Source organism: Schistocerca piceifrons, chromosome 3 (assembly GCF_021461385.2).
Source record: "Schistocerca piceifrons isolate TAMUIC-IGC-003096 chromosome 3, iqSchPice1.1, whole genome shotgun sequence".
Lineage (NCBI taxonomy): Eukaryota > Metazoa > Arthropoda > Insecta > Orthoptera > Acrididae > Schistocerca > Schistocerca piceifrons.
Genome location: NC_060140.1, coordinates 239,598,977 through 239,887,334, shown reverse-complemented (window position 1 = coordinate 239,887,334; position 288,358 = coordinate 239,598,977). Strand labels below are relative to the sequence as shown.

The window sequence follows — 288,358 nt, the reverse complement described above, 5'->3', positions numbered from 1 at the left end:
GTCTTTACACCACTGACAGCGTCGCTTATCACTGACTACAGGAATTTGTAGCTCATGAGGAACTGCTCGACCACCGTGTGTGATTCATTTTAGCTCCCTGCGGACTGCTGTTGTGTTAGCGGGACTACTGGTAAAACTCTGGCACTCAGAGCTGATTCCTTCGGCTGATTTCATGCTATTTTTTACAGCCACACTTCTCAAAGCTCGACAGTCTCTATCCGTGAGTACATGAAGTCTGCCTGGTCTTACTTTAACTGTTGTTGCTCCTTCGCGTTTCCACTTCACAATCACATAAAGAACAGTCGTCTTGGGCCTCTTCAGATGGGTTGAAATACTCCTGACGGATTTGTTACTCCGGTGGCAGAGTGCTCCTCACCGAGCCATTCTGCTCCCACTGCTTCTCTACTGATAACACAATACTCCCCGCTTCCTATTGTACTGTCGAGTCCACCTCCCGAGATACCTGGTGGTTAATTCCGCATTACATTGGGGTGTTCAAATAAAATGGTTCAAATGGCTCTAAGCACTATGGGACTTAACATCTGAGGTCATCAGTCCCCTAGACTTAGAACTACTTAAACCTAACTAACCTGAGGACATCACAAACATCCATGCCCGAGGCAGGATTCGAACCTGCGACCGTAGCAGCAGCACGGTTCCGGACTGAAGAGCCTAGAACCACTCGTCCACAGCGGCCGGCCGTTGGAGTGTCCGTACATTTGATCATACAGTGAGCGTATAAATGTGTTCGGAATCTCCCGTTACAAAGGTCTCAGACCTTCAGAGGGGAGTGATTAGTTTACTATTTTGAATAGGGACCGATGTCCGGAAACGCACCGTTTCCATTTTACGACGGCTTCAGTTCAAATGTGTAACGCGTCCACGTCTTCTGAGGGAAAGAGATAAGTCTCAGAGTTGCTTGTCATGGCTTGCAATTGGGTATACAGGACGGTCTCCTGATGTCACTTGACGTCTGCCTTGCTGCGCAACCTGTTCAATGCCTGTGTGTCTGCGATACAGTAAACAATATTCGGCACACGTTTTAGGAATACATAGACATGCTCCTTGTGTTTGCCGAAGCTCGAGGTAACTGAGGGGCTGCTAATTGGCTGTATGACGAACGTTTTACACCGCGTAGCACACGATGGCACAAACGTTTTGCCCAATAAACACAGCGTCTTCGAGAAACAGGTACCTTCAACCGTGAGGAGGCAGGGCTGTGGTGCTTCACGGCAACGCCACATGCCCGAATTTGAATAAGGTACTGCATCGCGTGAAGAGAGCCTGTCAGTGAGTACTCGAACAATTGCGAGTGCAACTGGTGTTAGTCACAGTATCGTCTTGGACGTACTGCGCGAGCAATAATTACATAAATATCACTTACAAAGGGTACACACTATGGGTCTAATCGATTTTCCAAAACGCCTTATCTACTGCACTTGCTTCTTGCACCGCTGATTTGACACATCCCAGTTTCCACGTTGAGTTCTGTTCACAGATGAATGTAAGTCAACTAAAGACTGTGTTCTGAATTCGCGAAACAGCTGTGTCTGGTAGACGAAAAACCTCGTGCCATATGTTCACGGATTTCAGCATCTGTTTGGTATTAACGTGTGGGCAAGTATTCTGGACGGCCATGTGATTCGGCTATGACAACTTCCCCTCAAACTAATTGACCCTGCATACTTGGTCTTCCAACAAATCGTATTGGACCCCTTATTGGAAGCTGTGCCACTGAATGTGTGCCATGATGATGATGATGATGATGGTGTTTGGTTTGTAGGGCGCTCAACTGCTAGGTAATCAGCGCCCGTACAAAGTCACAATTGTTACACAGTCCAGTTTTTACACAATCCAATCTATCCACCGTCACGAATAATGATGATGATGACGATGAAATCATGAGGGCAAAACTGACACCCAGTCCCCGGGCAGAGAAGATTCCCAACCTGGCTGGGAATCGAACCCGGGACCCTGTGATCCACATGCAACAACGTTAGCCACTTGAGCACGAGCTACCGACATGTGCGCCAGGAAATGCGGTTTCGGCGTGAACATGCCCCACCTCACTGTTCATGTGCGGTTCGGAGGCACCTCAACAGACGATATGGTGAAAGATGGTAGGCCGACCGAGGTGGTCCAACCGCGTGCCGCCATGATCGCCGAATGTAAGTCCTGTGGACTACTTCTTGTGGGGTCGTATCCAACATTTAATTTACGAGATTCGTGCAGAGACAGAGGAAGGACCGAGAGAGGTGGCAAAGTAGTTTGCACACTGTCCTCGCATTCGGGAGGACGACTGTTCAAACCCGCCTCCGCCCATCCTGATTTAAGTTTTCCGTGATTTACCTAAATCGTTTGAGGCAAATCCCGGGACGGTTCCTTTGAAAGGGCACGGCCGACTTCCTTTCCCATCATCCCCTAATCCGATGAGACCGATAACCTCGGTGTTTGGTCCCTTCCCTCAGATCAACCACCAGAGGAAGATGTGCTGGCACAAGTTCTGGGCGCTGCACTAGAAACTGAAAAATGGTTCAGATGGCTCTAAGCACTATGGGACTTAACATCTAAGGTCATCAGTCCTCTAGACTTAGAACTACTTAAACCTAACTAACCTAAGGACATCACACACATCCATGCACGAGGCAGGATTCGAACCTGCGACCGTAGCAGCAGCGCGGTCCCAGACTGAAGCGCCTAGAACCGCTCGGCCACAGCGGCCGACTAGAAACTGAAGATACATCAGGTGGGATTCGGAGTGTGTACCAGAACATGCTTCGTAGGAGCAATGTCTGTAACAACGTTGGTGGTCGCTGCTTTTGCAATGCATCGGTACTGTTCTGTAGGTACAGTATACTAGGGTCTTTTCTGTTTTGGAATGATGAGTTTAAGGGGAAATACAAATAAACGTGCGTAAGTGATACATGGATGTTTAGTTATGTTTCCTTTTTCACTGCGTCACGCCTAATTCAATATCTCATGCAGGAGTGGATGAGTTAAACATCTGAACTGAAACCATCGTAGAACAGAAACGGTACGTTTCTGGACAATGGTTACTATTCAAAATATTACACTACTGGCCATTAAAACTGCTACACCAAGAAGAAATGCAGATGATAAACGGGTATTAATTGGACAAATATATTTTACTAGAACTGACATGTGATTACATTTTCACACAATTTGGGTGCATTGATCCTGAGAAATCAGTACCGAGAACAACCACCTCTGGCCGGAATAACGGCCTTGATACGCCTGGGCATTGAGTCAAACAGAGCTTGGATGGCGTGTACAGGTACAGCTGCCCATGCAGTTTCAACACGATACCACAGTTCATCGAGAGTAGTGACTGGCGTATTGTGACGAGCCAGTTGCTCGGTCACCATTGACCAGACGTTTTCAGTTGGTGAGAGATCTGGAGAATGTGCTGGCCAGGGCAGCAGTCGAACATTTTCTGTATCCAGAAAGGCCCGTACAGGACGTGCAACACGCGGTCGTGCATTATCCTGGTGAAATGTAGGGTTTTCGCAGGGATCGAATGAAGGGTAGAGCCACGGGTCGTAATACATCTGAAATGTGACGTCCACTGTTCATAGTGCCGTCAATGCAAACAAGAGGTGACTAAGACGTGTAACGAATAGCACCCCATACCATCACGCCAGGTGATAACGCCAGTATGGCGATGACGAATACACGCTTCCAATGTGCGTTCACCGCGATGTCGCCAAACACGGATGCGACCATCTTGATGCTGTAAACAGAACCTGGATTCATTCGAAAAAATGACGTTTTGCCATTCGTGCACCCAGGTTCGTCGTCGAGTACACAATCGCAGGCGCTCCTGTCTGTGATGCAGCATCAAGGGTAACCACAACCATTGTCTCAGCGCTGATAGTCTATGCTGCTGCAAACGTCGTCGAACTGTTCGTGCAGATGGTTGTTGTCTTGCAAAGGTCCCCATCAGGGGTCGAGACGAGGCTGCAAGATCCGTTACAGCCATGCGGATAATATGCCTGTCATCTCGACTGCTAGTGATATGAGGCCGTTGGGATCCAGCACGGGGTTCCATGTTCCCTCCTGAACCCACCGATTCCATATTCTGCTAACAGTCATTGGATCTCGACCAACGCGAGCAGCAATGTCGCGATAGGATAAACCGCAATCGCGATAGGCTACAATCCGACCTTTATCAAAGTCGGAAACGTGATGGTACGCATTTCTCCTCCTTACACGAGGCATCACAACAACGTTTCACCAGGCAACGCCGGTCAACTGCTGTTTGTGTATGAGAAAATGGTTGGAAACTTTCCTCATGCCAGCACGTTGTAGGTGCCGCCAGCAGCGCCAACCTTGTGTGAATGCTCTGAAAAGCTAATCATTTGCATATCACAGCATCACCTCCCTGTCGCGTCTGTAGCACGTCATCTTCGTGGTGTAGCAATTTTAATGGCCAGTAGTGTATGTACTAACTCTCCTTTAGAAGTCCTAAAGTCAGTAACGGAAATTTTGGAACTCTCTGTAGACGGGCTAAGACCAAGTTTCATTGCCGTAGTTTTTTCGAGGCGATACCACTGTAGGAGTGGCCCTCGTATTTTCCACGAGCAAAGCTCAAGTTGTGCAGAGTGGCGGGGGTCAGGTGCCCAGCGCAGGGGGCGCATTGGCAAACCGGGCAGGTGCGGGTGCAGCGTGAGGTCAGCGCTGGGCGTCTCCCGGACGGCAGACGGCGCAGAGGGATTGCGAATGCGCGCCGCAGGCAGGTGGTCGGGCGTGGCGGCCGCGGCGGCGGCGGGCGCGGACGCCGCCAGCCGAGCCGACGCCCTGGGCGGACGCGCAGCTGCCTGCCCCGGCCAGCGGGTGGCGTCACATTTCATAGCGGCGGGCAGCCGCTAGCCGCTAGCTGCTGCTGTTGTTTCGCAAGCAGGTGCCGCCATGCCACCGCCGAAAACTCCGGGGCCAACTTCGCAGCAGTGTGAAAGAGGACACTGAAAATATGAAAGCATATTTCCTAACCAGTATCTCGTACGTGTTGTAGACCCAGGAAAATTTTTATCGCGAGATACAGGGTGACTCAAAACTATGGGAAATTTTGGAACGTCTAGGGGTAACGCTGCAGGGTAAGTGTCGCCGAACGACGTCTACAAGTTGTTATCAAAAAGTAACGGTATTATTCAGCCCGCCCGGTTGGCCGTGCGGTCTAATACCCTGGAAAAGAAGTACGCAGACAAGAACTGGCGACAGATATGGCGCGTTATACGGAACGTTTACCTCGCAACGTCGGTACGCTCAACACGGTATGTGGTGGTAAATAGGAAGTTCGCAACGAATCAACGGCGGCACGCGATTCATTTGGCAGACACTCCACTATGTTTAGGCTGCGCAACAGTGGACACTGATGAACATCGTTTAGCATGTAGTGGGACGGCACCAGTGTGGCAATTGGCACAACAGATATTGGCGTTCCTATTACGCTCCGTCTCTCACACAATTTCATCAGACACACTTTTTTCCCCCAAGAATATTATTTTCCGATCCAAAAAACCAATGCAGTGACATGGGTACGGGGAATGGTGGTCGGCTACGTCTATAACGAATCGGAAAAGGACAAAATAGATTTTTGGCATTTTCTCCTGGATGGACACACGAAGCTGCAACAGCATAAGAAATATGGGCAAGACTTCGCTAATTACTTGCGACTCACATTTACCGACCCGCCGGCCAGATGGGGGTGACGGGTGGGAGATGAGAAAGACGAAGAAGCCGAGATAGACAACCATCACACTTACGGACCCTTAGTTACTTTCCAGAAGACGACCCAGTCTTACACCAACGTCTGGAGAACGAGTCGATAGACTTGCTCTATCCAACGTCGGGTCGTGAGCAGGTGTCACCCCCGACACAAATTTCATTTCATTGCTACAGGAGCATGTTTCTTTTGTATTTGTACTATCCGCAATGTCTTCATGTCGTTCTTTTGGGCATTTTCAGTTTCATTCATTTCCTTAATTAATTAGTTTTCTAATTAGCCACTATTTGCCAACATTTGGAGATTGTAGACACTATTTATGCGGTAGTACAAAAAAATGTATGTCAGCAAAGGTTGTAAGTCTCACATTGAAAAAAAAATAAAAATAAAAAATAAAAAAAACGCACGGCTTTCCGGGCGGGAAGGAACGCCTGGTCCCCGGCACGAATCTGCCCGGCGGATTTGTGTCGAGCTCCGGTGAACCGGCCGGTCTGTGGATGGTTTTTAGGCGGTTTTCCATCTGCCTCAGCGAATGCGGGCTGGTTCCCCTTCTTCTGCCACAGTTACACTATGTCGGCGATTGCTACGCAAACAAGTTCTCCACGTACGCGTACACCACCATTACTCTACCACGCAAACGTAGGGGTTACACTCGTCTGGCGTGAGACGTTCCCTGGGGCGGTCCACCGGGGGCGGAACCGCACAATAACCCTGGATTCGGTGTGGGGTGGCGGAGGGGTGAAGTGGACTGCGGTAGTCGTCGTGGGGTTGTAGACCACTGCCGCTGCGGCGAGGACGGTGCCTCTGCGTCGTTTCTAGGTCCCCGGTTAACATACAATACAATACAATACGACGGTATTTTTCTAAATTTCGCGGACTTTATACATCCGATTTTCAAATTTTTTTATATTGTTCCGACGTACGTTTGCATTTTCAGCTGTGTCGAATATTTTGTTTATCCCAGTGTATTTATTTTATGCCAAGTAGTTTACCCACGGTTTTGTTCCACAAATAAAAAATTTTGCCTACCGTTCGTGTGGTACGGTCGCAGGTTAGAATCCTGCCTCGGGCGTGGCAGTTAGGTTTAAGTAGTTGTAAGTTCTAGGGGACTGATGACCTCAGATGTTAAGGTCCATAGTACTTAGAGCCATGTGAAACAGTTTTGTTCGTGTCCAAAACATTTCTCACCAGTGCTTCATGTATTTCTGGTAAGTTACTGGGCAGCTCCACTTGTCATTATATCAACTCCATCGCTCACACACAGTACACTGACTGCTTACAAGCCTCACTGACCTGTCTGCTCGGTGGTGGAATGCAGCAGCGAAGCACCTCGAAAGTCAGTGTCTTGTACTCTCTATTCGAGCGCATGGGACTCAAAACGGCAACAGCGATCTTCAAAAAAGTGGTTCAAATTGCACTGAGCACTATGGGGCTTAACTTCTGAGGTCATCAGTCCCCTAGAACTTAGAACTAGTTAAACCTAACTAACCTAACGACATCACACACATCCATGCCCGAAGCAGGATTTGAACCTGCGACCGCAGCGGTCGCGTGGTTCCGGACTGTAGCGCCTAGAACCGCTCGGCCACCCCGGCCGGCAGACAGGCGAAATACCCTCAGACTTCAAGAAAAATATAATAAATCCAATCCCAAAGAAAGCAGGTGTTGATAGATGTGAAAATTACCGAACTGTCAGTTTAATAAGTCACGCCAGCAAATTACTAACGTGAATTCTTTACAGACGAATGGAAAAACTGGTAGAAGCCGACCTCGGGGACGATCAGTTTGCATTCCGTAGAAATGTTGGAACACGTGAGGCAATACTGACCCTACGGCTTATCTTAGAAGCTAGATTAAGAAAAGGCAAACCTACGTTTCCAGCATTTGTAGACTTAGAGAATACTCTCTTTCAAATTCTGAAGGTGGCAGGGGTAAAATACAGGGAGCGAAAGGCTAATTACAAATTGTTCAGAAACCAGATGGCAATTATAAGAGTCGAGGGACATGAAAGGGAAGCAGTGGTTGGGAAGGGAATGAGATAGGGTTGTAGCCTGTCCCTGATGTTATTCAATCTGTATATTGAGCAAGCAGTAAAAGAAACAAAAGAAAATTCGCAGTAGGTATTAAAATCCATGGAGAAGAAATAAAAACTTTAAGGTTCGCCGATGACATTGTAATTCTGTCAGAGACAGCAAAGGACTTGGAAGAGCAGTTCTACATCTACATCTACATTTATACTCCGCAAGCCACCCAACGGTGTGTGGCGGAGGGCGCTTTACGTGCCACTGTCATTACCTCCCTTTCCTGTTCCATTCTCATATCGTTCGCGGGAAGAACGACTGCCGGAAAGCCTCCGTGCGCGCTCGAATCTCTCTAATTTTACATTCGTGATCTCCTCGGGAGGTATAAGTAGGGGGTAGCAATATAATCGATACCTCATCCAGAAACGCACCCTCTCGAAACCTGGACAGCAAGCTACACCGCGATGCAGAGCGCCTCTCTTGCAGAGTCTGCCACTTGAGTTTGGTAAACATCTCCGTAACGCTATCACGATTACCAAATAACCCTGTGACGAAACGCGCCGCTCTTCTTTGGATCTTCTCTATCTTCTCCGTCAACCCGACCTCGTACGGATTCCACACTGATGAGCAATACTCAAGTATAGGTCAAACGAGTGTTTTGTAAGCCACCTCCTTTGTTGATGGACTACATTTTCTAAGGACTCTCCCAATGAATCTCAACCTGGTACCCGCCTTACCAACAATTAACTTTATATGATCATTCCACGTCAAATCGTTCCGCACGCACACTTCCAGATATTTTACAGAAGTAACTGCTACCAGTGTTTGTTCCGCTATCATATAATCATACAATAAAGGATCCTTCTTTCTATGTAGTCGCAATACATTACATTTGTCTATGTTAAGGGTCAGTTGCCACTCCCTGCACCAAGTGCCTATCCGCTGCAAGTCTTCCTGCATTTCGCTGCAATTTTCAAATGCTGCAACTTCTCTGTATACTACAGCATCATCCGCGGAAAGCCGCATGGAACTTCCGACACTATCTACTAGGTCATTTATATATATTGTAAAAAGCAATGGTCCCATAACACTCCCCTGTGGCACGCCAGAGGTTACTTTAACGTCTGTAGACGTCTCTCCATTGAGAATAACATGCTGTGTTCTGTTTGCTAAAAACTCTTCAATCCAGCCACACAGCTGGTCTGATATTCCGTAGGCTCTTACTTTGTTTATCAGGCGACAGTACGAAACTGTATCGAACGCCTTCCGGAAGTCATGGAAAATGGCATCTACCTGGTAGCCTGTATCTAATATTTTCTGGGTCTCATGAACAAATAAAGCGAGTTGGGTCTCACACGATCGCTGTCTCCGGAATCCATGTTGATTCCTACAGAGTAGATTCTGGGTTTCCAGAAACGACATGATACGCGAGCAAAAAACATGTTCTAAAATTCTACAACAGATCGACGTCAGAGTTATAGGTCTGTAGTATTGCGCATCTGCTCGACGACCCTTTTTGAAGACTGGGACTACCTGTGCTCTTTTCCAATCATTTGGAACCTTCCGTTCCTCTAGAGACTTGCGGTACTCGGCTGTTAGAAGGGGGCAAGTTCTTTCACGTACTCTGTGTAGAATCGAATTGGTATCCCGTCAGGTCCAGTGGACTTTCCTCTGTTGAGTGATTCCAGTTGCTTTTCTATTCTTTGGACACTTATTTCGATGTCCGCCATTTTTTCGTTTGTGCGAGGATTTAGAGAAGGAACTGCAGTGCGGTCTTCCTATGTGAAACAGCTTTGGAAAAAGGTGTTTATTATTTCAGCTTAACGTGTGTCATCCTCTGTTTCAATGCCTTCTTCATCCCGGGGTGTCTGGATATGCTGTTTCGAGCCACTTACTGAATGAACGTAAGACCAGAACTTCATAGGATTTTCTGTCAAGTCGGTACATAGAATTTTACTTTCGAATTCACTGAACGCTTCACGCATAGCCCTCCTTACGCTAACTTTGACATCGTTTGGCTTCTGTTTGTCTGAGAGGTTTTGGCTGCGTTTAAATTTGCAGTGAAGCTCTCTTTGCTTTCGCAGTAGTTTCCTAATCTTGTTGTTGAACCACGGTGGGTTTTTCCCGTCCCTCATAGTTTTACTCGGCACGTACCTGTCTAAAACACATTTTACGATTGCCTTGAACTTTTTCCATAAACATTCAACATTGTCAGTGTCGGACAGAAATTTTCGTTTTGATCTGTTAGGTAGTCTGAAATCTGCCTTCTATTACTCTCGCTAAACAGATAAAGCTTCCTCCCTTTTTTTATATTCCTATTTACTTCCATATTCAGGGATGCTGCAACGGCCTTATGATCACTGATTCCCTGTTCTGCGCTAACAGATTCGAAAAGTTCGGGTCTGTTTGTTATCAGTAGGTCCAAGAAGTTATCTCCACGAGTCGGTTCTCTGTTTAATTGCTCGAGGTAATTTTCGGGTAGTGCACTCAGTATAATGTCACTCGATGCTCTGTCCCTACCACCTGCCGGCCGGTGTGGCAGTGCGATTCTAGGCGCTTCAGTCTGGAACCGCGTGACCGCTACGGTCGCAGGTTCGAATCCTGCCTCGAGGATGAATGTGTGTGATGTCATTAGGTTAGTTAGGTTTAAGTATTTCTAAGTTCTAAGGGACTGATGACCACAGATGTTAAGCCCCATAGTGCTCAGAGCCATTTTCGTCCCTACCACCTGTCCTAAACATCTAAGTGTCCCAGTGTATATCTGGTAAATTGAAATCTCCACCTAAGACTATAACATGCCGAGGAAATTTATGTGAAATGTATTCCAGATTTTCTCTCAGTTGTTCTGCCACTAATGCTGCTCAGTCGGGAGGTCGCTAAAGAGAGCCAATTATTAACCTAGCTCGGCTGTTGAGTGTAACCTCCACCCATAACAATTCACAGGAACAACTACTAACCGCGACAAACACGCCACCTCCGGTTGCATGCAATCTATCCTTTCTAAACACCGTCTGCGCCTTTGTAAAAATTTCGGCAGAATTTATCTCTGGCTTCAGCTAGCTTTCCGTACCTATAACGATTTCAGCCTCGGTGCTTTCTATCAGCGCCTGAAGTTCCGGTACTTTACCAATGCAGCTTCGACAGTTTACAATCACAATACCGATTGCTGCTTGGTCCCCGCATGTCCTGACTTTGCCCCACACCTTTTGAGGCTGTTGCCATTTCTGTACTTGCCCAATGCCATCTAACCTAAGAAACCGCCCAGTCCACGCCACACAACCCCTGCTACCCGTGTAGCCGCCTGCTGTGTGTAGTGGACTCCTGACCAATCCAGCGGAACCCGAAACCCCACCACCCTATGGCGCAAGTCGAGGAATCTGCAGCCCACACGGTTGCAGAACCGTCTCAGCCTCTGATTCAGACCCTCCACTCGGCTGTACCAAAGGTCCGCAGTCAGTCCTGTCGACGATGCTGCAGATGGTGAGCTTTCATCTCGCTAGCGCCAGAAGCCAGAGAGGATTTCCTCCGATCCATAGCGACACACATCATTGGTGCCGACATGAGCGACCACCTGCAGATGGGTGCACCCTGTATCCTTTATGGCATCCAGATGGACCCTTTCCTCATCTGGAAGGTATGCACACGGAGTGGACATTGGTTTTCTTCCCCTCTCTTGCTGCCATATCCCTAAGGGGCCTCATTACGCACATGACGTTGGAGCTCCCAACTACCAGTAAGCCCACCCTCTGCGACCGCCCGGATCTTGCAGACTGAAGGGCAAACTCTGGAACAGGACAAGCAGCCATGTCCGGCTGAAGATCAGTATCAACCGGAGACAGAGCCTGAAACCGGTTCGTGGAGAGGCCTTCCGTTCAGCCCTCCAGAATGTCTTTCGCCCCCATGCGTGGAACGAGCTGGCCGTCCCCGACAAACCCCCGTCCGGACCCCCACAGTGATGCCCATTGGCAACAGCCTCAAGCTGTGTGACCGAAGCCAACACTGCCTGAAGCTGGGAGCGAAGGGATGCCAACTCAGCCCGCATACGAACACAGCAGTCGCAGTCCCTATCCATGCTATAAACTGTTGTCCAAAGATCGTCTGAACTTATCTACAGAGAGCACAAACAATTCGAGACAAAATTTAAACGGTTATTAAAATACAAGATTGCCTAGTAAATGCAGTAATGCTGCTACTTGCGCACTGCTGACACACTGCTCGGCGGCAGAAGGAGACTACGTGATTTTACACTTTGCAGGTACTAAAGTGCGATGCTGCAACTCTGAAATACTATAATACGCCAGAAATTTGTGAATTAAACAATGCAAGTACCCAAAAACACGCTAAGAAATTAAGAATAAAACTATGTAACAAATAAGTGAGCTAAGAGTATCTAAGAGTATACGACTTGCTGCTGGCAGCTGTTTATCCAACGGCGGCAGGGAGCACACTGGAGCACACTGGAGTTGAACAGAATGGACAGTGTCTTGAAAGGAGGGTATAAGATGAACATGAACAAAAGCAAAACGAGTATAATGGAATGTAGTTGAATTAAATCAGGTCATGCTGAGGGTATTAGATTAGGAAATGAGACGCTTAAAGTGGTAAATGAGTTTTGCTATTTGGGGAGCAAAATAACTGATGATGGTCGAAGTACAGGGGTTATAAAATGTAGACTGGCAATGGCAAGGAAAGCGTTTCTGAAGAAGAGCAATTCGTTAACATCGAGTATAGATTCAAGTGTCAGCAAGTCACTTCTGACCGTATTTGTATGGCGTGTAGCCATGTATGGAAGTGAAACATGGACTATAAATAGTTTAGACAAGAAGAGAATAGAAACTTTCGAAACGCGGTGCTACAGAAAAATGCTGAAGATTAGCTGGGTAAATCACATAACTAATGAGGAGGTACTGAGTAGAATTGAATAAAAGAGAAATTTGTGGCACAACTTGACTAGAAGAAGGGATCGGTTCGTAGGGCATGTTCTGAGGCATCAAGGGATCACCAGTTTAGTATTGGAGGGCTGCGTGGAGGGTAAAAATCGTAGAGGGAGACCAAGAGATGAATACACTAAACAGATTCAGAAGGATGTAGGCTGCAGCACGTACTGAGAGATGAAGCAGCTTGCACAAGACAGATTAGCATGGAGGGCTGCATCAAACCAATCTTAGGACTGAAGACCACAACAACAACAGGGTAAGCGCTGCGAGGTTCGTGGCGCCGAATGACGTCTACGAGTTGTGATCAAAAAGTAACGGTATTTTTCTGAATTTCGCGGCCTTAATACAGCCATTTTTCAAATTGTTTTTATCTTCTTCCTGACGTACGTTTGCATTTTAAGCTGTTTCGAATATCTATTTTACCACATTGTATTTATTTTATCCCCAGTAGTTTACCCATAATTTTGTTTCACAATTAAAAAGTTTTGTCTTCTGTTCGTGTGGGAAATATTTCTCGCCAGTGCTTCATGTATTTCTGGTAAGTTGCTGGGCAGCTCCACTTGTCATTATATCCACTCCATCGCTCACACACAGTGAATTGACTGCTTACGAGCCTGACTGACCTGTCTGCTCGGTGGTGGAATGCAGTAGCGAAGCACCTCGAAAGTCGGTGTCATGTAGTTCTCTATTCGACCGCAGGGGCACGCAAAACGGCAGCAGCGATCTTCCGTCGCGACTATTTCATCCGTCAGCGCAACTCGATGCGGCTGGATATTATAGTTAAGGAGAAAGAAGCCTGAACCAACTGCACGATGCGAAAGTCGAAATGCGTTAGCGATCTTCTGTTCAGGCAGCCATGGATAGTACTCCTCACTACCAACGAAGTATGGAATTCCGTACGTCCATCCATCTCTCCATGAAACAGGGGCCGCCCCATCACCGCCATCCACAAACTGTTCTCTTTCCACGATATTTCTGCGCATTAACCGGTCACCAGCTTTCCTCCAACACGAATATGTGGCGCTAATCATTCTGAAAACTAAAGTGGAATTCGACTGCGAAAATTTCTTTGCACACAGTTGAAATGTTGCAGGTCTTTCTTCCAGTGCAACTCTAATGTTATATACAGGACTCCTAACTCAATAATAACACAACCACTCTCTACATTGCCATAAACGAGACACACTCTGTAGGACGCCTGGCAAGCATACCAACTGCTCTGAGCCCCCTATACACACACACACACACACACACACACACACAGTTTGCAGGGAAACTGCTACTTCAGTTACTTTTGGTCGGCGAGTATTTTTTTGTAACTCGTAACCGTCACCAAAGCCGTAAGGTGACGCTTTCCGTCACAGAGGCGTTGGGACCGCGTCCCGTGAGTCACCGCTTCAGTGCATTCGAGGATTCTACCCTGAGAAATGTGGTTCAAGTTGCGCCCTGTGTCATACAGTGCGTACACTGTTCACAACGACAGAGCAGACAAGAATGAGAGACTACCGACTTTGCGTCATTTTAACATCACAAGCCTATCTGACACAAAACTCCCTTGACGATAGCATAATATACAGTAGATTTGTGGGAGAAATCTTCATGTCCTTTAACAGCGATTTTCAACCTCTTATTTTTTTTGCTCTTTCTGTGATATTCTTAATTGTTTGACACTTGAGAAGTACCGTCAGAAGAGACGAGTATCATACGTCATTCGCTAAGCTAAAACTACTAGGAGAATGAAAAATGAATAATCTGCCTCAGGGCAGCGTTCTTTCGTACTCACTGTATGACGTCTACTTCGATTAATTATACAGCCCAAACCATAAAGGAAGGTAAAGAAACAGATTACGTTCGTAGCGTTCAGAAACCTAACGACAGCCTTCGAAATCGTAAGGTGATATTCAAACTTCGGAGAGCCGGCCGGTGTGGCCGAGCGGTTCTAGGCGCTTCAGTCTGGAACCGCGCGACCGCTACGGTAGCAGGTTCGAATCCTGCCTTGGGCATGGATGTGTGTGATGTCCTTAGGTTCGTTAGGTTTAAGTAGTTCTAAGTTCCAGGGGACTGATGACCTCAGATGTTAAGTCCCATAGTGCTCAGAGCCATTTGAACCATTTGAAATTTCGGAGACCAACAACAAAGTGTAAGGTCAGAGGTGTAATATTCAACATTTAAGGTTCTAGGGCATCTGCAACTACACTGGCTGACAAAAACAGTTAAACACTCAAACGACATGGTGGGATGTCAGTGTAACTTTGCAAACGTACATTCTGTCCTTGTGTACATAAATGACTAGCGAACCCGGCAATACTTCGCAATTGCTAAATATGTATGGCAATTAGATATCTATCTTCTCCTCCCTCCCTCTGTCCATCTCCTCTTCCCCCATACCCGTCTCGCTGACCATAAGCCTATAAGACTTGTTTAATCTTGTAGCCAACAAAACAGTGATTGGTAATTGAAGTAGCTTAAAATAATGGGTAGCTCGGTTGGATTCATTAGTATACAGGGAGTGAGAGGCCAGCCCTGCTGCTGGATCTGCGAGGATAGCAGCTTCAGTGACAGCACTTCGCATAGTTTTAATCTGGAAACGTTTAGGATTACAAAGATTCGGATATTTAGATTCCACAGTAGTATTTAAATCATAAGCTGATAAGCCATACTCGTAAACACAACTTCCCTGTTCTCTGTTAACAACGACTGCAAGGAAGAAAACAAAACAGCACATACTTTTATGAAAATTTTTGTTTAAAATTAGGAATATGGGAGAAACAACTTGTCTAATAGTTTAAACGCACTGCTTTCGTATGTAAAACTGACAGCGTGAAAGAAAACGTAACTACACATTTTCATAGCACAGGACTTTTTTCTTGCAGTTGATTTTAACAGAAAAACTGTACATTGTTGTTTAAAAAATAAAGAAGTGTACGTCCATCAGCACGTTTATTAGAGTATCGTGTAAAAATGCGAAGTAAGTCGGTGAAGAACTTGTCGAGGTCCAAATGCTTTTATTTGAACACCATCTAAAATTTTTGCTAACAACCTTTCAACTTTATACACACACATCACCTCGGTTCCGAGAGTTTCGGAACCTGTACAGAAAATTGGGATAGAGATCAACATAAACATCATTTCCGCCCTTTTTATTGCTCATTGCTCATTGCATGTTGTACCACCATACAGCGAGACCTTCAGAGGTGGTGGTCCAGATTCCTGTACACGCCGGTACCTCTAAAACCCAGTAGCACATCCTCTTGCATTGATTCATGCCTGTATTCGTCGTGGCGTGCTATCCATAAGTTGATCAAGGCTCTGTTGATCCAGATTGTCCCACTCCTCAACGGCGATTCGGCGTAGATCCCTCAGAGTGGTTGGTGGCTCACGTCGTCCATAAACAGCCCTTTTCAATCTATCCCAGACATTGCCGATAGGATTCATGTCTGGAGAACATGCTGGCCACTCTAGCCGAGCGATGTCGTTATCCTGAAGGAAGTCATTCACAAAATGTGCACGATGGAGACGCAAATTATCGTCCGTGACGACTGATGCCTCGACAATATGCTGCCGATATGGTCTGCACTATCGGTCGAAGGACTCATGATAATTATGTACTTACATGTAAATATTATTTGTTTCTGTTTTTTCTTCTTCAGTTGATAGAGTAGACGAATAGCCACCCGTCTTCACTGAAGCCATCTGTAGTCCTTTATTTCTTTTTTTTTCTGTTGGTCTAAAAGTGATTACGTGTTTAGCTAACCAGTGTTCCTCCAGTCTGTTAGTATGTAGTTCCATTTTACGTGCCCTCGCTTTTTTTCTTTTACCTTTTCTTCAGGTGTGTATTAACTGTTTCTCTTGTAATGTGGTTTTGTATTTGATATCTGAGGGAACATCCTTTAATTATTTCTGAAAGTTTCATTTCGGGCGACTACCCTCGTTTTGTCTTTCGTAGCTAAGGTTCAAGAGTCGCTTTCATATATTAGAATATAGTGAACACTGTTCTCTATCTTTCAACTAATAAAATTAGTGTTAAAATTGCAGTCCAAATAGAAGAGAGTCGAGTGAGAAGTGCAAAATATAGCAATATCTGCAATAAAATTAATAAAATAGAAAAATTAAGCAATTGAAGAGGACAAGCATTTATGATTGAAATTGAAGAGTGCTTGTTTTATTCAGTAAAACTGAGTTCAACAGTGAATGGTGGCCTCACAACAAGAGAGATAAATGAAAACGGTCTTGACAAGAACACTTCGTCAGCAACGTTCATATGTGTGTGCTGGCAGGAAATCTGATCAAAGTGAACTCCCATACTAAACGAACATCACAGGTGGGCAGTTAGTTTCAAAGTCCGAAAGCGCCTTAACTGCAGGAAAATTGGGAAGATAGACGGTTATTTAACTCTGCCGTCATTGAAAAGCTGTCCAGCGATATCTATTTAGTTTCAGTTCGGCACTACTAATTAGCCAAAAATTAATTTAAACTGACTTTATAGTTCACTGAAGCATATTGCGACACACACTGCGAAACGTAACCTGTCAGCTCGCTTTCTAACACTCAACGAAAGATCAAGCTCTCGTAGTTTGCCAACAACTGTCACCTGCGAATGATGAATTAAGTTAACAGTTCACCGGATAGCGGAAAACTTGTCTTTCAGATGAGGTGTGGCCGATAGAAGGCACAAAATCTGTGTCCAGCTCTACTTATTCCTTCCGAACTTATCACCCAGACGACGACCACGACTCACGCACAAAAGTCCACCCTCCTCCTCCTCCTCCTCCCCCCCTCCCCCCCGCCATCCCGTCTCGCCCTTCACTCCTGCCGTTGGCGCGCCTCCCTCATATAACATAGTTTAAGTCACACTTCCTTGTTCGTTACAATAAAATTTACTTTTATGGCTACCTTTCAACGATTTCAAATAAAAATAAAAACAATATAAGTAAACTTATAGCCGTCTTTCGTGTAGTCATTTACCGCCTATAAACTACACTATACGTTTATTGGTTTCGTTGTTATTAAAAAATACATACTGAATTTTTTTTTCCATATTAGTTTGCACAAAGAAAATGTATTTATAAATTAACATAAAAATTAAGTGCCAGTTATTCCGACTCTTATTTTGACGAACTCCAGTTCTCCTACAACTAATTTTGTTAAGGAATTAGCTAGCGTAAATGATAATTAAGATAACTGGCGTCGTTTTTGGTGTACAAAAACATTTCATGCTATGAGAGACTTGTCTCATCCACACGTTCACAAGGAACCCTACTAAGTGCGAGTTCGCAAAAGACCGATGTTGTTTACGGCATTCGACACCCCACATATTGTCTGCCATGCAATCAAGTACCGGCTGCTAATAGCAACAGGGGACGGAACTGGTGGTGGCCAATGGTCAGCACAGCATGAGGCTACGAAGGGTAGCTGAAGCGCCTAGTCGACGAGTAACTCGCTACGGTGCTAGTGTTGTTCAAAAATGGCTCTTAGCACTATGGGACTTAATAGCTATGGTCATCAGTCCCCTAGAACTTAGAACTACTTAAACCTAACTAACCTAAGGACATCGCACAACACCCAGTCATCACGAGGCAGAGAAAATCCCTGACCCCACCGGGAATCGAACCCGCAGTTCATTGATTACATGCGTGTAGAAAACTTGTTCTGACTTAAAGCTGTCAAACAAGGTTTGAAGAAGAATAAAATTCCGCTACTACACGACAGCTAATGTAGAAAATACTTTTCTGACGTATTTTGGCACGATGCGCTCTCCCCATATATAATACAAAAGTTTCGAGATGCATCTGCTGCCTGGCTGTCTATTAAACCTGAAAAGAACAAAATGTCGCAGAAGTTAGCCCTTTTTTGACATGCGACTATTTTGGGTTGATAAGTGAAGGGAATTATGTTCAAACTTCCATTAGATTGATAACTTTAGCAGACAGCAGAATTGCGTTTTAAAAAAGGTAGCAGTGAATGTATTCGGACCTAAAATGGTTCAAATGGCTCTCAGCACTATGGGACTTAACTTCTGTGGTCATCAGTCCCCTAGAACTAAGAACTACTTAAACCTAACTAACCTAAGGACATCACACACATCCATGCCCGAGGCAGGATTCGAACCTGCGACCGTAGCAGTCGCGCGGTTCCGGACTGAGCGCCTTAACCGCGAGACCACCGCGGCCGGCTATCCACCAGCAGACAGGTGTTCATGCTAAAGCTTGATAATACATAATGAAATCTTTAGTGCCGGACCAGGATTCGAACCCATTCTCGCGTAACATGTGGGGATGTTGAGGAATCTACAGTTTTGAGCAAACAACAAATTGTATTGTCACGAAGGTATCAAATTCCGCGTTGAGGGTGGTCTAAGTTGCATTCTCAGTTCAGAACCAATTTTATCGACATACAGAAGCTCAAATAAAAGGTCGAATAAGTGTCCCGTGACCCTACATAACGTTTGTTTCGTCACTAGAAATAAATAACTAGTATACGAAAGGTTACTGGTGATAGAGTTTCTACATGTCGCCACTCCAGACTTTATTGTGGTTCAAACTAACGTCTACTTGGTAGAGAAGGAATATCATTTTTAATGTGAATTTCAGACCACAGTGCCATTATATCTTCTTCACTTGGTGTAGCCAGAAGATAATGGAATCTATCTCTCCCTATATAAAATCATTGACAGAAGTTGGAATCGAACCCAGACCGTAGGTATATGAACCTATCATCAGTCCAACAGACCACCAAATCTTCTTCTGACCATGAACTAGCTGCCTCGGCTACCCACTGCGTACATTCGACTCTATTTTGTAATCACCGAAATAAAATCACGTAGTTGCCACCTACACAGAACAGCCAACAGTATAGGGGACTGATGACCACAGCTGTTAAGTCCCATAGTGCTCAGAGCCATTTGAACCATTTTTTGCTGGTGGATAATAATTTTGATGTTTAATGTATTTTCATTCGTTGTCAACACTAACGATATTTGACGTTTTTTACTCCCAGTGAGACACAGAACTATTTGCGAGATCACTGTAAGTTCAAAATGTTATTCCGAGCTGCTGGTGGAGAAAAATTCGGTAGCTGACGTCTCTTTGTGTGTAGTCAACAACGATATGTGTGGGGCTCTATTCCCAGTCAGCACTGAACTCTTCGTCGTATTATTTCAAGTTCAAACATGCTCACATGTCGCTGCTGTTTCAACAAACCCATATTTAACGATCGTTTTCTCTAGAATATAACAGCGATAGGTGCCGGGTTGGAGTCCTGGGAAGGAAAAAATTAATGTTTCGTCTCGTCATTTCAGTTAAAACATCTAGCTACGGCCTAGAAAATCCGATATGTCACAGTTGATTGTGCTTCGATATCAATCCGATTAGGTTCTGGGTTAGAATCTCTATCCAACACAAAGCTTTACCTCACGGCATTTCAAGTAAGTTACATGTGAAGAAGCAAATTTAGCATCTCTCGTAGTTCGTTAACAGGGACAGTAGATGCTGGGTAGGAATTCGCGTCCGTTAAAAATGTCTGCGTTATGTAATTTAAAGTTGATGTTTGTTAACTGATACTGTCTAAAATCGAGGTATATCACTCTCTGTATGCCTAATCAGGAATGACAGTTTCCGTCAGGCACGAAATGGTTCAAATGGCTCTGAGCACTATGGGACTTAACTTCTGAGGTCATCAGTCCCCTAGAACTTAGAACTACTTAAACCTAACTAAACTATGGATATCACACACATCCATGCCCGAGGCAGGATTCGAACCTGCGACCGTAACGGTCGCGCGGTTCGAGACTGTAGCGCCTAGAACCGCTCTGCCACTCCGGCCGGCTAGTCACGAAATCTTTGCTTAGTCTGCATGACCTGGGTTTGAATCCATATGCAGAACGAGACGGTTCGTCGTATCATTTGAAGTTCATACATATTCTCAACTAGCTGCTCGTGAATAACTTAAATTTTTAATGTCATTTTGTGTTAAATAATAAGTACGGTATGTTACTTCCAAGAGTAAATCATGAATATGACGAACTTATTACGTGCATTACCTATCTGACGTAATACTGAGAGTGGTAACTTTTCAGGTATGTCATTTATTGTAATAAATGTGAGCTTATAAGCCTTAGGGACAGTCTTATCTCTGATACGGTGTTCCCTGACATTTGCAGTATCGTGGTATTACTTTACATCTTGAGTTATTGCGATACAGAGCAGTGTTTTCTAGTGGTGACTTGTTGGAACCATTTTCAATAAGCAAACGACTGTACCAAGGAGCAATTAGAGGACCTGCTAGACAGCTGCGTTATGCCGGTTGAATACGAATCAGGCGATATGCAATTCAGGTCGTTCGGATACTTCTGAGCACGACTGTACATGGGTACAATGATGACGATACGTGCTTAACAAGTGACAGTGATACTGTAACTTGTGTCGAGTAATGTAGTTCATCATCCTTGTCGGAAAGGGAGTCACAAATCGCGCCTCCAGTGAAACGTAGAACAGGACAATCGTTGTCCAAGGAGTGGGCACTAAACATAATTACGTACATGAAAGATGATCCACAGCGTAGTACGAAGAAAATGATTATGAACAGATTTCGAATAAGTCCGCTGCAATATGACCGCGTAGTGTATTACGGATATTCAGGGGAGGACAAGGCACACTTGTTACAAAACTGGTGTTCGCGCGTTTCATGGATTCTCGATACAGTGACCTACGTTATGCACAGCAAAAATTGATTTCAAGGGAAGCAATGGATGGCTGCATAACTTCAAACAGTGCAGCAGAACTGGAAGACTTAAGGTAACTGAATTTCAAACAAAGCGACAACTTGACGATGGATGGCAAACGGCGGAATCGGTCAGAAAATTTGTAGATGAGATAAACAAACTTAACCCAGCGCTCAAGAAGTAATTTCTTTTCAACTCCGACGAATCAGGATCTGAAGAGGAAATGCATATGAAAGGAACCCTGGAAATCAGAAGTAACAAGAAATTTCTATCAAGGTCAACAAACATCAGTGCCTTAACGCATATGTATACAATATTTTCGACTGTTAATCTGGATGGTAAATTGACTGAAAAGTTATTTATTGTGCTGCGAGAAGTCGGATTTGGTATGTCCCCTACGATTATCTCTCGTGTGCGTGATCTTGCGCGGACAGCAGGCAATATTTACGTCAGAGCAAGCAAGAGTCGGAAAATGAGCGTAAGAGAACTACAGCTATGCCATCAGCATTGCTTTTCACTGAAAAGTTGCTTTTGCTTGATTCCTGGTCTGCGTATAGAAATCACACTTCCTTACAGCAAACTACCCCTCCTGAAAAGTGACACTGTAATTCATACTACCTGGAACCAATGGACAAATTCTGCCTCTGGATGTTCGTTTTCTCCGTGCCCATAAAACATATTATCGCTCTGTCTGAAGCTACTCCTTAAAGGATAGCCAGTTCCACGATAAGCTCCTCGACAGACTGTTTCGTATTCGGTTACATGCCATCGCATTCCATCAGTTCTCATCACCCCGTTACACCAATATGCCTGTGTTTACTCTCCTTAAGAGTGAATACCTAGCTGAGCGCCTTGCACGGTCTGTAACTTCCAAGGAGTTCACCTTCGACCTTGCTGGTGCGAGCCTTTGTGATCACTGTGGCACGCCATTTTTCATTCAGAGTTCATGATGCAAGTTTATGGTTTGTTCTGAGTATTTCTTGATTGTCGATTATGTCCATTTTGTGAACTGATCTCAGCACTTCCCGGACGCCTATTTTCTGTCGTCCTCCTGTTTCTGTCATAATTGTTAATACATCACTTTCAAGTGAGCCTTACTAATGATTGAACATTAAGAAACGAGCGTCCTGTGTGCGTCCTCAGCATTCATTGCGTTACAATGGGATAGCCATTACGTTCTAAAATTTCAGATTTTTACCCTTTCTTGCCGCGTCACCCAGTGTCTGTGTGTTGTATGATATGCCTCTATATACTTTTTCTTTTTAATTCATTAGTAACATCGTTTTCATGCTCACAGCTAGCAATGCAACCTAACACCTGAAAGTGTGGCACCTGTCAATTGATTGCTCGTCTAGCGCTACTTTGCAGTGTATTGGAAATTTGCTTTTGAAAGCTATTACTTCCGTTACTTTCTGAAATTTATGGATAGTAGTTCTTACATCTTTGACTTAAACGATGTATTGTGAACTGAATGTCTTTTCTGTTTACTGAATAAGAGTATTCAGTTTTGTGTGTGTGTGTGTGTGTGTGTGTGTGTGTGTGTGTGTGTGTGTGTGTCGTGGTATTAACATGACACTTTGTTCAACTTCGTATTTCCACGGTCTAACTTTGTCAGCTAATTAGAAGCATAGAAGGTGAAGGTGAAAGAGCAGACCCTGTCGCGTCGCACTCCTCTGTTGATCTTTATTGGTCCTGTCTTCCCTTTGCTGTATTTATTATAATCGATGTGTGCTGATACAATTTTTTTTTTATTAAATGTGTAAAATATCTTGGATACCATCGTTCTTTCATAATGATTCAAAGAGTCTGTTCACACTAGTAAAAGCCTTTTGTTAATCTTTGATTGTGATATTGAGTCTGGAGGTTGTATTGTCGTCGTTCTTCAATTAATTGATGGGTGCCATGCACCATGCACCCTTTCCAGTTTCTGGATCCTTCCAGTTACCGTAATTTTTTCCAATCGACTGTCTTAAACTACACTGAAGCGCCAAAGAAACTGATATAGCCATGTGTATTCAAATACAGAAATACGTAAACAGGCAGAATACGGCGATCGGTCGGCAACGCCTATATTCGACAAGTGTCTAGCGCAGTTGTTAGATCGGTTACTGCTGCTACTTTGGCAGGTTATCAAGATTTAAGTGAATTTGAACGTGGTATTATAATCGGCGCACGACCGATGAGACAAAGCGTCTCCGAGGTAGCGATGAACTGGGTATTTTCCCGTACGACTATTTCACGAGTGTACCGTGAATGTCAGGAATCCGGTAAAACATCAAATCTCTGACATCGCTGCGGCCGGAAAAAGATCCTGCAAGAACTGGACCAACGACTGAAGAGAACCGTTCAACGTGACGGATGTGCAACCCTTACGCAAAATGCTTCAGATTTCAGTGCTGAGCCATCAACATGTGTCAGCGAGCGAACCATTCAACGAAACATCGTCGATGTGTACTTTCGGAGCCGAAGGCCCACTCGTGTACCAATTGCACGACACAAAGCTTGCAGGGGCCCTACATGATATTAGGCAGCCGAGTTTCTTTGGCTCTTCATTGTATCTGCTCCAAGCACTTGAAATTTTCAGTCTTTTTTTCGGCCAGTGTCTACCCATAAAAGTCGTATGGTATATTTGATATTGTAGTTTCTCCAGTATGCTCTACTGACATTGAGTTACATTTCCGAACTAAAAGAGTAACTCGACGGAGACAAAGCAGCCAGCGAAGGCTTGCAGTCGTACGCCCTTTAGGCGAGAGCAAATAGACTCAGTGGTCGAAAGCAGTTAAGTCCACAAGAGTCACGCAGATATTGACAGAAGGACGGAACGTTGCTCTATGAACCAACCCTCTGACGTAGTAGATCACGCTCAGAGCACGTGGAGGAGACTACGTTAGTGGGAAAGTCTTCAAGATCATGATGTCAAAACAAGTGACCTGCAGCAGCCTACAAACCTTTAAAATTGAGAGCAGACGGAAGAAACCTTCAATTAACTGTCGCCAGATTATACATTATTGGTCAGAGATTTTGCCTTAGCTTCAGACAGTTGCTCGTTTTCAGCCTCGGAAGTAGATAAAATGACATTATCTTGAATCTTTCAAATAGAGAGCACACTTATGACAGGTCTTTACTAGGTACTTGTTTTGTTTATTACAATTCCAATTTTCATTCCTGTTTATTCTGTGTTGCGAACATCGATGTACGTTTCTATTGTTCGGTCACGATTTACAAAATTAATATAATGTGGTTAAGTTCGAAGTTCTTTTCCGGTATCGTACAAAACGTGGAATTATGTATCTCAATTATTGCGAATGGCAACTGGATAGGCACAATGACCTCTTGAAATTATATCGTAACGTGCATTTGGCACAACAGTGATCAATTTCATGTGCTTTCAAAAGATCCTGCTAAATGGCAGCATAAGTAATTCAGTGGTTAGAACTAGTCTTTCGAAAGTAGAGATACACAAAGGAATATTGAGACTGATCTGATCCTAGTTTATTAGTACACGTATAAACACGCAAGGATTCATACTGCAGTGCGTATTAAACTCTCCTGTAGAGTGTTTGATAATTCTCCCTACGAACGACGAAAAAGAAGGAAGGTCCAACATACAGACGCCCTAAGAGCCTTGAAGGAGACTTGTAGTGACCTCGAAACTGCGTACACTCTCAAGACACTACCGGTAATTAAAAAAATATATTTATTAAAATGTTCGAAAACTATATACGTTAGCGCAGTACATAACACGGCTAGAAACGTAAATTCAAACACTTCTCCTGTTGACCAGGGTGCAAGCTGCTATGTTGACAACGACAAACATTTGGCCGAAAATTAAATCTTAAAGAACGATATGTTACTCACGAACGTATAGCATGTAGAAGCCACAATAATGCTTATAAAATTAAAGATCGCTTTTAACTGTGTGTGTGTGATTGATGGAGCTACACATTTTTGCCACTACGTATGGTAGAACTCACTACCTTAAACCTATAAAGACGAGAGCGGCGGTGACGGGGGGAGGGGGAGGGGGGATAAGGTTTACTTTATGCCCCAAATGTTCCTAGTCATGTACCTAATATTTTAAAATTTTGAAAAAATATTTATTGTTTTTGGTGAATTCTTCCACGAGTATCTATAACTGCATTCAATTTTTTCCGTTTAACTTGATGACAAAAATTTATCCCCTGTGATGCGGCTTATCAGAACGAATATCATATTAAATATTTTCAGTTTTTGGAACCTACTTGTTAAGAAGTATGTCGTTAGGAAAAGTCAACAGCAAATTGCGAAAGTTGTATTTATTTTTCTAGGTTTGCCTTTCTTCAATCTGTTGATATACTTCGTAGGGTTACTATGGCCTCGCATCTTGTTGCATTTCTCCAGAACCCAAACAGATCCTCCTAGAGGTCGGCTTCTACCAGTTTTTCCATTCTTTTGTATATTATTGATGGTTCAAATGGCTCTGAGCACTATGGGACTTAACTTCTGAGGTCATCAGTCCTCTAGAACTTAGAACTACTTAAACCTAACTAACCTAAGGACATGACACACATCCATGCCCGAGGCAGGATTCGAACCTGCGACCGTAGCGGTCGCGCGGTTCCACACTGTAGCGCCTAGAACCGCTTGGCCACCCCGACCGGCTTGTATATTATTCCTGTTAGTGTTTTGCGTTGATGCCTTATTGAGCTGACAGTTTGGTAATATTCGCTCCTGTCAGCACCTTCGTCTTTGGAACGAGAGTTATTGAAGTGTTGGCAGAAGAGCCAACACCGTGTTGCTAGAGGAGGCCGAAATGCACGCTTTAAGCTCACGCAGATTGGCGTGAGGTCTGGAACATTACAAGGAAATGAGAACTTAGAAAAACGGACGCAGTTGCTGTAATACTTAACTTTAATCCACAACTGGTGTACGTCGCTCTTGACGGTACATTAATATAAGCTCAATATAACTGGTAATGGCGCCTTGCTAGATCGTAGCAAATGACGTAGCTGAAGGCTATGCTAACTATCGTCTCGGCAAATGAGAGCGTATTGGTCAGTGTAGCATCGCTAGCAAAGTCGGCTGTACAACTGGGGCGAGTGCTAGTAAGTCTCTCTAGACCTGCCGTGTGGCGGCGCTCGGTCTGCAATCACTGACAGTGGCGACACGCGAGTCCGACGTATACTAACGGACCGCGGCCGATTTAAAGGCTACCACCTAGCAAGTGTGGTGTCTGGCGGTGACACCACAGTTATAATTTCTCGTGCCTGTTATATCTTGCATACAAGGTGGAGTAGTTTGTTTCGTGGCTGGTTCTCCAAAGGACCTCGATAATTCTGAGGAAATATGGCCATTCAGTATATCGTACAAATTGATACCACGTAAATGTCCATTTGTATTGTGCATGGGATCCTATGAAGCGACCAATAAATTATTCATTCTAGACTTCTAGGAGATAGCTTTGGTGAAGCACTTCGTGGATTTAAGTCTGATGATCAAGTCAGTTATTTCCCACTTAGTCCCTTTTGTCTGAGCCCGTATGTTACGAGAGGATTAGATTCTGTCACAAAATGTTGCCATTTGAGAAGCGTAATACCATTCTGCAAAGCGAGCATCTCACACACGAGTGTCGAAGAGTTTTTGGAGATGGGCTTTGTTGCTCAGTCTTTAACAAGTTTACTCCCTCAAGAATAGTTATCAAACTGTGTCGAATTGGCCGTTACACTCCTTCCGAAATATCGTTGGCCGAGGAAAACGCAGATTCGCCAGTTACGACTAACGTTGTTGGCAGACTGTTTGGTAGAGACGATGTTCATCATGGAGTCTCCGATTGATGAACGCACGTTCGCTTTGCAGCCCATACTATAGTCGTCGTAAGTTGATCCAAGACAGTTGGATACGTGTAGGACAACGTCTAAAGTGACCCGGCATTCTACAAGGAAACCGCTCCGGAACAGCTCTCGGGAGAGATCTAACGTACCTCCTTGTTCTGTTGACCGCAATATTCGGAGTGTTTTTAACTTTATTTTGCTTATATTCGTCTAAGAGAAGCATAATAAATTGTGCAGGTGCGGGTAGAATAACAAAGTTAGTGGTTTTTGAGTAAGGTGCTGTACTCACTTGCAGATTGATAAATTACTTTTTGGCTCTCTGTATACTGGTACACTTCTTCTTGTTGGGAAAGGAAGTTGGGCTTTAATTTAGAAATATAAACGACGAAATGATATGGATACTGCAGGCAACTTTGTCTTCTCGTCGGTTTTTGTCATTATAAATTACGCTTCTTCCAGTCATTACAATTTACGTGTTTCAACGAGTACAAACAGATTAGTTCTTAGCGCCGTAGCTCAATAACTCTTAAGAACTCAACCCCTCACAGCAAAATTACAAGCGATGCAACTCGCATAGTCGCTCAAAGAGGCTGCTACTACAGGGTGCGGCAACGTTCATAGTAGGATATTAAAAACACACCATGAGGCTGTAACTGTAATTTATTTATTACCTCTTATGTCAATTAATAGGTAAAGGCATAACATTTACTAACGTGTAAGTCATTGTCTATTGCGTGGATTACTTTTTGAATATGACTTCTGTCAAATGATGCCCCCTCTGCACAACAAATTCGTCTAGACGGCGTTGGAAGCTTTCCGTAATTCGGCGTAACGTATTCCCTGGGACATTGCCGACGGCAGTCCTAATGCGATCCTTCAACTCAATAATGGTAGCATAACGTGTTCGGAACACTTCTTGCTTCAGGTAGCCCCAAAGGAAAAAGTCTGCACATGAAAGGTCAGGCGAGCGAGGCGGCCAGGAAATGTCACCAAAACGGAAAATAACTCTACCGAGAAATGTCTGCCGCAGGAAATCCATGCAAATTCTGGCCGCCATTCCTGATTTGAAGGATCGCATCAGAACTGCCGTCGGCAATGTCCCAGGGAATACGTTTCGTCGAGTTATGGAAAGCTTCCAACGCCGCCTAGACGACTGTGTTGCGCAGAGGGGGCATCATTTGACGGGAGTCATATTCAAAAAGTAATCCACGCAATGGACAATGACTTACACATTGGTAAATGACACACCTTTACCTACTAATTGACATGAGAGGTAATAAATACATTACAGTTACTGCCTGATGGTGTGTTTTTAATATCCTACTATGAACGCTGCCGCACCCTGTATATATCACTTTATTACATCTGGAGAAACTTACGTATGGTTAGATGTTCATGTAAATAATTCTATTTTAAGTTAATTTTCAAAATAATCACGGGAACCATTAAGCACAATCATAATAATTTTAAATGTCAGCACACTAAAATGCCGAATACAGTAGACAGTCTGAATTTACTGTCCTCTAATGGACCCCAGAAGGATAACAGTGGGGCCAAGAGTGGAACCGTAAGGAATTGAGGTTAGAGTCGACTGAAAAAAAGTATTTCGTTTTAAATTCATTTATAAATACTGCGCGTTATACTTTTTGAGTTACCAATGAGGATATACGCCCATTATTATATCATGCGACTAATGTCATAACGACACAAAATATTTTCACGAGTCGACAGGGTCTCTCCCCTAAGCGTTGCCAAGCGCATTCTCTCTGATATTTCGTCAGTTATTTGCAATTTTACTTTTTCCGTGTATAGCTGGAGTCAGCCCAGACAAACACTGCTCATCACTTTTGTCATGCCACGTCCTGCGTCAACGGAAAACGTCGGTTTGTTTGCCGTTACAAACAAAATTATTTTTAGAGAGGAATTTTACATCCCCATTCGATAGTGAGGTCCCAAATTTTCTATTGCGGTTTTCCTTTTGTCGATATGTATTAACAGGGACAGTAAAAAGGGAAGCATAACCAGTATTCCAGCAGGGCAGCACTACCTGGCTCGTGTTGAATGTTACCGCCATGAAGTAACACTGCACCGTCGCTGCTGGTTCAAAATGGTTCAAATGGCTCTGAGCACTATGGGACTTACCATCTGAGGTCATCAGTTCCCTAGAACTTAGAACTACTTAAACCTAACTAACCGTAGGATATCACACACATCCATGCCCGAGACAGGATTCGAACCTGCCACCGTAACAGCACCGCGGCTCCGGACTGAAGCGCCTAGAACCGCTCGTCCACAATGGCCGGCGTCGCTGCTAGAGTACCGGTTATTCTTGTTTTACTGTCCTAGCTAATACACATCGCTAAGCCGAATATTGCCAGCCGCGGTGGCCGAGCGGTTCTAGACGCTTCAGTCCGGAACCGCACGACTGCTACGGTCGCAGGTTCGAATCCTGCTTCGGGCAGGGATCTGTGTGATGTTCTTAGGTTGGTTAGGTTTAAGTAGTTCTGGGGGCTTGATGACCTCAGATGTTAAGTCCCATAGCGCTCAGAGCCATTTTAATCATTTTTTAAGTCGAATATTGCGCTGGACTAATTTGAGACCGCTTCAACGAACGGGTGTGTAAAATTCCGATCCAAAACTCAATTTGTTTGTAAGCGGAAACAAACCGACGCTTTTCTTCGAAAGTGGGCGTCATACGAGAGATGTGACGAGCATTATTTGTTTGGTCTGCGACCGGCTACCCACTGGAGTGAAGTTAATAATCCTCTTACCTGGACCCAGCGAGGTGGCTAAGTGGTTAGCACACTGAACTCGCATTCGGGAGGACTACGGTTCAAACCCACATCCGGCCATCCTGATTTAGGTTTTCTGTGATTTCCCTAAATCGCTTCAGGCAAATGCCGGAGTGGCTTCTTTGAAAGGGCACGATCGACTTCCTTCCCCGTCCTTCGCTAATCCAATGGGACGGATGGCCTCGGTGTTTGGTCCTCTCTACCAAATCAACCAACCAACCTCTTGTGTGGTAGGGGGCAGTAATTCTAACTACAAGCGTTTCCTACGGCATTTCGTTTTTAATAAATCGTTCTTAACCAACAGCTTGACATCTACAGTGAGGAGTTCTCTCATGTAATCAGCAGTGATTCTTCCTATACTTTGCAGAAGTCACGAGCTGAACGTCAGAGCCACCAGCCACGCGTGGTCTATTCCGCATTTTAAAATGCATTCACCGAGAAGGATACTACAGTGCCAATGTTTCGCTGTCGCATAGACTCACTAATGAGCCATAAATCTACTAGCACCCCCGATACTGAAAAACGATTACAACTACCTAAAGCGAACAAGGCCCAGGGTCCTGACGGTATTCCAGTTAGATTTTACATTCAGTACGCCATGGAATTAGTTCCTTTCCCAGCTCACATTTATAGTGAATCTCTTCAGCTGCGAAAAGTTCCATGTGACTAGAACTGAGCACGGGTGACTCCTGTTTACAAGATGGGTATGAGATCGGATGCACAGAATCACAGATTAGTATGGCTAACACTTGTCTGTGCAGAATCTTAGTGTTTATTGTTAGCTCAAATATTATGACTTCCCTGGAGGAAAACGAGACCCATTCAGAGAATCAGCATGGCAGCAGACACAACAACTCGTATGAAACACAGCTTCCTTTATTCATGCAGTACATCTTGCAAACAGATGCACGTGAACGGGTGGATACCGGCTTCCTAAATTCCCGGAAGGCGCTCTACACTGTACCCCATCTTCACTGCTAACGAATAGGTAGAAGTACCTTCTCAAATATGCGACTGACTGGAGGAATATTTGACTAACACCACCCAGCATGTTATATTGAACAGTGACTTTTACACAGAAAAGAAAGTATCACCAAGTGTCCCCTACAAAATCGTAAAAGGACCTCTGATGTTTCAGTATACAACGGGGGACCCAAAAATAACGAGAAATACTTTACAAAAAAATCGTGTATTTCACAGATCATTTTCAGAACTTAAACACCTTCAAAATAAAATCCATCAAACATAATAAACTTGTCCCAACGTTTCTCCCACAGGTGGAAACAGTTTTCAAACTCATCTGAAGTTCCAGAATGAGATTTTCACTCTGCAGCGGAGTGTGCTCTGATATGAAACTTCCTGGCAGATTAAATCTGTGTGCCCGACCGAGACTCGAACCCGGGACCTTTGCCTTTCGCGGGCAAGTGCTCTACCAACTGAGCTACCGAAGCACGACTCACGCCCGGTACTCACAGCTTTACTTCTGCCAGTATCTCGTCTCCCACCTTCCAAATCTTCGCAGGCGAGCTTCTGTAAAGTTTGGAATGTGGGAGACGAGATACTGGCAGAAGCACAGCTGTGAGTAGCGGCCGTGAGTCGTGCTTCGGTAGCTCAGTTGGTAGAGCACTTGCCCGCGAAAGGCAAAGGTCCCGAGTTCGAGTCTCGGTCGGGCACACAGTTTTAATCTGCCAGGAAGTTTCATCTGAAGTTAGTGACTCCAGCGATTTTTTTAACTACTCCTAAATCTTGAAAATGCTTACCTTTCAGGTTTCTTTTCATTATGGGAAAAAGGCCCTTGGGGGCAAGATCCGGTGAGTATGGTGGGTGAGAAGCCGTTGTCATTCGGATTATGGTCAAAAGTTGCCTGAAAATTAATGCTGTGAGCCATCGTCGAGGAAAAAGCCAATTTCCTGATTCCCATAATGAGGGTAGTTTCCAGTATTTCCTCTCCTTCACCTTATTTTAGTACTTCAAGGTAGTAATTTTATTTAACAGCGGTAACTTATGGAATAAATTCATGATGGACAACCCCCGTGATGTAGAAAAAAAATCAACATTGTCTTTACATGGGATGTCATCTGCCTTGCTTTCTTTGGTCTATATGATGGAGTCTTTCACTGGCTGGATTGTTGCTGGGGTTCTGAATCGTGTCCGTAACACCACGGCCGGCCGGGGTGGCCGAACGGTTCTAGGTGCTACAGTCTGGAACCGCGCGACCGCTACGGTCGCAGGTTCGAATCCTGCCTCGGGCATGGATGTATGTGATGTCTTAGGTTAGTTAGGTTTAAGTAGTTCTAAGTTCTAGGGGACTGATAACCTCCGAAGTAAAATCCCATAGTGCTCAGAGCCATGTGAACCATTCGTAACACCACGACTCATCCCACGTGATGACTTTTGAGTGAAAATTCGGCTCAACTTCTGGATATTCTTTCAATTCCCTCCTCACGCGCAAAGTATTGGCTCTCTTGTCATCAGGAAACACATGCGGAACGAATTTTGCTGCAACACGTTTCATCAAACACGATCGCAACACGGATTTTTTCAATGGTTACGTCTGTTCTGGAAGTCGAGGGACGCCCGGTTGTGATTCGTCTTCAACTGAAATTTGACTGCTTTTAAAATGATAAAACCACTCGTAAACCCTTGTCTGGATTAAAATTTCCTCCCCATAAGCAGTCCGAAGCATTTTGACTGTTTCTGCTGGTATATGGAAATGTCGTGTGGCTAGGGCCTGCTGTTGATTTCGCTAACAAGAAACAGGACCTGATTTTAGCACGTTACTACTGAAAAATCGCCGAGCACGTGAGTCATCGCTCACAAAAACAGTCACACTAACTGCGTTAACGTTTCCAACACCAGTGCCCATAAGGAAACTGATACCAAATGGTGCCTAGTGAAGACTTCTAGCGGGAAAATTCGGAAATAGTGTTCCACCAATTGCCAGAGAAAAATCCTCGGTACTTCTGCCCCACACCTGCCTTGTATTTAATCAGTCGACCAGATAGAATCTGCAGCACTATAATATTATTGCTGATGATGCAATTGGGAACAAGGCTGTATCATCGCTGGACGTTCGTACAGAACTGCAGAAATACTTGGACAGCTTTCCTACTTGGTGCAATAAGTGACAGCTCTCCGTAAATGTGAGTAAAATTAGGACAACACTATAACAAAGAGAACAATTACTAGATTAGTGGTGAACAAATTGAGAACGTCAAATCGTATAAGCATTTACAGGTAGCACTAAGAAGCTATATGTAATAGGGCGACCTCGCAAAATCGGTATTAGAGAGTGCGAATGGAAGGCTTAGATTTGTTGGAAGTGAGAAAGTGCCGTGCTCCCGTAAAGAAAATAGCGTACAAAACGCTGGTGCGTCCAGTTCCAGAATGTAGCTCCGGTGTTCAGAATGTTTATCAAGTAGGCATGACGACAGACAACGAACGAATTCACAGTCGCATCACTTCGGTCGTAGCAGGTCGGCATAGCCCATACCAAAGTGCAACACAAATGCTGGGAGAGCTTAAATAGAAATCTTTAGAAGAAAGACGGTGTAAAACTTCTCGTGAAAGCCTGATGGGTAAATTTTGAGAGCTTTTATTCGAAGATGACTGTGGGTTCATTATGCTGACATCAATGTGTATCTGGCTTAAGGATCATGAGAATAATACAAGAGAGTTGAGGACACGTACAGAAGCAGATAAGCAATCGTTTTCCCTCCCTCACTACGTGAATGGTCTGGTTAAGAAAATTTATAATATTGGTACGATGTACCCTCCGCCATGTATCACAAAGTGGTTTGTGGATGTATATGTAAATGTAGATACCAGAAGTTTCTGCGTCTGTATTTTCAGATCTGAATAAAACAGAGGCGACTCTCTCTGATAGCATCGTTGCATCTTGCGTGGAAAGCTAGCTGCAAACTGTCTTAATAGATGGGTGTGTCTCGTATTCTGTAGTGCAGACCTTTGAAACTGCATTATACGCATTGAACCAAAAGAGTGTGGCTCTTATGGAGAAAAACTATGTAATTTTGGACGTTCTGCATAGAACGTTTGGACGTTGAACTTTCAATAATGGAGATCACAAATAAAATTCTTTGTCAGCCTCCTTATTTGATTGAAATTTATAGCGTATTTCACTGGCAACAAAATCAAATTCCATTCCCGTTCAAGATTTTCCTCTCTTCTTAGGGTATGTCTGTAGCACTGATAAGACCAACATCGAGTAAATACAAAATTGATCTGTGCTGTACGGGACTTCAGCAATGGTTGTGATTCGTGGCAGCCAAATTTTGTGCTGCTAAGTGTGCGTCGCACAGCGAGCAGCAACTTCGCACCACTAGGTCTGAAACGTTGGAAAAAAGCGCGTTGTTTGATTACTCAACGATTTTCTGTCTGAATCTAGAAACAGTGGTGGTGTTATTTTTCCTACCAGAAAACGTCACTAACTATGTGTTTTAATACAGTTCTTGTTTTTTTCCCACCAGTGTCAACGAGCTGTTCTACTCTCGGCATAGCATTTTCCACGACAAAGGGAGCTTTTAAATTTTCTCTAGCATGTGTTCGCCTAATGACTAACCCTACGCACGTATGTAACAACTAGCTAATTAATAGCTTTACCTGCACCAAAGTTTTGCGGTTGCTCTCGCCTGCGAAGTACAGTGTTGTGTAATGGGACTTTGTACGCCAATTTCGTCTCACTTTAATCTTCAATAATGAAACCTCTTTCGTCACAGTATACAGTGGAAGAGTGGCATCATCAACCCAACGCCCATCTGCTACACAAGCGCCAACGAGAGAGCTCATGAGCAATTTGCTACACGTGTACTTATGAAGAGGAAACTTGTCCCCTGCTCCTGCAATTAAAATTTGTTTATTATTGATAACATACATTAAAATTTATTCACATTTCTGAAGATGAAATAAATTTCATTGTTTCATTTCAGGCCACTACTAACAACAGATGCTGGAACTCAAAGTGTCAGGTGTGGAAATTACGAAAAGTTACACAGAATTTCGAATATTCTTGATCCAGCCCAGATTTTCAGAACAAATATGATTTTAACAGACGTTAATGACACCAAAAAATATTTTGAACAAGGAAGTTTTGTAACAGCTACCGACGGTTACTGAAATTTTAAATTTAGGAGAGAAAGCTAACTTATAGCAGTACGTGAGAGGTTACATGGAAATCTTCTTCGATTTTCTCCTGAAAAGTTCAGTATGCGCGACTGATGGAGTTACAACAGAAGCAGTAATGCACAGTACTGTAACAAGGTACACCTTAACAAAAATTAGTCACCCCTTGCAGACATCACGCCAATGTTCTTGTCGCAGTGGCCACACCGGTTCCCGTCCGAAGTTAAGTGCTGTCGGGCTTGATTAGAACTTGTAGAACTTGGATGTATGACTATCTAGGTCTGCCGAATGCTTTTGGCCAACGGGATGCACTTAGCCTTTGTGAGACCAACTTGTCAGAGAAGTAGGCGCGTCCGTCACGAAATTTAACAACGGTCAGGAGAGCGGTGTGCTGACTACATGCCCCTCCACATCCGCATCCAGTGTCTCCTGTGGTATGAGGAAGACACGGCGGTCGGTCGGCTCCGTTGGGCCATCAAGGCCTGTCCGGACGGAGTAGGCATTACGATCATATCGTGTAAAACCTCTCTAGCCTTGATAACGATCTCGCTTCAGCGACTAAGAGAATTCACAAGTTTCTTCAGGTGTACCGTATACAGATAAAGTCGCTCATCATTGATAAGCTCGCATAGACATATTAAATTAGGGGAAGTGATGGGGATGTTGGTTAATACGTGTGACTTATTGTTCCAAACAGTCCCAAATATTTTCTACTGGATTAAAAAGGGCAATTTAGCGATGCATTTGAAGTGCGACACACTGCTTAAGTGTTCGTCAAATAATGAACGCATGCGCGCAGCCCAGCGATTACGAATGTTCTAATCTTATGAGATGGGAACGTCCACAGCATCTTCTTCAGAGATGTAGAATCAGGGCAATACTTGGTCACCGACGATGTTGAAGCGAACCTGGTTCACAGACAAGTCATGGTTGAAGAACACCTCCGAAACATCACAGAACCACCATCAGTCTGAACTACACTCCTCACGCACTCAGGGTTAAATGCCTCATTGTGCCGTCGGTGCATCGATGGCTTAGTGCCATCTCAAAAAACTGAAATGTGACTCATCGAACCGCACTATACGCTTCCATTCGTCAAGTTCCTGTGTCGTCTGAGCCACTTAAGACGTGAAGCTATTGTTGGCACTCAGAGTAGTGGCCTTTCACGCAGAACCCAACCCTAAATGGCCATTGTAGGCAATTACTTCATCAATGTCCGCGCGGAAACTGGTTGAAGTGGACGTGCATACACTGACGACAGTAACGCCTGTCGGGTATGAAACCGATTGACGTTTCACACGGCGTGGCATTCGTCTGCTATTCCTGTCTTTTTAATACTGTTCTTATGCCGTAATACATGGCTGCGAGTGACACGTAATTCCTTGTAAATACGTTGGACAGTCCACATGGATGTACCAACAAGTCGAGCAAATAAGTTCGCGGCGTAGTGGCGGGCTCGTCCGTACACGCCGCCACCTGTCTGCCACTCCGTCACGTCTACAAGTCGATCTATCGAACAGTGCCGAATCGGTACAACTGGTTGGTACGTACATATCACTGCACTGTCATGGCTTACGTCAGGCGTGGAGTGTTACATCATAGCCACGAACCATTTCTACACCACCTACTACGCTCCAAAGCGAATAGCGCGCCCCACTGTAGGTTATCAGAGAATTAATTGGAATCTTTTGCACGTAATTGCTATGTATCAGTGTCCTATTGGTAAAGGAAACTCTACTAATGATTAGCAGAATTCTTACAATTACAGACTGTGCTGTCCTCAAGTTTCACTGTTAACACACGTCATCGTATTGTCACATCGAAATAGTTCGCACCTGCAGATAGGCAAACCAATTACCAATTACCAGCTTCGCAAAGCGGGGTGCTTTCGTGCCTTCCCGGACACATCCAGTCACCGATTTGCACCCGCGAATTAACGCCTGCATTACCGTAAACGAAGCTGATATTGTCTACCTGCAGTACGAGTTACAAACTTGGAGGGATCCTCTCCACCACTGATGTGGTCTGTTTTCACTGTGTCTCGTAGGTTTTACGTCGTCGTCTTCTGAAACCCTGGAGGTACTTACGAATAGTCCTGCATGTCCCCCCTTTCCCCCCGCCTCCAACTACCTTGGAAAACGAAACGGTGGGAAACATTATTTTCATATTTCATATCGTTACATTTAATAGTGCCGAACTTACTTCTAAGACATTAATTAAAATAACCATACATTAACATTTTTTAAATAAAAATAGACGTTAAAGGATTAAGTGGATAAGTAACGTTTTGTCTGGTGATCATATGACAGCAGATTTCTCCTTCCCAGATCGAGCCGCACTTTCTGCCAATGCCTCCTTTTAGTTCAGACCATATGAACCTGGCCTGTTGTAACAGCATCTGCATTCGCTTCTTATCGGATAACGAAACTTGGTCAATTAAATGCTATGACGCTTAATGAGATTAAAATATCTCTGAGAAAATTAGCAAAAGTAGACAAATCTCTCACTGAACACGCTCCGCTGACATACGAGCACGGACGCAGGTTCGAATCCTGCCTCGGGCATGGATGTGTGTGATGTCCTTAGGTTAGTTAGGTTTAAGTAGTTCTAGGGGACTGATGAGCTCAGAAGTTAAGTCCCATAGTCCTCAGAGCCATTTTGAACATACGAGCACATTATTTATTTATCAAATTGTTTACCATAGTCAGACAAGGCCATCAGGATCTACCTTTCATTAGACCATAGCTTTCATTAGACCATACCTTTCATTAGACCATATAAATCACTATTCACCTTATCACTGTGTAACCATTCTTCTTTTCACGCGACAATAAAAAGCAATAGGTGAAAGCATATTCGAGGGTTTGCTGAAAATTAATGCCTCCGTATTTTTCAATGCCCAAAATCTCAAATCTTTTTATATAACACGAATTATTAACTTCCTGCACCTTCATTTTTCATGTCAACATATTTATTTCTCAACGTATCACACATTTCTCTCTACTAGAGACCAGTTGCTTGAACCGTCACTGCATTATTTAGGACTCCGTTGGTACTTAGACGCAATCTCACCTCTGCTTGCACCACTTCATCAAGTCCTTGAAGTTGTTCTTTCGGTTTTGGTACAGATGAAAATCGGATGGGACCAAGTGGGGACTTCATGGAGGATGATCAATGACAGTGAACCCAAGGAGTCGGATTTTTACAGATGTCACAGCGTTCGTGAGTGTCATGTTGAATGAAAGGGTGGTTCTTGTGTGGTCGAACTCTTCGAATTGGAAATTCGATTACAGGACGCTCTTTCTCACGCACCGACATACCAATGTTACACACCGCCATGTTGTTCGCTGCAATTCATAGCCCTCTAACGGCAGAGGACTGCAAATATGTACACATACAGAGTAAATACGTAGAAAAGTAATAATTTATTTATTTAAAAAAAACACTACGGGGGTGAAATAGTGGATAAAAGTTATTCTGAAAATAAATCATTATTGAAGAACTACCAAAGTATTTTTGAAGCTACATTTATGAAAACTGGTTGTTTTCTCGCTTACAAATAAAATTATGTGTGTTTCAGTGTTTTTGGAAACTTAGCCCCTAAGAGGGTGAAATAGGGCATAAGTGTTTCACTGACTCATCATTGCCCAGGCAAAACTGCTGAGGATGTAAATTAGGAATTTATAGAGGGTATTAATATTATACTGCAGGCATTGTTTAGTAAGGAACTTTTCAAAATTCCACCCCTGTGGGTGTGACGTAGGGGATGAAACGTTTTTGAAAATATGTCGCTATTAAGGTACATTTGAAGCTAAACCTGCGAACACTGATATTTGATTTGAGAGTTAGACATAAAAAATATGCGCTTCAGCATTTTTGGAAATTTAGCCACAATGGGGGTAAAATACAAAGTGAAAATTTTTTAAAATAAATTATTATTAAAGCACCTGTATTTTACCTCAACTTCAGAATTTGAAAGAAAGTATTCCAGTCAACATTGTCAAAAGCTTTCTTCAAGTCCACAAATGCTATAACCTTGGTTTGTCTTTCCTTAAACTAGCTTGTAAGATAAGTCGTAGGGTCAGTATTGCCTCGAGTGTTCCTACATTTCTACGGAATCCAAATTCATCTTCCCCGAGGTCGACTTCTACCAGTTTTTCCATTCGTCTGTAAAGAATTCGTGTTAGTATTTTGAAATCGTGACTTATTAAACTGATAGTTCAGTAATTTTAACACCTGTCAGCACCTGCTTTCTTTGGAACTGGAATTATTACGTTCTTCTTGAAGTCTCATACATTTTGCCCAGCAGATGGAAGAGTCTGGTCATGGGTGGCTGTCCCAAGCCTATCAGTAGTTCTATCTGAGTGTTGTCTACCCCAGGGGCCTCAGTGCTCTGTCAAATTCTTCAGGTAGTCTCACATCTCCCATCTCATCTTCATCTACGTCCTCTTCCGATTCCATAATATTGCCCTCAAGTACGTCACCTTTTTATAGATCCTCTATATTCTCCTTCCACTTTTCGGCTTTTCCTCCTTTGCTTAGGACTGGTATACCATCTGAGATCTTGATATTCATACAGGTGGTTCTCTTTTCTCCAAAGGTCTCTTTAATTTTTCTGTAGGCGGCATCCATCTTACCCCTAGTGATATATGCTTCTACACCCTTAAACCTGTCCTCTAGCCATTCCAGTTTAGCCGTTATGCACTTCCTGTCGATCTCATTTTTGAGACGTTTTTGTTCCTTTTTGCCTGCTTCATTTACTGCATTTTTATATTTTCTCCTTTCATCAATTAAATTCAATACCTCTTGTGTAAGTCCTTGTGTTTTTACCTACTTGATCCTCTGCTGCCTTCACAATTTCATCTCTCAAAGCTAACCACTCTTCTTTTACTGTATTCCTTTCCCCTGTTCTTGCCAATCGTTCCTTAATGCTCCCTGTGAAATTCTCTATAACTTCTAGTTCTTTCAGTTTATCCACGTCCCATCTTCTTAAATTCCGACCTTTCTGCAGTTTCTTCAGTTTTAATCTACAATACATAGCCAATAAATTGTGGTCAATGTTCTCTGTTAGAAATTTAAAAAAAATGTGTTTCGGTATTTTTTGGAGATCCAACCCGTAAGGAGATGGAACTGAGGCTGAAAATTTTTATGCAAACATCTCGTTATATTAGTTACCAGAATCGTTTTTCGGTCAGAAGTACATTCAGAAAAGACCATGATTTAATGGTCTTAACTAGTGTGAAAAGTTTAGAAGTTGTTGCAGTTTGTGAACAACATAAAAATTCTATTGCAGGAAAACAATAAAATCTGTGCAGACCATACAGTCTACGCGAGCGAAGCAGATGGCGCTAAGCTAGTGAGAAATAAAGGAAGAGTTAACAATATTTCAGGAGATAAGCTATTACCTTGTTTTTTGTAATTACTCTAATGTTATGGGGAGTTTCTTCAATAGACGAGTGCTTGAAAAATAGGAAATGGCACAAACATGATATGACGAGGGGACTGAAAGTAAGTTAGAATGAAACGATATGTTGTTTCGTAAATACTGTTGGTGGAGGAACATTGTATTTGTGAACAGGTATTTGAGAGCTACGACGGTATTCTGTCAAAGTGATACGTTTACTGTCAGAATGAGGCAACGGAGGGAACTGAGTGATTTCGAACGTGGCATCATAACAGAGGTCCAAAGATCCTGACATTAGGCCAGCGATATTTCACAGCTGTTCGCACCAATCCTGCTTTGAGTTATGCTTGTTATGAAGAGAAAATGTCAGGGAAGCACTGTTGTGGCGTAACAAGACAGCTACGCCACACTGAAGTAGCCGAAAGGCACGCGTAATCTCACGTAGGCTAGATAGAGGTCTGAAACAGGATACGTAATGAATGGTAGCAAGAAAAGTACGTAGCTGCTATTATACTTAACTTTTAATCCTTGTTGTATACATCGTTCTTGATGAGACATTTCATACGATAACTATCAAACTATGTAAGGCTAATGGCGCCTTGCTAGGTCGTAGCCATGGACTTAGCTGAAGGCTATTCTAACTGTCTCTCGGCAAATGAGAGAAAGGCTTCGTCAGTGCAGTCGCTAGCAAAGTCGTCGTACAACTGGGGCGAGTGCTATTCCGTATCTCGAGACCTGCCTTGTTGTGGCGCTCGGTCTGCGATCACACAGTGGCGACACGCGGGTCCGACATGTACTAAATGGACCGCGGCCGATTTAAGCTACCACCTAGCAAGTGTGGTGTCTGGCGGTGACACCACAAGCACTATACCCAATCACTGTTTTGTTAAACCAAACACATTAATTAACAGCAGCCGCAGGATTCTGAATCACAGTATGCGATCCAAGCCAGTCGTTCTCATCGTCCCGCACTGTTACAGAGAACTTTCTCTGCACCTAGGGTGCTGATGTCACTGACAGTACAAACAATTTACGGTCGACAATACTTCTTTTCCATGGCCATACTACCATCGACAAGTTACAGGTCAGAATATCAAACGCTTAACGACACTTAGATTTGCGTGGACCTGGCCAGTATTCGACTATGAGTGCATCCGGCAGGTGCTAGGTGAAAGGTATGAAACAATTTTTCAGAGAGTTATAAAGAGAAATGATAATATACTTAATGATCAAAAGTGCTCCAACAGAAGAACCGTTAGAGGTACAATCTGCTAGGCTGTTGGGCAGCCTCGCGTTCCTCTTCATTCCCCAGCAAAACATTGACAACTCCATTGCTACCGAACAGAGATCCCAAGATTCCTAAACGAGGTTAATTGGAAGAGACCATCCCGGGAGCAGCTGAGAGCGCAAGTTGCAGTCAGCTGCAAATCGTCGCTCCCATCGGTACCAATGACGTCGGTCACATATCTTCTGAGATAATTTTCAGCTCTTTCCAGAGACTGGTGGGAGTATTGAAAGCAGCAACTCTCACTCATGAGGTCTGTGCACAGCTGTCGGAAAGTTGGAAATTTGTGGTAATGTGTTATGGGACCAAACTGCTGAGGTCATCGGTCCCTAAACTTACACAATACTTAATCTAAAACTAACTTACGCTAAGGACAACACACACAACCACGCCCGGGGGGAGCCGCGCGGACCGTGACAAAGGGCTCGAGACCGCGCGGCTACCCCGGGCGGCACAGCTGTCGATTTGCAGCATCGTTCAGAGGACTGACAGAGGACCTCTGATCTGAAGCCAGGAGAAAAGTATAATCAGAGTGTTCGTTGTTTCTGTGACGAGATCGGTTGTATATTTCTCGACCTACTTTGCACAGTGGAAACTCGTAAAGTTACCCAGGATCTGTAAGGTCGCCACTGTACACTTGAGATACTGCATGCACATTGTTTTTTAGTGAAATATTGAGATGTTGTTGTTGTTGTGGTCTTCAGTCCTGAGACTGGTTTGATGCAGCTCTCCATGCTACTCTATCCTGCGCAAGTTTCTTCATCTCCCAGTACCTACTGCAACCTACATCCTTCAGAATCTGCTTAGTGTATTCATCTCTTGGTCTCCCATTAAAAAAAAAAAACCATCAGATAAGCCAATTATTTCAGCAGACAGCATAGCAAATGTCAAGAGGAGAAATCTCAAAATATTAGTTGTTAAATGCCGGAGTATTGGCAGTAAAGTCTCGCAGCTCAGCTCTTTTGTAGTAAACAGTCGCCTCCGCATCATACTACGAATGGAGAATTGGATAAAACATGAAGAACAGAGTAGGGGAATTTTTGACAACACGTAGAAAACATCGAAGAAAGAGGGAGGAGGAGTATTTATAGTGGAAAGCAAAGCATTACGTCTAGTGTGGCCCAGAATGAGTCGGATGTGGACAAAATTAAACAGGGTCACAGGACTTGGTTTAATAGTCGGGTATCTCTATCGACCACCAGTTTCAGACACATGTGTCGTACAGTTATTAAAGACAGCCTAAATACGATAGTATGGAAGTACCCCCGACATACGGAAGAAGTAGATGGTGGCAGTAGCATGCCCAGTATCGACTGAGAAAACTACGACGATAAGGTCAATCTTACGAATTAATATTGAAAACTTTGTCTAACCACTGCCACAAACAACTATGTCGGTAACCCAAATGCTCAAAAAATATTCTAGACCTCCTAGATACAAACAGACCCGACCTTTTCAACATTGTCACCACTGAGAGAGGGATTAGTAACAATGACGCTTTTCCAAGGGCATGGTCACCGAAGGCAAGAAGGTTATCACTCAAGTTCTGAGGGTGTTCGTGTTTGCCCTCATTAACAGAGTGTCGTTATCGACTAATTTAAAGGAAGAACTGATAATGTTTCGTTTAGCTCTGGCAAACGAACAACAGTTGTGGTTACAGTTGATAGACGTTATAAACTATATAAGTATGCACCAAGCAAATAGTAAAATGTGACTAAGAACGACCGTGGTTTATCTCGTAGAACTTTCCGTAAATGGAGACTACCCGACTCTCGGTACAGAAGAGATTGCTCAAATGGCTCTAAGCACTAAGCGACTTAACATCTGAGGCCATCAGTCCCTAGACTTAGAACTACTTAAACCTAACTAACCTAAGGACATCACACACATCCATGCCCGAGGCAGGATTCGAACCTGCGACCGTAGCAGCAGAGCAGTTCCTGACTGAAGCGCCTAGAACCGCTCGGCCACAGCAGCCGGCGAAGAGGTTGCATCGATACTGATAGAGAGAAGTCAAAAGCGACTTGTGCATCTGTAAGAAAAGCCATGCTTGAAGTGTACAGTAATTTTCACAATGAGATATTGGCAAAAGATTTATAAGAAAATCTTAGGAGGTTCTAGTCACACTTTAAGTCAATTAATGGGTCAAGCCTTCCAGTCAGTCTCTGGTGGACCCTACTGGTATCGATACTGAAGACAGCATACATGAAGCGGAAGTTTCAAATCCCGGATTTAAATCCGAGCACCCGAGACCATACTATCGTGATAGTGTTTGACCACTGCATAGATTCTCAAATGAGCGATATCGATACTAGCACCCCCGATATAGAAAAACAGTTGAAACTACTTAAAGCGAACAAAGCACCATGCCCTGAACGAATTCCAGTTATATTTTTACATTCAATACGCCACGAAATTAGCTCCTTTCCCAACTTATATTTCTTAGGAATTGGTTGGGCGGCAAATACGAAAGGCGTTCAATAAGTAATGCAACACATTTTCCTGAAAACAGGTTGGTTTTTTTTTCAGGATTCGAATGCACCAATCTATTCCCCACTCTTATGGATAAAAAACCGTGTTTTTCAACATAATCTCCATTCAAAGCGACAGCCTTACGCCACCTTATTGGGACGGAATGTATGCCGGCATGGTACCACTTTACCGGTCGATGTCAGAGCCAACGTCTGCTGCACCAGTAACCTACCCCATCACCCATGTATTGCTTCCCGCGGAGTTCATCCTTCATTGAGCCAAACAGATGGATATCGGAAGATGCCAGATCTGGTTTGTAGGGTTGGTGAAGAAGAGCACCTTTCTTTCATGAAGTTTGAGAGTATTGTTTTAAGTACGTCTGATACTGGTTGATGACTGTGTGTGTTTGTGTGTGTGTGTGTGTGTGTGTGTGTGTGTGTGTGTGTACGTGGTCATGTCTGTGTTGTACGAAGATCAGGGACGCGAAAGGGTGTAGGCACATAACCTACTCCTGCAACCTACTCCTCTAGAATAGACGAACTTAATGTTTCCATCCGACTCTCTTCATGAGACGCAATTCAAGACATCGGTGTAAATCCTTTTGCTCAGGAACTCTACGCTACCACCCCTCCTCTCCTTTGCGGCAAACGCAAAGGGAATATTGTCAAAAGCGCATGACGTACCGGGTCGGTTATCCACCCAACAATCCCACACGCCCGGCGTTGCTTAACTTCGACGATCTGATAGAAATGGTTATTGAACGAGGTAAGCCTGTTGGCATATCTACAAGTGAACTGACTTTCTTTAATGTCTTAACAGTTATCTCTGTCTTGAAACCGAGCGAGGTGGCGCAGTGGTTAGCACACTGGACTCGCATTCGGGAGGACGACGGTTCAATCCCGTCTCCGGCCATCCTGATTTAGGTTTTCCGTGATTTCCCTAAATCGCTTCAGGCAAATGCCGGGATGGTTCCTTTGAAAGGGCACAGCCGATTTCCATCCCCATCCTTCCCTAACCCGAGCTTGCGCTCCCTCTCTAATGACCTCGTTGTCGACGGGACGTTAAACACTAATCTCCTCCTCCTCCTCCTCTGTCTTGAAAATGAAAATTCATGTTATTTGAAAATGGGCACTATTTCAAAATGTTTTTAAGGTGTAACTGGTTTTTGATAATCCTTCATCTTAATTTGATTTCCCTTACCGACATTTGGTATGTAGTAGAGTAATTATGTAACACATAGACTCTCAAATACAGTACTAACAAAACTTCCTCGTTTGCAACACTTTTAAATTTGAATAGAATATTTGTTCATTTATACATCACCATGCACCATGGAACAGTTTTTCATATTTGCAACATACTTATTTACGCGGAGTAATTATTGTAATTTCAGAAAAATATTTTTTTCTTTAGGTACAAAGTGCAGAGGAAAATCGGGAACTGATGGCACACCACAAGCTTCAGTTTCTTTAGATACCAAAGGCTATGTCAAAACATTCAAACGAAAAATATTTGCAGCATAGGTTTGGATAGTCACTGGGCTTAAGATTCTCCCTTTTCAAAGCAATGGTCCAAAGAATCGTCCGCACTTAATCAGTGGTACTGAAATTAAATAAAACAAGCTTTGAAGTTTGAACAGAAAAAAGAAAGACCTTGCGATTAACATTTCCTACATTCCCGCTCTATACATAACGTCCCTTATCATTCAATTCGCAATATTAAAACACAAATAAACACTTTCAACCAGACGACCGTACGCGTCTGCTTGGTAACGATATCACTCCTTAGCTACAGCCAGTGAAATCTCTGACTTAATCTCAATAATGTGCTCGCAGTATGTGTTCTGAAAACAAATTAGCCTGTAGACCCAAATATTACTTCCTTTCACATGTCTTTCGGTGCATCCACACGCTGTACGAGATTTCACAATTGTAGGAAAGAAACCATTACTGAAAATAGTAGAATTAAGATAAATCGTCTGTAAATGGATGGCGCCTCTAGTTAGCTGATCGAGACGACATATTCAATCGAGGCCTACGTTAAATACAGGCACGAATGCACGACTGTGTGACGTCAGTAATGTAGTGTTCGTCGGCATCGGCAAAAAATACTCATCAAAGCCCTTTGGTTGAATTTTTGATAGTGTAGTAGGAAATTTTTTTAGCAAAGATCTTGATAATAGTTGGAGCGAGGGCCTAAGTTTGATAAAAGTTTGTTATTGTATACACGTCGCTTCGCTTGCCTATAGAGTGACGAAGAATATTTGGTGCTTCGCTGCCAGCACAGTCATCATTGCAAAGTATGAAGAACACGAAATTTATCCGAAAACGAAGCGCGCTGACTACAGACCCCATAATATGCAGTTGGAATCTTACAAAGAATTAGTTGCAGCAATCTGCTGCATTCGATGTGTCTGCACTTCGGATTATGTTAAGTCTACATAGGTATAAAAACAATGGATGTGGAAGAAAATGGAGTTATGAAAAGCCAAGTGCGTTCAAAGTGTACGTAAGTGAAATAAATGGCTTTATTTGTACTATAAATACACTTACTTAGCTTGCATAAATTCCTCCTTAACTGATTTATATATTGGTTCACATGTTTCTGGAATTTAGTTTCAAATCAATAGTCGAGATTGCAATAATATTTGTTTATTTACCGGTTTCGGCTTATGTTAAAGCCATCTTTAGAATTTTTTGTCCCTTATGACTTGTGCTGGTGGCTCCTTCGTTTTCTCGTGGTACCACGATTGCAATTTCGACTGTTGATTTTAACCTAAATATACATACATAAAATAGTATGCCTCACCTCGGTTCCGAGGGTTCCGGAACCTGTATAGAAAATTGGAATAAAGGTCAACATAGACATCATTTCCGCCCTTTTTACTGCTCATGAAAACCACACATTACATGTTGTACCACCATACATCGAGTCCTTCGGAGGTGGTGGTCCAGATTGATGTACACGTCTGATACCCAGTAGCACGTCCTCTTCCATTGATGCGTGCCTGTGTCCGTCGTGGCATACTAACCACAACTTCATTAAGGCACTGTTGGTCCAGATTGCCCCACTCCTCAACGTCGATTCAGCGTAGATCCCTCAGAGTGGTTGGTGGGTCACGTCGTCAATATCCCAGGAATGTTCGATAGGGTTCGTGTTTGGAGAACATGCTGGCCACCGTAGTCGAGCGATGTCGTTATCCTGATGGAAGTCATTCACAAGATGTGCACGATGGGGGCGTGAATTGTAGTCCGTGAAGACGAATGCCTCGCCAATATGCTGCCGATATGGTTGCACTATCGGTCGGAGGGTGGCATTCGCGTATGGTACAGCCGTTAAGGCGCCTTCCATTACCACCAGCGGCGTACGTCGGCCCCAGATAATGCCACCCCAAAACAGCAGGGTACCTCCAACTTGCTGCACTCACTGAACAGTGTGTCTAAGGCTCAGCTTGACCGGGTTGCCTCCAAACACGTCTCCGACGATTGTCTGGTTGAAGGCATATGCGACACTCATCGTTGAAGAGAACGTGATGCCAATCCTGAGCGGTCCGTTCGGCATGTTGTTGGGCCCAGCTGTACCGTGCTGCATGGTGTCGTGGTTGCAAAGATGGAACTCGCCATGGACGTCGGGAGTGAAGTTGCGCATCATGCAGCATATTCTGCCCAGTTTGAGTCGTAACACGACGTCCTGTGGCTGCACGAAAAGCATTATTCAACATGGTGGCGTTGTTGTCTGGGTTCCTCCGATTCGTAATCTGTAGGTAGCGCTCATCCACTGCAGTAGTAGCCCTTGGGCGGCCTGAGCGAGGCAAGTCATCAACAGTTCTTGTCTCTCTGTATCTCCTCCATGTCCGAACAACATCGCTTTGGTTCACCCCGAGAAGCCTGGATACTTCCCTTGTTGAGAGCTCTTCCTGGCACAGAGTAACAATGTGGAAGTGAACGAACCGCCGTATTGACCATCTAGGCATGGCTGAACTACAGGCAACACGAGCTGTGTACCTCCTTCCTGGTGGAACTACTGGAATTGATCGGCTGTCGGACGCCCTCCATATAATAGGAGCGGCTTATGTAAGGCTGCTTACATCTTTGGGAGGGTTTAGTGACATCCCTGAACAGTCAAAGGGACTGTGTCTGTGATTCAATATCCACATTTAACATCTATCTTCAGGAGTTCTGGGAACCGGGGTGATGCAAAACTTTTTTTGATGTATGTAGCACCAGATCGCTGCAGTCCATAGACAATGTTGTCTAAATTTATGTTTCTGGAATAATACGTAATAGGGAACTATGTGGGTTCCGAGTATTATATTGCAAGATAGGATAGCTTTCGCCTGTTGCAAAAAATCTTAACCTAACCATGAGACGATCTTTAGCAGAAATAGCACTCACGATCTGAATAATGAAACACTGCACCAGCCACGTATTTTCCTTTTTCATAATTTGCTCGATGTTTTGGGAGAATTTATTCTCATGATCAGATACAAATATTTACATAGGTTTTGTATGTGATATTTCGGAAAATCGGACAAAAATAATCTGTCCGACTGCAGTAAACCCTAAAAACACAACTGCAGGATATGAGAGGCAGAACAGTACAAACACGAACACCACATATAATACCTATGTAAATATTTCTTCTTTATAATGAGAATACCCATGAATAACCATGAATAAGTGCGTACCGCTATCTAGTGCAGTATTTCCTTATTTAAATGGCGACGAAGCTGCAGTTTTTACAGAAACATCGATTATGATGAATGAAGTTAAGAAATGGCGTTTCATAAATGAAGATCGTGTATGCAAACATGAGGGGCGACTTTCATGAGGACAAAGTGAAATGTGTTCGCCTACTCTCAAACAAATTTCGTTGTTCTTTATGTCCTCCCACCGTAGTTCACGAAGCAAATTATGGTAAACATTTCGATCTTTTCTTCCCGCTTTCCATGGTTTCACCCACATTCGTTTCCATCTCTCTGTCTTTTCAAGCATTGCATTCGTCGCCAACACAACATGCTGTTGTACAATCGATTAATTGTTCGGTTTCCATTGCCGAACAACTATGATGAAAAATTTTAGGATCGTGTAATAGCTCCAGTCCGCAGCTCGTGGTCTTGCGGTAGCGTTCTCGCTCTCGAGCACGGGGTACCGGGTTCGATTCCCAGCGGGGTCAGGGATTTTCCCTCCCTCGCGATGGCTGGGTGTTGTTGTGTCTTCTTCATCATCATCATTCATCCCCATTACGGTCGGAGGAAGGCAATGCAAACCACCTCCTCTATCACCTTGCCTAGTAGTCCTATGGCGGTGCGGGTTTCCAGCATCGTCCACTGCGCTCCTCGGAGTATGGGACCTCATCATCAATAGCTCTAGTGAGATAGCTTGGTCAAAAAAGTTCGACGACAGTGTAATACGGGCCTCAGGCTTCATGCGTTTGTGTCGGCCGGGAGTAACATTAAATTGCTGACATCACACTGAGGTGCGCTTAAGCCTATAATTGTAGTAGGCCACATGTTCAATACCACGACGTCATGACTGGTATTCACTGAGATGATGGGATACCTTCTAATACCGTGTCTGACCTTTTTTTGCCCAGCGTAGTGCAGCAATTCGACAGATTATGAACTCAACAAGTCGTTGGAAGTACACTGCAGAAATATTGAGACATACTGCCTTTATAGCCGCCCAAAATATCGGAAGTGTTGCTGGTTGGGATTTTTTCCACGAATTGATCTCTTGATTATGTTCAAATGGCTCTGAGCACTATGGGACTTAACTACTGAGGTCGTCAGGCCCCTAGAACTTAGAACTACTTAAACCTAACTAACTTAAGGACATTACACACATCCATGCCCGAGGTAGGCTTCGAACCTGCGATCGTAGCGGTCGCGCGGTTCCAGACTGTAGCTCCTATAACCGCTCGGCCACCACGGCCGGCTCTTGATTATGTCCCGTAAATGTTCTATGGGATAAAACCACATCTCGGACGATCTGGATGGTCAAACCACACTTTCATACGACAGGGCGCATTGTCATCCGTAAGAATTTCATCGTTGTTTGGGAACATGACGTCCGTGAATGGTTGCAAATGGTCTCCAAGTAGCCGAACATCCAGAGGGCGTAGTCCGTTCCATGTAAACACAGCCCACGCCATTGTGAAGGCACCATCAACTGGCACAGTACCTTGTTGACCACTTGCGTCCATGGCTTTGTAGCGTCTGCGCCACTCTCGAACCCTATCACCTCTCACCTACTGAAATCGGAACTGATATCACCAGGCCATGGTTTTCCAATCGGCTAGGATCCAACCGATATGGTCACGAGCCCAGGAGGGCCCCACAGGCGATACCGTACTGTTAGCAAAGGCACAGGCGCCGGTCGTCTTCATCCATACTCCATTAAAGCCATATTCCGGCACACCGACCTAACGGATACTTCGTCGTACCTCCCACATCGATTTCTGCGGTTATTTAACGCAGTGTGTGTTTGTCTGTTAGCACTGACAACGCTACGAAAGCGCCGGAGTCCTCGGTCGTTAAGTGAAGGCCGTCGGCCACTATGATACCCGCAGTGAGAGTTAATGCCTGAAATGTAGTTCAAATGGTTCAGATGACTCTGAGCACTATGGGACTTATCTGAGGTCATCAGTCCCCTAGAACTAAGAGCTACTTAAACCTAACTAACCTAAGGACATCACACACATTCATGCCCGAGGCAGGATTTGAACCTGCGACCGTAGCGTGAAATGTGGTATTCTCGGCACACTCCTGACACTATTGATCGCGGAATACTGAATTCTGCAACGATTTCCGAAATGGAATGTCCCACGCGTCTAGCTCCGAATACCATTTTGCGTTCAATGCCTGTTAATTCTCGTCGTGCGGCGGTAATCACGTCGGAAACCTTTCCACATAAATCACCTGAGTACAAATGACAGACCCGCCAGTGCAGTGCCCTTTTATACATTCTGTACGTGACACTACTGCCATCTGTATATATAAATATCGCTATCCCATGACTTCCATCACCTTAGTATATATTATCTACGGTCCAAGATTCAGCTGTTCTAGTGGCCAAAGACACGCTACGTCGTGTTAGCAGCTTTTTCGTATTATTTTGTGCAGCCGTCGAATAATGTGACGTGCGAGCGTTATTGTCTCGCCGCCGACACGACGTCAGCCGACCTCGGCATTCGAGCGCGCCTGTGCCCCTCCCAGCACCGCCGCCGCCGCCGCGGAAGCACCCTGGCGAGCGTGCTGACGTCACGGCCTCCTCCTGGCGCGGTGCGGCGCGTTTTTAATAACTCGCAAGGCGGCCCGGCTCCTACGTCACAGCCGCTGCGTCACGACGGGGTACTATCCGAGTCGATATCGCTGACTGCGCCGCTGCGCTCCGCCCTGCCTCCTGCCGAACTCGCGACTACGTGAGCTCGGGGACAACGCCCCTCACCCACACGTGGACGCACCGCGCTCCGCTTCTCGGACGGCCCAGAGGCCACAGACTGCATGCAGACATCTTTGTGCTGTCGGATTCACCTCAGTCACATTCCTAGTGAATGTCTGTGCCCTTTATAATACAAAATCAAAGCAAATGGGACAGAATATACAGTCTTTATGAGCTAGAGTCATGGTCAATTTAATTTGACATTTTCAAATCAGGCAAGTAATCTATTTTGAAATATAGTTTATGAGGGTCTTTTTGGAAATAAACAACGTTTCATCTGATGAACCGCGTAGATCTTCCCCCACTCCCTCCGCCATGTTGTAGACATTCCTAATCCTTGAAGCCAATACAACACGAACGACGAGCAGGAAAAGCCATTTACCGATTATTTAAAGTGTGTTACATGTCCACTACGCATGTAACAGTGATCTAAGGATGGATATTACACTACTGGCCATTAAAATTGCTACACCACGAAGATGACGTGCTACAGACCCGAAATTTAACCGACAGGAACAAAATGTTGTGATATGCAAATGATTAGCTTTTCAGAGCATCCACACAAGATTGGCACCGTTAGCAACACCTACAACGTGCTGACATGAGGAAAGTTTCCAACCGATTTCTCATACACACTCAGCACTTGACCGGCGTTGCCTGGTGAAACGTTGTTGTGATGCCTCGTGTAAGGTGAAGAAATGCGTACCATCACGTTTCCGACTTTGATAAAGCTCGGATTGTAGCCTATCGCGATTGTGGTTTATCGTATCGCGACATTGCTGTTCGCGCTGGTCGAGATCCAATGACTGTTAGCAGAATATGGAATCGGTGGGTTCAGGAGGGTAATACGGAACGCCGTGCTGGATCCCAACGGCCTCGTATCACTAGCAGTCGAGATGACAGGCATCATATCCGCATGGCTGTAACGGATCGTGCAGCCACGTCTCGATCCCTGAGTCAGCAGATGGGGACGTTTGCAAGACAACCACCATCTGCACGAACAGTTCGACGACGTTTGCAGCAGCATGAACTATCAGCTCGGAGACCATGGCTGCGGCTACCCTTGACGCTGCATCACAGACAGGAGCGCCTGCGATTGTGTAGTCAACGACGAAACTGGGTGCACGAATGCAAAACGTCGTTTTTTTGGGAAGAATCCAGGTTCTGTTTACAGCATCATTATGGTTGCATCCGTGTTTGGCGACATCGCGGTGAACGCACATTGGAAGCGTGTATCCGTCATCGCCATACTGGAGTATCACCCGGCGTGATGGTATGGGGTGCCATTGGTTACACGTCTCGGTCACCTCTTGTTCGCATTGACGGCACTTTGAACAGTGGACGTTACATTTAAGATGTATTACGACCCGTGGCTCTGCCCTTCATTCGATCCCTGCGAAAGCCTACATTTCAGCAGGATAAAACACGACCGCTTATTGAAGGTCCTGTACGGGCCTTTCTGGATACAGAAAATGTTCGACTGCTTCCCTGGCTAGCACATTCTCCAGATCTCTCATCAACTGAAAACGTCTGCTCAATGGTGACCGAACAACTGGCTCGTCACAATACGTCAGTCACTACTCTTGATGAACTGTGGTATCGTGTTGAAGCTGCATGGGCAGCTGTACCTGTACACGCCATTCAAGCTCTGTTTGATTCAATGGCCAGGCGTATCAAGGGCGTTATTACGGCCAGAGGTGGTTGTTCTGGGTACTGATTTCTCAGGATCTATGCACCCACATTGCGTGAAAATGTAATCACATGTCAGTTCTAGTATTATATATTAGTCAGATTAATACCCGTTTCCTGATCTGTATTTCTTCTTGGTGTAGCAATTTTAATGGCCAGTAGTGTACTATTCTGCCGGACAAAAATTAGTACACCTGAAAAGATTACTTCGATTTTGACCTGATGATGCCATATGCCACCTGAGGGATAATAGATGAACGTCGTCCGCCAACGGATAGCGTATTGGCGTAGCTACCAGAGCGCCTTCTGTGTCTACCCTTTAGTAGGGAATGCTCTCCAAAGGCTCGGTGTGGTGTAAACGCGTGAAGCAAGCAGGCAGCTATACCAGGGAGATGCACCCGTGCTTCCTACAGCCACCTGAGCGAGCTTGAAAGGGGTCAAATTGTGACCTTCTGAGGGGCGGGATAGTCCTTTCGGAGAATTGCCACACAAGCTGGACGTACTTTGAAACTTCCTGGCAGATTAAAACTGTGTGCCGGACCGAGACTCGAACTCGGGACCTTTGCCTTTCGCGGGCAAGTGCTCTACCATCTGAGCCACCCAAGCACGACTCACGACCCGTCCTCACTGCTTCAATTCTGCCAGTACCTCGTCTTGGCACACAGTTTTAATCTGTCAGGAAGTTTCATATCAACGCACACACCGCCGCAGAGTGAAAATCTCATTCTGGAAACATCCCCCAGGCTGTGGCTAAGCCATGTCTCCGCAATATCCTTTCTTTCAGGAGTGCTAGGTCTGCAAGGTTCGCAGGAGAGCTTCTGTAAAGTTTGGAAGGTAGGAGACGAGGTACTGGCAGAAGTAATGCTGTGAGGACGGGGCGTGAATCGTGCTTGGGTACCTCAGTTGGTAGAGCACTTGCCCGCGAAAGGCAAAGGTCCCGAGTTCGAATCACGGTACGGCACACAGTTTTAACCTGCCAGGAAGTTTCATATCAGCGGACACTCCGCTGCAGAGTGAAAATCGCATTCTGGAAACATCCCCAAGGCTGTGGCTAAGACATGTTTCCGCAATATCCTTTCTTTCAGGAGTGCTAGTTCTGAAAGGTTCGCAGGAGAGCTTTTGTAAAGTTTGGAAGGTAGGCGACGAGGTACTGGCAGAAGTAAGTCTGTGAGGATTGGGCGTGAGTCGTGCTTGGGTAGCTCAGTTGATAGAGCACTTGCCCGCGAAAGGCAAAGGTCCCGACTTCAAGTCTCGGTCGGGCACACAGTTTTAACCTGCCAGGAAGTTTCATATCAGCGGACACTCCGCTGCAGAGTGAAAATCTCATTCTGGATGTACTTTGTCTGTTGCGCAACAATGCTGCTATCAGTGATCACGTGAACGTTCTCACAACTGCAGACGAGTTTCTGGACGCCTGCGCAGCTCAGACGCCCGCCAAGATGTCGTATTGTAAGGGTAGCAGCGGCAGATCGTACAGCTACTGCAGCACAGATAAGAGGACTTGTAAGTCCAGACGTGTCTACACGAACGGTTGCGAACCGGTTATTAGCAATGGGACTACGGGCACGCTCACCTCTAGCGCGTCTTCCACTCACGCCACAGCATCGACATCCAAGGCTCCACTGGTGCCGTCAGACGATCACTTGGAAGTGGAATAGCGCACCGTGCTCTTGACCGATGAAAGCGTGTACGATGTAGACCTAGTGAGCGCTATCTCGTAGAGTGCATTCGTCCAAAACACACTGGCCCCACCAAGGCCTTATGGTCCGGGGTGCGATAACACACAACTCTCGTTCATCTTTGGTGCTTCTGAAGGGAACGCTAACCAACACTCAGTACTTGCAGAATGTTGTTAGACTCGTTCTGTTACCGTTCTTGCAACGGGAGAGTGATGTGTTGTTCCAACAGGATAACGCTCGCCCACATTTGCGCGTGAAACTCAACGCGGTCTGCAAGACGTACAACAGCTTCCCTGGCCAGCACGATCTCCAGACTTGGCTCCGATCGAGCATGTGTAGGATATGATGGAATGAGTAGTGACTCGTGTTACTCGTCAACCGACTTATAGAACTGCGTGAACAGGTCGAGCAGGCGTGGCAAAACATATCCCAGAACGGTATTAGCCATATGTACGATCGACTGAATGCCAGAGTCAGCGTCTGCGTTGCTGCTCGTGGAGGCTACACCACGTACTAACATTTGTGTTTCAGCATGGGTCGACACCTGGTACAAAATGGTTCAAATGGCACTGAGCACTATGGGACTTAACTTCTGAGGTCATCATCCCCTAGAACTTTGAACTACTTAAACATAACTAACCTAAGGACATCACACACATCCATGCCCGAGGCAGGATTCGAACCTGCGACCGTAGCGGTCACGCGGTTCCAAATTGAAGCGTTTAGAACCGCACGGCCACACTGGCCGGCGACACCTGGTACCTAGGAACCACCTGGTACCTAGGAACAACCTGGTACCTAGGAACCAACTGTGCTATACGTCTGTAGAAGTAGTCATTTCATGTACTCAATATGCTCTGTTACAACAACAAATCTTGAATGGACTGAAAACCTCTAAAAGGGTGTACTAATTTTTTCCGGTGGCGTTTTACTATTATTAACGCGCAGTGCGCGGTTTGTAGTGTAATATGGCTTCTGACTGATAGACAGATTGTGCTCCTGAAAAAGTTGTCCGACAATAGGGAAAAGCAGGTGCACCAGCACACAAACTGGGACCAAAACGTAAGGGCGTAGAATTAGATTGTTTAGCATTTGCTGACGACATGGCACTGATGGCCCAAGACATTTCCGATGCACAGAAACATCTAGAATTATTACAATAGCAGGTAGCAAAAGTAGGATTAGAAATCTCATTTGATGAAACAAAATTTATGACTGTCATCAAAGACGCACCTTCTGATCTCAAAATTGGTAATAACTACATCTCTCGAGTAAAAGAATTTAAATATTTAGGTGAACGGATTGCAAAAAATTGTAATGAAAAGAAATCTGTCAGCTTAAGAGTCCAGAAAATGGAGACGGCGTTTTAGTTAACAAAAAACGTTTACAATAAAAACAGTCTCTCGTGGAACTGTAAAATATCACACTACACAACAGTAATTAAACCCGAAGCTCTCTACGCACCTGAGACACAAAATCTTCAACACAGAACACTAAAAGGGAATTAGAAGTGAAAGAACGTAAAATAATGAGGAAAATCCCAATGCAGAAATATATAAAAATATCTCCAAAATAACAGACAAAATGCGCATGAGAAGAATCTAATTCATGGGGCATTTAGAAAGAATGGACTAAAACAGGTGAACACACAAAATCCATTCAAGACCAAAACAAAGAGACCGAACTGGTACAAACAGACGGAAAAAGACCTGAGAGAATTAGGGTTTTCAAATCTACATGTCAGAAAAATGACAAACACACGTGGTTTTGAGGAAGAAGAGAGAAAAACTAACCGACATACTAGCCCATTTGCTGCGTAAGAAGGAATACTGGGCGAAAAAGAAGGGCAACAAAAGTTGATTACGCGTGGTCCTAAGTGATCCATCCGCGAAGAAGAAAAAGATAGACGGATCACCAATGTTCATGGAGATGTCATGAATGAAGCTTCAGTTTGAAAATGGTGCTTCATGTTCACTGGTGTACGATCGAATACTCATGATGAAAATCAATCAGGTCGATTTTCAGTTGTGACTCATTCCCTCAATCGACAATTGAGAAAGAAATTCAACAGGACAGGCGTTTCACTATCGTGCGTCCCCAAAATTTCATGATCAATTCATTATGAATTGTTAGTGCTGATTTCGCTATAAATAACCGTATGACTGGTGGGTTCCTCGCCTTTTGGCACACGAATACAAAAAACGGTGAATGGAAGTTGCACTCACTCGGTACGACAAGGACGGCGTGGAATAACTGAATCACATTGTTACTGTTCATGAGTCTTGGGTTTCCGTTAAAAGTCTGAAAACTAAGAGCCACTCAATGGAATGGCAGCGATTTCCACCTCCAACAAAAAAGAAAAATAAATAAATGTCCTGAAAAAAAAATTACAAATTTCTTAATCACTTTTATTGTCCTCAGGAAAGCGTCTGACTCAGTTGATAAGAAGTTTCTGTTTGAAATACTCAATGAACTGGACTTCGACAGCAAAACTACAGCTCTAATTAAACAATCACTAACGAACACCAATTTTAACGCGAAATTTAGAGGTCAAATTTCAAGAAGTTTTAAGATCAAAACTCGAGATCGCCTCTCCTGCTGCTCTTTGAGTTCTAGAAAAAAGTCGTAAGTTAATGGAGAATGTCATTAGGAGAAAGCCAAATCAGTGAGGAAGTTAGACCAGATTTCAAAAAGGGACAAGCTACAAATAGGCTGTAAGCGTTTGCAGAGGACCTTGATTTTTTTCAGACTCAGTGAAAACAACAACTAGGCGAACAGAAATGCTTAAAGAACAAGTTGGAAAAGCAGGCTTACAAATCTTCTTTGAGGAAACCAAATCTCTGACAAACATTAAGGCAGTTCCAAAGACGATGAAAACTATAAGTGGAAATGTTGAGAGAACTAACGAGTTCGTATCTAGGAGAAGTAATGGAACAAAACATTTTGGAGAAAAAATCCATTACAAGAAGAGTTAATGAGATGAAAACAGCTCACTACCTCATTAAAGACGTGTATAATAAGAAATGAATATCCATCAACGCTAAACTGACACACTACTCTACACCAATTCGCTCAGAAGCATTTCATGCAGAATGTTTAACTCTTAACATCAGGCAATGATGGAAGCACTGTAAATGACAGAAAGAAAAATACCAAAAATTTTGCGACTAGTTACAGAGCAAACACAACACAGAAGATGTCATAATAGTGAACTTTACACACATATTGAGAAAATTACAGACATGATTAAGAAAAGAAAAATAGCCTTCTACGGCCATATCCAGAGGATGGGTCCAAACAGACCAACAAAAAGACTGTTCACTTACTTCCCTAAATTAAAAGTGGGTATCACATGGTGCAAAGAAGTTAGAAGGGACATGACGAGCTCTTAATTACTCCACAAGATACTGAGGAAGGATCGCCTCTCAAAAAAGATTAAAGTAGTCCATAGATTTCCATCAAAAATCCAAAAACAAGACTCGAGCCACTCGTACATGAGAAAGAAGAGAGAAATTACTAGAAAGTAGAGTAATGTGGAAGAAAAAAAGGAAGAACTGTGAAATAACCGTATTTCATAGTGTCTCATACATAATAACAGATCAAAGCATCTGAGCACCAAAAAGGTTACGCCACCAGTGTTTCGGGAGTCCATCAAGCTCATACTTCTAGGAGACTGAGGCTGACAGTCAGACTCTTCATCAATTACGTCGCACCTTTCGAAACAAACGGCGTGGATTGCTATATAGCGGATGGTGTTCCTTCGCTATAACGCTCTCCCACATTCTGTTGCTCTGGCGAAGGATTTTCTTCGACAGTTTAGGCAGGGAGTTTTCGAACCTCCACCTTATAGCCCAGATTTGGTCCTGTTTGTTGGTAATCGTCAACTTTTCCCCAAATTAAAGGACTTTTGAGCGGATAACACTACGAAAATAACAACGAACTGGAAGAGAATGTTACTGACTGGTTCAACAGCTTGGCGGCAACTTGCTATACAGAAGGTATACGAAAGCGTGTTGAGTGCTAGGACAAATGTTTAAATTTGAACTGTGACTACGGAGAAATATAGATAAAATGTGAAAATATGCTATAAAATAAGTTCTCTTTCATTACCTTCAAAAAAAATTATCGTAAAACAAATGGTCTTTTCCTTTAGAATGATCCTCTTATTATCCGCAGTTGTCTTGATAACATTTGGTGGACTTTACGGTTCACCGGTTCGACTTGAAAGCTTGTTGATTTTAAGCAACCACGACGGGAGACGGTGTAAGAAGTTCCCAGCCCACATGGCAGTTTCGCACGCCTTACCTCAACCAATCACGTAATACGATTTTGTAAACGACACCATGGCAAAACCTCAAAATGGTTCAAATGGCTCTGAGCACTATGGGACTTAACTTCTGAGGTCATCAGTCCCCTAGAACTTAGAACTACTTGAACCTAACTAACCTAAGGACGTCACACACATTCATGCCCGAGGCAGGATTCGAACCTGCGACTGTAGCGGTCGTGTGGATCCAGACTGTAGCACCTAGAACCGCTCGGCCAGCTCGGCCGCCGCAAAACCTCAGCGTTGTCGCAAATATAGGGATGACTACTGTTTTCGCCTGCAACCGATGGCAATATGCAATTGAAAGCTGGCAACAGTGCTACTGTCAGTGTCCTCTTATGCAGTGTCAACTATAGACGACTATTTGAGGTTTTTTTTTGTAATGCATGTCTACATATATATACATACATAGATAATAACATTTACAAAATAATTGATAATTCAAAAAGCATTTAAGATTATGCTATATCTCACAGATCATAGTCTACATTGGTATGCGTACACCTTAAAAGAATGTTAAAAAAATAAATAAATAAAGACAAGGATGACAATCTAAGCAACTTCAACTCCGCATCTGGCAGTCACATTGCGGTCATCAATGCTACGCCTTCTGGACGTATTCTGCGTTGTTGTAAGTGGCCTGTAGTTTGTTAAACTTCACATTCACATAGGATTGATGATGGGAGGTAACTCCATTTCTGCAGATTGTCTTTTGACCTTGCAACCCCAGTTCTGAGCCTGATCAGAATTTTCCACATCGGCCATTCTTCAATGAAAGCAGTAGTTACATTGTCGATGGTCCCTTCCCTTTATGTTCAAACATCACCTTCCACATAGTCGAGAACGTGTCTGTTTGGCAGTGTTATCTGTTGCCCCAACGAAGTTTTCCTGGGCCACATTTGTGAAGGGAGAGGATGGCGAAAATGTAATGGGTGTTTACCGGATGTAGAAACCTTATACCTTCCTCTGCATTAAACTATCTCACGCCCGATGTTTGGAGGGGTAATTCCAGCTAAATGTTAGAGTTTACCCCGCGGTGTAATTTTCAGACGCGCAGTAATTTGTCTACACGACTCATTAAGAGCAATATCCACTGGCAGAACTGTAGCAGACAGGCCCAGCATATTGACCTTCCGCGTAACCCAAGGAAGCTGCAGTTTTAACTGTTTATGCTGCTGCGCCACAGGAAGTTCCCGTAATTCTGCGCAATATTTTGTTTTTTTCCAAATACTTTTTGTTTCATATTCAGATAGTGCTGTTGAAAGTCAATGTACGGTCAAGAGTGGTCTTAAGATATTTGGGCTGGAAAATGTTTTACAGCTGCAATCCTCTCCAAGCCACTCGAAGTTTCCCTTAGAACCTGTCTGTTTCTCAGATGGAATGCGCACACTTGTGCTTTTTCTGGGATTTGGTTTTAACTGGTTCTTACAGTAGTATCTATCTAATTCCTCCAAAGCAGCGTCAAGATTTAGTTTCACCTGTTCAGAGGTCTCACGCTGGGAACTCGTTCTAACGATGACTCACAAGGGCGAAAATGATAACCCAAGACCACCAAATGTGGTCAAGAAAATTGTGAGTAAAAACGTGGTTTTCGTGACAGATGGAGTTGACACTATTGCTCAGTATAAGTTGGCTATGAATCACCGATCTGTCGGACAGATTATACAGCAGTTTTACCAGGACATTCGGATGGCTGGAGCAGGAACAGCCGATAATTTCCCCCTCGACTACACGATTCATAGAAATTTCAAATGTAATCAAAATGCTGTATACTGATCTCGCTCTAATCAGCACTCTATCATGCGGTTTGTAGGAAAGCCTAATTAATCCTGATGCTTCTACATAATGCACCAAGCTGTGAAGAAAACAGTAACATCTTCCCTTTCATCCTTAAGGAGAATAAAAAAGAGAAGCACATGTAATTGTCGTAATCAAAAAATACAACTCACTCTCTACAGGTATAATAGTGCAGCCATTTTCAATACCATTTCCAGTATTATGCACTCCTTCTTTTCAACTGAGTTGCTGCAGAATTATCAGACCGCCGCGCGGGATTAGCCGAGCGGTCTCAGGTGCTGCAGTCATGGACTGCGCGGCTGGTCCCGGAGGAGGTTCGAGTCCTCCCTCGGGCATGGGTGTATGTGTTTGTCCTTAGGATAATTTAGGTTAAGTAGTGTGTAAGCTCAGGGACTGATGACCTTAGCAGTTAAGTCCCATAAGATTTCACACACATTTGAACATTTTTGAACAATTATCAGACCACAACCTGTCTGACACAAACAACTTTCAAACTGCCGCTTCCTGCTCAGCGCTGCCCTCTCGCACAAACTCACAGTAATCAGCACTTCATACGAAAATCTGCTCAGTGCCGACTAACTCATAATAACGCGCAGTGCATTACACGTCGAGACCACTTAGGACGCTCCCGTCCGACTACAACAGTCTGACTGACCCTGTATTACTGCCGCCTCCTCTTCTTCCTTTCAAATCCTACGCGCTTACGTTGCACGACTACGCCGTAGCTGTTCAAAGGACGAGCTCTCCACTCCAAAGACTACAAGTAAACCTTGAGTACTTCCCATGCAGAAGAAACAAATATCTAAATCGATCAAAGTGCTGTCGGAAAATAAAGGCAAAGAGGTCTCCCGTAATTGATGCAAAAAATATATGATTCAAAGGAAGGGTGGCTAAATCGACAGACACCTTTCAGCCATTGTACAATAAATGGCGGAAGGTATATCCTGCCAAAGTTATCAGTTTTCTTTTCTATTCCATTCGCATAATGAACGAGGGAAAGATGAGTGCCTGCAGGACGCAGTTCGTTCCCTAATTACTCTCATCTTATTCGCATGATATCTAAGCGAGATACACAATGATGGCAGTACAATGGTTGCACATTCTTCTTTGAATACAGGTTCTTTAAATTTGCCCAGAATGGTTCCATGAGAACTTCGTCACCTTTCTTTCAAGGACCCCCATTTAAGTTCGCCGAACAACTGTTACTCTTCAGTATGGTCTTTAACGACCTTTTACAACCTCACGCCTCTGCGCGTCTCTGAATTCATTAACTGTTTAATGTTTAATTGATAAGGACTCCAAACATAGGAACAATGCTCTAGGATTGGTCACACTAGAATCTTGTATGTGACTGCCTTGAAAGATGCGTTTCATTTTCATAGAACCCATCCGACAAATTTGCCGTCTATGACCTTCACTAATTCTGATTTCAAGTGATCGTACCCTTTCATATCACTTCGTAATATTGCTCTTAAATTCTTATATGAGGTGATGTGATCAAGTTGTTGACCAATAATGTTGTAATCAAGGTTGGTGGGCTGGCTTTCGAGAGGAGGATGATACAGTCAGTGTTATTAACTTCGCTCAGTTTCAATCCTCGCGACACGCAGAGATTCTAATACCCGATCCAGGTACAGAGCCAGCTAAAGGGACATAGATCGATCCCCTGTGAATGCGCCATGTTTAATAGACTTAGTTAGTGCAGCGATGATAAAAATGTTCATATAACTGGCTGGGCTTCAAGTTAAAGTTCGTAACCGCTCACAACCGTAGGGATTTAACACTGACGAACTTATGGTCGGGGTTCACAGTCATGTTGAATTTTTTAAAGGACATCTTATTCGCTGTTGACTAGAGAAGTTATTTATTTCACAATTGCCATTCCGGCGTTTGGGCCATTTTCAAGTGGTTCTAGAAAAGATTTTGCTTCGGCATATCTCTAATTCAAAACCCTCTGACATGTATATATCACAACGTCAAAGATAAGCCCTTTTCACTTTAGCAGTACAGTAACATGTAGGATTTTAAAGTCTGACATGTGCTGAAGCAAATTCTTTTGGAGTACCAGTTGAAAATGGGCCAAAGGCTGAAACTGCAGTTGAGAAATAAATAACTTCTACAGTCAACGGCGAATACAACGCCTTTTCCCTAAGCCTTCTCACTTCAAGAAAATACAGGGTGTTTCAAAAATGACCGGTATATTTGAAACGGCAATAAAAACTAAACGAGCAGCGATAGAAATACACCGTTTGTTGCAATATGCTTGGGACAACAGTACATTTTCAGGCGGACAAACTTTCGAAATTACAGTAGTTACAATTTTCAACAACAGATGGCGCTGCAAGTGATGTGAAAGATATAGAAGACAACGCAGTCTGTGGGTGCGCCATTCTGTACGTCGTCTTTCTGCTGTAAGCGTGTGCTGTTCACAACGTGCAAGTGTGCTGTAGACAACATGGTTTATTCCTTAGAACAGAGGATTTTTCTGGTGTTGGAATTCCACCGCCTAGAACACAGTGTTGTTGCAACAAGACGAAGTTTTCAACGGAGGTTTAATGTAACCAAAGGATCGAAAAGCGATACAATAAAGGATCTGTTTGAAAAATTTCAACGGACTGGGAACGTGACGGATGAACGTGCTGGAAAAGTAGGGCGACCGCGTATGGCAACCACAGAGGGCAACGCGCAGCTAGTGCAGCAGGTAATCCAACAGCGGCCTCGGGTTTCCGTTCGCCGTGTTGCAGCTGCGGTCCAAATGACGCCAACGTCCACGTATCGTCTGATGCGCCAGAGTTTACACCTCTATCCATACAAAATTCAAACGCGGTAACCCCTCAGCGCCGCTACCATTGCTGCACGAGAGACATTCGCTAACGATATAGTGCACAGGATTGATGACGGCGATATGCATGTGGGCAGCATTTGGTTTACTGACGAAGCTTATTTTTACCTGGACGGCTTCGTCAATAAACAGAACTGGCGCATATGGGGAACCGAAAAGCCCCATGTTGCAGTCCCATCGTCCCTGCATCCTCAAAAAGTACTGGTCTGGGCCGCCATTTCTTCCAAAGGAATCATTGGCCCATTTTTCAGATCCGAAACGATTACTGCATCACGCTATCTGGACATTCTTAGTGAATTTGTGGCGGTACAAACTGCCTTAGACGACACTGCGAACACCTCGTGGTTTATGCAAGATGGTGCCCGGCCACATCGCACGGCCGACGTCTTTAATTTCCTGAATGAATATTTCGATGATCGTGTGATTGCTTTGGGCTATCCGAAACATACAGGAGGCGGCGTGGATTGGCCTCCCTATTCGCCAGACATGAACCCCTGTGACTTCTTTCTGTGGGGACACTTGAAAGACCAGGTGTACCGCCAGAATCCAGAAACAATTGAACAGCTGAAGCAGTACATCTCATTTGCATGTGAAGCCATTCCGCCAGACACGTTGTCAAAGGTTTCGGGTAATTTCATTCAGAGACTACGCCATATTATTGCTACGCATGGTGGATATGTGGAAAATATCGTACTATAGAGTTTCCCAGACCGCAGCGCCATCTGTTGTTGAAAATTGTAACTACTGTAATTTCGAAAGTTTGTCTGCCTGAAAATGTACTGTTGTCCCAAGCATATTGCAACAAACGGTGTATTTCTATCGCTGCTCGTTTAGTTTTTATTGCCGTTTCAAATATACCGGTCATTTTTGAAACACCCTGTAAGTTCAACCGCTAAAATTCAAAATCAGTTATAAAAATATATCGTTTCACTTTCACCCATCACCACGTTACAGATCGGAATTTAAGCATCTCTGCTGTAAGGTAAGATCAACTATGTTGTCCACAAACGAACAATCAGTGAGCCGTAACAAACCCTAGCTAGCGTTAAGTCTTCAATTCAAATCAATAAATACGCTTGAGGCTGGACGTGGCACATGTATCTTTTCGGTGTACAATAGAAACCAGAACTGAACATTCACATTTTAGAAAAATGACTTATTTTCTTTAGCAGAGGCAGTGGGCGGCTCTTTGGTTGCCAGTAGATTGTAGCTTCGCTGCCGCGACGCACGGGTTTTTTCCATCAGCTCCAGTAACACAGTGTGGCTCATACAAATAAAAAACTTCTGCAACATTATCACCCCAGCCATTAGTAAACATAAAATTCCACTCCCCAGTAGCAAGCTTGTGCACTCAGCAGTGATAATTCGTCAAACTCTCCTCCACTTACAATACTTCTGAGGATTAAAATTTGGCATAGGCCGTTGCTCTAGGCAAATCTTCATACAGATGGTATATCTGTTTCTTTGTCTTTGTTATATGAGTTATCTAACATTTAGCAACATTTAAGGGGCTCCGTACCAGCTGAAATTTTCAATTTTTGTTTTTTCATTGATCTTAATCTACGGAATTTCCCCTTTCCAATGACATATAATATCATTCCCTTGCTTATGGCTTATTCGTTCATTTGAAGAAAACATTGTGTGGGCATGACCATTTTCCAAGAAAGTGAACAGGTGAAGAAGGTAACATTCGTCAATTATTTAGGAGATGTGGACTGAAAATTATATAAAAGGGAAATAAATTTGAACATGGCAAGGGATTAGATGGTAAAAAGAGATTCACACAATCTATCGAAGATAAAATTAAAAAATTATTATGGCATGACCATCGAGCAAAACGTTGGTAATGTAAAAGATATGAGAAAAGCTGTATGGGCGGTTTTGCTTCACCTCTCTTCAACAAACGATAAAGTCAGTCATGGCCTATGCCTTCCAGGGAGTGATACGTGGTACAAGTACAACAAAGCACAACGAAATGGTGAGAAGTTTATTCAGAAACCAGCTATACCTTTTGCCATAGTGGAGGTCTTGAAAGAAACTTTCAAAAGTTTTTCAGATGTAAGTGTTACGAAGATATGTCTTCATGGCCGCTCCTAGATTTCTAACGCGTCCACCAACAGCATTATCTGTGCCAGGATTTCCAAGACAGTGTTTGTGTCACTACAATGAATTTTGGTGTCTTTGGCGCAGTGGCAACGTTCAGAGAAGGAAATGTTGCAAGGTGTGAAGACCTGAAAAGACCGCTTCAACCTGTTGGTTGTTTCACAGTGAAACAAATGTTAAATTTGGATAAAGAAAGACATAGGCCGTCAGAGAGAGCTGTTAGAGATCTTGAAACAAGGACAAAACAGAGCAGATGATCAGGAAAAAGGAAACTGCAAGATGAGATGGAAGAGGCAGCAGGCAATCCGTCTTACAGAGCAAGAATAATGTGTTCTTTTTCTCAGAATCTTCTAACTAGAATTTGTTCAGAATTACAGGATACGTTAATCTCAGTATTGTGTATGTTTTACCACTCAAAGAAGCTACAGCCTTCCGTACATATAACAATGTAGACAGTTTCTTGTGTCTATTTTTTTAAAAATAATTATTATCTTAAAACTAACTAGTATTTAAAGTTGTAAGAAACGTAAAACTTTTTGACAGATTTTTATTCCCAGTAGCTTCCGATAAACGGTACCTTTCATATGAATAAATTTTTCATTATTTAAAATAGAGACTACCAACCTGTCCCGACCTCTTTAAAGAGCACTGCGATTCGTAACACGAAGTCGAAGCTCTGTCTAAATCTTTCTGCATTTCCTTACGATTGTCCGCCGTCGATACCTTCTTGTACAAAGCCCGTGATGGTGCTGATCCAATCTTTTTCTTTCTTGTTTACGCTAGCGGTTGCCGCGCCTAGTAAGATGGTTCAAATGGCTCCGAGCACTATGGAACATAACATCTGAGGTCATCAGTCCCCTAGAACTTAGAACTACTTAAACCTAACACACATCCATGCCCGAGGCAGGATTCGAACCTGCGACCGTAGCATTCGCGCGGTTCCGGACTGAAGCGCCCAGAACCGCTCGGCCACCGCGCCCGGCCATAGTAAGACGTCTGCTTTTTCACGCTTTGGGAAATTGTATTTCATTATTTTACTTTGCCGTGGTTGCTCTTCCTGCAGCACAGTTATCAATTTAACGTAAAGGAGGGATGTAGTGTGCGTCAATTGTATGCATATGGTGTAAACTATGTTCTGTGTTTTATCGTATTTCAACTGTTTGTGTACAGTATTCTCTGAGAAAGTTACGAACCAGCCCAGCATTTGCCTAAACGACCGGTAGAAACCGCCTAAAAACTTCACACAAGCTGGACAGTGCACCAGTCGACGGTCGTTACTCCAGCGCGCGGATTATATCCGGGTCTGGATCACCTCCCTGTCTCGCAAGCTGCCGTGCTGCGCGTTGCACTATAGGAACAGATCACTGCTAGGGCCAACTGATAAACAGTTTATGTATCTTAAGAACTGTCGGGCAGAAAGGTTATCCAGGTGTTATGAACTGTTCGAAACGGAAATACTCTGACGGATAAAAATCGGAACACCAGAAATAAGAAATGTAGAGTAATGAAATTTCGGGAATACATTTTTCTAGGTAACACTTTTAATTGATTAACATTGACAGATCACAGGTTAATGTAACCGCTAGATAAGCGGTTACAAATGTGAAATGCTGGTACATTAATAATCGGTGTAACCGCCAGAATGCTGCATGCAAGCATGCAAACGTGCTTGCATTATGTTGTACAGGTGCCGGATCTCAGTTTGTGGACTGGAGTTTCATGCCTGTCGCATTTGGTCAATACAGTGACGGTCAATGCTGTTCGCGGATGAAGCTGGAGTTGTCGTCCGATGATGTCCCATGTGTGCTCGCCTGGAGACAAATCTTGTGATCGAGCAGCCAAGGCAAAATGTTGCCACTCTGCAGAGCATGTTGGGCTACAATAGCAGTATAAGGTCGAGCGTTATTCTGTTGGAAAACACCCTTTGGAATGCTATTCACGAATGGCAGCACAACGGGTCTAATCACGACACAGACGTACAATTTTGCAGCCAGAGTGCGTGAGATAACAACGAGAGTGCTCCTACTCTCAATGAAATCGCACCAGAGGCCATAACTCCAGGTGTAGGTCCAGTGTGTCTAGCACGTGGACAGAGTATTTGAGGGCCCTCAACTGACCTCCTGCTAATGATGCTAACCACCACACGGCCGTCACTGGCAGCAAGGCAGAACCAGTGTCATCATAAAACACAACAGACTTCTGCCCTTCAATGAGCTCTCGTTTGACACCACTAGAGTCGCAAATGGTGGTGGACTGGGCTCAGTGGAATGCACACTACAGGGCGCCTGTCTCGGAGCTGTCCTCGAAATAACCGATTTGTAACAGTTCGTTGGGCCACTGCGGTGCCAACTGCTGTTCAGATTGCTACTGCGGATGCAACACGATGCAACTGAGCCATATGGCTAACATGACGGTCTCCCCTCTCGGCAGTACCACGTGACCGTCTGGAGCCCGGTATTCTTGTGACATTTCATTCTCGTGACCACTGTTGCCAGCAGTCATGTATAGTGGCTACATTTCTGCCAAGTCTTTCTGCAATATCGCGGAAAGAACATCCAGTTTCTCGTAGCTCTATTACACGACAGCGTGCAAACTCAGTGCGATGTTGATAATGACGTATCTGTCGTCTTAATAGCAGTCTTCACCGACATCAAGTCACCACGTTCAGTATCAAAGGCAACTAATGCTCACGATCATTAGAGCGTGTTGTTTGTTGTTGTGGTCTTCATTCCTGAGACTGGTTTGATGCAGCTCTCCATGCTACTAGATCCTGTGCAAGCCTCTTCATCTCCCAGTACCTACTGCAGCCTACATTATTCAGAATCTGCTTAGTGTATTCGTCTCTTGGTCTTCCTCTACGATTTTTACCCTCCACTACCCTCCAATACTAAATTGGTAATCCCTTGATGCCTCAGAATATGTCCTACCAACCGATCACTTCTTTTAGTCCAGTTGTGCCACAAATTTCTCTTCTCCCCAATTATATTCAATACCTCCTCATTAGTTATGTGATCTACCCATCTAATCTTCAGCATTCTTCTTTAGCACCACATTTCGAAAGCTTCTATTCTCCTCTCGTCCAAACTATTTATCGCCCATGTTTCACTTCCATACATGGCTACACTCCATACAGATCCTTTCAGAAATGACTTCCTGACACTTAAATCAATACTCGATGTTAACAAATTTCTCTTCTTCAGAAACGCTTTCCTTGCCATTGCCAGTCTACGTTTTATATCCTCTCTACTTCGACCATTATCAGTTATTTTGCTCCCCAAATAGAAAAACTCCTTTACTACTTTAAGTGTCTCATTTCCTAATCTAATTCCCTCAGCATCACCCGACTTAATTCTACTACATTCCATTATCGTCGTTTTGCTTTTGTTGATGTTCTTCTTATACCCTCCTTTCAAGAAGCTGTGCATTCCGTTCAACTGCTCTTCCAAGTCCTTTGCTGTCTCTGACAGAATTACAATGTCATCGGCGAACATCAAAGTTTTTATTTCTTCTCCATGCATTTTAATACCTACTCCGAATGTTTCTTTTGTTTCCTTCACTGCTTGCTCAATATACAGATTGAATAGCATGGGGGAGAGGCTACAACCCTGTCTCACTCCCTTCCCAACCACTGCTTCCCTTTCATGTACCTCGACTCTTATAACTGCCATCTGGTTTCTTTACAAATTGTAAATAGCCTTTCGCTCCCTGTATTTTACCCCTGCGTATTTTAGAGCGTGTATTTAAAGTAAAACTGATTTGCATCCTCATAGTGGAGCTACTAACGCCACTATTATGCGACTGGCGCAAAATTTGAATAGACATCACTTTCCGGATATATAAACACGCCTACCAACATCCGTTTATGTCGCACAACTCTTCTTGGTGTTGTGATTTTTTTCTTTCAGTGTATCTGCCTCAACTATGCGATTTGCACAAAGAAATGTGTTCTTTTAAACTGCGGGAGTATTTTTTTAGTTGTATGTTTTTAGTTTGTCTAAATCTATCTCGTGTGTTCCTGACACCGAACAGATGGAAGACCTGTGTGGCCAAATGAGAAACCACTAAGGAAGCGGCGACAGTGTTGCCCAAACATACAGAGTGTCCTCAAATAGACAGAATTACGCCAGCTAGTGTGCTATTTGACTTTTAGTCGGATAAACAACTAAACTGGGTACAATTCTCATGTCAGAAAGAGAGCTCACTACGGCCTCGGCGCTCGAAACAGCCTGGTGAAAGAACTGACTGTCGTGTAGAAGGATCCTCTGCTGGGGAGAGGGGCAGTCTCGCACAAGGCGGGCAAACACGAGACATCATAATTAGATCGTGACGATATCATTAGAATTAGACGTTTGAGATATTTCTTATCCGAAGTTGCAGGTCCAAACGTATTGTGAGGGGTCCATTTGTACGTGGAGCCAGATTTTGTAACATATTTCGTGAAAAATGACATATAATGGTTATAACATGTAGAATATATTCTATCTTTGACACCACTGAACCAAAGATGTTGCCTGACGAGCAGAATCAATTGTGGGTGCGAGGACCGCAGTAGCAGTTGCCGTTGCAATCTGTTAACGGTAGGATGTAAGACTTAAAGCTAGTGGCTAGATGTAAGAATTTAGCTGTTGGCCTATGGACGCAGCATAATACAATTTTGTAAGGTAATGAAACTTTGTGTATTTCGTTTTAAGTATGCAGCAACGCAATGAGGATTTTGCTAATTCTAACAGTACCGACCCTTGAATGTATGAACCAAGTATCTCCATCAGATTTAATATATAGCTTGATTAGTTATACTCGATTTGTAATGTTTTGTGTATTTTGTAAACCTGATAAAATGAGGTTAAATTTTGGAATCTATTTTGTCAAACGATGTCAGACCTTTTGTCATGTAACAATCCAAGTATTGTTAACTACGTCAGTAAGTGAAAATTGAAGAACAAATGAGAAGTTCACTGATTTTGAAGTTAATGTAAACTGTTTCATATTAGATTTTGTGAAGGACAAACTTTATTTTGAATAAAATTTCTGAACAGAAAAATTCAGTCTTAGCATATCCTGCTATCAATGCCTCATCCTCTAACATGTCGTGTATGTTTAAATACAATGAATATTTTTTAAAAGATATGATTTTTCAGAGTAAAAAAAAATAATGTGCCAGAATCAGAAATGTGTTAATGTTTGTAACAGCTTTAATGCGGGCAGCACTGCGTAGCGCTGAGCCAATATCCAAAAATATCACTGAACATTGGCAAGGTTATTCATTTATCAACTAATCTACTGACATTATTCGTATGAAGCTATTTTACGGCCAGCATTACACTTCGATGAGCCAAGATTGAATATTTTGTATGCTTACTGTGAAGAGAACAGAATACCAAGATTACATCCGTTGCGCCTCAAGAGCTAAAGATAATGTATTTCATTGGTTATTTGCTTAGGGAATTTTATCAGTTTATTGCACAGGGCTATAGGACTCGGTGCTCACGAGACTGAGTAAATTTCAGAGGGACTGATTTCATTATAGGCATCACATACTGGTTTCCCAGATTAAGTTGTTTAATTTTTCTTTGGATTGCAGTAAAACTGATAAAGCACACCATTTGCTCAACAACACATTACACAATTAATTTTTGTAAGACAAACATTACGCATTGCATATCCATTAACAAACTTAATAATTTGAAACAAAAATAATATAAATTAAAAGAACGTTACAGTATCAATAGCCCGATTCGGGTGAAAACGCCACCGCCAGAGTGAAATGAGATGGTGATTAACGTCTATATGATATCAGCCACAGTCTTCTTCACCTCATCGCTTTTGAAATAGTATCTGCATTTAACAATAGTGATCAAATGTTCTTTCTATAAAACAACTGCAACAGGATCTCTGATTCCCCACAACGTTCTCCCTTTCACACTTTTCTTTCCACGTCCTGGTGCAAAGGCAACATGCTATCGTTGAAAGTGATTTACAGTCCGATTTTCTTTTGCGTGTGTGTGTGTGTGTGTGTGTGTGTGTGTGTAGCTTTTCTTCTAATAGTTATTTTCTAAAACAGACCTTATGTTTCTTGAACATAAAAAACAACTGACACATTTTTATTCTGCAATTTGTTAGTGCTGCCATGCTGCGTATGGCATCGAAACTATTTTTTTCATTGTCTTTGGTACCATATACCGCTTAGTTACTAGTGATGTATAATACCATTTCATTGTTTTCTTCTGTTTTGTGGTGTCCGCCAACAGAAATGTCGTCTAAATCAGTGCTGTGATATCTAAATGGCAAAGTGCAGACCTTTAGAGATTGCTATTATACAGTTCTTTGGTGCGGTAGCGTGAAGATATACATCACAGTGATTTCCTGTAGCGCTGAGCAGTGGATAAATGCAGCATGATAATAAAAACCCCATTAAATCCATTTGGTAATCTTGACGAATATTTGTAAAACCAAGTATTCCGTTCAATACTGCACTTCCTCTGGACAAATAACTATTCAAAAAAATAGTTGTACAATAGACACTGTGTTCTAAAAACAATACATTTTCCCCTCATATATACAAAATTTCCTCCTTGTGTTTCATAGATTTAAGCAAAATAATTTCCTGAGAGGAGTCTGCGGAGTTTCCGGGATCATCTGCAGTGATATCTCTAAAAAGCTGCAGTCAAACTGCGAACCATTAGATGTACGACATTTGGAGTTTACGAAGATTGCTCGGAAAGCAGTGCACCACATACTTTTTCTCGGCGGAAAACAATGCAACGAATATGAAACATTACGTGTGTAGTATTTGAGATCTTCTGAGTGAGCGCACCAAGTTTCCGTCACTTCCGACAGATAGCGTAGATGCAGGCTAGTTTCAAAATGGCGTCTGTAGACCTAGGTCCTAGGTGATGTACGTTACAAGCAACGTGCCGTCATCGAATTTCCCACTGCAGAGAAAGAAACTGTGGGGGATATTCACAAACGTTTGTGCAAAGTGGAGCATCTGCTGTCGACAGTAGTACAGTTACTCGCTGGGCACGGAAGGTGTGGTCATCAGGAGGGGATTCGGCGGAGCTCCACGATTTGCAGCGATCGGGGTGACCATCCACGGCTGTCACACCTGACATGTTGCAGCGAGGCTGATGTTGTCATTCGCGAGGACAGACGCATTACGGCTCGGTAGTTGGCGCTGCATCTGTCAATCAGCAAAGGAAGTTCACACAGTAAAGCATTAGCTCCGCCACCAGGACAAGGATTGGTAGCGATAGGGCATACACGCCCTCGTTTCGCGCTGGAGGAAGGCCATAGAACGGGATGGAGGTCACGTGGAAAAATTAAGTGTGTAGATAAAACACCATTCTTTCGTGTGTGTAATTCCCATTATGTTCAATAAAGAATTGTTGAAGCAAAAATGCGGTGCATTACTTTCTGTGCAACCCGCCTACAAGCCTAATATCACAGAACAGGAACATGCCTGAGATGCATTTAATAACGTTTTACTCTAAAAATCAAAACTGACTGACACTACGTCTCGCATTTTCGGGTAACGATCTACACTTTTTCAGTTAAAATACTGGTAACTGTAGTACGAAAAAGCGGAAAAGATTGGTGTCGTTATTATGCGAACTGTGATAATATGTTTCAAATGGCTCTGAGCACTATGGGACTTAACTTCTGAGGTCATCAGTCCTCTAGAGCTTAGAACTACTTAAGCCTAACTAACCTAAGGACATCACACACATCCATGCCCAAGGCAGGATTCGAACCTGCGACCGTAGCGGTCGCGTGGTTCCAGACTGTAGCGCCTAGAACCGCTCATCTACCCCCGCCGGGTGTGATAATAAAATGAAGAACGGCACAGATGTAGCAGGAATGATTACAACTGACAGAAAGATATGTTCTAGTGGGGACAGCAAAGAGAGCTACACAACAGACTTAAAGGTAGCCAAAGCCCTACAGACCCCTAAAAAGTCAACGATGCCAAAATTAGCGCAATGATAGTCATGCGTGAAGCGTTCAACGAATTCGAAAGGAAGATTATGTCTACTGGTGTTACGTTATGGCAGTAAACTGTCAACAGCCATCAGTCCTAGATTTAGTTTTCCGAAACTGTTTCACAGAAGGAAAATCGTATGTGGCTCTTCCTTTCAATCTTTTCACAAACGCTCCCCCATACTCAGCTAAATCAACTAAAATGGTTCAACACCAAAGAGGACTGGAGCTGATGTGATACCTACACGATTTTGCATGGATTATGCGGGCGGCTCCTCTTCTAGGAACAGTCTATCGTAGATAGCTAAAGGAACAAAGAGCTCAAGTAATTGCAAGAAATGTTCAGGTCATTCTCGTTTTCAGGAAGGGTTGTCGAACATTCGCACATAACTATACGTGTACGTCGCTGATGAGAAACTGTTGTAGAATTCTGGAACGCTTTTTAGGACGAGTGTGCGAAATCCATCTCGCTCTGTTCACCCACAAAACTCAGAGGGCAAGTACATACAGATACCTAGATTGAAGCCATGTTCTTGACTCAAGTAAGTCGTTCCATCCAATTCCATACTGTCGCCTAGTGAACAATAAACGTGGCGTGTTTTTTAAGTAAGTGCCGTTTAGAAATTTAAAAAAAGACGTGCTTAGATATCTCAATAATTGTTACGTGAAAGCCTGTACCTTAATCTACTTTTTTGCATAATTTCCGTCAATATTGAGGCACTTGTCATAACGTTGTACCAGTTTTTGAATACCCTCCTCATAGAACAGACAAACTACTTTTTGTTCTAATAGATGTTGACGTGAAAGGTCAAATAATGTAACAGGCTTAATATACATGCGTGGTAGGACGTACAACGTCGCTTTCATCGCCTTTATTATCGATTGACCGACAGAGGTCAAAGTGACATAAAGGTAGTATGTCTGTTCCACGCTACATGCGTTCACAGACCTCACTTGATTAAGCTTCATGGTTCAGTACCTCAAGTTCCTGATTTTAAGAAACTAGTTTAGCTTTTGGTTCTTTTTCTACTATTTTGGTACATATCGGATAGCACCTCTGTCGGTCGTTAGATATTAAGGGCGATGAAGGCGACGTTGTACGTCCTTTCACGCAATTACATTAAGCCTGTCATACTAATTTGACCCTTTTCTGGTCAATAGCGCTTAGAATTTAATATAATAACTTTACACGCATATCCAAGCGTAGTCATAAAATACTATCACCGACCCCAAGTAATTGAAAAATGGGTTCTGGCGCTGCAGTCCGGAACTGCGAGGCTGCTACGGTCGCAGGTTCGAATCCTGCCTCGGGCATGGGTGTGTGTGATGTCCTTAGGTTAGTTAGGTTTAAGTAGTTCTAAGTTCTAGGGGATTTATGACCTAAGATGTTGAGTCCCATAGTGCTCAGAGCCATTTGAACCATTTGAATTGAAAAATGGGTTATTCATCCCCCATATTATTAGCCTGCTTCTAGCTTATGGTATTTTGTCTGTCTTGCGTGCATACGTTTTGACCATGCGTGAAATTTGCTATCCCACGTATATAAATTCAGCCTATCCACGTTCTATAGTTCTATAAAGTCGTCCTCGAGCTAGGACTTTATACATACACACGCACACTGGACTCGCATTCGGGAGGACGACGGTTCAATCCCGAGTCCGGCCATCCTGATTTAGGTTTTCCGTGATTTCCCTAAATCACTCCAGGCAAATGCCGGGATGGTTCCTCTGAAAGGGCACGGCCGACTTCCTTCCCAATCCTTCCCTAATCCGATGAGACCGATGACCACGCTGTCTGGTCTCCTTCCCCAAACCAACCAACCAACCATACACACGCATTGACTTCCTGCGCCTTCGATCCGGTCATCGGATCACTTTCGTAACACTTTATGCCAATCACGTGGAAGAAGACGATTTCTTAATTTGCGCATGCGCGTTCCTTTCCAACATTCTCACAGCCTATCTGCCGGCGCCACCTCAGTTTACCTGAGAGCCTGCGGCCCACCGAACGTTGGCTGGAGTGAGGAAGCACGCTTCTGACTTTTGAACTAAGTACAGCTGTTAACATGGTGCACACGTACCGTTTATTTTACACTTTTATGCTAGTCTTTTGGCCTTTTGGGCGTTCTGTATTAATGTTGGACCATGCCTCTTTAGGCAGTTTGTAGTTTTAGTGCGTTCCGAAGAAGGCATGGTTAGCCTCCCGGGATTAGCCGAGCGGTCTAATGCGCTGCAGTCACGGACTGTGCGGCTGGTCCCGGCGGAGGTTCGAGTCCTCCCTCGGGCATGGGTGTGTGTGTTTGTTCTTAGGATCATTTGGATTAAGTAGTGTTTAAGCTTAGGGACTGATGACCTTAGCAGTTATGTCCCATAAGATTTCACACACATTCGAAAATTCGAAGAAGGCATGGTTATCCGCGCCGACATCTAGGTCAACATCCGGTTTCTATTTGCAATCGAGGCGGATTCCTTATAATCATTACATAGTGCATACACAGGCACAGTGCTACGACGTCACGATGACCACGGACCGTTAGACTGTCAACGTGTGTTGCTGTCTCCCTTGATGTGGTGGCAGACAGAGGGGCGCCGACTGTAGTGCACTTAATCGCAACACTGGACACAAGAGTGCCACTAGTCGTCTTTTCAGTCGAGTCCCAGTTCAATGCAAAACATCACGATGGACGTATCCTTTTGTCGAGGCCCAAGGAGACTGAACGTTGCTATATTACATTCGTCACTGTCATATAGTCCAGCACCTGATGTGATGGTGTGGGGTACCATTGGGCAAACAGGAGGATCACTTGCCGTTCGCGTAGTCGATAATTTGGACACCAGCTGATACATTTCCGTTATCTTAAAGCCGGTGGCTGTGATCTTCGAGGTCCATATACATGAAATTGAGTAGACCCCTGATGACGTATCCAGCTCCCGTCTGGGGATAAGCAGCTCCTATACGCCTGCGCCGCCTGCAGATCATACAGAATAAAGTGCTCCACGCTACACCCTCACCGTGGGTCTTCACAATTAATACCGCCTTGAAAGCCTCAAAGAAATATTCAAAACACTCGCCACATGACTATATAGGAACTCGAGACACTGGGACAATCTTTTCATCCTTACTCTGGGAAACTATGATCACAGGCACAGATGGAAGCATAAGCGGCCAAAGACACTGCTAGCTAGGGCATAACAACCTATGGCGAGCTAACATGCACTCACAAGCGACAACATCGGCAAGCCCCTGCAAATCAGCAACATTGACTGAATATGCCAGCTGCTATCAAAGCCAACCAAAAGGCCACAGCAGGGAAGTCGACAAGCTCGTGCACTACAGCACAAACAAACCGCCAAAACTAATCTACACTGTGAATCCGATATATGACCTTTCGGACCCCAAACGATGATGAACCCAACTGTCACAGGTATTTTGATGCTGACCAATAAGCCAATACCGGCACCCAGCTGCAGCCACCGAGTAACACCGCACCGTAACGTCAAGGTATCCGTCTGCATGATACCCACTACTAACAAAGCTTACTCTTGCATGACCTGTCGCAAGAAGCGAGAAAACCGCTACTGATCTCACAACCCGACGCAACTACCGCAGCGGTATTTTTTGCTTTGGCTCTTGTCTTGGCACTTTTTTTTCCTCTGCCCTTCAAACCGCTACCATTCGTTCAATTTCGACCCAATCTGTCCCCAGATGAGCGCGTGTTAAATGTTAATCAAAACCAGACGTAGCAAGCATCGCAGTACTCACATCCTGCGAGACCTCACTTACAAGGGGAGGCCGCCAATTGTGAAATTCAGATTCGATTCATACTGCGCATAATAAAAGCTCATGGCCAGAGGTGTAATGTGGCAAAGCACCAAGATGCACTTCTCAGCCGTTGTCGAGAAAATCGACAGTTAAAAGAAACCGTTGCGGTGAAATAATCTCTACGATTAACAGCTTCCTACAGCGTCGTGGCGCAGCGGTAAGCGCTCGGGTTCGTAATCCGCAGATCGCCGGATCGAATCTCGCGCCATGCAACTTTTTTTTTAGTATTTGTTTTTTTGTAATTCATATATATATATATATATATATATATATATATATATATATATAATTCCCGGCAATCAGTTGCAACAATTATGCATATAATAAGTTGTTGAAAGTCGTCTGTCATGGAAAAACTGGCGACTTCGAACATCATTATGTTTTCCGCAAACAAAGTTGTATTTCACAAATGTTATTAATTGTCTTCATAATGTTAACCACGTGTAGTTAACGGAAGACGTAGAAACGATATTCCGAAACGAATACGTATACCGTAAGTCAAACGTTCGAATTAGAATAGAGACCCCACGAACACAAATTTGCTGTGGCAGGTATGAAATATAAACTGCGTTACTCGCTCGTTACACTTGAAGGACAGATGTTGAATTGGCCGAAACGAGCCGCCGCATAACAGCGTAGTTGCGTGCTAACTTCGAAAGAAGGTAGATGCGGTCCCTAGCGCAACTTATAACATCGTCGAAAATCAGTGCGGACGGGAGAGCTTTGGTACACCCTGTTAAACAAACGGAAAAATGGAGGCGGTACAATTGGAGAGCGATCCGCCTTCACCAACATGCATAAGCAATTCATTAATATATATATATATATATATATATATATATATATATATATATATATATATATATTTGAATTACAAAAAACTAATAATAAAAAAAATCGCATGGTGCGAGATTCGATCCGGCGAACTTCGGATTACGAACCCGAGCGCTTACCGCTGCGCCACGACGCTGTAGAAAAATGATTAATCGTATAGAGTATTTCACCACAATCGTTTCTTTTAACTGCCGATTTTCTCGACAACGGCTGAGAAGTGCATCTTGGTGCTTTGCCACATTACACCTCTGGCCATGAGCTTTTATTATGCGCAGTATGAATCGAATCTGAATTTCACAATTGCCGGCCTCCCCTTGTTAGTGAAAACTAACCAATTTGCAGAGATGGCAGTAGACCTTTTGTGTTGGCCATCATGCCGGTGTGCGCGTGGAGGGGCTCAACCCTATACAAAAAAGTGTCCTATCTTCGAGGTCGCAAAGACATTATTTTGAATGAAATACTCTAAGACTACTTGTTGGCCGTGGCGACCTGAGCTATATAGTCTCCAATGAAGGAGTCCCTGATTTCAGAATTAAATACGTCGAAAACTACGATCAACAGGGGGTGGAACGAACGGTATGTTTGAGGAAATATAAATTCTGACATTAGCTGCAATCGGGAAATGAAATAAATTCAGTGGCGACAACTAGAACATTGTGGACGGCCGGGACTCGATTCCGAACTTTCCGTTTCACGCGAGCGCAGTTTCAGCTGCCCGAGCACTCACCCCATTCACTTCAAATTCCCAACTTGTCGCACACTACATACGTAGCGTTCCCTGTCCATTATCCTCTCTGCTAGCAGCCCCACGGTGATTCTCACAAGATGTCAGACGAAGAGTGCAACTGCACCGGACGATCTTTAACTGCCGTCAAGGAGCATCTATTTATATGTGTGGTGTCTGAAAGAACAGGCGCCACGCCAAGAAAACGTGAATTGTTGTGAAAGCCATAAGACTTTTATACAACAATTATACAGAAGTTTCGAAATAGAAAACTACTAACAGATGGCACTATGGTCGCAAAACGTAGTGCCTATAAATAGTGGACAGCAGCTCAGAGAGATCAGTTCCACCACCGCTGAAATGTGAAAGCGGGTTAGTTTACCGAAGGAGGAGGTTGAAATCCTGTTTTCCACTGAAGAAAGTGTTTGTATGCTGCTAGAATACCACAGGTTAGAACACAGTCCTACCGCAACACGACGCAGATGTCAAACACGATTAGATGTTCCCAAAGGACCCGATGCCAAAACCATTCGCAAGTTCTTCGCCAAATTCCAACGAACGGGCAGCGTGGCTGATGATCTAGCAGCAAATATTGGCCCCTAGGCAGAATGTTGCTACTCCTGAAAATGTCGCTATAGTTTCTAGAATTATTCAGCAAAATCCAAGCAAATTTGTCCGAAGAGCTTCAGTAGAGACTGGTCTGAAGCACTGAAGCAGGCAGAAAATGCTGAGACAGCTACACACGTTTCCATTAAAAATCCAAAGCCACCAGACCATATCCGTGCAAGCTGTGCTACAGAGGGCTGATTTTGCATACCAAACTTACTGTTGTGCTGCGGTATGCAGCAGAGATATTACTGACCCTATTTTCATGCGAGACACCATCACTAAAGAACGTTACGTTGCAATTTTGGAACAATCTGTCCCCACACTGCTAGCGTTGGAGGATCGACCAATGAGCGAGTGGTCCATGCAAGGTGCAGTCAGATAGCATCACACAGAATGGGTATTTCACTTCCTTGATGAATACTTAGGGAACAAATGCACTGCGTTGGATTATCGCAAATTTACTAGTGTAGTGATGGACTGGGCTCCAGATTCGCCTGATGTGGCTCCTTGTGATTACTTTTTGTTGGGAACATTAAAAGACACGGTCGACCGGAACAGTCCCATCCAGCTGGATGAGCTTGAAATGGCGATCTGTGTATGATCTGAATCCATTTACGTTGAGATATTACACTAAGTGATGACAAATTTCAGTGTTGGTTTCCGCCACCTCCATACTGCGAATGTTGGACGTCCCAAAAATTGTGATATGATTACCCCAGACTGCTTACAGAGGCCAAGTTTAATTAAGCACGCTGATACTGTACGAGCTGCACAGCATACAGCGGCTTCTGGTAGCAGCTTTTCGAAATATTTCGAAGCTACTCTATAACTTCTGTATAAAAATCTTACAGCTTCTCTATAACTTCTGTACAAAAATCTTACAGCTTTCATAATAAACATATCTCCGTCTGTCGATCTTAATTTTCGAAACATTTAAAATTTTGAAATCTGGGGCTCCTTCAGCGGACACCTAGTACATCCATGCAGAGCCTGGTCGACTGTTGCTCTGGCCAGCACGTTGTCGATATCTCTCGCCCAACCTTGATATCTGGTCAATGGTTGCCGAGGGACTGCGAAAGAGGCCGCACCAAAGAGGCCCCCAGCCACGACAGGTGATGAATTCTGGCACAGAATTGAAGCATCGTGGAAAGACGTATTCGTATCTGTCATCCAAACTCATTTCAACTCCGATGTAATTCTTCATGCTTTCCCGGCAATACGCTGACATGTTGAAAAATCGGGTCTTCTGCCAGTGGTTCGCACGATATTTCGACGGCGTGACTTGCTGTCGTCTTCATGTGCTTAGATGGTACCGATGCTTGATCCTGTCAATTACTGGTACCACGTGCCTCTCAGCAGTAAACGCACCATCCACGGGTAAACACTGCATTCGATCCACCCAAGGACCAGTCTCATGGAGAAACTGAAGAAGACAGCAAGTCACGCTGTCGAAATCTCGTGTGAGAACGACACGAACAACCAGCAGAAGACCCGATTATTCAACATGTCAAATTTCGACTCGATGTCCACCTGGGTTAGAGCCACTGTTGCTGCCAGAGGTGGTAGCTTCTGTGGAACTACACTAATGGCCATTAAAATTGCTACACCACGAAGATGTGCTACAAACGCGAAATTTAACCGACAGGAAGAAGATGCTGTGATATGCAAATGATTAGCTTTTCAGAGCATTCACACAAGGTTGGCGCCGGTGGCGACACCTACAACGTGCTGACATGAGGAAAGTTTCCAACCGATTCCTCATACACAAACAGCAGTTGACCGGCGTTGCCTGGTGAAACGTTGTTGTGGTGCATCGTGCAAGGAAGAGAAGGCATCTTATCTGCATGCCTGTAACGGATCGTGCAGCAACGTCTCGATCCCTGAGTCAACAGAAGGGGACGTTTGCAAGACAACAATCATCTGCACCAACAGTTCGACGACGTTTGCAGCAGCATGGACTATCAGCATGGCTGCAGTTACCCTTGCTGCTACATCACAGACAGGAGCGCCTGCGATGGTGTACTCAATGACGAACCTGGGTGCACGAATGGCAAAACGTCATTTTTTCGGATGAATCCAGGTTCTGTTTACAGCATCATGATGGTTGCATCCGTGTTTGGCGACATCTCGGTGAACGCACATTGGAAGCGTGTATTCGTCATCCCCATACTGCCGTATCACCCGGCGTGATGGTATGGGGTGCCATTGGTTACATGTCTCGGTCACCTCTTGTTCGCATTGACGGCACTTTGAACAGTGGACGTTACATTTAAGATGTATTACGACCCGTGGCTCTACCCTTCATTCGATTCCTGCGAAACCCTACATTTCAATAGGATAATGCACTACCGCATGTTACGGGTCCTGTACGGGCCTTTCTGGATACAGAAAATGTCCGACTGCTGCCCTGGACAACACATTCTCCAGATCTCTTACCAACTGAATACGTCTGGTCAATGGTGGCCGAGCAACTGGCTCGTCACAATACGCCAGTAACTACTCTTGATGAACTGTGGTATCGTGTTGAAGCTGCATGGGCAGCTGTACCTATACACGCCATCCAAGCGCTGTTTGACTCAATGCCCAGGCGTATCAAGGGCGTTATGGCGGCCGGAGGTGGTTGTTCTGGGTACTGATTTCTCAGGTTCTATGCACCCAAATTGCGTGAAAATGTAATGGCATGTCAGTTCTAGTATATTACATTTGTCCAAATAATACCCGTTGATCATCTGGAATTTTTCTTGGTGTAGCAATTTTAATGGCCAGTAGTGTACTTTACGGTAGCGATTTTCAAATGGTTCAAATGGCTCTGAGCACTATGGGACTTAACTTCTGTGGTCATCAGTCCCCTAGAACTTAGAACTACTTACACCTAACTAACCTAAGGACATCACACACAACCATGCCCGAGGGAGGATTCGAACCTGCGACCGTAGCAGTCCCGCGGTTCCGGACTGCGCGCCTAGAACCACTAGACCACCGCGGCCGGCTGTAGCGATTTTGATCCAGTTTTCACTAATAGGCAAACTGATTCACGAGAAATATTTGTGTACATAATTTACTGTCACTAGAGCAGATAAGTCTTCCGACCATGTATACTTAGTGCTACCAGTGCAGAGTCATGGGCAGGGTGATTTTGAGGAACAAATATCGCTCCCTGTGTACCCCCAAATCACGCACAAATTTAATCGTCTAGTCTTCTGCTTGTTTTCCTCCCAGGTTTGTAGTTTTAATCGTCAGCAGTTTATTAGTACAAGGGGGGTTCAGTAATGCAACATATTTTTTTTTTCTGAAATCATGTTGGTTTTATTCCGAATCCCAGTACACTATACTACTCCCCACTCTTTTGTCTACATAGCAATATTTTTCAGCATAATCTCGGTTCTACATCTATCTACATCTATATTTATACTCCGCAAGCCACCCAACGGTGTGTGGCAGAGGTCACTTTACGTGCCACTGTCATTACCTCCCTTTCCTGTTCCAGTCGCGTATGGTTCGCGGGAAGAACGACTGCCGGAAAGCATCCGTGCGCGCTCGAATCTCTCTAATTTTACATTCGTCATCTCCTCGGGAGGTGTAAGTAGGGGAAGACAATATATTCGATACGTCATCCAGAAATGCACGCTCTCGTAACCTGGACAGCAAGCTACACCGCTATGCAGAGCGCCTCTCTTGCAGAGTCTGCCACTTGAGTTTGCTATACATCTTCGTAACGCTTTCACGCTTACCAAATAACCCTGTGACGAAACGCGCCGCTCTTCTTTGGATCTTCTCTATCTCATCTGTCAACCCGACCTGGTATAGATCCCACACTCATGAGCAATACTCAAGTATAGGTCGAACGAGTGTTTTGTAAGCCACCTCCTTTGTTGATGGACTACATTTTATAAGGACTCTCCCAATGAATCTCAACCTGGCACCTGCCTTACCAACAATTAATTTTATATGATCATTCCACTTCAAATCGTTCCGTACGCATACTCCCAGATATTTTACAGAAGTAACTGCTACCAGTGTTTGTTCAGCTATCATATAACCAAACAATAAAGGATCCTTCTTTCTATGTATTCGCAATACATTACATTTGTCAGTTGCCACTCCCTGCATCAAGTGCCTATCCGATGTAGATCTTCCTGCATTTCTCTGCAGTTTTCTAATGCTGCAACTTCTCTGTATACTACAGCATCATCCGCGGAAAGCCGAATGGAACTTCCGACACTATCTACTACGTCATTTATATATATATTGTGAAAAGCAGTGGTCCCATAACACTCCTCTGTGGCAGCCAGAGGTTACTTTAACGTCTGTAGACGTCTCTCCATTGAGAACAACATGCTGTGTTCTGTTTGCTAAAAACTCTTCAATCCAGCCACACAGCTGGTCTGACATTCCGTAGGCTCTTACTTTATCAGGCGACAGTGCGGAACTGTATCGAACGCCTTCCGGAAGCCAAAGGAAAATGGCGTCTACCTGGTAGCCTGTATCTAATATTTTCTGAGTCTCACGAACAAACAAAGCGAGTTGGGTCTCCCACGATCGCTGTTTCCGGAATTCATGTTGATTCCTACAAAGTAGATTCTGGGTTTCCAGAAATGACATGATACGCGAGCAAAAAACGTGTTCTAAAATATTCTATAACAGATCGACGTCAGAGATATAGGCCTATAGTTTTGCGCATCTGCTCGACGACCCTTCTTGAAAACTGGAACTACCTGTTCTCTTTTCCAGTCATTTGGAACCTTCCATTCCTCTAGATACTTGCAGTACACGGCTGTTGGAAGGGAGGGTTCAATGCGACGGTCTTACGCCACCTTACTGGATGGGCCTGTATGTCTGCATGGTATACCACTCTATTGATAGACGTCGAGACAACGTTTTGGCTTCATCGATAACCTCCCAACAGTGACTTCCTGCTTCCCGCGGAGTGCGTCCTCCATTCGACCAAAGATATGGGAGTCAGAAGATGCGAAATCTGGGCTGTAGGGTGGATGAGGAAGAGCAGTACAATTAACTTTTGTGAGCTCCCCTCGAGTGCGCAGGCTTGTGTGAGGCGTTGCGTTGTCATGGAGAAATAATAGTTTGTTTGTATTTTTGTGGTGAACTCGAATGAGAGTGTCCGCACGCTCCAACATTGTAGGAGTCACAGTTGTGTGCTGCCGACCGCCACGCGGGAGATCAGAAACGTCTGCACGACCTTGTTGCGACAATGACAGACGCCTCACCCGAGGACTCACCGTGCTTTTGTTCACTGACAGGTCTCTATATACATTCTGCAAGTGGCTATGAATTTGTGCGATGCTCTGGTTTTCCGCCAAATAAAACTCAGTGACAGCTCTTTGTTTGCAACGCACCTCTGTTACGGACGCCAGTTGGAAGACTACGTATAACCCCTCAACCTATCCGAACTTCACGAAACTACAGGTGCCAAAGCGGAAATATTCCACAATCTTCCACAACAAATTTCACATTTTTTCAACCAAAATTGGCCGAGAAAAAAAATTGTTGCATTGTTTATTGAACGTATCTCGTAAAACCATACGATTCTATGTCTGTCAGCCTCCAGATTTTATTAGGAGTGATGTTTCCGGTCGTCAGAGCTGCAGTCATTACTCGTGCTAGAAATAACGTACCGACGTGCTGCTCGCAACACTCGACCAGTATATCCAGCCCTGCTCGCAAGTCTTGGAAGCTCATCTCCTAATGCGCTGGCGCGTCCCGTGACAAAGCCCTGCGGGCGGCAAAGGCTGCGAGACCATAAACAATGCTGCCTGGGGAGAGATTCCTACTAGAGGAGCGTTATTCATCCGTCTCTCCTCGAACTAGGACTCCCATTCCCTTATCACAGTACTGCTGTGTTAGCCTGAGTGTCGCTGCATTTCCACCTGCGTGTTACATTCCACATTTACTTCCGTACGGCGTTAAATATACACAAACTATTCATTTCTAACGCTGTGTCAACAGTTTCAGATGAAATTTTTTACACACCTCGTTAGTTTTCGATACTATCGAGAGGGATGCGACGCTCGCAGACAAATACTCTTTGTTTTGAGGATTTAATAATACTTCTTGATTAGACTCCCAGAAAAAGGAGGAGGAGAAGGAAGAGGGGAACGAGGAGACGGATAAGAAGAATTAGAAATCAAAGGGAGAATCGTTGGACAATGCATAGCACAGAAAATTAAATTCCAGAAGACTTGCAAATCTAAAGGAAGTAAACACCGTTGTTTAATGAAAATAGCCCAAAATCTAGTGGAGCGAAACACTATATTGTCAAAGGAAGTAAAAGACTCAAATTACATATCGGCACAAATGTCATCTGTGATGACACTATATTTGTATCGCCGTGATACCACATTTAATCACCAAATCAAAGGATCTGACACCTTCGTTACCACGAAATCTCTTGAAAGCAAGAGAACATGTCACTTACAGATGTATGAAAATAGGAAGATTCATCGTAAGTAATGTGTCGTTCATTTCCAACCGATGTATGAGAACGACCAGCGTCGTTAAGGAAAGTAACATTACGTGTTAACACGCCACACCGCTTGCTTTGAAATACGGGAGGTAACTGGTGTAGAATATCGCGGTAGTTCTTGGCAGTGATAGCTGAATTACGTTCCAAAATTTTAATAACTATGGCACTCTTTTGACAGCGAAACAAAGTTTACGGAAGCTCCCTAATTGTCACAATGCGTCTGGATTTGATCCTCAGGAGCAAGAATGAATGCGCTAGTTTGCTTTTGTTCTATAGTATTAATTTATTGTATTAACCGGTTTTCGGCTTACAAGGCCATCATCAGACATTTACTGACTATTCTTGCAAAAGAAATTACATCGGGAAAGAAATTACACATCCAGATTAGAATACAAACGCACAGTAAATGATATCTTTGACAGTGTGGTCGGTATGTTGTTGTTGTTGTGGTCGTCATTCCAGAGACTGGTTTGATGCAGCTCTCCATGCTACTCTATCCTGTGCAAGCTTCTTCATTTCCCAGTACCTACTGCAACCTACATCCTTCTGAATCTGCTTAGCATATTCATATCTTGGTCTCCCTCTACGATTTTTACCATCCACGCTGCCCTCTAATATTAAATTTGTGATCCCTTGACGCCTCAGAATATATCCTACCAACCGATCCCTTCTTCTAGTCAAGTTGTGTCACAAACTTCTCCCCAATCCTAATCAATACCTCCTCATTAGGTATGTGATCTACCCATCTAATTTTCAGCATTCTTCTGTAGCACCACATTTTGAAAGCTTCTATTCTCTTCTTGTCCAAACTATTTATCGCCATGTTTCACTTCCGTACATGGCTACACTCCATGCAAATACTTTCAGAAACGACTTCCTGACACTTAAATCTATACTCGATGTTAACAAATTTCTCTTCTTCAGAAACGCTTTCCTTGCCATTGCCAGTCTACATTTTATATCCTTTCTACTTTGACCATCATCAGTTATTTTGCTCCCCAAATAGCAATACTCCTTTACTATTTTAAGTGTCTCATTTCCTAATCTATTTCCCTCAGCATCACCCGACTTAATTCGACTACATTCCATTATCCTCGTTTTGCTTTTGTTGATGTTCATCTTGTATCCTCTTTTCAAGACACTGTCCATTCCGTTCAACTGCTCTTCCAAGTCTGTTGCTGTCTCTGACATAATTACAATGTCATCGGCGAACGTCAATGTTTTTATGGGTGGGTGATGCAACGTAAAAAGTAAAAAGTTTAACAATAAACAATAATAATGATAAAAAGATTAAACAGAAAAGAACTTTAACACAAAACAGGAAAAGTATGCCACATGACAGTTCACATTAATAAACGAAAGCAATAAAACAAATTAAAATTAGTATTTGACAAGGTCTACTTCAAAAGATATAAAACGTGGAGAGTGACGCGTAAACCGATAAAAAAAATAAAAATAAAAAAGAGTTATCAGTTGTAAATACAGAATGTGTGAAGAACTTAAGCAGTATCTATAAGATAAACAGAAATGAATAAATGTGGGAAATTGGTGGATTGTGAGGGAACACACAGTAAATGGTATCTCTGAGAGTGTGATAGTACTGCATTTAAAAAGCTAAAAGTGAAAAATATATAAACATAAAGGGAGAAAACAGGAAAAACATTAACACCATACTCAAAAACTGTGCCTGTATAACAGGTTGCTTAAATAAATGAAACAAATAAAATAAAAACCGTTCTTGACTAGACAACTTCAAGAGGTATTAAACATGGAAAGTAATACGAGTGTCTATTAAAAGAAAGGTTTAACAACTGTAAATACAGACTATATTGATTACACAGGCAATTTCAATAAAACGAAAGAACTCCATTAATACAGGAAAGTGGGGGAATATGAAAGAACAAATATTGTGGGAGATAATGAAAAACTGAGAGGATTATGTGAACTTTAGAAGAGGGGAAGTATTAAGCTGTGTCTAGTCGTTTATGATTAGATCTGGACTGTGGGCTAGATGTTTGTTAATTTCCAGGGCTTCCAGCACATTCACTTTTTGGCCTTTGCTTGCTAAATGAAGGACATGATACTCTGCCTGCTAGTTGTGGCCCTCACTCAGTACATGCTCAGCAAATGTGGAGTCAGAATTCTACAACCTCCAGCTGCGTTCATGTTCAGCAGCTATGTCTCTGCCTTGTTGACCAATGTAAAACTTGTCACAATCTGAGCAGGTAATTTTGTATATCCCCCTATTCGCTAATAACTGAGTCTTAACTTTGCTATTGTAATTAGACTGTACTGGGATGTTTTAACATAGCAGAATATCCTATAATTGCAGTATTTCAGTGTTTTCGCAATAATCTGTGATATTTCTCCTGGATACGGTAAAGTACATCACTTCTTGCAGAAAGTGGAAGGGGCAACAGATGGGGCAGAGAGGAGGGGGTATAATTTTCAGTTTTTGTTTCTTATGCAACATGTGGTCAGTCAGTACTGGGTTGTAGCCATTGGTTGAAGCAATAAATTTTATTCTATCTAACTCTCTTTTCATCTGTGAGCATGGGGACCAGATATGAAATGGTGTACCAATGACTGGAAAGCTACATGTTTGTGAGCGTTGGGGTGTTGTGAGCAGGAAGATATTACTGTGTCTGTAGTTGTAATTTTTCTGTAAATAATGAAATAATGTGTCTGCATATTGATGTCAGTGGCGAGATCTAGGTCGTTTATGGATTTGTTGCCAATCTCCATTGCGAACTGAATATTTTTATGTTGACTGCTTAGGTTTTACAAAAATGTGTTGAGCTGTCTTGTAGTGCCAGTCCACATACACAGTACATCATTTACATATCTAAATCAGTATTTAATATTTACAGTAAAAAAGTTCTGTTTTCAGAAAATATTATTCAAAATGATCCATAAATATTTCAGCCAGAAGTGGACTAAGAGGGGAACCCATAGCTAAGGCATATAATTGTTTATACCGAAACCCTTGGAAATGGAATAGTTTTGTGCTAAGCATGACTGAGAGGCCAGACTCAAGTCATTCAATTCCACAAGATTGTTATTACACTAGTACATCTACTAAGGAGCGACGGAAGATTCAGTTAACAAGAGTGAAAACATTGATTCCGTAGATTGTCGACTTCTTCTAATCAAATACTCCTGTCTCGTCATCAGTCAGGACATTAGCGTTCTACGTTCCATTTTTGAATTAGGTGCTACCTAATGTTTTATGAGTACACATCAGACAAGTTTTTTATTCTAGATGTATGTCTCCCTCCTCCCCTCCCCCCCTCTCTCTCTATGCGCGTGTGTGTGTGTGTGTGTGTGTGTGTGTGTGTGTGTGTGTGTGTGTGTGTGTGTGTGCACGCTGGTGTGCCTGCGTGCGCACGAACTTCATGGAAACGTTATTACAGAAACATTTAAAGTTTTGAAATTTTAGCCAAAGTAGCCTCTCAGCAATAGTCGCGGACTGTGAAACAATTTCATCATTACTATAATCTCGTAACATGGAGGACTGAGGTCTAAATCCAAGTTAACAGGAGCTGGTAAATAAGTAACTATCTCGATATTCACTTTTAGTTTACCAACTCAGCTTGAATACGTAACGACTGGTTTGATAGTTCTAAGTTTTCTCCCGAATGTTATGAACCGAATTCACAGCTTCTAGTGCCAAAGTTTGGGCAAACAGTTCTTCGATGCCAAGGATAGCTATCTTACGGGAAGATATGTCTGACAGCACGCGATTGAGGTTCACTAATAGCCCAACGTCACTGAAGATGATTTAAAGCAACTTTAGTTGCAGTATATGCAGAAGTACGGCACTTATTTAAAACTCTTCAGCAAACATATTAGGCTACAAGTATTTTTACAGCAAATTCACTACATACACTGACGGGAAAAAAATCGCAACATCAGGAAGAAGTTGTGTGACATAAACGAAAGTTGGTAGGCGTGTTTCAACATATGAAACATGATGGTTATTCCAATTTCGCGCCAGTCGCATAAGATGGCGCTAGAAGCACCACTATAACCATGCACATCAGGTTTGCTTTAAATACACGCTCTAACGGTCGTGAGCATCAGTTACCTTTGAGACCGAAAGCAGTGAGCTGATGTTAGTCAGGAATGCCATTAAAGCTACAAAGACGCCATTATTAACTCCCCACTACTCGATCAGAAAATCTATCTCCAGTGGAGCATGTATGGGACATCATCGGACGAAAACTTCAACGTCTTCCACAAACAGCATTAGCAGTCCCTGCATTGATCGACCAAGTGCAACAGGCATGGAACTCCATCCACAAACAGATATCTGGCACCTGTACAACACAATGCTTGCATGTTTGCATGCTTGCATTCAAAATTCTGACAGTTGTACCCGTTATTAATGTACCTGCATTTCACATTTGCAGTGGCTTATCTCACTGTAACCTGTCATCTTGCAATGTTTATCCCGTAAATATGTCACCTACACAAATGTATTCCCGAAGTTTCATTAGTCTCAATTAATTATTTTTTGGTGCTGCCATTTTATAGTGTATTAATCTATCGCTAACATACACTGATGAGCCGAAATATTCTGTCCATCTGCTTGAAAACGCGTTGGAACGCCTTCCAACGTAATTCTGCGTGGTATGGATTCAGAAAATCCTTCGTACGTTTATGGAAGTACACTAGGTGATCAAAAGTAACCGGACACCCCCAAAACATACATTTTACATATCAGATGCATTATGCTGCCACCTACTGCCAGGTACTCCCTATCAGCGACCTCAGTAGTCATTAGACATCGTGAAACAGCAGAATGTGGCGTTCCGCGGAACTCAAGGACTTCGAACGTGGTCAGGTGATTGGGTGTCACTTGTGTCATACGTCTGTACTAGAGATTTCCACACTCCTAAACATCCCTAGGTCCACTGTTTCCGATGAGATAGTGAAGTTGTACACGTACAGCACAAAAGCGTACAGGCCGACCTCGTCTGTTGACTGACAGAGACCGCCGACAGTTGAAGAGGGTCGTAATGTGTAATAGGCATACGTCTATCCATACCATCACACAGGAATTCCAAACTACGTCAGGATCCCTTGCAAGTACTATGACAGTTAGGCGCGAGGTGAGAAAACTTGGATTTCATGGTCGAGCGGCTGGTCATACGCCACTCATCACACCGGTAAAAGACAACCCCCCCCCCCCCCCCCCCCTCGCTTGATGTAAGGAGAGTAACCATTGGACGATTGAACAGTGGAGAAACGTTGGCTGGAGTGACCAATCACGGTTCACAATGTGGCATTCCGATGGCAGGGTGTCGATGGTGAATGCCCGGGAACGTCATTGCCAGCATGTGTAGTGCAAACTGTTTCATTCGGAAGCGCTGATGTTGTGGTGTTGTCGTGTTTTTCATAGAGGGGACTTGCATCTATTGTTGTTTTGCGTCGTACTATCACAGCTCAGGCCTACATTGATGTTTTAAGCACCTTCTTGTTCTCCACTGTTGAAGAGCAATTCGGGGACGGCGATTGCATCTTTCAACACGATAGAGCACCTGCTCATAATTCACGGCCTGTGGCGGAGTGGTTACTCGACAATAACATCTCTGTAATGGACTGGCCTGCACAGAGTCCTGACCTGAATCCTATAGAACACCTATGGGATATTTTGGAACGCCGATTTCGTGCCAGACCTCACCGAACGACATTGATACCTCTCCTCGGTGCAGCACTCCGTGAAAAAAGGGCTGCCATTCCCCAAGAAACCTTCCAGCAACTGATTGAACGTATTCCTGCGAAAGTGGATCATGTCATCAAAGATAAGGGTGGACCTACACCATATTGAATTCCAGAATTACCGATGGAGGGCGCCACGAATTCTTAAGTCATTTTCAGCCACGTGTCCGGATATTTTTGATCACATGGTGTATATGACACGAGATGTCTACGCACAGGCCACAAAATTCTAGTAAATTACACATCGGTGGATTGTGGGCGCGGAGCTGGCGCCCGAAAGCGTCCCAAATGTGTTCCAACAAATTCATATAAGGAGGATATGTTGGCGAACAAATCAACATTAGTTCCTAACAGTGCTGTTTAAACCACTTTAGCATGATTCTGGCCTTTTGACTGTTATCCTGCTGGAAGACGACATCGCGTCGGTGAAGACAACAGGCGTTAATGGACACAGACGGCCCGCAATAATTTACATGTAGGCCTCCACTGCCATGATGCCTTCAGTTACAATCACAAGTACCATGGAAGCCTATGTGAATGTCGTGTATAGCCACTTTCACTGGCGTGCGTCCGTGGCGCAGCACAGTGCATGTTTCAAACAGTTTTTCGCCTGGACGGCCAACGACCCTGCCGCAGTGGTAACACCAGTTTCCATAAGATCACCAAAATTAAGCGCAGTCGAGTTGGCTAGTACTTGGATGAGTCGCCGTCCTGGATGCTGAGTGCTGTTGGCAAGCGGCGTGCTCTCACCCTTTGTGAGGCCAATTGAGGAGCTACTTGACTAAGAAATAGCGGCACCGGTCACGAAAACTGAAAACGGGCGGGAGAGTAGTGTGCTGACCACTTGTTCCTCCGTATCCGCATCCGGTGACGCCTAAGAGCTGAGGATGACACGGCGGCCGGTCGACACCGTCGGGCCTTCAACGCCTGTTCAGATGATGTATTTCTTTGCTTTTTTCGCCTGGACGACAGCGTATCCAGAGACATCCATCGACCAGATAAAGAGGAAATATGATTTATTCAAAGAGGCAACATGCTTCCACTTCCACAGACCAATCCCGTTGATATCATGCTCACTGCAAACGTAACTGACGATTGCAGTACCATGGATACATATTTACTGTGGAGCCGCATGTTGACCAACGTGCACTGCACGGTGTGCTCAGAAACACATGTCTCTTCACCAGCCCCGTACTCTGTCGTCAGATCTGCCACAGATCTCCTATCCTGCTTTACAGAGCGGGCAAGCCACCGAAGTCCAATTCTTGTGATGAGGCGTGGGTGTCCAGCACCTTGTCGCCAGCTCGTGGCGCCACCGTCCTTCAGCCACTTTCCACAGAAACTCATGACAGCAGCACCGCACAGCCGACCAGCTTTGTCGCTTGCGAGATGCATACTACGATGTGCAGGGCCACAACAACTTGTCCTTCATCAAAGTCGCTTATATCAGTGGACTGCCACATTTGTGGTCCACATAGTCCCTAATGCTCCACATATATGCTTTCCTTCCCACATCTTTTGCTCGCAACACCACCACCAGCATAATATCGCGGTTGGAAATGATTATCAGTGTTTTACGCCCCTAAGGGATCCTATGAGTGGATAAAACGCTAACCACCTGTGACAAAAACGATCACGCAACCATTATACAGGGTGATTCAAAAAGAATACCACAACTTTAAAAATGTGTATTTAATGAAAGAAACATAATATAACCTTCTGTTATACATCATTACAAAGAGTATTTAAAAAGGTTTTTTTTTTCACTCAAAAACAAGTTCAGAGATGTTCAATATGGCCCCCTCCAGACACACGAGCAATATCAACCCGATACTCCAACTCGTTCCACACTCTCTGTAGCATATCAGGCGTAACAGTTTGGATAGCTGCTGTTATTTCTCGTTTCAAATCATCAATGGTGGCTAGGAGAGGTGGCCGAAACACCATATCCTTAACATACCCCCATAAGAAAAAATCGCAGGGGGTAAGATCAGGGCTTCTTGGAGGCCAGTGATGAAGTGCTCTGTCACGGGCTGCCTGGCGGCCGATCCATCGCCTCGGGTAGTTGACGTTCAGGTAGTTACGGACAGATAAGTGCCAATGTGGTGGCGCTCCATCCTGCTGAAATATGAATTGTTGTGCTTCTTGTTCGAGCTGAGGGAACAGCCAATTCTCTAACATCTCCAGATACTGTAGTCCAGTTACAGTAGCACCTTCGAAGAAAAAGGGACCAAAAACTTTATTGGCTGAAATGGCGAACAAATGTACAACTAAATGAAACTTTATAGCTCCCTTATTTCGCCGACAGATAGTGCTTAGCTCTGCCTTTTGTCGTTGCAGAGTTTTAAATTCCTAAAGTTGTGGTATTCTTTTTGAATCACCCTGTACACTGAAGAACTAAAGAAACTGGTATACCTTCCGAATATCCTGTAGGGCCCCCGCGAGCATGCAGAAGTGCCTCAACACGACGTGGCATGGACTCGACTAACGTCAGAAGTAGTGCTGGAGGGAACTGACACCATGAATCCTGCAGGGCTGTCCATAAATCCCTAAAAGTATGAGAGGGTGGAGATCTCCTCTGAACAGCCCGTTGCAAGCATTCCAGATATGCTGAATAATGTTCATATCTGGGGAGTCTGGTGGCCAGCGGGAGTGTTTAAACTCAGAAGAGGGCAATTCTGAACGTGTGTGATGTCGCATCGTCCTGCTGCAACTTCCCAAGTTCGGCGGAATGCACAATGAACATGAATGGATGCAGGTGATCAGACAGGATGCTTACTTAAGTGTCACTTGTTAGAGTCGTATCTAGATGGATAAGGGGTCCCATGTCACTCCAACTGCACTCGCCGCAAACCATTACAGAGTCTCCACCAGCTTGAACAGTTCCCTGCGGACAGGCCGGTTCCATGGATTCACGGGGTTGTCTCCATACCCGTAAACGTCCATCCGCTCGATACAATTTGAGACGAAACTCGTCCGACCAGGCAACATGTTTCCATAATCAACAGTCCAATGTCGGTGTTGACGGGCCCAGGCGAGACGTAAACTTTGTGTCGAAGTCATCAAGGGTACGCAAGTGGGCCTTCAGCTCCGAAAGCCCATATCGATGATGTTTCATTGAATGGTTGGCACGCTGACACTTGTTGATGGCCCAGAATTGAAATCTGCACCAAATTTTCGGAAGGGTTCACTTCTGTCACGTTGAACAATTCTCTTCACTCGTCGTTGGTCCCGCCCTTGCAGGATCTTTTTCTGGCCGCAGCGACGTCGGAGATTTGATGTTTTACCGGATTCCTGATATTCACGGTACATTCGTGAAATGGTCGTACGGGGAAGTCTCCACTTCATTGCTTCCTCGAAGGTACTTTGTCCCATCGCTAGTGCGCAGACTACAACACCACCTTCAAACTCACTTAAATCTTCGTAACTTGCCATTGTAGCAGTTGTAACCGATCTAACAGCTGCGCCAAATATTTGTTGTCTTATGTAGGCGTTGGCGACTGCAGCGCCGTATTCTACCTGTTTACATATCTCTGTATTTGAATACGCATGCCTATATCAGTTTCTTTGGCACTTCAGTGTAAGTAATATCGTCAACCAATTAGATGGGAGTCAAAAGTGACAAATCTGATGTAAGAACTCTGATGTTGATAAAGAGAGCTGTCAAGCTGTTTTATAGCTGTACAGTGACAGGTGGGATAGAGAAACAGTAATAAGGAGATTATAAAACAAATATTGTTGGGTGATATCTGCATTAAATCGTGTTTTGCAGACTTAATTATGTACCTGAGTTATAACTATTCGCTAACTACCAGTAATAATAGGGTAGATCATAGTTACTCTTTATCTGGTGCAGTCGTTGTCTTGAGTACATTTACGGTCACTGTAACATTGAACTTCGGAAAAGTTAAATTTAAAATTAATCTGTATTATGTTTTAAATACATTTATTACACTTTCAAAACAAAATTGAAGTATTATTACAAGGCAAACATTACTTACAATACAAAAGGAGCAACTACATGCTCACTGCTCAAAAACCAAAACCAGGCAGACTCTCTATGCCAACATGGCAGTTAGTATTTATACTTTCTTAACAATTCCGAACAATCCTCGGCATTGTTTAAAATTATTATTTCATTATTTAACAATTAAAACTATCATCCTAAAACAAATTACACATTTCAATGATTATCTAGATTCTTATATATTAAACACGAGTCAATTCTAGTCTATATACTAATTATATAGTGTATAAACGCTTAGCTGTTAAATGTTAACAATACACTTGTTATATTTACTAATCACAGAAGATTCATATCATATAAAATGTTCCTACCAATTAACAGACTTCTACACATTAGTGTAATCAAGATTCCATAATTATTTTCTTCGTAACTTTTTCACAAATACCTATTTTCATACACCTCTATGTCAGAAATTACTGTTCATGGCTAAAATTTACGTGTTTAAATTTATTTCAATTAGACTGCTACGTTCCAGAGTCAACTGAGTTGGGTTTATGGCGTTGTAATTTTAACTTTCGTGTTAAATTACCACACTCCTCAACATCCCCCATTGTTACAAAAAGATGTATGTATTGTAAAATGATGAATGTTATTGCTACATACCATAATGGCTCTTTTGTTGTGTATAAGGGGTACGTCAACCGTCGATTCCCTTGGCATGAATCTTGAACTGGCGAACCTAGGCAACAACATCGACGCTGCCACAATCACCGGAGCTCTTCCTCTGCGCTTTATTTTAATTTTTTGATAAGGTATGTAACACTAAGATTTAACTTCCAATCTAAATAGAACTCATTGCAAACATCGCCCATCAAGAAAGAGTATCACCAACAGACGATGGTAGTTACGTTATGGATGAAGTCTTTCGGCGTAAGTGTCCCGTTTAATTTATATCGGTTAAGATGCTAGATACCCACACACAAAGGTAGAACCAATCCTTTTAGTCATGCATCATCATCCATCACGTGGAATCGAGGACAATTCGCTTCATGAAATTGGCTCACATATTGTTACATGCAAATCGAAATACTACGTGTTGTTCAATGATAGGATTATTCTCATCAGAATCGACAGAAAACCAAAGCCAATAACAATACCTCTAGTATATATTTCGACAATAAGCAGAAGATGAAGAGAGAAAGAGTGTATGAAGGCACAGAACAGCAAAGAGCGACGAAAATATGATCATTGTGAGAGATTGGCACGTTATAGGAGGGGACGAAATACAAGACACATCCCGAGAAGAACAGCAGCTCGGCAACAGTAATGAAATCAGAGTTAAGCAAAAATCTAAGATAGTAATAGCCGATGTACAGTTCAAGATGCAAATGAGAAAGAGGTCTATCTGTAAAATACTTGGACGCACTAGAACATACCAACTGTTCAATATGCAAACGAGAAAGAGGTTTATCTGTAAAATGCTTGAACGCATTAGAACATACCAGCTGTTCAAGATGAAGATGAGAAAGAGGTCTATCTGTAAAATGCTTGGACGCACTAGAACATACCAACTGGAATATATCATAGTAAGACAGAGATTCCGAAATAAGATATTAGATTGGTTGTGCACCCAGGAGCAGATATGGACTAAGATATTTTAGTAACGGTGGAGGGTAGGTTGCAACTTAAAAGAATCGCTAGAAAGAATCAGTTTGTAAATCAGTGGGAAAGTGTAGTACGTATTAAGGAATGATGATGTGGTTCAAGTTCCCTCAGACTGTCGATACAGTAAGCTGCTCAGTTAAGGAGAAATAGACACCTCTAAAATGTGAATCACATACGTAGGACAGACAAATGTAGGTTCAAGGGAGCTAACTGCGAATAAACTTGGAGTAACAGAAGCAAAGATTAAACTGATCGACAAAATAAAGAAACACAGAAATATTCACGAAAAGTAAAGAACACAGCCATAGAAATCACGAAAAGGAACTGATCATCGGAAAGAGTGATTTAGCATATAAAAACTTTAGGTAAATTTAAAAGCAAGTTCATCTCCATTACAGTGGAAAAGGAATTCGACAGTTAAACGCTGAAGAGTAAGCGAAGATGGCAACCAAACAAGTATCCAGGTTAATATGTATAATTTATGTGATAGGAAAAGTACCTCCGAATATTACAAAGGATATCATTCGTACAATGCTAAAGTTAGATAAAGGCGAGAACTATCGCACAATGAGACTAATAGCGCATGCTCTCAGGTTGCTGACAAGAATAATACGCATCGGAATGTATAACTGACCAATGGTTTGACGACAATCGATTTGACATACGTACCTGAGAGGGAGTTTGACGTTGCAGTTTGGAATTCCTGTGTGATGGTATAGATAGATTATTACACATTACGACCCTCGTCAACAGTCGGCGGCCTCTGTCAGTCAACAGACGAGGTCGGCCTGTACGCTTTTGTGCTTACGTGTCCCTTCACGTTTCAACTTCACTATCTCATCAGAAACAGTGGACCTAGGGATATTTAGGAGTGTGGAACTCTCGAGTACAGACGTATGACACAAGTTCCACCCAATCACCTGACCAGATTCGAAGTCTGTAAGTTCCGCGGAGCGTCCCATTCTGCTCTCTCATGATGTCTAATGACTACTGAGGTCGCTGAGATGGAGTACCTGGCAGTGGGTGGCAGCACAATGCACCTAATATGAAACACGTATGTTTTTGGGGGTGTCCGGATACTTTTGATCACATAATGTATCTCTGTATTTGAATACTCTTGTCTATACCAGTTTATTTGGCGCTTCAGTATGCGAATCCGTCCTAGACAAGATAATGGGGCCGCCTTATCCGACAGTTTCCAAATAGTAGCAGGGTGTTGCACGTCCGGGGCACACAAGATCAATGGATGGAGAGTTATCACTTTACCCAGGTAACCCGTGAACAATATACTACACTAATATTTGAGGGTCCACTGGCGATGGGCAAGATACCATATTCGATAAGTTTCGCAGTTGCTTTTGATGAGTGGAAATGCATCCGGCAGGCGACGTTCCTATTGAGAAATCTTATGAATCTATAGTCCACGGTCTGACAGGTGATGTGAAATCCAGTATCTATTGCGTGGCCTCTATCCTGAAGACCTGCTGTGCTGGCTGGATGTCTTTGGGCACTAAAAACTTAACACCGATGCTTTCGCTTCTGACACGTTGTCCGCCTTACTCGTACTGACGTCGGATAACGGCTGCCTCCTAGAATCCACAGCAGTGAAATGGTGCTACGGAAGACACTCGATTCACCTATCGCGGGTTGTGGCCGACCTGTAATCTAATAATGATTCGGCTACTTAACAGTGTTTTCCAATTGTAACTTCTACACCACTTTACTACCCTACAGCTGGAATACTGTGTGGCCGATGACCGCCACCCGCAGTCACCGAAAACTTCTGCCCACAGGGACTTCTGTACGCATACTAGGCTGTCTCGTTCATGCGTGCCATGTGTGTAAGTGTATACGTTTTGTCCCACCACAGATTGAATCACACAGTTACGTCACTCCAAGATCCCTTAACTTATAAATTCGAGCCTATTTGCTACGGACAATGTGTTTCGTTCAGCTGAATTTCGCCTCACCGCATCGTTGCATCATCTTCATCAACATTATCATAAACTATTTGACGACAGTTTCTGAATATTGATCTCTTCCAGACTTCTGCGTGCACTACAGCTTTAGTATTATTTCATACATCTCCTTAACCGGATATTTTGTGATGGACTCATTCGATGGTGGACGTATTGAAGCGAACAGCAGCTGCAATTAGTCACAATGACCGGTGGCCGTTTGGGACGGTAGCTTGACGTCAGCGCACGTGGCAAGAGCGACGCAGGGCTGGTAATAGCGTTACCACGGACACGGGATCGCACTCCGCTGATGGCGTTACCTGGATTGGCTCAAGCTCCCCTTCGTAGACGGCTCCGCGTTCAGTTCGCAAACTCTGTTTTAGCTCCGACGCATTTCGTCGTCTTCACGTAACTCTGCGCTTCGTTTTATATTCCTGTCTGAGCCTGTCGATATATAATACAATCTGAAGCTGTGGACGCAAAATACAATCTGCAGAGTGCAGAAAGTTTACCCCCAGGACGGCAGTCAGTATATTCCGCCTCGAGCGGTCTAGGTTTGCAATGATTGAGTGAAATGCGGAAAGAGTTAACTTTGTTTTTCGGTCATGTCACCTATTATTCTGAAACCAATTAGACCTCGACTGTCGCCTGAGAAATGCCAGTAACGGAAGTCTCTGATGCGGTAAATAAACTGAACGAATATCAAATCCGAGTGCTAATTCTAATGTCGAGCTCTTTCGCATGGAAGAGTGAACTGAATTCCATTTCGTACCTGAAGTCCAGTACTTGCAAAAAGAGACGTACTATCCTCGCTGAAATTCACTCTCAATAGAACAGCTTCTGCTGTCCGTCCAGACTGCTTCACTTGTTGAAAAAAATATTAGTTTCGTACATCCTCAAATCTGTAGATAAAAATAAAATAATTATCAAGATACACTCCACAATACACAACGGTTCTGTTACACCAAATCTAAAATCGAATACACAAAAACGTAGTTGATATGTGGGTTAGAAGAACAACCGCTCCAACACATCTGCAAAATTTACGTGCTACGTCGCACGATAAAATAACTAATGTTTTGCAGAATCCACATTGTTCATATAGTCTGCAAGGTAACTGTCAACGGATGTCGCTCACTTGCCACATGTGAATGAAAACCACATTTGCAAATGAAATTAATAATTTTTGAGAATACTTTTCTTTTAAGTACTTCGTTAAAACATGTAGTCTGTCAGGGGTAAAATACCGTAAAACCGTCATAAAAATACAAGGTAATTATAAAGTAAATGTAACATTTCAAAACATCGGTACCGATAAATGGCCGAGAACGCCGTAAGAACGTTACAGTATTGAAATATAAACTCTCAATTTTTTTTATTTATTTATTTTGCAGTGTTAATCATTGTTCTACAGTAGTGAAAATGAGCATGAGGGCATGGATATTTGCACGAAAATCGTCTGTCGGAATAGCTGTGCGCAATGTATCTGCAACAGCGTGAAATCCAGTCCACCGACAAATGTAATCAAATGGTATCGCATTTGATGTCAGTAGTACAGTATATAGCAAAGTATCAACTATGCAGGTGGAACTCGGTATAAAGGCAGTAAATTCTGTGCGGTGTTAGTGTGAGCATATCTGCCTTTACCGCAGCGGTGGCCAAGAATTCGGACCGTGAGCCGTGACATCGCACGCGTGTCATAGCGCTCTGCCTGACTGGAAGTCCCCCCCCCCCCAATCACCACGCCACACTGTCTAAGTGTGAGGAGGGCAATACTGCGAAAGCAAGCCATTTAAATGCAATGCAGTCGCATCTGTACGACATTGTCTTATATATTACATTTGTCAGGAACATAGATAAAAAATTAAAATAATTTTCAGTATTATTGAATTATTTTTGGCGTGCTGAACACATGTAATTGTTACTAGGTATGGATTGTTAGTATACAGACATATGCAGACAATTTCACAGATTTTAGCACTCAGATAGACAAGTAATCGTGACTTATTTAGTTTTACAGTCAAAAAAACTTCTTTCACACACTTTAGATGTTGGTCGAAATATTGTTGTACTTTTGCAACGTCGTTATTGAGACGTGGAAATTACCTGAGGAAACCAATGTAGACTTCATGGACAGTTTTAAGGTTAAAAGGGATTTGTCTTGAAAACGGAATTACCTTGCAGGTCAGTCAGTTACCTTTGCACGTGCACAGCAGTGCTTACAGCTGAAACGACTCGAAAACAGCTCCAAAACAGACGTAAGATTCGCAGTGTCCTCAAAACGTTTCGGAAACTATCTTTGTAATTCTTTCAGGACCACAATGAATTCTTCAAATCTCGCGGTTTCTGTAACACCACTGACATTAAAGAATTGGAGTATGTTTATCAGAAAGTTTCCCTTCCACAACGCGATTTTTTTAATGCATCCCCATAAAACCAGAAAGAAGTTGTTTCTCACCCTGCATTGTCTTACTGTGGACAGCGTGCAGGCAAGTCCACTTAAAATGCGAGGTCTGTAGTGAATTCCGGATGATCTAATTTTCGTTCCTGCACTCCTTTTTCCTTTATAAATTCAACAATATCGAGTTTTAAATCCAAAAATCATTGCAGGCACCGTTTCAGGCCCCTTGACTTAACCAACGTACTTTGCAGTACTCGTAATTCGCAGGGAGTTTAGAAATTCCAGTTATAAACTTCTAAGAATTGTGGAGGGTATAAGTACATAATACTTCGGGAAACGTATCGTTTCCGTTCAAAGACGGTTTCAATTCAGATTCACGTCTGTTTAGGGAAACAGAAAAGTTTCAGCGTTCCTTGTCATGGTATGCCATAGGGTAGACAAAGAATAACGTGTACAACGTCAGACGGTCATCTGATTGGTGTCGTGTGTAAAGTTTAATTTACGAGACTCCTGTGGAGATAGAAGAAGACCTCCTGGCACGAGTTTTGGCCGCTGTTCTAGAAATTGAGGAGGCACCAGGTGGGATGGAGAGTGAGCACCGGTATGATCTTTTGGATAGGGTGGATAGCAATGTGCGGCTGTTTGCTGATGATGCTTTGGTGTACGGGAAGGTGTCGTCGTTGAGTGACTGTAGGAGGATACAAGATGACTTGGACAGGATTTGTGATTGGTGTAAAGAATGGCAGCTAACTCTAAATATAGATAAATGTAAATTAATGCAGATGAATAGGAAAAAGAATCCCGTAATGTTTGAATACTTCATTAGTAGTGTAGCGCTTGACACAGTCACGTCGATTAAATATTTGGGCGTAACATTGCAGAGCGATATGAAGTGGGACAAGCATGTAATGGCAGTTGTGGGGAAGGCGGATAGTCGTCTTCGGTTCATTGGTAGAATTTTGGGAAGATGTGGTTCATCTGTAAAGGAGACCGCTTATAAAACACTAATACGACCTATTCTTGAGTACTGCTCGAGCGTTTGGGATCCCTATCAGGTCGGATTGAGGGAGGACATAGAAGAATTCAGAGGCGGGCTGCTAGATTTGTTACTGGTAGGTTTAATCATCACGCGAGAGTTACGGAAATGCTTCAGGAACTCGGGTGGGAGTCTCTGGAGGAAAGGAGGCGTTCTTTTCGTGAATCGCTACTGAGGAAATTTAGAGAACCAGCATTTGAGGCTGACTGCAGTACAATTTTACTGCCGCCAACTTATATTTCGCGGAAAGACCACGAAGATAAGATAAGAGAGATTAGGGCTCGTACAGAAGCATATAGGCAGTCATTTTTCCCTCGTTCTGTTTGGGAGTGGAACAGGAAGAAGCTAGTTGTGGTACGAGGTACCCTCCGCCATGCACCGTATGGTGGATTGCGGAGAATGTATGTAGATGTAGATGTAGAAGCTTCGTAGGTATAAAGCTTCGTAGGTATAACGTCTGTAACAACATTGGTGGTTGCCACATCGAGTCGCTGTTGTAATGTATCAATACTGTTCTGTACGTACATTACGTTGCGTTCTTTTTTGTTCTGGAATAATGTAAATAAGAAATGTTTAAATGTTAATGAAACAAATGTGCTTAAGTGACAAACTGATGTTTCGTGAAGTTTCCTTTCGAATTCTTAATAATTGTACTACGTCACACCTAGTTCAATTCCTCAAGCAGAAGTGTATTTGTTAAAGATCTGAAAGGAAATGGTTCGTTTCTGGGCATCGTTTCTATTCAAAGTATTACATACTCACTCCCGTCTTCAAATCGTAGAAGTGTGAAACGGGAATTTGCGAACATCCTGTATAAAATCTCCATGCTCTTTGTTCAGTTCCATAGAAAAATGTTGCATTGACAGTGGAACAATACTTGCAACTTCAGAAATTTTACTATTTGTACGACCAATTTCTACGCGTGCTACATCCCCGAAAATTTAGCACAAAATGTTTTTCGATGTACAGAACAATAAATCCTGTCTGCTGATCGCTGTAAATTTTTGTTCTTTCATTGTCAGATACATCTTTAAATTCCTTTTGTACCTTATTGTAAGTTGTTTCATAGCTAATTTTGAGTACCCATCTCATATGACTACACAATATATATATCGAGAACTATCGTCCCTCTCTTCTGTCATTCCCATTCCTTTTTAAAGGCTTGTGACGATAGATCGCTACACTGCTTCTTTTTGCTCAAACAGCCACTGGACCTGTATGTCCGTACCACAAACAAATAGCAAAGAGTAAACATCGCTGACACTACGATTCTGCCGCGCTGAAGAGAGTTGTGCCGACAGAAAAATGCCGAACCGCAGTACAAAATGAAACTTCGCACTGTACCGAGTACTTCCGGGAATGACCGAGAAAATCCGAGACAACCCAGGATTTGCTCACCCGTGACCCACACGTGACGTTTGGCACACCGCAGCCGGCCCTGCTTTACTGCATTATAGGGAATAGACGGGAGTTAGTGACAGTGCGTGCTGCGTACATAAACCACGATTGTGACAATTCCACGGGGAACACAGTTATCATGCGACGAAAAATCAGAAATCGGTACATACGAGGAAATGGACTCTCTAATCGGCAAACTGCCAAGAAGCTGAACTGTTGAATGATAATTTCGGAAGACTGGGCACACGACATGGACACAACGGAAAATATGAGCAACGCAGAAAATTATCTGAGGCATAGAAAGGATTACTTTTGCACAAAGCATGGGTCACAAACTGTTATTAATCTCACCTGTAGTTGATTTTCAGTCGCTACTAACTGCTAAATGTGTACAAAACATTTTGTCACATGACTGCAGAAACCCGCTCTAACACCCAAACATAAACAGGCTAGTCTGGAGACTGCTGAAAAACATATTTCATGGACTTCAGAATCTGTTATCTAAAGATGGCCGGCCGGTGTGGCCGTGCGGTTCTAGGCGTTTCAGTCTGGAACCGCGTGACCGCTACGGTCGCAGGTTCAAATCCTGCCTCGGGCATGGATGTGTGTGATGTCCTTAGGTTAGTTAGGTTTAAGTTGTTCTAAGTTCTCGGGGACTGATGACCACAGATGTTAAGTCCCATAGCGCTCAGAGCCATTTGAACCATTTTTTGAATCTAAAGATGGGGAGGATGGATTCAATATTATTACCATGACCTGCGAACAGAGCAGCAAATACGAATAAGGAGAAATTTTGACTGTGGAAGTGTTATGATTTGAGTTGCCATCTGAGCTAGAGGTAAGTCACACATTTGCTTGCCTGGACTAACGTGTACACTGAGATCATAGACGCTGAACTGGTTAGAATGTATGAGAACCTAGTGGACCAAAGTCTAATGTTCCAACAAGATAATGCACCTGTGTATGTTCCTGCTACATCCGAAAAGTGATTGGAAGGTAAAGATAATGATGTCTTGCACTGACTTTCATGTAGCCTAGCTTTGAATCCCGTGAAAACCCTTTGAGGAATACTTGAAAGGCAATTTGAGGCCGTATCTGAGGTGAAAAGAGCGATACCAGAAGAGTGGGCGACAGTTTCTCTGTAACAACTACAAACCCTAACAAAATCAATGCCAACGAGAATTTTTGAAGTGAATAGTAAGAACGGAGGCTGGACGAAGTACGAACAATGCAGCTCCACTATAGGACAGTGAGTGCCTTATTTCAGTTTCCATCCAAGAAATGCCAACGCCTCATTTTGTTACTCGCGTTATGAAAGAAACTATGTAATTCTGTCATGATTGTTAATGTCTTATATGCTTCTACTGCTTTCATGGTAAATTCGTGGCATATATTCTTCAGGCGTTGTGATATTGCTTTCGTGGAATCCTGCCTTTATACTAAATGGCTGGCTCTGAGCACTATGGGACTTAACTTCTGAGGTCGTCAGTCCCCTAGAACTACTTAAACCTAACTAACCTAAGGACATTACACACATCCATGCCCGAGACAGGATTCAAACCAGCGACCGTAGGGGTCGCGCCCCGTTCTGGCCAAGCCCGACATAGCGTGTCACGAGTGACGGTAAGAACAGCAGCTGCGATGGGAGGTTGCAAGCTATTGAGGTTCTATGGCCGAGTGTGGTGACAACTCGAGTAGCGCCAGGTGGGAACGCCTCAATCAGGTAATGTAATGCACAGTTTATAAATGTGGAGGGGAGCCATTTTGTGGAAAAGTGAAACCCTACAGGAAGTTTCAGGCTGTGGCATGAGGCTCAGTAGCAGCATATAGAGATAGGTGACGCCAATTAGAGTTTTCTCAGCGAAGGAGAATGGTACAGTGCCCTGTTGGACACACAACAGATCACGTTAACTTTATCGGGATCCCAGAAGTGTTCGACAGTTGCATGTGGATTCTCTGCTCCATACACGTTGTGTTATGTAGAGCAAATTCTGAAACTTCTCTATTTAAATGAGTGTGTCTGTACTTAAATTGCACAATGGCTGAGAAGATGAAACTTCTACGTCATTTGATTCTGAAACAGCTGAGTAAAACTGAACGTACTGAGCCTACTTGCACTTTACTTTTTCTTATCATGTCAATACCGACCCACAATATTCTAGCGCAACGCAATCTGACTGCTCGAAAAAATTACAACCTGACTTCAAATAATTAATTCAAAAAAGAAAAATTAAGCACGTACCTCATAAAAATCTTTATTAAGCGAACTACTGCAATACAGCGAGCATCAATACTGCCAGCTAAATAAAAGATTCCAACTACTACAGCAACTACCTACTAATAGGCATATGGTTAGCAAAGGAAAGATTTTGTTGCAAACCAAATAATGTATTTTTTTACCTTGATAATGTGACATCCAGTTCAAACACGAATATAAATCGCCATTGACATCTAGTACAAAGGTCTATAATCATGAATAATGTTCAGTCTCCAAGTCGAACATGTACAGATCGCTAGCCTGCGCTAACACTTCAGACCTCTACCCTCCATCAATGCTAACCTCTCAAATCTAACATCCATCATTGCTGGCTGTTCACCTCTAAGTGCCCAACAGTACTTCCGTCACTGCTGGCGACTAACTTACAACTGCCTCACACTACTGCCGCGCGGGATTAGCCGAGCGGTCTTAGGCGCTGCAGTCATGCACTGTGCGGCTGGTCCCGGCGGAGGTTCGAGTCCTCCCTCGGGCATGGGTATGTGTATTTAACCTTAGGGTAATTTAGGTTAAGTAGTGTTGAATCTTAGGGACTGATGACCTTAGCAGTTAAGTCCCATAAGATTTCACACACATTTATCTATCATTTATCTAACCCACATTACTGGCGATTAACTTCCAACAAGGAGTCCAATCAGACACAGAGTCTCTTACAAAGAAAGCGCAGTCAGAGAGCCAATGCAAAGCGCTACAGAGCGCTGCCAACACAGAAACAGCCCACTTGCAATTCTAGAGCACAAATTGCTTTCTCTGCCTGGTTCGTCACCATTTTCAGCAACTACGGTCGGTGGCGCCCCTATCGGAGGTTTTGAGTTTGTCAGTCACTTACTGTATGGTTTGTTACGTTATGTTTAGCCATTTATCGCTTTTTTAAAATGCTTGATGTACTTTATAATTAACCTGTGTGTAATTAGAGCAGAAGAGTGCGTCCGTATCACTAGCGTTGTGTGATGCGTAGCGAACAGTCGTTTGCTAATCTCCGCCGAGCTCAGAGCGCCGCGCAGGAGAGTGGTTCAAATGGCTCTGAGCACTATGGGACTTAACATCTGAGGTCATCGGTCCCCTAGAACTGAGAACTACTTAAACCTAACTAACCTAAGGACATCACACACATCCATGCCCGAGGCAGGATTCGAAATTGCGACCGTAGCAATCGCGCGGTTCTAGACTGAAGCGTCTAGAACCGCTCCGCCACCGCGGCCGGCAGGAGAATGGGAAACATGAATTCAGCATATTGAGGAAACCTACATGGAGGAATGTCGTTATCAATGGGCGATCGCGCTATCATAGGCTATACAAATCGGCGTATTTTAATGTAGTCTCTATAAACAAAAGGAAACGCCCTGACTGACTCAGTGACTGACTGGCCAAGTCGCTGACGACAGGAATTCAAAATTTGGATAGGACGTTGATATATTGTTGCAACAGTGCATATGATATACATGAAATACAATACTGGCCATTAAAATTGCTACACCAAGAAGAAATGCAGATGATAAACAAGTATCCATTGGAGAAATATATTATACTAGAACTGACTTGTGATTACATTTTCTCGCAATTTTGGTGCATAGAGCCTGAGAAATCAGTACCCAGAACAACCACCTCTGGCCGTAATAACGGCCTTGATACGCCTGGGCATTGAGTCAAACAGAGCTTGGATGGCATGTACAGGTACAGCTGCCCATGCAGCTTCAATACGATACCATAGTTCATCAAGAGTAGTGACTGGTGTATTGTGACGAGCCAGTTGCTCGGCCACCATTGACCAGACGTTTTCAATTGGTGAGAGATCTGGAGAATGTGCTGGCCAGGGCAGCGGTCGATCATTTTCTGCACCCAGAAAGGCCCGTACAGGACCTGCAACATGCGGTCGTGCATTATCCTGCTGAAATGTAGGGTTTCGCAGGAATCGAATGAAGGGTAGAGCCACGGGTCGTAACGCATCTGAAATGTAACGTCCACTGTCGAAAGTGCCGTCAATGCGAACAAGAGATGACCGAGACGTATAACCAATGGCACCGCATACCAACACGCCGGGTGTTACGCCAGTATGGCGATGACGAATACACTCTTCCAATGTGCGTTCACCGAGATGTCGCCAAACACGGACGCGACCATCATGATTCTGTAAACAGAACCTGGATTCATCCGAAAAAATGACGTTTTGTCATTCGTGCACCCAGGTTCGTCGTTGAGTACATCATCGCATGCGCTCCTGTCTGTGATGCAGCGTCAAGGGTAACCGCAGCGATGGTCTCCGAGCTGACAGTCCATGCTGCTGCAAACGTCGTCTAACTGTTCGTGCAGATGGTTGTTGTCTTGCAAACGTCCCCATCTGTTGACTGAGGGATCGAGACGTGGCTGCACGATCCGTTATAGCCATGCATGTAAAATGCCTAGTGATACTAGGCTGTTGGGATCCAGCACGGCGTTCCGTATTACCCTCATGAACCCACCGATTCCATATGCTGCTAACAGTTATTGGATCTCGACCAACGCTAGCAGCAATGTCGTGATACGATAAACAGCAATCGCGATAGGCTACAATCCGACCTTTATCAAAGTCGGAAACGTGATAGCACGCATTTCTCCTCCTTACACGAGGCATCACAACAACGTTTCACCAGGCAACGCCGGTCAACTGCTGCTTGTGTATGTGAAATCGGTTGAAAACTTTCCTCATGTTAGCACGTTGGAGGTGTCGCCACCGGCGCCAACCTTGTGCGAATGCTCTGAAAAGCTAATCATTTGCATATCACAGCATCTTCTTCCTGTCGGTTAAATTTCGCGTCTGTAGCACGTCATCTTCGTGGTGTGGCAATTTCAATGGCCAGTAGTGTAATTACATTTACAGATGAATAGCAAATGCGCTTCTGGGGTACCAGGTATCGCCTCATGCTGAAACATCCATGTTAGTAGGTGATGTAGCCTCCATGGATGGCAATGCAGGCGTTGACTCTGGCATGGATAGTCGACCGTACAGGTGACTAATACTGTAATGGGACACGTTATGGCACGCCTGCTCGACCTACACACGTAGTTCTGTAAGAGTTGCTGGTTGACGAATCGCACGAGTCCCTTCTCGTCCAATCATATGCCACACGTGTTCGATTAGAGACAAGTTCTGAGATCGTGCTGGCCAGGAATGTTCTTGTAGAGCACGATGAATTTCACGGGCAGTGCGTGTCCGAAAATTATGCTGTTGAAACAACAAATCACCTTCCTGTTTCAAAAACGGCATAAGAGTGGATCTAACACATAACGAGGGTTTATTAGCGTCCCATCGAGAAACACCTAGGCCTGGGATGGGACCAGTGCGTCTTGGAAAAATGCTTGTACGAGACTGCTTTCGCCAAGTATATGCTGTAAACCTTGACGACCATCACTTGCGTGCAAGCAGACACGGCTTTCATTGCTGAAGACCACGCCGCCCCATTCCATCTTCCAAGTGATTCTCTGACAGCGCCAATCGAGCAGCGCACGTAGGTGCTGTGGAGTGAGTGGAAGACGGGCTAGAGGTGCACATGTTTCGCTATCCCAATGCCGATAACCGGTTCGTAACAGTTCTTGTTGACATGTCTCTGCTCACAAGCCCTTTTATCTGTGCTGTGGTAGCTGTATGATCTGTCACTGCTGCCCTTACAATATGACAATCCTGGCAGGCGTCTTGCGGAGCGTGGACGTCCATAACCTCGCTACAAGTGTGAGAACGTTCACGTGTCCATTGATACCAGCGTCATTGCACAACTGACGCACCACGTACAGCCTGTGTGACAATTCTCCGAAAGGACCATCCCGCCAATCGGAAGGCCACAATTTGACATCTTTCAGACTCGCTCAGTTGGCTGTACGAAACGCGCGTGCATCTCCGTGGCATATTTGCCATCTTGCTTCACACGGTTGCACCACCATTATCAGTACATCTACTATCCCTCAGTTAGCATATGACGTCATCAGATCAAAGTTGACGTTGTCTTTCCAGGTGTACTATTTTTTTCTCGGGCAGTTTAGTAGACACGTCTTCCTAGATTTGTGAAAGACATTATATTCTGTACCATACTTAAGACTAATCACCAAGATATTATCAGCCCAAGTATCTTCACAGATATGCGACTAAATCGAAAACTTTTTAGCTTCTTGAGATCAGTACGTCAAGATTCAGAAAGGAGTAAGGAAGCGCTGCATACTGCCACTTTACCCATTCAACCTGTATGCAGAGCACTTTATGAAGGTTAGACGAAGAGGAAACCGGGACTAAAATAGCTGAAGGTGAGAGAAGAAAGTACAAAGGGTGATATAATGCCGAATTTAAAAAAAAAACGAAACTACTGAAACTATACCTATCACTTCATGCCATAAAGGAGGAAAAACAAGCGATGTAGTCTGTATATTCAATTACTCCAGCTTCCAGATTTCTACGGATGTTGACTACACCCATGAAATCAAGAGACGCTTGGTACCTGGTAGAAAGACAATCTCCAACATTTACAACTAAAATTTGTTTGGTAAGGGCTATGGTCTTTCCAGTTTTGATGTACGTATGTGAGAGCTGGATTGCAAGAAAGACTGAACGACGAGCCCATATGTTGTCAAAGTTCTTTCGAGTCCACTGCAGAAGTTTCGCTGGGAAGCCCTTACACATCCTCCACAGAGTCATGATCTCTCCTCATGCTACTGAAATATTTCTGGAGCCCTGAAGGAAGACATTCGTGGCCGTCGATTTGCTTCTGACGAAGAAATGCAATTATGGTTTTCGTGGGCAACCGCAAACATTTTTCCGTTAAGTAATTGACTGTCTTGTCTCACAATGGAATAAATGTATTAACAGTTATGGTGATTACTTTTGACATAATAACAATTTTAGTAACTTTTTTCCATCTGTCAAGTTTTCATTTGACTACCACTTGTAAATACCACCAACGACAATGTGTGGAGGTCCTGCACGAGACGAGCATGCATCAGTTCAAGTATCAAAAGATACAAGACCTATAAAATGATGACTTTCGCCAGTACGTGGAAAGGGCCAGTGGTATCTAGACCAAATTCTAAACATCCTTGACTTCCAAACGCGAGCTTTGTTTGCTGACGAGGCTGCTTTCATAAGGGAAGTAATATTTATCAGCCACAATAGCCATGTCTGGGAGTTATAACATCCTAACGCTATTTGTCGGAGCCACCATCAACAAAGGTTTGCCATAAATATGTGGGCTGATATTGTCCACGACCATCCGACTGGGACGCATCTTCCGCCTAACACGTTCAGTGCAGGATATTACCGTATCTTTCAAAGTGAAATACTGTCTGAAATGTTGCAGAATGTTCCGCTAGCAGTGAGGCATCGATTATGGTCCCAGCACGAAGGGGTACCATCGTACTTTGTCGCCAATGAGACGGGCTGACCAGTTTGAGGACTACACACGTTCTCCTCGAACTCAGTCCTATCGACACTCCAGAACAGGAGGTTCCCCGTCTGGCTGAAGCTACAGCCACTATTCGTGAAGACCATTAGTTAGCTAAATGGTTCCTCAGATCATCTGAACGATTCTTTTATCCAAATTATTTGAAACGAGTAGGTTTACGCGGTATATGTATATACACGATTAGTGTTATGATTAATGAAAGCGGTATTATTTTAGTCCTACTCGTGCAGCTATACTTAAAAAACTGTTTTCCCTAAACATTTTATGTTATTGGGCAAATGATCAAAAATTTTTGTTGCCGCATATTGATCTCCTTTCTGGACCCCTGACAGCTTTAACAATAGGTAATAAAAATCATTTTTCCCTCTAGTGTTGTAGGTATGGTTATCAGTATTCTTCTCAAATAGTGATGGATTGTTTGTGACGAATTTCGTTAGCAAATATATGTATTGTGACGGCCTAGTTAAAATGTCTAGCTCCTCCAGGAAGGACCTACTTTATGTCCGCGGGTCAACACCACATGTTATTCTTACCGCTTGCTTTTGTGTAACCAGTTCTTTCTTTCTAAGCGATGAGTTGCACCAGAAAATTATTCATAAGACATTATTAGCGTAATATGCAAAATATATCAAGAGACTGATTCGTTCGTTTCCTAGATCAGCAATTACATGAGGAGCAAAAGCACCTGAACTCAATCGTTTGACAAGCTCAATAATATGCTACTTCCAGTTCAGGTTTTCATCAACATGCATAACCAAAAATCTAGAGTGTTCTACCCTAGATGCTGACTCCTGCTCACGTGCTACAATCATTGTTGGAATAGCTCTATTTGTTGTACAGAAATGAATATAGAGTGTTTTTTTTTCAAAATTCAGCGAGACTCAACCTTCTGGCAAGCACTTTATAATTACTTAAAAAATATCATTTATCATCTTATCTGTTCCTTTCTCACGCAAAAAGTACCAATACTGCTTGCTGAATGTCAAGTGGAAAGTCCTGTATAAGGAATAGGAGTGGAATCTAAATTGAATCCTGTGATATTCCCTTTGTAATTTCTTCCCAGTCACTAAAATTTTCTACCCTTCCTACGTTGTTCAAATTATTCAGTACAACTTCTGAAGTCTGTTAAGTATGATTCAAACCAACTGCGTGTGAAGCTATCCATTCCATAAAAATTTTGTTTTTCTGAGCGTGTAACATGATCTACGCAATCAAACGCATTGGAAGGATCACAAAAAATACCAGCTGGTGATATTTTATTATTTAAGGCTTGTAGTCTGATGAGTGAATGGATAAACAGCATTCTCAGTCGAGCACCCTTATGGAATACAAACTGTGATATGCTAAATAAATTGTTTCTACTTACGTGACTGCTACTTCAGTACTTATTTTTTGGAATATTTTGGAACAAAATGTCAGTAAGGAAATTAGATGATAATGGTTAAATCTATCTTATTAGCTTTCTTTTGAAGAGGTTCAACAATTGCATATTTTAACCTGTCTGGAAAAACTCCCTATTCCAGTGGCACGTTGCATATATCACTAAGGACATTACTTATTACATTGGAACAACTTTCCAGAATTCTGTTTGAAATACCATCACCACCACATGAGATTTTGTTTTTAAAATTCTTGTAATTCTGTTAATCTCAGTGTAAGATGTTAGTGCAACTTCTAGTTGCTTAAAGTTTTGTGGAATGATGCTTTTAATATATTCTCTTACTTCTTCAACAGAACCATTTAATACCATTTTTCACGCTACGTTTAGAAAGTGATTGTTAAAAATATTTGCAACTTGTAAATTGTTAGTCACAACAATGTCATTCAGTGTAATTGTTATGATATCTTGTCCAATGACTGGTTGTCCTGTTTCCTGTATGACAATATCCCATATAGTTTTAATCTTATTATCTGCATTATTTATGTCTGTCAGGATGTGTATACTTCTGGATATTTTAATGACTTTCCTTTGTAATATTAAGTAACGTCTGATCTCGACATACTCTGGCCTTTATATAAATTTTCATCTTCCTCTTATATGATTTTAATTCTCTTAGTCGCCCAAAGCTTACTTTTTTCCCCTTTTTTTAATGGATCATCTTAATTTTTTTGGAAAGCAATTTTCAAATAGTCATACAAAGTTGCTGTGGACTAAACTGAACTTCACAATCAGCATCTCTTTCTATTCCATCCCTTTTAACTTAATCTTAAAACGTTGCTTCATGTTCTCATTAATAAATGTCACTGCTCAATATGAACATGTCTCAGATTTGCAAGATTCCATACTGTTTATTTCCATTAATTGTGCATCTTGATTAAATAGTCCATTAACAACTTGGAACACAGTAATTGTTTCAGCCAGGTCATTGTCTCTAAAAATGTCAATCGGTGTATTGTTATCTTGCTGCACACGAGTTGGAAAATTGACTATTGAAAAGTTATAATGAAGCACCCGAATAATAACTCTACCAATTTTTTTTGCCCATATCTTCAACAAATCTACATTGAAATCTCCACAAACTACTAACTGTTTCTTTTTGTTTGACAGATAGCTAATAAAAGCAGCTAGACTCCTCATAAATAGGTGAAAATTTCGTTAAGGGGGTCTGTAGACTTTTACAATTATCAGAGATGTATTCTGCAGTAACAACTCACAAGCACATGCTCCTAGGTTCTGTAGAGACAAAAACCTTTTGTTTCAATGTTTTGATTTTGCGTCCAACGTTTACATATGCTATAACCCCTCCTTTTTCCATGTTAACTCTATATGAAAATGACGAAAATCCATAATCCCACAGAACGTCAATCACTTCAGAATTTTCCACATCTTATAGACATAGATGAAGCTTGTCTATCTCGTTCTTCAATCCTCTAATGTTTTGATGAAACAAATTAATATTGCACGTATTACAGTCCTGTTCTAATCCAACTGCTTTCACTACTCTCTGTCAATAATCTGCTGGTAACCTACGTTAGTAGGTACGTTGTCCTCTCCATCGAAATCTCTGCACATGGCCCGTATGTTCTGTCACCTTTGCTAGGCTTGGCACTAGGTTTCACGATGCTTATCACTGGGTATTCTACACCTAGCTTTTCCTGTAGCAATCGGCCAATATCTCTCCCGTGACTGCTCCCTAGCAGCAAGACTCGTTTCTTTCTACGTGACTTCTCTACCGACCTAGCCTTAAAATCGCTCCTACGAGTCTGCTGCACCCACTAAGTCAAAAACTAACTGAGGCTCTTCACCTACTGCAGGCAACAAGTCAAACTGACTGCTAATCGGAATTTGAAATGTGATTTATGTGGTTTTCTTCTTTTGCTACTACTTCCAGCTCAAAAATGGTTCAAATGGCTCTGAGCACTATGGGACTTAACATCTGTGGTCATCAGTCCCCTAGAACTTAGAACTAGTTAAACCTAACTAACCTAAGGACATCACACACATCCATGCCTGAGGCAGGATTCGAACCTTCGACCGTAGCGGTCACGCGGTTCCAGACTATAGCGCCTAGAACCACACGGCCACACCGGCCGGCCACTTCCAGCTCACATTGTCTCTTTCCCACTTGAGCCTATCTAATTCAGTATATGCCATTTCTAATTCTGCCTGGAGGGCGTAAGTCCTTCTTCCCTCTCCCATGATTTTTTTTGTCTCGACTATATAATCTACAACTCCATGGAAGGCCTCATCCGACAATTTTTTGGCTTCTCCACTGCATTCTCTCCAATGAAACACCAATCCATAATCCTGACATGTTTCTCCACACCAATGAACCTATGATAAGATCCCCATTTTTCATGCATGACGCTACTCTTACAGTAAACTAAAAAAGCACTACAACGCAGTGAAGTTGTAATAAAGTAGTAATTAGTAAAAACTTATCAATGGGTGAATTGTGCAGCTAACATCCAAGAGTGAGGCAGACGTAGAATAACATGACTGATGTTCGTTGAACGTAGGTAGTACAAGACACGAAGTGAATGGTTACTAAACAGCACAATATTTTCTAACAACAATCTTAAACCGACGTTATCAGCAAATTACGTTAAGCACTGTAATGAATCCAAAACAACACTTAAGCTACTTCTCTGTGAATCCTCTTCAAAAATCGATTTTTTGTCCTTCATCTTAGACCGAGATTTAGAGTTTTTTGAACAAAATAATGGTTAAAAGAACTGACTGGACGCCAGGAAGTTGTTTAACAATCAGTTTAAAGATCTCACCATGTGCGTCCACACCAATGTTTCCGCTGCTTTCACATGTCAATGTTGTCATTAGATTCCTATTCGAGAAACATATACTATACAACTGGTTTTCAAGTTGACAGCTTTATTAGAAGATACGCTTTGCGATGCTCTTATATTTCTTTTCTATTATCTTTGGTCTTGAAAGTTGTTGTCCTTATAAACTTTTCTTTAGTTTGAGTTGCCGTTATTTTGTCATTCTTGGAAGCTATTACGCTTGTTTTAATATGCGACAGTCACTGTTGGCAATTACATGATAGTGGCTGAAGCTGAAAAGTGGGCCCGTGTGGCAACTAAAGACGCCAGAATAACAAGAAGTAACAAGGAAAGGAAGAGAGAAGATGAACATGTAAACCAAGAAGCTTGTGCAATTGAAATGTGTTACAAACAACAGAGATCAGTCATAGATGAAATATAACAAACCTCCTGGGGATAAATTTTCTGACATGTTTACTTCATGTACAAAAAATCTATCTGAGCTAGAGGTCTGAAATTTTTTGGGTTGTTTCAGGGTAATACTTGGGAGAAAGCAGGCTAAAGACATAAACGTATTATCAACAGGAAGGAAAATACGTACTGATTAATTATTAAGAAAAATGGTTCAAATGGCTCTGAGCACTATGGGACTTAACTTCTGAGGTCATCAGTCCCCTAGAACTTAGAACTACTTAAACCTAACTAACCTGAGGACATCACACGCATCCATGCTCGAGGCAGGATTCGAACCTGCGACCGTAGCGGTCGCGCGGTTCCAGACTGTAGCGCCTAGAACCGCTCGGCCACCCCGGCCGGCAATTATAAAATGTAACCTTAATTATAATTATCAGATGTAAATTTTACTAGAATAATCGTTGTGGCTGAAATGACGTAATTATTGTGTACTTTTTAGATGGGCGTGTTGTTAACGTGCACTTAAAGTTTCAACCGTCTAAGTAAGATAGTCAGTGCACAGACTCCAAGTATGGACCGGCATATATAAACGTAATTTACCGATCTCCACAAAATCCGTAATAATTCAACGTGAGAATTAATGTGATTAATTGGATGTGAAAATGATCAGTGAGAAACACTTCTATTGTCCTACAACTTTCATGCTACTGAGGGTTCCCTTTTTTATTTAGAGCCGTGTAAAGTTGATGAAACTGTTTAGAATTTTTCCAGGCGTAAAAAGGGAAGTTTCCTTAACAAACGAAGCTAATGAAAACTTGAATAAGCACGATATTTGTAACAACAGTATTAAACATACACTATAGGCAAATTATGGAGAGTACTGCAATGTATCCTGCAATGTACAGCCCGTAACGTTGCTCCCCCACTGCTGTTGTTTACGTCTGTTGGTGTTAGCCTGCTGAATCAGTAATCCAATACCTGTCAAACTCAGTGTCTTGTTAAATTTCTATGCGCAGCTCGGGTGACATAGTAATAACTCACACATATACAGTGCTCTAAATCAATAACAAACAGTTGTAACGTCCCCTTAGAAAAATTATACATGACTGTGTTTAAACTGACACACAATATTTTTAGCGCAACGCAATCTGACTTTTAATAATCCCTACAAAAGAATGGCCCTGACTAACATTAAACTATACCTTTCACAAATCACTTACCTCACAAAAATCTTCGTTACTCAAGCTACTGCAATACAGCGAGCGCCACTACTGCCAGCTACATAAAAGATTCAAACTACTGAAGGCACTAACTACTGATAGGCATAGTTAGCAAATGAAAGATTTTGATAGAGAAAAAACAATGTATTTACCTTAATATTGTTCAAAAGTCATATTATATATATCAGTTCATGACATCCAGTCTTACAAATTTACTGTCTCTGTCCAGATCATCCGCTCTCAAAATTCCGCCATCTCTCCCCCCACATCCACCACTGCTGGCGGCTCACCTCCAACTGAGCAACGCTACGCACTGTTAACATCCAGCTGCCCAACACTACAATAGCGAACAACAATGCCAAGCAGCCACAGGCTGCACACAGCACAGCCAGTTATTTTCATACAGAGCGCTACGTGGCGTTACCAATAAAAAAACCTAAACAGCCTACTTACACAGTCTCTCTAAACAAATTACGTGGAACACACAAAAGCGAATAGTATACTGTCTTGTTCGATATCTAGTTTGAACACCATCACAGAATATCATTAGCGTCAAAATCGTCAAGGTCTCCTGGCAGGGAACAGTGCATCTGTGATACGTTTTTTACATATAACACGTGTTTCTTTTTATCTCCTCTAAACACTGAAACATTTCGTATACGTAGGTTTTTTACCCTCTGTATACAAAATATGTATCAGATATGGCCTGCGCTATCAAATTGTTCGGTCTTGTCCATAAAAAATATCGTTGTTGGACAGTCGTAAGTAAATGTAAAAACTAAAAACACTGAGATGAAATTTGCAGTTAGTGTAATGAATGATATACCTCTTTTAATGTCGACAAAGATAAGGCGCACAACAAGGAAAGTGGTAAGGGTATGGCGAGATCTCGTCTTTGGAGGCGGGTGTGTATTATCACTAAGTACTGCCATATGGAAGGAAGACAGAAGACTAGGGCTTAACGTGGACAACGATGTCATGAGAGACGAAGCTCAAGCTCGGACTGCGTAGAGTTGGGTTCTGAAATCGACCGCGGCATTTCAATTAAGCCATCCTGACAATTGCTTTCAGCAAATTTGGAAAATCACGGAAAATTTAAGCTGGATAGGTGGGCGTGGATTTCAACGGTCGAGCTCTCGACCATCTCACCATTGGGCCACCTCGTCATGTGAGACAAGTAGATATAGTCTTCGTATACTTTATTAAATTGTTTCTAGCGTTATTGTTAGTCATTATACAGGGTATATCGGATATAAGTGAAGATATTTCTATTGGTGCTTGAGTACGTTACATCACAATTTACTTCATTTGCAGATTAATAATATGTTTTTAGGTTGGTTTGTATCTCTAGGTACATGTGTCAAGAGCAAGCCACTGATGCTCATTTTGCCCTAGGCCGCATATCAGGTGGTGAAGTGTGCACGGAAAACGGTTAGTCTATACCGAAAGGAGCAGTCTACTTAGTGATGCATTATGACCGTGCAGAAAACATCAGGTCATAAAGTTTGTGACATGTTTGTGGGAAGACTGTTCGATGCAGAGACAAAGCAACCAACACACTGATGTTTGCACATATTAAGGTACGACATACAAAAATATGTGCATGTGCACGGATTACACACTGTATATAACCGACATGTTTGAAATTTGATGATATGATGTTAATTTCTAATGCTTTGTTAGTTAACAGAGATTCATATATATCCAGATAAAAGCTGTTTAGTGCAGAAACGCCAGTTCGGTTAATAAATCCACGATACATGTCAATCAAATACTGAATGGGATTTAGCCACTTTTAAGTACACTGACCAGAAGCAGTGGATCACGAATTATTAGATTTTCTGCATCGACCTACGGGTAGAATAAAAACATACATTAAATATGGACAAGTTGTTGGGCCGGTTGAATTGATACTCATCGGCACAGTGTGTTCTTAAAATTACTTCCGAAGAAGCCCAAGTTCATATTATAATGTACAAAACGCTAGATCGCTCTATTATAACGAGAATAAGATGAAATACTCAACTCCTAAACAATCCTTTACCACAGGAATGTCATTATATCCCTTACTGTCAAAAGGGCCGCTGCTATGTATTTTGCTGCCCTGGGCCTTTGACAAATGACGCCACCTCTTTTTTTTTCTACCATCGGTCTCCCCGATCCCCAATCCCCTCTCCTTCCACCAACACCTCCATCCAACGGCATAACAATGCAAGTCTTCTACCATACTTTTAAACTGAGGTGACCAGCTACCCTCATTGTTTTTTGACAGTCTTCAATTTGCATGCTTTGTCCTCAATTGCTTTAAAACTGATTGAGGACAACAAATGTTCTCAGTTTCTTATTTTTTGTCCTACATTTTTGGAATTTCCCATTATAATTGAAATAGGAAGACTATTCTGAACATTTTGGACTAGAACTCAACTGAATATACCGCTGCATCCAAATTTGGCATCAATTACTTTTATTTAATTGCAAGGAAATTGACAAATAAAGGTTTTGAACTACACTCCTGGAAATTGAAATAAGAACACCGTGAATTCATTGTCCCAGGAAGGGGAAACTTTATTGACACATTCCTGGGGTCAGATACATCACATGATCACACTGACAGAACCACAGGCACATAGACACAGGCAACAGAGCATGCACAATGTCGGCACTAGTACAGTGTATATCCACCTTTCGCAGCAATGCAGGCTGCTATTCTCCCATGGAGACGATCGTAGAGATGCTGGATGTAGTCCTGTGGAACGGCTTGCCATGCCATTTCCACCTGGCGCCTCAGTTGGACCAGCGTTCGTGCTGGACGTGCAGACCGCATGAGACGACGCTTCATCCAGTCCCAAACATGCTCAATGGGGGACAGATCCGGAGATCTTGCTGGCCAGGGTAGTTGACTTACACCTTCTGGAGCACGTTGGGTGGCACGAGATACATGCGGACGTGCATTGTCCTGTTGGAACAGCAAGTTCCCTTGCCGGTCTAGAAATGGTAGAACGATGGGTTCGATGACGGTTTGGATGTACCGTGCACTATTCAGTGTCCCCTCGACGATCACCAGTGGTGTACGGCCAGTGTAGGAGATCGCTCCCCACACCATGATGCCGGGTGTTGGCCCTGTGTGCCTCGGTCGTATGCAGTCCTGATTGTGGCGCTCACCTGCACGGCGCCAAACACGCATACGACCATCATTGGCACCAAGGCAGAAGCGACTCTCATCGCTGAAGACGACATGTCTCCATTCGTCCCTCCATTCACGCCTGTCGCGACACCACTGGAGGCGGGCTGCACGATGTTGGGGCGTGAGCGGAAGACGGCCTAACGGTGTGCGGGACCGTAGCCCAGCTTCATGGAGACGGTTGCGAATGGTCCTCGCCGATACCCCAGGAGCAACAGTGTCCCTAATTTGCTGGGAAGTGGCGGTGCGGTCCCCTACGGCACTGCGTAGGATCCTACGGTCTTGGCGTGCATCCGTGCGTCGCTGCGGTCCGGTCCCAGGTCGACGGGCACGTGCACCTTCCGCCGACCACTGGCGACAACATCGATGTACTGTGGAGACCTCACGCCCCACGTGTTGAGCAATTCGGCGGTACGTCCACCCGGCCTCCCGCATGCCCACTATACGCCCTCGCTCAAAGTCCGTCAACTGCACATACGGTTCACGTCCACGCTGTCGCGGCATGCTACCAGTGTTAAAGACTGCGATGGAGCTCCGTATGCCACGGCAAACTGGCTGACGGCGGCGGTGCACAAATGCTGCGCAGCTAGCGCCATTCGACGGCCAACACCGCGGTTCCTGGTGTGTCCGCTGTGCCGTGCGTGTGATCATTGCTTGTACAGCCCTCTCGCAGTGTCCGGAGCAAGTATGGTGGGTCTGACACACCGGTGTCAATGTGTTCTTTTTTCCATTTCCAGGAGTGTATTTTGTGGTTGGGATGAATCTTTCCTTGAATTTAGTAATTATGCTATAGTGATGGGTGTCGTTGTGAAGCATCAGAATAGGTCATTTGGATAATCATGCTGTTATTTCGTATCTACTTTAGTTGAAATATTTTTAGAATGAGGAACAAATCTCATCTTTTCAGCATCCACTTTCCTGTGATTAGATAAATGACGTCTTGTCTCCGTTTTCTATTGAGAATTATAAACTTTTATTAGTCGCAGTGCTCTAGGCTATTGGCTTCTGATCGTTCGTATCTAGGTTCGAATACCGGTGAGGGATGGATTTTGTGGTTGTCTAAAGGTAGCGGCTCTTTCTGTTGTTTCCTTTTCGTACTCAGTAGCGACTGCTTTATTTTTGAGGTAGCAAGACGCAAGTGTTTGCTTTCGTCAGAGTAAGTAAGGACTTTTAAATAACTGCACCGTATGCTTTCGAAAACAATTCCGTGTTTAAATTTTTCCTCTTTTCCGTTTTCTCTCTTCATTTGCTCAGTTTTTTGCTGTTTGATTTGAAATTTATTTTTTCCGCCCTTTGCTGCCCCTAAAATTTTGCCAGCCTGGGCGGCCTAGTCTAGCCTAATAGTAGAAACGGCCCTAACTGACACTAACGTATCACATGATGCAGTACAAAATAACAGGCCCTCCTCTCAAAGTACAGTCGTCTATAAACTTTGGTGCAGTTCGATCTGATACGTGTCTTGCACTGCTGGCTGTAGTGATACGATACTGACGTCTTCGGCCATGATTGGAGGCTCGCCTGAGCGACATTCTGCAAGTACATTTGCGTATGGAACTCTAAAGCCACTATTACACAATGCGCCTAAATCGTACACTTATGCACCAGCGCCCCTAGCGTGCATATCTGTAACTACGGGCCAGTTTACGTAGACCTATTACACCATCCACGTGGGATATACCTGGCCCACATGCGTAGTAGAAGGAAATAACGGGTGAAACGCAGATACAACTGTCTAATCTCTTGTAAAATCGTTTGTTCTACCGCGCGAAACAGAAGGGGGACGTGTGACAAATTATTTATAAGAGCTCAAAGTTCCTATTTAATAAGAAATTGTTTTTTATCATTATTTATCAAGTAATTGTTATTCTCTTATGTAGATTACTACTGATTGCAGTGGGAAACCACTGCAATCAGCCACCCGAGTATTGGCGGAAAAGCCATACTTCAGTGAGTTAGGAGGAAATGCCAACCCAAAACCCTGAACATCTAGGGATGTGTCTCTGCGGTTAACAAACGCAGTTGTAAATCGGAGCTTGCTCCACCCAAGGTTACCTACCTTCGAAAGTCAACCATGGAAAGGTCTTTTAGGAAAAAATTTCCACCATCCTGTCCAAGAATGCAGGAGAAGGCTACACCGGATTCGGTGGGTAGCCACCTAGAAAACCTCAATGAGTCAGAGCATTGTCAATCACCCATTCTTATGCCAGCTCATAAGAACAGGATCAAACAAGATCATATCAACTACATTGCAACTCATAATATTAATTCTCTACTTAAAACAGGAAAACTTAAGAATTTGACAGATGAATTAGATAAACAGAAAATTTTAGTAGCAGGACTCCAGGAAATGAGAAATACTACAGAAGAAACATTTGAATCACAAGGCTACAGAATTTAGAATGGGAAACCTGGAATAACGGTTATGAAAGAATGTTCCCAACTTGGAACTGGGTTTATAGTCAATGTGAAAATAATAGATTCAATTATCGATTTTCAAGCCATCTCCCCTAGAATTGCAACTTTGAGTTTAAAAGCATCCAACAAAATTTATACCATCGTTAATGCCCATGCCCTTACTAATGAAAAGAATTTTCTAACAAAGACTAGGAAAGAAATGGGAAAGTTTTGGGATCTCCTTGACCAAACAATAGACCAAGTAAATATTAACAATGTCAAGATCCTGTTAGGGGACTTCAATGCCCAAATCGGAAGAGAAAAGAAATACAGGGATATCATTTGGAAACGGGCTCCACATAAACAAACAAATAAGAATGGTCAAAGACTTGTTGAACACTGTAGGGAACACAAACTGATCTCATTGTCCACATACTTCAAAAGAAGGCCAAACAAACTTAAGACTTGGAAACATCCTGATTGGAGAGAAGGAGAATGGTAGCTGGATTATGTATTTATGGACAAATTCTTCCACAGAGAATGCTACAATGTTAAAGTATTAAGAGGGGTAGATACAGGTTCAGATCATTACATTGTCAAAATCAAAATTAAGTTCACACCACTAAAAAAGAAAACAAAATGCAATAAACGAAAGAGGATCTTCGATCCCCACCAATTAATTAGAAATAATAAATATAGAGAAGTCACACAAAATATAAAACTGACAGACAATTTAGAAGAACTGGTTCAAATTCTCAGGCATCAGGCTGAAAATTTAGCCCCATTGAACCCATGTAAAAGACATGTCTGGTGGAACTCAGAATATGACAAAATTCATGAAGAAAGCCATCATGCATGGATAAAACAGAAGAAAATGCAACCAAGCTCAAAAATATCAGGAAACAGTTCACACAAATTATCAGGCAAACCAAGAGACAATCACAGAAAGACCTAATGGACTCAACAAAAGAAAATTACCATAAAACCAATATCAGAGACTTTTACAAAATGTTTGGAAGAAAATTACAAAAATTTTCCCTCCCACGTTAATGCTGAAAAGGGAAGATGGAAAAATGGCACATAATGACAAGGAAAATGCCTAAATCATGGCAAAAGCATTTAGTAAACTTTTGAATTCTGAAGAACCCCAGGAACTTTTAGTAATTAATACAGACACACCCATCAAGACTCCACCTGATCTCATAAATTCTCCAACGATTCAAGAGGTCGCACTCAGAAGATGAAAAATTATAAGGCATGCAGAGAAGACCAAGTTTTTGCAGAAATGTGGAAATACGCCAGTGATACAGTTTGAACATCCTTACACACAGCCCCAACAAAAATCTGGATAACAGAAAAGTTTCCTTAACATTGGACCACAACTGTAATCCACCCACTCCACAAAAAAAGGAGATAAAAGCAACCCAGATAATTACAGGGGTATCTCTCTCTTAGACTGCACATTCAATATTTTCTCCAGAATCCTATACAAGAGGATCAAAGAGCAACTAGAGGAAGAATTCGGTGAGTTACAACGAGGCTTCAGACCTCAGAGAAGCTGTGCAGAACAGATCATCACTTTAAAATTAGCCATAGCATATTACAAGAAACGAAATAAACCTCTTGTAATAACCTTCGTGGACTTTAAGAAAACATATGACTGTATCCATAGATCTTCAATGTTAAAAATCTTAAGAAATTGCGGGCTCCGTACAAAATTAATCAGATTGATAGAACTCATCTTAACAAACACTGTATCAAAAGTCACGTTCAGGGGGGAACTCTCGGAGCAAATTACCATAAAAACAGGTTTAAGACAAGCAGATTGCTTGGCACCCCTGCTGTTCAACTGTGCTTTAGAATACATCAAGATAGAATGGAACGAGATTAACCCAAAAAACATCCAAACTGGAAGACCCAAAGACAAAATAAGTGTAAATTGTCTAGGATTTGCTGATGTCCTTGCTCTCTCGTCCAACAGTATTCAGGAAAACAAACAACAAGTTATGTCACTGCAGGAAATACCACAGAAAATTGGTCTTGGAATATCCTTTGAAAAAACAGTCTTCATGTTAACTGACTCACCACTCATAAACAAAATTTCCATATGTTATGATTTCTCCCAGATGTTTAAATTTACTTACAATTTTGGTTTCTTGGTTAAGAAACCAAAATTGTAAGTAAATTTAAACATCTGGGAGAAATCATAACATATAACTTCAATGAAAATCCAACATGGCATAAGAGAATAAACAAATTTAGTAGAGCACAATATATCACCAAGAATACCTACAACAAAAAGATCCTGTCAATAGCAAAAAAATTAAAACACTACAAAACAGTCACTTAACCAGAAATAACATACGCAAGTGAAAGCATCTTCAAAACAACTATCACAACATAAATAGACAAAATACTCAAAATATATAAAAGAATTATCAGAACGTGCATCAACAAATCGTACCAGAAAGATGGACACTGGAGAGTAGCTACAAATGAAACAGTCTACAAGGGAATAGAACTGGTAATTAGTACAATCAGGAAGAAACGCATTTCGTTTTTCAGACACCTAATCAGAACACCAGAGAACAGGATCATCAGGAGAATGACAGAAAAATTGTGGAATAGTAAGTACAACATTAAGTGGATTACAGAAATCAAAGAAGATACGGATGAGCTACAGATTACATTGGAAGACCTAAGAAACAAAACTGACAAAACCAGGAAACTCATAGAAAAACAAACCAGACTGCAAACGAGAATCAACAAACAGAAAACTGGAAGGGTGATTTCCCATGAAGAAAGAAGGATAAGATCCGAGAGAATGAAGAAGTACTGGGCTGACGGAAAACTGGAAGATCCTTTGCATGGAGCAGGCTAGAATGGTCCAATGAGGCCATAAAATGTAAATAAATAAATGGATTACTACTGTTCTGAATTACAGATTCAACAGTGACAGTAAATCTTCAAATTAGAGCAGAACGACGACGAAAACTAAAAACCTGAATTTGTTGAGTTCGACCCTGGATGGAAAGAAGAGATGCAGAGAGGCGATTATATTAACTGCTTAGGAAGGAACTGAGGCTTGGAGATCTGCAAGAATTTCGAAACTTCGTGAGCATGGATATGGCCTGTTTCGAGAAGCTGCTGTCTTTGATAGAAAATGGAAGTAACAAGTGTGACACAGTTATGAGGGAGGCTGTCTCACATTCTCATAAGCAAGAATTAAATCATCTGTTTATATGTTTTGTGATCATATCAGCCCAAATCACGAATAAAATACCGGCAAAAGGCCTGTTATGTTGCAGTTTAGTTGTAACATTACGTTTCCTGGCGAGTTTCTCCCCTATCACTGCCAGTTTCTACTTTCCGGCATGCTGAAATAATGCAAGACATGCAATCAAATCAAAGATGAACTTTCGTCAGTGAGGCACTACTATACAAATCGAAATCACCGTGTAACATTAACTGCATATTACTCAGAAAGGAACGATTAACGACGTACATTATTATGACACAATGGGTCATACATACATTTTTCCTCACTATATGCCTGAATTAAGATGCTTAACGCGTCTTTGCACCATTTCATTTCTAGAATATCAAGCAATCAATAGAAAAAATGCTTACACAAACAGCTAGTATAAAAGAGCTTAGTGGTGTGCCCAAGGGCTCTGTCCTCTCTCCTCTCCTCTACCTCCTGCACACGGCCGATATGCCCTTACCATCTGCAACCGTCCTGTGCACCTCTCCCTCTCCATCACCTACCTTGAACTCACCACTTACCATCACCTCACCTGAATCCCTCATTTCTGCTCTATCCAATCCAAAGCCCACAACTGCCTGCACCTCCTTAAATTCCTCTCTGGTGGGACATGGATGTTGAACCCCTCTACCATCCTCCACACCTGCAAATCTTAAATCCATCCCGTTATGCCAGTCCCACCCGGATATCCACTCTCCCCTCCACCCCCACCCCCCACAAATTCGATAAGTCCCTGCAGATCCTCGAGCGCAATGCACTCTGCCTCAACTTCCGTATATGCCTCCCGTCCCCCATGCAGACCCTCTATGACCTGATTCCTTTCCCCCACTTGCTCCTTTTCCTCAAACATACCCGAGTCCTCTACACCTTCTGCCGACTTGATCCCCATCCTCCATCCACCGGTTGCTCCTCTCCTCTCCAACCTCCCCCCTATTGCTGCACCTTCACCATTGTGTCCCCCCTATCCTCCACCTCTACACCCTTCATCTCCTTTCCCAATGTGACTCCTGTCAACTCCCCCTCCTGGATGGTGCCCTCTCTCCCCCCATTTATCACTCCTATCAACTCTGATCCCCACCTCCCCCTCCTTCCCTCTGTCCTTTCCCCAGGCTCCCTCTGCCCCTTCCACACTGTTTTTTTCCCACCTACCTTCTCTTTGACGCCTTTCTCTCTCCCAAGTACTTTTTCTTTCTCCTCCACTGCCTACCCCACTCCTTCTCGCATCCGCCCTGCCCCCCCCCCCTTTTCTGTGCCCTCTCCCTCTGTTGGCTCCCACCTTTTTTTACCTTTCCTCTCCTCCCCCCTTTTTTGCCCTCATCTGTCCGGGTACTCCCCCCCCTTATATGCCTTCATACTCTATAGTGCAGTGGTGCCATGAGTGTTCAGTGTTGTGCGTCCCCTTTTTTAGTGTTGTGAACAGCCACCATGCTGTTCCTAGGTGTGTTATTAACATTTGCGAACAGAAACCAGACCGTCGCCGTTTTTTTTTAATTGTGCCTGTCTCTTTACTATGTGTTTTAATCAGTATCAATGACCCTTTGTTTTTTATATTTTGTTCACAACTTTCGCCATGTTTCAGTTTTTAACAGTAGCGGTTTTATCGCCTGCTTTTATTGTTATAATATCTCCTAATTCTGTTTTTTAACTTTTCTGCAGGCTGCAGACCGCCGTATTATGCTGCTGCCAGCCCGCTCCCCCCCCCCCCCGCCCCTCCCTCTGGGGGGAACAGAAATCCAACATAGGAAGAAAAAAAGTTGGGCAGTATGCAACTGCAATGCTTCACTTCTGAAGTAGTCTCGAACTAATAAAAGGAAATGAAACCTATTGAGGAATAAACTTGACGAATACTGCATACAAGGTGTAAGACTATCTGTTAAAAAAATGATTCAGGCCAATAGTGGATGTACCTTTGTCACAGGAATTAATGGGCTTTATAATAGGCTAATCAAGCCGTGGTAATTAATTTTATTGTTCGCCAGAAAAAGATATCGTTTCAGTATGCATCTTCAGTATCTCGCCTGATATATTAAACATTTCTTATTTCAGCGCAATTGTAACAGAACGTCTGATCTGTCTGCATCCTTGGTATGTCCAGTCATAGAATAAACTGTTCTCGAAACATGCTCCCATTGCTTTCAGTGTCGGACACTTCTTATTAAATGTTAGCGACGCTTATGGACTGTCGCAGTTTTCCAAAATCACTCCAGCAGCGTAGACTAAGGCCCTATCCGTCTACCAGTATAATGAATTATCATTATTTTTTTTTCTCTTGGCAAATTACTGTTAACTGTGGCTCTTTCTATCATATGTGTTACTGAAGTTGTTCTTTTTGTACTTAACCTTTCTAAATGTTGTATTCTACGCAAAATGTAAGAGCTGTTGCAACACAACAAAGATGAAATGCAAAATATAAGAGCTGTTGCAACACAACAAAGCTTGAAGAAGATGTAAAAAGTGGTGGTCGTATAGGACGCCATATAGACATAGCATTTCCAAAATAAATACATTTCTACATCTATACATATTACAAATTAAAGTTCTCCACAGCGTTTTCCTGTCAGTATACGAAGATTAATCTCAGAAACTACTGTAGGGATTTTTATACCGCTTTCGCTAATAGACAAGCTGATCCAAGAGGACGGTTTTTGTGTATAATTTATTTCAACTACGCCAGCCAATTCGCCCGGCCATAGATACCCGTGCGAAGCTGTGACAGGTCGTTAATAAGTAAGTAATCTACCCACTGTACATTCCGTGTGAGTTTTGTGTTAATAGAGAGAGTAAATTAAGCTTCACGAATGATTCTGACCGAAAACAGTAATTGAACTTAGAAGAAGTTCTATCCCCAAAGTCATTCTTTTAATCCTCTGGGATGTGCCTTTTGTTGCAATAAAGACAGATTACTTCGTACGTTTCTAGCATGCATCAGAATAACTAAGAAAGAAACCTCCCCGATAATATATAAAGAATTTGATTTGACTTGAGATAAATAAATATCTGGAAAACGACGTATCGTACGAAAAAAAATTTCTAGGGAAAAGATAATATTAGTAAAGGGGTCATCTGTCTGTGCCACAACTAGCCAACACCTAACCACCTCTCCTGCGTAGTCGGGGTGAACTTTATATTTTAAAATGGGACAGTCCCCCCCTCCAATTTCTATTGCATATTCGGATTTTACACCAAAAAAATACGTACGTTTTATTCAAACCATACTTCTCCATTCGTGACTGACTGCGCTGTAATCAGCAAATGTCAAGTTTGCCTGTTTTTGCAATCAAGAACCAATGTATTTGATTCCATATTTCATTTATGATATAAATGTAAATGTTTGTGTTTTAACCGTTGATATTTATGCTTGAAATTTACCTTAGTGTTGCAAATTTGATTGCACAGTACAATTTCATTATCAGTTTCAACATCTGGTTATAATCTGTGTTTAGCGTGATCCAGGAACAACGATGTGGAGGTAACAGTTTTCTGTTCCCATCGGGATGTCTGATATTGCTGAGTCCCCTTGCCTCTCACCATTGAGGTGCTTGGTATCGTAGTCCCAGTCACTCTCACCACTGGGATGCTTGATTTTGGTGTTCTCCTTGGCTCTCACCGTTGGGGTGCTAGATTTCCGTGAGTCCCTTGTCTCTCACTGTAACTGTAATCCACAATAAACGCTCAAAAACAGAGATTTACATTTACATCGTAAACGAAAAGTGGATCAAATGTGTTATATCGTAGTCGCAAAAAGATGCATGCTTCACGTTTTTCGATTACAGCACCAATGGAAAATAATGGTTAAGGTAAACCATACGTATTTATTGGCATAGAATCCGAATATGCAATAAAAATGGAGGTTCCATCTGATGATACAAAGCTGACCCCATATATGCAGAAGTGGTTTGTAGGTGGCCAGTTGTAGCACGGAATGATGACACTTTATTAATATCTTTTCACCTCGAACATTTTTTTCGTACAATGCGTCGTTTTGGAGGTTCGTAGTTAGTCGTCTCAAGTTAAAACGAACACCGTGTACATTATGATAAAACATCAGGGAGTAATAGGGACAGAGAGTTTTGCAAAGAAAGAAAATCATCGTGTCCGTTAAAAGAGAAAGTGTCTTAGCACTGTTAGAAACCTATAGATGTTGACACTATACGCGAACACTATGCACTCCTGTGTCGTACGTCGTATCACACTTTTAGTTCAATAGAACTTTAGTATTTAGTGTTTCTGTTACTGGCAAGTCAGAAGATGGGACTAGAGTGCTCCTGTGTGATGCCATTGCTGTCGCTATTTAGCCGCTGGCGTTCACCTGACAAGCACTAATTGCAAATACAAAGATATCCGCCGCGGTGAACACAACGCAGCCGGCGACAGCTTTTGTGCTCATGAATAGCGGCGATGCCAGCCGCTAAAAGCTGCGCAATTAGCAACAGGCTAGACACCGCATTAGACGCGCCCCACGTAAAGCAAGGCGTGACAGAAACAGCCCACAACTAACGGCGGTAACCACACCCACCCGCTGTCTCACGTAAAACACTGAGCGCCAAATATACACTCTCCGAACGCTTATACTCAACAGATACCTTAACAATTTTTACTTTCAGTTAACATGCCCTCTACCGTGCATTTCACAGGGGTTTGAAGGATAAGGATGTACCGGGTGTTTCAAAATGAATATCAGGATTTAAGGCTTTGTTGCATCTATTATATTGAACTTAACATATACAAATAATACACCGAATGAAAGAGCAACTCGAACACTTTTGTTTGTGTACCTGTATGCATGTACATGCTCTGTTTCCTGAGTCACCAGTAGAAAGCGCTAGTAGCAAAGATGGCGACTCGTGATCAGAAAGCTTTTGTTTTTTACAGTCTGCCTGGTCTGAATTTGTTGTTGGTTGCTCCAGTGCAATGTGCGTTCCGTATTAAGTTCTATTGTAATCCTCCAACTGATAACAACATCCATAGATGATATCATTAGTTTGAAGACACCGACTGTCTCTACAAAGGGACGACTAAGAGTGACTGTAGAATGTGCTGAACGAGTGAAAGAGTCTTTCACGCGTAGGCTCAAGAAATCAGTTCAGAGGACCAGTCGTGAATTTCAGCAGTTGCAGGGCCATCTGTGTGGAGACTCTTAAGGAGCTGCTTGCAACCACATGCTTACCGTTTGTAGTTGTTACAAGTTCTAACGCCTACATTTCACCTAACTGGAAACGTAAACAGACGTAATGTGCGCATCTGGTATGTCAGGAAATCCCCAAGATATTGTACAGTTGCAACGACACTCCCCTAACTTGTACGTTTCCTGTGCCACGCCCCGACGAAAAGTTTACGGGCCTTTGTTCTTCGGTGAAGTAACTATAACTGGTGTTTCTTATCTTGATGCGCTAGATCTCTGTCTCGTTTCTCAATTGAAAGAAGCTTAACCACAGAATTTTATTAGCCAGCAAGGTGGTGCGCCACCTCACTGTCATAACTCAGTACGTAATTGGTTAAACGACATTACTGCTATAAGTATCTTCGAATCGAACTACGACTAAGTGCTGTTTCATGAACATTATGTTCCAACATCTCAGTTGTAGCTTCAAGGGCGAATACAGCATGCCTCTGAGTTAACTGATACCCGGCCGCGGTGGCTGAGCCGTTCTAGGCGCTTCAGTCCGGAACCGCGTGACTGCTTCGGTCGCAGGTTCGAATCCTGCCTCGGGCATGGATGTGTGTGATGTACTTAGATTAGTTATGTTTAAGTAGTTCTAAGTTCTACAGGACTGATGACCTCAGATGTTAAGTGCCATAGAGCTCAGAACCATTTGAACCATTTTGTTAACTGATATCAGACTAAAACGGCGGTTTCTTTTGATATCATAGAAGACATTCTACGTTTATCTCCCTTATTTTTTTCCTACGGTTGTATCACTACGAGAAATTGAATCCGAAATCGACGGTTCTAAGAAAATGGTACCACAACCAGAATCACTCACTTCAATGGTTTCTTCAAACGAATCAGCATATTTTCCAAAATCTGTGAGATGTTACCACCCTTCATCTTCCTTGATTCCTCTTTCGCAACTCTAATCCTCACCCTTTCCTCTTTTGCCACCAACTTCCAGTCAACTCCTCCGACATAAAGTCTGCAGCCGGAATCTCTTTGATGTAACAAAAACAGTTTATCCGCCTCTATTTTTATCATGTTCAAAGCATCAGAAACATCGAAGAGATTATTTAGATTTGCGGAAAACTTACGATCTCGGTCTGTGTGAATGTTTGTCTTTCTCAATGAGCAGTTCTTTTTTTGCAGATTCCGCTACTCTGAATACAGATCTATAAGTTTCTTTGTACAATGAGGAAGAGCACCGGTAGGAATCCTAGCTCTCTCCCAAAATATTACACATCCATGCGTGACAAAATTAGCACTTTCACTGATAGACAACTTCGCTTTGCATATGTTATGAACGAAGAACAAAAAAACTTGTCGATTAGATGGTGATTCATGTCCACTGAACTGGTGCTTAACTTCATTGATTAAATAAATAACTGTATCACTACTTCTTAAACTGCTCGCCATGACGCAAATAAACATTCACAACACCATAGAATGGAAACCGACGCTCAACTGAAGTTGCACAGTATAACAGCAGTGGAGCACATGTATAAGCAGTGAGATTTAACGATACGACGCAAATTTCTGCCACTGCCGCACGGTTTCCTCGTCTTTAGTTTCAGTAAAATAAGTCTTATAATTCTTTTCAAAACAAAAGGAAAATAAACTATAGGGTGTGTGCGAAGAAACACGAAATTTGAAAAATATAGACCACCATAATGTGGATGAGCTTGTGTATGTTCATGTGCGTGTGTGTGCGTGTGCGTGTGTGCGTGCATGTTAGTGTGTGTGTGTGTGTGTGTGTGTGTGTGTGTGTATGTGTGTGTGGATGCTGGTATTGTCACTAAAAACCTGTTTTTTTCCACATTTTTCTAATACAGATTCTGAAACCTGTGATTGTACGATATTATGTCATTCAACATAAATACGAGACGGCTTACATTTTCATCTTACACATTTCTGAGTGAGTCATAACATTCTACGAAATGAAGCATATGGCTAATTTTTGTGCGATAATGTGTCTTCACAATGTACACAGAGGTGAAGTACTGTTAAAGTTTACAGTTTTCAACGGCCAGTGTCGGACGAAGTGGCCGAGCGGTTCTAGGCTCTACAGTCTGGAATCGCGCGACCGCTACGGTCGCAGATTCGAATCCTGCCTCGGGCATGGATGTGTGTGACGTCCTTAGGTTAGTTAGGTTTAAGTAGTTCTAAGTTCTAGGGGACTGATGGTCTCAGCAGTTAAGTCCCATAGTGCTCAGAGCCATTTGAGCCAAGTATCAGAATTCCTCGTTTAGAAGTCGTAGGATCACATATATGCATTGCCACATCTTCACTATCAATAATCCAAGACATTCTACCTATCAGTGTATGGGGTGTAGTGTGTACCTGTATTATTTAGGTAATAGAGTGAGTACTGCGTTCTTATGTTTAAGTTGTCACAGGTAGTTACAAAGATGACAGAAAGAGGAGCGTCAAAAGGCCCGTGTCGGCACGTCATCTATTTCTCAACGACAAAAACAAAATGTCGCTGAGCCTAACATTGTCATCCGAGGGACTTATAATCATCAATGGTATCTCAGTCTCTAACTCGGTACAAGTATGACGAGTTTTGCCTCGAACACTGACGCTCAATCTGATGACCACGAGTTGTATGGCCACAGCTTTCACCAAACAACGATGATGGAAATTTCTTTCACCAGAAATGTAATGCACTGGCTCTGGGTAGGCCGCTATCGTGTTAGTGAGTGTAGGAGAATACTGCCACAGACCTTGGTCGTCTGCGCCATATCGCTCTATTTTGTTAACAAAAGCGAAAAGCTGTTGTGGTATGCATTGCCCGGTCATGAAATAAAGCCTTATGTTCCCCATCATACTTCACACTTCACACATTAGTCAAACTGATGCTACCATGAGAACCACGTGCGACAATGTCAACACGCTAAATAAGTATGCAAATTCAAATCGCATAGATAACAATATCATCTGTAACACATTTCTACATCTACGTGATTACTCTGCTATTCACAATTACGTGCCTGGCAGAGGGTTCAATGAACCACCTTCTCGGAAGGCGCAAGGGAAAAACGAGCACTTAAATTTTTCTGTGCGAGACCTGATTTCTCTTATTTTATCGTGATGATCATTTCTCCCCATGTAGGTGGATGCCAACAGAATATTTTCGCAGTCGGGGGAGAAAACTGGTGATTGAAATTTCATGAGAACATCCCGTCGCAACGAAAAACGCCTTTGTTTTAATGATTGCCACTCCAATTCACATCATTATCTATGTGATCGTTCCAGTTTAGGTTATTTAGGTAATTTCCCCGATCTGTTATCTTATTAGACAATTACAGAAGCCAGTACGAGCCAGAAGTGTAATTACGGGAAAGAGGAAGAACTTATAGTAGGACGGTTGGGAGGAGAATTGAGCATCCGTTTCTTCCGAAAACGAGAAGAAATTTTTGGTCACGGCGCGATGATACCCGGCACACCGTGTGGTATTTCAAGAACCAAAAGAAGAAGGTTCCATTTACTGCCTGATTTCGTAGGAATGAAACGGTAGTCTATGTTGGAGAAGGGCGCAGAAGACAGAGAGAAGCATGGATGAAAATTTAGAAACCGTGTACCTGGATCTTTCAACAGACAGAACTCTCACTAACGGTAAATAGTACTGAAACATTTGTAACACATTCTAGACGGCGCCCGAGTCTCATTCGATACCGTCTCAAAAGGGTTAACGTTCTGACAAAACGAATCATTCACAAGAACAACATCACCTTCATCGTTATTGCCGTAATCGCTTGAAACCACTGCCACCTTACGCTTCTTCATAGGTCTAATGATGCCACTGTCACTGCAAATGCCCTCAGCAACACAGGAACACTCATTCACAAAGTCATCCGAGTCTTCATTGTCAGTACGGACAACTGAATAATCATCGTCAAAAACCTCCGGAAAATATTTCAGATTCGTTCATTTCCTTCCGTTTTCTGAATATGTCCGTCTCTAAAAGCAAAATCAACTTCAAAATGAAAATGGTAAATATTGGAAATATCAAAATGCAATCAAACTGCTAAACATGAAGGCAATCCGGCTTGATATATTGACCACTGGGGCAAACACCTAAATAGACGAAGTAGGTATCATAAATCACAGGAGATGACACCTACAGACAGCGTGTAGAAACACGTCTCGAGATCTGTCCGTAACCGATGGCGCGATCCGTTCGCAATATTTTAATTCGAGTTGTAATGAAATTTTAAATCAGTGTCACAGCTGTGTAACCGTATTTACTGACGGGTGAAAGCAGGAGGCTGTCTTGACTGCTCAGCGATTTTCCCTGAGTTTGTCTTCAATATTCGTTTGTCAGAAGAATTTACTGTCTATGATGAAGAGTTGCAATCTTTAGGGCACTGAATCGGATGGGACGTATGTGCCGTCGTGCATAATATATCTTCTTTGTTAAGGTAAAGGGTCATGCGACGGTGGGAAGCAGAGTGACTGAAAGTGACAGACAATGAGTTGCGGCTGGTAAAACAACTCGCCACTGAAGTACTTCCTTCTGGTCACTAAGGCTACATGAGATCCGTCTCACTCATCATACGAACAGGGCAGAGTCCGATGACACGTAGATTCCTGTTCCGGTAGTGTTTAGTCTCCCAACCGACTTTGGAGATTTTGCGAGATGATTCACCTGCTGTCTAAACTTTAAGGGAATAGGTTTTAATGTGTTACCAAGGTGGCTAGCACATCGTGGTTTGTTAGTTAGTTACATGTTCCATAGATCGTTGAACGACTTCTTTTTTTATCGAAATTACGTGGGACGTTTCAGTCTATAGGATATGTATACATGTTTAGCGTTAACATTAATGAACGCATGTTTTTCAGACAACCAGCTTTTAAACAAAAATTCGTCCATTAAAATAGGGATTGCCCAGGACAAATGATTGTAGGTTGGGTTTAACACTTGCTTTGCTACCTGTTAGACACCGTACGTTACGCGGCAAATGGTATAAAGTTTTTGTTCCTGCATATTGAAATTCTGTCAGAGCCACTGACAGTTTTAAAAATGGGTAATAAAGGTCATTTTTCTCTCTAGTGATGTATTTATGACGAATTTCACTAGCGAATATATTTACTGTAACGGAGCATTGAAAATGCCTAACTTCTTGAAGAGGTATCTACGTAACGACCACCGGTGGACACAACATGTGATTCTTACAGCTTGCTTTTGGACAATTAACACTTTCTTTCTAACTGATGAATCATCCCAAAAAATTATTCTCTAAGACATTGTAGAGTGCAAAAGATACGAGGAGGTTGATTCATTAGATTCCAGGACTAGCAATTATACGAAGAGCAAATCCAGCTGCACTTAACTGTTTGAGAAGCTCAGTAATATTACTTTTCCAGTTGAAGTCTTCATCAATATGTATAACCAAAACTTTTGAGCATTCCACGCTATTTACTGACTCCATGCGCTAAATCAGTTGTTGGTACCACTCTATTTGCTGTACACTACTAAATATAGCGCGGTTTCTCAAAATTAAGGGACAGTCCCTCTTCAGAGAACCACTCAATAACTGTCTGAAAAACTTCATCGACAATCACTTCTGTTGCTTCCTCCGTAATGGAAATTACTGTAACGTTATTATCGTCTTCCAAATATTCTGCTTGTTGAATTGTTAAGTGGAAGGTCATTCACATATATAAGCAACAGGAGTGACTCTACATTGAACCCTGTGGTATTCCCTTTGTGATTCCTTCCCAGTCACTTCAATTTTCTACCTTTTCACCACTGCTTGAATTTTTCAGAACAACTTCTTGCATTCTGTTTGTTCGAATCAGTTGTGTGTAAAATCATCAGTTCCATAAAACTTAACTGTTTCTAAGTGTGTAACGTGAGCTACACAATATGAAACGTCCCCTTAGAAAAATTAAAAATGACTGTGCTACTAAAACTCTTAGTTTATTTGTTTTTCAAACAGCTCAGCAAAACTGAACATACTCAGACATTTCTCTCTTTACTTATTCTGATCATCACTAAACTGACACACAATATTTTTAGCGCAACGCAATCTGACTTTCAATAATCCCTACAAAAGAATGACCCTGAGTAACAATAACCTATGCCTTTCATGAATCACTTACCTCACAAAAATCTTCGTTACTCGAACTACTGCAATACAGCGAGCACCAATACTGCCACCTAAATAAAAGATTCAAACTACTGAAGTCACTAACTACTGATAGGCATAGTTATCAAATGAAAGATTTTGATAGAGAACAAACAATGTATTTACCTTAATAATGTTCAAAAGTTATGATATATATCAATTCATGACATCCATCTTTACAAACCTTTTTCTGGCGGACACACGTCCGGATCGTCCGTTCTCAAAACTCTGGCATCTCTCTCTCCACATCCACCACTGCTGGCGGCACGCCTCCAACTGCACAACGCTACGCGCTGTTCACATCCAACAGCCCAACACTACCATAGCGAATATTCCAACAATGAGTCCAACCAGCCACGAACTGCACACAGCACAGTCAGTGATTTTCATACAGAGCGCTACGTGGCGTTACCAACATTAAAACCTAAACAGCCTACTTGCAAATAAAACATCTTGGGAAAAAAATGCTAACTGGAAATATTTTATTATTTACGTCTCAAGCCTGGTTTTTGTGAGTGAGCCAGTCAAACTTTCCGAGCCCCTTCTTTATTTTTAATCCTTTGTTGCCGTTAGAATTTTAATAAGACTTCTGACACTGGCAAAGTTATAAATTTTACATTCTTCGTGATTATGCATGTATGGATAAGTGAATGTGGGTGAAAATGGGAGAGCGTAATTGTAATTTTAAATGACAAAATATTTTAGGTATTTTTAGTTGCAACTCTTCTAGCTACATTCGTCTCGGACGTAACACACAAACACACACACACACACACACACACACACACACACACACACACACACACACGCACACAGACACAAACACACACACACACACACACACACACACACACACACACACACACACACTCACACAGCAGTAATATTGAAGCTGTTTAAGGAAATCAGTGAGTCGCTATAGGAGCCACAGGGTATTCGAACGACGTTTTTTCCAGTGCTTCTGTACATCCATGCATGTCCGAAGAAACACTGCATCGTACACGTCAATAACACAGGCATTGCTATTTCATATTTATTCGCCAATACCAGGCCTTCGACTCTCAATAAATATATCCTTCCTGGCTGGGTATATAGGAAACGTACGAGTGCCGGTTGTGACACAAGGACGACAATACATGGGACTTCAAATCCGGCCGCGATTCGTGCACAGATAGCCAAAACGGTTAAGGCGACCATTCGCATAAAGCGGGAAATCCAGGTTGGAGTCCCGAAGGAACATTGCATCATACTTCTTAATAATACAGGCACTGGTATTTCGTATTTATTCACCAATAACAGGCTATGACTCTCAATAAATATGTCCTTGCTGGACGACAATATACGTAATTCAAGAGTGCAGGTTGTGACACAAGGACTACGACATATGAGAGTTTGGGTCTGGCAGTGATTCGTGCACAGATAGCCGAAGTGGTTATGGCGACCGCTCGCTTAAACCGGGAAATCCGGCTTCCAGTCCCGGTCCGGTACAAACGTTCATTTTTGTCGTTATAATGTACAGTCGAAGGTGGTCCATCTTCGCAAATGCGAATACACTTTCTGTAAATCAGGGATTTGATCTCTGGTACCACCGAATCGAAATGACGTGTCTTAACCACTGCGGCATCTCGTTCGGTCTAGCTTGCTGCGTCGGAGCACCAAGTTGCGAAACGACGGCGTTAGTCCAGCAGAGTGGCACGGGGTCCGGCGGTGCCGCCTTGGTCTAGGGGAAGTGGGCGTTAAGTGGTAACACGCCGGACCTCGGCGCACCGATCCTAACGAGATCATCAGTCATGCTGGCAGCACTCACTCAGCGGGTGACGTGGGCCTGAGTGTGAATGCAAGCCGGCCCTCAGTGTCGCCTTTATATAACCGTGACGCGACCTGAGGTGGCTTCACTGCAGCGCCGCTGCACGTGGACGAGCCTGCACACTTCAAACGACCGGTTTCACGGTTTATGCACTGGTCAAAATAAACTTTGCGTATTGCTTCATTGTCAATACTGGACATACTAGGGAACAAAACTGATTTTGTTCCGTCAGGAACAATCATAATGAAACAAAACTAAAGAAACTTCCTGGCAGATTAAAAGTGTGTGCCGGACCGAGACTCGAACTCGGGACCTTTGCCTTTCGCGGGCAAGTGCTCTACTCGCAGGACAGCTTCTGTGAAGTTTGGAAGGTAGGAGACGAGGTACTGGCGGAATTAAAGCTGTGAGGACGGGGCGTGAGTCGTGCTTGGGTAGCTCAGCTGCTAGAGCACTTGCCCGCGAAAGGCAAAGGTCCCGAGTTCGAGTCTCGGTCCGGCACACAGTTTTAATCTGCCAGGAAGTTTCATATCAGCGCACACTCCGCTGTAGAGTGAACATTTCATTCTAAAAACTAAAGAAAATAAACACATTTCCACTTGATAAACACAAACAAAAACCTTCCAAAAGACGGCGCTGCAAACACTACAGTTTCTTCTCACTACCATCTTGCACAAAAAAAAATTATGAACCAATTTGGCCTCCTGGAAAATGAAGACACTTTTGAATACAGTTAGGCATACTCCTTTCTAGATTCTCCAGATAAGCCTGTTAGGTATTGTCCTTTTCGTCCACGGCGATACCTATGATGCCCCGGTAAGGATTCTGGTTGGACAGGACCATTAGAAACAATTAGTTTTAGTACGGCCCTTGCATTCTCAATGCAGCTGAGATCTATAAAATATGAAGTCCATTCCATCCGAGTGATTCTGTCCTCTGCTAGGAAGATGTTCACAAGATTGTGACGATGAGGCGTGCAGTGTCGTTCACCAGAGTGACTCCCGCTCCAGTGTGCTCGCCAAATGGGGGCACGGTGCGTGGAAGGATGTCGTTCCCATGCTTCACGCCGGTCATCCTCGCACAAGGGGTGTCCTGTGGCCATACATGGTTCCATCTGAAAACATGGCTGAACCGCACTGATAAAGGTAGGCTCTACAGTACAGTGGCGATGTAAATGTTGGCCGGCCGGAGTGGCCGAGTGGTTCTAGGCGCTACAGTCAGGAACTGCGCGACCACTACGGGCATGGATGTGTATGATTTCCTTAGGTTAGTTAGGTTTAAGTAGTTCTAAGTTCTAGGGGACTGATGACCTCTGCAGTTAAGTCCCTTAGTGCTCAGAGCCATTTGAAACATTTTGTAAATGTTGTCCTCGTTGCTTCAGCACACGAATTTCAGTATTGTCACGATGGAAAGTAGTACGGGTCCCATTGTTGCCTAGTCCACAAAGAGTGTTTTCGTGCCCATACGAGACGAGCCTCTCTCCGAACCCTATTTAGAGGAGGAGTCGTGGGAGGTCTTCTGGCTCATAAACCCTGCTCGTGGAGCATACTTCGTATCGTTTGTGGTGACACCTGAACTCCTGTAGTTGTTTGGAACTGTCGCCGTACACGTATAGCATTGTATTTAGGATTTCTGCTTGATGTAAGACGCAGATATCGGTCGTGCACACCTGTTGTTTTTCTTCCGCAGCCACTTTTGTGAAGATCCTCAAATGATCCTGTCGCTAGAAACTTGTTCCAGATTCTAGAGACACATTTTGACTCACAGCGACATTCCCTGCGACGCGCACCCGTCTCATTCCCTGCTCCATTAGAGCCTCTGATCGCACGTCATAGTTGTCCGAACCATGCTCAAGCGACGCAACTCTCGTAATGACGCACAGCACAAGCACTGCAATGTTTACAAATGACAGGTTGCTATAGACTCCTCATACCCTCTGTGGCCGAGCGGTTCTAGGCGCTTCAGTCTAGAACCGCGCCACCGTTGCAGTCGCTGGTTCGAATCCTGCCTCGGGCATGGATGTGTTGTCCTTAGGTTAGTTAGGTTTAAGCAGTTCTAAGTTCTAGGGGACTGATGACCTCAGATGTTAAGTCCCATTGTGCTCAGAGCCATTTGAACCAATTGAACCTCATACCCCCCTCTCCCTTCACTCCTCGCTGTAGAAACATGGACTGTTGCCGCTAGAATTACACTACAAACAAACGAATGTATTGATATGACAACGTATTTCTGCACCATAACGTTTAATAGGCAATATGTATCATTTATTTTGGCCACTGTATTCTACAGTTACCGTTCTAAAGACTGCTGTAATACCTAGTCCGTGCAAGTGGTATTCCACAACTAGTACCCTATTTGTGCACATTTGCCTTTACTCTAATTTTGCACGGCGAGATCAAACTTAAGAGTCTCAATTATAACTACATATCTATGAGTACGATGTGAACAGTTTTTGTCCTGGCACACAAATGCAATCAAATTGCGTATCTGGCATGTTTGTACGTAGAGACGTCAGAAAGAAAGCTATACATGTCGTCCACGTTAAGACCATTGCGCAACAAGTGTGACGCATTGTCAGAAGAGAGTAGATGTTCCGGATTGTCTGAAAACACAGTTCTGCTGCGGTACGGATTACAGGTGCACCACAGTGTGCGGGTGAAACAGTTGGACAACTGCAAACGTACTCCAAAACTGAAGTACGAGGAACAGTATGATTATCATTGGGCAAAACGTCGAAACTGCACACACATTCACAGTGAAATCCTGGCAGAATATAGATCAAACGCAATGTCGCATCTAGCAGTAGTGGATGATGTTGATCGGGATTCCAAGTCTTTTACCATGCGATTTCCATCTTTTCGGCAAGCTGAAAGAATATCTGGGAACCAAAGAGATTTTCCGACGATGAGGACGTCCACACAGCTGTTCTCGAATGGTTCCGTGACCGAAGAGCGGGTTTCTATCGTAAACAAACTGAACTATTGGCAAAACTTCCCGATCATTAGCTACAGAGACTTGGTGACTACGTTGAAAAACAGTGTCATGTAGCTGTGTGACTTTCAAGTGTAGTGTAGAATTCGATCAAAGTTACTTGATCTGGCACGATAACATGATAACATGCAATTTACTTTTCTAAGTCCCAACAGAAGTCTAGAGCCAACTTGACCTGCGGAGTAGTTTCGTTCGTATGGCTTTTGATAGTATTCGTTTTACGTGGACATAGTACCAATGGATACGCTGGAATATCGTGGCGTAACGAAATTTCATAGCTGAAGATAAAGAGTGTGATGGTACCAGACAGCTTTTAATTTAGTGAAAAAGAAAAACACCGTCTAGGTCACTTTTTACGTTTACTCGAATTACCTCTTTCGACTATTGTCCGAATCCATCTTCAAATGCTAACCTCATTACTACAATCCACATTAATTAAATATGGATGTGAAGAGAACTTCAGACAAGGGTCGAAATCGGTCATACTAATAAACGTGAAAAGTGATGCAGACGATGTTTACCTTTCTCACCAGTCACGAAATCGTTGATTTGGATCGTGTATCACCAGCAGAGATATAGCTGAAGATGGCGAAATTTTACAAGGAGTCTGCTTATCAGCTTTTGCATAGTAAATAAATCAGCAGATAAGTTTAAGTGTGGCTGTACTATTCTTGACAGTAAACCACGCAGAACACTTGTCAAAACCACAACCAGAGATGAAAACGACGGGAAAGTGCACAACACGGTGTTGGGAACTCTCGTTCCGTACAGACGGAGAGAAGGCAACAGATGTTCAGAGCTGCTGAAGGAAACTGACTTAAGACTGCGTTCGTAAATCGCGGATGGAAACATCGGTGGCAATGAAACTATGAGTCTGGTCCGGAAGCGCGCTGAGGTAGACTCCCGGTTATTGCGGCTGCTCGCGACAGGCAGCAAATCCGGGTTCGAATTTCGGCCTAGCACAAACTTTCAATTGTCTGTACGTATTTTCAAGGCTATCCATTGCGTTAGTGCAAGTGATTACAGCAATTTACACTCCAACAGCGGTCGATAAATCGTGGAATCGATTGCCACGTTGTAAACGCTTCCCACTTGCCGTGTTGCATCCTGTGTGTTAGGAATCCAGTAGACGAGGACTATCGACCACGGTAGCTTGAAGCCATATACGATGGAGGCAACGACCTTCAGTAGTTTAGGCGCACTAGTTTCGTAAGGAAACGATGACCCTAAAACGAATAAACACAGAAGTTGGTGAATGACGCAACCAGCCACAAATACTTTCTGAGTGTTTTACTTTACTGCCATAAACGGTTCAAGATTACCATGCCCATATTTTCAGATGGCTAACATTCGCATGGGCCTGAAACCCTTATGGCAGTAAAATAAAGCATTCAAAAAGTATCTGTGGCTGGTTGCGACATTCACCAGCTATCATTAACGGCCGTGAAATTCACAAGATCCAACATTGATAAAATACGAAAGACAGAAGTGTTGTGATAATAGTCACAGATGGAATAGTACCAACAGTGGTACTAGTATGGATAACTGATTAAGGCTGAATAGTAGTCTTACAATAGTATAAAGTAGTTTTCGTTTTTCTTTTTTTTTTTTGTGAGACGGCCTGCTAAACCTGCGGGACAGGACAGGTAGTTTAAGTTGTGGAAAGGGGCCAAACTAGGCGCATGTCAGTTACACTCGAACATACAACCTTTTATTTGATCAAACATTACAAGAGCCAAGAAAATTAAAAAAAAAACACAGCTTTAGTTTTGGAATTTAATTAGCGGCTGAGTACACCATACAATCTCATGCATTAAGGGCAAGACTAGTTTAAAAACTCAAAGCTCAGCCAAAATCAGAAATTTAAAAGGCAAAGCCTTATCTTAAAACAGTTCCTTAATTAGGCTAAAGGCCCAAAGAATCTGACACTTTAAGAGCAAAACAACTTAAATTAAAAATCGGCTGAAGGCACAACACTTAACACTCAATAACATTAATTTTAAAAATGTCAAAGGCTTTACGTAAAACAGCTCTTAAATTAGGTTAAAGGACCAAACCATCTAACTCCTTAGGGGCAAAACGACCTTAATCTAAAAATTGGCACACAACAGGGAGTTCAATGGAACAACGTAGAAGGTATTGGCGCCCATAACCAATTATACATTGAGCTGTCAAACTACACACCATGCTGGACAGCAACAACACGATGAGGAAAATACAGTGCCTGAATTTACGTCAACGGCCAGGCCAGGTAACCAGAACGTTAACGGCCACAAGGCAGAAGATTCCGCTGGTGCACTTCAGTTCAAATAACCAAGTACAGTTAAACTCCACCAGAGGGTGGCTAAAATTTGCCAACTTGAAAACACATGTTATTGCTTGCGTGAATATCCCAACAGCTGACATCGAACTCCAAACGACACAATGTGAACAGTTGTGACTTGCTGACAGATTAAGTCAAAACTCAACATTAATGTCCAGGATCTTTGAACCACGAACCCCATAGCAATGGGAACAGCACCACACACTCCGACACCGAATAGAGGCCACCAGCGGGCCCAGCCAAACTACGTGCCGCGGAGATTTCTTCGCTGCCCCACGCCAACCGACCAACTGCCCGCACACAGCGCAGCCAGAAACTATAAGCGCCAGGCCAAAGATAGTCCAAGGTGCGAATATCGATACACACTGCTGCTGCCATCCGCGGAAAGAGAGGATAACAGGATAATCACGATAACTGCGGGAAACTAAACACAGAATAGCAGCCAAGGTTTAATCCAACACATAGCATGAGTCAGCCGCGGCTCACGTAGCATTAGTTTGTAAGTACAGTAATAAATATTACGTGCATTTTTTATAATACACAAATATTTAGATTGTATGCTCTGTTTTAGCTTTACAGACAATAGGATAAAATTTCGAAGTATAAATAAAATGAATACTTTATGCCTAGCAATTAGAGCTAAGTGAAGTGCCTGATGCGTACATGAGCCAGAAGGAAGAGTATGGTACAGCCTTCATGAACGTTGACATATGAGGACGCTACGTGCAAGATGAGTGCCGCAGATGTGGAATGCTTCACTACAAAAATGTGAAAACAAATTTCTAAGTACTGTAGGGGCCATTTTGAAAAATATCCAGCTGTTCTTTGATTTGTTACTGTGAACGAGAAATTGATCCAGCACTTCACGTAAGGAACTAAACAGTAATTCAAGTGGTCGATAGAAGCTGACGACTCTGCACCAAAAAGGACTATGTCGATGTCACCTGCTGGATGGGATGCAAAGGGGATGTTTGTTGAGTGCCGCAGATGTGGAATGCTTCACTGCAAAAATGTGAAAACAAATTTCTAAGTACTGTAGGGGCCAGTTTGAAAAATATCGAGCTGTTCTTTGAATTGTTACTGTGAACGAGAAATGGATCCAGCACTTCATGTAAGGAACTAAACAGGAATTCAAGTGGTCGATAGAAGCTGACGACTCTGCACCAAAAAGGACTATGTCGATGTCACCTGCTGGATGGGATGTAAAGGGGATGTTTGTTATTGCTTGGCTTGTGAAGGGTAAACCAGTAACATGTGCATATTGCGCAATGTAGTGCGACACTTAAAGAGGTGGATATTTTAATATACTTATATATACTTATACGCCTAATTGAAATGCGGTGTCATATTGAGTCTGGAGAATGAGTTGTTACCGGAAGGTTTGAACAACACACAAGTCTAAGACTCGCTTGTTGCAACCCCTGTCCAAAGTACGAGCAGCCCTTAGCGGCTCGCCATCTGACAAGTGTTCATGACGTCGCCTTTCCAGCCGAGATCTTTTTTTAACATGTGTATTGTAAGTACTGCATCGTTTTGAGTCAGTACAAACTTTAATTTTATTAATGTACTATACACCTAATGTTTTAGTACAGTTAGTCTAATTCTGAAGACGACGCTCATAGTAGCGTCGAAACCAGGTCAATTTTGACTTAATATTTGTGACCGAGGGCTTATTTGTTACAATAAAATTCAAAAATGTTTTATTTGGAACACTTACAGTAGCTAGACTTCTACTTCTCCATATAGTCGCCGCTCAGACTTAGACACTTGTAGCGTTGTACCAACTCTCCAGTGCCTTCGTCATAAAAGGCAGCCGCCTGTGCTATCCACCAAATCTCTACACTGGTCTACAGCTCGTAACCTGTGCCAAAACGTTCTGTCTTCATAGCAGAAACGAAACTCATTGGGAGCCAATACAGGCCATATTGTTCGTAATCAAACACTTCCCATCGAAAACGTTGCAGGAGCATCTTCATTGCCCCTGCAGAGTGCGGGCGAGAATTGTCACGAAGAAGGAAACGCGTGACAGTCATGTTATGTGGGTTGAATAGCTCCAGGCGAAATGTCTTACCAGACTCTCAGACTTGGTGGGAAACTGTGGTGTGCGTACTGTAAGACCTTCGGTACACACACCATCAGATTATTTGACTCGTCGCTCTAACAAAGTAGGCGAGTGTCAGCAATATGTCTTGTGGTCTAATTGTGGCGTATTTATCTTCTGCCATTAGGTCAAACAATAGAAATGCCACTTTCACACTTAGAGTAGCAGATTGACGGTGACCAACTTTAAACAGAACTTGATTAATTTTCACACACATTTATTAAAATAATAACAAGCATAAACATTATGTAACTTGATTGTGGATGTTATTTACAATTGACAATCTGAAGTTCCTTTGGTCTTGGTACGTTAATCTTATCCTCACATATCTCTGATACTTGACAAAGTGTCTGTACATTTATCTTCATGGCTATGTACAAGAATATGATAATCTTCTTAGGTGCAGACTGAAACTTGACTATAGACTGGTACAGACTGGTGCAGATAAACAGACTGACTAACTGGAGGTCTGTACACTCGTTGTAATACCTCGCGCGTTCATGTATCACTGCGCAAGTGTGATCCGCGAGGAGAAAAGGTTCTACGTTAGCAGCAATCTCATTGGCTGCGTTACAAATTAATACGTGGATCGGCGGAAGCAGAATTTGGTCCGTCTCTAAGGCAGCGCCATCTCGTAGTGCGGAGACGGACGAGCGCTGCGCCTGTGCTGTTGTGCTTAGCGGGTCATGCTATAGTGGGAAAGTTGTGTACGTGCTGACTACGTGGAACTATGTACACAACAGAAACACTTCTTTCTAGACGTCTTTATGTGCTCAATGTGTGTTCAAAACTGAAAAGAGCGACGTGACGCGATCGGCAGGCATCTGATTTTCACTGTCATTTCTATTTCACGATCGATCGGACCTTACTTTCCGAATGGCCCACGTAGAAATTTTCAGAATAAACTAAAAACAAGAGTCTTTTTAAGCTCCTCTTTAACAAATCGGACCCCTCCCCCCCCCCTTAGATAAATTCCTGGCTACGTCGTCGCACCTACTATTACGGAGAGCGACGGCAGCGCACTGACGGCCGCCGTGCACGTGACGCAGTAATGACGCTGCAGACGCGGCTGGCGGGCAACAGCTGCGCGCTCGCCACGCCGTCACGCGCCTCCGTGTCACAGCGGACCGACATGGCCACGGCGACAGCGACGTGGCTTTGTGCGCCGCTGGCCGCGCCACGCCGTACCACGACGTGATGCGTGCGCTGGCTGCCGATGCCCGCCGGCTCTTCACACGCCGGACGCCCGCCGCCGCCGCCTTACTTTATCTGCGCTCCCCTCTACGCGCCAATGAATATGTAACGCATTACTTCCCCTAGCACTTGTGACCTGAATGCAGTTACGTCGTGGCAACTAGTGCTACAGACACCCCAGCGAAACTATGCCTGCCTGCCGCCGCTAACTATACCAGCTGGCGTGGTGGCGCAGTTACTTGGTAAATTGGCAACACTTTGAGAATCGTTAAGACTCTGACCAGCCCAATGACAGAAAAGGTGCCAGAGATGAAATGCATTTCCATCACTGAAAGCTTGAACTTGAGACACTGCTTATTACTCGACCAAAACATTATTGCATCTTGGAGCGAGAGCGTTTCGATCGGCTTATCGTGGGGTTTATCGTCATATTTCACGAGGAAACGCTGAAAAACTTCATCTGATCAGAATACCAATAATTAGCATGACAAAGCAAAGATGATGTTCTTTACAGGAAATGATAAATATGTCCACCACCATTCCTCAACAATAGCTGTAGTCGAGGAATAATGTTGTGAACAGCACTGTAAAGCATGTCAGGAGTTATGGTGAGGCATTGGCGTCGGATGTTGTCTTTCAGCATCCCTAGAGATGTCGGTCGATCACGATACACTTGCGACTTCACGTAATCCCAAAGCCAATAATCGCACGGACTGAGGTCTGGGGACCTGGGAGGTCAAGCATGACGAAAGTGGCGGCTGAGCACACGATCATCACCAAACGACGCACGCAAGAGATCTTTCATGCGTCTAGCAATACTGTTTTTTTTTTGTTTGTTCTTCACAGTAAGATGCATTTTCATTAGTAAACTCTCTACTCGTTTACTGTAACCGACCACGCCCATGTGAGGCCAGGTGCGGTAATATCGTGGTCAGGTAGTATCTCAGGTTTTTATACTACGAGGCGTGTTTTTTAAGTAAGGTCCGTTTTGTTGTAGACACTAGTAGTTCGCGCGCATACCGCAACGAGCGCGTGCGTCGTGTACCGGCGTGCCTCGGGAACAACTGTGCACAGTTTCACCTCTGTAGCTGGCCTGCACGGTCTTGTTCTGTGCTTTCAAAATGTTTAACGCTATCAACTCGCCCGCCGCGTGTGAGGTTCGCTCAGTGATTCGGTTTTTGTCAGCAAGGAACCTGTCTGCTGCAGAAATTCATCGACACATTTGTGAAGTGTACAGTGATATTGTTATGAGTGAAAGCAAAGTGCGTAAGTGGGTACGAGAATTCAAAGATGGCCGTGGCAACTTCAGTGAAGAGGACCGATCCGGTCGCCATTCTTTGACTACAGACGATTTGGTGGATTCAGTTGAAGCGAGGATTTGTAAGAACAGGTGCATCACAATAACAGGTCTCTCAAACGAATTTCCTGACGCGTCGAGATCAGTACTTTACAACATTGTTTCTGAACACCTAAAGTTTAGGAAACTGTGCTCCCACTGGGTGTCGAAACTCCTAAGAGAGGACCACAAAAACCAAAGATTTGGGTGTGCGATGAAGTTTTTGACTCGATATCACGAAGAAGGTGATGGCTTCTTGAGTCAGGTCGTAACTGGAGATGAAACATGCGTTTCGCATATCACGCCCGAACTGAAGCAACAGAGTGTGGAATGGAGACACGCACACACACACTCGCCTGTAAAGGTGAAGGACAAACAGACTTTGTCCCAGTGCAAAATCATGGCGGTCGACTTCATGAAACGAGGAACCACTACAATGCAGAAGCATACTGAAACCCTGAGAAAGCTACGCAGAGCGATTCAAAACAAAAGACGCGGCATGCCGACAAAGGAAATTGTCCTTCTCTATGACAATGCAAGACCTCACACTGCAGGTCAGACTCGCGATTTATTGGACAGTTTTGGCTGGGAAGTTTTAGACCACACGCTCTACAGTCCTGATCACGCACCGAGTGATTACCATCTGTTCCTCCACATTAAACATCTCAGTGGCAACCGTTACAGTGATGACGACGACGTGAAAACAGCGGTGAACTCTTGGTAATAGGAGCAGGCAGCAAGTTTTTATGAAGAGGGAATTTTAAAATTGGTTGAGAGGTATGATACATGGTTCAACAAACTTGGCAACTATGTCGAAAAATAGACTGAAATATGTACTTTCTGAAAATAAATTTACTTTTTTGAAATTACCTTTTGTTGTGTACTTATGTTCAAACGGACCTTACTTAAAAACACGCCTCTTATTAGTATTGTATACGACAGCCCTTCCAACTGGTTACACCAGTGATCGTCATACAGCGGCTCGCGGACTGCATGTGACGAGTCAAATACATTGACAGAAATTTTAGCAATCCCAAAAAATAACTAGATTAATGGAATTTCTGCAATACATTATATTTAAGTGATTATCGCTACAAAATCACAGGTTAATGTAAGTGCGACTACAGTCATCGCATAAACACTGTTGAATGCCACAATGTTGAATGCAAACATCCAAACGAGCATGGATTGCGTTGTTTAGGTGTTGGATATCAGTTTCTCGGATGGAGTTCCATGTCTGTTGCACTTGGTGGGTCAATACAGGGACGATTAATACTGCTTGTGGATGACGCTGGAGTTGTCCGATAATGTCCCTTACGCACTCGATTGGAAACAGATCTGGTGATCGAGCAGGCCAAGACAGGTCTACACTCTGTAAAGCATGTTGGGTTACATCAGCGGAATGTGGGCGAGCGTTATCCTGTTGGAAAACACCCCCAGAATGCTATTCATGAATAGGAGCACAACACGTCGATTCACCAGGCTGATGTACAATTTTGCAGTGTGCATGAGATAAGCACGAGAGTGCCCATGCTGTCATACGAAATCACACTGCATACAATAACTCAATGTGTAGGTCCAGTGTGTCTAACATACAGGAAAGCTGGTTGCATGCGCTCTTCTCTCCTCCTCCTGACCGATATACGACTGTCACTGGCACTCAGGCATAACCGGCTTTTCCCAGAAAACACATCGACTCTGCCCTCCAATAAGCCCTTGCTTGGCACCGCTGAAGTCACAAACGGTGGTGGTTTGGGGTCAGTAGAATGTACGATACAAGGCGTCTAGCTCGGAGCTGTACTTGAAGTAACCAGTTTGTGGCAGTTTTTTGTGCCACTATGGACCCAGTTGCTGATCGAATTGCTGCGTCAGACGCAAAACAATGTGCTACAGCCATACACCGAACTCGCTGTTCTTTCCTCTCGGTAGTGTCACATGACCGTCCGGAGCCCGATCTTGTTGCTACTTTCCCGTGACCATCGCTGCCATCAATCATGTACAGTGCCTACATATCCAGCTTATTGTAGTCATGTTACACGACCTCATTCAAACTCAGTGAGGTGTCGATAATGGCATCTGTCACCTTAAAGGCATTGATGACGAAGATCAACTCACCAGGTACAATCTGAAAGGTAACTACGCTCAAGACCTTTTTTTTTTTTTGTCATCAGTCTACTGACTGGTTTGATGCGGACCGCAACGAACTCCTTTTCTGTGCTAACCTCTTCATCTCAGAGTAGCACTTGCAACCTACGTCCTCAATTATTTGCTTGACGTATTCCAATCTCTGTCTTCCTCTACAGTTTTTGCCCTCTACAGCTCCCTCTAGTACCATGGAAGTCATTCCCTCATGTCTTAGCAGATGTCCTATCATCCTGTCCCTTCTCCTTATTAGCGTTTTCCACATATTCCTTTCCTCTCCGATTCTGCATAGAACCTCCTCATTCCCTACCTTATCAGTCCACCTAATTTTCAACATTCGTCTATAGCACCACATCTCAAATGCTTCGATTCTCTTCTGTTCCGGTTATCCCACAATCCATGTTTCACTACCATACAATGCTGTACTCCAGACGTACATCCTCAGAAATTTCTTCCTCAAATTAAGGCCGGTATATTAGTAGACTTCTCTTGGCCAGAAATGCCTTTTTTGCCATAGCGAGTCTGCTTTTGATGTCCTCCTTGCTCTGTCCGTCACTGGATATTTTACTGCCTAGGTAGCAGAATTCCTTAACTTCATTGACTTCGTGACCATCAATCCTGATGTTAAGTTTCTCGCTGTTCTCATTTCTACTACTTCTCATTACCTACGTCTTTCTCCGATTTACTCTCAAACCATACTGTGTACTCATTAGACTGTTCATTCGGTTCAGCAGATCTTCTTCACTTTCACTCAAGATAGCAATGTCATCAGCGAATCGTATCATTGATATACTTTCACCCTGTATTTTAATTCCACTCCTGAACCTTTCTTTTATTTCCATCATTTCTTCCTCGATGTACAGATTGAAGAGTAGGGGCTACAGCCTTTTCTTACACCCTTCTATGAAAGTGTCTTGATTTTTCTTTAGCCTTGCTTCCATTATTAGCCGTAACGTCAGAATTGCCTCTCTCGTCCCTTTACTTTTCCTAAAGCCAAACTGATCGTCACCTAGCGCATTCTCAATTTTCTTTTCCATTCTTCTGTATATTATTCTTGTAAGCAGTTTCGATGCATGAGCTGTTAAACTGATTGTGCGATAATTCTCGCACTTGCAGCTCTTGCCGTCTTCGGAATTTTGTGGATGATGCTTTTCCGAAAGTCAGATGGTATATCGCCAGACTCATATATTCTACACACCAACTTGAATAGTCGTTTTGTTGTCACTTCCCCCAATGATTTTAGAAATTCTGATGGAATGTTATCTATCCCTTCTGCCTTATTTGACCGTTAAGTCCTCCAAAGCTCTTTTAAATTCCGATTCTAATACTGGATCCCCTATCTCTTCTAAATCGACTCCTGTTTCTTCTTCTATCACATCAGACAAATCTTCACCCTCATAGAGGCTTTCAATGTATTCTTTCCACCAGTCTGCTCTCTCCTCTGCATTTAACAGTGGAATTCCCGTTGCACTTTTAATGTTACCATCGTTGCTTTTAATGTCACCAAAGGTTGTTTTGACTTTCTTGTACGCTGAGCCTGTCCTTCCGACAATCATATCTTTTTCGATGTCTTCACATTTTTCCTGCAGCCATTTCGTCTTAGCTTCCCTGCACTTCCTATTTATTTCATTCCTCAGCGACTTGTATTTCTGTATTCCTGATTTCCCCGGAACATGTTTGCACTTCCTCCTTTCATCAATCAACTGAAGCATTTCTTCTGTTACCCATGGTTTCTTCGCAGCTACCCTCTTTGTACCCATGTTTTCCTTCCCAACTTCCGTGATGGCCCTTTTTGGAGATGTCCATTCCTCTTCAACTGTACTGCCTACTGCGCTATTCCTTATTGCTGTATCTATAGCGTTAGAGAACTTCAAACGTATCTCGTCATTCCTTAGTACTTCCGTATCCCACTTCTTTGCGTATTGATTCCTCCTGACTAATGTCTTGAACTTCAGCCTACTCTTCATCACTACTATATTGTTATCTGAGTCTATATCTGCTCCTGGGTACGCCTTACAATCCAGTATCTGATTTCGGAATCTCTGTCTGACCATGATGTAATCTAATTGAAATCTTGACGTATCTCCCGGCCTTTTCCAAGTATACCTCCTCCTCTTGTGATTCTTGAACAGGGTATTCGCTATTACTAGCTGAAACTTGTTACAGAACTCAATTAGTCTTTCTCCTCTTTCATTCCTTGTCCCAAGCCCATATTCTCCTGTAACCTTTTCTTCTACTCCTTCCCCTACAACTGCATTCCAGCCGCCCATGACTATTAGATTTTCGTCCCCCTTTACATACTGCATTACCCTTTCAATATCCTCATACACTTTCTCCATCTGTTCATCTTCAGCTTGCGACGTCGGTATGTATACCTGAACTATCGTTGTCGGTGTTGGTCTGCTGTCGATTCTGATTAGAACAACCCAGTCACTGAACTGTTCACAGTAACACACCCTCTGCCCTACCTTCCTATTCATAACGAATCCTACACCTGTTATACCATTTTCTGCTGCTGTTGATATTACCCGATACTCATCTGACCAGAAATCCTTGTCTTCCTTCCACTTCACTTCACTGACCCCTACTATATCTAGATTGAGCCTTTGCATTTCCATTTTCAGATTTTCTAGTTTCCCTGCCACGTTCAAGCTTCTGACATTTCACGCCCTGACTCGTGGAACGTTATCCTTTCGTTGATTGTTCAATCTTTTTCTCATGTTAACGTCCCTCTTGGCGGCCCCATCCCGGAGATCCGAATGGGGGACTATTCCGGAATCTTTTGCCAATGGAGAGATCATCATGACACTTCTTCAATTACAGGCCACATGTCCTGTGGATACACGTTACGTGTCTTTAATGCAGTGGCTTCCATTGCCTTCTGCATCCTCATGTCGTTGATCATTGCTGATTCTTCCGCCTTTAGGGGCAATTTCCCACCCCTAGGACAAGAGAGTGCACTGAACCTGTATCCGCTCCTCCGCCCTCTTTGACAAGGCCGTTGGCAAAATGAGGCTGACTTCTTACGCCGGAAGTCTTCGGCCGCCAATGCTGACTATTTATCAAAATTTAGGCAGTGGCGGGGATCGAACCCGGGACCGAAGACGTTTTTGATTATGAATCGAAGACGCTACCCCTAGACCGTTACAGCATGTATTTCAAGCAAATATGGTTTGCTACTTTTCAATACATTGTGGGAGTTGACAGTGATCAAAGTGTTACAAATATTTACTGTCAAAAACAGTTTTGATCGCAATTTATTTATTACGGTGACCGGTTTCGACTACTACTGCGGTCATCTTCAGACCTACAAGTCGTATACAAAGCTTCAATTAGAGGGCTACATACATTAAAGGAAATACATAAAGTTATAAAGCTATAAAACGATGAATTACCAATGAGAAACGACCTGCTTTTGCTGGAGAATCACTACTGGAGAAACCAATGTACGTCTTACTATATATAATAATGGAGGCTCCGCCCACTTCTGACAGTGTGATGTCATTACTAACCAATGGGTTATAGGTCGAATAACGAATAACAATGTAAAATTTCTTACTTAAAATAACATTGTCAGGATAGAAAAATAAACACTGAACTTCGCATATTTAACGGCTCCTGTCAAAAAGCGTTAAAAATATTTAAACATGTGGGATAAATAAACTTCGTTTTTACAGTACATGGGTTACCCTCTCAAGGCCTGTTAGTGAATCATTTGGAACCACTGGTTGCCATGGTGAAGTTGGACGCCGTTCCAAAGATGTGGCAGCAGGCTTCTTTCTAACGTAGTTATTGCGAAAGTGGAATGACGAAGATACTCACGTCAGACGATGTACTATTGAGCAGCAACATATCTTATTGAAACGATTTTCAATGAGTAGGCTGCAATAATCGTTAACTGACATGTATAGTACATGCTGCACAGATACGATTTACTGGTGTAATAAGAGACTTCCATTTACATAGATTACATAATAATTCTTACAGATAAATACGAAAAAAAATGTATGTTGCCCTGTAATTAAAGCTTGGTATATGACTTGTAGGTCTGAAGATGGCCACAGTAGTGGTCAAAACCGGTCACCGTAATAAATAAATTGTGACCAAGACTGTTTTTGATAGTAAAAATCTGGTTTGCATTCCCATAGTGGCGCTACTAGCGCCACTCTAGTGCGACTGGCGCGAAATTTGAACAGATGTCACCTTTCACATGTAGAAACACGGTCACCAAATTTCGTTTATGTCGCACAACTCCTTCTTGCTTTTGCGATTTTTTTTCTATCAATATATTACATTGCTACTAAACCATCGTAAAGATTATTACTCCATATTTCATTCAAAGCAAATCATAATTTATAGGTTATATATTAGTTAATCACAATTGTTAAATATCCAATGGTATTTACATACCAAATTAAGTACACAATTCCCTGTTTTGTATCTTACTGCAACTGTATATATTACGAGGGTTTAGTAAACTAGGGTTAAGGGCAGATAGAAAAAAAAACGCCACGGCTAGTGCAATGGGAAAAAGACCTCTGCGACACTCTGCAGGGGTTGGAGAGCTGCTGTCGTATCTGTGTCAGCAGAAACTTGTGGCTGATGTCCGCTGATGTCTCCTGGGCCAGATGTAGCGTCAGCGTACCGGTAACATGCCAAGTCAACGTCTGAATTGGCCATTGGTCATAAATCGGTCGCTCGTTGCGTGGAGTCATCTAGGGTGTCTTTGTGTTCCGTGTGTTCGGCTTCCCTGTCTGTGCCATTTGGCAGGCTGTATGGACGCAGCTGTCGGTGCCACATGGTTTTGGTGTGATACAGGGGTCAGCCAAAAGTGCAGTGATTGTGTGTTTAATTTAAGCATGCCATAGGGTAGTTACTTTCCCTCAAGGAAAAGATATTTTTGGGTGGTCGTGCTTCAACCTATGGCTGTGGTCTAGTTCCTCAGATTAGGGACGAAAGGGTTGTTCGAGCGTCTAGAGTCGTTGCACAGTCGCGAGTGTTTTGAACACTTCCTCGAGAGTTTCGATTCGGAATTCACTATGTTAGTCTGCGTTGCGATCTGTAAGACCTGCAGGTGGCACAGACGTGTTAACTGCTTAGGACCAGACTACGGCTGAGTACGTCATCCCTGGTCTAATAAGTGTCGGGTTCATGGACCTCGGCACCCTCCTATTCAGTATGCTTTGCCTCTTAACCATAGGATTAAACCTCGCGTCTGCTTTGTTATCTACGTGTTGCATGTGGTCACCCACATCTGGATTTCCTGGTCCAGCCAGATACCGAGCGAGGTATCTGACTGTCTCACGGAAACCAATTTGGCTTATCTCAGAGGCTTCCAGTACTGACAACTCACGGGCGTACGCTACTTGTACCGATCAGCTACTATGGCATAAATTTTGGCCTGGAAGTAACATGGGTTCGTGAATGTGCATTACAGAGAAGCACTCCATCATCAGGCCACAAGTGGTCCATCGGAACCATCCGACCGCCGTGTCATCCTCAGTTGAGGATGCGGATAGGAGGAGCGTGTGGTCAGCACACCGCTCTCCCGGTCGTTACGATGGTTTTCTTTGACCGGAGCCGCGACTAATCGGTCGAGTAGCTCGTTGGAATCACGAGGCTGAGTGCACCCCGAAAAATGGCAACAGCACATGGCGGCCCGGATGGTCACCCATCCAAGTGCCGGCCACGCCCGACAGCGCTGAACTTCGGTGATCTCACGGGAACCGGTGTATCCACTGCGGCAAGGCCGTTCCCGTGCATTACAGAGAAGATCATATTCAAATGTGGTACTTACTTGTAGCAAGGAGCAATAAATTGCTTAAGGCTGTTGTAAAACAACACAGTGAGGAGACGAAAACCTGCGTTTAAATCATTTATCAAACCTTTGCGATGGTGTCTCATGTTCAACAGTGCGCTTAAATATAAATGCAGATACTATTATTAATCAAAGTTATCCATAAACGTGCTAAACCATCAGTCCTTCACAACGCAACTACAGTGTCACAGCTGTTAGTTCGCCGATGTTGACACCAATCGGAAAAAGACCACAGCCAACACGAAGTGGTCCGAATGGTGCCGACTTATAAGGATCATTATTTGAAGGTCGGTTGCCAGCTTATTATGCGCTATGTTTCTAATTAACCCTCTATGGACAGAATTAATGAGCAATAAATACAAAATGTCCTAAATGCTATATTTGTCACAATGAACATATACTGAAAAAAATTACATTAAGTCATGTTTATATGATATATTTTGTATCGTTACGCTTTTCTTACGTTAGACATTTAAGGATCTACATCTACATCTACGTGATTACTCTGCTGTTCACAATAAAGTGCCTGGCAGAGAGTTCCAGCTGTCTCTCTACCGTTCCACTCTCGGAAGGCGCAAGGGAAAAACCAGCTCTTAAATTTTTCTGTGCAAGCCCTGATTTCTCTTATTTTATCGTGATGATCATTTCTCCCCATGCAGGAGGGTGCCAACAGAATATTTTCGCAATCGGGGGAGAAAACTGGTGATTGAAATTTCGTTAGAACATCCTGTCGCAACGAAAAACGCCTTTGTTTTAATGATTGCCATTCCAATTCACGTATCATGACTGTGGTGCTATCTCCCCCCAGTTCGCGATTATACTGCAAAACGAGCTGCCCTTCTTCGAACTTTTTCGATGTCATCCGTCAGTCCCACCTGATGCGGATCCCACACCGCACAGCAATACTCCAGAATAGGGTGGACACCCCCCCCCCCCCCCCATGAACCATGGACCTTGCCGTTGGTGGGGAGGCTTGCGTGCCTCAGCGATACAGATAGCCGTACCGTAGGTGCAACCACAACGGAGGGGTATCTGTTGAGAGGCCAGACAAACGTGTGGTTCCTGAAGAGGGGCAGCAGCCTTTTCAATAGTTGCAAGGGCAACAGTCTGGATGATTGTCTGATCTGGCCTTGTAACAATAACCAAAACGGCCTTGCTGTGCTGGTACTGCGAACGGCTGAAAGCAAGGGGAAACTACAGCCGTAATTTTTCCCGAGGGCATGCAGCTTTACTGTATGATTACATGATGATGGCGTCCTCTTGGGTAAAATATTCCGGAGGTAAAATAGTCCCCCATTCGGATCTCCGGGCGGGGACTACTCAAGAGGATGTCGTTATCAGGAGAAAGAAAACTGGCGTTCTACGGATCGGAGCGTGGAATGTCAGATCCCTTAATCGGGCAGGTAGGTTAGAAAATTTAAAAAGGGAAATGGATAGGTTGAAGTTAGATATAGTGGGAATTAGTGAAGTTCGGTGGCAGGAGGAACAAGACTTCTGGTCAGGTGACTACAGGGTTATAAACACAAAATCAAATAGGGGTAATGCAGGAGTAGGTTTAATAATGAATAGGAAAATAGGAATGCGGGTAAGCTACTACAAACAGCATAGTGAACGCATTATTGTGGCCAAGATAGATACGAAGCCCCCGCCTACTACAGTAGTACAAGTTTATATGCCAACTAGCTCTGCAGATGACGAAGAAATTGAAGAAATGTATGATGAAATAAAAGAAATTATTCAGATTGTGAAGGGAGACGAAAATTTAATAGTCATGGGTGACTGGAATTCGAGTGTAGGAAAAGGGAGAGAAGGAAACATAGTAGGTGAATATGGATTGGGGGACAGAAATGAAAGAGGAAGCCGCCTGGTCGAATTTTGCACAGAGCACAACATAATCATAACTAACACTTGGTTTAAGAATCATGAAAGAAGGTTGTATACATGGAAGAACCCTGGAGATACTAAAAGGTATCAGATAGATTATATAATGGCAAGACAGAGATTTAGGAACCAGGTTTTAAATTGTAAGACATTTCCAGGGGCAGATGTGGACTCTGATCACAATCTATTGGTTATGACCTGTAGATTAAAACTGAAGAAACTGCAAAAAGGTGGGAATTTAAGGAGATGGGACCTGGATAAACTAAAGGAACCAGAGGTTGTACAGAGATTCAGGGAGAGCATAAGGAAGCAATTGACAGGAATGGGGGAAATAAATACAGTAGAAGAAGAATGGGCAGCTTTGAGGGATGAAGTAGTGAAGGCAGCAGAGGATCAAGTAGGTAAAAAGACGAGGGCTAGTAGAAATCCTTGGGTAACAGAAGAAATATTGAATTTAATTGATGAAAGGAGAAAATATAAAAATGCAGTAAGTGAAACAGGCAAAAAGGAATACAAACGTCTCAAAAATGAGATCGACAGGAAGTGCAAAATGGCTAAGCAGGGATGGCTAGAGGACAAATGCAAGGATGTAGAGGCCTATCTCACTAGGGGTAAGATAGATACCGCCTACAGGAAAATTAAAGAGACCTTTGGAGATAAGAGAACGACCTGTATGAATATCAAGAGCTCAGATGGAAACCCAGTTCTAAGCAAAGAGGGGAAAGCAGAAAGGTGGAAGGAGTATATAGAGGGTCTATACAAGGGCGATGTACTTGAGGACAATATTATGGAAATGGAAGAGGATGTAGATGAAGATGAAATGGGAGATATGGTACTGCGTGAAGAGTTTGACAGAGCACTGAAAGACCTGAGTCGAAACAAGGCCCCCGGAGTAGACAATATTCCACTGGAACTACTGGCAGCCGTGGGAGAGCCAGTCCTGACAAAACTCTACCATCTGGTGAGCAAGATGTATGAAACAGGCGAAATACCCTCAGACTTCAAGAAGAATATAATAATTCCAATCCCAAAGAAAGCAGGTGTTGACAGATGTGAAAATTACCGAACTATCAGTTTAATAAGTCACAGCTGCAAAATACTAACACGAATTCTTTACAGACGAATGGAAAAACTAGTAGAAGCCAACCTCGGGGAAGATCAGTTTGGATTCCGTAGAAACACTGGAACACGTGAGGCAATACTGGCCTTACGACTTATCTTAGAAGAAAGATTAAGGAAAGGCAAACCTACGTTTCTAGCATTTGTAGACTTAGAGAAAGCTTTTGACAATGTTGACTGGAATACTCTCTTTCAAATTCTAAAGGTGGCAGGGGTAAAATACAGGGAGCGAAAGGCTATTTACAATTTGTACAGAAAGCAGATGGCAGTTATAAGAGTCGAGGGACATGAAAGGGAAGCAGTCGTTGGGAAGGGAGTAAGACAGGGTTGTAGCCTCTCCCCGATGTTGTTCAATCTGTATATTGAGCAAGCAGTAAAGGAAACAAAAGAAAAATTCGGAGTAGGTATTAAAATTCATGGAGAAGAAATAAAAACTTTGAGGTTCGCCGATGACATTGTAATTCTGTCAGAGACACCAAAGGACTTGGAAGAGCAGTTGAATGGAATGGACAGTGTCTTGAAAGGAGGATATAAGATGAACATCAACAAAAGCAAAACAAGGATAATGGAATGTAGTCGAATTAAGTCGGGTGATGCTGAGGGAATTAGATTAGGAAATGAGGCACTTAAAGTAGTAAAGGAGTTTTGCTATTTGGGGAGCAAAATAACTGATGATGGTCGAAGTAGAGAGGATATAAAATGCAGGCTGGCAATGGCAAGGAAAGCGTTTCTGAAGAAGAGAAATTTTTTAACATCCAGTATTGATTTAAGTGTCAGGAAGTCATTTCTGAAAGTATTCGTATGGAGTGTAGCCATGTATGGAAGTGAAACATGGACGATAAATAGTTTGGACAAGAAGAGAATAGAAGCTTTCGAAATGTGGTGCTACAGAAGAATGCTGAAGATTAGATGGGTAGATCACATAACTAATGAGGAAGTATTGAATAGGATTGGGGAGAAGAGAAGTTTGTGGCACAACTTGACCAGAAGAAGGGATCGGTTGGTAGGACATGTTCTGAGGCATCAAGGGATCACCAATTTAGTATTGGAGGGCAGCGTGGAGGGTAAAAATCGTAGAGGGAGACCAAGAGATGAATACACTAAGCAGATTCAGAAGGATGTAGGTTGCAGTAGGTACTGGGAGATGAAAAAGCTTGCACAGGATAGAGTAGCATGGAGAGCTGCATCAAACCAGTCTCAGGACTGAAGACCACAACAACAACAAGGGTGGACAAGCGTGGTGTAAGCAGTCTCTTTAGTAGACCTGTTGCACCTTCTAAGTGTTCTGCCAGTGAATTGCAGTCTTTGGTTTGCTCTACCCACAATATTACTTATGTGATCGTTCCAATTTGTAAGCGTAATCCCTAAGTATTTATTTCAATTTACAGCCTTCAGATTTGTGTGACTTGTCACGTAATCGAAATTTAGCGGATTTCTTTTAATACTCACGTTAACAACTTCACACTTTTCTTTACTCAGGGTCAATTGCCGCTTTTAGCACCATATAGATACCTTATCTACATCATTTTGCAATTCGTTTTGGTCACCTGATGACTTTACAAGACGGTAAATAACAGCGTCATCTGCAAACATTCTAAAACGGCTACTCAGATTGTCTCCTACGTCGTTAATATATAGGCTGTTTGAAAAAGAATTCCCTAGTTTTAAGTATAAATTTAATGGGGAAATTAATGAAAAATTACATCAATGAGTACGTGTAATGAAAGCGAATTCCTTCAAGTTTTGCTTAATGTTAGTAGACGTCAACGTGGAATCCATTTGTTGCCCTGCACACGTCGAGGCGATATTCCACTTCTCGCCACATGTTTACCAACATTTCAGGTGTAACTGTCCCAACCGCCGCGACGATTTTCTCTCGTAAATGATTGATCTTTTTGATCTTTTCACTGTACACGACATTTTTTATGTGATGCAGTGATCTGCTCAGTTCTGAGCGCGTTCAAATAGTAACAGGCTTAAAATTAGTGGAGGAAGAGAGATGACAAATTAGCAAAGTCTTGTGGGTTAAAACGAGTTTTACGACCCTTATCAACTCAATTTCACGAGTACTGGAGTGTGTGAGGTCCCTTTACAGATCATGTAAATCGTGACGCCTTTCAAATCAACTTAATAAGCACAAAGTGTCTGAGTTCGATTTGGAACTGCCAGAGACTGTTTCCTTTTGCGTACGTAGAATAATCCACATTGCCTGGAACACTTGAAGGACGGCAGCGAACTTTTCATTGACTTCGCGACAGGAATAGAAGGCACACTATAACAGGAAGAGCAATAATCGAATGTCGCCTACTAGTAGATTTAGCTGACCATAGTTACAGATCTGTGTGTACTTGTTGTCCGCCTGTTCCTTGCTCCTTGAATACAGCGAAACCTGAAATACAATTATTTTCAATTTGCTTTACTTTTGGTGTTGAAGCACAATAGAAACATTAGCAATACCCTAATAAAATGACGGTAAATGTGGAATGGAAAATTAATCTAGTTTGTAAAGGAATATTTTAGAGGTATCCACTAATGGTTAGTACCCTACTTAAAATGTAATTGGTAATTTAGGAATTCTAACTGAGTTCTAATAGGCTTCTTACTAGCGGAAATTTAAACCCTTATATGACAGGTAGGAAAACGGTCTATCGTAACAGCTAACATCTGGAAGGGAAGTTTTTGTTAAATCAACTGTTATATTTGACAGGAATGTATTTAACTGCGGAGACTAATTGTCTCCTCTGAATAAATGTGAGATACAGGTAATACTGGGGGATCAAGAACATAAAATAAGCGAGAAACTGGCGAACTTTGATTCTATGTTTTGGACTGGTTCTAAAGATCAGACACTTTTTAGTTACTATTACCGAAAGTCGATGCGACACAGTGGCACAAGACACCATAATTGTTACTCTAGAATTAATGTAGTTTGCTATTATTGTATTAGCAAACGTTTCTTGTTCTACTGCAACATCCACTTGTGTGATACATTACATTCGGCCTAATCTTACCTTTGGTTCCTGAATCTTTGTTTTTATAGCCAACATTAGTTAAATGTTTGGCTGCATAATTTTTATACCATAAATTATCTTCTTGTCAGCGTTCTCCGTATGTTTCTGTCCTCACCGATTGCTGATAACCTCGCGTCTTATCACTCCACCAAATTTTTGACATCTTTTTGTAGCACCACATCTGAAAGACTTCAATTCCCTCCTTTTTCGGTTTTCCTTCAGTCCAAGATTCATTTTCAAACAATTCTGTGTTCCAAAGGTATTCTCAGAAATTTCTTCGTCAAAATAAGACCGTTGTTTGATACTAGTAGGCTTCTTTTAGCCAAGAATGACGTCTTTGCCTGCTTTTTATGACCTCCTTGCATCGTCCGTCATGTGACAATTTGCTTCGAAGGTATCTTCTCTTCGTCTATTTCGAGGTCCTCAATCTTGAAGTTATGTGTCAATTTCTTCTATTCCTCAGTACTTCCGCCTTTCTACGGTTTACTCAACTCAATAACGTGTGCTCATTACACTTTTGATTCCACATGCCCTATAGATACACAGCATGTATCTTTAATGCTGCAGTCTCCATTGCCCTCTGCATCCTCATGCTGCTGACCATTGCTAATTCTCCGCCTTTTAAAGGCAATTTTCCCGCACAGTGACAAGAGGGTACCCAAAACTCTACCCGCTCTCTTGGAAAAGGCCGCTGACATAACGAAAGAGAGTCCTTACACCGGAAATCTTCGGTCTCCATTTTTTTACGATTTTTATTCAAAAAATTTTAAGCAGTGACTGGGACCCGGCACATTTTGATTACTAGCCAAAGGCGCTACCCCTACACCACGGTCACCTATTCAATAAATATTGATCGTGTAATAAACAAAGATACTTGAAAATTCAGATTTGTCACACATCGAACACTGCCCACCTCCAGAAGGCCTACTTGTGAATGAGCGGGGTTCCATTTCCCTTCAGTCCAATAAAAACCACTTTAGGCAAAAGCTAAGATTTTTTCTTTGAAAAGGATTCGACCGATTTTCCTCTCCACCCCTGTCCGATCCAACAAGGGAAGGCCTCGATGTTCGAATCATGGATTTACCTCAAACTTTGTACACTTCTAGCACTCCATTAGGATAACATAACGTGTACGTAGTAAGGCATACTACTTAGGTGATTTCGAGAAAACCGAAAGAAAAAGTTATGCGTCCTTGATGTACCAGTGCGTTTCCACCCTGTGCACGAAATGGTGGCGTTCAAGCTCCGTAATGATGGCTCGAGTCCCGCTAATCCTTTTTTTAATTTGCATTTCTTCAACACTAAGCATAGAATTTCATGCATATTACATCTGAATACTAGTATGATGAAAAGACAAGTGCATTTGCATGAACTTTTATTGAATATCCAATGATATTTAGTTGATTGCTAATTTTTACTCTCACAACAAATATTTATAACTAACGATAGCTAAACGACCAGACGCATAGAGTTCTCCTGAAAATGTATGCTTGTCGTGATTTCCGAAATCCCTTATGCCTGCAATCGAGTAAGGCACCGAGAACTGCTTTGCACCTGGACGCTTCTGTCTGCAGACACAGGTTTCAAGGAGGAGGAGCAGGCTTGGAAAGCACTAGTCCAATGTCGATAAACAAACATGTAAATAACTTTATTCAATAATACAGCTAGTTACAATAAGTCAGAATATGAGGGTAATGCACGGTTAATCATCGAATGTGCTTTCGACAGTACAAGTTGCACGATGATATTTTCCACACAGACAAGGAAAACATAAATTACAACGGCATGTATACATCGAATGAATGCAATTATCCCACATGCAGAAGCAGTCTTTAGAATTCCTAAGGAAAGATATACCTCGTCGACATTTTGAATTTTTTTTCTTCTTCCGATAATCTGCAAGCCATGCATAAAGCAACTTTTCGTAAATATCGGTGCCGGAAATTGTCGATACACGGTTCAGTATTTGTATTTTAATAGCTTCTCCCGAAATTTGAACACGTCAAAAGACGTTTGATGAAGTTTTCAACTTCCCTATAGAAATAAAAGCCGCATAATATTCGTTGTAATAATAACAATTAGTAAACAGAGAAATAACATTGGATATTGAATTTTCGATTTCTGGAAATCGCCCTAGTAGCACGCCTTACTGATTGCACATTACCTTGTGCTAATGGACTATTAGAATTGCACAAAGTTTAAAGTAAATCCGTGGCCCGAATGTCGAGGCCTCCCGTTGTAAGTCGACGGGACGACCAACACTTATTTGCATTCTGTCCTTCCTACCTCCCTTCAAATCCCTTTCAAAGTGTCTCACAAAGTGAGGAATCGGATATTGTTGGTAGTTTTTAGAAATTCGGGTGGTGATATTACGCTCGAGGCCCATTTGGATCATACCAGAGGGCTATAAAAACTACGCAGACACGACCCTACAACACACCTAAGTTCATCACATTCACTTACACGAGACATCTAGAGCTGAAGACATTTGACACGCTAGTCACTTACACGTCACCAAGCAGAAAAAGGACTTCTAATTATCAGTCTGTCAAGCCCAAGGGTAAATAAATTCACCGAATAGTGAAGATATGTAAAGTGGTTTTAAGGAAAGAGGATATTTAATTACAGTAGTCTTTCCACGATAGTTACTTACATCCTAAATAATTTACTGTCAGCGATGCCATAATATATCACCTGCACATTGGCTCCTAAAAGCTTCCGTTCCTTCGATGCTCCATTCCCGCAATGTTCTGCCTTTTCGTCATAAGCTGATAACCGCTCTTCTATTTTCACAACTTAATCAGCTCTCTGGCTGCATCTGTGTTAGAAAAAACTGCAGTTATGTAAGCTAATTGCTTCTGAAACAGTGCACTTACGTGAGCACTGCTTCCGCTGCACGAAACGTTATGAAACGGATGTCTGCAATTGCGAGCAGCTGCTCCGCAACTGGCCTCAGAGCATAAGGCATTTCCCCTTTCGTGACGAGAAAAGAGCAACAGGATGCACGGCGAACAGCTCGCTATCAGCGAACGTCTGCTACTTTACTTGGGCCATCCCTTTGAGGAGAAAAATTGATTCCTTGGAAGATAACGTAATTATATTATTTCTGCAGCCCATTTCGATGATAGGATGTCGTAATTGCAAAGAAAGTCGTAACTTATTAACATAGCCGCTAAGCTGCTATTTCGCCTTAGAAATGATCTATCATTTGGCAAGGCAACAAACAACTCGCAACAAACAATAGTAGGTGTGGATAACAAAATAGTGGCTTTTCGTCATTATATTTGATACCATAAGACTTGCCTATGTACCGCAGTGGTACACCGCTGTCTAAATTACAGCATTATGAGGAAAGTCAGATACCATGCAATTCTCTTGTGTATGTGATACGAGCTAGTAACTAGTTGTACACAGTTATGCAACAGGAAAGGCACTTGCCTTTGATTGGGATGCTGTATTGTGGGACGTTCTTCAGGGTTCTATATTTGGGTTATTCCAACATACATCACTGGAATACCAGTAAGTGTACCAGAAAGTTCCAAAGCTGTTTTATTTGCCGATGATCGAAACATAAACTGTTATAAATTCAATTCAGCAACGATAAACACGTATTGAACGCAATAATATCTACTGTAACGTGTAAGTTATTCAATGTAAAGACTGACTGTGCAGGTAAAACTACTATGTTACTTGATTTGCAAACTCCAGAGTGAAACTGAACGTACTGAGACAGTTTCCTTTTTACTTATTCTGATCATTACTAAACTGACACACAATATTTTAGTGCAACGCAATCTGACTTTCAATAATCCCTAAAAAAGAATAGCCCTGACTAACCTATATCCTTCATGAATCACTTACAAAAATCTTCGTTACTCGAACTACCGCAATACAGCGAGTGCCAATACTGCCGGCTAAACAAAAGATTCCAGCTGCTGAAGGCACTAACGACTGATAGGCATATAGTTAGCAAATAAAAGATTTTGATAGAGAACAAACAATGTATTTACCTTAATAGTGTTCAAAAGTCATTTTATATACGTCCAGATCGTCCCCTCATATAAACATCTCAGAACTCTGGCATCTCGCTCCCCACATCCATCACTCCTGGCGGCTCACCTCCGAATGCACAACGCTACGGGCTGTTCACACCCAACTGCCCAACACTACACTGACGAATAACTTCCAACAACGAGTCCAACCAGCCACAGACTGCACACAGCGCAGTCAGCGATTTTAATACAGAGCGCTACGTGGCGTTACCAACATAAAAACGTAAACAGCCTACTTACAAATGTGATGACTGTCAGTTGCATAAAATTTATTGCAGTAGTTACCCATTAATAATTCTATAAGCTGCAACACTTTGCTCTCTCACAGGTGTAAGACTAACGATGTTGATGAATTTGTGTTACTGAAAATGTAAGAGGAGCGTTCAGTAAAAAATGCAACACATTTTTTCTCGGCCAGTTTCGGTTGAAAAAATGCGGAATTTGCTGTGGGACTTCGTGGAATATTCCCGTTTCATGAAGGTCAAACAGGTGTCACCGCTATACATAGAATTGAAAATGGCGTTTGTAACGGAAGTGCGTTGCAAGCATAGAGCTGTCTTTGAGTTCCTTTTGGCGGAAAATCTGAGCACCGCAGATATTTATAGGCACTTCAAAATGTCTACGGAGGCCTGCCAGTGAACGAAAGCACAGTCAGGTGTTGGTATAGACGCCTGTCATCACTGCAACAAGGTTCTTCCTCATCCACCCTACAGCCCGCATCTCGCACCTTCCGTCTCCCACCTGTTTGGCCCAATAAAGGATGCACTCCGCGGGAGGCAATACGTGGATAACAGGGAGGTTATTAACGCAGCAAGACGTGAGCTCCGATGTCGACCAGTACAGTGATACCATGCAGGTGTAAAGGCCCTTCCAGTAAGGCCGTCGTATTGAACGGAGATTCTATCCAATGGTATGGTTTTGTGGCAATATGGTGTACTGGAATCCTGAATAAAATCAACCTGCTTCCAGAAAAAAAATGTGTCATGGTTCTAATTGAACGCCCCTCATAGCAACTTTCATGCAAGGCACTGACCATAACGTGCAGCAGCTGATGAACTCACTAACCTTTACGATCAGAGTTTTGTTCACTGTTATAACGGTTTTCATTAGATATGATAATATCTTGAAGTAGTATGGGACATCCGATACATGATACAAGGCGTGTTTTTTAAGTAAAGTCCGTTTGAACATAAGTACGCAACGAAAGGTTATTTCAAAAACGGAAATTTATTTTCAGAAAGTACATACTTCACTCTATTTTTCGTCATAGTTGTCAAGTTTGTTCAAACACGTATCACGCCTCTCAACCAATTTTAAAATGCCCTCTTCATAAAAACTTGCCGCCTGCTCCGATAACCAAGAGTTCACTGCCATTTTCACGTTGTCGTCATCATTGTAACGGTTGCCACTGAGGTGTTTGAGGTGGAGGAACAGATGGTAATCGCTCGGCGCAAGATCAGGACTGTAGGGTGTGTGGTCTAAAACTTTCGAGCCAAAACTGTCCAATAAATCGCGGGTCTGATCTGCAGTGTGAGGTCTTGCATTGTCATGGTGAAGGACCATTCCCTTTATCAGCATGCCGCATCTTTTGTTTTGAATCGCTCTGCGTAGCTTTCTCAGGGTTTGGAAATATGCTTCTGCATTGATAGTGGTTCCTCGTTGCATGAAGTCTACCAACAAAACGCCATGCCTATCCCAAAACACTGATTTTGAGCTGGGACAGAGTCTGTTTGGTCTTCACCTTTACAGGCGAGTGTGTGTGTCTCCGCTCCATGCTCTGGTTGCGTGATATGCGAAACCCATGTTTTGTCTCCAGTTACGATCTGACTCAAGAAGCCACCACCTTCTCCGTGATAACGAGTCAAGAACGTCATCACACACACAAATCTTTGGTTTCTGTGGTCCTCTGTTAGGAGTTTCGGAGTCCAACAGGAGCACAGTTTCCTAAACTTTATGTGTTCAGAAAGAATGTTGTAAAGCACTGATCTCGACATGTCAGGAAATTCGTTTGAGAGACCTGTTATTGTGAAGCGGCTGTTCTCAGGAATCCACGCTTCAACTAAATCCACCAATTCGTCTGTAATCAAAGAATGGCGACCAGAGTGATCCTCATCATGGACGTTGTCATAGTCATCTTTGAACTCTTGTACCCACTTACGCACTTTGCTTTCACTGATAACAGTATCATTGTACATTTCGCAACTCTGTCGATGAATTTCTGCAGCAGACAGGTTCTTTGCTGACAAAAAACGTATCACTGAGCGAACCTCACACACGGCGGGCGAGTTGATAGTCTTAAACATTTTGAAATCACAGAACAGAACCGTACAGGTTAGCTACAGAGCTGAAACTGAGCACAGTTGTTCCCGAGGCATGCCGGTACACGACGCACGCGCTCGTTGCGGTATGCGCGCGAACTACTAGTGTCTACAACAAAACAGCCCTTAGTTAGAAGACACGCCTCGTATTTGTAGTTTGAAACAGCGCTCCTCGGGACGTGTAATTCTCGAAGCTCATGTAGACCACTATTCAAGAACCTTGGCGTCATTACACCGACATGAAGTACATTTTCCTTCTCATGACACTTTTTACTGACAAAATGCGCTTGGTTAAACGGAACAGCGACGTCCGTTCAGGGAAAACATGACAGAGAAACGAGCGATGTGCACTGATCAGCAACATATTTTGACCTCTACTGGTCCCCATTTGGAACGCAACAAAGCAGCGATTCCTTATGCCTTGGTAGGTATCCGGAGGATGAGGCTTGAGATGCTTACGCATAGGTCACACAGTACCTCTAATTTACGAATCTTTGGTTTTTGGGCTCACAGCTGGCACCCGACAGCGTCCCAAATGTGTTTCATTGGCTTCAGAGCAGGCGAATTTGGTGGCCAAGACATCAACGTGGTTTACTGTCATGCCCCTCAAACCACTGCACCACGGTTCTTGTCTTTTGACACGAACAGTTGTCCTGCTGGAAGAGGTGTCGCCGATGGGGAAGATGTCAAGCATGAAGGAATGACGTGTGGTTCGTAATAATGTTCAGGTAGTCCACAGCTTCCATAGTACAATATAGGTCCCGTGGAAGCCCACGTGAATGCCTTCCATAGCATAATACTGCCTCACCCTCCCTCCTCCCTTGTTCTTGCGTCCGTTGCGCTGTGAATGTTTCGAACAGCCGTTCGCCTCGATGACGGCGTATCAGGATGACCATCTGTTTTGGTGTAACATGAAACACAGTTCACCCGACCAGGCCATATGTTTCCATGGCTCCATGGTCCAGCCTCGATGATACTGTTCCCACTCCAGTCGTAATTGGTTGTGCCTCTGGATCAACATGGTAACACGTACGTGTCGTCTACTGCGGAGCCCCATGTTCAACTACATACGCTGGATGGTGTGCATCGAAACGCTTGTGCGTGTAGCAGGATTGTACTAGTCGTCATATCTGCCACAAATCTTTAACTAGCCAGCTTTACAGAGGGAAAAGTCTCTGATCGTCCCGTGACTGGTCGTGGTTGCCCAACACGTTGTCGCCAATTTGTGGTTTCATCGTCCGGCATCACTTTCCATAAATGCTCAGGACAGGAGCTCGTGAACAGCTGAATAGCTTCACCATCTACGAGATTCTCGTCCCCAGGCGCTAGGTCATGTCAATCTGCTGTATTTCAGAGTCGTTTATGGCAGTTTATTTCCCGATTTGCGGCTTGTGTCATCGTTATAATGATTCCCTATTCGTCTCTTCTCCGCCTACATACTTTTCCTACCGCGCCACCTGCCCGTAACACCACCAGGCGGCAAGCACTTTCGCGGTGGGCAGTGGTCATAGTGTTTCGGATCTTCAGTGTGTGTGATATGTATTACTGGATGTGCTTCCCCATCGATCAGAAAAATTTACGTTACTCTGTGACACAAATTTCCGATACTTATTCTCTAGTATTGTCTGCGCTTAGTAACTCTCACTGAGACAGCGGAATGGAGCAGTGGGTAAGCATTACACACGAATTTAACAGGAGTGGGGTTGAAGTCCTCCATTGGCCACCCTAATTCAAGTTTTTAGTGCTTCTCGTAAAAGACTTATGGGGCTTCGGGCTGATTGGAAAAACCCTATCTTAAGCAATGTAAAATTTGAAACTTCCTGGCAGATTAAAACTGTGTGCCGGACCGAGACTCGAACTCGGGAGCTTTGCCTTTCGCGGGCAAGTGCTCTACCAACTGAGCTGTGAGGATGAGGCGTGAGTCGTTCTTGGGTAGCTCAGTTGGTAGAGCACTTGCTCGCGAAAGGCAAAGGTCCCGAGTTCGAGTCTCGGTCAGGCACACAGTTTTAATCTGCCAGGAAGTTTCATATCAGCGCACATTCCGCTGCAGAGTGAAAATCTCATTCTGGAATGTAAAATTTATTCGTATAAAAGGTACATTTTCTGAAAACACTGTTGGGAATAAAAATCTGAAAAAATAAGACTTGCAGATTACACATTTGTAACCACTTTAACAGAGGAATTTGTAAATGTATTGATTAGTTTAAAGGTAACAGTTATTTTGTGAAAAGTGGACATAAAAATAAAAAACTGTCTACACTTTTCAATGTATATAAGGCTCTAACTTCTTTGAAATTTACAAAATAAGGAAACGCCTGTTTGAAATACGCACAATACTCCAATGAGTACACCCTGTAATTTTGAACCAGTACAGCAAGTAGGAGCTGAGAAAAACTACACTTCATTCTTAAAAAAATACTACTTACAGAGAGCATCCATTAAAGTTGCCAATGTAACCCAGCTCCGTATGATGAGTTGCCTGCTGCCTCTTCCATCTCATCTTGCAACTTCCTTTTTCCTGGTCGTCTGCTCTGTCTTGCCCTTGTTTCAAAGTCTCTGACGGCTTTAGGCTTTCTTTATCCAAATTTAGCACTTGTTTCGTTGTGAATCAACCAACAGTTTGTACCAGTCTCTTCAGGTCTTTACACCTTGTAACGTTTCCTTCTCTGAACGTTGCCACTGCGCCAAAGATATCAAAATACAGTGCACTGACATAAACACTGTCTTGGGAATTGCGCCCCACATTATGCTATTGGTGGGCCCGTTAGAATTTTGGGTAGGGCCACAGAGACATTTCTTCAATACTGTTACATCTGACACACCTCTGAAAGTTTCTTTCAAGACCTCCACTATGGCAAAAGGTATAGCTGGTTTGTGAATAAATATCTCACCATTTTGTTGTTCTTTGTTGTACTTGCACCATGAATCCCTTTCTGGAAGCCATAGACCATGACTTTATCGTATGTTGAAGAGAGATAAAGCAAAACCGTCCATACAGCTTTTCTCATGTCTTCTACACTATAAAAATTTTCCCCGATGGCCATGCCATAATAATTTTTCGTTTTATCTATGACATATTCTGTGAATTTATTCGTACCATCCAATACTCTGTCATATCCCACTTTCTTCCTATCGTGTGCAGTTTTCAGTCGTCACAGACTCGTGCTCATTCGCTTTTGTACATGAACTATGCACTTCAGTTTAGTGTTAGTTACATTTTCTCCATTTCGCTTCTCTTTCTCTACTGCTTTGAAACCTTTTGAATCTTCATCTTCTAAATAATTGCCCTCAGAGGCGGCTGGTTCACAAACTCAGATTTCTGCCTGAGACTGTCAAATGTCCATGGTCGTCCGCACAGTGTTATGATTAAATGAATTAATAAACCAGAAATGAGACGATAATATACATGAATTATATACCACTGCAAATGGGAAATTCCGTAAATTAAGATCTCTGGAAAAACTGAAAACTTCAAGATTTCATTCTGTCCAGAGCCCCTTAAAGCGAATTCCAAGAATGATCCCTTAAATAAGTCCAATATCGGTTTCCTGTCTCATTTGTAGTCCAGTGTTTCGCCTCCAATCACCTAAGCGTCGACGGAAAATTGAAGTCTAAATTTCTTTTATTCTCTCATAGAGTTGCATTTCTGATACCCCATGCTCTGATTCCGCGAAGCCGGCCTCTAGCCATCTTCACTACGAAATTGACCGGATTTACAGTGTCCCCAGGATCAATATGAAACTGCATTCTGAAATCTTTATTACTTATTATTTTCAATTTTAAAAGCGAAAGTTCTCCTCTGAAGCAAGATAGAAGTTGAAGATAGAATATAATGAGAGATTCCGGACCTAGCCTCTCATCTCAAGTGCTATGGCTTTAATTTCAGCTCTCAAGCAATCAGCATCGTATTTAAAATTTGAATTCCAAACGAACAAAAAATGTTTAACTTTTTCTATGCTGCCTTCTGTTCAGTCCATTAAAATTCCTACGAGATGACTGAATCTCACTTTCCACCAAATATATAAACACTTCATCATTGTGAAAATGCACTCACACATTACTCCATAAATCTCACGGGAAAAGAATAAGAGGCCTCGTCTGACGCACTAAAGACGTAATGCTAACAGTTAATCACAGTGAAATTTGAATCCAATTAACCTAATTTTTAGAAATGTATGGAAAAATTAGAAGATACTTGGAACCATAAAACAGACAAACAATTTAAATTTTATAAAAGTATGGCCGAAGCAAAACTTACGTACAACACCTAAATTCTGATATGAAAACTAAAGAGCGAAAGTAAAATGAAGGTTGCTGAAATGAAATTTCTCATGAGAGTCAATGAATGTACGAGAATAGAGTCCAGTAGAATCGCTACAACCCGAAACAAATGAAATCTTTGCTGTGAATGTGAAACAGAACCGAAGACCGTCGATATGAAATATTAGGTCGGTGCGTAAGTTTGTAGCACTTTTCCATAAATTTAATAAACACAACATATAAACATAACAGACTCCTAAGGCACCAATGGAAATATTAGGTGGGTGCATAAGTTTGTAGCATTTTTCCATAAATTTAATAAACACAACAGATACACATAACAGACTCTTAAGACATCAATATCATTTTCTGCTTCACTATTTACAACAGTCTGCCAATGCTGGGGTATCTTTTAGATTTCGTCACTGTAGAGATCACGTGGTTTCGAGGAGAGCAACTCGTCGAGCCACATTCGGAGCATATTTTTCATCCGAAAAGAAAGTTCCTTGAAGGTTGTTCGATACTGAGCGAAAAAGGTAGAGACCTGGGGGCAGAAGATCAGGTGAATAGGGTGGGTGCGGAACACTATAGTGTTTTTTGTCATTCTAGCAGAAAGCGGGAGGGCGTTATCGTGTAGCAGCATCACTTCACGCGGTCTTCGTGGTAGCTCTACATCTACATCTACGTCCATACTCCGCAAGCCACCTGACGGTGTGTGGCGGAGGGTACCTTCAGTACCTCTATCGGTTCTCCCTTCTATTCCAGTCTCGTATTGTTCGTGGAAAGAAGGACTGTCGGTATGCCTCTGTGTGGGCTCTAATCTCTCTGGTTTTATCCTCATGGTCTCTTCGCGAGACATACGTAGGAGGGAGCAATATACTGCTTGACTCTTCGGTGAAGGTATGTTCTCGAAACTTCAATAAAAGCCCGTACCGAGCTACTGAGCGTCTCTCCTGCAGAGTCTTCCACTGGAGTTTATCTATCATCTCCGTAACGCTTTCGCGATTACTAAATGATCCTGTAACGAAGCGTGCTGCTCTCCGTTGGATCTTCTCTATCTCTTCTATCAACCCTATCTCGTACGGATCCCACACTGCTGAGCAGTATTCAAGCAGTGGGCGAACAAGCGTACTGTAACCTACTTCCTTTGTTTTCGGATTGCATTTCCTTAGGATTCTTCCAATGAATCTCAGTCTGGCATCTGCTTTACCGACGATCAACATTATATGATCATTCCATTTTAAATCACTCCTAATGCGTACTCCCAGATAATTTATGGTATTAACTGCTTCCAGTTGCTGACCTGCTATTTTGTGGCTAAATGATAAAGGATCTATCTTTCTGTATATTCGAAGCACATTACACTTGTCTACATTGAGATTCAATTGCCATTCCCTGCACCATGCGTCAATTCGCTGCAGATCCTCCTGCATTTCAATACAATTTTCCATTGTTACAGCTTGGATTGTGTCTGCAGGAGGTCTCAATTGTTGACAATAAATGTCAGCAGTGATGGTTACATCTCAGGGAGGAAATTCGTGGCATACCACACCGCCGCTATTCCACCAGATGCATAACATTATCTCTTGTGGATGAGCGGGGGACTTTGTACGGGGAGCTGCGGCTTTGTTTGGGTTCAGCCATTCTATTCTTTTCCTTATGTTACCATGAAGACACCATTTCTCGTCACCGGTAACGATACAGGATAGGAATGGTCGGTGTTGTTCATGAGCCAACTGATGATGAACGAGCAGAGAGGCACATACGGCCACCAGCTGATTTTTGTGATTTTGGCTTAGAGCATGTGGTACTCATGCACCCGATTTTTGAACCTTCCCCACTGACTGCTAATGTCGCACAGTGGTGGAATGATCGCAGTTCATTGCATTTGTCAGTACTCGACAACACTGAATTGGATCATTGCGGATTAGTGCGAACGATATTCATCACACCCCGAAGGTCGTCCTGAACACGGATGGTCACTAATGTCAAAACGATCGTTCTTAAAACTAGAAAACAGTTTTCTTGTCATGCTCTGTCCAACGGCATTATCCCTATCCACGGCGTAGTTCCTGGCAGCCTCCGCTGCTGTCACCCCTCCATTGAATACAAGCAGAAGAAAATGTCGGAAATGTTCCGATTTCTCCCCCTGACACACAATTTTCTACGTCTACAGATCCACTCACTATTTCCAAGTGACAAAATAGCAATATGTATACTCAAATAACAATAGTAAATTACAAAGAAGATATGACAATCGATAAAAAAATCCACAGCTATCGGAATATCAACATGCAAAACAAAAACGCTATGAACTTATGCATCACCCTAATGTAACTTTTGCACAACGAGCACAGAGAAGAAGATGAAGCAGCTTATCACCACGAAAACTGTGTTACCCAATGAGCGGCAGAACTCGGTGGTGAATTAGCTGAGAGTATGAGATAACGCAGGAGAACTACTGTTAGGTACACAGCGCAGCCAGTAGTTTTGAAACACCTGAACTTATAGTCAAATATGTTACTAGTAGTCCTCTCGGAGGAATACTAAGAGATCGTTCTGCGTAGTTCACGAACGCGGAAGACATCCACTCTCCACCGACCTTTGTTGACACATGCCACACGACAAAAATTCCGTCTGACGAAACTGGTTGACGTACGGACATAAATAGCACGTCGTGCCGCGCTAGGGTCGGGACGGACAAACTATGCATAAGCCCTCGGGAAAGCCGCTCCAAGTACCCGGATGACATCAGCGTCATTATTCCTGGCGCCCCGAACTGTGGCTGCTTTAAGGAAGAAGATTCCTGTGCAGACAAACGCCGACTCACTCGACTCATCGCTGCGCTCCGTCATTTAACATATCTTCTTATATTTTTAACGCTGCAGTCAGAACCACAGTCATGATTTACTGCAGATCGCTCAAGCAGAGAAAGCTCCCGAGCGACTGAAACAGCACAGGTCAATACCAACCACAGAAAAGGCAGAAAAACTGTTCCACATAAGCACTGTACTGCATTACTTGTTCCTATTTGTAGCGTAATTCTAGAGATCAAACATGTGAGCTACCTGCAACAAAGAGACTTTCTCTAAGCCAACTAACAAGTATCCACAAAGAAAGGGATCACAGGAATACAATTCAACCTCATTATACATAATTTTACAAGAGTCATGGATGAAGGTAATCCCAGAGGATCTGTTGTTGGTTTGGTCATCAATTCAGAGCTTGCTTTGTTGCAACTGTGCGTTCCTGTCGCTTGCCTGCTAACCTCTTCAGCTCTGCAAAACGGCTGCATCCCACGTCATCACCATTTGCCTCCTAAACTCGTGTCAAGGCTTATCCCAGCGATTCTTTCCCTTTATCACACCTCCAACTTAAATTTTCAAGGTCGCTAACATCGTAATATATGCCCAACTATTTCGTCTCTTCGTTTCAAATGCCATTTATGTGACCTTTTTTCTCGTTCATTCGATGCATGAGAATGTTTTTAGATTTTCTAAAACTTTCGATTAAGTAGCATACATACATACATCCACAGGAACAATTGCAGAGCAAATCTAACGTGGTTTACAATTTAACTGCAACCTGTCGAGGCACAAAATGCAGCATATTTTGATTGCTGGAGAGCCACCCACTGACAAAATTAATGACTACGGTTGGCCAATTTCCAATAACACGATCACAATAGTCGTTATTTAGGTTTTATTTTTAGGATACCAGTTTCGACAATACAGTATGTCATCTTCAGGCCTGCTTAAGTTGAGTAACCTTCGTGTTACAAAATGTAGCAGCACTTTACTTTTAACTGGTCTCGTGAAGATTATTTCACACGGGCATGCATGTTCCTTGAACAGCTGTCAGCAACTGTCAAACCATCCACTCAAGTGGAAGGTTTGACAGTTGCCGACAGCTGTTCAAAGAGCTCGCATTATTTCCCTAAAAAAAAAAAAATCAGGGTTATGCCACCCAGTCCTTCGAATTAAATTATGATTTTTCAGATGCATAAAATATTCCGAGGTGCCCACCAAGGGGGGATACAACGCGTCCCGAGGACATTGTGTTCAAGACGGTGCAGTGTAAGTCGAAAACTCAAAGTATTTTATCTGATTTTTATTTCATCAAAATACATAAATTATACAAAGCTTACTTAATGATTGTATACATAAACTATGGTTTTACCCTTGTGTAGAATGATAATCAAAGAAACAGTTTTTTCCATCTGGACATAGGCGAATGTTACACTTTACACAATACAATCTTGTTTTGCCTTTGCAACCCGGTTTCTTCCACTTGTCAAACGACTTTTTTGTCACTGGCCACTGGAAGATGCTCAACGTTGTCCAAACGAACATCAGTTTCGGGACGAACTTCCACATTGACTCGTTCTGAAGTACTTGGAAATGGCATTGCACTCTCACTAGTGGGCACCCCCTTTTCCTGGCAGCTGACTAATCTATTTTTGTCAGTACTTTGACCACACGTGCCCTGAGGTGAAGAAAACCAAGTGTCTTATTTTTACCAACACCTAATTCTGATGCGTTTTTCTTGTACTGAGTCCATGCATTTATGTGGTGTCAACGTTAGACACCACGCTAGAGGTTGCGATAATCGATAGCGGTCCAGCACTTGCAATCTCTATGGACTAGCTGGAGCTTGCAGCGCCGCCGTATGGTACGAACTTAGACTTGCAGATCGCACCGGCCGAGTCAGCTACATACTTATATATACTTATATGGATATGGTGTCTGTTCTTTCGGACATGTCCGCAAGAACAGACACCATTGATGACCTGCAGCCGTCTAGAACGAAATTAGAATTATATTAATAAGGTCAGCTGCTGCTGCTGCTGATGATGATGATGATGATGATGATGGTCAGCTGCTCACGGGTGTTGATACGTATCAACGAGGACAGGTGAAAATGTGTGCCCCGACCGGGACATGTCCGAAAGAACAGACACCATATCCATATAAGTATATAGTTCTGGCTACACCGGCCATGACCTTCTTCTTATGTGCGGGTGCACACATATTCCCTGAACTCTTACTGGCCTTGGTAAGAATGTCGTCTACGAGTAACGAGTGTGTTGAGGTGGGACACTAAGAATGTAGTGTATGGACATACAAGGAGAGAATGTGGGTCTCGCTGGAGGCGTGCGTGAGATAGTCCCTGCACTCGCGCTATCCTCTGTGCCCTCGGTGACTCAGCTGGATAGAGCGTCTGCCATGTAAGCAGGAGATCCCGGGTTCGCGTCCCGCTCGAGGCACACATTTTCACCTGTCCTCGTTGATACATATCAACGCCCGTTAGCAGCTGAAGGTGTTAATATAATTCTAATTTCGAGTCAGCTACAGGTCGTGAGCGAAGACAGATTAGAATAGCCTTCAGCTCGCTAGTTTCGCAGCCTCTAGATCGCGCATGTACTACGCACCTAATATCAGAATTGTGTTATATTGCTTGTTGTATAATCCAGTTAATGTTTGTTAATGAGTCATTTGTATTCAAGAAAGATAGTTGTTATTAGTTATGTTCCTGGAGTGCAGTAGCAGGACAAAGTTAAGTAAAAGTTATTTACTAAAGTATTCCAGTACTAATTAGTATAGAATGTTACGGATTCCTACAACCACCCCACTCGTGCTTGCCTCTATCATCCCACTGCAAATCCCAGGGGTACCGATCGAAAAGCATCCTGCATTTGTGTGAGGTCATGACATGCTGCCATCGACCTTCACATTAATTTACACATGCAATATCAAATGCATGAACAAACATGGCTGTCGAAAATCGTGTTCGGTTTCAAAAGCAGCTAACTGCATGTTGTCTTCGGGTGCAAAGCCCGCTAAATGCCCAATAGGCGTGGCTGTCGCCATCCCATGTCCGGACGCAAAGCACGTGAACAGACATCAGACTTACCAATCTCGACATTCAAAGCTACCTTTCAGGTTGTTACGATCATAATGGGTATTTTTCTTATTCAGCTTTAGGTTGGCTGCGCTGTAACAAATTCGCACGCAACGATAACATTCTCTCTGCCAATGCATTGTCGTTTGAATGGAAAGAGTGTTTCGTGATTATCTCAGTGTCACTTGTTGTGTAGTTAGCGGGCTTTGCCTCTAAGATACTCAGCTTACATTATACGGTATGCTATAAAAGTCTAACATTACTTCCATCATTGTCCTCTTGTTCAAAATTACCGCCAGGATCATCGGATAGATCGTCAATTTCTGATGAATTAAAGAGCTCTATAACTTCTTCTGTAAGTGGCCTTCGTCTGTTTTAGACTCGGGGCATTGCGAAATCACCGTAAGATGACTACAAAGACAGCGAAATAATGTCCTAAATTTCTATGCTATTACAACCTTTCAATCACAATGTCATCATTTGGAGACATGTATAAAGTTATAAATATGTCACTTACCCTTGTTCTGAAAGACACCTTTAGTTTTCAACTTCAAGAATGCAACTTTCTACGCACTAATAATTGTTTTTACCTATGAAAGGTACCAAGATTACTGGGAAGCGTCCATTCGACTGTGCGCATTCAGTTTTGTTTTGTGGTACCACAGATTGACAGAAGATGTCGACACCATTCTCAAATACTCTCTCTGCTTGTGGTAATATGAGGACAACAATCACAAATGGTAAAATTTAACGATAGCATGTCTTTATATGAGCACGCCATGACCGAAAGGATTAATACACGTTTTCAGCGATACCTATATTTCTGCATCGTACGTCACTGTGAAGATCGGCAGCGCCATCCGGTACGCTTTCCATTTCAGGAAGGAGAACTTATAAGACATCTGACGACTGGGTGTTGTGAATATATGCTTCGACTCCTGCATCTGCATGCATCCTACTTTTTGTGGCGGTGGGTACTTAGTGCAGCACAGCCACTTCGCCTCTTCTCATGCAGCAGTCGCGAGTGGTGCGAGCGAAGTACGACGTCAAGCACAAAAACTCTCATGTAGTGTCTGCCACTGGAGTTGCACAAACATCTCCTTGGCGCTTTCGTGCTTATAAAACGGACCAGTAACCAAATGTGCTGCCTTTCTTTGGATCTTCTCTATTTCTTCTATCAGTCCTATATAGTAAAGCTTCCAAACTGATAAGCAATACTCAAGAATCGTTCGAACGAGGGTAGTGTAAAGTAACTCCTTCTTGAGTGAACTAAACTTCCTGAGGATTCTTCCAATGAATCTGTCTCTCTTATGATTAGTTCTATACGCTCTTTCCATTTTAAATCGCTTCGCTCAAATAGTCCTAGATACTTATTCGACGTGCGTGTTTCCAGTGATTGTTCTGCAACCGTGAACTCAAACAATGGCGAGCATTTCCACATATTTGTGCGCTTTACTTTGCATTTGTTTCTGTTTAGGCCCAACTGTCAATTCCTGCACCAAGCATAGATCCTCTGTCGCTCGTCCTATGTTTCGATACAGTATTCTACCCCTGCAACTCCTCTTTGTAGACAGTATCATTCACGAACAACCTCATGGAGCTTTCGACTGCGTCCACTACGACGACTAGGTCATTTGTTACATAGTCGATACGCTTTAGCGGGCATTTGTTGTAGCAGTATTCTGAATAACAAATAACTTGTTCTCGTTTCTGTCTGTCATTTATGAGCGGCTTATTCTTGATGCTGCATAATGAAATAAGTTTTATACAGAATTTATGAAGTGTATTCGCAAAGAGCGAATAGAATATACGTCAGCTGTACAGTTAACCAGAACCACAAGAAAATTTGTTCAGAACCGGGACTCCATTCCAGATTTACCAGCTTCTCGCGAGCAGTCGCCTTAACCATTCGGCTATCCGTGCACGCCTCCAGGACCGATCCAAACTTCCAAATGCCCTTGTGCCCATGTCTCATTGTACTCGCTCAGTGTGTGATTCCCGCACAGTGTTTTGTTCGTCATTTTGCCTTTGCTTTCGCATGACATTCAGTTATTGCAGTGTCTGTAACTCACAATATCTGTACAGTTCGATGCAAATATTTGAAGATGTTCCGACACGAATTTTCGTGTGGTTCTAGTGAATTGTACAGCTGGTGTACAATAGTATTCGCAATTTGCGAGTACATTTCGTAAATTTAATACAGCTGTAGATCATCAAGAGTGTCTGTTCCTTCAGACATGCATGCACGTCTGAAGAACATTTGGATCGAACTATACAGACACTGCAATTATTGTATTTTATACAGAAGTCTAAAACAACTTCATTAGCGGACCTGATCCCACATGGTACATGCTGCACGCTATACAGTAAGTAGCATTGGGTCAACGTGTAATCATAGACTCATTGTCCTGAATGGCAATTAGAGTCTCTTATATCTTGAGTTTAGAAAACACTGGTGCATGTAGACGGTCAGAGTGTTGTTGGTTATAAGCTTCGGAAATAATATTTTGGGATACTCTCAGCTATTGACATAAAAGGTGAAGGCTTGTTACCGGTAACCCATCCCGACACATGTTCGTCTGGATGAACATCTATCGTGCTGGCCAGGATAGTTGACAAACACCTTGCAGCCCGTTCGAGTTAGAGGAGACGTCTATACACGAACTCGGTTCGAAGGCTACATCTCTCGAAAGGTGTAGTAACGCAAAGGAATGGGATGGAGTATATTCTGTATATTCTGTATGTATCTTCCATCGCTCAGTGTTTCCTGAACAATTACCGGAGGAGTACGGTCACTGTGGACTACGGCTGTCCACATAATGGCGCTTGAAACTGGTGCTGTATATCGTTGCCTCACAGGCTGCTGTATTTACGGACTCCGACGCATACTCTGCTGTCTTCACTAAAGACACTCTCCACCTTTCTGCACTACAGCTGCGATATTCGCTACGCTGTTGCGCTGCTGGGGTAGTCCTGTGAGAAGGTGTGTGTGAGGGAGTGAAGCGAATGCTTCTGAAAGTCCAGTTTACAGTCAGGTGTTATTGATGATTCTACCCGAAATTCTGGCAGCAACTGTGACCGTTGTACGGTCAGGCGTCGCTTATGCGGCCATCTAGGAGTGGAATCTGCTACTCAGAACTAGACCGAGGACCTCGTACACCTGCCATGGACCACTGTCACACCAACACTAAAACACCGCGACATCTCTCATGCAACGTGTGAGTAGTTCTTCAGAAGAAGCGTTCGGCTTCTTGCAAGTCTAAGAAACGTTCAGTTTCTTGCAAGCCTACAAAGTAACATTAATGTTTTAATTACACGAATAGTGCACGTTGATGCCTTCCTTTCAAACTTGCATTGTTTACAAACACAACACCGTGATCATAACAAAAGCTCCGTCCGTTTTTCATTTTCCTCTAGAGTAGGACTAGTTGGTACCGGCGGCAATTTTTCCACCTTGTTTCTCAGAATTCAGGACCAAGGCAGGAAACTATCATTCAACGCCGTATCAAAGCCTTTCCAGTAATTGTCTGCAGCTGTGCAGTAATCGCTATTCAGCACACGTGGCTGTTTGTCGACAACATTTGTAACGCCTACCCAAGGCTGAGTACTTACAGTTTGGTGCTTGGTGGTTATAATTATAATTAAACTCCAACTACTTACAGAGGTGCCGCCGGCTGTGGCCGAGCGGTTCTAGGCGCTTCAGTCCGGAACCGCGCTGCTGCTACGGTCGCAAGTTCGAATCCTGCCCCGGGCACGGATGTCTTTGATGTTCCTAGGTCAGTTAGGTTCAAAATGGGTCAAATGGCTCTGAGCACTATGGGACTTAACATCTCATGTCATCAGTCGCCTAGAACTTAGAACTCCTTAAACCTAACTAACCTACGGACATCACACACACCCATGCCCGAGGCAGGATTCGAACTTGCGACCGTAGCAGTCGTGCGGTTCCGGACTGAAGCGCCTAGAAGGTCAGCTAGGTTTAAGTGATTCTAAGTCTAGGGGACTGATGACCTCACATGTTAAGTCCCATAGAGCTTAGAGCCATTTGAACCATTTTTTTAACCATTTGAACCATTTTTTGACCATTTGAACCATTTTTTGAACTTACAGAGGTCCACTGTGGGTTATACCTATCGTATGGCAGCGAAAGTCCGAAGATATTCTAACGCGTTAATGCGGAACCGATTTACGCTGGAAAACAAATTAGTTCCAGTTTTGGCCACCAGGTGCAAACGTTGCGTTGTGAATGCAAGAAATACGTATAGATATGTTTCGGTACGTAACAGATTAGAAACGGAGCGTGGGCAAAAATGGTCAAACAAGGGAGAAAGGCATAATGTTGATTTCATTACTAACCGCCGGGTACAGTTTGTTCTATATGAGAACCAGAGACGTCGACGAGATGCTGCATTCGCAAAACGATGTGATCAATAATTCCTCGCAGCAGTTCTGGTGGAATCCGAGCGAAGTGTTCCCGTAAACAGGCCTTTGGATCAGGTAGAGACCGAATGTGTCCCTGGTAAACGCATTCTTTTAAATATTCCCAGAGCCAAATGTCGCATGACTTTAGATCAGATGGCCTTACAGACCATGCACCTGGGGAACCTCTGGAGATAACGCGTTCGTGGAAAGTTGGATTAAGTTGGATTCAGCAGATCTTTCACTGGTCGAGCGACATGAAAACAGTGACTTCCATCCAGTTACGCTCTTCCAAAACAAAACTCACATGCTGTACAAGGAGGTTTCTATAACGTGCAGACGTCACGGTACACCTGACATGCCCTACAGGCCCTCCTGATGTAATCTGCTCAAAGAGGGAGGGACCGCGAACAAATATGCTTGCGAATCCACATACTGTGGGTACAATGGCTCTTCCTGCACAACGTGCATTTCTGTCTATTCACTGCACCCTGCAGTGTCAAATGTGTGCCATCACTCCATAGAATATTGCCCGGTCAAATGTCATCAACTTCGATCCGTGGCATAAACCGAACGATGTTGCAGATTATGAGGTATCAGTGCTACACCGTCTGAATCTTGTACGGCTGCCAGTGTAAAATAGATCTTACTGTTGGCCATGGGATGGACAATTCTCGTGACAATGCACGAGCACTAGCAATACCTGGGGCGCGGGCTACATGTTACAGCAACAGCAACTTGGTCAGTAACACCTGGACAGGTCGCCTTCGTCTTCCAGGGCCGGCCATTGTGGCCGTGCGGTTCTAGGTGCTTCAGTCTGGAACCGCGCTGCTACTACGATCGCAGGTTCGAATCCTGCCTCTGGCATGGATGAGTGTGCTGTCCTTAGTTAAGTTTAAGTAGTTCTAAGTCTAGGGGACTGATGACCTCAGATGTTAAGTCCCACAGTGCTTAGAGCCATTTGAACACCTTCCAGGCGCCACACCAAGGTCACCCGTATTTTAGGATTTCATTATCACTTTCTTTAAACCACGTAATGACATCGAGCCTCTACTCAGACCTTTCAGTCGGCGATACTCTCTCAATGCAGCACTCTGATTGCTGCCGTTCTCATAAAACAGTTTCACTAACAGCGCACGGTCTCGCTCCTCGACAGCCGTACTGTTAGTCACGTTATGGCTTGTCAAATAACAGCGTGGATGTCATATTTTCATACAAACAGTGTACAGCACCATATTTGCACCCGAAGTTCAGAACTGGAACTAGTTTGTTTCCCAGCGTAAATAGGTTTCGCATTAACGCTTAGCGTACCTACCAATTTTCCCTACCATACGATAGTTGCATCCCACGCTGTACCTCCGTGGATAGCTGCACTTTAACTACAACCGTCCGGTACTAAGAGGTGTACTGGTCATCTACAGCAGTGTTTGCCGACCTTTCAGTATTCCCGGCCCAATTTTCAATCACAATTTTCACCCTCTCACAGGACAATGTCTTTCGAATATTTTGACGCTAAACCTACAAAGTCATAAATCTTAAAACTTACAAAGAATATGTAAATTTATAGCTATTTCGCAACATCGATCCGTTACATTGATAAAATCAAAATTGATGGTCATCTCCATTTCTCTGTCTTGCAGGTAGCACAGGAAAATACCGCCGAACTTCTCTCATCTGACGAAAAAGAAATCTTCATAGCTTTCACGACAAGGTGGTAAAATCAAACAGTTTAGTAATAAATCTGCCTTTTAATTTCTGTGACGCGTGGATGAGGAGTTCTCTACACTGGAAACAAGAGTATTTCGGTATTACCATTTTCAGCGTCATACGTTTGCGAAATCGTATTTCCTGCGTTGGCTGCTTTGAAAACAAACTATAGGTCTCGGAAAAAGAACTGAGAGTGTCTCTTTCTAAAATTAACCCGTCTTCAAAGAACTTTGCTCTACAAGCCTGGGTCAACACTAGTTAACAAATTCAAGTTTTTTTTTTGCATCTGATTTGTAAATGAATGGATTTACCTAATTTTGGGGTGCTGATTACACTGATAATCAGTTTTTCTCTATGACGTCACATTCCCAAGATACACAGCAGAATAAAAAATGGTAATAGCGAACATTGACACAATTAAGTCAAACAAAAATACACATTCAGAACGTCTGAAATCAATACTATTTTGTATGTATATATGGGCATGATGCAAACAGAAGGTCCAAATTAGTTCAGAAGATATTTTCACCTTTAATCGTCTTTTAATTTGAAAAATGTGCGGACGGAGCTCCTCTTTTGTCTGCCGTTTCATCACTCTCTCTAACAGGCCCCAGCAGTAGTCACCTAGCATCGAAGGGTTCCAATGGCCTTGGTAACGGTCTTCCCTGGTAAGAATATCTTGGTGAAAGTGTTCACCATGCTCATCGCTTACGGCCGGCCGCTGTGGCCGAGCGGTTCTAGGCGCTTCAGTCCGGAACCGCGCTGCTGCTGCGGTCGCAGGTTCGAATCATACCTCGGGCATGGATGTGTGTGATGTCCTTAGGTTAGTTAGGTTTAAGTAGTTCTAATTCTAGGGGACTGATGACCTCAGATTTCAAGTCCCATAATGCTTAGAGCCATTTGAAGCATCATCGCTTACGGCTCCCAAATTTTCCGTGAAGAAATCAAGGTGAGAATGTAAAATGTGAATTTTAAGCGACCCTCTACACTCCATGTTCTTATAGTTGTCCAACAGATCATTCACAATGGTAATAAAGCTTTTGTCTTTTCTTTTGTCTCTTTCAGAACTGTCTTAAAAGAAGACCAAGCAGCTACTTGGATACCTGCGAGTTTGGTATCAAAGGTTGCATCTTTCAGCAATTTTCTTATTTGTGGTCCAACAAATATACCCTGTTTCAGCCTTGCCTCACTTAATTTGGGAAACTTTTCTTTTAAGTCATTGAAGGCCTCGCCTTCTTTATCCAAAGCTTTCACAAAGTTCTTGGTAAGGCCAAACTTATATGAAGGGGAGGCAAAATGATTTTATCAGGTTCAACCAATTGTTCACCTTGACGTTTCCAGGAACATATGACTTCCTTATAGGCCATTCCTTGACTGCATAGTGGTTCTTGGTGTCACGGCTATCCCAAAGGAACAAAAAGCACCTGTATTTCGTGAATCCAGCCTGTAAACCTATAAGGAATGCAACAAATTTTAAATCACAGCAAAGCTGTCGGTCATGATCCTTATATTTGATTGCCTCTAGCAGCAAATCCATGAAGATAATTTCATGTCTACTGCGTAAGCCACAGGTACCGACTGCTTTCAAACTGGTTTTACTGGAGCCCATAAATAGTCGCCACTCCTGTGGATTATTTTGTACACGTAGCTGCATCATCAGCCCATTGACATCTCTACATACACACATTGAATTCTGCATATCGAAATATGAAGCGAAGGAAGCACCTCTTGATCTGAAACAGGAAATTTTTGTCCCTGAAGCTAGAAGGTTTCGTTGTTGCAGACTCGACCTCAAGAGTTCAGCTGAGCGCACCAGAGTGTTTTACTCACCATGTAATACTCTTCAATATAGAGCCATTCGTACCTGTCTTGGAGCCATGCGATCGACGACCACCAACGCCCTTTTAATAGAAGCAGGGGAGATGCCCTTGAGCATTAGGCGCCAAATGTTATCGGACAAATTCTACATTCAAGGCATGGCCATTATGGACAGTTCCGTCTATCAAAGTAGAGACTGCATTTATCGACTGTGGATTGCATCCCACAGAAGGAATAAAGTGCCAGCTGTTTGTCCGCAACTCATGGTCGTGTGGTAGCGTTCTCGCTTCCCGCGCCCGGGTTCCCGGGTTCGATTCCCGGCGGGGTCAGGGATTTTCTCTGCCTCGTGATGACTGGGTGTTGTGTGCTGTCCTTAGGTTAGTTAGGTTTAAATAGTTCTAAGTTCTAGGGGACTGATGACCATAGATGTTAAGTCCCATAGTGCTCAGAACCATTTGAACCACTTTTAGCCAGCCGTTTGTGCCAGCTTTGACACTTGGTCACCTGTCATACATTCTATACGGCGTTCAGCGCATCTACCTGTTTTTCAATATGATCTTCAAACGCTCTGCCCGCAGATCCCAGTCCATTATTTAAGTACGACCTGGCTGGACAGTACTAATGTCAACGTTGGCTTCAATCGTCTCGTTCAAGCACAATGGCCGGGTTTTCTCTGTGTATATACCGATGGCTCCAAAATGCCGCAAGAAGAGTGTACAGGATGCGCTTTTTCTGCCCTCAGATCCAGATCCGCAAAACCTTCAAACTGCCTACGAGCACTTCTATTTTTACGGCGGAGACAGTGGCAGTTTTGGAAGCACTTAAATTTGTCTCTAGCACTTCCTTCCCCAAGATATTGATAGTATCTGACTCGCAAAGCGTTCTTAAAAACATTCAGTACAGTCGATGGAACAAAACAACCAACAGTTATATCTTCGATGTGATATCTGAATATATTCGCAGCACACGCACGGGCCGGACGATCCATTTGTTGTGGGTACCTTCCCACTCTGGTATCCTCTACAATGATGAAGTTGATGCATTAGCCAAACAAGCGGCAACCTTAGGCACCGTCCTGGATCTGCACCTTCCTTATACAGACTACTTACGTGAAGTCAAGGATCACGCAAGACAATGGCAGGAAATGTGGAACGTTTCTCAACAGACAAAAGGCGGTTATTACGCAGTGCCACAACCTCGGATTCCTTCACAGCCGTGGTTCATGAGGACACATCTGGACCGATCCACGATTTCTACCGTCATAAGACTCCGCTTCAATCATGCCTCTTTCCCACAAAATCTACATCGGATCAACGTTTACAGTTCACCAGCATGTGAGTGTGATCCTGAGTCGGAAGCTGATGTCAACCACATTTTATTTATGTGCCCCAAATTTGACCATGAACGGTTGGTCTTTCTGAAGACATTGCTGAGTATGGGCTACCATCTACCTCAATCAGCTTCTTCTCTTTTGTGCACTAAAGACGTTCGTCTATATAAAGTGATAGTTAACTTCATCAAGAGTACTGGTCACAATCTGTAGGTTTTAATGGTGTACGTAAATTATAAATATGTCTTGCTGATGAAGATATTTCAGAATTGGTGTGAATTGTAAGCCAAGACACTTTTAATTATTTTCCAATTCAATTCAATTCAATTTTTAAAACATTATGTACAAAACTGTAACAGTTAAGCTTTTTATTGTTGTAAATATGCATTTCTGTATTTTTTTATTCAATTATGTGTATATTGTCACTATTTGTTGCCGATGGCTAAATTGAGTACACACTCAAAGGCAAAAAAAAAAAAAAAAATTCAGCTTGCTGTTTCGAAAATTTTAGATTGCGAACCAAATAGCTCAGTTCCTTTTGATTAAAGAGCTGAGGCGAAGTGTTATAATATTGAGGGCAGTACTCTTCTAAATGTTCAATAGTTTCTGATTCACTTGACATGGTGTCTGGTTCCATGGCTTTCAAGTTACAGACAGGTAACGCCTCATCATGGGACACAGGTAAATGCACTGAAGATACATTTGTTTATTTTATGTCTAGTTTCTCTTGAATGTCACGAAATATTTGTAAGACCGAAGTAACAGTCTGAATAATAGCCTGTAGTCTCACACCACACCATCGGAACAGCGAATGGCATGGCTCGGCGTTTTCCTTTCGACCACTCGGTTGAGGTTGTGGTACAGGTTATGAAGACAATATGAGGTGCAAAACAGGACAATCAAAACACACTTTATATGCCTTCTTAACCAAATCAGCGGTTGGTTTTCTTTGGGCTTTTGTAATGAATTTCCCACACACATAAAAAAAGTTGTAGGGATGGTTTGGACAGCAACGAAATTTACTAGTTGCCATTTTTCTTAGTGTAAGTTTTAAACACCAAACGTTTGCGCTAACTTTCACAGGAAATACTCACTGAGGATCTCTTTCACACCACTGGATTACCACACCAGCCATTTACTGACGATTTGTAGATCTTCTAGCTCATCTCTGAAAAATCAAACACAAACAATTAAACATCAAAACAGAAGAACAGCAAAAAGCGAAATATTGAATAAGAAAAATAAAAAAACCTTTAAAAAATCAAAAATGGTACGTGATAGAACATTTTGAATGGTATATTCGGATTCTACACACAAAATACATACTAATTGATGTATCACATCCCAGATGCAAAATAGCTGTTGACTAGTGTAATTACTAAACTTACTTTTTAATTTCATACTGAAAAGTTAATTATTAAATGCGTTGTGCAGTACTGATGCTGTCCAGATTTATAAGTGGAATATATAAGTGTGAATGGGAATTTAAATTTTTTATTATGTCAGAAAGTATTTTCTTTGCTTTCCTTTCAATAAAATAATCAGTTTTTGAATTCATATTTTTTGTTTCCAATAAGCTCGTGCCCCCCATGTTGTATTACAACGCCCCCCTAAGTGTGCTCCCCGCAGTTTGGGAAACCCTGGTCTACGGAACGAAGCGGTAGACGTAATACTATTCCTCTAGCTGACTGGGTCCCCGCAGCAGTGTACTCGAAGAGCATCAGTTACGTGTTTGTGATCGTGAGCCGGCGACAGCGGCAGCTGAGGCGGTGAAAGATGAGTTGTGACGTGCAGTGAAGCAATGCTTTCTGCAGCCAGAACAGCTACGCAGTTTAAAGCTTGTCCTTCGTACGGCAGCAACGTCATAGCGCAAACAGCACACGTGGAGAGCTGCGGCAAATATAGCAACACAGGAACGATGCCTGCAGAAACGTAAACAAATTCAACGCAAGCCTTTAAATACTGAGGCACCCTTGCCAACCCCGTGTACATCTATCTCTTCTTGTATATCTAACGCCAGGCAGTTGGAGCGCTGGTATATTTCGCAGTCTCGCACATAATTCCCCTTGTGCCGCATTTCGAAACCACTACTTCATCAGCTCCTGCATTTTCTCCATTCTGTTTTCTTAGGCACTATTTCGTGTCCAGAAAATTTCTTTTCAAGTTTTTCAGCCTGTTATCGAGCCACTTCCAGTTCTTCATTTTTGTCAAATCATAGGTTGACAAGTGTGCATCTCGTGGGACAGTTGGGCACTTTAAAAGATGTTCCATGTCCCGGACTTCACCGCAGACGCATTTGTTATCCGCTTCGTCTTTGAGGCTCCATTTAATTAGATTTATTTTGACTGGCGCTACACGCGTTCTGATGCGGTTCACTGTTCTCAAATCTTCCAGCTGGTTTTGCCACTGGGACTCCCTTGTGAGACAGGGTAGTCCTTCTGGGTCTCATTTAGCTCAGTACTAAGAAATCTCCTACGGAATTTAAGTCTACCGGGTCTCAGGTTCTGAGAGTTCAAATGGTTCAAATGGCTCTGAGCACTATGGAGCTTAACTTCTGAGGTCATCAGTCCCCTAGAACTCAGAACTACTTAAACCTAACTAACCTAAAGACATCACACACATCCATGCCCGAGGCAGGATTCGAACCTGCGACCGTAGCGGTCGTGCGGTTCCAGACTGAAGCGCCTAGAACCGTTCGGCCACACAGGCCGGCTTCTGAGAGTTCCAGTATGATGGACGTAGAGGAATTATGCAACGCGTGCAAATTTTAAACGGATTGTGAAGCGTTATCTGGAGAAGTATGTGCCTGCCGAGTAAGTGGATTAAGGGTGGAAAAGACTCGCCGTGGCTTAACAACGAAATTCGGAAAATGCTGCGGTCGCGTCAATGACGACATACTGAAGTTAGTAAGGATACGTGCATCTGCATAAAAAAAAGTCGATACGCGAAGCATAGAACTTCCATCGTCATACCTTAGCAAAATGTCTTGCCGGGAACCCGAGAAAATTCTGGCCCTGCGTAATATCGCTAAGCGAGTCTAAGGCGCTTATCCAGCCACTCGTTGAGCAGTCTGATGTGACTATAGAAGATACCAAAAGGAAGGTCAAAGTTTTATATTTAGCATTTAAGAGAGCGTTCAAGCAGGAGGATAGTACAGACATATCGTCGTTTGATCATCACATTAAATCCCGTACAGCGGGCGTAGTTAGAGCCATCCCTGGCGAAAAGAAAGAGCTAAAACAAGTAAGTCGGCATGTCTGGATGGAAGCCAGTTCGGTTTTACAGCACTAGCCCATTGCAGACTGTTAATGAAAGCACGAGCAAACGTAATAGCTTCGCAGATATGTGAATGATTCGAAGGCTTCTTGAGTAACAAAACCCATTGCGTCGTCGACGGTGAGTGTTCATCAGGGACAAGAGTACTGTCACAGGTATCCGAGGAACTATGACATGACTGTTCTTGTTGTCTTTGCACATAAATGATCTGATGGACAGGGTGAACAGCTGTCTGCGGCTATTTGCTGATGACGTTATGGTGGACGTTGAGTCGCTGTAGCAGGATGACTTAGACGAAACTTCTACTTGGTGTGGTGAATGTCACCTAGCTCTGAATGTGGAAAAAATGTGTGTTAATGTTAATAAATAGGAAAGGCAATCTCGTAATGTTGAGTAGTGTGCTGCTCGACACTGCCACAGCCATTAAATATCTAGCAGTAATGCTGCAAAGGGATGTGAAATGGAAAGAGCACGTAAGGACGGTAGTAGAGAAGGGGAATGATCGACTTCTGTTTATACCGGGAGAATTTTAGGATAGTGTAGCTCATCTACATAGAGATCGCAGATGTGCTCCGTTCTTAAGCACTGCTCGAGTGTTTGGGATCCGCACCAGGTCGGAATAAAGAAAGAGATCGAAGCAATTCAGAGGCGGGCTGCCAGATTTGTTACCGCTAGGTCCGAACAACTTGTTAGAATTACAGAGATGCTTCGAGAACTCAAAGACGAATCACTGGAGGCAAGGCAATCTTAAATATCTAGCAGTAATGCTGCAAAGGGATGTGAAATGGAAAGAGCACGTAAGGACGGTAGTAGAGAAGGGGAATGATCGACTTCTGTTTACCGGGAGAATTTTAGGATAGTGTAGCTCATCTACATAGAGATCGCAGATGTGCTCCGTTCTTGAGTACTGCTCGAGTGTTTGGGATCCGCACCAGGTCGGAATAAAGAAAGAGATCGAAGCAATTCAGAGGCGGGCTGCCAGATTTGTTACCGCTAGGTCCGAACAACTTGTTAGAATTACAGAGATGCTTCGAGAACTCAAAGACGAATCACTGGAGGCAAGGGCCGGCCGCGGTGGTCTAGTGGTTCTAGGCGCGCAGTCCGGAACCGCGGGACTGCTACGGTCGCAGGTTCGAATCCTGCCTCGGGCATGGGTGTGTGTGATGTCCTTAGGTTAGTTAGGTTTAAGTAGTTCTAAGTTCTAGGGGACTGATGACCACAGAAGTTAAGTCCCATAGTGCTCAGAGCCATTTTTTGAACTGGAGGCAAGGCAATCTTAAATATCTAGCAGTAATGCTGCAAAGAGATGTGAAATGGAAAGAGCACGTAAGGACGGTAGTAGAGAAGGAGAACGATCGACTTCTGTTTACCGGGAGAATTTTAGGATAGTGTAGCTCATCTACATAGAGATCGCAGATGTGCTCCGTTCTTGAGCACTGCTCGAGTGTTTGGGATCCGCACCAGGTCGGAATAAAGAAAGAGATCGAAGCAATTCAGAGGCGGGCTGCCAGATTTGTTACCGCTAGGTCCGAACAACTTGTTAGAATTACAGAGATGCTTCGAGAACTCAAAGAGGAATCACTGGAGGCAAGGCAACGTTCTTTTCTACTAACATTATTGATAAAATTTAGAGAACTAGCATTTGATGTTCACTGCAGAACGATTCCACTGCCGCCAACATATATTTCCGGTAAAGACTAGGAAGATAAGAGAAATTAGGACTCATAAGGACGCATACGGACAGTCATCTTTGCTTCGCTCTATTTTCGACTGGAACACGAAGTGACCAGTAGTGGTACGGGTTATCTTCCGCCTCGCATCGAACGGTGGCTTGCGTAGTATGCTTTTGTCATTTAGACTTGTATTACTTCTTTGACAAGTGCGGAGCTGGATCGTATGGGACATGCAGATTCCCCTATGAAACAGCAAAGTGCTTGGGTAGTTCTAAACCGGTTGGTCTGGCTCCTCATTTACTATTCGTCAGTTTCTTAAATACATAGTCTTTCAAAAGGGGCTCAGATATCTCTTCTGTCTGTACCTATTATCTCATTATCTAAGTCGTGGTGAAATCGTGACCCTGAATCGCGAGGTACCCGGACAGAATCACACCATGATACACGGAAGCATCACTTCAATACTTATCAAACTTTGTGGAGATGCTCATCACATCACAGGTGTTTAATGATTTGTCTTTCCTTCGATTCGGATCTGATATCCGTCATCTTCAGCATGATGTGTGATCTCAAGAGGTACGAACACACTCTTGTATTCGTTGTAGCAGTCTCCGAATATCATCTTGGAATACGTCTCCTGCCGGATCATGAATATTGCTGACTCAAGGCTGATACGAAAGTAAACGTCTTTCCATGGCATCGCAAACATGCTCTGCTGGTGACAAGTCAGGGAACATGACAGGCCAGTCAATGACTCGTACATTCCTCAACGAGTCTGTGTCAACTACCGCGATGTGGTGCGTTATGCTTCTACTATACTGTATCCCGGACTTTAAGGGTATGACAACAGGGTTTATCACTCTTCCTACATATTGACAAATATTCAGCATTCTTTCACCTTTACCATTCAGACCTGTTGTCATATACAGTAGTTCCCAAACTATTATTCCAAGAGTTGGAGAGAGTAATGTGCGTATCCCCTCTTTCCGTGACAGTACGTTCTTTAAAGGCTAAAAGTTTGATAGTTAAATTTTTGGCAAAGAAGGGACACACAACATAATCGACAAAAAAAGGTTAATGTTTTGCTGCTAAATTCAGTGATAGGGCGTCATACAACACTTTTTCTTCTCGGAATATTGCAGTTCTCATAGCCAGAGGCTGTAGTTTCAAAACAGGAAGCTTGGCGCCGTCAGACCGGGTAGTTGTTACAGTTAACGCAAAAAGTCAGCTTTGCATGAAAACAGTAATTATGATCGAACTTCGTAAAAATTAAAAACTGCAGGTTCCAATTTTGTACGTTGTAATTTGGTCACGATAGGGCTCATGGCGCGCGGTCGTTGCTTCAGCCAACCGACCACTTCCAACTAGTTTAACAGGCTGAAAAATACATAAAAGATTTTTGGCTAGTGTAGTATCGTACTAAATGTGCCTCTACTAAACCAGACAACGTATTTTAAGCATTTCATCATTATTTCGTCATAGAATTATGCTAAGAAGATATACAGGACCTCGTGTAGAAGCTCGAAGAGGAACAAGAACAACAGTAAGTGGTACATCGTTTTCAGATTTTTCAAAACATTAGAATAACGAAATTCCCACAGATGGTTGAATACGCTCAAGGGGTAAACTTCGTGCAATACAATTAACTCTTTGACGCTGAGTCGTAAAGATTTGCCACAAGAGACGCTGCTCGCTATGAATACGTTGGCCTCGATCCGCCTGCCACAACCAGAATTGAGATTCAACGCTGAACACCACAGAGGGTCCCTCAGTCTTCGAGTTGGCTCTGGCTCTTTACCATAGAATTCTCTGTTGTCTACGGTATGGTGTCGGTGGTAAACGATGTATGGCAACTCGAGATCACAACCCAGCTCCAGATAATCTGTGTTCAAATGTTCAAATGGGTGTGAATTTGCAAGGGACCAAACCACTGCGGTCATCGGTCCCTAGTGTAGTGGGACGCGAAATTGAAGCGTCACCCATCCACCAGTGTCAGCCCAGTTTGCAGGTGAATATAAGTTTAATTTAGTGTTTTGTTTATGTATTTTGTAATATTTGTAATGTTTGTGAATTATCTAAAGTTTTGTATTTATTTTTATGTTTCATGTACGGAGAAGACGGCGCAACGAACGGAGACAGCATCTTCACTGCCGGGACCAGAGAGAAAATTGCTGGCCACTATACGTCGCGGGTCGACAGCCAAAGAGCAACAGAAGATCCTGAAACCGAGTTGTGGCGTCGTGCTTCTAAAAACTGAAAAAATAAGAATGTGTAATGTTTCTACAACAATGACGTCACAGAAAGTTTAATCATGTTGTAAATGTTCAGTCCTATCTTGTCAAGGCTCATGTTCACGTCTATACGTAGTATATATGAAGATAATAAACTAGTATATGCTACAAAAGTTTAAATACGTGTTCCGAGAATTTGTTTATGAAGAATTATATTAAGAAAGAAGTATTACTGATTTATTTGACAAGATTATTAATTTTTGACAACGTTCATCGCGAGTTTGAGTCTTAAAAGTTTATTCAATGTGGTTTTAATATTTATTAAAGCAGATTACTCGCATTAATATAATTTCTGAGAAGAAACAAGTGACATCTAAATTGAAAAATGTTTGCGCAAACCAATTGGACTAAGTGACGTAATTCTGCGCATACGACTCAAATGATGATGTTTTAATGACAGTTTCGTTCAAGTACCATTCAGTGACAACTTTAAAAAGAATTTAAATAATTTTGAAGTGTTTTGTAACTGACGTAGGTGACGAAGTCTGCACACGGTCATATGTCAAAAGAAAATCATTTATACAAAACTTACGTCGTTACACTACACTAGCCTTACACAGTACTTAAACTAACTTATGCTAAGAACAACACACACACCTATGCCCGAGAGAGGACTCGAACCTCCGGCGGGAGGGGCCGTGCAGTTCGTGACATGGCGCCCCAGACCGCTCGGCCACTCCGCGCGGCAGGTAATCTGTTGAAGGCGCATGTAGAAGTATAGCACTCTAAAGGCGGTCAAAAATGAAAACAGCCAAGTTACTTCAAAATCCTTACAGACGTATTAATCTTCAAGATCGATAACCTTCCCGTACGCTCACTCCACCTGTTGCAAAGTCTGTCGCACGCCAAATATAGTTGTAAATACATGTGCTCGTCCGTGTGCCCTTGTTTGTGACATCAGTTTCTCTCTTTTGTGGTTACTTTTAGATAAAAACACCTACTGAATATGGAAATGAAGGTGCCATTGAACTATATGAAAATAAAAAATTTAAATTAGCCACAAACTACGGCGCGCACCCACTTTATTCAACATATAAACGTCACAACAGATATTCGGATTTAGGTTATGACATGTTCGATATGTCTGCCACCATTGGCGATGACGTGACGCAGACGAATAGCAAAATTCTGCATGAACCACTGAAGTCTCGAAACATCGATGCGGTCCATGACCTCCTAAATGGCTGTTCTCAGCTCAGCAATGGTTTTTTGGTTATTGCTGTACACTTTGTCTTTAGCACAGCCCCACAAAAAGGAGTCGCATGTGTTCAGATCCGGAGAATATGACGGCCAATCGAGGCCCATACCAGTGCCCTCTGAGTACCCCAGAGCCAGAATGCGATTCCCAAAGTGCTCCTCCACGACATCAAACACTCTCGATGGAGTCGAGCTCCGTGTTGCATGAACCACATCTTGTCGAAATCAGAGTCACTTTGCACAGCGGGGATGAAATCATCTTCCTAAACCTGCACGTACTATTCGGTAGTCATCGTGCCGTTAAGGAATATCGCACCGATTATTTCGTGACTGGACATTGCACACAACACTGTCACCCATGAGGGTGAAGAGATTTCTCGATCGCGAAATGCGAATTCTCAGTCCCCGAGATGCGCCGATTTTGCTTATTGACGATCCCACCCAAATGAAAATGGGCTTCGTCGCTAAAGCAAACCATACAGCGCATACTAATTCCATCATGTCCCGCGGTCAACCGTGCAGTCTGAAAATCCTAACGCCAACCGTTCAGAAGTTATGACGACTTTATTTCGTATAGTTCAATAATTGTCACCCAGTACTTTATCTTACACCATAGTTTTATTATTTTATTGTTTAAACTGTACGTTCATGGACAGTACTTCTAAGGGTCCTTTTGTTACATAAAAATCCTGAGATTTCAGTGTTTTTAGTTACCTGTCGGGTCTTGTAGATCTATATTTATTTCACGGACATGAAATATAAGCCGATGACAGTTGTTTAACACTAACATTGGCCACCCTCATCCACCGTTTTAATCTTTATTCGTCCAAAGTGAAATGTTAAACTAGTTAAACTATTGCCACATAGCAAATTTGCCAGAAGAGCTTTCTACGATATTTTGAAGCAATTTAAACCAAAGAAAATAGATGGGAAGTGTTTGTTCATGGAAGAAAAACTTGCAAAAATGTTAAAATGTCCAGATGATCTAACAGCTGTTTTAAGTCGTGCTTTGAAACATTTCAAAAGTGACTTCAAGAAAAAATGGACATCCACTGGTTACAAACAAGAACGTCTCGTGCAAATAGATGAACAATGAGTTAATTCTTCGATTGGAATTACTTACTGGTCTGCGGTGCACACACAAAACCGGGGACGACCTCCTAAAATATTTCAAGAGTTAAGTGACCGCGATAAGCGTCGAAAAAGTCAGGTATCCGCTGAGGAGTTGACGTATGCAGCTGGAGCGAGTCAGCGCACTTCGTGGAACAACGACGGGTCAAAATTAATAAAAGACATTGTTCCACGCCAACCAGGGCCGCTAAACTGCGCAGAATTATTACTTGTGCTCAAAAGCAAACCCCGTGTCGATTGTAACAGAAATATACTACACAGGTTGTCACTAAATTCAGAATCATGTTTAAGTTGTAGCAGACGAAAGCATCATAAGAACAGTGCCATTTTCCTCAAGAGGCAATCAGTCTAATGGTCGTAAGCACATCGTCTTTACCTCTAGGTGAAAATGATAGCGACGATACTATAGAGGAGCACGAAGATGATGAGGGGAACGATGACCGACAGTTTGACACTGAAGAAAGTTATATTGTAATCGTTTCCAAATCAAGTCTCTATAATTTGTAAACAAACACATAAGTAAGGTCAAATAATGTATTTCATGTAATCCCACTGCGGAAAAAAGCATAAAATCATTTTTACCTTCCGGCCGGAGTGGCCGAGCGGTTCTAGGCGCTGCAGTCTGGAACTGCGAGACCGCTACGGTCGCAGGTTCGAATCCTGCCTCGGGCAAGGATGTGTGTGATGTCCTTAGGTTAGTTAGGTTTAAGTAGTTCTAAGTTCTAGGGGACTGATGACCTCAGAAGTTAAGTCCCATAGTACTCAGAGCCATTTGAACCATTTCTTTAATTTTCGCCAGTTTTTGAGTGCAAATACTAGAACGTGCAGCGGTTCGTGGTGACCGCTATGCGTGTAGCCTCTGCCGTAATTGTAGTTTATTCTTCAGGGTCGATCGAATAATCCTACGATCTTTTAGTGGTGTAGTTCCGCTAATGGGACAAGTACTTAATCTTGTTGTCTCAATGTTATCCTGAGACCTTCGGTCACTGGCTTTGTAGTCACTGCGCTGCAACCAGCTACCTGCGAAATCTGTGGGGACGATTCTCCCATGTCCCTAACACCAAAGGTGTTTCTTAGGGTCCGATAGATGGCAATAATCTGCGTGTGCACGCCTTCTGGCCATGTTCTGTTGCGAAAACTCCCAGCAGTGTCAGACATATCCAGTAGCCATCATGTTCTCACACCTTTCTTCATCTGTAGCTAGAGTTCTTTCCTCCACAAAAAATAATGTCGCATAAGGATTAAATTTTAATCAACATTCCACAAACATGGATATACTGGAGTACCTGTTTGGTAGTGTTCGTTCAAAGCGTTCGTGGTGTAACACTTTCCATCTCCGTCAGTGTATGTTACTGAAAGATCAAACATTGCATCCCGAGAATTTGCACCGCTAAGTTAGGAGAATAGCGGCATAGATGTTTTCATCAGCAGATCGTGTGGCAGCGTCCTGACCGCAGTGTTTTGGGAAGGTGAGAGCAGGAGATACTGCCGGTGTTGAGTCAGCCATCGTGAAGGAACAATAACCTACAGAAGTGGACCAGATACTACTGCCACCTTTCACTCATTCTCTTCTCCTGACTAAAACAAAAACACAACACAAGACAGCGCACACACTCGGAACAGTCATCCGCACTGAACACTTTATAAGGTTTATGAGCTCAGAAAAACTTTCCAATTAGGAAAAGTGGACTAGCTCCGTGTCTGAAATCTTTTACTGTAGTACGACTTACGTTATAATCCACGCTACATATTTTGTTATTTTTCCCCTATAGTTCTGAGCTCTTTCAGTGTCTCCATTGACTAACTTAACAGTTCTTTGTACATTAGCATCTTAGGGTATATTCCATCGATTTGCTCCACTTCGTTTGGACCTTTCCTGTTCTCACTAACACCTCTTCATTCCGAAGTTTATCTGTAAATTTGGTTCTCGATACAGTTCTACAACATCAAAATGAAATTTCATTCTTTTTTTATACTTTCTGCAGTTTTCACGCTGTTCGTAATTCCGTTTATCATTTACCGAAAACGTTATATAAACTTATCTACTTTAATGTCATTCGGACACGACGCTCCAACATCTAGAATTCCACAAAACTCTGGAATTCACTATCACAACAATACCGCATGCAAGCTCAAAAAAATGTTCAAATGTATGTGAATTCCTAAGGGACCAAACTACTCAGGTCGTCGGTCCCTAGAATCACACAGTACTTAAACCAACTTAAACTAACTTATGCTAAGAACAACACACACACCCATGCCAGAGGGAAGAGTCGAACCTCCGCGGGAGGGACCGCGCAATCCGTGAACGATGCCTCAAACCGCGCGGCCACCCCGCGCGGCCATGTAAATTCAGAGCAACATACATTTCACGTGGTATGTTTTAAAGTGGTTCGGTGCAGATAATCTTCCAGCCAGGAGGGCAAATCCTCACGTACTCCCTGGATCGTTAGGAATTTAAAGCCTACTGGATGTTTATTTTAATCTATATTTTGTGATTTAATTAACCTACAGTTTAAAAATAAAACTATCTAACTTCGAAAGTAGCCTAATTAGCGAGATATAAATGCTTCACTCCTCACTAAGTGAGACCGATAAAGCATGATTGTATGGTGGCGCTGCCGCTGTAGGTATCGAGTTTGAATCGTGTTCGTGGAAAAATTTTAATACTGTCATTTACCTGGCGGACATAAACCTAACCAGCAATCTGTTTTCGAATGCCCTACGTGTTTCCTTTCACCAATGCATCATTACCGCCAACTGCCTTGTTTCAGTGGTAACACCAGTTCCCGTCATATCACCGAAGTTAAGCACTGTCTGTCTTGGCTAGCAATTGGATGGGTCACCGTCTGGGTCTGCCGAGGGCTGTTGGCAAGTGGGATGCACTCATCCCTTGTGAAGCCATTTGAGAACTAGTGGCTCCAGTCATAAAAATTGACAACGGTCGAGAGACCGCATATCCCATCTGCATCCGATGTCAAGTATCGGCTGAGGATGACATGGCGGTCTGTCGGTATCGTTGGCCTTCCGAAGCCTGCTCGGACGGAGTGTCTCATTGCCAATACTGCCTATAAAAGGAAAGGAAAAGGAAGCCCCGTGATCATGCTCTGAAGATTGATAGTCGACCGACCGACGCGTTATTCACAGCCATTCATCACCAGATGCGGTATGGAGAGGCATGAGGCCAGCACGCTACGCTCAAGGCAGTTTTCGACGTTCTGACCTTGGAGCCCCCTATTTCTCAATCATGCAGCTCCTCAATTGGCATCACGGGACTGAGTAAACCTGTCCCGTCCACCGGCCAAAGAAAAGTCCTTGAAACTGCCGGGAATCGAACCTGCGTCCCCAACGTGAAAGTCTGTCGCACTGACCACTCGATACAGAGGCCGAGATGCTACGTACAAGATCTGATTATTGGAAGTCATGTGTTGAACACTTTTCGGGTCGCAGAAGGTAATGTGGGTGAAACCGTCAAGTAAGTGGACTACATGTATATATTACTGCAGTTGTGGTCTTAAAAATTAAAGGCAGGATCAAAGTAATAATAGTGCGTGAACAACAAACTCTCAGTAGCTGCCCGTTAGACAACCTACCTACTTCTGGAAGGCAGATGTTCCTTAACAACATATACCATCCTACAATAACGATCAAACTTCGGTTTAAGGAGCCTCGTGTTTAGATATTAAGATTTTTTATCTAAAGGAGAAAATAAATTGTCTGGCTCGTCTCAGTAGGGTACTACACCGAAGCTCTAAAGTACCTGGTATAGGCATGCGTACTCAAAAGAGGTAGAACACGGCCCTGCGGTCGACAACGGCTATGTGAGCCAACAAGTGTCTGGCGCAGTTGTTAGATCGGTTACTACGGCTACAATGGTATGTTATCAACATTTAAGTGAGTTTGAAGGTTGTGCTATAGTCGGCGCACGAGCGATGGGACACAGCATCTCCGTGGTAGCGATGAAGTGCGAATTTTCCAGTACGACCATTTCACGACTGTACCGTAAAGCCGGCCGGTGTGGCCGTGCGGTTCTAGGCGCTTCAGTCTGTAACCGCGTGACCGTTACGGTCGCAGGTTCGAATCCTGCCTCGGGCATGGATGTGTGTGATGTCCTTAGGTTGGTTAGGTTTAAGTAGTTCTAAGTTCTAGGGCACTGATGACCACAGATGTTAAGTCCCATAGTGCACAGAGCCATTTGAATCATTCTTTTTTTTTTTTTTTGTACCGTGAATATCAGGAATCCGGTAAAGCATCAGATCTCCGACATCGATGCGGCCGGAAAAAGATCCGGCAAGAACAAGACCAACGGCGACTGAAGAGAATCGTTCAACGTGACAAAAGTGCAGCTCTTCCGCAAATTGCTGCATATTTCAATGATGGGCCATCAACAAGTGTCAGCGTGCGAACCATTCAATGAAACATCATCGAATGGGCTTTCGGAGCGAAGGCCCACTCGTACACCCTTGATGACTGCACGATACGAAGCTTTACGCCACGCCTCTCACCGACAACACCGACGTTGGACTGTTGATAATGGGAAACGTGTTGTCTCGTCGGACGACTTAAGTTTCAAATTGTATCGAGCCGATGGATGTGTACAGATATGGAGAAAACTTCGTGAATCCATGGACCCTGCATGTCAGCAGGGCACCGTTGAAGGTGGTAGAGGCTCTGTAATGGTGTGGGGCGTGTGCAGTTGGAGTGATATGGGACCCCTGGTACGTCTAGATACGTCTCTGACAGATGACGCGTATGTAAGCATCCCGTCTGATCACCTGTACCCATTCAAGTCCACTGTGCGTTCCGACGGACTTGGGCAATTCCAGCAGGACGATGCGAGATCCCACACGTCCAGAATTGCCACAGAGTGGCTTCACGAACACTATTCAGAATTTAAACACTTCCGATGGCCACCAAACACCCCAGCCATAAGCATTACTGAGCACATCTAGGACGCCTTGCAAGGTGCTGTTCAGAAGAGATCTCCACCCCTCGTACTCTTACAGATTTATGGACAGCCCTGCAGGATTCATGGTGTCAGTTCCCTCTCGCACTGCTTGAGACATTAGTCAAGTTCTTGCCACGTCGTGTTGAGGCCTTCTGCTTGTTCGCGGTGCGAGCCTACACGATATTAGACAGGTGTACCAGTTTCTTTGGCTCTTCAGATGACTTGCAAAATCAGGAAAAGCTAGCTAGGGTTGTAACTACCATTGCCAGCAGTGAGGCTATCCCATTGTCTCATCTTCGCTATCGCGCTCGTATTTGCGACGAGTCAAATATATGCTTCACGCGCATCCGAAAGCACGGTAGGTACAGAGCTGTATGCTACTGGGTGCAGAAAGATGATCTAGCGAAACCGAGACAGAGCACTGTGGACCAATTCGTGAAGCAAGTCTTACAGGATGTCTAAGTTGTGTAGGAAGTGTACACTGTCCGTGTCATATCTATTTGCATAAAATCGGCTAAAGCCGATCAGATAAATGCAAGTGTTGAGAGATGGGTACAGCAGAGAACATCGGTTAATTGTATCCTCTAAACGGTAGCAATAATGTAGCGACAACAACGCTATAGATGTGTACTTTTGTTCTACTTTAAGAAGACCTAATTCCTGTTACAATGTCTCCTCCAGGTTCTGTACGCTTGCGAACATATTATGGTTAAATTTGTATATTTTGACCCGCTGTCATGCTTTTTTGAATCTTTTTTTATTTTTTATTTATTTATTGTTCCGTGGGACCGAATTAAGGAGAAGTCTCCACGGTCATGGAACGAGTCAATACATGAAATTATAACACGATAGTAGAAACAGATAAAATGAAAATAAAGAGACATTGTTAACAATGTCTGATTGCATAGGTACCAAACACTCAAAGTACGATCTGAAGTACCGGTTTAAAAAAATGGTTCAAATGGCTCTGAGCACTATGGGACTCAACTGCTGAGGTCATTAGTCCCCTAGAACTTAGAACTAGTTAAACCTAACTAACCTAAGGACATCACAAACATCCATGCCCGAGGTAGGATTCGAACCTGCGACCGTAGCGGTCTTGCGGTTCCAGACTGCAGCGCCTTTAACCGCACGGCCACTTCGGCCGGCTGAAGTACCGGTAACTGAGTTAACCAGGACTGTCAAAACATGTAATATAATTCGGATCACGTGTGTCTCCCATGACGACTGCAGGATTTGAAAAAAAAATGAACACACATGGAATTGCTAAAGTTCAAGATGTACGAGGACAACCGAAGCGCAAAAACTTTTCAGGTTCTCAGTCATATAGATTGTAAGAAAAAAAAGAAAAGGAAAAGAAAACACACACCACGAAGGAATTATCCGAATATGACGGAAATCGGTACATGTCACGTACATTTATAGACAAACAAATGATTATAATTTTGAGAAAAATTTAATGCTTTATTCAAGAGAAAGAATTTCATACACTGAGAAAGTAAATAACACTTGGTCCACCTCTACCCTTATGCAAGCAGTTATTCGGCTTGGCATTAATTGACAGAGTTGTTGGATGTCCTCCTGGGAGATAACATGTCAGATTCTCTCTATTTGGTGCGTTAGGTTGTCAAAACCCCCAAACAATTGGAAGATCCTGCCCATAATGCTCTAAACGTTCTCAACTGGGGAACGATCCCGCGACCTTGCTGACCATTTCTTTACATAGCAAGACCCTTTGGTTATCACCTGCGGCACCCTTACAGCACAGCGGTACGTCGACGATATTCTACGCCCTGTTTTGTTGTCCTTCATCAAGCCATCGTGGGCTTACATTTCAGCAAATTAATGCCCGCTCGCACAAGGTGAGAGTTTCTACTGCTTGTCTTCACGCTTGCCTAATCCTAGCTTGGCCAGCAAGGTCTGCCGGAACTCTCCCCAACTAAGAACATTTGGAGCGTAATGGGCAGGGCCCTCCAACCAGATCATCATTTGGACAGCATTTGGTACGATATCCTTCAAAAAGACATCCAACAATTCTTTTAATCAGTGACAAGCCAAGTAACTGTCTACATAAGTACCAGAGGCGGACCAATGCGTTTTTCGCTTGCTGAGTTTGTGAAACTCTTTCTCTCGAGGAAACCCTCCAGTTTGTCTGAAACTTTCATCATTTGATTGTCTGTGCATGTGCGGCACATCTACCGATTTCCAGCGGTGCGTCATTTTTGTTGTCTTACAATGAATTTACGATTCTACAATTTCTTACATACAGTTCTTGTTACTTTAATATAAAGCATATATAAGTGCTTGTAAATGATATTACTGTTTTCTTTATTATACCACAGAAGAAGCAGTTCATGATGTTCATATATCCCATTGTACACAGTCGATTGTATTGATTTGTTGACATGCGCATTGTGAAACAATGTGCATGGGTATAATAAAACATGCTGCAAATGATATGAAACGTGTCGAGTTTCGCAGAGTCCTATAAAACCATTTTCCTTGATGTAGGCAGCAGAAAAAGCGGCAAGAAAGAAATGTAGCCTAGGGATCCCAAATCGTGTGCTAAGAGGCGATTTGTTTTGTAATGAGCACAGAATAACAAAACAGTTGAATTTTATTGTTGATCTAATCCTCAGTGCAAGCACTCATATTTATTTCTTCTTCCTTTTTACTGCCACTTTTTGTACAAAGCCAGCCATTGTGGCCGAGCGGTTCTAGGCGCTTCAGTCCGGAACCGCGCTGTTGCTACGGTCGCAGGTTCGAATCCTGCCTCGGGCACGGATGTGTGTGATGTCCTTACGTTAGTTAGGTTTAAGTAGTTCTAAGTTTAGGGGACTGATGACCTCAGATGTTAAGTCCCATAGTGCTTAGACCCATTTGAACCATTTTGTATAAAGCTAATAATCATGAGAATTACTCGTACTGGAAATGAAGAGTTGTTATACAAGACCTGCTGTAGGCATCAAGATAGCATCGCTTGTGATTTGACAGCCTGAATGAAAGTAGATATAAGAACGTCTTAGAAGTCTTAGAAAGCGCGGTGGTGATAAGTCCAGTGGATGGAGATGCTCAGCCCAGCTGTCCACTGGATCCTAAAGGGCAGTAGTAGGACGTCTGATGCCACCGGATTTCACTCTTTGGCTGACATCTACAACACAAGCATATGTTGTACATTACACGCTCTTGTCCAGTTCACCTACGATAAACGATTACAGTGCGCGAAGAATAGAAACTTTTCATATTAGGATTCCGAAATTATCAACCAGGGCATCGAAGGCAGCCAGTACTTCTATACTGCAGGGCTTTTCAAAAAGATTCATCCTAATTTTACACGACCATATCTTCTACGAGAATGAAGGCAGAAACTAGCGGTAAATTTTAATTTACGCTTATGAATAAAATGGTTTTTTTTTTTCAAAGAAATCATATGATTTTGCGAGATGCCGGAGCTAGCAGTGCATTTAACACTAAATTCTCCTAGAATCTTCATATGGAAATGATGCTTTAAGCCCCCCCCCCTTTTTCTAACTCCGACTTTTCTTGTTACACATGGATTAAGAAGAAACGCGAACTGACTGTAATCGACCCTGCAAGTGGAGTAGAAAAGAGTTTGGCGCCTGCAATAATTTAATTTGATAGAAATTAATTTGATAAAGGAAAGTTTCATTAACGTAGTGAGAAATGATAGGGTTGCTCTAACGATAACGGAATGAAAGTTCTGTCCAGAATAACAATTTGATTTATTATGACTAAACTCAAAATAATAAACAAAACACATGAAACATTTACAATACGTCAAAGTGGATACTCAAATAAATGCTGTGAAGATGAAGTTGTCCATAAATTAGATTGTGACATTTATGACCAAGTGGTATGTGGATCCAATTCCTTGCAACTCAAATCTTAAGAGAAACACCCAGCCAATCCAACATTAATTGCTGCTACTGTAGTGAGAACTCAGACAATGAACACCCAAGACAGAACCACGTTAGAAAAGACAGGAACAGGCGCGCTCTGCTGAGCTCTGATTGTCACAAAGCTAAATTCCCTAATCTGTCGGTGATGTGGACATACATTGCCAAGCTGTCTTCTTAACTGCAAGGACACGATCTGGCATACCGGGGGCGATGGCTGATTGCTTCGACGTCCCGTCGTGGTGATGATAATGTCGCGAATATAGCCTGAAACAAATTATCCTGGTCTTGTTGTTCCAGACTAAAGACTTCCTAGCAACACAAATGCGCCTCTGATAGAGACGAAGAAGGCTCGCTACACAATCACTGACAGTGCAGTGATTGATTTTAACAAGCGAAGTCACCCAGTAACTCCGATACAGTCAACTTTAGCCAAAACTGTTCAAGACGGACACATAGGCCGCTTGTACACAGAACGCTCAATTGCCAACTGTACTCGGAAAGTTACGTTGAAGTCGAAACTTCAGCAACGTCGTCAAACAGTTACAATTAAATCAAAGTATATTAGATAGCGAACGGAAGGCAGGCTGTCCAGAGCAGCGAGAGCTCATTCTTGTAACCTACTTCGACCGAAACCCGCCCCCACGACAGTGATCGTGGTTAAAACGTGCCAATCAGCAACTCGAAAACCAGCGGAAAATTCCACTCTATTGCCGAAGCACTACTATTCCACCAATGAAGATACTTGGCTCCCACGCTCTTATGACAACGTCGGCGTCTGGAAAGCATCGCCGGCCGGTGTGGCCAAGCGGTTAAAGGCGTACAGTCTGGAACCGCGTGGCCGCTACGGTCGCAGGTTCGAATCCTGCCTCGGGCATGGATGTGTGTGATGTCCTTAGGTTAGTTAGGTTTAAGTAGTTCTAAGTTCTAGGGGACTGATGACCTTAGAAGTTAAGTCCCATAGTGCTCAGAGCCATTTGAACCATTTGGAAAGCATCCACTCGACTCCCTCACACCCGTCGGCATAACCCTTTCAAGATCAGCAGAACCCGCCTGTCACCGGACCACCCGGGTGACGAGAGACGCTGCGTGGGAAGTACACATGTGAAGCAATAGCAACTTTTCACCACATACAATTAGAGAGGAAAATATTCATATCTTCTAAGTTCTCAATACTAGCCTTGTAATGACAATACTCGGCCATACTTCCCCAAATCGAATTACTCAGTGTAAGATATAAATATGAGAGGGGGCAAGTCACTGCGTGCATCTAAAGGCATGCTACCTCTCAATTTTACAGTGGTATACGCTTTACAACACTGCACATAACACATTGGTATACTTTTTACAATAACGTTTAAGACCAAAGTTCTCATTTAATTTTCACAAAAATGTCCGATGTGTGTCAGCTGAATGTACAATGAACATTGAGTCGATAGTCAAACTCGGTCCCATACCTTTGCGAGAGTGTCTGCAGTTAACTGCATCACAGCTTTAGCTACGCGGCGTTGAAGTTCACCCCAACGTTTTGATAGGGGAGGCACATCGAATGAGCCTTTCACAAACACTCACAAAAGAATTCCATTTCGTAAGGTAAGGCGACTTTTGGAGTCCAATGTCGCACTGCGAAATCTGTTCGGCTTACGGACGGGACATCCGGCCTCACGAGAGACAGCGCCGTTGGCACCTGGGACCAGCTGATTAATGCGATTTGAGCTCTTAGCGTTCTCCAGCGGCAGTTGGTTCGCAAACCACACAGTTTCTTCATGAAAACGGAGGCATGTATAATTCCTACATTACCTTATTTAAGACGTACATTTATTCCCTTGTCCATGTGCTAGTCACGTTTTTCTGCCTGTAGTGTAGATAAATAAAAACTTCAATGTCTATAAACACGTTATAAGACAAAAAGTTAAGTTCCTTGTCCCATCAGCTTAAAAAACTTCACAAAATTGGACAGACATACTCCTGAGGGAAATTTGTGGTAAGGTCTTATGGGACCAGACTGCTGAGGTCATCGGTCCCCTAAGCCTACATACTACTTAATCTAACTTAAACTAACGTACGCTATGGACAACACACACACACACACACACACACACACACACACACACACACACATGCCCGAGGGAGTACTCGAACCTCCGACGGGGGGAGCCGTACGGACCGTGACAAGGCGTCTTAAGACCGCGCGGCTACTCCTGAGTGACATCGCATTTATAACAACGAGTATTACAGAAGTTATTTCTGTTAATTTAATAAGAAAGTCCCACAACCTTTTAGAAAACGCGAAGATGAAAACAAAAATCTGGATATAGTGAGACCTGAAGCCACTGCACGATGTTTTGTAATTCGGCATTTCTATTCACTACGCTACGCTGCAATTCTGCAATGAACGACCTTGTATTTTGTACGCACTGCTGAAGGCATGAGCCGCCGATATGTTATTAATTGGCATTTAATTATAACAGTTAATTTTTATCGTCTTCAGTGTACGATTGCCTTAAAACGGCATACTTTTATAACACGCAAGTTGTAACACGAAAGTAACGAAATACGATAGTTCTTTAACAACCAAGATGACATTTACAGTCATTTTACTACAGCAGATCGTAAACATAACTATGTGTTTCCGAGAGATCCTCCATGTACCGGTCCTTAGGAACAATGTATGCTCATAGGCTATGAGTTGCAACAACAATCCCCACCAAATATGGGCTTCAACTGGTGTCTCCCAAGTTCTGCTTGTGACGTAGAAAGTGTTCTAGTTTCTTTTTTGGTTCTACTTTACGTGGCGCGTTGATGATTTACGCAGAACTACCCCTCAAAGTGAAATACGAGGAAGTCACGTCACAAATCTCGGATAGCTCGGCATCAGCATCAGCAAACTCGTACCATGTTTTACGCTGTAGTATGTATAGTGGAGTAATTTCGAGGTAAATCACACTACGCAGTTGTAACTGAATTACACCTGTTGAAACGCGAGTACGCGAACTGTCTTTTGTTGCTGTGTCATCCGCCGTCTCGAGTCTATGCGCGTTGGAAAATTAACGAGTGAGTAACCGCATAAAACGGCAACATACAATTGGTGCCAAGATAAACTTTTAGTTTCGTTGTATAACACAACAGGAATGGTCGATTTAAGACTTAAATAGTACAAAGGACCGTTATAATGAAGTGGTGGCCTAATCTTGTTACCTACACTGAATGAACTTAAGTGCATCAATTAACAGTGACCAGTTCCACGTGTAGGATTCTGAGGTGAAATGAATGGAATTAAATTCCGAGATAGTGTGGGGCTGATGTGAAGCTACGCTGGAATTTGGCTTTTCTGCATTTAAAATACAGTCTCCAAATCTTTATACATCTGCAGCAGCTAATGATAAGACTCCTATGCCGTCACAGCTGTCGTCGTGAGCTTAATGTTGTGAGACTGCAGTTCCATAGTGTGCAATATTTACAGAGGCGTATTTACAGAGTACATTCGACTATAAAATAGCCTACTCAGAGGCATCCGTGAAATAGTTTCAGTTCAATGACTGACTTATAAGACACATTTCAAGGCTTCTTCACACCAGAGCACAATCCTCAAAATGTGAAAACCTGACGTTGAGCACAGGTATCGCTGCAACAGTAATCCACCGATAAGTATACACTGCACATGTGAAAACTGTTTTAATACATTCACAAATAGAAACAGAGAGCACAGTTTAATCACTGTCTTTCTGTTCATATGATACTATGCACGTATTGATTCAAATGTTTTATCCAGATTTTTACGCACGAATAACGATGCACCATCTACGCCACATATCAACAATCAGCGTTCCTTTTCATCACCGCTCAACCACCCGTTTGGTTTCGATAGAAGAAAAAAGATTCTTACAGCAAAAATACGCTACTGGCCATTAAAATTGCTACATCAAGAAGAAATGAAGATGGTAAACAGGTATTCATTGGACATATATATTATACTAAAACTGACATGTGATTACATTTTCACGCAATTTGAGTGCATAGATCCTGAGAAATCAGTACCCAGAACAACCACCTCTCGCCGTAATAACGGCCTTGATACGTCTGGGCATTGAGTCAAACAGAGCGTGAATGGCGTGTACAGGTACAGCTGCCCATGCAGCTTCAACACGATAACACAGTTCATCAAGAGTAGTGACTGGCGTATTGTGATGAGCCATTTGCTCAGCCTCCATTGACCAGACGTTTTCAGTTGGTGAGACATCTGGAGAATGTGCTGGCCAGGGCAGCAGTCGAACATTTTCTGTATCCAGAAAGGCCCGTACAGGACCTGCAACATGCGGTCGTGCATTATCCTGCTGAAATGTAGGGTTTCGCAGGGATCGAATGAAGAGTACAGCCACGGGTCGTAACACATCTGAAATGTAACGTCCACTGTTCAAAGTGCAGTCATTGCGAACAAGAGGTGGCCGAGACGTGTAACCAATGGCACTCCATATTATCACGCCGGGTGATACGCCAGTATGGCGATGACGAATACACGTTTCCAATGTGCGTTCACCGCGATGTCGCCAAACACGGATGCGACCATCATGATACTGTAAACAGAACCTGGATTCATCCGAAAAAATGACGTTTTGGCGTTCGTGCACCCAGGTTCGTCGTTGAGCACACCATCGTAGGCGCTCCTGTCTGTGATGCAGCGTCAAGGGTAACAGCAGCCATGGTCTCCGAGCTGATAGTCCATGCTGCTCCAAATGTCTTCGAACTGTTCGTGCAGATGGTTGTTGTCTTGCAAACGTCCCCATCTGTTGACTCAGGGATCGAGACATTGCTGCACGATCCGTTACAGCCATGCGGATAAGATGCCTGCCATCTCGACTGCTAGTGATACGAGGCCGTTGGGATCCAGCACGGCGTTCCGTATTACCCTCCTGAACCCACCGATTCCATATTCTGCTAACAGTCATTGGATCTCGACCAACGCGAGCAGCAATGTCGCGATACGATTAACCGCTACGCTATCTCGGCAGGCTGCAACCCGACCTTTATCAAAGTCGGAAACGTGATGGTACGCATTTCTCCTCCTTACTCGAGGCATCGCAACAACGCTTCACCAGGCAACGCCGGTCAAGTGCTGAGTGTGTTTGAGAAATCGGTTGGAAACTTTCCTCACGTCAGCACGTTGGAGGTGTCACCACCGGCGCCAACCTTGTGTGAATGCTCCGAAAAGCTAATCATTTGCATATCACAGCATCTTCTTCCTGTCGGTTAAATTTCGCGTCCGTAGCACGTCATCTTCGTGGTGTAGCAATTTTAATGTCCAGTACATACATATGCCCTGAATCATTTCTGTTCTTGCAGTATCTGAATGTACTGACATTTATTGTTCAACATAATGAACTAAACATAACATAAAAGGAAAAAAGATATTTATATATGACCTTAGAGACGCTTACCTTAAAATTAACACCCGGTTTTTGTCTATTCAAGTAAGTGTTAGTCTGCCGAAATAGATTCTATCTTTTTGAAGCACCCTGTAGTTTGCATAGAGAGAGAGAGAGAGAGAGAGAGAGAGAGAGAGACTGAGTATTGCAGTATCGCTAGTGAATACTGGTTATTCGGTGCTATAAACGCGCTTCCTCCACTCGCCAGTGGCAGCAAGGGACGAATAGCGAGCGAAAATTCAGGTTTCGGGATCGAGCACTGGGCGCACTCCCACCGCACATACTCTTCCACCGCATCTACATCAGCAGCTGTACGAGTAGCAGATGTTTAAAACAGGCGACGACACGGAACGCGTTTCAGCCCCACTGGCGCAGTAGCAACCAAAAAACAAAGTAAAAATACAGAGTTCAGCCAGCCAGTGCAAAAGGCTTCTCGGTAGAGATTCGCTCACAGCTGCGGTCGAATGCGCCCTCGCGGTTCCGTTGTGGGAATGCGCGATGCCGCTCAGCGCCTGCTGAATTTTTGACGTTGCTCTCAAGAATTCAGCAGCAGACGCTCCGTTGTGAGACGCCACATGATTCCCTGGATGAACAGATAGGTCCTCGGAAGAAAAACAAAATCGGCGAAGATACCGCGCCCAGAGATTGTGCTACCAGTGTATCTGCACTCCGATCGTGTCTCGGAATTTGTGAGAAGTTTACGCAGCCATCTTTTACACCAGAATGAGCAGTTAGGTATTCTACATTTCAAAAAAGGAACACTACACTAGCAATGGTGAATCCGTTGGCTGGGCTGAATTCGACACGCCTAGAGCAGCACTGAAAGACGAACCTTACCTCTGACCATCTGCCCTGCCCTGTGCAACACAGCCTTATGTTCAGTAACGAGCACTTCTTCTTCTTCTTCTTCTTCTTCTTCTTAAAGTCACATCATAAGACTGCATGCGACGTCTTTACAGGAGCTCGCCAGCTACATGTTTGCTCTTCTGGCACACATCATCTATCCCTCTTCTAATGGACAGACACTCAAAGTACTGGAGCGAAGGGGGAATGAGCACAGTTTTGACAGCTGATTGATTTATGACCTTAACCTACTGTTATGCTAATTGATTTATGACCCCAATCAATTAGTGTAACAATAGGTTGTCATAAATCAGTCAGCTACCAAAATTGCGTTCATACCCACTTCCATCCAATACTGGCAGTAATGGGTCCGTGTTTGTTCCGCCGGCCGGAGTGGCCGAGCGGTTCTAGGCGCTACAGTCTGGAACCGCGCGACCGCTACGGTCGCAGGTTCGAATCCTGCCTCGGGCATGGATGTGTGTAATGTCCTTAGTTAGATTTAAGTAGTCTCAGTTCTAGGGGACTGATGACCTCAGCAGTTAAGTCCCATAGTGCTCAGAACCATTTTTTTGTGTTTGTTCCGGCACTCTTTTGATTAAATTAGCATATCAATTTGATGTCAAAAGAGGGCCAGAACGAACATTAGCATATCAATTTCATATCAAAAGAGCGCCAGAACGAACATAGCCTCACTTCTACCTACACCTAATTTTTTACTAGTTTTCACTTTGAGAAGCTCTTTTATCACAAATAGTTTTATGGTACAAATGGCTCTAAGCACTATGGGACTTAACATCTGAGGTCATCAGTCCACTAGACTTAGAACTACTTAAACCTAACTAACCTAAGTACATCACACACATCCATGCCCGAGGCAGGATTCTAACCTGCGACCATAGCGGCAGCGCGGTTCCAGACTGAAGCGCCTAGAATCGCTCGGCCACAGGGCCGGCAGACAGTTTTATGTTGTTGATATTTTCGATCTTACATTTGTCATTTGAAGAGTTATCAACTTTATGCTGTTACAAAGTGCTCATGCAAGATTACTTTGCGTGTGTGCAGAAACGCGTTTTCGTTTTCAGCACTGGACGAGTCCGCACATCTGTTGTAAAGGGTTGGCCGCCATCGGTTGCCTATCGCCTACTGAGCTGTGAACTTCATCTTTTATGAACGAACAGTCTCTCTTTCTATATTTAGTAATGTACTGTGCAAAATTTTAATAGTTACCTGACTCTTTTGTCGGTTCTTGGTGAATGTGAATGTCGTGTGACTAGGGCCTCCCGTCGGGTAGACCGTTCGTCGGGGGCAAGTCTTTCGATTTGACGCCAATTCGGCGTCGATGAGGATGAAATGATTACAATTAGGACAACACAACACGAAGTCTCTGAGCGGAGATAATCTCCGAACCAGCCGGGAATCAAAACTGGGCCCTTAGTAATGACATTTTGTCGCGCTGACCACTCAGCTACCGGGGGCGGACGGTCCTTAGTAGAATAACACACAAGCAGGATAGCGCGTTTCATTTATTAATTCGAACAGTTTTCGATGAAAACTAGGGGCCGTTGTGAGTTTCCATATGGTGTATGTTAGCTCACATATTGCTGCTTGTGAAATGGAGCTAACATACTGAATTTTTCTTTAAAATTGACACGATATGAATATCTGTCACCGGTCTTGAGAAAATGTATTGTATGTAGTGTACTCACTTCCGATTATGTGCGCAAACGATAGAATGGAAATGAAATATTCGTAACAACCCTCACCTCTCATGCTGAGGTACCGAAACAAACTTTTAGCAAAATGATAGCATACAAAGCTGAAAGCATTTTAGCATACAGCTAACATGTGAAACTTCATGTACTGCAATCTGCAAGTGACTACATATTTTTTTTCAATGAAGTAATGAAATTCCTTGAAGGGCCATCAATATCTGGTGAAAGGAGAATTACTATGGGTTTGTAAGAATATAAAGGAAACAATCACGCTTTTATTTTTATACCGAGCATGAGATTTTCATAAGCTATTGACTTTAATTGTCCTGAATTGTTTCATTAATAGTACACTGTTTCAATATTATGTCACCATTGCAGTTGCATTAGAATGTTAGTCAGGTTAAATTGTGAAAATACCCAGTGCTTTGGGGAAAGAAGTTAATTTTACATGCCACCAAGACAAAATGAAAAATATTTATAAGACAGGCGACAATAATAATCGCTTCCTCTGTTCCAGTTTCAATGTAATCCTGTACCCATTGTTTTTTTTTAAATAACAAACGGTTGAGTTGTCCAATTATTTGTCATATTGGTATAAACCATTAATACGGTCGCTAGTTGTAGCTTGCAAGTTCTGCGAAACAGGCATCTGAAGGTTTAAACTGTAGATCTACACCTTCCCTATTGCAAGGCCCCGTCTGCACTGGAACCCCTCTCGCTGTCACTGTACCACCCCCTAACATGCTGTCTGCACTGCTAGGGACCATGTAATATTGCATTCGCTCTAGTTAAATATAGGCTTCGTTTCCTTGGGGCTCGGCTATATTCAAAACGTAGGCATCTCTCTCGTATTGTTCAGTTGACGAGCTACTATGTAACGTATTCAGGTACGAAGAGTTGTCTCTGGAAATGGGTCTGACTTGTGATTTGCGAGGGGCGTTCAATGAGTAATGCAATATACACTACTGGCGATTAAAATTGTTACACCTAGAAGAAATAAAGATGATAAACGGGTATTCACTGGACAAATATACTAGAACTGACATGTGATTACATTTTCACGCAATTTGGGTGCATAGATCCTGAGAAATCAGTACCCAGAACAACCACCTCTCGCCGTAATAACGGCCTTCATACGCCTGGGCATTGAGTCAAACAGAGCTTGGATGGCGTGTACAGGTATAGCTTCCCATGCAGCTTCAACACGATACCACAGTTCATCAAGAGTAGTGACTGACGTATTGTGACGAGCCAGTTGCTCGGCCACCATCGACCAGATGTTTTCAATTGGTGAGAGATCTGGAGAATGTGCTGGCCAGGGCAGCAGTCGAAAATTTTCTGTATCCAGAAAGGTACGTACAGGACCTGTAACATGCGGTCGTGCATTATCCTGCTGAAATGTAGGGTTTCGCATGGATCGAATGAAGGGTACAGCCACGGATCGTAACACATCTGAAATGTAACGTCCACTGTTCGAAGTGCCGTCAATGCGAACAAGAGGTGACCGAGACGTGTAACCAATGGAACCCAAACCATCACGCCGGGTGATACGCCAGTATGGCGATGACGAAACACACTTCCAATGTGCGTTCACTGCGATGTCGCCAAACGCGGATGCAAACATCATGATTCTGTAAACAGAACCTGGATTCATCCGAAAAAATGACGTTTTGCCATTCGTGCACCCAGGTTCGTCGTTGAGTACACCATCGCAGGCGCTCCTGTCTGTGACGCAGCGTCGAGAGTAACTGAAGCCATAGTCTCCGAGCTGATAGTCCATGCTGCTGCAAACGTCGTCGAACTGTTCGTGCACATTGTTGTTGTCTTGAAAATGTCACCACCTGTTCACTCATGGTTCGAAACATGGCTTGCACGATCCGTTACAGCCATGCGGATAATATGCCTGTCATCGCGAATGCTAGTGATACGAGGCCGTTGGGATCCAGCACGGCGTTCCGTATTACCCTCCTGAACCCACCGATTCCATATTCTGCTAACAGTCATTGGATCTCGACCAACGCGAGCAGCATTGTTGCGATACGATAAACCGCTATCTCGGCAGGCTACAATCCGACCTTTATCAAAGTCGGAAACGTGATGGTACGCATTTCTCCTCCTTACTCGAGGCATCACAACAACGTTTCACTAGGCAACGCCGGTCAACTGCTGTTTGTGTATGAGAAATCGGTTGGAAACTTTCCTCACGTCAGCACGTTGGAGGTGTCGCCACCGGCGCCAACCTTGTGTGAATGCTCTGAAAAGCTTATCATTTGCATATGACAGCAGCTTCTTCCTGTCGGTTAAATTTCGCGTCTGTAGCACGTCATCTTCGTGGTGTAGCAGTTTTAATGGCCAGTAGTGTATTTTTCTTCTCGGCCAGTTTCGGTTGAAAAAATGCGGAATTTGTTGTGGTACATCGTAGAATATTTTCGCTTTAGCATCTGAGTTTCATCAGATTCCGACAAGTGGCGGCGCTATACATAGCTTCCAAAATGGCGTCTGTAATGAACGTGCGTTCCAAGCAGAAAACTTTCATTGAGTTTCTTTTGGTGGAAAACCAGAGCATCGCAGATATTCATAGAAGGTTGCAGAACGTGACGAAATAAATCTCGGGTGAACAGCCTGGTATGAGTGTGCGTAGGACACAATCGACCACGTTGCCATCATCAGGTGCGCTGCAGAACGTTTTAGCGACCTGCCGGTGAACAAAAGAACAGTGAGTCATTGGATGAGGGGTCTGTCATCATTGTAACAAGGTCGTGCAAACCCTATCCAATCTCCCGCATGCCGGTCAGCGGCACACAGCTGTGACTCCTGCAATACTGGAATGTGTGGGCACTCTCATTCGAGATGATCGATGGATGCAGACGAACTTCTCCTTCTCCGTGACAACACAAGGCCTCACACACTTTACTTAACTGTGTTTCATCCATCATCCAACCCACAGCTCAAAACTCGCATCACCCGACTTCCATGTGTTTCACCCAGTGAAGAATGCATTCCGCGTGTAGCAGTATGTGGATGATTGAGAGTTTATTGATGGAGCAGGACGTTAGCTCCATCGTCGACCAGTAGAATGGTACCATGCAGGCATACAGACCCTCCCAGTAAGGTGGCGTAATGCCGTCGCATTGAATGGAGATTATGTTGAGAAATAGTGTTTAGTAGCCAAAAGAGCGGGCAATAATGTGGTGTATTGGAAACCTGTAAAAAAAACTAACCCGTTTTCATGAAAGAAAAAAAGCGTTGCGCTAGTTACTGAATGCTCCTTATTTTTTCCTAGTATTTAACTAACCCGCGCTTTTCTTTTTGCTTTCAAGCAGATCATCTGATGATGATGTGCTAAGTCGAAACTGGCAATGACACTATCTGCATGTACCTCAACTGAAAAATACAATAAACGAATTTCGTTACAAAATGGTCACTGTGTCGCCCTTAGACAGTATGCTTAGTCTGTGTCAGTCTACCATCTGGATCCTTTATAGACAACTAAGCTTTTTTGTTGGGATCTCGTATTACGTTCAGTCCATTCGTTATGTCGTTATTTGGGGTATGGCCTGAGATTAGATTAGAGTTTAACATCGCGTCGACAACAGCGATCTCTGAAACTAAGTCTTTTGTCATTCCTCAGAAATATACTGCTTAAACTTTTTTCTTACTAACTTAGCTAGCTCACCAAGTACGGATCCATGTTCCAGAACCATACAGTAGTACTGTGTGTGTGTGTTAGGGTGTAACTCTGGATCACTTCTAGCGATTTGCACCCAACTTCGAGAAAGACAACCACCGTCTGGGACACTTCTTATGTTTCTATATACTGGTAAACATAAAATATGAGCCAGACAGTGTCCATCTCTCTTCATTATATTAAAAGCGTTCACGATGCCCTCAGACATTATGTATACAATTATGAATCCAGCTTGGTACACATATGACTTATCACTCGGAAAAATAAGGATGGAAGAACTGACGTGTAAAAATAAGCCCAGATCTGAAACACTTTGAGAACATTAAACAAACGTTGTACAACATGTTGTTGTTGTTGTGGTCTTCAGTCCTGAGACTGGTTTGATGCAGCTCTCCATGCTACTCTATCCTGTGCTAGCTTCTTCATCACCCAGTACTTCGAGCAACCTACGTCCTTCTGAATCTGCTTAGTGTATTCTTCTCTTGGTCTCTCTCTATGATTTTTACCCATCACACTGCCCTCCAATGCTAAATTGGTGATCCCTTGATGCCTCAGAACATGTCCTACCAACCGGTCCCTTCTTCTTGTCAAGTTGTGCCACAAACTCCTCTTCTCCCCAATTCAATTCAATACCTCCTCATTAGTTATGTGATCTACCCATCTAATCTTCAGCATTCTTCTGTAGCACCACATTTCGAAAGCTTCTATTCTCTTCTTGTCCAAACTACTGATCGTCCATGTTTCACTTCCATACATGGCTACACTCCATACAAATATTTTCAGAAACGACTTCCTGACACTTAAATCTATACTCCATGTTAACAAATTTCTCTTCTTCAGAAACGCTTTCCTTGCCATTGCCAGTCTACATTTTATATCCTCTCTACTTCGACCATCATCAGTTATTTTGCTCCCCAAATAGCAAAACTACTTTACTAATTTAAGTGTCTCATTTCCTAATCTAATTCCCTCAGCATCACCAGACTTAATTCGACTACATTCCATTATCCTCGTTTTGTTTTTGTTGATGTTCATCTTATATCCTCCTTTCAAGACACTGTCCATTCCATTCAACTGCTCTTCCAAGACCTTTGCTGTCTCTGACAGAATTACAATGTCGTCGGCGAACCTCAAAGTTTTTATTTCTTCTCCATGGATTTTAATACCTACTCCGAATATTTCTTTTGTTTCCTTTACTGCTTGCTCAATATACAGATTGAATAACATCGGGGAGAGGCTACAACCCTGTCTCACTCCCTTCCCAACCACTGCTTCCCATTCATGCCCCTCGACTCTTATAACTGCCATCTGCTTTCTGTACAAATTGTAAATAGCCTTTCGCTCCCTGTATTTTACCCCTGCCACCTTTAGAATTTGAAAGAGAGTATTGCAGTAAACATTGTCAAAAGCTTTCTCTAAGTCTACAAATGCTAGAAACGTAGGTTTGCCTTTCCTTAATCTTTCTTCTAAGATAAGTCGTAAGGTCAGTATTGCCTCACGTGTTCCAATACTTCTACGGAATCCAAACTGATCTTCCCCAAGGTTGGCTTCTACTAGTTTTTCCATTCGTCTGTAAAGAATTCGCGTTAGTATTTTGCAGCTGTGGCTTATTAAACTGATTGTTCGGTAATTTTCACCTCTGTCAACACCTGCTTTCTTTGGGATTGGAATTATTATATTCTTCTTGAAGTCTGAGGGTATTTCGCCTGTCTCATACATCTTGCTCACCAGATGGTAGAATTTTGTCAGGACTGGCTCTCCCAAGGCCGTCAGTAGTTCTAATGGAATGTTGTCTACTCCCGAGGCCTTGTTTCGACTCAGGTCTTTCAGTGCTCTGTCAAACTTTTCACGCAGTATTGTATCTCCCATTTCGTCTTTATCTACATTCCCTTCCATTTCCAGAATATTGTCCTCAAGTACGTCGCCCTTGTATAGACCCTCTATATACTCCTTTCACCTTTCTGCTTTCCCTTCTTTGCTTAGAACTGGGTTTCCATCTGAGCTCTTGATATTCATACAAGTAGTTCTCTTTTCTCCAAAGGTCTCTTTAATTTTCCTGTAGGCAGTACCTATCTTACCCCTAGTGAGATAAGCCTCTACATCCTTACATTTGTCCTCTAGCCATCCCTGCTTAGCCATTTTGCACTTCCTGTCGATCTCATTTTTGAGACGTTTGTATTCTTTTTTGCCTGCTTCATTTACTGCATTTTTATATTTTCTTCTTTCATCAATTAAATTCAATATTTCTTCTGTTACCCAAGGATTTCTATAAGCCCTCGTCTTTTTACCTACTTGATCCTCTGCTGCCTTCACTACTTCATCCCTCAGAGCTACCCATTCTTCTTCTACTGTATTTCTTTCCCCCATTTGTGCAATTGCTCCCTTATGCTCTCCCTGAACCTCTGTACAACCTCTGGTTTAATCTGTTTTTCCAGATCCCATCTCCTTAAATTCCCACCTTTTTGCAGTTTCTTCAGTTTTAATCTACAGTGCATAACCAATAGATTGTCGTCAGCGTCCACATCTGCCCCTGGAAATGTCTTACAATTTAATAGCTGGTTCCTAAATCTCTGTCTTCCCATTGTACAATCTATCTGATACCTTCTAGTATTTCCAGCATTCATCCATGTGTACAACCTTCTTTTATGATTCTTGAACCAAGTTATGCTCTGCGCAAAATTCTACCAGGCGGCTTCCTCTTTCATTTCTTAGCCCCATTCCATATTCACCTACTATGTTTCCTTCTCTCCCTTTTCCTGCTGATGAATTCCAGTCACCCATGACTATTAAATTTTCGTCTCCCTTCACTACCTGCATAATTTGTTTTATCTCATCATACGTTTCATCAATTTCTTCATCATCCGCAGAGCTAGTTGGCATATAAACTTCTACTATTGTAGTAGGTGTGGGCTTCGTGTCTATCTTGTCCACAATAATGCGTTCACTATGCTGTTTGTAGCAGCTTACCCGCACTCCTATTTCCCTATTCATTATTAAAGCTACTCCTGTATTACCCCTATTTGATTTTGTATTTATAACCCTGTATTCACCTGACCAAAAGTCTTGTTCCTCCTGCCACCGAACTTCACTAATTCCCACTATATCTAACTTCAACCTATCCATTTCCCTTTTTAAGTTTTCTAACCTACCTGCCCGATTAATGGATCTGACATTCCACGCTCCGATCCGCAGAACACCAGTTTTCTTTCTCCTGATAACGACGTCCTCTTGAGTGGTCCCCGCCCGGAGATCCGAATGGGGGACTATTTTACCTCCGGAATATTTTACCCAAGAGGACACCATCATCATTTAACCATACAGTAAAGCTGCATGCCCTCGGGAAAAATTACGACTGTAGTTTCCCCTTGCTTTCAGCCGTTCGCAGTACCAGCACAGCAAGGCCGTTTTGGTTAATGCTACAAGGCTAGATCAGTCAATCATCCAGACTGTTGCCCCTGCAACTACTGAAAAGGCTGCTGCCCCTCTTCAGGAACCACACGTTTGTCTGGCCTCTCAACAGATACCCCTCCCTTGTGGTTGCACCTACGGTACGGTCATCTGTATCGCTGAGGCACGCAAGCCTCCCCACCAACGGCAAGGTTCATGGGGCGTGGAGGGGGGGGGGGGGGTTGTACAACATATACCTTACTATCTGGAAAATCGAACAGTGGGGTAAAAATATCCCAAGCACTTCTAGGCGTCAGGCTGGGGACACTGGAACCCCTAGATCAGATTCAGTCAGTTTTTTTAACTTTGTTTATTGGTCTTTAGTGAACATACCATGCAGCCACCAGCATATTATGTAAGTGAAGGTTTTGAATATTTGGATACTTCTTCCAATGACTTATTAAATTTTAGACCTATGTGATGAATTCCTCCAAATACTAATAATTTTTTTTTTTCTCCAAAGCCTACATTTGGAATATGAATTACGTAGTTCATATAGAGCTTGTTCTAATTTCTGTTCTGGTTAATGATGAATTACTATCTCATCATCAGAAATAACATATTATTTGATACAAATAATCAATTTACGCTTAACCCTGTTATAATACAACTTTTACGTTATTGGCTCACTTCGACGATGCGGAAAAGACAGGAAAGAAATCACACCGTTACTGATTTTAACAGTTTTTGAAGTCTTATACTTCGTCCAGTTTCACTTTTAGTACCGCTGTAATTTTGCTTCACAAATTTAATAATATACCTGAAGATTCCTTTTTTCCACATCATTTTGTGAAAACTATCAATTTTATAAAGTCTTCTTGTACTCGACAGCCACAACATAGTCCATAAATTAAATTCATGTTCAGTTTACGGGTTAAATGTGGCCGTCATATGTTTTCTTTATTATCGTCTTCTCTTCTTCTGGTTCTTCCTTCTTCTTCTTCGTCGCATTCTTCTTTCCTTTCTTTCTTTCCTTCATTTCTCCTCTTCAAAAACAGAAGCTAAACCACCCCAGCTTCTTGAAATTGTTTCTTCTTATGTGGTCTGCTTCTGTTGCTTGTTTCCGCGGGCGTAAAAGTTGTTATCATAGACGCCTAATCTTCTGCAGTCCTCAGATAGCTTTAGTAATTAAATCCTGCTTCGTTACTGCTACACACTTTTACCTTCATGGCACGTAACTGCGTCGACACCACCAAACAGCGTGGTGTTTCCGATCTTAAGCTGTCTTTGCAATATTATTGAGAAACTACATAATGTGTTGGTGCTTTTTGTTATTTGGAAACTAATTGTATCTATCGAATTAACATTCAATTTATATTGATACAAACATTAATCTGGCTTTCATAATTAAACCTGAACTTTCAATTCGTTAATTATGACATGAAATGTAAGTCATTGTACAAAAGTCTTTAGAATCTTCGTTTGATCCTTTTGTCATGTTTAAGCATTAAATTTGTTAATGCATTTTGAGGAATTACATTGTAATTTATATACATCAATAGATAATATTGTTACAGATTGTAACTCACCATCATCCTACATCTGTACAGGACTCATCTAGGATTCTGCCAAGAGTAACTCTCCTGCAAGCTACGTGCATAAAACTGCATTAAAAAATTGGAAGGATTCATATGACGCCATAGATTAACTTCATGAATTGCAGGAATGTACGTGATCTCTGAGTATGAGAATTCATATGATGTAAAGCCCACACGTGGTGAGATCATAACCTGTAAATTTGTGCGGGATAGAATCGAAGAGAATTGGGATATATTCCTGGCGAATGTCCCTCAACATCGTTTGCTTGTTAGTTCACAATCAGCTGTAGTTGCTAGGAGACCATGACATGCAACCATGTCCCAGATATGGGTGTACCGTCACGCGAAAATGCATGTTACAAAGGAAGTGACACCGGTTATTCATCTTGGCTCTCAGCACGCTAGTAAAAATCCTCATGTGCTCGTTGCAGTCGGAGGCGTTACTATTACATGTTAAAAAAGTAGCGCAACTTTGTGGAAGAAAATTTCTTTTTTGTTAAAGATACAATCGTTGTTTGATTGAGAGAGAAATGAGCTGCACATTAGAGCAGAAAGGAGTCACTGACATCCAGTACATCACATACGCCAGTTATGGCGAGACTCAGAATGACTTCGCAGGAAAGTATTGGTGGGTGCGCGACAGTGCACGCTGCCAATACGTTCCAAAAATCTGCGCTCGAAAATCCGATTTTTCAGGGGTCGTATCTCGGGTTCTATTGATCACAGAGATAAGGGATCAAGTACTTTGGATCGCCCTTGGCCTAGTGACCACCTGTATACCGTCCGGAAGAACGGGCATACTGTAGTTAGCCTACAGTGCATGCTCAAAATTTAAACATTGCACACTTCCTCCAGTCAGACGACTTGAGCAAATCGGTTGGTTCTTGTGCTTTAGGTGTGTTCTATGGTAGACCTTAGGCGGCTTGTAAAAGTACCATTTGTACATGAGCGGTTCTTGAGAAAACTCCAAAAAACCATGATTTTTCGGAACGAAAAGTTTAAATTTTGGGGATGGCCACCTCTATAGTTTCTATTCACAGGAAATCGTCGAAATTTTTGCCATATACATTTAAGACGATGTTCTCAGAGAACATTGAAACATTTTTCTACATCGTTATCCGTTACCGAGATCCAGAGGTTCAAAGCTACCGTACTTATGACGTAAAATATGAGTACAGTATCCGGTCTGAGATGTAAATGTAGTTTTAACTGACGTAGAGAGTACTGGCAGGGATTCTGGGGCCATCGTAAGTATCCTGAGGTCACCAGACTATGTTTTTTGTCGTCATTTCTTCACCAATAAAACTTTATTATGCGCTGTCTCCGCATAATGGACACTTCACACCTATATAGGCTGTCTGGAAATTATTCAATGGTACCACCTAGTGGCGCAAGCACTGTACAAGAAATTATTTTGTCATACGAAATTCCTTGGACTTACCTATCATACAAAGCATTTTTTGGCATACTGTAGATGTAGTCTAAAAATTTTATACACTTTTATGTAAGGTAGTGTAAAGTGAACTTTCTTTGGATGGGAGAAGACTTTGTGTTAACCTTACATTTCGTGTACTTACCTGTTTTTTACACGCGACAAACTATGTAAATGTTTCAAAGTATATAAATAAACTATCAAAACTTTACTGACTCACGAAATTCGTATTGGTATTATTGGCTACAATGAATGTTTGTAATGTGTTGCAGGTAGGTACGCCATTTGCTGAGAAGGAGCGCTGGAGTGGACCTGAAAGTGCTGTTTCTACGACGCGCCTTTGCTAAAACGGTGACTGTCTTGCTGCTCCTGCACGGGAATGCCGTCGTTATTTGAACATTAGACGGAATTATCCTGTACCATCTGAAATCACAAGGAAGGCCTAGAAGTTGTCGCTGACAGGAACGTCCTGCACACAGAAAGCTGCAGTGCGGTGTGCTGTGTTTTCCAATGGGCATAATTGACCCTTTCTTTATTGAAGATGAACATGGACGAGCAACCACAGTCACATCTCAGCGATATGCTGCCTTGGTTGACACATTCCTCGCATCAGAACTTCAATACTTTCCTGCAAATGACTACTGGTTTCAGCAACATGGTGCTACGTCTCATTGTCTTCAAATTTCAATGACGGCAGTGCTTAGAGTGTTTGGTACTCATATTTCTTTGAAATGGGAACATTTGATAGCTCGCCAAATCTCCCGACTTGTCGGTCTATGATTACCGGTACTTCCTTTGGGGGCCCCTGAAACCCAGGGTGTGTGCTAGACATCGACACACAATTGCGGAACTTAAAGTCACTATTCGTGCAGAAATCATTAACATTCCACATGGGTACTCAGAACAACAGGAATAAAGTTCGAATTCACTACAAGTAATTGCGACATCACGTTCCCAGGTCACGATTGTGATAAAAGCAAAAACTGTTTTATAATTCAGGAGAGAGTGACAACATCGAACTTCCAGAACGACGAAGTGAACAGAAAATACGATACGCTATAGTCAGCTTCCATTCATTCAAATATGAGCAACCCACAAGTTTCCATTTTACCGCCGCAGCACACCCCTCCAGTCTTAGTCGAGGAGTAATCACGATCAAGCAATGTCAATGTAACCTAGGCACTTTAACTAAGCTTCGGCACGGCAAGAAATTGGAATGACTTTGACAGATTCTTCATTCACTGTAAAATCTCCAAACCAGCACAGATCGCCACCATGCGAAGGCAGTGTCTCCACAAACTAGCATCCGGGCAAGAACAGCACTGCAAACAAAATGGCGAATACTCTTTCAAACTCGCCAACCTCGTGGTTTGCAGCCCATGAAAGCTTGCCATTGGTCAAAAAAGAAAATGACCCTCGAAGCTATGAAATCTAAAAGGTTGCTCACAGTGCTTATATCGAGTAATCGAAACAGATCCTAAGAGATACAAGAGAAATATGGTGAAGAGACCTGTCGAGATATATTAAAAGCGAAATATAATGCGAAGAAATGAATGTGACGAATAAACAGGAAACGTTTTAGGTCTCTATGCACTAACGTACATTTTTGTCAGGAGAGTCTATAGAACGTAATGTCAAAGTAGCCCATAAAAATTTCTCTCCAGCTACACGACTCTCTGCTGCAGATCACGTATAAACATAATCTGCATAACACATATTTACAAGTCTAACCATGTGCGACCACTATTACAGGATGTTCGGTTGGTTTTTAGCAGTGATACAAAACTGATTGAGAGCTGTTCGCAGCTACTTAAATGACGCAATATTTTTCAAAAGCCTAACTCTCAGTGCTCAGTGGAAGCCATGTCGTGTTGCTATTTCGTCGAGTTCCATCTACACCTACGCTCTGCAAACCACATTACGATATGAGTCGGGAGGTACCACATGTATCACTGCCACCCTCGCTCCCCCACCCCCATCCCCTCTCCTTTTCTTTTCTTGTTCCAGTTGCCAACGGGGCACAGAATAACAACTATTGGTAAGCCTCCGTTAAAGATGGAATCTCTCAAATTTTCCTTTCATGATCTCATGAGATATATGAAAGATGAGGTAATACGTTGGTTGACTCTTCTAGGAAGGTAAATTCTCGGAATTTTAAAAATAAACTACGCCAAGATGCTCAACGCGTCTCTCATGCATCTACCACTCGAGTCGAATGAGCATCTCCGAGACGCCCTCACGTTTACTGTACCAATCCACGATGAAATGCGCTGCTGTTCTCTGTATCTACTCTGTAGGAATCAGCATGGGTATCGAAAAAGACGGTCGTGTGAAACCCAGCTCGCGCTATTCGTCCACGAAACACAGAGGGCCATAGACACGGGTTCCCAGGTAGATGCCGTGTTTCTTGAGTTCCGCAAGGCGTTCGATACAGTTCCCCACACGTTTAATGAACAAAGTAAGAGCATATGGACTGTCAGAGCAATTGTGTGATTGGATTGAAGAGTTCCTAGATAACAGAACATAGCATGTCATTCTCAATGGAGAGAAGTCTTCCGAAGTGAGAGTGATTTCAGGTGTGCCGCAGGGGAGTGTCGTAGGACCATTGCTATTCACAATATACATAAATGACCTTGTGGATGACATCGGAAGTTCACTGAGGCTTTTTGCAGATGATGCTGTGCTGTATCGAGAGGCTGTAACAATGGAAAATTGTACTGAAATACAGGAGGATCTGCAGCGAATTGACACATGGTGCAGGGAATGGCAATTGAATCTCAATGTAGACAAGTGTAATGTGCTGCGAATACATAGAAAGAAAGATCCTTTATCATTTAGCTACAGTATAGCAGGTCAGCAACTGGATGCAGTTAATTCCATAAATTATCTGGGAGTACGCATTAGGAGTGATTTAAAATGGAATGATCATATAAAGTTGGTCGTCAGTAAAGCAGATGCCAGACTGAGATTCATTGGAAGAATCCTAAGGAAATGCAATCCGAAAACAAAGGAAGTAGGTTCAGTACGCTTGTTCGCCGACTGCTTGAATACTGCTCAGCAGTGTGGGATCCGTACCAGATAGGGTTGATAGAAGAGGTAGAGAAGATCCAACGGTGAGCAGCGCGCTTCGTTACAGGATCATTTAGTAATCGCGAAAGCGTTACGGAGATGATAGATAAACTCCAGTGGAAGACTCTGCAGGAGAGACGCTCAGTAGCTCGGTACGGGCTTTTGTTAAAGTTTCGAGAACATACCTTCATCGAAGAGTCAAGCAGTATGTTGCTCTCTCCTACGTATATCTCGCGAAGAGACCATGAGGATAAAATCAGAGAGATTAGAGCCCACACAGAAGCATACCGACAATCCTTCTTTCCTTCTTTCCACGAACAATACGAGACTGGAATAGAAGGGAGAAACGATAGAGGTACTCAGGGTACCCTCCGCCGCACACCGTCAGGTGGCTTGCGGAGTATGGATGTAGATGTAGATGTATATTGTCTACTATTTCTATCAATCCTACCTGTTTAAAGGTCCGAGACTGGGCAGTAACGGTATCGGTCAAACGAGGGTTTCGTAAGGTACATGCTTCATGTGGGGACATTTTCTGAGGATTCTTTCAATGAATCTCGATCTGGCATGCGCTTTTCCTATCATTAGTTTTATGCGCTCGTTCCACTTTAAGCAGCTTTGTACGCATTCTTCCAGATATTTAATAGACGTGCCTGTTTCCTGTTATTGGCCGACAATAGTGTAATCAAACGATAACACGTCTTTTCGCTTGTTTATGCGCAATAAGTTATTGTCACTGTTGAGAGTAGCCTACAGGTTGTTATGTAAAGATAGGCTACAATAATAACCTCGACGTTATTCCTACGAAGTTTCCAAATAGTCAAAATCCTTTCTTAGTTCACCTGTTGCATAAGTAACCGCGCGACCGCTGCGGTCGCAGGTTCGAATCCGGCCTCGGGCATGGATGTGTTGTCCTTAGGTTAGTTAGGTTTAAGTAGTTCTAAGTTCTAGGGGACTGATGACCTTAGATGTTGAGTCCCATAGTGCTCAGAGCCATTTTGTTGCATAAGCACCATTTTTCGTTACCGCTCACATGTTTTGGCAGTTCTACAGATCAGTAACTGCGTGGTAATTAGAGAGTCAACATGGGCATGGACTAAAAAGATCAGGAAGTTACGTGTGAAACTCGCTAATTAACAAAACGCCGTGGCTGTAATTTCGTGAATATTGATGGCTGAAAAGACTACAAGAGTGTCTTTCTTTCTAGACCTGGGAAGCCACGAAGCAGTTCGAGGTAACTGGAGGCCATAGTATGGCTGTAGGAAGAGCCGGTTACAAGTTGCGCCACAGGTGGTAATGTTATCGCTGTTGCTGCGGCGGACAATGGTGGGTGGAACCGACTGTCTGCCAATGTTTGACCAGTATCGTGGGAGCTGAACATTCCTTTCTCCAAGGTTCGGGCGGTGCTTCGAAACATATTGAAATAGCGTCCGTACAAAACTCACACTGCACGGCAATTGACGCAACAGCATGCACAACAATGTGTTGATCTCGCTCTTCGTTTCGTTTCAAGGTTTGAAGTTGACGACAACTTGGTCGTCCGATGTAGAAACGAAACGCATTTTCCTCTACGACATTTGCTATTGTAAATTAGTCGTGTGCGATAGACCCGATAGATCCCGTGGAGAGGAGTCGCTGGCATCTGAAAAGAAGTTGGAGATACACACTTTATTTAAGTATAATACAATGAAACGGTTGTAAAATATTAACACGAGTCCTTTAGAGAAAAATGGAAAAACTTGTAGAAACTGACCTCGGGAAAGATCAGTCTGGATTCAGGAGAAATGTTGGAACACGCGAGGCAGTACTGACCCCGCGATTTCTCATAGAAGATAGGTTAAGGAAAGGCCAACCTACGTTTACAGCATTTGTAGACTTAGAGAAAGCTTTTGACAATGTTGACTGGAATGATCTCTATCAAATTCTAAAGGAGGCAGGGATAAAATACAGCGGGCGCAAGGCTATTTACAATTTGTACAGAAACCAGATGGCATTTGTAAGAGTAGGGACGGTACTTGCCATTTGACGTGCTTGGAGGCGGAAATCTAATATTCATGCAATAACACACATGTTAATAAATAATGTAACAATCCACTAAATAGACGTGCGGTCTAAGGTGCCTTGCCACGGTTCACACGGCTCCCACCGTCGGAGGTTCGAGTCCTACCTTGGGCATGGGTGTTTGTGTGTTGTCCTTATCGTAAGTTAGTTTATGTTAGATTAAGTAGTGTGTGCCTAGGGACCGACGACCTCAGCAGTTTGATCCCATAGAACTTACCACAAATTCCAAAAGCCACTAAATAATAAATGTCGCCATGTCTCAATCTTAGCTTCCTATATCACCTATGTCTTATTTGGTGGCATGTGCTAAGTGTCAATCAACCATAGGTCGGTAGAGTCTTACGTGGAGCGACAAATGCTGTTATCCTTGTTGGTAAATGTTATTTATTCGCGCTTGCGTGTTGCATGCCCACACCAGCACATGAGGCAGAACAGAACTCATAGATGCATCATATTCAGTATTACGATTAAATTTGTTGGCGAACTGGATGGTAAACGGGTTGGGAAACACAATACACCGACATGCCAGACATGCCACCACTCGTAGCAGGAATCGCTCTAAGCCAATTGCACATAGAGCCGAACTGAGCTTGAATTACAGATTCAGATACGTCATTCCATGCTCTGTGCCAGAGATCATCAATCTAAGTGGCTGGCGTGTGGTAGCATGCTAGTCATTCGACAACCCCAAGACCAGATGCCCTCAATGGGCGACAGACTGTGGAGGGTGCTCGCCGGTGCAACAACTGAACACCGTCGGTAGGTCAAGACTGCACGGGCAACATGCAGACTGACGTTATCTTGTTGAAAGATAAGATCACGGAGACCTCGAAGATAGGGCAAAACTCCAAACCTTAAATCGTCATTGATGAAACACCTTCTCTGCAAATTACCGACTATGCAAACTTCAGGTGTGCGTGCTGTGTAGCCAATGGCACCCCATACCATCACGTCAGGTTCTAGACCCTTATCACGCGCCGGCCGGAGTGGCCGAGCGGTTCTAGGCGCTGCAGTCTGGAACTGCGAGACCGCTACGGTCGCAGGTTCGAATCCTGCCCCGGGCAGGGATGTGTGTGATGTCCTTAGGTTAGTTAGGTCCACATTTCACCAGCGCAGTTACTACACATTTAAATGGACATTTTCCCCAGAAATGGATTGGTCGTGGTGCAACACGCCTGTAGCCACTCAGATCGCCCGTTTTAACACCAATGGAGCTTTGTGTATGGGGATGGATGAAAGACATAGATTATGAGAACAAAGTCAACACACTTGAGGCATTACTTGCTCGCATTATGAACGCAATAGACGAAATTAAGAACAACCATGTGAAACTGAAACAAAATATGTTCATACACGTGCAGTTAAATGCATTGATCTCGGCGAGACATTTTTGAACATTTATTGTGAATGTATTGTGAAATTGTATGTACACTGTACAACTTCCTTAACAATGAGCTTTGTTTTTTCCGGTTTAACATGAATTCACGTGTGCTATGGTATTAATAAAAGCAGATTATCTGACATATTCATACCGTTTCAGATAACGTTGTTATCATCATTTTTCCTAAATTAAATTCGCTACAGCTTCTGTTGAAAACTTTGTGCAATTGCCTGGAATTTAAAAACCAAATTGGGCCAAGTAGTTACTAAATTAAAAATTTTACGAAATTACTTCTTTGCTTCTCTGGATGTTCTGGAAAACTACTGCAGCTACACGTCTGGAGACATGTTTTATTAGAGTCACCAGACCAAGAACAGCAAAATAAATAGAAATCATGCCTTACTTTAGCCTCGTACAATTTTGCGATGGCGTCATATTCGTGAAGTTGCTAAATTTCAGGCAAAATCTTTTATTAGCCGTAACTCCGTAACTAAACATTTACGGACCTATGTTTATATGAACTTTTTTCTTTAGTTATAACTGTAGAATAACATATTAAAATATTTGCATATCTTCGTGAATCACCGTGTAGATCGCTGCTAATACTGCCTTGTAGGCAGCAGTGGCTTGTCGAAACAGGCCTAAGGTCAAATCTGCGAATGGCGTTCCCTTTTACTAGTAATTGTTTCTCCTTCTCACACGAGGCACAACGAGATCTTCTGAAAAATTACCGTTATTTCTCTAATAATGACGATACAACTGATTCGTTGCCATTATGTCGTAAAAAACCGATACAATATACCTTCTGCAAATACATAAGAAACCCGCTGTGGAATTTTTCCTTATTGCAGAACGTAGACTGCGTTATCCCTACAGGAGGCAGCTGAGAGAAATGCCAGCGGGGGGCAAGGAGGCGGTCCCTTCCTCTGATTCCTTCCACAACATGGTTCCTAACGGTCTGTGATATCGGCCATCCCAAAAATACAGGGTGTAGCAAAAAGAATCATCTGATTTTAAAAAAATCATAACTATTATGTTATTTGATATAAGTGCGTGAACGACGTACTGTTGGGAGGAACAAACTCTCGAGTTTTACGTGGTTCCCGCTATGTAGCAGCGGTGTGTGTCCACTTCAGTTCTAGTAAAAATGATGTCGGGACAATAGAAAGCATTTTGTACTCTACGTTTAGCGCAGTGCGGGTCAGTGATGACTGTTCAGCGTGACTTTAGTAAAGGGTATGGTGTGGATCCTCCTGCAGGACAGAGCATTAGATAATGGCATGACAAATTCCGAGAAACAAGTTGTTTGTGTAAAGGCAAATTGTCGGGCCGTCCCCGAGTGTCGCACAGACGTCAACGCATCCGCCATAGTTTCACAAGGAGTCCGCAGAAATCCGTTCGCCGTGCAACGTGACAGCTCAGCATGCCTCCGATGTCCGTCTGGCGTTGTTGCGTCGACGTTTACACACGAAACCATACAAAATTCAGCTACTGTAAGCTCTTCGTGAAGGTGACAAACAACAACGTGTGGAGTTTTGTAATTTCGTTCTTGGCAAGATGTAGGATGACAGGTTTCTTCCACGCTTAGTGGTTAGTGTCGAGACCACATTCTATTTAAATGGAAAGGTGAACCGTCATAGTGTGAGAATATGGGGTACGGAACAACCACATAAAGTTGGAAAACATGAGAGGGACTCTTCAAAATTTAATGTGTTTTGTGCACTTTCACGAAAAAAGGCGCATAGTCCATTTTTCTTTGGCTAGAATACTGTTACAGGAAGCACATATCTCGATATGCTTGAGAACTTTCTTTTCCCACAGTTGGAAACTGATTCGAACGACTTCATTTACCAACAGGATGGGGCATTGGCATCCGGAAGTGCGGGAATTTTTAAATCATACGATTACTGAACGATGGATCGGTCGCACTGGACCAAATGATTCAGCCTTACATCACTGGCCTCCAAGGTCACCGGATCAGACTGCATGTGATTATTTCTTGTAGCGGTTTATAAAAGACTGTTTATGTGCCTCCGTTACGAACAACAGTGAATGAACTGAGACACCGCATAACAGCAGCTGTGGAAGCTGTAACTCAAGACATGCTCGCTGCACTGTGGGAACAATCTGAATACCGCATCGACCTATGCCGTGCGTCTCAAGCGGGGTGTATTGAACACGTATGAAAACGTATGAAAGAAAGTTTCCCGTTCTTCAAAAAACAAAAATAATTGTATATGTTTATTAGTTTCAGAAATATAGACTTGCCAAATCGGATGATTATTTTTGATACACCCCGTATAGTGTCTTCTGTTTCATTGTTCGCCGTCTATAGCGTCCCTCTCTCATTTTTATTTAAAGCACCATTGCAAAAGGGGGAAATTGTGGTGAAACATGCATGAAAACTTCGTATCCACACCAGAAACAATAACCGATCTGCTCGCAAAGTTTTAACTAGATAAAACGTACATGCGTCGCGGCGAAAAAACACGTGTATAGCAGTGGCATACACAGCGACAGTATGAATATCACACACACAGAAATGGACAATTTCAGTGATATTATTATTTCGGAAGTGTCAGAGCACTGAAGAGGTTAGACGATTAAATGTGTTTACGTCAACTATAATAAGGTAAATGCGTTGATCGAAATGTTTTTAGAACAGCACATACTGTTCAATCTAGACCACGTCGCTCCACATGCAGTCACATTCCTCCAGCGTAGATTCTTCTCGGCAGTAGACAATACTTCGTGTAATTGTGATGCAAAGCTTATCATTCGCGTATTCGACCAGCTGGTATACTTCATGTTAGTTTGGTCTGTTTTGCATGCCCCCCATCACTTTGATGCAAATTTAGTGGCCAGCAGTGTGCATCTCTCCTGTCTTGTACCCCGTAAAGAGCGGATGTACAGTGCAGCAGAGAGGCGCAGCACGACGCGGCTCTATTTAATATACCGCATTTGAACTGCAGAGGCGCGACAACACGAAGCAGATTTTATGTTCAGTAAGTTGGGCGACCACCAAGCAAAATGGACGAAAATGACATCGATGTGGTTATTTCTTTTTCATGTGAGGAAAAAGACTATAAAATGTAAAGAAAAATTCGCGCACTCGGACTTCGCGGCGCGATTCCTCACATGCTCCCTAGCAATACAAAAATGTCTCTCGCAAAATCTCGTCCTGCGCACATTTGCGGCAGTAAATGAACGTTAAAGACTGGCAATCTGGCAACACACTAATTACACGTGTGGTAACCACATCTGGCAGCATATAGCAGTAGTACTGTGCAGTTACGGCAGTGGATAGCGTTTTTTTGTGAATATGCAGGAGGTCGAGGGTTCGATTCTGGATTGAGGCGCATTTGTCTATTTGCTAAATGTAGTCTGCGTGGTACCGTACCTGGCGTCTTAACCGTCATACAGCGGTTACGGTGAGTTTCCTACCAGACATTTGCAATCACGTACTACGAACACAGAAATGAAAGTACAATCGATTTCAATGGGCAGCTTTTAAAGAAGTATTTTGCACGTGGTGGACGCTGATTGCTTCGTACCACTGCATCTACCAGATTCCAAACCTGTTTTCTGTGTGTCCTGTCCCCAATGATCCCATCGATTACACCAAACTATTATTCTTCTCGGGTTCAAATCCATTACATTTTGTTAGGGGCTTACGTAAGCAGTAGGGCTCTCAACGTGCTTTGCGAATAATTTAGAAACTCGGTTACCATTTGTTTGTATTATCTCCATGGAAACACTAATTATACCTTTCAACACTGAGTCTGATAAACGCATACTTTTCAGTAAGTATCTCCATGCGTTATATTGTTATGATTATTGTTATTATCAATCGAAATGTGGAAACATCACGTGCAACACCATTAGGGAAACAGTGTAACTCGAAAACGAACATTTCGAGATGAATCATGCAGAACAAAAGCCGCAAGAGAGGTGATGTGCGTTAGGTGGAACATCTCGCCGCGACTAATGACGTGTTTATGCTGTATGTGCTGTTCACCAGACAGGGACTAGTTGTTAGCGGAGTAACGCGCCCGTTCAGATGTTCAAATGTGTGTAAATTCCTAAGGGACAAAACTGCTGAAGTCATCGGTCCCTAGACTTACACCTTACTAACAAGAAGAACACACACACCCATGCCCGAGGAGGACTCTAACCTCCGGCGGGTGGGCCGCGCAGTCCGTGACGTGCCGCCTCAACCCCGCGAGCATTCTGCGTGCCAATGCACCCATGACAGACTCACATAGCCCTAAACTTATCGAATCTTCTTGTTGTGTTATTCTAAAACAGTAGTCACTGCAAACAACAGAGCCCAGTTAGAAGAGAAAGCCAGTGGATTACTACAAAGAATTACTCAGTGGTGTCACAACAACAAACTCAGGAGAGCCGAAAACAAAACAACATACACTTTACCGAAAGGAGCACTTTAAAGGATTCCTTAGATTAAAATTGGGGACGCGAACATCAAACGAGCACACATTACGCGTTATCTTGGGGAACACATAGATGAAAAATTGAATTTCCACGAATACATAAGGCTAACAACAGACAAAGCAGAAAAAATACTACACAAACTGGTGAGGCTAAATTCAAAACAGTACAGACTACCTCTACCAGTCATACGTACATACCACTGTGCGCTCTATGAATCAGTACTCAGCTTCGCAGCTAGCACGTGGGCACATAGACTCAACGTGGTCACCAATAAAGCATCCGTCAGACGAGGGCAGAGAAGTGTCCTACTTAGGCTGTCTGGAGCCTTCGGTACCACCTCAGCGGATGCACTGTGTGGTGCTCGGAATATGCCCCATAGATATCACGATCAAATACAGAGCTGCAAGGTACTGGTTAAAGGTGGGGAGGCTAGATAAGGTACACGCAATAATCGGTGTGCCGATAGAGACGATACGTCACCTTAAAAGTTGGCATTTGGATACATGGCAAGGTGAGTGGGATGTAAGTGATTAGGGACGTAGACTGCACAACTTCCTCCCTGACATAAGGGAGCGGTTGAGAATGAGACATATCGATCCCAGCCTCGGTATGGTACATTTCTTAACCGGACACGACCTTATCCCACGCACTTAAACCGCGTGAGTCTGAGGCAGACACCTACATGCACATGCGGGGAAGAAGTTTCCCCAGAACACACTGTCTTTTTCTGCGGGCAATACGCGAACAATAGACATACACTACACTTTGATTACACAGATACAGACATAGATACACACACAGCAATAAGAGACGAAGAACAATGGGCACAATTAAACGCACTGACAAACAGTATTTCAAAAACAACACATGAAGAATATATGCGGACACGACATCACAGAAATGCCTATGTGCAGCGTAACAGAAATCTCCAAGACGATGGACAGCGATACCCACAGTGACAACGAAAATAGTGACAATGAGGAGGAACAGGAGTAGGAAGCTGAGATGTGACAGTAAATAAGCAAATTGCTGGCAATCTAGCCAAGAAAACACCAAATGCTGTACATGGATAGGCACCTGAAGTAGTTAATACATAGGATTAGTAACAAATAGGATAAGCAACATTATTTCTCTACTAAAAACCATTTGTGTGTGTGTGCGCGCGCGTGTGTGTGTGTGTGTGTGTGTGTGTGTGTGTGTGTGTGTGCGTGTCCGTGTGTGTGACTTGCGATGAACGGCTCGAAGAGACCATTCCGAGGTATTCACCGTCAGTCACATTCGGTGATGGTACTAACAAAAAATGGTTCAAATGGCTCTGAGCACTATCGGACTTAACATCTATGGTCATCAGTCCCCTAGAACTTAGAACAACTTAAACCTAACTAACCTAAGGACAGCACACAATACCCAGTCAGCACGAGGCAGAGAAAATCCCTGACCCCGCCGGGAATCGAACCCGGGAACCCGGGCGCGGGAAGCGAGAACGCTTCCGCACGACCACGAGCTGCGGACATGATGGTACTAACAAATCTCTCCTCTATCCTATCTTCTTTTTGTAATCTTCTTAAAAAACAACAAAATTTTATTTATATTTCAACCTTAAATTATTGTTATTTTGAAAAGTATCATTCTTTGTAAATGTTGTAGATAAAACATAAGAAAAGAAAACTCTAAAAAGATGAAAAACGAAAATTGTAAGATGTACGACCTGCTTTAACATCAGGTAACAGGTCTATAATTTGGCAATAAATAAATAAAATAAAATAAATATTCTAAAACAGTGTGGCAAACATATGGCATACACAAACGATGAATATGTGGATATGCTTCTGGTCCTTGGTGTATCTGGCAACCGGGCTGGTGTCACAGCTCGTGAATATGCTGCTAGACATCATCCTCGACGTCATCCAGATAAAAATGTGTTCCGCCATCTGGAGCTTCGCCTTCGAGAGACATGGTCTCTCCTTCCACCAACGCATGACAGAGGTCGTCCACGGACTCGCCTTACTCCGGCTACAGAGGAAGTTATTCTGGAGGTCATACACCAACAACTCCAGCAAGGCAGCTGCGTGTCTTGCAACACACAGTCGCTGACGTGCTGCACGAGCATGAGCTGCATCGCTATCATTATTCCGTAACGCAACACCTGCTGCAGACCGCCATCTGCGGCTGAAATTCTTTGTATGGTTTCAACAACAACAGGATGCCAAAGACGATTCCATAAACACTGTAATATGGTGCGATGAAGTAGCGTTCTCTCGTGAGGGTGTCTTTAATGTGCACAATGCCCACCTTGGCGTGGCGTCAACCCGCTGGTCACAGGCGACCGTAGATACCAAGTTCACTTTCGCGTCAACATCTGAGCCGGAATATTGTGAGACAGGAGTCTGGGTCCCTGCTTGTTTTGGCCGACAGCTTGACTGCACAAAGGTATCATGCATTCGTCTCGAACTATTTGCCTGACGCACTGGAAGATATTCCACTTCATGTTCAGCAGAGGTTATAGTTGCAACATGATGGTGCACCTCCACGTTTTGGAATTAATATGCGACGGTATTTAGACAGAAGATCTCCAGGAAAATGGCTCGGACGGGGAGGTCCAGTTGTGTGGCCTCCGCTTTCAACTCACCTAAATCAACTGGATTCTGCCTGTGGGGACATTTGACGCAGCACGTACATTCTAACCCGCCGACACATATGGAAGAACTGAAAGCGTATGTTCATGTTGCTCTTGTAATGTCTGGTGGACGTGCAGTCGGGGAGGGAGGGGGGGGGGGGGAGGGGGCTTGAGAACTGCTCTGAGGATTACATATTCTTTTGTATTATTATTATCACTGGTTACTAATTGTCACATCTGACGGACGTAGTGCATGCATTGTAAATGACCAGTAGATGTTGAGTTATTTAACTGTGCAATCATCTTTAGCATCTCGAAATTGATACTGTTCTTGTAATTATCCTGTCCTGTGACGGGTCATCTGTTTCAACTATTTCTGACGTGTCTGACCACTTTTTTGTTATGTTCACCGTTACAAAACATTTAACTACGTAAATGTCCGATACTTGTGGCTTAGGAAAAGGTGTATATTACAGTATTAAGTGGCAGAATCAAACTACCAAATAAAATTAAATACGCTTCGACCCAGATTCGAATCCTCGACCTCCTGTATGCTAATCCAAAACGCTATCCATTGGACCAACTGCACAGCGCTGCTACTGCTTCCTAACGGAGGTGATTACAGTGCTGCCAGACTGCCAATCTTTAACGTCCATTTACGGCGGCAAATAAGCGCAGGACAAAGTTTTGTAAGAGACATATTTGTATTGCTAGTATGTGAGGAATCTGGCTCCGCAATCCGAGTGCGCGAATTTTTCTTCACGCTTTGAACTTTGGTAACCTTGGAAAGAATAGCGGTGCGGAATCAGATTTAGCAACAACACTGGAAACAAATACCTTGAATATATGGGGCCTTGAAGAATTACAAGGAGCGAAGGTTCGGCTGTCTCAGGTAATTACTGGAGACGAAGCTTTTCCAACAAAAACCTGTTTGATGAGACCTGGTAAACAATTAGATGATCACTGGAAGAAATTACACGATTATAGACATAACAGAACTTGAAGATTTCAGAAAATGCTGTTGGAACATTGTGCCACAGATATAGGATTTACTATCAGAACATCTGTCTCAGTGCAGTACATGTACAGAACGAGATTCTTGCCAGTTGTATCTTCCACAGTTTGCTCAGACACGACATAGCGTTGTTTGGTAATGACGAGACAATGCTACTCAGACACGGGAGAGATTCAAAGATCATTTCAATTCCCCGAAAGATAGTTTGATCCGTCGAAGCGACATGGTAGCTAGGGGATGTCGTCGAAGAGAAAATAAGTAGTAAAAAATGTAATAATAAGTATGTAGGCACAAAAAAAGACCCAATTGTCCATTTCAAAACATAAAAGAAGGAATTAATAGGTATTCCTACGTTGCATTCACTCCGACTTCCTTGTCAATTTCTTACCAAATGTTACTTTTCCTGGTACTGTTTATATAGCCTACCCGGCTATCCGCGCGGTCTAGCGCGCTGCTTCCCGAGGGGGAAGACGTGACGGTCCCCGGCACGAATCCGCCAGGGGGATTAAGTGTCGAGATCCGGTGTGCCAGCCAGCCTGTGGATGGTTTTTAAGGCGATTTTCCAACTGCCTCGGCGAAAGCGGGCTGTTTCCCCTTATTCCGCCTCAGTTAAACTATGTCTCCACATACGCGTACATCATAATCACTTTACCACGCAAACATTGTGGTTACACTCGTCTGGTATGACACGATCCTGGGAGGTCCACTGGAGGCCGAAACGCACAAAAACCCTGGGTTCGGTATGGGGCGGCGGTGGGGTGAGTGGACTGCTGTGGCCTGTTGTAGGATTGTGTACCAGAGACAGCTACACCGGGTACGAAGCCTCTCCGTCGTTTCTAGGTCCCCAGTTCAATAGACAAACACTATTTATACACTGTAATGTTCATTTTGAAGGTCATACGCACTGAAGAGCCAAAGAAATTGGTACACCTGCCTTATATTGTGTAGGGCCCCTGCGAGCACGCAGAAGTGCCGCAACACGACGTGGCATGGACTCGACTAATGTCTAAAGTAGTGCTGGAGGGAACGGACACCATGAATCCTGCAGGACTGTCCATAAATCCGTAAGAGTACGAGGTGGTGGAGATCTCTTCTGAACAGCACGTTGCAGGGCATCCCACGTATGGTCAATAACGTTCATGTCAGGGGTGATTGATGATTGGTGGCCAGCGGAAGTGTTCGGAAGAGTGTTGCTGGAGCCACTCTATAGCAATTCTGGACGTGTGGGGTGTCGCATTGTCCTGCTGGAATTGTCCAAGTCCGTCGGAATGCTCAATGGACATGATTGGATGCAGGTTCAAATTGGCTCCGAGCACTATGGGACTTAACTTCTGAGGTCATCAGTCCCCTAGAACTTAGAACTACTTAAACCTAACTAACCTAAGGACATCACACACATCCATGCCCGAGGCAGGATTCGAACATGCGACCGTAGCGGTCACGCGTCTCCAGACTGTAGCGCCTAGAACCGCTCGGCCACTGTGACCGGCGCATATCGTTGATGTTTCGTTGAATGGTTCGCACGCTGACACTTGTTAATGGCCCAGCATTGAAATCTGCAGCTATTTGTGGAAGGGTTGCACTTCTGTCACGTTGAGCGATTCTCTTCAGTCGTCGTTGGTGCCGCTCTTGTAGGATATTTTTCCGGCCGCAGCGATGTCGGAGATTTGATGTTTTACCGGATTCCTGATATTCACGCTACACTCGTGAAGTGGTCGTACGGGAAAATCCCCACTTCATTCCTACCTCGGTGATGCTGTGTCCCATCGCGCGTGCGCCGACCATAACACCACGTTCAAACTCACTTAAATGTGGACACTCTGCCGCTGTAGCACCAGTAACCGATCTAACAAATGCGCCAGACACTTGTTGTCTTATATAGGCGTTGTCGACCACAGTGTCGTATTATACCCGTTTACATATCTCTGTATTTGAACACGCACGCTTATACCAGTTTTTTTGGAGCTTCAGTATAACTCGAGGTAACCACTTGTACATGTACTTAATTTTTCCTCCACAGATGCCGTTTTGGGAAAAAAATCTTTCGTTTGGTTTGGCAAAAAAGCTACGATTTGAATGACGTGCAGCGTCGCGGGGCACTTGCTACACCGCACCATCGAGAACGGACCCATGCGACGTCGCACGGCGCGTCATTGTTGGCCAGTTGGTCTACTTTGCCTCACAATTTTGCGCCGCTCAGTTCCGCTGACGCGTAGTGCGTTCTGTCTCATGCTATTTCATATAAACAATGTTTGGTCGAGTCGTTTCGCGCCTCTCCGTTGCAGTGCAGTTCCGCTCAGTGCGGTCGTATCTTGAGAGCAAGAGAAAGAAGGCGTGACGAGTGAAAACAAATTACGGAGATAGGGAAAGCTGCTGGCGGCGCAGCTAGGTGGTGAGGCGGCAGGCGGGATGCGGGCGGCTGTTGACGCGGCCGGCCGTGCCCTTGCCGGCGTCCTGCCGGTGGCGGGTCGGGCCTCTCTGGTGTCAGCACAGCGCGCGTGGCGGACGCCGCGACCCGCGGCCGCCGCGCGGACTGCAGACGCCGCACAACACAAGACGCGCAGCAAGCGGCTTCCAGCCGGGCCGCGCTGACGCCGCGCCTCGCCGTACGGCGTCGCCTACTTGTGAGAAACACTGCGCTGCCGAACCGTGCAGCGGATGGCTCGCAGTAGCGAACCGCTCCACACCAGTTACGACTTTACGACTTTCACCTAGTAACGATGGTACAATTACACTACTACCCATTAAAATTGCTACACCAAAAAGAAATGCAGATGATAAACTGGTATTCATTGGACAAATATATTATACTAGAACTGACATGTGATTACATTTTCACGCTATTTGGGTGCATAGATCCTGAGAAATCAGTACCCAGAACAACCACGTCTGCCCGTAATAACGGCCTTGATACGTCTAGGCATTGAGTCAAACAGCTTGGATGGCGTGTACAGGTACAGCTGCCCATGCAGCTTCAACACAATACCACAGTTCATCAAGAGTAGTGACTGGCGTATTGTGACGAGCCAGTTGCTCAGCCAACATTGAACAGACGTTTTCAATTGGTGAGAGATCTAGAGAATGTGCTGGCCGGGCAGCAGTCGAACATTCTCTGTATCCAGAAAGGCCCGTACAGGACCTGCAACATGCGGTCGTGCATTATCCTGCTGAAATGTAGGGTTTCGCAGGGATCGAATGAGGGGTGGAGCCACGGGCCGTAACACATCTGAAATGTAACGTCCACTCCTCAAAGTGCCGTCAATGCGAACAAGAGGTGACCGAGACGTGTAACGAATGGCACCCCATACCATCACGCCGGGTGATACGCCAGCATGGCGATGACGAATACATGCTTCCAATGTGCGTTCACCGCGATGTCGCCAAACACGGAAGCGTTCATCATGATACTGTAAACAGAACCTGGATTCATCCGAAAAAATGACGTTTCGCCATTCGTGCACCCAGGTTCGTCGTTGAGTACACCATTGCAGGCGTTCCTGTCTGTGATGCACCGTCAAGGGTAACCGCAGCCATGGACTCCGAGCTGATAGTCCATGCTGCTTCAAATGTCGTCGAACTGTTCGTGCAGATAGTTGTTGTCTTGCAAACGTTCCCATCTGTTGACTCAGGGATCGAGACGTGGCTGCACGATCCGTTACAGCCATGGGGATAAGATGCCTGTCATCTCGACTGCTAGTGATACGACGCCGTTGGGATCCAGCACGGCGTTCCGTATTACCCTCCTGAACCCACCGATTCCATATTCTGCTAACAGTCATTGGATCTCGACCAACGCGAGCAGCAACATCGCGATACGATAAACCGTAATCGCGATAGGCTCCAATCTGACCTTTATCAACGTCGGAAAGATGATGTTACGCATTTCTCCTCCTTACACTAGGCATCACAACAACGTTTCACCAGGCAACGCCGGTCAACTGCTGTTTGGGTATGAGAAATCGTTTGGAAACTTTCCTGATGTCAGCACGTTGTAGGTGTCGCCACCGGCGCCAAATTTGTGTGAATGCTCTGAAAAGCTAATCATTTGCATATCACAGCATCTTCTTCCTGTCGCTGGCAATTTTAATGGCCAGTAGTGTATTTCCGCGCCGTCGTAAAAACGAGAAATATTTTCAAATAAATACGTTTTTCCGTAATTTTTTTGTTTTAAACCGTTCTTTGGTTGCTTCCACAGGGTGTCCCAGAAATGTTGCGACCAACTTCGGAGGGTTGCAGATAGTGTGTTGAGGAACAAATCGTGTATAGGAACACCTGTCAGGAAACGTCATCCAACGACGCTTCGGAACATCAAAGTTATAGGCGCCGGTGCCTACCGCTAAGCCACCACATCGGCAGCAAACGTGACTTTGTACGCTGACGGACCGTGGACGGCACCTATCGTAATGTTGTTTGTTATTCAGTGGTCGCGACTGATCGTTACGATCGCCAGTGGAAAATATGGAGCCATTTGCTGTGTAGATAGGCCTTGGTTTCTGTGATTGCGATGCTCTGTTGCCTTGTTTGGTGACGGTCACGGACACAGGTTTTCATCTGCGAGAAACACTGCAGATTTTAGAGGGTTCCAGGAGAAAAATAAACTCCGGATGGAAACCTATGTTCGAAACCGATATCCACAGAGGTAACAAACCGTCGCATAGGAGAAAAGCTCTCTCTATGCAGCAGCTAGCTACATCTTCTCCACTGGCGATCGTGAATAACATAGTCTTGAAAGGAGGATATAAGATGAACACCAACAGAAGCAAAACGAGGATAATGGAATGTAATCGAATTAAATCGGGTGATACTGCGGGAATTAGATTAGGAAATGAGAGGCTTAAAGTAGTAAATGAGTTTTGCTATTTGGGGAGCAAAATAACTGATGATGGTCGAAGAAGAGAGGATATAAAATGTAGACTGTTAATGGGAAGGAAAGCGTTTCTGAAAAAGAGAAATTTGTTAACATAGAGTATAGATTTAAGTGTCAGGAAGTCGTTTCTGAAAGTATTTGTATGGAGTGTAGCCATGTACGGAAGTGAAATATGGACGATAAATAGTCTGGACAAGAAGAGAATAGAAGCTTTCGAAATGTGGTGCTACAGAAGAATGCTGAAGATTAGATGCGTAGATCACATAACTAATGAGGAGGTATTGAATAGCATTGGGGAGAAAAGAAGTTTGTGGTACAACTTGACTAGAAGAAGGGATCGGTTGGTAGTACATGTTCTCAGGCATCAAGAGATCACCGATCCAGTATTTGAGGGCAGCATGGAGGGTAAAAATCGTAGAGGGAGACCAAGAGATGAATACACTAAACAGATTCAGAAGGATGTAGGTTGCAGTAGGTACTGGGAGATGAAGAAGGTTGCACAGGATAGAGTAGCATGGAGAGCTGCATCAAACCAATCTCTGGACTGAAGACCACAATAACAGCAAGGAACATTGCGAGACGTTCCGCCTACAATCCGTCAGCGCACAAAGTGACTTTTACTGCCGGAGGGGTCGCCTGGCGATAGGCGCCGGCGCCTCTAACTTCGATGCTCAGTAGCGCCTTTGGAGGACGTCTCTGGACACGGGTTCCTGCCTTGACTGGTCTCTCAATACACCCTCTACAGCCCCTTGAAGTTTGTTGCAACATTTCTGGGATGCCCTGTAAATTCTTGGAGATGTGTTTCGTCTAATGCAACTTAAATGGAAGTCTGTTTATATTGTGCTATGGGCGTTCGCTTTTTTTTTTTTTTTTTTTTTTTTTTTTTTTTTTTTTTTTTTTTTTTTTGGAACATCTTCAGGGCCTGTAATGCATATTTCTTTTCTTATATAATAATTGCGTCACACAAAAATTAAGTATTTGTTACTACAGTTAAAGTTCTTTGTCAGTCTCCTGTTTTTAGGCGAAAAACAACTTTTTTGTAGCACAAGTTTCGTGAGGTTAACGCATTATTTGTTCCTGCTTACGATGTGTATTTTTCAAAAATGGTTCAAATGGCTCTAAGCACTATGGGACTTAACATCTGAGGTCATCAGTCCCCTAGACCTAGAACTACTTAAACCTAACGAACTTAAGGACATTACACACACCCATGCCCGAGGCAGAATACGAACCTGCGACCGTAGCAGCCGCGTGGTTCCGGACTGAAGCCCCTAGAACCACTCGGCTAGAGCGGCCGGCTGTGTGTTTTTATTCGTGCATATGTGCCCTCCTGGAACTGTACTTAGTTGGTCTGCATACCCAGGATGTACGATTTTCAGCGTTTTGCGAACTCATTTCGACGTAAGACCTCGCCTACAATGTTCACTGTATTTCTTGTTCTGGTGTTTGTATATAGTTTAATATTATCTTTTTTGTTATGTGTTTCTGTGGTTTTCTTATAGTGAGTAACTTATATTATTTAGTCTGCGCATGTTCTACATCTCTCTTTGTTAATCTTTTGGTGGCTAACATGATCAGTGAGTTGTTTCTTACGTTGATTTGGTTTTCATATTTTGGAAAAGGATTCTGCCTGGAGCAAATATTTTCTTTCCACGTCATACAAGTGCGATACTAATGCATTTTCCATAACGCACATTACGAGGGCGTTGGGGAGGAGATACTTTAAGCCCACCGTAAAAAACTGAAAAATACAAAATTCGTTAATTGTTTTCACATATCTTAACAACACACTTTTTAAAGACATACAGATGTATCAGTAGGGTACTGAAAACGAAAATATATTTTAGCACACAAAAAGCAACATCAATACATTTTCAATAACTTTATGCCCACTCTAAAAAAAATATTTTAATGGAAATTTAAGAAGATACTGATGTGTAAGTAAGATCCTCAAACTGAAAATATTGAATATGACATTCACTGCTGAACGTGACATGTACTATTAAGACTTAAATTTTTGTGTTAAGTTTGGTAAAAAAAAAATTAAAATATTCATGGATCCTGGTAGAAGAGGTCATTAAAGACAATACAGGTTTCTTTTTTGAAAATTTGGAAGTTTTTGCCCCGACGTGACAGGGAAGGTAAGTTGCTGCAGGAAACCACTATGAAACAATTTAACCAGTCAAGCGATAAACAAGGATCGTCCCAGAATAAAAACATCGTCCGTAAAATGTACATTAAAAAAATTTTGCGTTACAGAAATAATTCCATCAGTGGAACAAAGATGGTCTTCAACTGGAAACGCAGTGCTCTGGACATCCTAAACGTGATATCTATTAATACACTAAGTGGTTTAATGAAAACACAGACCAACATTTCCAACTGTCAAGAAAGGCGGTGTGAACTGGCCAATCAGGAAGCTCCTTTTCCCCCACCAAGCTATTTGTCTATTGTTTCTTTCTTAATCATTGCTTTTTTTCATTATTCAGTTGAGATGCTTGAGATAATTTCCGAGTTCAACGTGGAAGAACCGCACTGAATCCAGGCTCCGTCGTCATTTCTGTTTTTTATTAATTATTAAATTACATCTTTGGTTGTAACCTCGTACCCAAAGACAGACCGCGGAGGTCAGTGGCATCTGACCCGCTCTGACGCTGCTTGGAGGCTGTGAAGCCCACTTTTGTTAATGCGATATCGTTACAGACATGAAACCGTCCGCCGTCCTCACCACACATGCTGGAGTAAACGGGCATTGCTTCCACTGTAAAGGACAGCGACGAAAGTTCATACTGACAGAATGCAATCTTCAGTGCTGCGAACATGTCCTCAGACATTCACTTACTATGTGACACCTCATAGTATTTACGTATCACTGTAAACCGTTATGTGTCAAAGGCCATGCCCCAGAGATTACATCGGTTCTCGTCTGATCACAGAAGTTAAACGCTGTCGGACTTGGCTACCACATGGATGGTCACCCGTCCGTCTGCATCTGCCGAGCGCTATTGGGAAGCGGAGTGCACTCGGCCCTTCTTAGGCCAAATTGAAACGTTCTCTTAAAAAAATTATGAATGACGGTGCTGGAAAACTTCTACGTTATTTGATTTTCAAACAGCTGAGCAAAACTCAACGTACTCAGACAGTTTTCTCTTTACTTCTTCTGATCATCACTAAACTGACACAATATTTTTAGCGCAAAGCAATCTGACTTTCAATAATCTCTGCAAAAGAATAGCCCTGACTAACAATAACCTATACCTTTCATGAATCACTTACCTCATAAAAATCTTCGTTACTCGAACTAAGTGCAATACAGCGAGCGCCAATACTGCCAGCTAAATAAAAGATTCTAACTCCTGAAGACACTAACTACTGATACGCATAGTTAGCAAATGAAAGATTTTGATAGAGAAGAAACAATGTATTTACCTTAATTACGTTCAAAAGTCATACCAATTTCCTTTTTCTGGCGGACACACGTCCAGATCGTCCGCTTATAGTAACCTCTCAAAACTCTCTCTCCGCATCCACCACTGCTGGCGGCTCACCTCCAACTGCAAAACGCTACGCGCTGTTCACATCCAACTGCCCAACACTACCATAGCGATTATTCCAACAATGCCAACCAGCCACAGAATGCACACAGCACAGACAGTGATTTTCATACAGAGCGCTACGTGGCGTTACCAACATAAAAACCTAAACGGTCCACATACAAAATGAGGAGCTACTTGACTGAGAAGTAGTGGCCCTGGTCACGAAAGCTGACAACGGCCGGGATAGCGACGTGCTGACGCTCCGTATTCGCATCCTGTGATGCTTATCAGCTGACGATAACATAGCGGTAGGTCGGTACCGCTGAGCCTTCCGAAAAGTGTTTGGTCGGAGTAGTAAACAATATATCACCCGAGCTCGATATGCCAAACACATAGCAGAAATTCGTTGGTTAAAATAGGAAGTTCAATGTTAAAGCAAAAACAAATTACACACACACCCGCCCCCCTCCCCACATTCACCAAACTACAAAGACCATTATTTGTTGAGCCCAACCTACATAGGTAGGAATGATGATCAAAATAAAATAAGATAAATCAGAGCTCGAACAGAAAGGTTTAGGTGTTCGTTTTTCCCGCGCGCTGTTCGGGACTGGAATGGTAGAGAGTATGATTGTGGTTCGATGAACCATCTGCCAAGCACTTAAAGTTGAATTGCAGAGTAATCATATAGATGTAGAACCCATTGGCAATGATGAAACTTCACTGAAACATGTATGAGTCAAGAAGAAATTTATGTTTGCTTAAGGCAGAAATCTTTTCCAAAACATATTTATTCGAAAAAAAAACACGAGAAAATGGCGATCTTTAACCTCAAGATGAAAATCTCTGGTAATGACACTTGTCATTTGTTAGTTGAATTCCCCAGCTTTGCCAATAACAGCCATTTGTTTGAGATGCGACTGTGCATTTAAAACAAAACCCAGAAAAAAATCTGTATCAGATACGATATAAACAGCGTCATTAAAAGAAACCGATATTGCGCGTTAGACAATCTTTATTTTGACGCTACTTCATAATAATTGCTCTCACTCGGAATACAACGACAGTAATTTTTTTATTTGCTTACATTATTAACTTTTAAAAAATAAACAATACGAATTCACATTACAACAACCATTGTGCCTTACGGATTCTGAACACTTTACTGCTTTTGAGGTGTATGATAAGTATGAATGTACTTATTATACCAAGTGATTCCATTTCAATATAACAAACTGACTGATCGTTACATTAAAGGTATATTACTTATATTATATACAATTTGCTCACATAACGCAGCACAGTGTCATTTCCATTTCATTAACGCAGATGCAGCTGACCAAACTTGGTTAGCAGACGGTGGTATTTCATATACTTACTCATATCGCCACAACCTACTGTTTTCAGCAGATGCTATTCTAACTAGTTCCGACGATTAATTAGAATGTTTATTAAATTCGTATGTTTCCACTGTTACGATAGCATAAAAAGTGAATTTGTTTCAATATAACAGACTGGTTGTAACGATACTGGAGTATTTTTTAGTATGAAAAATAATGTAAAAATTGTTAACAGTTTATACTCCAAATATTCGTTGTTGCATTTATTCCCATTGAGTGTTGAGTGGTATTGACAAGGGATTTCAGATCGATTCCGTATTTCTGGATTTCCGGAAGGCTTTTGACTTTGTACCACACAAGGGCTTGCAGTGCAATTGCGTGCTTGTGGAATATAGTGACTGAATTTGTGACTTCCTGTCAGAGAGGTCACAGTTCGTAGTAATTGACGGAAAGTCATCGAGTAAAACAGAAGTGATTTCTGGCGTTCCCCAAGGTAGTATTATACGCCCTTTGCTGTTCCTTATCTATATAAACGATTTGGGAGACAATCTAAGCATCCGATTTAGGTTGTTTGCAGATGACGCTGTCGTTTATCGACTAATAAAGTCATCATAAGATCAAAACACACTGCAAAATGATTTACAAAAGATATCTGAATGGTGAGAAAATTGGCGGTTGACCCTAAATGACGAAAAGTGCGAGGTCATCCAAATGAGTGCCAAAAGGAATTCGTTAAACTTCGATTACACGATAAATCAGTCAAATCTAAAGGCCGTAAATTCAGATAAATACCTATGAATTACAATTACGAAAAATAAACAATACGAATTCACATTACAACAACCATTGTTCCAATAGATGTATAGAACGAGACAGCTGGAAAAGAGTGGTGTCTGCAAATGCTGCACGCACCAACGACTTACCTCTGAAAGATTGTACTTATAAGGTATGAAACTGTGAAAAGTATATTAAAAAAAGGAAACAGAATCACAATTTATCTGTTCCGTATGATGCGAGAACCAATCACTGGACACTGAATAGAAGTGGAAATACATGTAAGGGATTATACAGGACGTTCGGAAATTCCAATTACAGACTTATAGAACCTGTAGAGGGGAGTGACTACGTAATAGTTTGAACAGGAACCCACGTGCGGAAACGTACCATTTGTGTGCTGCAGCCGTTGAAAACATGTTTTCTAGGTAGCTACATAATAAGATAGTCATCGTTGGAGGTGCTTACGTCGGATCGGCTGATGTCATTTGACGTCTGTCGTACCTCTGTGACCTTGTTCGAGCCTCATTCACGAATCTGTGAGTGATGGACAACGCGGTTGATTACACATTCGTGAAATACACCAACATGATCCTTCTGCATGGCGAAGCTCTCGGTAATGGAAGAGCTGTTCTTCAACATTATCGAGATCGTTATCCACAATGTCTGACTCCATCGAATACCCTTTTCCCTACAATTAACTCAGCGGCCTCGAGAAAGGGGTATCTTCACCGTCAGCAGGCGTGATTGTGGTGCTCCAAGGAGACGCCGCACACCCAAACTGGAAGAGGTCGCACTGCATCACGTTTCCTTCTTGTTTCTTTGGTTATTAATGAGCAGAATTATAAAACAAGTGCTATACCGGGTCACACCCTATAAAAGACTTGTAAAAGTAATCGCGTCGCCAACGTGTTTCCAACTAGTTGTAGCACGGAAATAGTACTTTTCCGGACATGGTTCACAATTCAAAATTGTACCTACTCAGTTATCTCTACAACTCTTAGAAGTTTGTAACGAGAATTTCTAAACACCCGTGTTGCACAGTGAGGACGGCTTTTTAAAATCTTTAGCGAGGGAAAAACTTCGGAGTGTTACGAATGTGCTTCACTATCTGATACTGGTGTGAGTATGAATACGTACATTGCTGAATTCAAGTACAGGTACAAATGATTGATTTCAGCAGTCGAGATGTAGTAGCACCAACAAGCTGAAAAGCTTAGCAGATGTGTGAGTGAGTGAGTGTGTGTATGGACGTACGTGCGTGCGTGCGCGTGCGTGTGTGTGCATGTGTGCGCGTGCGTGAGTGTATGCGCGTGCATACGTGCTTGAAGTTTACGATGTCTGTTGAAAATAAAGTGAACGTTGTTATTAAAAGTATAACATAAAGTAGTTACTCAACATTGATTCCACACGCGTGGTACAGACCACTGCATTTGAGTTTTGGCTTTGTGTAATATGATAGTCATGCCACTTAGATATCGACAAGTCACAAATCGCCGCTACGCATTTTTGTAAACCTCAACCGGTTTCTGAGAAAAGCACACACGCATTTTGTCTAGTCAGTGCTTTATAACATGCTTGGAGATTTGGGGCGTGTTGATTCGCTGAGTGGGTACTCCCGCTTGTCAAACCTTGTCGACAGTTGCTGAATCAGCAGGGAAATATGTGTATATCCGAGACGACTGCTACTAGAAGTAAGTCATACGTGCTGTTGCTGTTGGCAGCGTCCTCTGTACGTGCGTCAACGAATTAAAAAAAGAAAGGCTAATATGCACCACAACCACTGCTGCTGCTACTAGTAATAATAACAATAAAATTTGTATTTTGGTTATCAATTACTTGTTATAATTGAAGAAAACAGCGATTCTTCGGCTTCCATGTCTCGGGAGCAAGACATGTCAACATCAAATCAGGAGCAGCGGTTCTGGTCTGTCTGAAGGACTGCAGAATATATCTACCATCAAGATTCTCGACCATCAGCGAAGACGAATTTTACTTTCTGAACAGTGCCACCGAGTTCATGAAATATCGTGGAAGACAGAGTAATTTCTAAAATACTGATACAAACTAACGTTTGTGCCTAATAGAAAACTGCGTAAACATAAAAATGTCAATTCCTGTTCATAATGCAGCATACAGTGGATATACGGGTTGTTTCAGAAGTGGTGGTCAATATTCAGGGATATAACAGGAATGATCATTCGAAACAAAAAAGTCAAGTAAACATGGGGTGTAAAACGCATGCTATGAGCAATTCTTGATCTTCTGTACTGTGAAACAAATCTCTTCTACTGCAAGTTCTTTGCTTTCCATATATTGGGAAGTGGTAGTACGGACCAAAACAAGAAAAAAAATGTCCAGTAAACATGTGTTCGAAAATGTATACCTTAAAAGTTATGTGCACATGTTCATTATAAGAGTTGTGTTTCAAAATAGCAAAGATCAACAAGTGCTCATAGCTCTTAAGTTATGCGTTTTAGGGTACATGTTTACTGGTCTCTTTTTCTTGTTTTAGTCCATATTACCACTTCCCAAAATATGGAAAGCAAAGAGCTTGCAGTGGAAGAGTTTTGTTTCACGGTATCGAAGATCAAGAACTGCTCATAGCTCCTAAGGTATGCATTTCAGACCCCATATTTAATTGAATTTTTTGTATCGAACGACTATTCCTGTGATATCCTTGAATATTGTTCATCAGTTCTGAAACACCTTGTATAACATCAACTAATGTTCGTTCTCCAAAAGAAAATTGTTGTGACTCTGTATTTATTTCTCTATAATGTTCACTTCTTACATACATGGATGTGACGGAAGTCCCGATATGCCGATATGCACTAACACAGATGGTGGTGGTATCACGTATAAAACGCCAGTCCATTGGCAGAGCTGTTGTTCTCAGGTGATTCATGTGAAAAGGTTTCCGACGTTATTGTGGCCGCAGGACAGGTATTAACACACATTGAACGTGGAACGGTAGTTGGAGTTAGACGCATGGGAAGTATTTCGGAAATCGTTTGGGAATTCAATATTCCGACATCCTCAGCGTCAAGAGTGTGCCGAGAATACCAAATTTCAGGCATTAACTCTCACCACGTAAGATGCACTGGTCGACAACCTCCGCTTGACGGCGGAGAGCAGTGGCTTTTGCGTACACTCGTCAGTGCTAACAGAAAAGCAGCATTACATCACATAACCGCAGAAATCAATATGGGAGGTACGAAGAATGTATCCGTGTGGACAGTGCGGTGAAATTTGGCGTTAATGGGCTATAGCAGCACACGTCCGACGCGAGCGTCTTTGCTAACAGCACGACATCGCCTGCAGCGTCTCTGCTGGGCTCGTAAGCATATCGGATGGACCATAGGCGACTGGAAAACCGAGGTCTGGGCAGACGAGTCTCGATTTCACTTGGTAAGAGCTGATGGCGGGGATCGAGTGTGGTGCAGACCCCACGAAGCCATGGATCCAAGTTGCCATCGAGGCACTGTGCGAGCTGATGGTGGCTTCATAACTGTGTGTGTTTACATGGGATGGACGCGGTTTTCTGCTCCAACTCAACCGATCATTGACTGCAAATGGTTATGTTCCGCTACTTGGAGGCCATTTGCAGCAAACAACGATGAGTTTTTTATGGACGACAGTGCACCATGTCACCGGGCCACAGTTCTTCGTGATTGAAGAACATTCTGGACAATTCGAGCGAATGATTTGACCGCCCAGATCGCCCGACATGAATCACATCGAACGTTTGTGGGACATAATCGAAATGTCAGTTCGTGCACAAAATCCTGCATCGGAAACACTTTGTCGATTATGAACGGCTATGGGGGTAGCGTGGCTCAATATTTCTGCAGGGGACCTGCAACGACTTGTACAGTCCGTGCCACTTCGAGTTGGTGCACTACGACGGGCAAAAGGGGGTCCGATACGATATTAGGAGGCATACCATGACTTTTGTCACATCAGTGTACAAAGTCACTGAATTTGGTTCCGATGCAAACACTTTTTCAGAACTGAATTTGAAATTAATACAGGCGCTTCAAACGCAGTGCCTTACGGATTCTGGACACTTTACTGCTTTTGAGGTGTATGATAAGTATGAATGTATTTATTATACCAAGTGATTCCATTTCAATATAACAAACCGACTGATCGTTACATTAAAGGTATATTACTTATATTATATACAATTTGCTCACATAACGCAGCACAGTGTCATTTCCATTTCATTAACGCAGATGCAGCTGACCAAACTTGGTTAGCAGACGGTGGTATTTCATATACTTACTCATATCGCCACAACCTACTGTTTTCAGCAGATGCTATTCTAAAAAGTTCCGACGATTAATTAGAATGTTTATTAAATTCGTATGTTTCCACTGTTACGATAGCATAAAAAGTGAATTTGTTTCAATATAACAGACTGGTTGTAACGATACTGGAGTATTTTTTAGTATGAAAAATAATGTAAAAATTGTTAACAGTTTATACTCCAAATATTCGTTGTTGCATTTATTCCCATTGAGTGTTGAGTGGTATTGACAAGGGATTTCAGATCGATTCCGTATTTCTGGATTTCCGGAAGGCTTTTGACTTTGTACCACACAAGGGCTTGCAGTGTAATTGCGTGCTTGTGGAATATAGTGACTGAATTTGTGACTTCCTGTCAGAGAGGTCACAGTTCGTAGTAATTGACGGAAAGTCATCGAGTAAAGCAGAAGTGATTTCTGGCGTTCCCCAAGGTAGTATTATACGTCCTTTGCTGTTCCTTATCTATATAAACGATTTGGGAGACAATCTAAGCATCCGATTTAGGTTGTTTGCAGATGACGCTGTCGCTTATCGACTAATAAAGTCATCATAAGATCAAAACACACTGCAAAATGATTTACAAAAGATATCTGAATGGTGAGAAAATTGGCGGTTGACCCTAAATGACGAAAGGTGTGAGGTCATCCAAATGAGTGCCAAAAGGAATTCGTTAAACTTCGATTACACGATAAATCAGTCAAATCTAAAGGCCGTAAATTCAAATAAATACCTATGAATTACATTTACGAACAACTTAAACTGGAATGAACACATAGAAAATATTGTGGGGAAGGCTAACCAAAGACCGCGTTTTATTGGCAGGATACTTGGAAAATGTAACATATCTACTAAGGAGACTGCCTACACTATGCTTGTCCGTCCTCTTTTAGAATACTGCTGCGCGGTGTGGGCTCCTTACCAGATAGGACTGACGGAGTACATCGAAAAAGTTCAAAGAAGGGCAGCAAGTTTTGTATTAATGCGAAATATGAGGGAGAGTGTCATTGAAATGATACAGGAATTGGGCTGGAAATCGTAAAAAGAAAGGCGTTTTTCGTTGCGACGGAATCTTCTCACGAAATTCCAATTACCAAATTTCTCCTCCGGATTCGAAAATATATTGTTGGCACCGACCTACATAGGGAGAAACGATCACCACGATAAAATAAGGGAAATCAGAGCTCGTACGGAAACATATAGGTGTTTGTTCTTTCCGAGCGCTATACGAGATTGGAACAATAGAGAATTGTGAAGGTGGTTCGATGAACCCTCTGCCAGGCACTTAAATGTGATTTGCACAGTATCCATGTAGATGTAGATGAATATGCACAGTCGTCGAAGTGTACATCTAACTTTCTTTGTAATGAATTATGTTTTTATAATAAATTTTCTATATAGATTTTTTGTTTGAAATTTATTTTGCGTTCCCACTCTATTATACTGATTCAGGAACTATTCTTTGTTTTATTGTCTTAACCCAGTTTTAGGGATGAGGCGGCGTAATGCCAAAAATGATTTTATTCAATGCTTACAGAAGTTTGCAGACGAAGAAGGGAACAGTTATAACAAATCCTTTGCGCTTTTCACTCTTCATCCAAGCGAGTAGGATGGCACGTTTGACATTCTGCCCATCATAGAACTCAGTTATTTTACTAAAATCTCTCCAAACTGAGTGAGGGACAACAAGTTTCTTCTTTCTAATAGGTTTTCTTCTTAGGTACAGCGGGATGTTCGAGTAATGACACATGTAGATTCAGGGACTATTCAGCCGAATACCATGTGAGCTTGTAGTGGCGCAGAGGTAGTCCCATGGTGGTCGCGAACTTACGATACCACTGACCCCAGCTGCATCATGTGACAAGTCATCCCTTCCCCCTCCCTGTTCCTTCAACCCTCTCCTCCCCGCTCCAGATAATCTCAGTGCAGAAGTAAAAAAATGCGTAACAATGGCGACAAGTTCAAAGGTAGGCAGTAAGAAATCACGCTTGTGTAAATACCTAGGTCAAAGAGATGCATTATTTCAGTAAAAGTCAAACATATACACACATCAAAAAAAGTTTTGCATTACCCCAGTTACCAGAACTCCTGAAGATAATCGTTGATTGTGGTATTGTATGACAGACATAGTCCCTTTGACTGTTCAGAGATGTCACTAAACCCGCCCAAAGATGTAAATAATCACGCATGAGCAGGGCCTATTAGACGGAGGTGGTCCGACAGCCGATCAGTTCCAGTCATTCCACCAGGAAGAAGGTAGACGGCTCTTGTTGTCTGTAGTTCAACCATGCCTGGAGGGTCAGTACCGCGATTCGATCGCGTCCGTATTGTTACTTTGTGCCAGGAAGGGCTCTTAACAAGTGAAGTGTCCAGGCGTCTCGGAGTGAGCCAAAGCGATGTTGTTCGGACATGGAGGAAATACAGAGAGACAGAAACTGTCGATGACATACCTCGCTCAGGCCGCCCAAGGGCTACTACTGCAGTGGAAGACCTTTGCCTACCGATTATGGCTCGGAGGAATCCTGACAGCAACGCCACCATGTTGAATAATGCTTTTCGTGCACCCACAGAAATTCGTGTTACGACTCAAACTGTGCACAGTAGGCTGCATGGTGCGCGACTTCCATGACGTCCGCCGGCCGGTGTGGCCGTGCGGTTCTAAGCGCGTCAGTTTGAAACCGCGTGACCGCTACGGTCGCAGGTTCGAATCCTGCCTCGGGCATGGATGTGTGTGTTGTCCTTAGGTTAGTTAGACACACTGTCCAGCGAGTGCAGCAAGGCATGAGGGTCCCTGCTGTTTTGGGGTGGCATTATGTGGGGCCGACGAACGCCGCTGGTGGTCATGGAAGGCGCCATAACGGCTATACGATACATGAATGCCATTCTCCGACCGATACTGCAACCATATCGGCAGCATATTGGCGAGGCATTCGTCTTCATGGGCGATAATTCGCGCTCCCATCGTTCACATCTTGTGAATGACTTCCTCCAGGATAACGACATCGCTCGACTAGAGTAGCCAGTATGAACCCTATCTAACATGCCTGGGATAGATTGAAAAGGGCTTTTTATGGACGACGTGACCCACCAACCACTCTGAGGGACCTACGCCCTCGCCGTTGAGGAGTGGAACTATCTGGACGAACAGAGCCTTGATGAACTTGTAGATAGTATGCCACGACGAATACAGGCATGCAGCAATGCAAGAGGACGTGCTACTGGGTATTAGAGGTACCGGTGTGTACAGCAATCTGGGCCACCACCTCTGAAGGTCTCGCTGTATGGTAGTAGAACATGCAATGCGTGGTTTTCATAAGCAGTGAAAAGGGCGGAAACGAAGTTTATGTTGATCTCTATTCCAATTTTCTGTACATGTTCCGGAACTCTCGGAACCGAGGTGATGCAAAACTTTTTTTCGTGTGTGTATATGAAAGATAATTACTTAAACATGCACACAGGTTTACTTCAATATTGTAGCCTCAGCAATAAATTTCATTAAAACTGCACTCTCTTTGCAGTAAATTTCCTCTCTCTCTCTCTCTCTCTCTCTCTCTCTCTTTCTCTCTCTACTTCTGTTTTCATATTCCACTAATGTTTATGTCAAACACCGTATTACCTCAGAACCTGCCGCAGTATGAAAGCTTCCTGGCTGTGAATCTCTGTTTGGCCGGTTGGCATACGGATGTGATGGTGGTCCGATTTTGGACTGCATGGGCACGTGAAGACAGTGCTACTCGTTGTCAAAGTTACGACCAACTACGTCTGAGCATACGAGGAAGAATCGCCATATTGTGGACAAAGCATATTGTTACCCGTTAATATCCGAGCCTGTCAACCGAAAACAAGAATGGATTTCGAGCAAAATTCTACGTCATCCCGCACCATTGGTCGAAGACTAGCAATAGCCGGACTAGGGAATTAAGACTGCCACTAACACCACAACAGAAGCTGGTATGTTTGGAGTGGTGCCGTGTACGTGAAACATGGACTGCTGATGAATAGTGCGAGGTCCTAAAGCATCGACTGCACACCGACCAGCGCAGCGCCACGAAATGGCATTGAGAAAGCGCTGACCCCCGCGTCAATGGAAAGAGCGGGCACCGCCACTCCTCCAGGAAGACGGAGTTCCGCGACCGCTGCTAACGCTAATTTAACCAGCCGCCCATTGCTGGTCAGCCCAGTGCGGTCACAGTCTTCGAGAGTATCAGTAAGGAGTAATAGGAAGACGATACCTAGCCTGTGTTCTGCGAGTACTAGTAGATTGTCAAAGTGCTTGCACGTAGGAGGCGCAACAAGTAAAGCAATAGTTCTCTTCTTTGTAGAAATGAAGTTTTATATTAATCTTAAAGTTTAATGTACATAACATTTTGTATTCCTGCTACCGCCCATCGCAACGTCTCTCATTCCCTGTTTGTATCGGTGTTGGCTCTCATAGTGGCCGGTGCAACAAATAGCGTCGTATTGTGTTCAGCGATGAACCATGGTTTTTGCGCTACCTGGAATGATCATTGCTGGCGAATACGGCGGCTACGTGGGAAGACATCCCATTCTTCCAATGTTTTGGAGAGACACAGCGGTGTAACGCTTAGCGTCATGGTGAGGGAATCCATCGGTTGTGACTTCAAGTGACGGTTGGTGGTGATTGAGGGAACTCTGAGGATGCAACATTCTCCATCGCCTGCATCAGACAGCAGCGTCTTCTGCACGCTGACTTTTTCTGCGAGCCCAGCTGCCATCAGGCTAAACGCAAGTAGTGCGACACAGAGTCCCTGTGAGCTGTCTGCGTGATGTTAGGGTACTCTCATTGCCAGGAAGATCGCCAGATCTGTCTGCGATAGAAAAAGTGGGAAACCAGCTCTGACATCAATTCCGTCTCAGTGCCAGTATCCACGATTTCAAGCACAATTCTAGGAGCAGCTCGACTCAAGAGAAGATACAACATATTTATGTCATCCTACCCAGCCGAATCTGTGGATGCATCCAGCCGAGAGGAGGCGCAACCTCATACTGCCAAGTTCTTTATAAACTGACTCGATTTTGTTATGATTGAAATAACATCGCATGCCCTCTCAATCCGTCAACATCCATTTCGTTTAAGTCCGAAATCGCGCTGCTGCTACGGTCGAAGGTTCGAATCCTGACTCGCGCATGGATGTGTGTGATGTTCTTAGGTTAGTTAGGTTTAAGTAGTTCTAAGTCTATGGGACTGATTACCTCAGATGTTGAGTCCCATAGTGCTTAGAGCCGTTTGACCCATTTTTTTGTCAGGTAGTGAATTTTTGATTTTTATCATAACTCACTCCTTAACGTGGAATCTGGCTGGCTGTTGACGTTGGTTAGCAGGTCAGCAAATATTCATTTGTTAAAACAATAAGTAAAGCATATTGCAGAACATCAACAATAGACCATGGAAAAGCAGCATCGACCTGCTAGCGTTCGTACATCGTTGCGAGTTGCGGTGCTGCGTAGTCGTGGATAGGAGTTGTGCTAGCGTGCAGATCTTACGAATCGATTAATATTTAACGGAGCATGAGATTTCCATAAGGTAGTCGCGCATCTGCGCTGGCAACATTGGGAGCACATACGCGATTCACATTTTCAGTGTGACAAGACTTCGCCATAAACCATGGCGCAATTGTGTTGTGTCTTTTTGTTGTTGTTAAACTATGTCGATTGTGGACAATATTACGAATTAGTGTAACGTTCTGTAGCATTACATGAGTATGTCCAATATAGTCGGATCTACTTTGCGTCACGTGAGTGTAGGGGAGTCGAAACAAGTAGTGACCCATGATGTCATATCAACTTGAGATATTTTTTATACACGTAATTCATTTCTAAATTTTATTGATTATTTGCAGAGTAAAGAATTTAATTATGTACGACATTTAATAGGTAATGAGTTTTAATGAGATGGATATAAATATGTTTTGACATAGCAAATCACCTTGTTGCATTATGCATGATATGTTTTCTCTTTGTAAGGAAAAAAAACTTCCATGTTGCTCGAGTGCGCGATCCGGTAGTCGTCGAGTGCGGATCTTCTGTAACTTTCATGAATGGGCATAGAATTGTTAATTTACAATCCGGAGTTGATTTAAAAATTATTCTAGGGAACCACGGCCCGACTTTGGTGCAAACAACTAGTGAGCGAATTCTCAAATATTGGCGCGGAGTTTAAGATACGCGGCTGGATATCGGGCGTTATCGTCGCGTGTAGGATTTAATAACATTAACGGCAATTTACGGACATGCTGCTATATGTAGTTTTAAAAGAAAAGAGAGGATATACCCGTTTCTCTTTTGAGAAATGTTCGTCCTTCAGTCATCAGTCTTCTCAAACCAGAGGCACGAGTGACGCTCCCTCACAGCACTCGATATCGTGAACCACCACACACATGTGCCCCCTTCTCACTACATTTCTGCGTTGAAAACCCTGAGATAGAGCCGCGGTACGAAGAAGGAAGAAAGAAGAGGAAAGATCAGCGAAAGAAACGGAGCAAAGAGAGAAGGGGAGGTCACAGTTCGTGACCTTAAATGTAAAAGTTGTTTTATTAGAACCTTCCTCATCCAAGTCATTATGGAATAGTCACTAATTTGACGTGAAGGAGGAGTCTACGAACAGCAAGTGGCTTTATACTCTGCAAGCAACAAACTGAAAGCTTGCAGCCATCCTCCCTGTTCATATTGTTTGGGCGCTTCAGAGTCAGGATAGCCCCTCCCCCCCCCCCCCCACTTGTTTTCCATGGCACTGGTCATGTACACAAAACTACTTCGACACTGATCCGATTGTTTTACTCCAAGCGGACTTCGGCTATTATTGTTTGCAGTGTTACCTCAGAATAACGTAGCCTTCATGCTCTGACGAGGGTGTGCTAACTAATCTCTAACTTTCGTAACATAGACGTTACTGCTCTCACACCGAACTATGTACACGCCTATAGCATGGAGGGCACCTACAGAATATTTCATGGGCATGAAACCTCAGATACTACCGCTTTGAAGTACTGCTCCGTCATTCGCTTACCAAACGTGAGACGTGTAAGTAATCGTCTAATTAGATTTCCAGAAAGCTTTTAACACCGTTCCTCATAAGCGACTCCTAATCAGATTGCGTACCTGTCGCGTATTGTCTTAGTTGGACAACTGGATTCGTGAGTTTCTGTCAGAAAAGTCACAGTTCGTACGCTTGGAAAAATACAAGTTAAGTAAATCTTCTGTTCACTATATTAACTTAGTCGCTAGTCATTTCTCACACAATGCAAACTTTGCGCTGCGCCCACCGGTTGGCATTACGAGTGCAGTTCGTTGACAAAATAGCGACAAAGAAGAAAAGAGTTTTTGTGTGGTAGACTACGAAAAAACGAGGCACCCCTAACTGTAGCATCGATGTTGGTCGCTACTTAAACAACGAACTTCCGCATCACTGGATTAGGCGTAGTTATGAAGATGATGTGGCTCTGTTCCTTTGCTCACCCAACCCCCTCCCCCTGCTCGCCTGATCTAATGACGTGTGCCTCGTGCTTACCATCCCAACAGCACTGGCAAGGTTCAACGGTACCGATTGACCGCCGTGTCATCCTAAGCTGATAGGCATTACAGGATGTGGACATGGAGGGGCATGCGGCCAGCACTCCGCTTTCCTGACCGTTGTCAGTTTGACTGGCACCTCTACTTGTCAGTCAAGTACCTCCTCAACTGGCCTCACAAGGGCTGAATGGGCCCCGCTAGATAAACATCGCCCCGAGACCCAGACGGTCACCCATCTAAGTGCTAACCAAGCCCGATAGCGCTTAACTTCGGTGGTCTGATGGGAACCGGTGTTACCATCGCGGCAGGGCCGTTGGCACTTGGGTATACAGTAAGGACTGCGTTCACGTATCCCCACAAGAACAGTGGAACAGTTCAGAGAACGCATCAGTACTACTGTGATGAACACTGACAGAATGTTGCTACACAAGCTATGAGACTGACTTGACTACTGCTTGGAACTGTGTCGAGCGATCAGAGAGGCACTCGTAGATAATCTGTTAAGTGTAAAATGGAAGCTTGGTGAATCTGTTCTACTCATGCAACAGTTATGTTCGTACATGTATTACTTTGGAAAATACAGAGCTTTGAAAACAAATGACTCATTATAGCAGCCCTGTTTATTTTAATGTAACAGCTTCACATAAAAATGCACTAACCTGAATATTTTGTTTCTAACCTGCACATTTTTAATATTTAATACTGACGTTGAAGCTTAGAAAATAATACGATCTTGTTTTGGATCCTATGGTGTGTGCCTTAAATGTTTGTAAGAATGACTCTGCAGAAATCCCACCCCAGCCACGCTTGGCGAAATTTCCATGCCGGTGCCGGCGGTGCTCCCTAGTTTGTTAATCCGCGTGGGCCGGTCCACAATACCTGCCGGTGTACCTGCCATAGCTGTTAAGCATCTCTTCCAATCCTAGCGGCAAATCAGAGCGCGCTCTGTACAATAGCACATCTTTCAGCTTTCCGAACTGGAAATGCCTCGGTCCCTTTTACACGCAGGGACGTCCTGTACTGCAATATTTTTAAAGAAGCTCCACAAAAGTTTTATAATCGAGCTGCAAGCCCGAGGCTTAAATTTCACACTTCGTAAGTGCTCTTCAGTATACCTCGCTGTAATTCTGTAAACTCATTGAAACCCACACTTAATACTTCCCCAGTGGCCATTCTTATGGCTTGGAATGTCTGTCCTAGTTACTCAGAACCTCCACACTGTAACAACTGGTCCGCTCAAACCAAAACGCAGATGTTCATTCTGTGATCATTTAATTTCCATGCAAAAGGTGAAACAATAACTAGCGAACCTATAAATTGTAGGAACACCCACCCTATTCACCACCGTGCCTGGCAAATATTTGCCGCGCGGGATTAGCCGAGCGGTCTAGGGCGCTGCAGTCATGGACTGTGCGGCTGGTTCCGGCGGAGGTTCGAGTCCTCCCTCGGGCATGGGTGTGTGTGTTTGTCCTTAGGATAATTTAGATTAAGTAGTGTGTAACCTTAGGGACTGATGACCTTAGCAGTTAAGTCCCATAAGATTTCATACACATTTGAACTTTTTTTTTGACAAATATTTCAACATCTCTGGAAAATGTTAAGGGTTAGGGCAGCAGTAAATATGGCAGAATCACCCTCTGGTGATTGAAATATTCTCACCGGAAAAATAATCTACAAAGAAAATGGCCTGTAATGGAACTACACTGAAATAAGCACATGTACGACCTAACAAACAGTACTTCACTCCTATACACTGTTCATCATAAGAGTAAATCTGATGTAAAGAAACGCAAAGCCGATGATTGGTCAAAAGCCATAACAACGTACACTGGTGCTGTTACACTCTTCAAAGTAGGTCCTAGTTACGTATTAGATATGTTATTACCAAGTTACGTTAAATGAAACTTCAAGATATTCTAATGTATTAACAGAAGTCAACGTTTTATTTAATCACGCTTTAGCTATGTAGTTTTTATTTCAAAAATCGTGTACAAGTCACTGTCTCTGTACTGTTGTGCTCTGATTGTCGCGCTGGTAATACACAGTATGACTGAATCTACTTCCTGCCCCATACTGAACCACGCGTATGAAACACAGCTAAAAAGTGCGGAGAAATAGGTTGTTCTTAATGTTTATCATAAATTTACAGAAAAAAATGGGCTTTGAAGTTTCGTGAGGAAATATACTTGATACAATAGAGATACAAATATACATTCGATGTATAGCAGAGTCGATAGCAAGTAGAAACATTAAAAACAACCATTTTCACAGCACCGAGCACACCACACAAATACTGCATTTTTACATTTGACACTCTACTATTACAATATGAACCCAATAGAACTTCAAAAATGGCTCTGAGCACTACGGGACTTAACATCTGAGGTCACCAGTCCCCTAGAACTTAGAACTACTTAAACCTAACTAACCTAAGGACATCACACACATCCATGCCCGAGGCAGGATTCGAACCTGCGACCGTAGCGGTCGCTCGGTTCCAGACTGAATCGCCTAGAACCGCTCGGCCACACCGGCCGGCTCCAACAGAACTGATCTGGGGCCAAGTTCAGGGATTTATCGCGAGACCTAACAAGACTGTTAAGCTGCCTGAAGTACTGGAACTAATGCATGCCGCTTTTTCATAGGTCACTGTCGAACGCTGGCGGGATATAGAACAGTACATCAAAAAAGAAGAGGAGAAAATGTGCGGTGCCTGGGTGGCTTCGGGGATTTCGTTGTTGATCGACTCGTTATCAGCGTAGCAGATGACAGATCCAGCACCGAAATGTATTTCTCGCATTCGGATAAGGAAGGAGCTAAGAGACTAGCAGACGACTGACTTCAGTAGCTTCAGTATTCAGCAATACGGTGAAATCCTTGCAGTATGCTTTTGCGCTAAACATAGCTCGCTCCGAAAAATTACCCTGTGTTTAAGTTAGGAATTTTCATCACTCTTGATTGTACGAGACTTGACCAGAAAGTAATGCACCATATTTTTTTCATCAACAATACTTTATGAGCGTAATGAGAATCACACACACGAAAGAATGGTGTTTTATCTACATACTCTATTTTTGCACGTAATCTCGATCGCGTTGTGTCGCCCTCCTCCAGCGCGAAACAAGGACGTGTATGCCCCGTTGGTACCAATCCATGTCCTGGTGGCGGAGCCATTGCTTCAGTGTGTGAACTTCCTCTACTGATTACAGATGCAGCTCCAACTGCCGAGTCGTAATGCGTCTGTCCTCGCGCATGACAACATCAGCTCGCTGCAACATGTCAGGTGTGACAGCCGTGGATGGTCTCTCCGACCACTGCAAATCGTGGAGCTCCGCCGATCCGCCTTTGATGACCTCACCCTCCGTGCCCAGTGACTAACTGTACTTCTCTCGACAGCAGATGCTCCATAGTCTTTGCACAAGCGTTTCTGAATTTTCCCCAGAGTTTCTTTCTCTGGAGTAAGAAATTCAATGACGGGACGCTGCTTGTAACGTACTTCACCAACAGACGCCATTTTGAAAATTTCCTGCAGCTACGCTATCAATCAGAATTGACAGAAACTTGGCGCACTCACTCTGGAGACTTCAAATAATACATACGTAACGTTTCGCATTCGTAGCATTGTTTTTGGCTGAGAAAAAAATGCGGTGCATTACTTTCTGGGCAACCCTCGTAATTCGAATATTATGTTCGATGAGAACGAGAGCTTTCATGTTTTCCGTCTCGTCACCTAAGGAGCATGCGGTAGTGCTGGAGTTTTGCTGAACATTATTTCATTCTCTTTAAAATTTAAATCACATTCGAAGCGATATTGTTTCTCTGCTCATCTCTTTTTACGTCTGAACTGCAATTGCTCACATCATTGCAGGTTTGTTGGCTGGACAGTGCTGTCCAAGTTAAATGCGTCGGTAAAGCTGTTGTACCGCATTATCGCACAGTCTTTGTATGTTTAACACAGCATAAAACTATCCTTATGTTCGTACTTGATTGTACTGGACACTTGGCTGCGGCTCCACGTCAAACGAAATCCAATGAGATTCAAGCAAACGCGGGAGAATTAAATGGTTCAAATGGCTCTGAGCACTATGGGACTTAACGTCTGGGGTCATCAGTCCCCTAGAACTTAGAATTACTTAAACCTAACTAACCTAAGGACATCACACAAACCCATGCCCAAGGTAGGATTCGAACTTGCGACCGTAGCAGCAGCGCGGTTCTGGACTGAAGCTACTAGAGCGGCTCGACCACAGCGCCCGGCACGGGTGAATACATGGTGTAATGTTTCCATCAAGTTTAGTCTTTTTATTCTTATGATGAACACAGTATAGGCAGAGAACATTTTGATATGTGGCCCCCATATTACTAGATCGTTGACAGTTAATGCCGGTTTGAAGCTGTCACGCGAAATATCGAAATGCGTTTTTGTTTACGTTTCTATGACAACGGTTCAGTGCTGCCGCATTGTTGCGGCAGCCATTTGCACTTCGCAGATGTAGTAGGCTGGCAACAGCGCTGCTAGCTGACGGGCAACTTCTTTCGCTGTTTATCGTCATTTCTCGCAAGCAGGAAGACTATATTAGTTTCTCATCTTAAAAAAAAGAACGTGTAGTTACTTAAGTTGCTGCTGCGTTCGTTGTACAGACTGACGTAAATTATTTCATTCACGTTTGTTTGCTATTAGGCAGTTTGTACTTCGTATAAGCCCTTCGAAAAGAGCAGAAATGGCTGACATATGAAGTATACGGTTAAACAAATAAGAAACATTTGTTTTAACATTTCGTAATTGCGCTCATGATACTCACTTTATCATATTGAAAAATCGCACATTAGGCGCGGTGGTGGCGTCACAGTCAACGGATCGAGCATCAAACCACGGGGACCGCCTACAATAAGCCTGGTTCAATGAGTACTTATGAAGAAAAATTGTGTGTTCTTGTATTGAGACGAAAGAAAAGTAAAATGTAAACTGAAGGAACAGTCGTGTGTCATTGTTGGCTGGGACAGCTTGAGGTTTAGATTCAGCTGCCTACAAGGAAAAGGTTTTCTTCCTCGGAGAAGATCGTGTGTCTCTTGAAGGTGACTCTGACGAGTGTGTGAAAAGTGTGGTGTCATGCTTGTGTTGTATGATAATGAGAGAAAGGCGAGGGTGAAACCTGGAGCCGGTACGTAACCTACTCCTCTCGAATAACACCAAGGACACCGCCGGGCTCAACATCCCCCATCGACGTATGAATCACCATCAATACTGAGGTTAATTGAAGTTAAAATCTACCGGGTTATTAGGCTGCGTAATGTTTCTTCTAAAATGTTCGACGTTTCGACCCTCTGCTGGGATCTTCCTCAGGATCATTTGGTGTCCACTAAAGCCACGAAAGCCTACAGATTTACATAAAACCTTCAATACTGTCAAAATTCCCTCACTCCGTGAGACACTGCGGATAAATTCGGAATTTCATCCAGAACACTGACACAAAGTTTGTGGATTAGGAAATTTATACCACGATCTATGCTCCACTCGCCAGCCAAATACTGGCGGTGAAAATTTCTTCCACCAGCAGGTTTCGAACCGTCTACCACCCGAGTCGCAACAGCACGTTACAGTTAGCGACGCCGGTTACAGAGACCGGTGTTAGAGGATGATTCGGTATAAAACACAGTAGTTTAACACGCAATCTGGCGATCTAGATTTGATCATCTAGGTCGCCAGACTACAAGTCAAAAAACATTCTCACGACAGCGAATCAGGTACAAAGGCAGGTATAGACATCGGGAAATAAACTTACGGAAAAAAATGCAACACGAAGGAGTTGTACGACGTAAACTGAAGTTGGTAGGCGTATCTCTACATCTGAGCCGGCCGGATTGGCCGAGCGGTTCTAGGCGCTACAGTCTGGAACCGCGCGACCGCTACAGTCGCAGGTTCGAATCCTGCCTCGGGCATGGATGTGTGTGATGTCCTTAGGTTAGTTAGGTTTAAGTAGTTCTAAGTTCTAGGGGACTGATGACCTCAGAAGTTTAGTCGCATAGTGCTCAGAGCCATTTGAACCATTTTTCTACATCTGAAACATTTTGCCTATCCAAATTTCGGATCAGTCGCATTAGAGTGACGCTAGTACCACCACTATGAGAATGCATATCAAGTTTGCTTTAAATATGTGCGGCAACGGTCGTGAGCGTTAGTTACCTTTGAGATCGGACGTGGTCAGTTAAATCCCTTTAAGGCGACAAAGATGCCAACACCTCACTGAGTCTGAACGAGCTCTTTCAATAGGGGTACCTGAAGCTGGATGTTCCTTCTGCGATATTGCAGAAAGACTTGGTAGGAACGTAGCCACTGTACATGATTGCTGGCAGGGGTGGCCACAAGAATGTACAGTCGCAAGAAGACCGGGCCCCGGGAGGTCACGTGACTCTGTCGAAAGGGAAGGCCATTGTGTACGGTGTATGGCTCTGACGTGACATACTGCATCTGCAGCAGCAATTAGCAGCAGTTGGCACCACAATGACACAACGAACTTTTACTAACCAGATACTTCAAAGACAGCTCTCAGCCAGACGCCCTGTATCGTGCATTCCAATGACCTGAAACGACCGCCATTTGCGACTTCAGTGGTGTCAAGAGAGGGTTCATTGGAGGGGAGGATGGAGGTCTGTTGTTTTCTGATGAAAGCCGTTTCTGCCACGGCGCCAGTGATGGTTAGAAAGAGGCCAGCTTTAATCTGGGGTGCGATTTCGTATGACAGTAGAAGCACCCTCGTGGATATTACACGCACCCTGATTGCAAATTTACACGTTAACATATTGATTCGACCTGTTGTGCTGCCATTGCAGGGTGTGCTTTCCAATAGGATAACGCTCGCCCACATACCGCTAACCAAGCGTGCTCTACAGAATGTCGACATGTTGCCTTGGCCTGCTCGATCAATAAGTCTGTCTCCAATCGAGCAATTATGGAGCTTCATCGGACGAAAACACCAGTGTCATCCACAAACATCATTAACCGTCTCTCCATTGACCAAACAAGTGCAACAGGCACGGAACTCCAACCCACAAAGTGACATTCGGCACCTGTACAACACAACGCACACAAGTTTGCATGCCTCTGTTCAACAATTTGACGGTTACACCGGTTATTAATGTATCCAAAATTCTTGAAAAAGTAATGTATTGTAGAGTAGCTTCACACCTTTGTAAAAATAAAGTTTTAACAAAATGTCAGTTTGGTTTCCAGAAGCGTTTTTCAACGGAAAATGCTATATATACTTTCACTAATGAAATATTAAATGCTCTGAGTAACCGGAAGTCACCCGTTTGGATTTTTTGTGGTCTATCAAAGGCTTTTGATTGTGTAAATCATGGAATACTTCTAGATGAGCTCAAGTACTGTGGTATGAATGGGACAGTTCTCAAATGGTTTATATCATACCTAACTGGAAGAGTGCAGCAAGTTGAAATAAACAGTTCACGTAATATGCAAAAAACTGGTGATTTCTCAAACTGGGGAACAATCAAGAATGGGGTGCCGCAAGGTTCGGTCTTGGGTCCTCTGCTGTTCTTAATATATATTAATGACCTGCCATTCTATATTCACGAAGAAGCAAAGCTGGTACTTTTTGCCGATGATACAAGTATAGCTATCACACCCAACAGTCAAGAATTAACTGGTGAAATTGTAAATGATGTTTTTCAGAAAATCTCATTAAACTTTGACAAAACACAGTATATACAGTTCCACACAGTAAATGGAAAGACACCATTAACAAATACAGATTTCGATCAGAAATCGGTAGCTAAGGCAGAATATTCAAAATTTCTAGGTGTATGCATTGATGAGGGGTTGAACTGGAAAAAACACACTGAGGATCTACTGAAACGTTTGAGTTCAGCTACTTATGCTGTTAGGGTCATTGCAAATTTTGGCGATATATATCTGAGTAAATTACCTTACCACACCCATTTTCATACTCTGCTTTCGTATGGCATCATATTCTTGGGTAATTCATCATTGAGTAAAAGAGTGTTCATTGCACAAAAGCGTGTAATCAGAATAATTGCTGGAGCTCATCCAAGATCATCCTGCAGACACTTATTTAAAGACCTAGAAATCTTCACTGTAGCCCCACAGTATATATATTCACTTATGAAATTTGTTGTTAACAATCCGAACGAATTCAAAAGTAATAGCAGTGTACATGGCTACAACAGTAGGAGAAAAGATGATCACTACTCAAGGTTAAATCTACCTTTAGCTCAGAAGGGGGTAAATTATGCTGCCACAAAAGTCTTTGGTCACTTACCTAATAGCATCAAAAGTCTGACAGATAGCCATATAACATTTAAAAGGAAATTAAAAGAATTTCTTAATGGCAACTCCTTCTACTCATTAGATGAATTTTTGGATATAGTAAGTGGGTAATTTTCCAACCGCAACCAAAAAAAAAATTAAAAATATTGAGTGGCACGTAATATTTTACGTAATGAAATATCTTGTATAGACACCTTTTTTTAACCTGACGCGTTCCACATCATTACAAAGTGTCATATTCATGATCTATGGAACAAGTACTAATCTAATCTAATCTAATCTGTACTAGCATTTCACGTTTACAATTTCTTATCTCGCGCTTACATTAACCTATGATGTTGCAGTGTTAATCATTGAAATTTCACCTAGCAAGTGTATTCCCGAAATTGCGTTACTCTACATGAAATATTTTTTTGGTGTTGTGATTTTTTTCCGTCAGTGTAATTTCTGAGCAACTTACCATAGAGCGTTAAATCTACAAATACGGTAATTCCCCTTTATTATCGTATATTTCCGATTACTTCTCTGATTGCCAACGTACAGTAGCTACGTCCGCCCAGCTCCTCCGACTGCGTTACGTGCCGGAAGCTGAGCCCCGGCGGTCGAGATGAAAGGGCTCTGATTTGTTTGTTCTCGCAAGCGCGTTCTGATCACTGCCATTGTTTCTTACTTGTGTCTGGCTCTTTGCCTGTGTAACGCGCTTCTTTATCTGCGACGGAGGACACGATATGAGAAATCTTCAAAGAACTTTACGCCGCCTCGTTTGGCACAAACGTGCGTCACGACGCTTTGTTTCAGTGCACGACATAGAGAGTGCTGAATGTGCCTGGAAAGGAGGCAACAGAAGCCACTTTGCAGTCGGCCTGCACCGTTTGATCCTCTTCCAATTGATATCTGATTAATCGCATACGAAATTGAAACAAAGTCCCTAATGGTAACAGTCTAATAAAGAGCATAGATGGACTCTTTAAAGTGTTTATGCATGTAGCTGTTTTGCTCTAAATACATCAGCATAGTCTGTCCATCCTGCGTTCTTTTTCCCGATCAACGGTTTACTAACAGAGCGATAAGAAATTTAAGAAACTGAAACAATTTATTGAGTATACCGCGACCAGTCACAAGTATCACTTAATAAATTGGGGTTTATTTGGATCAAACCATGATCCGGTTCAGATTTTTTACAAATCCATCATCAGATGATTGCTACTCGTGTGTGCTGCTATTAAACAGAGAATGGTGTGGTGTGAGATGTTTTTCAATGAATTGAAGAGCACTCGCACAGAGCACGTTCACAAATGTTTTAATTTCAAAATCCATAACAATAACAGAGGGTGATTTCGTCACACAGAAGCATGCAGCACATAATTTTTCACCACGTTTCACAACTTGATAACTGTTATAATCTTTTAATAAATACTTTGATAGAGGGTAGAAGAAATAAAGCTGTCATAAACTTTACCAAATAATAAACAAAAAAATTTCTGTCTATCCTAGAGCAGCAAACCGATAAGGGATACAAAAAGAGGCCTCAGAAAGAAAACAACGAAACTTGTAACGTAAAAAGTCCGAAACCGGTCATGGTTTGATCCAGATAAACCTTGTTAAACCTGTAACGTCACCTTAGAAAAATTATAAATGACTGTGCTTAAACTGACACACAATATTTTTAGCGCAACGCAATCTGACTTTTAATAATCCCTACAAAAGAATGGCCCTGACTAACAATAACCTATACCTTTCATGAATCACTTACCTCACAAAAATCTTCGTTACTCAAACTACTGCAATACAGCGAGCGCCAATACTGGCGTCTGATGGACACACGTCCAGATCATCCGCTCTCAAAACTCCGCCATCTCTCTCCCCACATCCACCACTGCTGGCGGCTCACCTCCAACTGCGCAACGCTACGCGCTGTTAACAGCCAACTGCCCAACACTACAATAGCCAACAATAATGCAAACCAGCCACAGACTGCACACAGCACAGCCAGTGATTTTCATACAGAGCGCTACGTGGCGTTACCTATAAAAAAACCTCTACAGCCTACTTACAAACCATACTTGTGGCTGAGTTGCAGTTTCAATTATAAGCCTTTAGTATTGCAGCCAGGGTTCCCAACTACTCAATTTTCGATAAAATAGCATTAATTTATTTTTTCTGACATAATTGGGTTTCAACACTTGCTAACACCGACGTAATGCGCGGCTCAATCCACCTTCAGACACTAGAGTGATGCAGCATTTCACAATACCTATTGTTTCAATACATAAACTACTATAAGTAAATATTATTAAGAGTACGTTCTGGCTGTGAAACAATACCTTAACCGGAGAATGAGCACACTACCCGTCGGCTTAAATGAGGAAAATAGCCTTAAACGGCATTCACGTTTGTGATTACGTCACACTTCATGAAGCATTTACATCCTTCTGTTACTACACCTGGTTCGGCTCCTGAGATTCTGAAAGAGATGCAAGAAGGTTCTTACCTTTCACTGCAAACTCACATTTAAAATGGCCATATGTGAAGTATGTTAACACAGATCATTAACTCAGTGATAGTTATTAAGATTTCAGGATTTTAGATTTTGTTAGAAAATAATACTGAGTGTGAACGTTTAAAGTAAAACAACCCATGCTCTAAAGGGCCGTCTTAACAAGTATCCCTCTGACGAATGCGGAAAAAAGGGCCGGGGGGGGGGGGGGGGAGAGGGAGCAATTATTGCAGCCTTCCATCCACCAATAAGGAAGAATACAGCGCAATTGGAACTGTGCACGAACATATTTCACAAATGGATTGCTGATTAAGGACTCTAAGAACATTACCATGCCGTGCTGTCCCAATGAGAACCTCTCGATTCTTACTCTGAAGCGACCAAAACCAGAGCACCTGACGTTGAATACCACCAACTGTTGCGACTGCTGTATCACTTTGCAGTTCCGTTGTCCCTGTGCTATTTGTATGCGCCACTATTTGAGAAATTGTAGTGAAAATAACAAAAAATTTCTGTATTCCTCGTATTCGTATTCCAGAAATTGTAGTGAGAATAACAAAAAAATCTCTATGTTTCCTATTATTCGTCGTTCGTAAGACTTGGATTTGCATGACTACTCCTGACTGTTTGGTATCATTCCATCGCTTATACGCTGTGAAGAGTCAACTAAATAATATTTATGTATGTGTTTCTTTCACGTGGCTACATTAGGACTTTCAGGCTCTTCTACATCCAACCAGATATCCTCAGTAAATTAACGTTACATTATGGATAGGACATGACAAGTACATAATAATAATGATAATGATAATAATAATAATAATAATAATAACTACTGGAAATAAAATTTATAAAGATGTACACCAACATGATCTATAGAGACGAACTGAAAAACTGTCATAAAGAATAACATGGCTGTAAAGAAATATGATCCCCAACACAAAAACGCTGACGAATCCCAAACAACACCGGCGAAATCAAAGCGCAGCGTTGATAGATTACTGAAAGCCACAGGACTGGAAACGGAGATCCCAAATTAATACAATTCCTTATGTATAGCGTGGAATGACAGCATAGTACGCTACGCGTAAATAACACTGCTCAAAACCTTTTGCACGTGATATACATCAATTCACAAATATTTTTGCTTCTAAAATCAATATTTACCCTTTTGAAATGCGGTATCATCTACGTTCTTGAAAAATTTAAATTTACGTGTTATTTTTCTGCATTTTCAGTCGACTTTGTTATTGTATTTCTTTATATACTCAAAATATAAAAACGTCACTCTAAAGTTACTTTATTCTTTCTGCAGTGCATAGTATTAGGTGTAAAAATACCACTAGACGTCAGGTGAGTTTCATCAGCCACATTTTTTTACCAGCGCGTTTCGAGGTGGTGATATCAGTCTGTATTGAGACCTGAGCTTCCAAACGTCTTCATTCCAAGAACTAAAATAGCTTTTCATTTTTCTTTTGTGTAGCAGATTTATGCTGTGCCATTCGGTTTTTACTTAATCGGTTTTATGTAGTTTTCTTATGCTCTTTCATTGTCATGTTCATGGTGCTATTTGAGCAAAAGATGAAAAGAAAATTTTGTTTCTATAGTAGCTGAACTGTTGGAAAACTACAAAAAAAGGAGCGAAGAATGTCGCTAATAACACACTTTTACATTCGCACCTTGACTTTTTCCCGCAAATCCTGTGTGCTTTTAACAATGAAAAGGGTAAGTGTCTCCAGTAAGGCATTCTTACCTCGGAATATGGCTGTCACAGACGCTGGAAAACCTTCAATGCTCGGCAGTTATTGTTGGTTGTTATTAACAGAGGCCGATGAGACATCCTACAAAATGAAAGCTTCCTCATCCCGTTTCTTCAAATAAATTGACATACAGCTTTGAGATACATTAATATTTCTCACTATGATTAGTATTTCGAGGGCATATGTCGCTTTTTGTATGAATGTTTAGATACTGCTTCTTCAAATCGAACTGTGCAGGTTTCAGAAAATGCACATGGTTGAAAAGAAAAGACAAGTTGCTATTTTTCTATTTTTAATATTCTGCAACTATTTTCAACCCTGAAATCATCATCCTGAAGAGTAAAATTTTGTTATAAAAACGCAATTTCATATTCAGTTAACTCATCACGCTCTTACTTTTAAAAGTTTCATGGTGAAGAGCACATGTCTATAAATTTAAAATATAATCCATGTCAACTGCGCCTACTTGTGGCCCTAGAAATACATGTACGCTATACAAGTGAACCAGGTGTTCACACACTGACAACTACTACATTTCATATTCTGTCCCAATGTGTCTTGCATATGCCATGACATCATCCAGTCTGGAAGTTTTGACCCTATTCTAGATACTATGTTTTTAATGTAATACAGTCTAATGTTTATAACGCATTTCACTAAAGTCTACTACACAGTATAATTACTATACAGTTTTTAATTGATTTTGTGTCATTCATCTTGCTTTTTAATTGATTTTAGTCATTATTTATAGGACACGTGCGTAAAGATTCATTGCCTCCCAATAATGTTTTTTGTTTTATTAAATAGTTTTATAGAATATTTAATTAGTGTTATTTACTAATTGATTGACTTGTTATAATAAGTCACTTTTACCTCATGTATATTAAAAATATAATACAATATGGAGTGAATATACTGAACGTGTAGGTACTGAACATGTAGGTTGATGTACTACTTACAACACACACTGGCAGTTCGAGACACCATGTGTGGCCTGCAAATAGACCGAGTGTAGAGCTCTAACTCAGTTGTGTTCCAGATTTGATGATGGTGTGCCATATACTAGGCACCTTGTGAATGAATGTGAAATGTAGTTGTTGTTGATTTGTAACACCTTGTTTATTTGTATATCATATTTGTATTTATAGGGCCACATACATGCACAGTGATAAATAATCGTTGAACACAAGTTATAGACATGAGGTTTTCAAAAGGAAAAATTTTGAACGTAAGGGCTTAATATGTTATCTGAATATCGCATTGCATTTTCTTAATTGTATGCTCACATAAGGTATTGTGTCCAAGTCCTGCCATATGATGACCTCAAGTTTGAAACTATTCACAGAATAATAAAAAAAAAATTTTAGCAGCTTATGGTGGTTTCTTTATAACAAAATGACTTTTATGTAAGTGTCCGAACAATTTTTGTGTTATGTGTATGACATACTGAGTTCATTAAAGTTCACCACATACTGGTAATAAAACTAATACATTTTTGTTGTTATTTTCTAACCTGGAAACGTGACATGATAGAGAGAATCTGGTTGCACCTTTGAATTCATCATCTCGAAATGGAGTAAATTCACACACTTAGAAACGAATCGCAGAAAAATAAGTTTCATCTTGTTGACCAGTAAACTGGACAACAACATTTACAGACGCGGATGCTGCAGATGAAAAAAGGAAATACTTTAAGATGATTATTTGTCTCCACTTTTATTTTTCATTTATCTAACACCTCCAGCCGACTAAACAGACACTTTCGATTATAGCTCCACGAAAGCAAGAAATAAATTAGTCATTTTTTACATAAATGAACTGAAATTATTTGCAAGAAATTACAAAACTCCTAAATTGATATTGCTAAAAGATTTGTAATGACTTTTGCATACAGCCTCGTACTAATAAACGTAGACAGTAAGCGTTGTTAGAAGGAGACTTTTGAAAGCAGAGTGCATCACTTGCGTGAACGTACTAGTATTAGAAACCTAGTAACTTGATATGGAGGAAAATAATGAAACTGTAAAATAAGCAGCGAAGAAAATGACTCTTCAAAAATACTGTAGAAAGGGAAAATTGCTGCCAAGATCCGAACTTGATGTTACTGATCCATAATTGAAATTTATTCAAATATTTGTGATACACCATATATACAGGATGTAAAAGAAACTACGCATGAAAAATTTCAGTGTGTTTAGAGGATATGAAAAATACTTTTTTATGTTAAAAAGTTCACAAATGCACCATTTACCCACTAGGGGTCCATGAACGTTTAGACGCTAGTAATGTTCAGGGACGGTGTTCAAATTGCCATGTGGCGAATATTGTTTTAGAGATGTTCCTGACCTACGGATTTCTTGTTGCGGGGGGAGATCAAGCGTCTTGGTGCACGAGACAGAAGAGCAGGATGGTGATTGGCTGAAGCTGTAGCCGTTACCTGTGGAACACTGGTTGTTTTCAGCGTGCTATACAATCACTATTACATAGATGCCAATTGTGCATTATGTTGATTGACGACATTTTTAGTAACATGTCTACAACAATATTCATGATACGGCAGTTCGAACAACGCCTCTGAATGTCATAGCGTCAAAAATTTCGTGAGGCCCTAGCAGGGAAAGGTGCACCTTGACATGTTTGGTACGTAAGAAGAGTTTTTTATAGCCTCTGAACACTCTAAGGTTTTGTAAGCGTATTTTTTTTTATAACTTATCTACATTGCGAGACGTTAAGAGCTGATGTCATATCTCCGTTCTCTATGTCCATGGTTTAAGATCTTCCCAATCGCTCTCTTGGATGCTCCTCAGGTCCGCAGCTTCTTTATTCATCTGTTATCATCCATTCCTGCTGAATGGCAGTATCTTAGTAACATCTTCCTCTCAATAGCTTCCACATGTTCCCTTCCGCTTCCATCAATTTTAGGGTTCTGCACTTCAACCTATAAAAACTGAACCCTTACGAGATCAGCTTTGTTATCCGTTTGCCTATCTGTCCGATTGTTAAAGAACCTTCTCCTTAGGATAGCGTACACGTATCAAGTTCACATTTATGTCACAAATCAGTCCTTCACCGGTGTAAAAATTATAAGCTTCTAATTTAATTCAGTCAAAAGATATGATCATTTATGTTATTTATTTTGGTACTCGAGAACTCATTCATCCAAACCTATAACCTTCCCATTGACCCAGAATCATGAAATTTGAGAAGAAGATAAAACTTCAAAGTACAAGCAAAGAAAAAAATCCGAAAATTGCTAATTTGGACTTATTCAACACGGAAATATATTTTTGGTCAATTTTTTTAGCCTACTGTCTGTTTATCTGTCCTCCTGTTAAGACACTTTTTATCTGGAACAGTTTGGCGTATCAAGTTCGAATTTATGTCACATTTCTTGGCGGCTAAAGATTTTAAGCTCCTAAGTCAATGGACTCAAAAGATACGCTATTTATGTCATATGTTTTGATACTCGAAAACTCCCTCATCCAAGCTTATAGGACACTTCCCTTTGACTTGGAATCATGAAATTCCGCAAAAAGCAAGGTTCCAAAGTACAAGTAAAGAGAAACATCCGAAACTGTTAGTCTGCAATTACACTACTGGCCATTAAAATTACTACACCAACAAGAAATGCAGATGATAAACGGGTATTCATTGGACAAATATATTATACTAGAACTGACATGTGATTATTTTTTCACGCAATTTGGGTGCATAGATCCTGAGAAATCAGTACCCAGAACAACCACCTCTGGCCGTCATAACGGCCTTGATACGCTTGGGCATTGAGTCAAATAGAGCTTCGGTGGCGTGTACAGGTACAGCTGCCCATGCAGCCTCACCACGATACCACAGTTCATCAAGAGTAGTGACTGGCATATTGTGACGAGCCAGTTGCTCGGCCACCATTGACCAGACGTTTTCAATTGGTGAGAGACATGGAGAATGTGCTGACCAGGGCAGCAGTCCAACATTTTCTGTATCCAGAAAGGCCTGTACAGGACCTGCAACATGCGCTCGAGCATTATAATGCTGAAATGTAGGGTTTCGCAGGGATCGAATGAAGGGTAGAGCCACGGGTCGTACCACATCTGAAGTGTAACGTCCACTGTTGAAAGTGCCGTCAACGCGAACAAGAGGTGACCGAGACGTGTAACCAATGGCACCCCATACCATCACGCCCAGTGATGCGTCAGTATGGTGATGACGAATACACGCTTCCAATGTGCGTTCACCGTGATGTCGCCGAACACGGATAAGACCATCATGATGCTGTAAACAGAATCTGGATTCATCCGAAAAAAATGACGTTTTGCCATTCGTGCACCCAAGTTCGTCGTTGAGTACACCATCGCAGGCGCTCCTGTCTGTGGTGCAGCGTCAAGGGTAACCGCAGCCATGGTATCCGAGATCATAGTCCATGCTGCTGCAAACGCCGTCGAACTGTTCGTGCAGATGGTTGTTGTCTTGCAAAAAGCCCCATCTACTGACTCAGGGATCGAAACGTGGCTGCACGATCCGTTACAGCCATGCGGATAAGATGCCTATCATCTCGACTGCTAGTGATACGAGGCCGTTGGAATCCAGTACGGTGTTCCGTATTATCCTCCTGAACCCACCGATTCCATATTCTGCTAACAGTCATTGGATCTCGACCAACGCGAGCAGCAATGTCGCGATACGATAAACCGCAATCGCGATAGGCTACAATCCGACCTTTATCAAAGTCGGAAAAGTTATGGTACGCATTTCTCCTCCTTACACGAGGCATCACAACAACGTTTCACCAGGCAACGTCGGTCAACTGCTGTTTGTGTATGAGAAATCGGTTGGAAACTTTCCCCATGTCAGCACGTTGTAGGTGTCGCCACCGGCGCCAACCTTGTGTGAATGCTCCGAAAAGCTAATCATTTGCATATCACAGCATCTTCTTCCTGTCGGTTAAATTTCGCGTCTGTGGCACGTCATCTTCGTGGTGTAGCAATTTTAATGGCCAGTAGTGTATATCACACGAATAAAAAATATTTCGTTTGTCATTTGTTATCCAGACTTGATATTAAAACATTCTCGAAAGTCTTGGAATCCCTGGGACTGATAACTTTCCAGTATCAATGTCAATAATAGGCAAAATTAGTCTATATCCTCAATTCCCGGATTAGATGGACCGTCTATATACATAATAATGTTAGTACGGAAACCTCAGTAGGCGAGTCGTACTCGCACCTGGGCAATTTTTTCTGATTCCTTCACTTATGACGTGGTCAAATCTTGAGACCCCAATACTTCGTTTCCAGTAATCAATTTCGATGGCTGGTAGTTAATCTTCTCTCTCTCTCTCTCTCTCTCTCTCTCTCTCTCTCTCTCTCTCTCTCTCCCTCTCTCATTTCCCAGACTTTTGACCTACGTACACATACGCTTTGTATTAATGTGTTTAATGTCATTTTTTCGTTTTGTTTGTGATCATATCACTCGAATGGATAGAGTTTAATTGCCGAATAACACGTTCCCCACATCCAATCGTATTTTTAATATCTCCTACACCTTTTCCATTCGCATTTATAGTTACCCACATGAATTTAAAATACGACTATCATTTAATACTAAAATTCCTAGCATCTAACTCATGTTGTACATCTACATCCATACTCCGCAAGCCACCTGAGGGTGTGTGGCGGAGGGTACTTTGAGTACCTATATCGGTTCTCCCTTCTATTCCAGTCTCGTATTGTTCGTGGAAAGAAAGATTGTCGATGTGCCTCTGTGTGGGCTCTAATCTCTCTGATTTTATCCTCATGGTCTCTTCGCGAGATATACGTAGGAGGGAGCAATATACTGCTTGACTCCTCGGTGAAGGTATGTTCTCGAAACTTTAACAAAAGCCCGTACCGAGCTACTCAGCGTCTCTCCTGCAAAGTCTTCCACTGAAGTTTATCTATCATCTCCGTAAAGCTTTCGCGATTACTAAATAATGCTGTAACGAAACGCGCTGCTCTCCGTTGGATCTTCTCTATTTCTTCTATCAACCCTGTCTGGTACGGATCCAACACCGGTGAGCAGTATTCAAACAGTTGGCGAACAAGTGTACTGTAACCTACTTCCTTTGTGTTCGGATTGCATTTCCTTAGGATTCTTCCAATGGATCTCAGTCTGGCATCTGCTTTACCGACGATTTATTTTATATGGTCAGTCAATTTTAAATCACTCCTAATGCGTACTCCCAGATAATTTATGGAATTAACTGCTTCCAGTTGCTGACCTGCTATACTGTAGTTAAATGATAAAGGATCTTTCTTTCTATGTATTCGCAGCACATTACACTTGTCTACATTGAGATTCAATTGCCATTCCCTGCACCATGTGTCAATTCGTTGCAGATCCTCCCTGCATTTCAGTACAATTTTCCATTGTTACAACCTCTCGATATACTACAGCATCATCCGCAAGAAGCCTCAGTCAACTTCCGATGTCATCCACAAGATCATTTATGTATATTGTGAATAGCAACGGTCCTACGACACTCCCCCGCGGCACACCTGAAATCATTCTTACTTCGGAAGGCTTCTCTCCATAGAGAACGACATGCTGCGTTCTGTTATCTAGGAACTCTTCAATCCAATCACACAATTGCTCTGACAGTCCATATGCTCTTACTTTGTTCATCAAACGACTGTGGGGAACTGTATCAAACGCCTTGCGGAAGTCAAGAAACACGGCATTTACCTGGGAACCCGTGTCTATGGCCCTCTGAGTCTCGTGGACGAATAGCGCGAGCTGGGTTTCACACGACCGTCTTTTTCGAAACCCATGCTAATTCCTACAGAGTAGATTTCTAGTCTCCAGAAAAGTCATTATACTCGAACATAATACGTTTTCTACAAGTGATCGACGTAAGAGATACAGGTCTACAGTTTTGCACGTCTGTTCGACGTCCCTTCTTGAAAACGGGGATGATCTGTGCCCTTTTCCAATCATTTGGAACGCTACGCTCTTCTAGAGACCTACGGTACACCGCTGCAAGAAGGGGGGCAGGTTCCTTCGCGTACTCTGTGTACAATCGAAGTGGTAGCCTATCAGGTCCAGCGGCCTTTCCTGTTTAGAGCGATTTTAATTGTTTCTCTATCCCTCTGTCATCTATTTCGATATCTACCATTTTGTCATCTGTGCGACAATCTAGAGAAGGAACTACAGTGCAGTCTTCATCTGTGAAACAGCTTAGGAAAAAGACATTTAGTATTTCGGCCTTTAGTCTGTCGTCCTCTGTTTCAGTACCATTTTGGTCTCTGAGTGTCTGGACATTTTGTTTTGATCCACCTACCGCTTTGACATAAGACCAAAATTTCTTAGGATTTTCTGCCAAGTCAGTACATAGAACTTTACTTTCGAATTCATTGAACGCCTCTCGCATAGCCCTCCTCACACTACATTTCGCTTCGTGTAATTTTTGTTTGTCTGCAAGGCTTTGGCTATGTTTATGTTTGGTGTGAAGTTCCCCTTGTTTCCGCAGCCGTTTTCTAACTCGGTTGTTGTACCACGGTGGCTCTTTTCCATCTCTTACGATCTTGCTTGGCACATACCGATCTAATGCATATTGTACGATGGTTTTGAACATTGTCCACTGATCCTCAACACTATCTGTACTTGAGACAAAACATTAGTGTTGAGCCGTCAAGTACTTTGAAATGTGCTTTTTGTCACTTTTGCTAAACAGAAAAATCTTCCAACCTTTTTTAATATTTCTATTTACGGCTGAAATCATTGCTGCAGTGAGCGCTTTATGATCGATGATTCCTGTTCTGCGTTAACTGTTTCAAATAGATCGGGTCTGTGTTGTTCGTCACAACTACTACTCAGTTTTCTTCAAGTTTGTTTTGAAACCGTACTTGTCACATTCTTCAAACAGCTTTGTCAGCACGCAGCTGGAGTCGTCCTCATCTTCGGTAACTATCATGTGGGTATCAGTGAATACGAGAGAGTATAGGTTATCCAGTACCACTGACTCCTCATAGGGTAACATTAATTTATGCGTACAGATCCTTCTGTGTAAAGGTATTCTCCGTATATTTTGCTGGTCGTAATTACAATTAACTTAGAAGTTAGTCATCTGCAAGGATACCATTTGTGCTAAGTTAGAACGGTCCTTCGCGTGTGAATATACCGGGTAAGAGAAGCGATTCTGGCCGTTAAAGAGGAAGTCAGCGTCTGGCAAACGGACGTAACTAAGCAGCCTGTCCAAAACTATGCAAGTTAGTACAGTTAGTTTGGCGATGAGATGAAGATCCCTCTGCGCAATCGGACGTTTTCTTCGAAATCCAACCCCAACAGTTAGGGTTCTGCCTTACTGGGACCCGTGTTGTTTTGCCATCCAGAGATGTTTTTGCTGGCTGGTACTGTCAGTCTCCAGATTATCGTATTGTTCAGGCCCCACGATGAGACAAGTTAACAGAGTGATGCAGGCACCGGAAGAGTCGATAAAGATTTCCAGTTAATCAGAGGAAAAGTTAATGATCGTGTTACTCGCTAACTGCGACAGTCAGATCATTTGGAATTATTAGGGAAACCGATAACTACGATCGCTTCAGACCGCCAGCGCCTCCGTGCAGCCAATAAGATAATCTGTCACGTTTCAATGCCATCATGTGCCATCATTAGGCGGTGCCTCCGACGCTCGCTCTTGGTTACCTGCTTTGTTTCTTCGTTTTTTACAAATCTTCTGATTCCTACATGTGCGGTATTTCTTGATTGATCGAGTACTGTTTCCTGGTCCAGTGACAACTATCTCGTATCCAAACACTTTTGTCACTTATTCCAGTACCTTTTTACCTCGTGCAATCTTATGAACGTCAATATTAATGTCTTTGTGGCTCATTATCAAAATATACCTATTCAAGTATGTAGGGATTCTTATTTAAATATGTTACTTCTTCCAGTCTCGGTAATAAGCTCTGGCAAAAAGAAAATTCTGTGGTAAATAAATATAATTATCCGCGTGTATACTGCATTACATGAAGTGATTACCCTAAGAAATATACAGAGGAGTCCAAAACAATGTATCCACTGTTTAAAAGTCCATAACTGGCAAACTAATTGACGGAGTTGTCTCATCTTTGGTAGTGTAATAGTTCGTAGTTCCGGCAATCGCCACACAAGCGTTGTATTGCGTGGTTTTGTTTTGTCAGATGACAGTCGCCAGATAGTCAGTGTTTTGTTCTTAGTTGCACCTAGTTACTCGAGTAAACATGGCTGGCGCAAGGCTTACATTCGATGAAAGGAAGTCAGTTTTGAAGTGGTATTTTAAGTACGAAAACATTAATCAGGTTCAACGGCAATGACGAAATGAGTATCAAACAGAGCCACGTTTAACGATTCGTCGCATTCGAGACAAATTTGAAGCCGAGGGCTGTGTTAAAGATGTACACAAACAACGATCTGGACGACATGTAACAGTAACAAGTCCAGCTAACTCCCGTCGTGTGTTACAACAATTCACTCGCTCACCACAGAAGTCTGTGAGACAGTGTGCCTGTGAAACTGGATTGAGTCGCTCAAGTGTTCGGCGAATTTTGAAGTCAGCAGAGTGGAAGTGCTACATCCCACGATTGCTACACGCAATGAACGAGGACGACCCAGATCGTAGAATGGAGTACTACGAGTGGTTTACTACTATGGTGCGCAACGATGAAGAGATCGCAGAGATGATTGTGTGGTCTGATGACGCACAGTTCAAACTCAATGGTACAGTAAATCGCCACAACTGCAACTACTGGGCCGCCGAAAATCCGAACGTCCATGCAGACAAAGCCGTGAATTTGCCAGGAGTAAATATGTGGTGTGGGTTGTCTTATTGGGGCTTGATTGGGCCATTCTTCTTTGACGGCACAGTTACCGCTGAGGTGTACCTTCAGAAGCTTCAGACATCCATTTTACCTGCCATCCGAGACTTGTATGGAGGCGGAAGAGTTTACTTTCAACAAGATGGTGCCCCAGCCCACTACCAAAATCGTGTTAGGGCGTATCTTGGCGAAAACCTACCAGGAAGATGGATAGGCCGTAGATGTGCTGTGGAGTATCCACCACGTTCCCCAGACCTAACTCCTCTGGACTTTTACCTGTGGGGAACTCTAAAGGACGTCGTTTATCGACAAAAGCCACGCACATTGGATGAACTTCGAGAATCCATCGTACATTCATGTGCAAATATCTAACTGAACACATTGCAGTCAGTAGTTCGTGCTGCAGCTCGGCGGCATCGTTTGTGTGTGGATGTTAATGGTGACCATTTCGAACACCTACAGTGATATCTTTAAGCTGGACTTTAAGCTACATTTTCATCAAAAATGAGACAACTCCGTCAATTAGTTTGCAAATTATGGACTTTTAAACAGTGGATACATTTTTTGGACCCCTCTGTATAGGGCAAACAGATAGGTCATTTGGAAAATTATTTCACGAACACCTTAACACGTTAGGACCACAGTGTACCATTCCACACTACAGTTTGCAGCGTGCCCCGACTAATGATGTCAGTGGTGGCAATTTTTTTATTGCCAATCCGACCTTTAAAAAACTTTCAGCGTCCTGTCACTAGGAAATACTTTTTCTTCTTTTAGATGCAGGCAAACTTTAAAACATGGCTATATAACTACGTGATCCATCCACCAGCAATTTTAACAAATTAATGGATCACATATTTATCACCCGTCGTTCGTCACTGTAATGTAGACAGTATTCACTGAATAATATATCTTGGCTAGGAGCGATGGGTGCACCAATGACCTTTTAACATTCTGAGTATATTTTTGTTACTTTTGTAAAATTTAATATACACAATATTGAGACTATGTATTACTCTTTCCCACGTAGGTTCCACCCGATGTCGCCGCTTCAGGCAGCGAAACCGGTTGCATTTCAAGAAAACAACCGTTTTACCAGCTGTTAGTGGAATTCTTCCTGTCAGCATATTTAAACAGAGTTTGGCTTCCCTTTCCATTCCTTAATCTACCATGTGTTACAACACGCCTATAGTAGGAGATAAATTCTATGATTTAGGCATTGGTCAGGGGACGGAGTGAAGGAACGAGTCCTCGTTTCATGGTCGCAACAGCTGGGAATGCGGTTTCACCTGCTGACAGCTGCACCTCTAAATTGGTCCAAAACTGAGTGCGATCTTTTAACAGTGTCCTGATAAGCACGGTGTCGGCCAATCGCCTTCCGCCAGCCGACGCGACAGGGAGCCGGCTATTCCTGGAGGCTGTCGTTATCTGGGGCGGGCTTCCTCGGCCGCAGCAGGGCGAGCGCAAAGGACGCCTCTAATCTGGCCGGCGCGGCGTGGGCGCCGCTGCAGCTCTGCGCCGCTCAACCGCAAGGCTTCCGGCGTTGCGGCAACGTCAGTTGCACTGATAACACAGCCGGGGGAAGCTTGTAAAACTGCCTGCCATGCGATGGATTCCACTCACAGCATGCTACAAAGGCACTCTACGAGGGGCGTTCCATAGAGACTTACACTTTATTTTTTCCATCATTCATGCTGCGTCATTTGACTTGTCATTTTAATTGTAAGAACATAGTACTTTTATCTAATTGTAGGTGCCAGAACAATCACTAGAAGCATGATTCCTTCACAGTACAGCCTAATTTCCCAACTCCTGTAACTACACTACTGGCCATTAAAATTGTTACACCAAGAAGATGACGTGCTACAGACGCGAAATTTAACCGACAAGAAGAAGATGCTGCGATATACAAATGACTAGCTTTTAATAGCATTCACACAACGTTGGCGCCGGTGGCGACACCTACAACGTGCTGACATGAAGAAAGTTTCCAACCGATTTCTCATACAAAAACAGCAGTTGACCAGCGTTGCCTGGTGAAATGTTGTTGTGATGCCTCGTGTAAGGAGGAGAAATCCGTACCATCAAGCTTCTGACTTTCATAAAGGTCGGATTGTAGCCTATCGCGATTGTGGTTTATCGTATCGCGACATTGCTGCTCGGGTTGCTCGAGATCCAATGACTGTTAGCAGAATATGGAATCGGTGGGTTCAGGAGGATAATACGGAACGCCGTGCTGGATCCCAACGGCCTCGTATCACTAGCAGTCGAGATGATAGGCATCTTATCCGCATGGCTGTAACGGATCATGCAGACACGTCTCGATCCCTGAGTCAACAGATGGGGATGTTTGCAGGACAACAACCATCTGCACGAACAGTTCAACGACGTTTGCAGCAGAATGGACTATCAGCTCGGAGACCATGGCTGCGGTTACCCTTGACGCTGCATCACAGACAGGAGCGCCTGCGATGGTGTACTCAACGACGAACCTGGGTGCACGAA

The 288,358-nt window shown here is 43.0% G+C and overlaps 1 pseudogene; it reads right to left on the bottom strand.

Moving 5' to 3' along the window:
* Positions 1–158,003: 158,003 nt before the first annotated feature.
* LOC124790232 lies at positions 158,004–158,121 on the bottom strand (annotated as a pseudogene).
* Between the last annotated feature and the right edge of the window lie 130,237 nt (positions 158,122–288,358).